This window comes from Anas acuta, chromosome 4 (genome assembly GCF_963932015.1).
Source record: "Anas acuta chromosome 4, bAnaAcu1.1, whole genome shotgun sequence".
Taxonomy (NCBI): Eukaryota; Metazoa; Chordata; class Aves; order Anseriformes; family Anatidae; genus Anas; species Anas acuta.
The window spans coordinates 64,810,567-65,086,403 of record NC_088982.1 but is presented as its reverse complement, the minus strand read 5'-3'; the positions used below and the strand labels follow the sequence as shown (position 1 = coordinate 65,086,403).

Below are 275,837 nucleotides of genomic sequence, written 5' to 3'. Positions count from 1 at the left end.
TAGGTCTGAAAAAGCAAATCTAGACAGAGTCCTCTTTGTCAGCTCTTGCGATCATACCTCTGGGTATGTCCATTGCAAGCTTAGCAAAGAAATTCAACCCTGTTTTTCAATGAGAATATTCAGCCTTTCAGTTAGTAATCTGGGTGTTTTCTCTCTGTTATATTTTTGGGGGTGTGAGGGAGGAGAGAGGATTGGTTTTGATTTGTTTTTGCTCTTTACGTGCAGGTGGTTCAGCATTGTTGATGTTGACAGTAAGTGCTATTTAATGCTTTTGTCTATGCACTCAGCATTGATCTTAACACTCTTTAGCTACACATAGTAGTACTAAATATTCAACTAGGAACAGTGGCAAATAAAAAAAAGTAAGAGAGCAAACAAAAGGTGGATCCACGGTCATGTATTTTAGACACAGTCTTCTCCAAAATAGTGTCTGTTTCTAAAAATTTTTGATCTTTCACTACTATTAGTACCTAAGCATTGTGATGATAATAATTACATGAACTATTTTGACTAATATTTGTAATGTTTCCTGGATACTGATATAACAAAATTCACCCATGTTTTATTTTTTCTCATGTACATTCTAAGAATTAATATCTGCTGTCTTACTCTTATACTGTGGGAAAAGAAACTGAAGTCATTTGGTCAGATTTAGTGCCTGAATTTATTTCACAGAGCCAACTGTGAAATGCACTTTTTGTTATCCCAAATATGTCTGAAATGCTCAACTGACTTTCAGTGAGAAAATTGTCTTACCTGTGCTATCTGAAAGAGAGACGTTATGATTCTTACAACAATTTTATCTGGTAATCCTCACTATCATGCGCATTTGCATTCATGGTCAGATGAGATTAACATCTGTTGAGAAAAGCTTCAAATAAAAAAAAAAAAAAAAGAGTTAAAACATCTTTCGTAGTAGAATATGTAAAATGCTCTACCCACTGTTGGAGGAAAAGACAGAGGAGGTGACTGGGCTCACACAGGCATATGACATGTTGAGACAGAATTGGAAGAGGAAAGGTTCATCATCATCATAAAATGGTTTGGGTTGAAAGGGATCTTTGAAAATCTGCTAGTTTCACCTGCCATGGTCAGGGACGCCTTCCACCAGACCAGGTTGCTCAAAGCCTCATCCAACCTGGCCTTGAACAATTCTGTTGTCTGTAGGTCACTTGGCCTTGTGAAACTTCGTAAGGCTTCCAGGGACCTACCTTTCAAATCTGTTCAGTTTCCTCTGGATGGCATCCCTTTCCTCCAGTATGTCAACAGCAACGTGCAGCTTAGTTACATAAGGTTACTTGAGCTTGCAAGAGTTTTGTAATTTATTCCTGATGTGGAATAAAGAGGAGATCCTACTGTGAGCACCTCATTTTGACTTGTCTTGAATGTCTTTACATGTCTTATATTTTGGAAATAAGTGGTTTTCCACCTTTTTGTTGATGTTGTTGTTGTTGTTCCAGTCTTCTCACAGTAGAACTTAAACCCAACCAGAAAAGCCTATCCTGATCTTTCATATAAAGGGAAAACTCCACAGCACAAAAGCAGTGAAATGTCATGGCATTGATCTTAATGCTCTTTAACTACACATAATTGATATGTATAGTTGTGCTACTTCATATAGTACGCAAGTAGTCTCAGGAGCCTCTGGATTGAAGTTTAGCTTTGCAAATTGAACAAAATTCACATTCATTCATTCTGAATATTTTTCAAATATTTCAAATATTCAAATATATTTTGTTACATATTTGTAACAAAAGTTACAAGTCCCAGAATGATTGAAATTTACACCAAGACTTCTACATAGTAATGTGAAATCTAGCGCGTGTGGCCATAGCTAAGGATGTGTGGTTGTGACTACTGATAATGTATACCTGTATTTTCTTAGCTCTGAATTCTGGAGGAATATACCAAAAAGAAGAAATAACCAATCTTAGTAATTTTGAATTTATCAGCTTTCTAGAGCTGAGATAAGATCACAGACCACCAACTTTTGAGTTCAGAATGGTGATAGTTAATCAAAGGTTCTGACACAAAGCAATGTGTCATTAAGCTCCCATTAGATGTGGATGGAAAAATGCCTTATTTTTTTTCTATGCTGAACACCACTCAAATATGTTATCAGCAGGCAAGATAATATAAAATAATTAGAATTATTTTTAGTTATTTCTCCCTGATTCTTTTCCCTGTTTTCTAGAATTCTGAAGATTTTTGAACTCAAAGACAAGCTCTTCTGAAATTATTTTAAGGGATGTTGGCTTCAAAAGGATAGTAACCATTTGTAAGCTCACTGGCTCATCTGCTGTCTGTGGCTTACTCCTTTATTTTTGCCTCATCCATTGAAATCAGTAAGAAACCACCTAGAAACTTCAGTGTTAGTCATATTGAACCCAAAGACCCATGCATTTCCTTAGAAACAGCTGGAAAATACCTTCTTGCTCTGCAACTGTGAGATGTATCTTGCAAGGCTGCCCATGACTCACAAAACCTTGACTAGCTCTTTTTGTGGAGAGACGTCCCAGATTCCAAAGGAAAAAAATATATATTTTAAGAATATGCAGGTAAAGCACCTTACAACCATATTGATATTCTTAATGCATTCACCCACAATCAAAATGGATATGTTTTTAGCTAGAATTTGCACAGGGAACAGTGATGATTATTACTGCAGAAAATCTATCTCAAAATGCTTTCCATAGGTTTGCAGGTCACAGAGGGCTGGAATCACATAGAATGGGTCCTGCATGTACCCCAGAGGAACTAGGACAGTCCTGGCTTGAACAGGCCATGTCTAACTCTTTGGTGTCAGTGACAAAGTTTGGATGCTGCCTGCAGCAAGAAAATACTTTAAGGGGGCAGCAACTAGGAAACAGTGGAAAAATCAGCCTTGCAGAAAGTTATAAGGCCAAACAGGGAAGGAGAAACTCCCAGGCAAACCTTGTCCATTCAAGTGAAACTAAACTGGTGTAAGCTCCATGGTGAGCACTGTTCTGGTGGAGTCCATTGGGAAGGTGCAGTGAGGTCATTTGGCCAGCCTGCTGCACATGAGAGTGTCCAGTGTGAATGGACTGAGCTGTTTACAGCATGCACGGATGCTTTAACATAAAATAATCCTGAAAAGCAGAAGAAAAGGTCTGACTTACTGCAAATTGAGGAAATGTAAAAGTAATTGGTTTGATTGAATGGAGATAATTACTTCTGTGTTAAGAGAGAGAAAAAATAAAAGCAAAGTCAACTTTTCGAAAAGAGCAACCTCAGCTTCTAGAAGGAGCTACACTGAGCTGTGTTTGAGCTACAACTGAGCTTTCTTAGCAAAAGATTTTGTCCCTATTTATTTAGATAAATAGAGGATCTAAATTTTATTAGACATGTGGCTGGGCAGGAGGTGCAATAGGGGCATGAAAAGGCAAAAAAAAAAAAAAAAAAGATGGAAACATTGGACTTCTATATTTTAGATAAAATAACATAATAGATAGATGATGATGATAGATACAACAACACAAAGAATGGCCAAGGGAAAGTAAATCAGATTTTTTTTTAATAATTCAAGAATAACGGGTGCACAGGCAAATTTAAAGATGACACAAGAATGTCACTTCACAATGCAGAAATACATCACAGTATCATTGTATACATTGATACCACATGTTGGTAGGATTCTGGTTAGAATTAGTGAATACATACTAGAAACAGGAACAACCACATTTTCATTTTATCAACTGTCTTGACTGAATGTAAAGCTTTCTGTTTCAGGGCAGTATTGATGTGTTCAGAGATCATATTGACAGGTGATTTAATTCCAGACTTTTTTTTTTTTATCTTTTCAGGGAGCTGGTTCTAGACTGAGATACATTGTACATAGTTGTTTGTTATATCATATTCTTTACATTTAAACAAGAAATTCCGTTCTTCCTTGGTTCTTTTCATCTGCACTCCGTACTGTTCTTGGTACTTATTCTCCATGCTTACACCTATCCATCTTTTATCTACTCACCTTGTCACTTCTATTATATCTGCATTTCATCTCCCCTATTGTATGAATCAGCTTAAAACTCCACGTTATAAGGAAAGCAACTGTGAGCCATAAACAGCCTTGGTGGTTGTCCTGGAGAGGATTCTTTTGGTAGCATGAGGAGAAGATCCTGTCTTGTGTGACAAAATGTGAAAACATAAAAATGGCTGCAGTAGCCCTGCCAAAGGATGTTTCCCTCTGGAATAACATCTTACACAGCCAGCCGATGATATCCAAGAACATCGACAGAACTAGACTTGCAATTAGAACAAATAGGTTCTTAAAATCTGTACAAATGTGCAAGCCATATAGCAGTCCAGCCTCACAGAACTGCATTGGGAAGAGTATTTAGGTTTGATTTACATTTACCTGCAACACTCACAACCAATCCTTAAAAGAAACTCAGACTTATTTTCTTATTTCCTGAACTTCTGAAGATACCAAAAACATTTGGTAGATACATACAGTCAACATAGCTTAACTGGAGACAGGGCGCTGAATCCAGAGCCCCCATGTGTCTGGTACCCCATTAGCTTAATTTATTGTTCACAGTAGGCAGTGGTTATCTGAGCAAATAGGTTTTCTGGTTGTGTTATTTGACATCATTACTCTTGAATATGCACCAGAATACCATGTGGTGAGTACGTAATAAATCAGCTCATTATGCCTATAATCATTATGATTATGTGTTGTTCCAGATCTCAGTTTTGTTGACATAAAAGGAGGTAAACAGCATAAATTACTGACTCATCAAATGGTTGTTTTAATTTGTTGAGAAGGCGGGGGGCGGATGGGGGAAGTTGTTTGTGTGTGTGTGTGGTTTTCTTCTGTTTGTTTGTTTGTTGTGCGTGGCTTGTTTCACATTTAGAATCACAGTAATGAATAAATAGGATATGTGTGAAATGGGAATAGGAGATGGTGAAATTAATCATACCCAAACGTACTATGGAGACACTAAGGGGGAAAATATAATTATTACAACGCATCAACCAAAAGTTTCCAATTTCAAATGCTGACTACTCCTGATGATTTTCTTGTCATTCATGTGCCTGGAAATGTTTTTCAGGACTAACTGCTGCACCCCCTTCCCAGGGATCAAGGTGAGGCTGACTGGCCTGTAGTTTTCCAGGTCCTCCTTCTTGCCCTTCTGAAGATAGGAGTGAAATTTGCTTTCCTCCAGTCTCCAGGCACTTCTCCCAGTTTCCACGATCAAGCAAAGATTATAAAGGGTTGCCTCACAGGTACATCTGCCAGCTCCCTCAGCACTCATGGGTCCTCATGGACGAGGAATCAGGACTCATGGACGTCCAATTTGCTTAAGTAATCCCTGACCTAATTCTCTTCCACAATGGGTACATCTTCTTTGCTCCAGATTTTCCTCTTGCTCTCTGGGGCCTGAGATTCCTGAAAGCTGGTCTTGTTACTTAAATAATGAGATGAAGGTATTGGGTTTATGTGGCAAGGGTTTGATAGTAGGAGGGTGGCAGGAGTGGCAGACCTCATCCCCATCTTATGGCTGATGAAATCTCTCATGTTTTCTTGCAACAGGCTTAAGAACAGTCAGGAAAATTGTGTAAACTGGTGTATTGGGTTTATATGGCAAGGTTTTGTTTCGGGGGGATGCGGCGTGGCCTCTGTGAGAAGAGTCCAGAAGCTGCCCCATGTTAGATGAGGGCCAGATTTGACCAGTTCTAAAAAGGACCCATCTCTGTCCAGAGCCAAGCCAATAAGTGATGTTGTATGTGCCTCTGTGATAACAGATTTAAGAAAGATGGGAAAAAAAGAAGAGAGAAGGGAAAAAAAAAATAATAATAAAGCACCTTCTGCACAACAGCAGCTCAGAGAGTGGTAAGTGATAAAGATCCCTGCAGACACCCAGGTCAATGCAGGAGTGTAGGAGGTGCTCCAGGCACACAGCAGCAGTTCCCCTGAGGCCTGTGAAGAGGCCCCTATGAGCTTACTTTATAACCTCCTCCTTTTCTTCAGGATCCCCATCTCCACTATCTCATAGCCACTGCAACTGAGGCTGCCTTTGGCCTTCACATACCCAATGAGCCCCTCATTAGTGATGAGTACGAGATCCAGTGGAACACCTCTCTTCATTGGCTCCTCTATCACTTGGGTGAGGAGGTTGTCATTGATGCACTTTAGGAACATCCTGGATTGCTTATGCCCTGCTGTGTTGTCCTTCTTGTAGGTATTTCTGTAGCTGAAGTTCCCCATGAGGGCTAGGATGTTCACGGCACACTCTGAAACAAAAACTGTCAAGCAAAAACTGTGCATGGTAAATGTCAAGGACATTTTCATAATGCTGTAGAAACTCGCATCTTTACATATTTGCAAGTGAAATTTGACACAGCTGTCTGAGGTATTGCAACTAGCATATGGATTTGTAGTGCCTTGGAACCACCATGAAATTGAAAAACATCCATTCACTCACAATGGTATATTATTCGCTCTTTATATTCCTTTCTTTTGTATATATCTATATTTATGTAGACCATAATGTTTAAAGAACACAGTCTTAGAGGAAATATGACCAAGAAATCCTTATCTCTCTAGTCATAGTGTCATCAGAGCCAATCTAATGATCCAGAAGTGTTATTGCTCTGGCTGAACAGGACATCCATTTATGAGATGCCCAGTACAGCCCATTAGGTATGTGAGAGGTAACGGGAGAAAGAGATGCTGTGTAACATGGAATTACTGTTTGCTCTGCTCTGTTGGTTGTACTGGAAGTGCGTGATCACAAAACACACACATCACGTCACCTTGTGTATGTTTCTTCACTGATATGTTTGTCTCTAGTTGTACAGCTACTTAATGCAGCTATCATATCAGAGGACTATATCTTTTGTGGCTTGGTTCCCAGTCCAAAACAAGCATGTTCATTCAGTCCTTCAGTATTTTTTAATGAGAAATGAAGGTGTAAATGCATTCACAAAAATACAAATGTTAAATGATTGTATTCGCAAGTTTGCTCTTCATTGCTCTTCTCAGTCCAGTCTTCAGTTGTTTTGCCTATAAAAGCTGTTTTATTTACTTTTTTGAAATATTTATAGCTCTTTTTCATGAAGAAGACATGAAACATGAAATATGCCATGTAAAAACTGCTTCTACAGAATTTATATTCAGTATCAATGTCATTAAAATTGAAAATATATTAAGGGATATGGTATAAGGAGTGCAAAAAGCAACAGGGCAAATCTATACCAATGTAAATCTGTATATTGCTATTGAAGTAAATGAAAATATGCTAGCTTAGGGCAACTGTAAATCTCCACATGTCATGGTGCTTCTCATTTTAAATTGTCATCAGCTCTATTTTTTCAGCTCCAGGAAAGAACTTTCTTTATCAAGATGGTGATATAGTTTTAAAATGATGTTCTTTCCAGCCTGTCAAAAAATATTAAAGCAATCTACAGGAGTCTTCAAAGGCACTGTAGAAGTGCAGTTGTCATTTCTGATGATTACTTGTATTTTGGCAGCTCCTTGAAAATCCATCCTCCCATTGCCCTGAGCTCTGGCCTAATACATATCAGAAAACAATTCCTCTACAGTTAAACATTAGCAAGTTAGAGAGGTTTAATTCTGTATTGGTCTTGATATTATAGAGACCTATGTACACATTTATTTTTAAGCATGTTCCATTGACTTCAGTAAGTGCTAAGCACAGTGCTTAAATCTATGCAAATGTCTGTGTGCTGCCCTCAGTATGAATGCTTCTCTGCATTAACACCTACAAGAAATTAACATAAAACAAATGTTTATAGCTGGAGATTGAAGCAGACAAAAGGATGGGGAAAAATTGTAGAATATTGGCCGTGACTCACAGGTGATTACGCAAATGAGGTAAAAATTCTGGTAGACCAGCATATTCATCTCAATATCTGGTTTGTACTGATACAGTGATGCATTGATATGTTGACATATGATGGCCTCTTTAGCATATCAGTACAGAAACTAGTGGAGTACAGGGCTCATAGAAGGTTTTAGAAGATGGTTTAAAGATATTTAATACTAATATCGCATGGGTTACCAAACAAAACCATTCTGTGATAGTCTGGGATTCAGTGAAGAGAGGTAGGAGACAAAACATGTACATTGGAAGACTATGTAAATAAAGCAGCCATGCCCTTTGTGCATGTGTGCACTTTATCACCTTAACCAATTCCTGCAACGATCCAAATCTCGTGATGCCTCTACTCAGCTTTCCAGGGGCATCAATGCATTCAGAAATGAAACACTTGTGCCCTACTGGGCATGGCAAAGAGATTACTAATTGAGCTGTATTTCAGTCATATTACTGCTTCATTCCTCTTTGATTTTCTTGCCATCAGACCCAGAGCTCAGCCATGATCACTAAGAGCAGCAAAGGAATTTTCAGTAATGCTGCACAGACATAAAGAGAGAAATGTTTATCTGAACTCAGCAGGAAAACATTTAGGCACTGGTTTTGAAGCGCATCAGCATGAAGAGGCTTAGAGCAAAGAAAGCTTCCTAGTCAACTATTTTTGTCCTCAGAATTACAGTTGCTCTTTTCTGGCAGGATTTCTCTACCTGCTCTGAAGGTGCTTGACAACCCTAAAACAGGAAGGGTGCCCATAGAAAGTCTTCCCAGCCTTTCCAGCTGAAGCTGTATGGCTCTTATTGCTGTGACTTTCAAGGCTTTCAGGTTGACCATCCAGTCAGCTGCATGTCTTGCATGCCTTTGCAAATCCTACTATGTTTCCATTCCAATTAATTCTGAAGTTGATTTCCAAAGAAGACAAATGTATTAGCTATAAATACTAAAACAACTGAAATTCCTTCCTTTGTAAATAGTGCCAGAGTCATGTAAGGACTGCCAGGTGACAAACCTGAATCTCACCTTTCCACAGTGTCTTATTTCTTCCGGGGCAGGCAAAGTTGCTGTAGAAGGGACTAGAGCTATTATTTTGGGGATTTGGAACCGGGGAGAAAGATGCAGATAGTAAAAGCTGGATCTGATGACACAAGTTTAGAGAATTATCTGAATTAATTGGTTAACTGAGTGCCAAGACTGTGATTTTAGTATCTTGGGCTAAGGAGTCTCAAGAATCTAGATAAGAAACCTGTCTAGCAAAGTTTAGGAAAACTATAATAACTGAGGTCCAGGGAAGTCCTCATAGCAGCAAGGTCTGTTAAGTGTCTATAGCTACCTCTTCATAAAAGCTCAATTGCTGACAAAGGAAATTGAATCATCCAGTCTTTCTTCTTTTTTAACACAAAAGTGGAAGCTGCACCGCAGTAATGTTAATGGTAGTGGGATTAATTCTAGGAAGTCTGGCAGTGCTTCTGTAAAAAATAGTTCCTTTTGGAGAATAATGAAGAGGAGTTGGCTAGCCTGACCTTGAATTCCTGACTCAGACATGACCAGGGTGAGGACTAGGCTCTATACAAGTCTTCCAAAGCACCAAAAAAAGAAGTGAGACTGTAAAGACAGCAAAGTAGATTTGAACTACCAGGAAACCCTGGTTATTAATGCTGTTCATCTTTGCCTTTCCTGATAAAGTCTGATGCTTTCCTCACTCTCTCCCTCCAGTAAGATTCCCCAGTGTTTGAATGTTTAAGTTCTTAAAAGTACTGTTACGATTTTGGCACATGTAAGGAAGCAGCTATTGTCGGTGATTATTGAAAATCTCTCTTTATTTAATCACAGAAAAAGTCAGCCACATTCAAGCATGGATACTACATATGTGCTGATCTCACTGGCTGGTGTTGGGGAAGAAATTGCATATACCATGGTAGGAGACCTGAAAAGCGTTTCATGATCCAGCAATGATCACTTAACCCATGGGTCAAAGAGATTTAGGATCAGTAACTGAGCCTGAAGGTGTTTTGCAGAAAAGTAAATAAAATACGGATCCACTAACATGTATCGCGAGGACATGATTTATTGATGTTTTTGATGATTAGAGATTAAAAAAATAAACAAACAAAAAAAAAAAATGATAATTTGTTAGGTCCTCTAGTCCACTGTTCTTTCTGTTTCCCAATCTTTTCCAGATTGCAAAGCCAGGGTGAGAACAGGAGTTCTCCTTGCAGCTTGTCCTATAGTTTTGGAAACCTTGTTCCTATATGCCTATTAAGAAAAGTAGAGGAGTTGGCATCTTCCTGGTTGGAAACCTGTACTTTACTTGAACCTCCTGGCACTGCAGAACCATTTCCTGTGATTGCAGCAGATAAAATTCCTCGCTGGTGGGAATGCACTGCAATTAGATCAAAGCTTTCCAGACAAATGTGAGTCCTAACGCAAAGCGCTTCTGTTGCTGTTATTTTTGCGGGGATCTATTTTTCTGATGGCTAGCCGCAGGCAGGCCGGCCAGCTTCATAGCGGAAGCCAGATTTCCGTCTCAAAAGCAGCAAGCAGCCCGAACTGAACGCGTGACAGGAGCCCATCACCATTTGCATCCGCTGCAATGCCCCACGCAAATTTGGATGATGGCTCGTCGGGTGCCTGGATAGCTAAGCTAAGCGACACACGGAGGAGGGCTGGATGGGACCGGCGGATTTCCTCCCGATGTGCTGCAGGTCTGGTGGCTCTTGTACCGCGGAGGAGCAGGCGCTTTCCCCCTCCCAGCACGTAGCTTTTGCTCCGGGAGCGGCTCCGAGGTGGGCTCGGCGCGGGGGATGCCTGCGCCGAAACCGGGGGCCCGGGGCGGGCTGGCGGGGGCTCGGGGCTGCCCCGCTCCGCCGGCGGCCGCCGGGGGGAGCGCTGCCCGGCTCCTCGGCTCCCCGGCTCCCCGCCTCCCACCGCCGCAGCTCCGAGCGGCCCGGAGCCTCCCGGTGCCTCTTGCGAGCCCGCCCGGGTTGCCTCTCCCTGCCGCCGCGGCGGGGAGGGCACCCCGGCACAGCCCTCCTCCCTCTCTCTCCATCCCTTCTTTCTTCCCTCCCTCCTTCCCTCCTTCCCTCCCTCCGCCGCACACCCCGAGGACGGGCTTGTTTTCCTGCCCGGATGATGAATTTCTCCGCAAGGTCATCCCTGCCCGCGGCGGCGGCGCGCCCGCAGCTTCCCGGGCGCCGCCGCGGAGGTAAGGGGCAGGGGGGGGAGCTGGGGGGCAGCGGGAGCACCTCCACCCCCCGGCAAGTTCTTACGGAGCCGGTGAGGAGCGGGCTCGGTGCGAGGGCAGGTGCCCGGGGGGCTACGGATTATTATTATTAATAATAAACCCCCGCCCGGCCGGCCCGGGGAGGGAGGGATGCGCGGCGCGGTCGCCACGGCAGCGGAGAGGTCGCCACGGCCACGTCCCGCGGTGGTGCAGAGCGGGGGACCCCCCCCGCGGGTAGGGACAGCCCTCGACCCCACCTTTGGTCCCCCCTGGGGGCTTCCATGCCCCCCCATGGCCCGTTCCTACAGGGTGGATGTCAGCGGAGCGCCCGCATTGATGTGCCCAGGTACTAGGGGCTGGCGGTCCTAACGCCAGGGCTCCCAAAATTTGCTCTCTGGGTGCAGGGCCAAGAGCAAGAGGCTCACCCGCTGGGTTTCCAAGCTGTTGACTTGCATCCAAATAACAGGACGCCTTTAAGACTTGCCTGATGCTGCTTACCCCTTCTAACCACCGTTAGCTGTGCAGCAAGTTTGCTGGAGACACTTGGAGCAACCTGGCTTGGGGTCATAAATCCCTAACAGGCCTTTTCTTTTTGCTGCTGAAATTATTGGCAAAACTCTGGATGATCTTACCCATTCCTAGTCTGTGAACATGTCTGCTGTCCACAGATTAACCTACTTTTTGTGCCCTGCGCAAGTCTTGGCTCCCTTAATGTATTTTTCCTTCATCCTTCTTTCTGTTTTTCCCAGGCAAAGATAACAGTGCTGCTAGTGGGTCTCACAGAGTCATAAGCAATTGTTATGGCCCTGTAGTCTAAGCTCTTGCATAACATAAAACACAGACTATTCCCCAAAAAGTCCAAAAGGTGGGCTCTGGCCCACCAGCCTCTTCACACCGTCTTGAACTAATGACCTCAAAAGATTGGGAATTTACTACTTTCACAGATAATTGGCTCCAATTGTTAATCTCATAGCTTAGCGTTTGCATCTCACTTCCCATTTGAACTTTTCTGACTTCATCTTCCAGCTACTGGATCTGGTAATGTCTTTTTCTGTCAGATTAAATAGCTATCTAGTTTCAGATAGTCTCTCTGTGCAAGTATTTAAGGACGGTAATTAAATAGCCACTTAACGTTGTCTCTGATGAGATAAATAGACCGAGCTCCTTCGGTTTCTCCCAAGAATGTAAATGCTCCAGAGGAAAAAAGGCCCATCTGCTCTTCTCTGGGCCCCCAAAGTGGCCGCTTGCAAAGCGTGGCCACCGGCACAGCACAGTGGATTCCAGGAAGGCTCCCATTAATGTCACGTGCAGAGATAATAACATCGTGCTCAGTATTCCCCTGTCTATTCCCCCAACGATACGAACTTTTCTTTCCCACGACTGCACGGTGGGAATTTGTATTCCGTTAGTCGCATGCAGTGATCCCTGCATTTCCCTACAATCTGCTCTTTTCTCAGAAGTTGGTTGCCAATCCTGTAAGGGGTGTTTAAATTAAGATTTCCTACATGCATAACTTTGGATCTGCCTCTATTCTCTTTTTTTTTTTTTCCCACTCCTATAACTTTACTTCCAGGGTGTTCGCAGCTTGGTAATGAGGGTCAAGCTCTGCTGTTTCTCCCTCTGCAAGTCAACTGAATTTTTCCTCAGACCTCCATGATAAAATGGTCTTTTTGGTAGCATTTGGTCCATGTGAGCTTTAAGTTATTTGAAGTTTAGTGGGCGAGAAGTTATACTGGGTGATACAAAAACTGAGAACTGAAAGCACACAGGAGAGTTTCGTAGCTGTTTTCATTCAGCTGTGCTTCTGAGTGTTGGTGGGAGAGAAATTTGCTTTCCTGCACTACAGAGCTGTAAATCCCTTGCTTGGTATGACAGCTTATACGTGCATAGTCACTGCGTTGCAAATCTTGAACTTGAATTTTCTGAATTTTGTTCACTTTGAAGTGTGCTCAAGCCTGGATTTATAGCTCTCTTCAGAAAGTACAGAGTCTGAGAGCAAGGGCCAGAGGCGGATGTTTCTTACAGGGTATTGTCAAGTGCTCTGATAACGTGTAGCAGCCCCAAAGGGGACTGAAATGCTGTGAATGGATATAACAGTCTGAAGATGCCTGGTGTGGGAGATGTTCTCTGAAGTGTTGTTTTGGTTTTGTTTTCTGTGTTTTGCTGGTTTTTTGAGGGTTGGGGGAGACTCCTTTGGAACATCACATCTGCTTAGTAAAGGCAACTGTAGCTTGCTTAAGAGCTCAGCGCACGCCAAGGGAGGGTAATGTAAGAAAGGGAGAGGTCACACGGTGTTGTACGGGTGTTTTTGTGTGTGCTTGCTGAGTGCAGCATGCAGAGCACTGAGTCAGGCACTTCCCAGCTAATAACACTTCAAGAATTGTTTCCGGTAGCCTCATGAAGAAATTCTGAGTCTGCAAACAAATGTAATGCCTGAAAAACTCCTGCTGGGTTCGATTGTGGTACTTTTGCAGCACAGAATAGCAGGATATTTGCCCTTTTACGGCAAAAGCATAAAAATGCTCCTTATAGTCTCCCAACATGTCCCACATGCATTGGTATGGAGCTTGGTGACAATACCATACTATACAAACCTGTACTTTCTGGATTGGAGATCAGCAAAAAACATTGTTTTAGGTTAGGGGCAACTATATTTTTGCAGACAATGAAGAACAGGCTGTATATAAATAGTAAGGTTAAAAAAAAAAAAAAAAAAAAAAAACAACTCCTGTCCCAGGGTTAAATACTGTTCCATTCTTTTCCTCCTTTGAGGTGTTTCAGTATGCAAAATTAATGACCTTATCTGAACACGTACACCATCCCGTGAAGTGAAGTGATATGACTAACATTTGTTTGTGTGAACAAATATAGCAGGGTTTAGCCCCTTGAAGTAATATATTCAGAGTGTTAGAATTTAGAAAATGTTCATTCTGATCAGGTGATGATTTAAGTATTAGTACAGGGGCTTTCTTGAAATTCCGCAAAGAAATTTTTTGTTTTGCTTTTCCAGACCCTGAAAATATGTCTATACAAAATACTGCAGTAGGTATCAGCTATGATGGATGAGTGAGGTGCCCATAAAAAATCTAAAAATAATTACTGAGCTAAGATATCAAAGCTGATTGAATACAGTAACCCAGTGAGCCTTAGAACTGCAGTGAATTCTGTTCGCATTAGTGCCAGCATCTTAGAATTTGTTTATTGGGCATTTAATTGTAAATTTCCCAAAAATTACCTAGCAGTTAACTTCACCCATCCATTCAAACTCTTTTTCTCTCCCAGACTTGGCTAACTTCTTTGATTTTTTTTTTTTTTTTGATATGTACTTTTCCTTCTCAAGGTTGCATCTGCTCTTCAACTTCTTTTGCAACTAGAAGAATATGCACCTCTCTCCATAGTGTGACTGGTCCCAAAAATCATCTCTTTTTGCATTACGATGATCACGCTGGGTCAGTACAGCACTAAGAACCATGGCTGTTAGTTAATCCTACAGGCCCAAGCTGGACAGAAGATAGTATTTGTATGAGTCTCAGAGTTACAGTGTCAGCTGCAGAGTGTTCAACAAGGAGTGACAAGCTCTAGGTTACAGATGGTTGGATTTCATTAGCAAATGTGGTGGCAGTAGTAAAATTTGTCAAATAGGCCCTACAACCATTAGTGTCACCTTTATTTTTGAACAACATAAACACCATCCATCAAATGCAGTTGAAACTAAGGAGAAGCTGATTATGCTAAGAACAATATCCTGCGTGTGATTTGCTTCTGAAATCTGATGCTGGAGTAAAAGCAAGCTGCTTGCAGTGCTACAGACAGAGGAAAATTTTGTAACCTGCATGACTCTTCTTCTAGATGTGCATCATTTCTTAATTTATAAAACCCATATTAAAGACGAAGGTGACATACAGGCTGAATCTGTTGCCATTTAAGAGCAATCCTGGATTTATAGCTGATGTTATTTAGTAAATAATGTTATTTAGTAAATAATGTTATTTAGTGACATGTAACAATTTCATATCTGATAAAACTTTGATACATCTTGCAGGGTTATAAGCAGGTTTCATTTGTGCAAAAAAAAATAACTATGCAACTATTTTTGAAGTAAGTGGAACAGCATCTTGACTAGGCTTCTGGAAAAATTTAGCTGAAGAACCAAGACAGAGGCATCAGCCTTTTCCTCACTCTAGACCTCTGCACATATGTGGATAGAATAACTGGCCAAAAATATGATCAATACGGGAAATTGTATTGGCAATACATCATTATGAAAGATTAGAAATCTAACAAAAGTCACCTAGTACTGTTTATGTATTAACCATGCGTCCAGCCGAACTGGATGCACTGACTGTAAGCTCCTATACTATGTGACAAGATGTCTAAACTGATCCTATTTGGGGGGATTCATCAGCTCATTTGGGTAAACATCAAGTTCTTAAGAGACAGAAAAAGTAAAGACTGATAATATTTATTGGGGAAAAAAAATATTGTGGGGGGAGGTCTGGATACGTTCTGAATCAATTAAAATTACCTTACAGTAGGAAAAGCTTTTGAGAGTGTATCTGACCACAGTTTGCTTTTGCAAACAGCAATACCAGAAAAGAGCTACATATATCTTTTATTATACATGTATACATGGACTTTGAACTCATTAACAGTTCTATAGAAACAAAGACTTGTACTGTTTAATTTTTTAATCATGGAACATCAGTCACTTATTAAGGTTGAGTGACTTGTTTCTCGGAGGCAGTGGTTAAGTATTCACATTTGTAAATCATGCACATATGAAAACGCAGAGGTGTCAGCATGCTGTTGAGTAAATATGAGAAAAGCACATCACTGACACTCGCAACTCCATGCAGTGTATGGGTGAAAGAGAAAGCAGTGAAGATGGAGACCAAAAAAGTAATGATTAGGAACCAGCATAATAGCATTTTGCCCCCTGCTTTGTCCTTTGCCAGCAGTGGACGCGTGTACGTGGGAAAAATAATTAAGCAGAGGGAAGAATGCCAACAATCACAAATATTGCAATGAATTACTCTAGCAGCCTCTGACAGGGTGCTACAGTCCAAGCAATGAGGCAAGTCCACAGAGGACAAACTCTAACTCCATGATCTTATGTTACAAAACTTATCAGCAGGTAAGGAAACTACTCCCATAGCCAATATCGAACAGACATACATAAAAGATTCATTTAAAAAAAAAAAAAAAAAAAAAAAAAGATCCAGGATCAAGAGTCCCCATCTGTTAATATCTATGTTTGTAATTGTCAGCAACATCCATTACTTTGAATGTTCATTTTATTATATCTATAATAAAATAGTGAAATGTGGCATTATTTGAGCTTGCCCACTTTCCTCCCTCAGTCCGCTTAGAAGGACAAGAATGGATTGATCAAGGGGGACACAAACAAACATGATGATTTCTATGCATACAGTGCCTAGCACAGTGGAGACTAGCTCTCAGATGAGACTCCAAGTTTGTGTCATTTGGCAGATGATGAAAATTCATTTTCCCAGCTGAGCTATATCACTGTTTAACTCTGGAGATGAAACTGTTTTCCTGAGGGAGTGGAAAAGAAATTTTTTTAGAAAAGGATCTTTAACAGTGTATTCTCATCACCCTCTTGGGCAGCCTTCACAGTCACTACGAGGGAGACAAACAAAATGGTTATAAAAAAGATATGAAGCCCATTGTTAGACAGGAATCTTAATCTTAACCGTGGTCTGATGAACTTCTGATCCAGGAAGTTGTAGCATTGTTCGATATAAAGTCATTCATATTGTCCATGGACTGATCATAGATCCTGTCCATTGGACACAGAATTTCCGAAGCCAGGCCAGAGGAGTCCATCAGCACATTGTACGAAAGGGTGAAGAGATGTAAGAGATGTAAGGAGGGAAGACAGGCTATAGTGTTAGCATTCTGCCAGGCTCTTCGCATACAGATGTCCCCAGTTAGCAGTCAGTTTAATGATAACAAGCACACCTTTAGAAATACCATGGGTTTTACCTGCTTCCCCTTCTCCTTTTCTTTCTGGATGATTTATTTCCTGCTAGCAGCAGCCTAGCTCAGGTGAACCTGCACTAATATATATGGTTTCTGTGTGTAAAGTGGCTGCCAAGACTGCTGTGTGGAACACATGCGTTGTGATTTGGCAGCCAGTATGTCTGAGCCAAGGAAACCCAGAGAGCAGTCAGTACTGCAGATTGTGCCATTACATGCCATATTGATCCTATTTATAGATTTAACATTTGTATGCCAGTGCTGCTTTATAGTTAAATACTATAAAACAAATACAAAAATATCAAACGTTGCATACTGAGTACATACACTCGTTTGTGTGCATATACATTAATGTATGCACACAAATGGGAGGAAGATTAGCGTGTTCCAAAGGGCTGGTAGTCTGGCAAGACTGGCAAGTAGATCAGTTAGCTACAGCTATGTATCTGTTCAATTGAAGCGTATTTGTTCAATTGAAGCCTAGATTAAGACTGAACTAAACCGTATGAAAGGCTGCTTGAAGAAAGCCTGAAGTTAGAAGTAACCTGGCCTTACTGTCTCAGAACAAAACACTAATATGCATATCACAGGCATAAAGTAGTGAAGAAACATCCAGCTTTGGAAAGGAAGATCTCATTATCTGCCCTTTTTTCTGACCTATTTTTTTCTGCTAAAAAGTTTTTTCTAGAATCTTGTACCAGGTGTTTCTAGACTCTTGAAAAAAAAATCAATGTTTACTTGGATTCTCTCTTTGACACCTGTACTTTTAGATCCTGCTGTAGATCATTGACAGTAATTGATATTGTCAGCTCTTCAAGATCATCATGCAATTGGTATTTTGTCATGAAGAAGAGGATGATTTTCCATACACGGTTTTCTTTTCTTTTGGAAAAATATTTGTTATCGTGATCAGGATCCCAGATTGCATTCTAGTGTTGAAAGCTTTTTTCTCCCCCAGTGATGCTAATACGCAAAGAGCTCAGCTTATGAAAGGGATCTCAAGACAAAAAGATGAAACAAGCGACTTGTGCAAGGTGCTATGCATTTTTTTTACTGTTCTTCATGCAAAAAGACAGCAGATTCAAACAGAGAACATGAATGAGTAGAGAACACAAATACAGTGCTACATTAAGACTAGTCTTAAAAAGTTACTATCAAAAGAAATGGCTTATCTCAGATGATGACAGTGAGCAGTTAGTCTTTTAACCTAAAGCCAGACTGACCGAAACTGATTTTCTACTCTTGGGTAGCCATTTTGCCTTCATAAAGAAACTGCAACATTTTGAAGTCAAAGGACTGGTACATTACCTCTAGTGTGTCCTTATTTTGCCAGTGTGATCTTAACCCAAAAAACAGCATGTCTGCTAATTGCTCCTGGAAAGGTACCTCCCCTTCAGTAGGGCCCCATGACTCCCATTGTGGAGTATTTCCAAAAGCAGGGTTGAACAGCAGAGTAAATCTGGGATGTCAGTGTAATGGACTAGACAGGAAATCTTCCACCATAGCAGTGTGCAGCAAAGATGAAGTGGACAAGGGTCCTGTTGCATTTTAGCACTCCTAATTTTCTCAGGCTACCAGAGCTACAAGCCAGCAGCTTTTAGGGTGGCCTTTGTGCACTGAGAATAAATGGGATATCACCAGGTCCCAAGCTCAGGGAATAAGGAGGTAGAAAAGTCCTGTAAATCTTCCCAGCTCAGCTCTCCCAGAAATAGTCTGGCTAGTGGGGATTGTCTAGCCCTTAACCTAGAAAGGGTTGAAGGATAATCAGTGTTTGCTGTTTAACTTCTTGATGGAACTAAAGAGCCCCTATTGTTAATGTCACTCTCCTTTCTCTGAAGCATCAGTTCCATGAAAGACTTCACAGTTGATAGGCTTAGCTTTAGAGATGAGTCATTAGGGAAATGATACACCATAAGAAGCATGCTGGGTGGCATTGGAAAGGGTAGAACTAATGTGATAAAACATTTTTCAGAAAGAAGAACTGTACGGAAACAAGCTGACAGAATTATTCCACCCTGAAAGTCTGGTATTTCAAAACAAGATCTGAAAGTTCTCTAACACTGCAGCACACCACAGCGTCTCCATACTTATTTAAAAGAAAATGTTAGTCTTCCCCTTGAGGTTAATAATTAGGTAGTATCTGTTAAAAGCCAGTGAGCAAGCTATAAATATCTGCATAAGTTTATGAGAACCCAGATTTCTACTCAAGCTGAGCAACAGCTTTACAAGATCCTCTGTTTCAATACTCTCTAAAATATCTTCTTATCTTCCACCCAATCCACAGGGACAGGTATTCCAATTACACACGTAACTGTGATAACACCAGACGATTCTTGGTTAGAGCACCAAAGACATTTTCACAGAAAGGGTAAGTGATATTTCTGAGGATCACCCCAGTCAGTGGTTGTGGCAGGAGGAAGTGACCAAGCCTTCAGGCCCCTGCTTGCCTTTCCTGTTCTTCATGTGGTCCTGCTTATGCGAGAAGCATTAGGGCTATGAATTGCAAATGCATAGAATCATAGAATCATAGAATATCCTGAGTTGGAAGGGACCCTTAAGGATCATCAAGTCCAACTCTTGACACCTCACAGGTCTACCCAAAAGTTCAGACCATGTGACTAAGTGCACAGTCCAATCTCTTCTTAAATTCAGACAGGCTTGGTGCAGTGACCACTTCCCTGGGGAGCCTGTTCCAGTGTGCAACCACCCTCTCTGTGAAGAACCCCCTCCTTATGTCAAGCCTAAATTTCCCCTGCCTCAGCTTAACTCCGTTCCCGCGGGTCCTGCCGCTGGTGTTAATGGAGAAAAGGTCTCCTGCCTCTTGACACCCCCTTACGAGGAAGTTGTAGACTGCGATGCATGTTCTCCTATGTTTCATACCTAAGAACATAAGATTCGTAAAACTGAATTCAGCTTATAGTTTTGGCTGATGGTGCTAGAAATGCATGAGGATGCGCAAAATATGACCGAGGAATAAAACCTATTTCTTCTTTTCCTGAGAAATAAGGTAACTCCAGCAGGAGAAGCAGAGGAAAGTTCAAACAAACAAGGATTAACTTCATTAATTTAGCTGCTTGTGCTCTTTGACACTCAGGAATGAATCCAGCCTTAATTTTTTAGGCTTGATGCCTAAGAAATGGAAAAGGACAATCAGCTTTCTCCTGCCTGTATCAGACATACAAACTAACGCAGAGGTGGTCCTCACTTTGGTGAGGAGGGTGGCCATTACCTCCTGACCAAGTTCAGTGTATATGCTAACTTCAGGGGAACAACTCAAACCTCAAGTCATTGGGCCACTTTTTACTATTGGTGGAGCAATAAAATCAGCCAGATATAATCCCATCATAAGGCCTAGAAGCCTTCCCTGGGAAATATTCCCGTATTAAGTGGTGTACTTTGAAAGTTGCTTCCAGCTAGACCATGCTGGGCCATTATCATAGAAATATGTGCAGTTGATACTGGGAAATAGCAGAACAATATTTATCCAATTCAAAAGATACTCTTATTATGAAGGGCCTCAGGGGAATGCTGCTTGGGAAATGTATTTTTATAATAAAATGACCTATTTTAGAATTACAGTTTTCCATGCTGGAGGAGGCAGGAAGGTGGCAGAAGGCTTGCCAAAGAGCTGGACAATAAGCACACTCACACTCGCTCCCTAACAAAAAGATAAGTGGACTGAATGTATTGATAATATAGCACACAGGATTTTTTTTAGGTAGGTTCCTACATACAATGTATTTGTAGGTGTCTGTCACATTCAAAGCAATGTGCCTTCATGTGAGCAGACATTCCTATCAGCAGCCAACCCAAACAGGCAGATGATAGGAGGAGAGCCCACACAATTATCTGTTTGAGGCACTCCTCAAAAAGTCTTAGAAGAAGAAAAAAGAAAAAAGACAAAAATTAAAAAAAAAAAAGAAAGAAAGAAAAAAATGAGGACAAAGCTAATAATAGTTTTGCTAAGTAGTTAACTAGAAAGAAAGCTTCTATTCCATTCAGTTTCTGATAGGATGATCCCTGATAGTGAGCTGTGTAATAAGCGTTATTTGCTGTTACTCACCACTTCCATCTGCACTAATGCTCCAAGACAACCCACATGTTGTTGCTTCCCCAGTAACACAGCCTGAATCCCACCTACTCACCTTCAGTTTGTCTCATGTTTTGTCTGTTTAAACCTTTCAACTTTTTCAATGTGTTATATAATCTAACTTCAGCAATCAAATTAGTCTTTAACCACTACATGAGTTAAACTAGTCAGCAAAGACATACCTGTTACTGTAAAAATCAGATTAGTCAGTAGCTAAAACACTGCTCAGAAAAGCAACAAACAAACAAACAATACCTGAATTAGATGGGTGAAATGTGACCCTAGTCAAAGTCTGTAATTTCATTGATGCAAACCCCATCAATGGAGCTGCTGAAGTTTATCTGAGGCATAAATATAGCCTTTAATAGCAGTATCCAACCAGAGAGATTAAATAGATGTGATTTTTTTTTTCCAAATGCCATAGTTGTCATTCTGACATGAAAGCAAACAACAACATCCTTTCAATCATCCAGTCTGTAGGCAGCTGATTCAGAATGAAATTAGGGCAGATGAGTTAAAGATGAATGAGCAGAATATTTAGTTGAGGTACTTCATTCTGCCAGAAGAATGTCCTTTTAAATTCTTGTCCTCTAAAGTCCTTAGGGATGGTCCTGAAGTGCTCCTGGCCTGTACAGAACAATGTTGCCATCCCAAAGAGCAGATAATGATGGTAATGAACTCCCAAAAGAATGCTAAAATGCACAGAAAGAAAACTTACAGAGAAAAAGACACTGAAGAGGTCTTGTGATGACCTTCTCAGTTCTGCGTCTGTTTGCAGAAAGGAGTTTTCCAATCACTTTTATGTAGTTTTCCTTGAACCTTTTGTGACATGGTTTATGATTCAACTTGTTCACGTATCTTGAACGAAAGCAAGAGTGCAAAGGTACCTGTTTTCTAGCAGATTGTATTGTGGCTCTTGCTACGATTTTTAACAACAGCAAAAAAAGAAAAAGGAATAAATACCCATCAGAGACAGAGGAATGTTTATGACGTTCCAGTTGAGTATGTAACGTGGGGTAGCAAGAAGTGTGACTACAGTCACCTTCACAACTACTTAAACACTATTGAAACTGTCTTTCAGAAGGATGATATATCATGGTGCAAAACATCATTTAAAAGCATACATTTTTTGTGAACAGTTTCCTGGCCTTGAGCTATATGAGGCTGAGAAATGGTCTGGCAAGGAGCACGCAGCAAGTGACAGATGGTCAGGCAGTGCTGGAAGACCATTCAAGCCTAGGTTGAGGACACAGAGGGACAACAAAATTCCCTATCACATGAATCAACCAACTTTCTCCTGCATATGTTCTTTTTGTAAGTGAGCAGATCTCACCTTTGCCTCTTATCATCTACTGCCTTCTTACCAAGCTGAAATTCACTTTGTTGTTCTAGTGATAAGCCTGTGTAATGAGTGGAATCAAGTCATTGAGTCCATGTGGGAGAAGGATAGGGTAACAAGAATCAGCATTTCTAAACTAGCTTCATTTTCCAGTTTTGTGTGAGAAACTTTAGGGTGAGGCACACTAACCTGGAAATAACTAACAGCTGAGCAGCTTAATCTAGTTGCTGCCCAGGGAAAAGATCAAGGGGCTAGCAAGTTTCCAGCCTTTCCCTGAAATCCAAGGGCAAAGTCCACACACATTAGGGGGGGAAAAAATAAATAAATAAAGATTTAAAAAAAAAAAAAAAGTTTTCTGTCCTCCTGGGAGAGGAAAAGGGTGAAAGGTTTGAAGTAGTGATGTGGGATTTTCCAGCCCATCTGCAGTGCTAGCTGAACATCTGTCTCTCTCTAACCACCTCCCACAGCAGTCTGCATTTGAAAAGACTTTTTTTTTTTTTTCCTGTTGACTTGTAATAGTATAAACCCAGCAGTTTTCCAGTGTGATTTGTGGCTGTTAATAAGTGAGTAGATTAGGTGCCAGAGTGAACAGCACTGAGCTAGTGAGGATCAAGCTGTAGTAATGATCTGGAATATCGCTGAGCAGGTCTGGAGGGGAAGTCATATGGCAGACTCCTCACCTTAGTGACAGCTGAGTTTCTTGGGCGAGGCCTAACTTTTAAATAATACAATTATACAAGGAAAACCTAATGAATCTCTTAGTTTCCTAGCTCTGCAGTCTGGACTTGCCTGATCTTATACCTCTGACACTATTTGACTCTCTGCTCACATACTTGCTCTGTTTCCTTTTTGTCTGTTTTGTGTCCCCCTGCTCTTGCACACAGACCAGGTTTATAGGAGAAGGTGTTCAGAACAAATTGCCCCCTTTGCTCTGGGGAAAAGAAGCAGCTTACCTTTAAGAAGAAAAAAGACAATCAAGTAGAGTCACTTGTTGCGTATCTCACCACCTGCTGCCCTGTTCACATTGGACAACATCCTCTCCATGATCAAACATCCATCCAATTTGATCCTACAGTCATCCTAAATTTTCTGAAGAGCAGGGACATTAACAGAGCCTTTTTCAGAAGTGCTTACCTCCTAGTATGAACACATACAGATCTGCAATTGTTTGCAAGTATTTTTCTTGAGTGGATAACCTTCCTAGGGCTTGTTCATCTTTAAGGTGACATTTGTTAGGCTTTGTTGTTGTTTTTTTTGTGTGTGTATGTGTGTTTGTTTTTGCAAATGCTGGCAATAGCAAATTCTGTACACTTTTTTTGTTTTTTATAGTTTGTTCTTGAGCAAAGGTATCAGACTGCTTCACCTCTGTATGGATTCAAGACTTGATGTATGGTGGTAATCCAGCAAGGGGATGCCCCTTTTCAAATTTTTGATAGTCTTTAAAAAGTGGATCTCTAAAGCCAGATTCCTAAGGTAATGATTGCAAAGAGTTTTTAGGAGTAGGTGAAGAGATGCAGAAAAAAGTTCTTCTGTTGTTAAATCACTGGCGTTAGACACTGATTATATATCATATTTTTCTCCATGATCTTTTTCTGCATTAGCATCTAAATATGAAATAGAAAATGTTTCAATTCCTCCTCTTTGCCTGTAGGTATCTCTATGCCCATATATAGCATCCAGTAAAATGGTAAAATATTTTCTGGGATTTCCTACGTAAGAGCAAAAACAAAAGGAACTAAAAGGAATTCAAAAATATTGAGCAGCTTTTGATTCCTGCTGGCTTTACTGGTATTTCTGGCTATTCAGCAGTTTTGAGAATCAGACTTATTTGATTTCAGAGGCTAGCTTCAATCATCCTGTTTATGCAGGACGCCTGTCATTACACTAGCATACATCAAATTTTATTTTTATATGTACATCTGCCTGCAATCATATATGTGTGCCTAGTTTGTGGTAATAAAGAAAATGTGTCCATAAATAGGATGTCAGAGAAAACAAATTGTGGTAGGAAGCCTACTGTGCATCCACAGCTGGTGAAGTATCCAGCACTTATCTTCAAGAAGATCCCATGTGGAAATAAATCATCTTGCCTGGATTTTCATACTGTCTGAAGGGTTGCTGTGTGTTTTCTCATTCCCTCAAGTAGTCATCTGTGCATCAGGCATCTACATTCAATGCAAGTCCGGTAATCACGCTCTAAGCTGTGAATGATTGGTTTTCACGCCCTCCAGCTGACTTGGAAACAAGGACAAAGCTGTCACAGAGCCCTGCTTGCTCACAGCTGCCCTGGCAAGGTGCAGCCTGACCTCCACTCACTTCTAAGATTTGCAGGTTAAACATGCTGGCAATCTGAGCAAGGGCAGCTGAAACTGTTCCAAAAGAGGAATTTGTTTCTCCAAAGAGGAATGCAGACCAACGTGAGGAGTAGGGTGCTAGCTAATAAATTCAATAATTGCGCTGTAACTTCTCAACTTTTTTTTTTTCTTTCTTTTCTCTATCAGTTCTTGAAGGTATGCTTTGCTCTTTTACTGTGAAGCAGCAGTGTGTAGGATGAGATGGTACATGCAGGGGTAGCTGCATGGTGAGTGCCAGTCACACTGCCCAGGACGTAGCCTTGGCTAGGTGGTTGAGGCAGCCAGTTGCAGTACACCTGAGACTTTGCTAAACCCAGACATCATATATCTTGTTTGAGCCACTGTTTCAATTAGTGCTAATTATAGTAATTAAGTAATTTTGCTACCACCCTGAGGGGCAGTAATTCAAATCAAAGCTGATGTCCTTCACCAGTCCTTCCCTCATGGAGTGTGTTGTTTCACTCACGTGATAAATGTAAAGCTAAATATCCCTGACTCAAGCCCAGTAGAAATGAGAAATCCAGAAGAAACCCTAGGTCTGGAAAATCCTAACCCATGACACGAGTGGGGATGTTGCAACAGCTGGTGTAAGTCAGCATGGCCCTGCAGAGGGCTAGGGCACTGTGCCATGTCGCAACAGGCAGAATTTTGGCTTGTGTATGGCTCCAGTAATTGACTCTTGATATTATTATTAGCTTTGAAGAGAACTATGAGGTAAGACATGCTGGGTCTCTGTTTCCAGTGCAGTTAAATTGTAAATACTGTAAAATAGCTGAGAAGAGAGTTTTATTGAACTAATTTCCAGATTTTGCATTGCTATCTCTTTAATATTTGCTGTCTTAAGGAAGTATGTCTGGTTTTAGTTTGGTTCTGACACAGATGAGGTTTCCTGAGTCTCAGACACTAAATAAGAATTTGTCAAATTTATCTTATAAGTCTTGTGATTTCTGAGAATTTGGAAGAAGAAAATGAAATTATTCTTAAGGCCATGAAAATCCACTTTTAAAGCAGTGTAAAAAACTGTAGGCAGGTGGGTTCCTTAGCTGCCCTTGGTGGGGCTGGAAGAATAGAAGTGCATCAAATTTAAGGATATAAATACATGTTTTGAATAATCCATTGTTAGGGGACAAATCTAATAGGAGAAAGGAGGATGGTTCCTGAAATTGTGAAGTATGAGAGATTTTTATGCACCTGTGTTGGCTGCGAGAGCAATTCTGAAAAGCTATTACCATCAGACACCTGTGGGATAGACTACATATAACAAGCTGTTCCCAAAATAAGCCATTGTACAGCACAGCTGTTGGTGCTTTGCTTTGCTGCAGAAAGGCTGTGGTGTTGACTTTGTGAATGAGTTGGCTTCTTTACCCACAGAAATCACTACGGTTTCTTTGTTCAAGCACATCCACATGATAGCTGAAGAAGACTTAAGAACTTCTTTGTCTTGAAGAGCTCTCAGGTCATACAGTGGATTTCAGGACTCAAAGTTAGTGAGGTTGGGGTCTATTTTTACCAATACAGAATTAGTATTGGTACCAAGCCACCTTTTTTTTCAAGGTAAGAGCCAGAACATTTTCCCCTCGATTTTACTTGATCAGATATGCCACGGTGGTAGTCACTGTAATCTGGGAGGTTTTCTTAGATGTGTTTTTGTAACACCGTCTGTCAGCTCTGGGTGGAGATGGAAGAAAATGTGGTGTGAGTTACAGGTGTAAGTTTTCCAACATGTTCTTATCTATTACTTGCCTTCATTTTGGTTAGGTGGTTGGAAGCCCAGACAGATGCTCTGTTATGTATGCTGTTAAGCTGTTCTGTCTTTTTTTTTTTTTTTTTATATAAAAAAACAATGACAAATGTTTTCCCAGGCATTGCAAGGTGCCATTTAACATGTGTCATCCCATCCTTGGTTGGTTGGCTTCCTACCCTTCCCATGTTCCACATGCAGTCAATTACGATAATAATAATGAATAATAAAAATAATGAATGAGGCTATCTCATGCTTGTCTATGGTTTGGTCCAATTCTACCACGGTCTAAGTTCAAAATAAAGTGTATAGCCTCAGGTAAAGAAAAAGAAAGGAGTTTGAGACTAAGACAACAGCTTTTCCTGTAACAGGAAGACAAGAGTTTTCCTGTAACAGCCTCACGTACAGTCATACTGTAAGCTCTTGTGACTGAGGTGAGCAGGTTGGAGTCCTTGACTGAATTTACAGGTTTGTGTCACTGCCCTCAAAGGAGCCTTTAGTAGCGTTACATACACACCAGTGGATTGCTCCGATTTTATCTCTGAACACTGATGGCTTCTGGCTTCCTGCAGAGCCTCAGCACATCAGACAAAAAGTAGCTGTAGCACACTCTGCTTCCTCTCATGTTTTTTGAGAAGGTGTTTAGCAGGAACCAGGGAGGTTGTTTTGTCCCTTTTACCATGCTTATTGTCAATGGTAGTCAGCAGCGTGGCAGAGAGAGAACTTGAAGAAACAGGAAGCAAGTGCTGAGGTGGAGGCAGGAAGGGGAGATATTTTTAACTTATTTTAAAAAAGCCACAGTGACAGTTGTTTCAGCTGCCAGCCTCTTTATTCACATTAGTTGTCTTTCTTATAGCCAGGAGGCAAGAGTAGACATGGTGAGATCATCATCGTGCCTTTCTTAGGTTAATCACATGCCACAGCAAATTTTTGTTACAGTAATGAATGGTTATACTCTGCATCCTTCTTCTCTAATTACACGCCGCTTGGAGTAGTTCTTTTCCATTAGGACAATACTTGTAAGCAACAATGGATATGCCCTTTGCTGGGTGCCTGTTATGTATGGATCTATTCTCTTCTCTAGTATTGAGCCTGGTGTCTTCATTAAAATAATATGATATATGAGGAGAGCATAATTTCTCAGGAGTTAAAAAGTTGTAGTTGGCTCTTACTTTACACAAAAAAAAAAAAAATTCCTCCTCTTGTAGGCTCAGAGGCAAAATTTCCTTCCCTGATAGGTTGGTGAAGTAACGATGCTGCCACAACATGCTTCTCTGAGCACCAATAATATGGTTCATCCGCATCAAGTCAGGCCTAATTAATGGGGGTGCTGCCACCACTGCTAGGGCTGCTTCTGCCACATGAATGGTGTTTGCATGCAGTGTGCTGGGGGAATGATCTTATGGGAAAGGTTGTGATGGAATTGAAATTTGCATTCAAGTAACTGAAAGCATGTCAGGTAACATCCTTTGTCCCATAGAGCCACCCTTTCCAGACAGGTGTACTTAGCAGCAGCTAGGTTTTCCTAGCTGCACAAAATGTGGGTTTCATGTTGGTCCAGCTCACAGTAGACGTATGTCTGTGTAAACTGCACCATCACAGCTGTCACTAGTTGACTGGGACTCTTAGCAGAGAAAGCAAGAATTGTATGGGCACTAAGCCAGCACTATGCTTTCATCTCTGAAGATGATTGTTCTGTTTTAAAATGAAGTCACATTGGCATTATTGTGTAGGAAAGGGGTATTTATCATTAGCTATTGTTAAACTGCTCTCTCAAAAAACAGTGCTTTTGTTTGTCAGTGGTCGATGTTCAAAGGCATTCAGTTGTATGAAATGCATTAATGAGGGGTTAGGTTTCACTGTAGTTGTACCAGGCAGAAAAAGACAGCAGAATATGTAAGGACTGAAATTCCCCCTTGTATGATGGGCAGTGTTCTTGCTTTCCACATCAAAGGTGGAAGTGGTGCTTGGAGGGTTCATACAACCCTCCTGGTAACCTTCAAACACCACTGTCTTGTTATTCAGCAATAAGCTAAAGGAACCTAACATGACACGAACTACATGAAATGGAGTCATCTACCTGATGTGGACAGCAGACTTCTGGTTTCCTTCCACATGTGTGTGTGACAGGAGCATGCATGCACATGTTCCTCTTGAAATAAGGCTTACCCTTGAAGTCAGGCAGCAACTTCCTCAAAAGTCACCTCCAGCATCAGGTACTGAAATTTTAAAAATGCTCTGATAAGTAATGAGGTTAAACATAACATGCCATTAAAAAATATATATATATAACAACAACAACAAAAGCATATAGCCCTGTGGCTTTTGTCAACATGTCGTGTCCCCTCTAGAGTGACCCACGTTATGAGCTGGGATCACAGCCATGCCTTATGTAACTGTTAGAGCTGGCTGCCAGCTAGGGTCGCTGCTGTTTGATTTGGCTGTTTTCACAGAGCCATTTCTCCTTCCTTTTCACCTTGGAGAAGAAAGACTGCCAGGCTCTTGGTGGAACTCTGCAGCAAGCCTGTTTTTCATCAGGGGAATTTTATATCAGGGTATATACAGGGGTATGAAGGCAGGACAGGCAGTGGGGCAGCGAGGGGACAGACAGTGTGGGGAGGAGGACATGGGGTGGTACTTGTGGAAGATGAGCTCAGGATGGGACAGAAGAGGGCTGCTTTCCTGGAAAGGCAGCTGGCACCCAGCCCTCCTGCTGGTCCATCCTGCTGGACTCACCCTTCATGGGGCTGTTTTGGGAGCTCCTGGAGGTCTGTGATAGTGTGAGTGGCTCAGGCTTCCCCGGAAAAGGCTTTTAACCTATGAGAAGGAGGTTGACTTTGAAGGACTCAAAACTTCAAGAGCCACAGAAGATGCCGAAATCCTTAATTTAAATCAGGACATTCAAAATCCTTTCCAAGTGCTGATTCCCAGTACACCACTCAAGGCTGTATTTTTTAACATTTATAAATATTGTTTTGAACTGGTTTGAAGTGTTTGAATGCAAAGCAACCCTTCTGAAAACTTGACAGAGTTCTGCAAAATTGTGGTGTCCCCATAAATCCGCAGCCACTTTGGCTTTATTCCCATGAAAACAAGCTGTTCTCTCGACACTACCACTGTACGTACCAGCCTTTGGCTGTGGCTGGGGAAAGTGCCCTCTTTGGAGCAGCCAGCCCAGCCTTGCAGTTCAGTGCTGTGGGGCCTTCGAAGGAAGGTCACTGTAGCTGTATCAGGGTAAAGAAACCAAAACTACATCTCTTCCAATACAATTTTTCACTGACAGAGATTACAAGCCAAGTGAAAACTGGAGTGAGACCTGAGCCAGTTTACAGTACTGTATTCTCTAGCAATCTGGAGGTCATGCTAAGGCTGCTGTGACTGATGCTTGTTTTTAAACTAGCATAAACACTGCAGAATTAAAATTATAGATGGGCAATCCTTTGTGCTCACTGCTAAGTACTAGAGAGTACTTAAGAGAGGTCCAGTCTCTGTTAGCCTCTTCTGCAGCCATCTGGGCACAGCACTTTCTGGACCACCAGGAGTACAGCAAGAGTTTAGAGAGTGCAGGGACCTTAGATTTATAGAGCGGAAAAAAAAAAAGCAATAGCTACCCGCAGAAGCAAAATCTGGCAATGGTATCTGCATTCTGCAGTGAAAAAAGCATTTTATTTTACTTGAAGGAAGATGCAAAGCAGTCTGCCTTGCTTTGGGTTAAGTCTAGAGACCACCAGCCCATCCGGTGGGATTGTGTAACCCATGTCCTTGTTTGTAGGTTGAGGGCAACAAGTTAAGCTGGCCTTTGCTCTTCCAAATGCAGAGCTCCCATGCTCTACACTATGCAAAGTTAAAGCCTACACCTGGCCTGGAGATGCAAGATGAGAAGAGTCAGCAACCAGAAACCTATGTTTCTTTAGTGTGTATAAAATCTCCCTCAGATAAACTTCTGGTGGCTGTTAGACTGATTGGCAGCCATCTCTTTCTGGGAAAAAAAAAAAAAAAATGGCAGTGGTATTTAACCACATCCTCACCTTAATTTTTCACCTAGTTTTCTTGTGTTTATTACCATCACAAAGCAAGCACAAGCACAGCCTGATGCTGTTCTTCAGCACTTTCTCTGTTTTTCCCTTTGGATTCATATCCCATTTTCCCTCTGTTCATTACATTTTTCATCACTGTGTCCTGGCACCTGTGCTGCCAGACCTGCTAGGTGCCGCAGGTGCTCATACCTTGTGCCCAGGAGGAATAGTGCTCGAGGCTTTGTCAAGAGGCCAGTCTGCTCTGGGAGAGCCCTGGCAGGAGCTGTTTTTTCTCTGGGGCTGTTCATGTGATTTTGTTGGTAGTTTTTTTGTAGGTAGTGTTGGGGATTAATAAACAGATGTGCATTAATTTCCAATAGTGATTAAAGCATGTCCTTTGGTTTAGAAAATCCTTACTCTCCTGATCGTCAGGAACTGGGTGAGCAGAAGGAGATCAGAGTGTGTTTCTGGGCCAGGACTTGAGGTTGGCCAGAGCTTTCAAGTGGTTGTGGAGTTTTTCTAAAGCAAACCTCCCTGCCCCCAACAAGAATGAGACTGAAAACCTTTCAGAATAAAACCCCAGACATTTAGAATTAGGAACTCAAGAATTAGAAATGTCACTTTTAATATAGAGAAAAATGAAAATAAATAAGCAAGATAAGAGTCTGTGCAGCCAGACCAAAGGCTTCTGAGTTGCAAGAGGCTCTGCCTTATCCCCTCTGGTCCCTGGGATATCCTTCCTGTTGCCCTTGGTGCCTGTCTGGATGCTCCCTGTGGGGCTTCTGCCACAGGGTTTTCCATGTCTGGCTTCTTCTCAGCTTTTTCCACCATTTGCTCTGTGGCCCACCAGGCTGAGCTGTCTTCCCTCCTTCTAGAGGTGTGCAACTTACCAGTCAGCCTTTTAAGGGAACAGAATAGCGAATGTGCAAATATGACACATGCCACTGTCACATCTTGCCCAGTTTCTGTCCTCAAGGCAGATGTAATAGAGCCAAACAAAGCTCTGAGCTGGCTTGGTGTGACCTTCGTACAACAGCAAGCACAGCAGAAAACAAATAGCCTTGTGCTGGGTGTGACACACTTGTGGCGGTGGTGGGAGTGCGATAATCTTTCCACAAATGAGATCACAGAAAGAGTGATGCTCTGACACCACCTGCAATAACAGGTGCTGTCCCCAGCTGCAGAAAGGGAAGTGGGACTTCAGTTCTTACTTTCTGACCATTTGCCTTTGTGTTTTGGACAAAAGACTGCAAAATGGGAGTTGTGCACCGTATTCTTGAAATCCCAACCCCACCTTTTTTGGGAACCACATGTACACAAGTTGTATCCCCTCTTGCATCCCCATGTGAAGTCCTATCTCCTTTCAGCATCCCAAAGCACGCTGAGAGACGGAAGCTGTATATATCTTGCATCTTCCCTCTTTGGGCCATCTCTTTTGTATTTTAATGAATATTAAAAGGCAATTTTATCTTTTACAGATAATTAGGAGGAAATAACCAATTAAGGAAATTTTTCATGAATGGAATAACTAAGACCCTTTGACACAAAGGAAAAAGCCACAACGTTTTACAGAGAAGAGAATAAAGAGCTAGAAAAAATGGGGGAAAAAAATGAAAGAAAGAAAAAAATGCAAAATTGGAAGGATGCATGTGCCTGTGTCTATATAAAATTAAAAGAAATGTGCTTCATGATCTGTCTACTCAGCGGTCTAATATGAGTTAGTGTTCCATAGTTTTTTCCTCAGATTACAAGACAAGAAGGGAGGCTGAATTCCCACTTTAGCAGGTGTTCATCTGCAGCATTAACCTGTGCCACTCGACAATGATTTTCATTATAATTTGACAAACCATAGGACAAGATTAGAAATCTTAAGAATAAATACTTAGTTCTTTTACTTATAAAGACAAAGCCAAAGGGCTCAAAGAATGTGGGTCTCAGTGACTGGAAAGCTGATAAGAATCTAGATGAGGGAGTGGGTACTTGATTTGTCTGGGAACTAGATTTTAATTGTTTTTCATTATTCACCTTTAAACTACTTCAAAATTGAGAGTAGTTGGAAATGCTGGTGGTCTTATGTGTGCTTTTGCAGATTTTCAGAATTTTTCAAAGGAAATGGTAGTCAGAATCTTACATTGAAATTTCCTGGATTTTTTTTTTTTTTATTATTATTTATTTATTTAGTAAATTGCAGATATTCTGGTTTTGTTGACATTCCAGTAAGCAATGAGAGGGAAATTTGCAATATTGTTTTACTGGGAAAGGGTGTTACCAAATAAATAGGAGTTTCTTTGCATTGTAGCTTGAGGTTAATAACATTAAGTCGCCTGGAAACTTCTTAGTGTTTTCTGTTTGCTTGCTTTTGTTTTTTTCTTTAAGCACATAAAGAAAACATGCTCAGTGACACAAGTGTGTGAAGGTCTGCTGGCCATGCAGGGACTCTGCCAGGCCATATAAGCTGAACATAGACTCTGCCAAATTAAAAACTTCTTGTTGTAAAGGTCCAGAAAAAAAAATATCTACATTGAGATAAGATTGACACAGTCAGGCAGACAAATGTGGTCTGAATGCATATGATGTAGGAGAGTTGTATTCATGTCAAAAATCTGTTCTTATTATTAAAAGAATGATTTTGACCTTTGGGGAGATATTAATTTCGCTGCCTTATGAAAGAAAATTTGGGATGATTGCTCCAGGTCAGGCATACAACACTTGCAACATTCACCAGCAATCTTAATTTGTTTTGACATGTTTTTTGGCTGTCCACTGAGTTTTGTTTTTCTTTTTTCTTGCAGTCAGTGTTGCTTGTTGGTTTGAATCCTTACTGCCTTGACAGTTGAGTAGTGTGTGTTCGCTGTGCCCACAGGTCTCAGCATTGTTCTTCACTCCTAGGAATAATAAAAATGCCTTTCCGATACTGTAATTAGCTGGTTTTGCTGCTTTTCTCTTGCATAAGACTTACATCCTGATTTTTTATTAATTTTTGAGAAAGCATTGTCAAAAGTTATCACATTTATTTAGACTATGACAGTGCCATTGGTTCCTGTCATTGGGCTATCTTAGTAAAGAGTCGAGCAATAAGATAGCTTCCATGACTGTGGCAACAAAGAAGTATTTAATATATATATCTCATATATTATTTTTTTTATTTTTTTTCTCATAATCTAATGAATTTTCAAGCTGGTCTCATGCAGGGGAACGACCTGGCCCCCCACTCTGTGTTTAGGGGTCGAGTGAAATGTCTAGGTTATACTCTGTTATCCCATGTCTCAGAATAGGGCTGCATGGGTTTATTGGGGCAGAATTTCCCCTCTTGGCATGACATGTCTAGGGCTAAGTAGCAGAATCACTTTTAATTAGCACTTGTGGCATCTAAATGTAGGCTTCAAAAATAAACTTTCTTAACCACACTTTCTAGTGATGCTGCTGAAGAGACACTAAGCAGGTGTGGGGTTCATGCGGGAGTTCAGGTCAGAACTAATTTATTGAATTGAAAAAGGGGGAATTGTTCCATCACTGAGCGGGTTTGAGTGAAGGACAGTGCTCCGTTGTTCAGAGTGCCTTTCACGGCTGCTTCTGACTGCCAGCATGTAGACCTGTGCTGGCATCAGTGCTGCTGTAGGATTTTCATGTGATGACACAAGCAATCTGTTTCCATTGAGAGCACTGGATTTTGGGTGCCGCTCTTTCGGAGGTTTTTATATAGTGAAGAGCCAAGCAGATTTGCTCTGCCTTCTTTTTTTTGTTCCAAAGATTTCACCATGTAGTATGGCACATATTAAGAATTCAGTTTGGTTTTGTTCCATTGTTTGTTTGTTTGTTTTAAAATAAACTCTTGACCTAAAAAAATGTGACCTGCCCAATTGTATATGCCAGTTTAGTTTGCACTGATACTTGGAAAAGCAAAGAAGAGAGTACCAGAGTTTAGAAACAGATGCCCAAAGCCATCTGCTCCTCTGCTCACGGTTATTAGACGTTCGGTCATGGTACAACAGCAGGAACTTGGAATGGCTCTCCTCTTCAGGACTCCACTAACTGGCATTAAAGTGAGCACAAAATGAAGCAAACATCTTGTAGGCGGTCACAAAGTTGTGCAGATTTGCAATCTGGTTTCCATAAACTCAGTGCGGCTTAAAAAGCTCAGTCGTCATTAGCCTTGGAGGAGACCCACTTTGGAGTGATACACGGCTGCGACCACAGATTGCAGCTCAGTGTCCTCCAGGGGCAGGATCACAGCTTATCAGGGCTGACTTAACCCAGCAGGCTCTGTGTATCTGTGGTTGGAGAGAGCCCAAAGATACTGTATAAAAAATAATGAATTATTAATATCCGGAAGACATAAAGTTTAATGAATAAGTAATAAGTTGCAGAGGTTTCCTTTTCTTAGAAAAAATAGGTTGTCTGTATTCTTTCAATTTTCCTCTCATTGAGCACTTTTCTTCTGTCATTCTTTCTATGTACCCTGAGATGCTGAAATATAGGGTGAATCTTACAGAAACTGAGAAAGTTATAGCACTGCCATTATGGTTGAAAGAGAGGAGAAGGGTAGGGATCTACCCTTTCGGGAGCAGGCTTGTACTGACACTGCCAGTGGGTAGGGAGGGTCTGGGACATCACAGCTCCTGCCAGCAGCATCTCCCAAGTCATTTTGCAAAGGAGACCCCGCTGTGTGCCTTTAGGGACATGGACACACAGAGGTAATTTTCCCAGCACCATCCCTCTGTTTAACATAGAGCTAAATGTTAGGAATGTCTCACAGGTCTCACTCAGGTGTTTTGCTGGCAGCATGAGCTGTGGAAAGCTTTTAAAAGAAGCTTTTCAGCTAGCATAGGCAACCTGCAATAAGGGTGGAGTGGGACTTAATCGCCGTCACCACTGCTCTTCTGGCACTGACAGACCAAGTTGTTGACCTTTAGCAGGACCTGAGCTGGGCCGTGCCGAGTCCTTTTGAAAGCTCCAGTCAAGAAGCAGGTTTTTGAGGTCGCCTCTTGCTTGAAGTCACGGTTTCTCTGCAGTTTTGGCCAGGTTTCAGCCTGGATAACTCTGCTCCACCTGCTTAAAATTCCTCCCTGCTGTTCCACTGGCTGTGGCATTCACTGCTGCTTTGAGCCCCTCCTGTTCAGTGGTGCAGGTGGTGCAGCTATGTTTTCCCCTCCAGTTTCATGTCACCTCTTCATAAACTGATTTTGAGATTGTCTGTGCCTGTGTTTATTGACCAGGCTATCCAGCAGGTTGCCTTTCCTCCATCTTCCTTTTACCAGTGAGGTAAACTCCGTGCACGTTAGGCTGAACTGACCCGTGTCAGCATTTCCTTGCTGGTGGTAGAGGGAAGGAAGGGCTCTCCGTGAGAGGAAGGGGACACCAGTGGGCAGCAAAGTGGGGAGATCACTCGTGTCACAGGGGAGTCCAGGGGGAATCATATCTTGTCTTCATGTATGCACAACAGGCAAGGCAGCAGCTGCTCAGTCACTTTCCACAGGTGGCTTGACACAGGGTTTTATCACTTTATTTTCTGACCTCTTGCTGCTAAGTATTTTCCCCCCAAACTTCCAGACACAGTCTGCTCCCCTTTCTGTGCTTCCCGTTTTCTCTTCGTATTTCTTGGTTTACAGTCCTTGTTATGTCATTACGTTTTCATTAATGTATCCACAGCAGGGCAGCTCTTACTGCTTTGTCCCTAGCATTGTCTTCTCCATCCAGACCTTGGAGTTGGGACATGCCTGAAATCTGTGTCTTTTATGTGATTTTTAAGCAGAACTGGGTGCTTCACTTTCCCCCTTACATGCAAGTATTTCTCTCCAAGCTGTAAAATAAATACATCTTGTACTTCTTATGCTTAAAACTGAATACAGCTTACACTGTGTTTCTTTTGTTGACAGATTAACTATACAGGAGAACGGTTGCTGGGAGCCTGCCCTGTCGGACCCGCCACCCCGCAAGAGCCCTCTGAGGAGGAGCTGACAGTGAGCTGCATCCCTGAGGCAGTCCATGGGGACTGTACCACATCCCCTGGGACCTGCCAAGCTCTCCCTAGCTTCCCCTCCCGAGGAGAAGGACTGCCCAGGAGACCTGCTGCCTGCTAAGCACCAGCCCAAGGTTGCTGCTGAAGAGAGAGCCAGCAATGGCTTCCCCTGCTCCGTGCCAGGCTCCGCAGCCACCCGCACCTGCAGCCTGAAGCGCACCGGCACCCAGGAGGCGTGCTGCAAGGAGGATGCTAACCAGCAAGCTGTGCTCCTTCCCAGCCTCTCCAGCCAGGCTGTGGAGGGGTGTCTGGCAGGCATAGGGCCAGCCCCGGCGGTGGAGGCGGCAGGGTGTGGGCCAGACATGATGCCAGCTCCCCAGAGCTCCCAGCAGTTCGTGCAGGGCAGCCAGGCGAAAGCAAGCCCCCTGGCGCAGGTGGAGGACTCTGCCTTGAAACCTCAGGGGACTGAGGAGCAGCCAGCTCTCCAGGTGTTGCAGTGCTCCTCTCCAGGCAGCCCAGCCAGGGGTAACGAGTCGTGTCTCCCCTCTCAGGCAAGCCTTCTGCAAAGAGAGGGGAAAGAGAGGGAAGCAGAAGCCGACGCAGCTGCCTGCCAGCCCACCTCTCCAGTGAGGGACAGGGATGCTGCCACTGATGCTGGGAGAGATCCACAGGCGGCTGTGGTGGCAAAAAGCGGGCCTGCAGGTCCTGAGCAGCTGTGTCCTGCTGACCAGACTGAGGCGGCGCAGAGCAGCACGGCAGCAGCCCAGCTCAGCTGTGAGGGCACACATCCCCTGTGTGATGCAGACACTGAGCCCGGGAGCTCAGGCCCGACCCAGCTCTCCAAATTCAAAGAAACTGGTACGATGACGGTCCAGTCGGAGAGCAGCTCTTTAACTCAGGAAGCAGCAAGCAGAACGTGGCGAGATGCCGAGGTTCAGGCTGTGGCCACTGTGGAGAATAAATCAGCTTCCACCAGCCCCAGCATCCTCGCTACCTTCTTAAAAGGGAACCCTCCTCCAGAGGAGAAGGAAGAACTGCACATCATTTACCAAGGCAGCGGGGGGCTGAGCCAGTCTGAACTTGTTAACAGCTTCTCCTCGCAGCAGAAGCCCCCATGTTCTCCTGGTGCAGTGTCAAAATTGACTGTTATGGCTGGGGCTGCTACAGCCCAAAGCCAGCCTGCCGGGCTGCCTGCTGCCCCACCTGACGCAGTGTCCCCAGGCTCAGCAGACAATGCAGAACCTACTGTCCCCTTCTCCCCTGCAGCCATCACCTCCCGAGATACAGCTGTGGATAATACTGAAGGGATGGGTCCAGCCAGCAGCGGTGAGGCTGCTTCTGCACTGCCTACAGATGCTGCGGCCCTGTCGAAGCCAGTGCCTGCCCAGCAGCTTGCCATCAGCCCCAGTGATCAAACCACAGCACCGTCTGCTGCTGGTGAAATAAACATCACTGCTGCTGCCAGAACCGAGAGCAAGGTGCAGTGTCTTGTGCATGACACGGGAAGCAGCCAGTTACCTTCACTCTGTAACCTGCAGAGTGAAACCAAGCAGAACGAGGCCCTGGGTGGCTCTGAGCAAAAGCCAGTGCCATGTAAGGGTGTGAACGAAGTGGAGGCGATTCCTCAATCTGTGGTAAAACCAAAGGGAGAAAACTTGATGGTGCTTGATGCCCAGGCAGGGGCAAATGCTGGCAGAGAGCCCGTCGGTGGAAAGGCTTGCTCGGAGGAGGTCGGTGAGAAGGAGCAGAGCGGCCGCCAGGGTGAGATGAGGCCGACTCCGATGGCCAGCAGGCAGGCTCTGCCGGTGGGACCAGTGGCTGCTCCAAGCTCTGGACATGTCACCCCTCTCCTGGAGGTTTCGGCAGCTCCCCAGCAAGCCAAGGAGTCCAAGCATGAGCTCCATGCTGCAGCTCTTCCTTCTTCGGTTCAGGCTTTGCCAAACCGCGGGGAAAACAAGAAGCAGACCGCCTCCGCCATGGAGGCGAAAGTACAGGTGAAGCAATCCAAGCACGTTAGGGATGTTGTCTGGGACGAGCAAGGCATGACGTGGGAGGTCTACGGTGCTTCCCTCGACCCTGAGTCCTTGGGAATCGCTATCCAGAACCACTTACAGAGACAAATCCGGGAACATGAGAAACTGATCCGGTCTCAGAACAGTCAGAACCGGAAATCCATTTCCTCAGACACGTCCTCAAATAAGAAACTGAAAGGGAGGCAGCATAACATATTCCAGTCCATGCTGCAGAATTTTAGGCGTCCCAATTGCTGTGTCCGACCTGCTCCGTCATCTGTGTTAGACTGAAGTGGTCCGCAGGGGTGGGTGGATATCTGCAGTGGTAGTGAGAATCCTTCCCCTCGAGTCTCAAGTCCTGCTGTTCAGTTGTGTTATTGGGGTTGCAGTGCAGCAACAGTGGAAATTATTGCCCTTTGTTTTCTGAGTAGCCACTCACCCCGTCATGCCTTCGTCATTGCCACAGCTGGTGTATTTCCACATGGTGCCCCCATCCCGTCCACCCTCAGATGAGAAGCTAGGCACTTAGCAAAAGCACAAATTTGCATTGCCACCTTGTGGCAGGGAGAACAGCATCTTCTGATAAAGCAAGAAGCAGAGGGATTATCAGGATCGTTGTCAGAAATTACTGGTATGCATCGCAAGGTCTTATGCAGAGGGATAGGCTGGGGGAAGCTGGATGAGGTGAAACTAAGGTTAAACAGCTGTTTAACCAAGCTGTGAAGCAAGACAACTTTCCTTATGTTTAAGTTACCCACACTGAGGCAAGTCTGTAAAAAGGCTGTGAACTGTTGATGCAGTGGCGCACAGTTTTTAGGTGAGCTGAAGTGAGACGGTTCTTCTTTTCCTCTTGAAATGGAGAATGAAGGAAAGAGTGAGGATCAGGGCTGAAGAACTCTCTTTGGGAGAAAAAGTTGAGTAAATGGGGTTTTGCTGGCTGGAAGGGGAGGTGAAAGAGGAGTGTGCAAGGTGTGTGCAAGCAGGCAATGCCTGCAGGTGAGGCCAGCCACGAGAGGACACGCAGCCAGGTCTCCTGGCACAGTGACACACCAGCCCAGGCTCTCAGTAGCCTCCAGAAGTGCTGAATGCTGCTCCTGTAAAAACACTTTTTAAAGTGGTGTGAGTCTTTTTTCTCTCTCTAGAGATGCACGGAGATGTTTTAAAGTAGGAGCAGGCTGTGCTGTGCACCTAGGTCCATGAGCCTACATGTCTACTGTGTTACACTGCTCTGACTTTTTAAGCCCTTACCTGAATCTGATCTTTTTTTTTTTTTTCTGCAGTATATTGGTGCTTTTCTCGCTGCCTTTCATAAACTTAATACCATTTATTTAGCCTGTGCATATCTTGTTTTACCAAATGTTCTCTATATTATAAATCGTTGTATTGTTAACTTGAAGCATTTACTTTACACAAGTATTGAAATCTTGAGACAATCTTTACTGTATTTCTAATGTTAGAGAAGTTGTAGCATCTGCCAATAAAAGGTAGCTTAGTGACTGTTTCTCCAGAAGTGTGATATACAATAATGTCTCAAATGTACATTTGTCACATTTCTCGGCTTAACAACATTTTTCAACCTAGGAAATGTTTCTCACTAGTTCTTCATTCCGTCCACCAGTGCTTATAGTAGGCTGGGGAACTCCTGCAGCTTATAGAAAGTTTATTTTTCAAGGGATTGGGATATTGTAATCCTGCCAAGTGCTAGAGTTAAATAGGAGTTACTTTTATTCCATTAAAGATTTTTTATAAATCATGATGATAATTTATTTCTGTCTGTAGTACCACACATCTGACTTACTCTGTAGATCTTACAACACAGTGTAAACAAACATGAATATCCTTTCTTTTTTCTTTTTCTGTGAAGCAGCCATGAGGTGGTCCACTTGTATTTAGGAGGCCAGGCTTTTTGAGTGTATTGACTGCCAAGCTTTCAAAGCAGCTGTTTCAGGGCTTTTTTTTTTTTTCCCCCAGTTAGGAGGTAAAACACTGTAAGGTTTCTGTAATGGACAATATTTAAATCTATTTCATTGAAAGTTGTTGCCCCTATGCTTGGTACTCCTAATTGACTCCTAATTTTCCTCCGGTATGTATTTGGAGTTTTATGGAACCTCCTCATTCCATGTCTGTACATTATTTCAAGTTGTCTGCCGCCTGATGCTGAACTGGTGAATCTGAAATACCGTATCAGAGAGTGTCTTCCCAGGTCCGCCTACTAGGAGGAAAGTCTCCTGTCTCTTTTTTGTTAGTACTGCTGTTTCCATTACCTTCCTAGCAGTGTCTGAGATGTGAGTTTCCTGTGAAATTTTGTGTGGGATTAATCTCGGCAGCATCATTAGGTTAGTTGACAAGTTCGGTGTCTCTTACCATGTTGTGTCTGTGTCAGCCATGAAGAGGTTCCCAGAGTTTTCTGTGGTGTTTGCTGTCTCCTGTCCAGGTACAAAGCTTTGCGCAGCTCCTTCCTACACCTTCACCTCCCTTCTGCCAGCTCCCTCTTTAGCTGCTGCCCAGCCTGTCCTCCTGTGAAACCGTGTCCCTTGACTGAGCTCGCGTCCCTCCCTCCACTGCCCTCCTCATTGCCAGCTTGCTCTGAATTGTCCCTTTACAAATGTGTCCGGTCTGAATATATAAATGGATTGTCATATTCTTCCCGAGGAGAATAAATGGATATCATGCACTCAGCAATTTCCATGAGCTTTATCCTTCAGCTCCAGCGCTCCTAAATGTTTCTACAGTATGGGTATGAATGGCTTTATGGAGGCCAAACTGGACTTAGCAATGAGTAAGCACTGCAATTAACACTTCTTCACAAGGAACCAGAGATTTCCAGGTACCCTGCAGCTGCTCCAAGCTGTGAGTCTGCACCAGCTGGTCCACTCCCACCTTCCCCCCACACCCACCACCCTTTCTTCCAGGGAAATTTCACCAATACAAAATGCTGGTGGGTAGATTACCAACTGGATGCATCTAAATAACTGCATGGACGTAGCTGGCTACACCACGGTGCTCAGCAGAGTGGTGTGGTTTTGTGTTCTGTGAGAATACTCATGCACAGACAACCTGCAACACGTCAGCAACACCGTCTTGTGGACACAGAGATCCTGCAGGTGTGCATTCACAGCCAAGCAATATCGTGCCAAAAACACACAAAAAATGAGTCAGTAATCACCAGCACATCTCATGTGAAATACTTTGTTTTCTCTTTGCCCTGTTAGTGCAGACTGTAGGCAACCTGCTAGCGTTCCACTGGCAATTTGTGCTTTCTCATGCATACAATGTTTAAATAACTTATGTGAATCCTTGGAGGGATGATGCATGTTTCACCAGAAGGAAAACATGTTTTGGGTAGCAATTAGCAAATATGCGTGTGAATAGTCCTTTAGCAGCCAAGAAAGACTGTTCTTGGTGTCACATCAGTGTCAAAAATAGAAGATACTGTATGGCAGAGGGTAGGGGGAGGTGATCCACATGCCTTCATCCTCTTCTTTTTCCCTGCCCTATGAGTCAGCACCACAGAGTGTAAGTTCAGTGGTTAACAACCCAGGAAATCAATTTGGTATAATGAAAAGAGGGTTCAAAACAGAAATTACTTTGTCATTCCCAAGAGAAATCTGTACAAGGAAAAATAAAAACAAAGGACCTGTGTTTCAGCCCAGACAGCTGAAGTAACTCGGTATGTTGGAAGCTTCAAAAAATCAAAATTCAGTTTGGTGGAAGATGAGAAATTCTGGAAACAAGCTTAGTGTCAAAGAACCTCTGTCAGTGCATCTTCTGGGGAGATTGGTGTGGCCAGAACCAAAGCCAGAACAGTTAATAGGAATGCAAATCTATATTTCAATGTTTCCAATATGTATTGAAGGAGAGCCTGGTTGCAGGCAGTTTGCAGCATGGCTCCAGATTTTGTGTTGGCTCGGGAAAAAAAAAAAAAAAAAGTGAGGAAAGATTTGGAGACAAGGAGGAAGATACCTGTCCTCCCTATTTCAGAGGTAGGAACCCTTCCTTTGAACATATAGGAAGGAATTGCTGAGAAAAATGAGGAAGAAAGGACCAAATGAAAACTAAAACGTAGGTGATACAGGTTCTTCATGAGGATATTTCTAATCCTATGTCCATAAAGCCACTGGTTTACTAAATTTTTGCAGTTGTCCCCACTTGTTCATTCTGACCTCACAGATTTTTCATGTTCTTGGTGACCGATGTTTTTTAGGAAGATGAACATTTCTGAAGGCTGTATATATTGCTGGTGTGTATAGATATGTCCAAATACAATTCAACAAAACTGATCTGAGAAACTAACTGGTGATCCCAGTAGGTGAACAGCCTCAGTTTATTACCACTACTGTCACATAAGAGCTTGTAAAATGCATTGTTTGGAGAAGCACCTTCAAGGAATTCAGAAAAAGTGAAGGAAATTTCTTTATGCTCTAAGGCAAATAAAGCAAAAAAGCATTTCTTTATGCTCTTAAAATCTTTATGCTCTAAAGATAATCCTTTTTTTCTTGAAAGTCATGACTGCTTTGAAATGTTAAAGTTGGAAGCGGAAATGCAAATGAAAATTAGAGTTGAAGTTGATGGGAGATTTCTTTGTGATGCTATTGGTTTTCAGTTTGGAAATTTGGTGGAATCTACCACATCAGCATTTTATTATTTAGTGCAGTTTGTATAAGCATAAAAGTAAAATTTGTATTAGCTTATCAGGCTGATTTTCCATTGCCTTTTTCCATGTCTATCTCTTTACACCTTTTAAAAATGAATGTAGAAGGCAGAGTAAACCTTTCACAGGCAGCTTATGGAGATGGTGGCTCCGAATAAGAGACCTGTTCATCAAGCTCCATGGCCTGGAGTAATACAAAGCCTCTTGTAACCTTTTTTTTTTTTTTTTTCCTGTTGTAGTAGCATCTCAGACTTTGCTTATTTATTTTTCTAGTCACTGTGTGATGCTCCTACAAGTGGTCAGTGTCTTCACAGTCATCCCAAAGGTATGCAGACAGATTCCTATCTAAATGCTGCACACTACCAAATACCTCTGGAATTGTGAGATGCTGCAGTGGCCCATGAGCCTGGAGGTCAGTTCCTGTACATTAAAATGGCTGAAATGTTCTCGTAGGGGCCTAAATTTCATTATTTCACCTGAGTTAGTACAGATATTTAAAGTTCTGATCAGCTGAACCGATCTGAATTGAAATGAACACCATTCATTTCTTTGAAGCTCTGGCATTTATTAATTTATCTGTTCTGTCCTTTTCTGACTAGCTCTTCCTTCCCAGTATTTATAATATGGATTTTGAATCAAATCCTGGCAAGGAATATTTTGTGATGTGAAACTTATCCTTCATCATTGAGGCTTTTCTGAACACAGAAACTAATAGAGTCCAAACACACAGAGAAGAAATATTTTTTCCTCTAGGAAAAAGTTTGCTGTAGGTCACCTTGTGTGTGCATACATGTACATGTACGTGTTTAAAAGGGCTGTACATGTGTGCAGGTCTCATGCATTACTCACACTCTAAGATTTTTTCCCTTTCCCCTTTCTGACTAAATGCTGGAGGGTCAGCATTTTCTACAACTTTGAGGCAAGTTTAGGTTATTCTTCAGTAGACACACAAGGATTTGGTCTCTAAAAAAATCCCATTGCTCTTGCTAAAATAAAAGAGTTGGCCAACCTCTGTGTCTAGACTGTCAACAGAAAGCACAGTGGCTGGGTGTACAGAGATACACACTGACTCCAGAACTTTGTGGGTATCCACACAGTATATACAAATGGGTTTCTGCACAAAGACAGATAGCAGATGGGTGATAGCAAGTATCTGAGCTCGTGAGGGGCAGAATCACATGAACCAAGTCCTTCCTGACGTACTAGACCTTGAGGTTTTGTTAGGTTTCTGCTGAGGCTGACAACCTCTGGGGTAGAAATAAATGACAGCAAAGTCTCCAGCAGCTGTGTGCTGCAGAATCCAAGACTCTTGAGATGCTTCTCAGCAGCTCATCTAGCTGATCCATCTGTTAGAGGGTTCTCCCCAAAACACATCCTCTAGCTCAGTTCACAGTAAGTATTTTCAAGTACATCAAACCCAAGTGTAGACACTGACCTGAGGAGTTTCAGTAGCAGGGAAGAGAAAAATCCAAGTGTTCGTGGTACATAAAATCAAGCCTCAAGCCTGAAGCTGAGGTCTCAGTAGCACACTGGAAAGTGATGGGAGTTTGTACCCAGGGCTAAAGGGAGAGAGGGTGGATGACCTCTGAATTCCTGGCTGTTGCAAACACCATAAAAATGATGGCCATAAATCAGTCAGCAGAAGAAGAAAACCAATTTTGGGGCTTCTAATGATGACTAATATTATTGTGGCTTTATTATTTTTATAGTTATACTGACTGAATGTGATGTACTGTACAAAGTAAAGCTAGTTTTAGGCTTCCAGATGTACTGTAGCATTTATTTGAGACATACCAAGAAAAGTTTGCATGTGAAGAAGTCTTACAATGATATAAAGCAATGTTACCCACCTGATTGACTTCCTTAGGAATTTAATGTTTTGCTGTTTTACATCTTCTGGTTTCCATGCTGAGTACAATAAAATTAACACTGTCTTAATTACTCTGGGTCTCTGTTTGTAGGGTGAAAAGGGCAGGATTTTAGGTTTGTAGTGACACTGTCTAGTAAATTGTCATCCCCCACATCTAAAACTCATGCACAACATGCACCAAGTGGTGGAGGTGAGGTGCTGGTAGTATCAGCATCAGAATAACTTTGAACCCTCTTCTGCCCCTAAAGGAAACAGAAGTTTTATCTCATGGTACAAATGAGCATAACAGAGAACGGCAGAGTAGTATTTTGGTCTGATGGTGTTAGAGGTGTAGTATTTCACCATGCCTACCTCCTGGAGGACACAGCAACCCTACCTAGACTTACTCTTTACTATGGCTATGGCTTGGGAAATAGGGAAAATCATTTCCTACCTTCCTACATTGCCATGCTCTGAGAGGTAAGAGGAGTGAAACAGGTCCTGGGAAAATGTGGTTATGCAGTGTCTCTGCTGCTGGGGAAACTCTGGCTTTCCACCCAGAGTTGGAGCTCTCTTTCCCAAAATAATAATTAGCTATTTCCTTAAGTGTGTTTCTGTACTCTTTGTACCTTGTGGTTGGCTATGAGAGTTCAGGCTACTTCAGCTAAGTGCTCAGTGTTTTGGGCAATCACACAGGGTAATTTATTAATGAGCTTTGCTGGATTCTTTGTCATACGATTCAGGTTTCTGCATGCCAGTAGCTGCCAAAGATCACTCTTGAATCCAAATTGCTAGGAGCATGGTGTTCCCCTGCATTTGGTGGGTCCGTTCAGCTGCATGCTGCAATTGACAGTCTTCCTTTCCAGGCAGGAAAACCTCTGAGAGCTCTTCCTACTTCATCCATGTAGCCTCACTGCAGCAAGGAAAAATCCTAGAGATCCCCTGCCCAGCAAAAAACTGACTAGTGCTCAATTCTGCAAAAGAAATAGAGTTAGCATCCTATCAAACCAGTCATCGCCGGTGCACCGTTTCTACCTGACACAGATTTAAAACCATATAACATAGCAGTGAGATAGTGCCTGCATGTATAAAGAATAAATATGGCTTCTTGTTCATGTATAAATTGATTTACTGAGTACGTGAGATTTCCTACCAGCAGCACTACAACCCAGGATATCTGCTTAGCTTCTTTAACCTGATAAGGAAACTGAAATGCCTTCAGAGATTCAAATGCTATCAAAACCACTCTGCAGTTAGTGGCAGAATCGTGAGTGGAGACCTTAAGACTCCCTCATCAAATTTCAGATTGCTCCTTTGAGAGCCATAAATTGCTATTTTCACAAACCAATGTTTTAAAACGTAGGCACTTACATCTGCAGCTGAGTATGTAGATAAATATGGCCTAATTTGTGAGAAGTATAGAGTGCTCTTTTCTCCTGCTGAGGCCAGGTCATGGAGACCTGTGGACTCCTAATGTCTCTGCGAAGAAAGCCACTGTTAATTAGACACCTATACCCAGTAATGTAGTAAGTAAGTATTAGTAGTATCCAACTACGAATAAAAATGTAAAAATGACAGTCTGCATGTTTGGACTGACAGAAAGTTGCCAGCACAAGTCAGGAAATGGTAATGCATGCACTATTGTTTGTATTCCAGCAGTGCTTATATGAGTGAGGGTCCAGCTGCTTGCATGGCAGAGCAGCCAATTCAATAAAGCATCGTCCTTGGCACTTGCAATAGTCAAACCAGTTGAGCCCAGCAACTTGGGAGTGTGGTTGCCAGCCTGCAAAGGAATTTGCCTTTGTTGTTCCATCTTAGTGCTGAATTAACTTTAAAAAGATAAAAATAAAAACTTTTCTAATAGCCTGCAGTGGAGTGCAGCACAAGGAAGGGATTTGGGTCACTCAAGCTGGGGTTCTGCCTTAATTCCATAATTCCATTTATTTATTTTCCTAATTAGAAACTTGCTCATGGCAGTGCTTTTCCTCTAAATCCACTTACATAACATCAGAAAGGTATAAGCTACTACTGAGCTATCAAATAATGAGACAAATTGCTGTTTCAGTAGGTCTAAAACGAAGGGAGAAGCCTCTGTACAGATACTGGATCCATGCACCGGGTTACTTGTCCTCCTGAAATGCCCCATTAAGTTATGAGTGCTTCGAGCAGAGCCTGGTGGACAGGCTTCTCTGATGTTCCCTGGCTCTGCACCTTCATCAGAGAACAAATAGGAAATAAATGGGGCTGGCATTTGCTCAGGTTGCATCTGAATGTCTCCCTTACCCTACCCAATGTGACCATCATATGTTTATTTATACCAGCTATCTAAAGAGAAATGCTGACTAAGAAAGCTGAGATCTATACCATAATTTTAAGCAAGACAGTGTAATCAGAGGAGTCCTACAAAGTGACAAAAGTGAGTGTAAATGCAGTACAGCTCCAGTTTTGGTTAATGTGAAGTATTCTTTTTTATGGGTTTATCTCATTGTCTTTATTGACATTGCTCCGCATGCTTGCATACTTCTCTACCGGGAAAGTTTTCCTGGTATTCTCCCTAGCTTCCCTGTCATACAGCTTATGATACAGCAGTGTACGCTGCCTTCATCCACCTTAAGCAGTGCTTTCTCTCTCGTCTCAACCTCACGGTCCACCTTGACTCAGACAATGCTGAAGGACAGTTTGGAGGGGTGAAGTAGCTCCCAGCTGCATGGCTCTCTCTCATGCTAGCTCTTTCTCATCTGTTATTCACTTCTTGGATGTTGCTGTGAGTGATACCAGCAACTGTGCTGGATTTTCTTAATGTGGTTTCCTGTGCTTTGGGTCGTGTCCTGAGGTCACCAAACTGAGTGCAAGCAATGCAGCCAGGATGTGGCTTCTGCTCCTCAGAAAGGCAGTGGGTGAGCAGCCTGTCCCCTGTCTGCCACTCACTTCTCGCATCTCACTCTTTCCTTGTAAAGCCAAAGCCAGCTTCTCTGGCCTGTTCCGCCATGGCAGCACAGGTGGAGCACAAAGCAGTCACATTTTCTCCACTGGATGTTTCCCTAAGAAGACTTCACACAGAGCTGCAGTAACTGTCTCATAGTGGCCACTGCTGAGCTTGCAGAGAGAAAATCTATCCAGTTTCTTCCATGCATTTTTTTCTCACCTGGTTGGAAGAGCTATTGCAAACTAATTGATGACAGTGTGAACAACGGCAATGGTCCTAATCCCTTTTGATAAAATAAGCTGGAGCTTCCATAAAACCTTAGAACCTACTCCCTGAAAAAAAGAAGAAAGAAAAAAAAAAAAAAAGAAAAAAAAGAAGAAAAAAGTCATGGCTTTTTTTAAACTAGCTACAGATGTGGAGGCCAAAGCCGATCCCTTCTGTCTCTAGTGCAGGTTAAAGAAGAATGTGCAACCTGATCTAGTGGAAGGTGTCCCTGCCCATGGAGGTTGGAACTAGAGGACCTTTAAGGTCACTTCCAGCCCAGGCTGTTCAATGATCCAATGACTTAAGCCTCTATGAACTGGGACCCATTTCTCTGTATTATTCACCCAAGCACATACAGAGGTACATTGCTATTACCTGCTGGTCTGCACTGACTGCACACTTCACTACTATTGCAAAACGTCCAATATCAGCTCCAGGAAAAAAAAACAAAAACAAAAAAAAAAACAAACAAAACAAACGAACAAACAAACAAACAAAAAAAAAAAAAACAAAAAAACTTCATACTTCTTTAGTTTGTTTTGCGAGCTTTGCTTGAATAAATTATTTGGGCCTTTCAATGTTGTGGCTTATTTCCTTAGAAGGGCCCATACTTAATAAACAAATAAAATCCAATCACTTTTCCAGATACTAGGAAGAAAAAGATGTTTGGTTCTAGTGTTCCTGTCCGAGAGTGTGTCATATTCAGCAGGAAATTGGGAGGAAAACACAGAGCAGAGATTTGTTTGGAGAGAAAGAATATCCTGTGTTGGAAGGGAGCTACAAGGATCATCAAGTCCAACTCCTGGCTCTACACAGGACCACCCAAAAATCGGACCATATGAGAGCATTGTCCCAAACACTCCTTGAACTCCAGCAGGCCTGATGCTGTGACCACTGTCCTGGGGAGCCTGTCTCAGTGCTCGACCACCTCTGGGTGCAGACCCTTTCCCTAACCCCCAGCCTGACCCTCCCCTGTCCCAGCTCCATGCCGTTCCCTCAGGTCCTGTCGCTGTCCCCAGAGAGCAGAGCTCAGCGCCTGCCCCTCCACTCCCCTCGTGAGGGAGCTGCAGGCCGCCATGAGGCCTCCCCTCAGCCTTCTCTGCTTGGGGCTGAGCAAACCAAGGGGCCTCAGGCACTCCTTGCCCTCTAGACCCTTCAGCATCTTTGCAGCCCTCCTTTGGATACTCTCTAACAGTTATGCATCCTTCTTACATGGGGATGTTCAAAATTGCACACAGTACTTGAGGTGAAGCCTCAAGTACTCACCAGTACAACAGCTCATTAACAGAAATGGGTGGGAGAAGGGACAACAGCTTACATCTTCACCTTGGCTAAAAGGGATTTTCTGCTATGTAATTGATGTTAACACAACAAATGTAGTGAGCTGATCCTCCAGCAAATGGACAAAGTTGCTGGTTGCTTGTGTTCCTGCAGTATCTAGCATGGTGAAGCCTTCCCGCAGCTGAATTTAAGAAGTTACTCTGATTTAGGATAGAAAACCATTGCCAGTTAGAGTCAGGGCAGACATTTATGTATTGTTATATGTAAATGGAAGCAGCTGTGAGTGTTTTGTTTGTTGTTTTTTTTCTTGCATCTGGGGAAAGGGAGGTGAAATCAAGCTAAAGGATAGGAAGGAGTTTACAGTGACAGCTGTGTAGTGATTGCATTGCCAAAAGGTATAAAGGTGGGCAAGTCTCCCTCTCAGAAGGGATGTCAGAGTATTCAGTGGTGGCTTGATAAGATTGCTCACCATGTAGGACAGTTCAGAGGATCGGGGAGCTGCAAGTAATGACAGATGTGGAATCCTTGCCTGTGTGGTGACTGTATTTAAGGTTAGTTTAAAGGGTTGTGAAAACTCAACCTGGTGGGTGGGGAACCTGTAGGGTCTGGGTTGAAAGGAAGGATCCAGAGGTAAGGCACCACACTTCCTGGAGTGCCTTGTGTATTTATTGCATAGCAAGGGAAAGGTGCAGCTTCTTTGGAAGACTCTGGTTCTTTAAGAAAGTGAAGAGATTTGGGATGCTGCACTGGATTTGCGGCTCTTGCTTTGCAAGAACAGGCAGGGTTAGAGCCATGTAAAAGAAGAACATAAAGGAGCTAAGCCTGTGGTGTGTTTCTGTCCTCCTGCCATTCAGGGAAGCCCAGGGAGTGCAAAATAGCACTGCTGTCTGGACTTAACAGAGGGGCACACAAAAACCTGTAAGGCTAGGATTTCCCCTAGAGGTTTTATTGCTTCCTTCTCTTTTCATGCCAAGAGACACATAGCTGCAGAAAGAAATATGAAGTTCCTGGTAGATACTTTATTGTAAGTCTTCATTGATTTTTGTGAGAAGAATTATGTCAGCTGGGTTTTGATAGATACAAGCAGCAGATATACATTGACTGGGTAACCTCCCAGAGCATTAGAGAAATGCCAATCAAAAATGTTTACTTATGTAAATGGAGATTGTCTCTTTTTATGCATTAGGATTCCAATAGAGGAATGAAAAATGTGCTCTGGCAATTTGGATGTTCTTGGCATGTTATGTGAGATTGCCACCTGTCTTAAATGAGATGCCTTTTAAATGAAGCTCTGCCTCAGCTCTCATCCTTGCTTTGCACGTGTTGTTTACTGGGAACAAAACATTGCCTGCTGGAATACTCAGCACACATCTATTTAAGTGTCTTGCTAACACACTGCACGTAAACAAAATAAAAGCTCTTGTAAGCAGCACCAGCCATGGTGTTGTAGGGATAGCTAACTCTTTCTCACTCACCCTGGGCCTTTGGCATACAGGGCCTGAAGTAGCGTGTCTGGCCTTGCAGAGCCTCTATTTCTGTTTGAGGAAAAGAGGGGGGAAAAAAAAAAGCTCTCTAAGCTGCATAGATTGCTTTGAAATTGTGCCTTCAGTGTAAACTGGTGCAGCTGTATGCTTTAAATCTGCAGGCAGCAGATTTTCACTTCTTGCAATGCAAATTAATATCTGATTGGAGAATCAATTTTAAGCCCCAAAAGATTATTGCCAATAACTGTGCACTGAATTTGGTCCTCCCCTGACATTAGCTGTGGCATAGCATAGAAAAACTGGTGGAATTGAGTCATTATTTTCTTCTTTACTTAAGCAAAAGGGAAAAAACTCTTTCTCTTGGAAGCAAAGCAAGTATTTTTTCCTTCCTAACTTCTAATGAGTTATCATAGAATCATTCAGGTTGGAAAACACCTCTAAAATCATCTAGTCCAACCTTTAATCCAGTACTAAAGTCCACCACTAAACCATGCTAGTAAGCTCCAAGTCTACATGTTTTTTGAAGACCTCCAGGGATAGTGATTCAAAATCTAATTCTTCTCATTTTTCTACGAAGTATTGATAGAATCACAGAATGGTTTAGGTTGGAAGAGATCTTAAAGGTCATTTAATTCCAACCCACACACACACACCATGGGCAGGGACACAACTAAGAGGGGAACAGCTGATCTTGGCAGGACTCTTGCACTGTAAAGCTATAGGTATCCTGCGAAGAGTGCCCCTCCTTATGTCTACACAGCTATGCAACACAATTACCAAGTTTACATCCTCCTTAATAAGTAATTTCAGCAAACTAATGATTAAACTGTACTTAGAGCCCAGGAGAATCAGAAGTGCCACACAACTGTACAACTTGCATGCTGCTAGTGTCAAAACATCACAGACTGGTAAATGTGTTTTCTTAGCAAAGGAAATGCCTTCATATTTGAGTGCCCACTGCCACAGCTCATGCCTGGCATACTTAATGGCTGAGCTCCCCCTTCTTCCAAGATGACTTTCCTGAAGAATTTTGCAAATGTATCGCTCTACCTTAAGAAAACCACTGAAACCCAAGGGAGCATCAGCCAAGCATGAATTCCTAGCTTGTGGTGAAATAGTGATTGTGTACAGCCTCTTGCTCACAAGATCAATAACTCTGCAGTAAATTGGACAAACATGTTGGTCCAGGGTTTGATTCTCAGATGTCTCTGGTGATGCTCGCCAGCCCCAGAAGAGCTCTCTTTGCCTAGTGAACTAGAAAGGGAGTAGTTAGTCACGGGACCATAGCTCTTCCTAAGGATACCGCTTTGTATAAATTGACAGCAAAATGGCTAACCTGGCAATTGTGAAGATAATCTTGATTCTTACATACTTAGGCACGCCTTTTATTACAGGCTATCCCAAAGCCATCAGGCAAAAGAGTTTTGGGCACTGCTGTGTGGGTAGATTTCAGCTGGTGATCTAGGCAAGTGGGGCTCTGTACCCTAGCACTAGACTTCTAATTTCTTGCCTTAGTGTCTGTGAAAGGCTCCTTGAGAGAAAACCTTCCATGTCACTTAGCAAATGCCTGGACCCTCTGTTACCTCAGGTCCAAGAGAATATTTTTCTCTATGCTGCTCTGGTACCAGATGACCCAGAATATGCTGAACTCACACAGTGGATGCATTGTACAATATTTTACCTCTCCTCTACTGAGCCCAAGCATTTTAACCTTGTTGCCTTCACCACGTGAAGTGCTCAAAGATGGTTCTGGTGGTTTTTAAAGCCACTCAGCTGTTCACCAGCTCATGGTCTGGCCAGGATATGATGAATGGAAGTCATAGTGAGGCAAAGCTGGCTGGCAAGAATCAAATAGCATCAGTGCGAGTGTTTAGGAGCATGGCCCAAGTGAATCACTTGGGAGTGTCTCAGACAAGACCAGCAATTTCCAGCCCTGTGAAGTGGATGCAGAAATTAGCTAACATGTTTCTCTGGCATATATTAGGCAGACAGTCTGGGTGGGTGACTGATAGGTTCCCTTCTGGTGATAAAACCTGCAGAAGAATGGCTCTTCACTGAGGTTTTCTATGTCTGAAAGATGTAGCTTTGCTACAGTTCCTTCCAGAGGCTGAGCTCGTTTGCTCACAGAGTTCAGCCGAAAGCAAAGCGCTCCAGTCTGGGTCTCCAGTAAGTGGAGGCAGAGAGTCCTCATATCCTTTTGCTAAGCAGCCAAAATGAGCAGGGAACCTCTATTAATTAAATGCATTAAATGATGCTGCTTTCTGGAAGGGTTCATAAATCAATGCTTGTCTGTGGATCTGCCTAAGCATCAGCATCTTCCAGACAAATCTGCAATAGCATCACTAAAAGACATATGACACAGCTCAGAGCTGCCTGTGGCACCTCTCAATCTTTGGTGGTGTTGTGTAGGGATACATTACAGTACAGCCTGTTCAGAAGGGCTGCCTTCATGTTGGGCTTTGGTTGAACTGTCCTTATACAGGATGGAAAAAGCCTGGCTGCTGGGCACCAGCCAGCTCTGCCTGGGACCACCACCTCGCCCAAGAAGCCCCAACTCCCTCCTGCCCAGGCCAGGTGGGATGTCCTATAAAGTCCGTCCTTCTCCTAGTAACACATGTAGGGATCATAGAGAATGGGATTTCCTTCAGCTTAATCCCACCCATACTTCATCTTCTCAGTAGGACTGCCCTCTGGAAGTCCTATCACTCCTGATCCTTGTCCATGACATGGTCAGATTAAAGAAATTCCCAAACTGTGGTTGCTCCTGGAGGATCTCTGGCACCAACACGCATCAACACTGCTCTGTGGGGAGACTCTTACCAGGAAATCAAATTAAGTGACTTAATTTCCTTCTGAATGCCAGAGGAATCTGCATTCTGCATTTACCTATTCCCCAGCATCGTATTTGGCTTTTAGTTCAGCCAGCCCCTGGTCCGCAGTGATGAACACTCTGAGCATTGCAATCGACTCAGACAGCTCCCTTGGAATGTAATGAGAGTGCAGCATATCAAGAATAATAATGGGCGTCGTACTCCTCAGCTGCACTGCATTGCTTCTGTGTACAAGGACAGGGACTCTGGTTTGTGTAGCTTGCTCTGAGGAGACATCCTGGGTTTAACTGCTGTTAGATTAGAAATTAAAAACAATGTAGCTGTTAAAATTACATGAGAAATTTCACCTCTTTCTTCCTGTTCTTATTGATGGGCTCTCCACAAATACATCTGCAGCTTCTTGTGTGGTTTTTAGTTGATTAAAGATTTGTGTCTGAATCAAGCCCCAAGGGCCAGATTATCAGCTGCTGTTAATGAACACAGCACTAGCGACTGCAGCAATACCATCACTCACATTATAGAGGCTGATGAACTGACTTTGATTCTGAATAACTCCGTACACTACTGCACCTACTACCTGAATCCAAATTGCAAAGCTGCTGTCCTGTGGATAGTGAACAATGAGCCACAGACTCCATGTGCTTTGGGGAAGGTACTACATACACTGTTACATTTTGAGGTTTATCTTAACGGATCTTTTACCATAAATTCAGTGTTCGGAGTCAGTGGAGCCCATCTTATTGACTATTTTTTTTCACTTTCTGGCTGTATTTTCATTCTTCTGTCTCATTCCAGTCCTAAACTGCAGGCACAGAAAGGTAGGGAAAACTGCCACAGAGACAGCACCTAGCACAAAGGGGCTCAGCCTCCTGAGTGAGCTTCTTCTGGAGACCCAAGCACAGAGAATGAGCATTTACAAGAGGCTGATAGGGCTATTAGTGCTACTCACAGGGGCAAAACAGGTACAGACTCTGCAAAGTCTCTGCCCCTTCCTTTAATTGGTTCCCAATGTAGCATACTGTTTCTACCCAGGTTTTGTTGGAGCTTGTTTGCTGTGTCTGTTTGAACACCTGGAATCTTCACACCACAGGAGGCAGACACGGAGCCCAGCCTCTGATCTCCCTCTGATCCCCAAAGCCTCCTGCCTCACCTCCCCAAGCTCCCCAACATGGAGGAGTAGCACAGTCTGTTCCCTGGTGGAAGTCCTAAGCCCTGAGGAGACGAGAAGCTCAAGGTTTCAGTGTTTAAGCAGCCAGAAGATTTGAGCATCTGGAAGCTAAGGTACTTCAAACATAGGCTAAATTATGTTTATTCCATTGGGCAAGTGGGTTTGGGATGATTCTTTCAATATCTCCTACTTCCTCCCCGTAGAACATCGATTTCTAAAGCTTTCTGTCTTCTACTGCAGATCTTCAGCTTGTTGCAGAAGTGTCTGTGGTCCATGATAGTGTGTGAAAGAGGGTGTTTCAAGGCTGAATTATATAGCCACTCTGCAGAAAACTTCACTGGATTATCAATTTATTTATTTATTTACTGTATTTGTCTCCGTGGGAAGGAAGGAGTGTACTACTGCATTAGCTCTTAGTTGCATCTTTGATACTCCTTAAATCTACTGGCTAATTGCTTCTCCAACTACTCAAGGAAGCACGTAGAAATAATTAGATGAGTGAACATAAGTTTGTTATAGGCATTAATAGCACATCTTTAACTCCTCTGATATGTCTATATTCAGGAAAAAATGATGTGAGAAGCGGGAAATTCAATGAGTCTTGACAGGTCATTTTGATTTCCTTGTTTTTTAATTGGACAAACTGATGATGTCTGTTTAGTGTTATTACTGTTGAGCATAAAGCAAAAGCTATGAGGGTCTCCTCTGCACCTTTCCCTGCAGTGGTTTAATGAAGTTATCCTGCTGATTTAACACCTAGTAAGATTTTCATTTAGTGTATCTTTATAAAGAGTTAAGTGTCTTGCAGTGAATCTATAGCCTTAAGGTAGCAGTTTCAGGGAGGGCTAAAGGAAGAGCAAGCCCATCATTTTCCTCAGGCAGAACTTTACTATGATGACAAAGTGAGGGTACAAATAGCTGCATTTGGATTAATTTATAATATCGTTGTTTCTGGTGTACGGGGTGTGAAAATATTAGAAATCGATTAAAAAAAAAAAAAAGAGGGATGGCCTGAAAGTTGTGTTAATACCCTGAGATCACTGAAAAAATCTTGGCCTTTTTGAAGTCATTGAAAAGATATCCAAACACAAACTTTTTTTTCCTTGTGTCTTTCCCTTAAAAAGACATGTTGTTTTTCCCTTAAATTTCCACCAGAATAAAAGTCAGGAACAAGTCTTTGTCAGCTTAAGGCTCGATTAAAAACCAGATAACTTGTAAGTGGCTTCCTATGGTGACAGTAGTCAGGTGTCTGACCTGTGGTGTGTGCAAGATGAACATGCAGGCAGCAACACATCTGAGTAGTGTGTTTCAAAAATATACAAGGACATTTATGGGTTAACATGTGGGTTAACAACATTCATGGGTTAGCCCTAACTTCAGCCTTGCCCACCCATGCCTTCCCAGGCAGAGATGCCTGTACCTGATATTTCTTTGGGGAGAGCATCCTTTAGGTTACAAAGGCCTCCTTCCTGCTCGGTTAAAGCTTCCATGGAGCACTGAAAGAAGCTGTGTCCAGGGGATATAAATAGACAACCTTTCTGAATGAAAACATGTTCTGTCATCTTTAAAACAACAGCAGTGAGAAACAGCCCCGGGATATTTGTGACAGATGCCCTGTTATAGATACCACAGCAGCCATCTATCAGCACATGTCAGTGGCTGTCCACTGTTGTATCTGGAGTGCTTTGGAAACTAGACAAAATATTTTATTTTGATAAAAGATCCCAGAGCAAAATTTATTTAAAATTTATTTAAAAACTCTCATGGTTTGAACCAGATACATATTCATTACAAACAGAGCTCCGACCTCATTTCATGATCACCAAATCTGACTCTTCTCTGCTTCCTGGAAGTGTCTCTTATACTTCAGGTTGTTTTTCCATCATTATGACTTCCCTAAATATTCCCATCAGTTTCCAGGTTTGGTTCCAAGAAGGATTTTAAGACAGTACCCAGCCTTAATGCCAAGGTACGCTCTGCAACGTGTTGATCCTAAGAGGTACACTGAAGTGTGCACAGAACAGTGAGTGCATGCTTGTGTGGTTTTCGCATTGAAATTCCTGTTTTCTTAATATCATGAAAACTGTTCCACCCCCCCAGAAACACTGTTCTTTAGAGATCATTTTCCAAAAAAGGATACAAAAGCTGTAGAAATCAAAGAAACCAATTTGGATAGAATATGTGCTGTTCTGCGTATTAATTAATACTTTCAAAACAGTGTTTGTTAGCTGCCTGCTTTTAAAAGACTATTAAAGTATCATCATCCTCATCTTATATTTTGAAGGCCACACTACATCATCATGGTCAGCAATGTTATTATAAATCTTATTATTTCAGTTTGAGCTAGGCCGTATATTTTTGCAATAGGATCTCTTGCATAAACCAAGAAGACAAGTTTCTTGGTCTCTCCCTGGAAGAAGGAAAAGGCATGATTCAGCTACTGAACACAAGTGCCACCAAATCAGTGAGTCCAGGAAAATAATAAACATTTAGTAATTGTTTAAAACTCTTATTTCTAGCCAGACAAGTGAGTTATGGAAAGAAGTTATAAACACTGCTAACGTTTTGTGTTTTTTTTTTTTGTTTTTTTAGAAGTGTACCCTTGCAGTGCTTCAGTTCTGTCTCCACCCCTGAAACCATGAGCTGTGCTATTTCAGCAGCTATCTGAGGCAACGTTTTCAGTTCATTAAATGCTGTCATTCTTTTTGTGCATATTCTAAATACTTTTATACTCAGCCTCTTCCTACTTACCCTGCTGCAGTGGGCTGCACAACCACAATCGTTTCTCATTTTCAAACATTTGGCAATTAAAATTTTGAAATGATTGATAGAAAAGCACTACAATGGTATCAAGGCTTTGCTCATGCCTCATGTGTTGCCTTTTTTTTTTTTTTTTGAAATTACAGTAATACCTGACAGCAGCTCTGGCAGGTCAGTGTCATCCAGACCCAGTACTTTGGACCTTGGCTTGGCTGTGGAAGAGACACAAACTACTGTGATTTATGGTTTGATGCGCAGGCACTTATAAGCAAAAAATTTAATAAATCAGCTATGATAGGAAGAGATACAGTACCTACACAGTGATCAACTTCATGGCTAAGCAGAACAAGTGTCCAGTGGGTATACAAAGCTAATCCTGTATAGTTTGCCATTTATTTTGTGTCAGTACTGCCCATCGCAAGCATTTAAAGCAATGTCAGAAAATCATTACGTCTCCATGATGGTGCATATAAACTACTTTTCACTATTTTCTAATTTTTGTGCCTCTATATTTTTTCCTACGTGATTCAGAAACCTGTAATCAGGAGGTAAAATATTGTGCATAACTGCAAAGCCACTTCAGACAGGTCAAATACAGTCAAGTAATTGCTCGTGTTAAGTGAAGAGGTAACATGTACACTCTGTGACACTTTCACTAAATCCTTCTTCATTCAGTGTAGCAAACTTTGTTCCTACTCTTCCCTCTGTAGAAACGAATAGCTGAAACTGAAATTAAAACTGATGAACAAGGAAAAGCAAGCACTGAACTCACTATTGTACTGAGCAGAAATTTAGCTGATTTCCTAACATCTGCTTCAGTGGAACTACATCCATTTAGTACCTGGAAGGCTATTCTCTCAGACTGCTTAGCCATGACATTTAGAGTTAGAAAACAGTTTTTGTCTTGCTGGACTGACTCTACAAAATGTCGACTGCACAAAGCCCAGCCTCTATGTAGTTCAGCTCAGCAATGGCTCTACTGATACTTAACGCTGGCAGAATTAGGCTACAATGCATGCTATTAATGTTTATTTGCAAGTGCTATGAATCAGCTGGGGCTCAGCCTAGCTTTTTCTTTGTTCTTGTTTGCTTATATCACTGGGAATTCGGAGGGGGGAAAAAAGAAATATTAGGTGGGAGTTCTCTCTAATATTGACTCCTCTTTTGAATTAAGGGGAGGGCAATATTCAGCATTGTTCATGAGTACAAGTATCTTTTAAATGAAGAGTAGCTTACAACTGCAACTCAAATTTTGGCTCCTAAACTCCAGGGCCTGAGAAAATCAAGTTTACTGACTCACTTCTCAACAATGTTTGAGGCTTCCAAAGACGAAAACAATGATACGGGCATTGGTGCCAGCAGAGGGAGCATTCATATTGATAGAACAAAATCTCCTAGTGCTTGTTTTTGTGTGGTCTTCTGCACAGAGAGAGCTGCTGTTGGCAGCATCCATTTTCCATGCTGGTAGTGTAACAAAATCACAAGCCACTCTGCCTTGAGTAGTGGTGGACCACCTCTGTGTTAGGCCATAAGGGAAAAACGAAGCCACTAACAGCCAACCTGAAGGCTGCTAATCTGGTCACTTCACAAAGGGCCTTTCTGTAGACCTGCTAGCAATGTTTCTTATTTTCAGTTTCCCTGCAAAAGATGCTGGTTTTGACTTACAGAAGTAAATGTTGATTCAAATATTTTGTTGCTAATGCAGGGCTTGCATGGGTACTAGTCTGATACTTCTGGTGTTGTGAAGGTTTAGGGCAAAATTCAGTATTCATGAAAATAACACACATATACACTTTGTATACAACAGATGTTAGAATTAGAGGCTGAACTGAATGGGTATGGCTGGAAAATGGCTGAGATGAGTTTGAGGGTATTCACTGAAACCTGTCAAAGACTAATACTATTACTATGGTTGCTTTGACATATAAACCTTCATTTCTTTTTCTTCTGAGATTCTGTGCAGCTTCATCAGTTTAAACCTTCCTCCAGATGGTAAGGGAGGCCTGCAGAAAGCTGGTGATTTGTCACATCTGGATAACTTGGCCTTTGATTCACCAATAGAGACAATATTTCGAAGACCACTTCAGGATTCCCAGCATCTTGGTGTTAATCTGATTCAACCTTTACTAGAGGGACCGAAAGTACTCTAGGAGTTTTACTGGCATTTCCTGCAAGTTTAAAAGGTATTTGCTGCCTTAGTGAAAGAAGAGGAAACTACAGAACCATCCTTAGTGTAGTTGTCAACAGAAAGGACTTTTTGCACAAAAGCAAGCATCTGAGAATGGCAGAATGAGCAGAATGTCTTCCTTGCTCTAGTTTCCTTCAGGTCTCAGGGACCTTATTGCTGAAGACTGGTCTCATTGGTAAAGAACAAGACAAAGAAGAGTTTAAATACCTCAGCCTTTTCTACGTCCTTTGTCACTAGGTCCCTTACCCCTTGAAAAAACATGTTTCCAACCTATTTACCTTCTGTAGTCTTATTTTGAAAAAAACATAGAACAACCTTATGAATATCACTCAAGCCATTTGTATTGTCTGCACAGCTGTTGGGCAGCAATACAGCAAAGCACATGAATTATCCCCTTGTTATCAATAGCATTACTCATGTGCCCAAAGTTAAACACATATTTAAAAGCTTCAGGAAATAGGCCTTTAATTTCCACCAATGTGAAATGCTTGAAACACAATCTGCTGCTATTTAAATCTTCTCTGAGACATCTACAGAGTACAAAATTGTACACATTCAAAGATCAATTTAAAGAATTGCTGCTAGCAAAGGAAAATGATAGAAAATAAGAGAACACCTAAGAGTGGTGACTTTAAGGAGAACTAGGAGCTGGACCAGACTGACCCTCCCATGCTTGGTATGCAGTTTACAAAGCTGGATGTGTCTGTTTGGATTCATTTGGAAAGCCTGAAGCACTGATTTTAGAACACAGAAGACTTAAGGTGGGCAGACAAGCTGAAACTCAACTCTGAGCATCTCTTCCTCTCAGATAAGTGTTGTCTTTCCTATAGGCTCTGACATGGGGCCTCCGATGTCTTTCTCTAAGCCTGATGATACAAAACACTTTGCAGAGTGTCTTGGTACTTTGTGTGCTGGTTCCATGTTACTCGGGGACAATTCTTTGTGTACCTTGGCCCATTCCTTCATTAGCCTCTCTGCTAGAATGTGCATTTCTTGATTGTAATGACAGCTTTGTACAGGGTAGAAAAGCTTATCTGGTTCCTGTAAACATGACCGATCTGGGAGTCAGAAATGAGTGGTTTCAACGTTTTGATACTGCTGATGTTGTTTCACTTCTGCGGGCTGGGGGTGGGGAGGAGGGTTGCCTTTGTAAATTGTTTCCGGCAAAAGCTGTCTTTGCACAGCATCTACCCCACTGGGATCCAGGGCTTTTCCCTAATCTGCTACTTTGTGAGTAATAATAGTCAATTACTGTAATGAGACCAAGACCACAAGTCCCTTTTCTGAAAAGCAGCAGAGCCAGCCCTCATGTACCAATGGGGTAATCAGTGCAGCCTTTTGAGAGCAGCACTTCCCAAGTGATTATGGAGATGACAGCCTGACCTCAAGTTGTTAAAGACTCTCTTGTAAAACTGGGAGATTAGTTTCACTTAGATTAGCCCTGCCAGATTCTGACCTGGCTGTTTGCACCTTGCTGAAATTATCCTTAAAGTCTCAGTGAGACTCGGCGTAACAAGGCTCTTTGCTACTTATCAGCAGTCTGTTATCTTTCCCTGTTTTCTCTCTGGAGCAGGTCTGTGGGGACACATAAAAGGGCGGCTTCACCAAGGTCAAGCATGGCCTGACACAAAAATGCTATTTTTGAACTTGTGCAAGTGCCCTGAGGTTCCCTGGGATGATGAATACGAGGAAAACATGAAGCATTTAATATTAGTCATCTGAGTATACGTTCATTGATAAACATGTGCATGAATAGTGCTATCAATAGCACCATCTACTGTCTTCAGGACAGCAGGACACGAGCTCTGCGTTGTAACAGTGGGCTTGATGAGTGAAATGAGAAGTGGGCAGTAAAAGAGGTTCACCCTGCTCCTCTCCTGCCAGCAGCAGCAGTGCAGCAGAGCTGCTGCATCTACCTGTGCTGGTGACACAGGCAACCTCCTGGGAGCCAGTATGGCAAATCTCTGACAGTGTTCTGGAGCCTTGTTTTCAGGCTGCTGTGACCCTCTATTTATGAGTGTTGCCAAAACATAGCATCCAAATTGTCAACAAACACCAGGAATATTATTTCCTCCAGTGCTTTGACTATTCTTCCCTGCTTGCCCTTGACAGTCTTGAAGTCCATTCTGGGGGAAGTTGCTATCCTTGACTCACTTTCCATGAGAGGCCATAGGCCAGAGAGCCACAGAAGGTTTCCGTCAAGACAAAATCGTATTTTGAGTAGCTTTTATTCACAGTATTTAAGCCATAACTGCGTTCTCAATCTGACCACATCAGAAACAGAGGTAAAAGCCCAAAGGCCCTATGAACTGAGACATAGTACTCGACGTGGGACCTCACAAGGACAGAGTAGAGGACAATCCCCTCCCTCCACCTGCTGGCCACCCTTCTGATGATCCAGCCCAGGATGCAGTTGGCCTTCTAGCTGCAAGCACACACTGCGGGCTCACATCAAGCCTTTCATCCACCAGAACCCCCAAGCTCTCTGCAGGGCTGCATCCAGGTGCAGCACCTCACACTTAGACTTGTTGAACTTCATTAGGTTCACATGGGCCCACTTTTCTAGCTTGTCTAGGTCCCTTTGGATGGGACATAGCACAAAGTGCTCTGGAAGTTCCTGCATGCTCCAGCCCCAGAGCCACCCATGGGATTTCATCGTGAGAAGTCATCTTACTATTCACTGCAGATTTGGCCTTCTGTCAGAAGGAATAAACTCCACACTGCTTTGCCCCAGGGAGATGAAAGAAAAAAAAATATTGACAAGGAAACCAAATAATCAGAAGTGGCCAGCTTTAACATGGCAATGAGGAATACCAAGATAAACCAGACATTTCCAGCACAGAACAGCAAAGGACACTTGTATGCAGTTTTGGAAACCAAAGTATAAGAAGGATATAAAATTATTAGAGACCATTGGAAGGAGGGCACCAAAATGGTGAAAGGTCTAGAGGGTAAGATGTGTGAGGAGCTGCTGAGGTTGTTTTGTTCAGCTTATAGAAGAGGGGACTAAGGAGAGGCCTCACGGCAGCCTGCAGCTCCCTCACGAGGGGAGCGGAGGGGCAGGCGCTGAGCTCTGCTCTCTGGGGACAGCGACAGGACCCGAGGGAATGGCATGGAGCTGGGACAGGGGAGGGTCAGGCTGGGGGTTAGGGAAAGGTTCTGCACCCAGAGGGTGGTCAGCCATTGGGACAGGCTCCTCAGAGTGGTGGTCATGGCACAGAGCCCGTGGGAGTTCAAGAAGTATTTGGATAACACTCTCAGACACATGGTCTGATTTTTGGGTGGTCCTGTGTAGAGCCAGGAGTTGGACTTGATGATCCTTCTGGTTTCCTTCCAACTCAATATATCCTGTGACAGTATTTACTTGGTTCTATGCATAAGGACATGGATTTCTGAAGGGAGTATCTGGTGTCTGTGAAGGGGCAAGTGTGTGTGACTGTCCTTGCAGGAGGGCATTAAAAACACTTCTTTCCCCCCCTTTTCAGCCAACTGTAGGAACCAAGTGTATCTGGGGCTTCTAACCATCTCCAGGCTTTGGTAAAAAAACAACTGGATATACTTGGGGTCAGTGGTAAGGGATGGGATGGGACAAACAGAGGTTGTCCTTCCACAGCCCTCCAACTGAGTCTTGTGCAGCAAATAAGTCAGTCTGATGGCCCCACACAAGGCTCAGACTCAGACGCTTAGCAACAGAAATGAAAGCACTCCTCAAGTGGTAAATTACTCAGGAGTTCTCTGGAGAAAAATAGTGTATGATCATGTCATTGTAAAATGATAGATCTGCCTTTGGGGTCAAGTTAAAGCTTTAGAGACAGCCCTCATTATAGGTCCTCCTTACTTGTGACTTTTTGGCTATGCAGATTAAATAGCATTCTTTTGCTGCAGGGTTTGGGGATGTTGTACAAATTTATGCCATGAGAAGGTCAATAAATGACAGCAGTTTGAAGATATGCTCAACAGAAAAATTAAAATGAAAAAAAAACAAAAAAACGACTGAAGCAAAAACAAACACAGTTGAAGAACACACAAGTTCTGTCTGTATTTGAAGATTAGATAGCTTCATAACTAACATCCAAGAGGAGAAAAAAAATCCAAGTGCTTACAAGACACTCAGGACCGTGTCTGAATATTAATTATGAGGCTGACTCAAAAACTGAGATGCTTCTGTGGGGATGTTTCTATTTGATTAATTGCAGTAACAGTTTTATGGGGCAGCAGAGAATCTGAAAATGAGCACCTTGGTCACTGGGAAGGTCAGGGATCCTACTTGTAAGGATTTTTCTGTCCATTGCTAACCTCTGTAAAAAGCAAATGATAGCAAAGATCAACATGGCTGCCCCAAGACAAACTCCAGTCCCCTTATTTTTACTCCTAGACAGGTAAAAATGTCTTCATCCCGTTGGCAGTGACCTGTAAGTTTTCTCTGAGACTGTGCTGACAGAGCGAGGAGGGATCATTTTTCCTTTCTACTCTGAATAGAGAAGAGTCCCTGTGGACTGCAAAACATAAACAGGATTATCTGTGCATGGAGACTTCCCTGTCTCTGCTGAGGACAGGCACAGCAAGTGGCAGCAATTCCCACTGCTTTATGTTCCCTTTTATAGGCAAGGGTGCTGCGACTCCAAATCATTAGGCACAGTGTGGGAGAGAGACAGTAAAAATGACCTTACAGTCTCTCTGAGTTAGCACAGACCACTAAATCAGTTGGCAGCTACAGCAGGAAAAGCAGAGTGTGGAGGGGGAAAAAAATAAAAAATAAAAAATAATAAAAAAACCAACAACGTCAAGGATAAATCAGAGCAATCAATCATGTCTGGGTCAGATCTGCACACATTCTTTTTGTTCAGCCAGGATCTGAGATGCAAGGATGCACTGAAAGAGAGCTGCTGCTTCCCACAGAAACTTCCAGGCATGGAGAATCCTGTTTCCTTCTGCAGCAGGAAGCATGTTGTACATCTGTGTATATGTACATGGGCTTGCTTTTTTGACTAGCTGACATCACCTAAAAGCTGCATTGCAACCCAGAATTATGGAACATTTTTGGAGCAACTCCTGGCCAGTGGGCAGTATGAGATCACAAACCGAATCTGATTTTTGTGGCTGAGATCCCTGTGTAAAAGGGAAACTTTTAAAAAGCTGTTTGAAATAAAGCACAGCTGAATTCTGTGCAAACTCAAGCTTGTTGAACTACATTTCCCAAGGCACTTGTAGGTGACAAAAATGTGGAAGATGTCAGAGGACGCAAAAAGAAGAAATTTTATTACAGGTGCATAAGATGTACAGAGCTTTCTGTGACTCAAGTCAAGGCAAGTAGGAGAGAAGGAATATGCTGCAGCGGATAAAACTCCATTTCTTCTTTTATATATATAGTGATCAAAATAATTGAAAAACAGTAAAAAATGACTCTCCAGACCCTTTTTCCTTCTCTTGAGTAGGGGCATGACATTTCCTTTTTTCCACTCACCAGGGACATCGCCCGAATGCCTGTTTAGATTCATCAGGTGGTGTTGAACCTGCTCTTCACTTACAGCGGGTGGGACTTTGATCCCACAGCTTCCATCTGCGGGTTCAGGGAAATTACTGACTTGGGAAGCCCGCCTACCAGTGCAGACAAAGGCAAAGAAGTTGTTGAGTACCTCAGCCTTCTCCATGTCTGTCATTATCAATTACTCAGCTATAAAAACTCACTTCTAATGTAAGAAATTAGCCACCTATAATCGCTTATGCACTACTATTTTCACCCCTCAGTCTATTTTCACAAGTGTTAAAGGTGCATGGTGGCCCTCAGGGACTCCTGTCACCCCAGCGCAGCAGCCCGAAGGGAGCTGGGTGCTCTTTCTCGAGGCTCTGTGCAGAAGGGATGCCACCTCTCGCACAAGGGCTGGAGGATGGGAAAGAAGCACTCCCACAAGCCCTGAGAATCAGCAACAGAGTTCTTTATTGCCAGGGTCCCGCACTGTGTTCTGGACAATGAGCATGCCTCTGCTCCACCTGGCTGTCTGCCTGATGCTCCTGCCTTCATCCCACATCACCGTTGCTCTTATGGCAAGGCCAGCCTGTTCCCCGCATCATTGTGGTGCCAGTGGTACCACCTGTATGTGTCTGTGGGCTGGGCACTAGAGGTCCCTCAGGCACTGGTGTCTCTTGTGCCACCAGTGATATCCCTCCACCCACGACATCTCTCCTTCTGGTCAGGTGCATTCCCTCCTGGTGCTTCACTGGACTGCATGGCTGTCCTCACACACCAAGAGTCCTGCTGCTCGCCTTGCTCTTCTGGTCTCCTTCCTGCCTCACAAGCTGGCAGTCAGAGGGCTGAGATGCTCAGTGAATGGTGGGCCAGTGGCAGGGGGCCTGTTTTATAGGACCCGGACCAAAGGTGGGGCTGTGGTGGCCGCTGTGACCTCAGCAAGCCTCTGCAATGGAGTGGCCCACATGTGGTCAAAGGCAGCTCTGTTGGGAGCAGCCTGGAAGATGCTCTCACATGGACAAGGAGGAGGGTTGGGGGGCTGAGGGCCCCTTTTCTGGGGCTGGCTCCCCCGGGCCATTTGGCTTGCCAGAGAGAAAGGCTGCCCCTCGGCCACAGGGACTGCCCTCTGCCTCCCATCCTGTACCCTGGGTTTATGTTTAACACTGTTTTTTCTAGTCCAAACACCTCATAACAGCACCCTTTCCTCTCCTGAGACTTTTATTCCTGGTGGGATGTGTAGGTCCCACAGCCCGAGGCCCAACCGCACCCTGACGTTTCCATTTCCTCTTGCTTTTACCCTCAGCAGACAGCTTCCACGAACATGCTCATTTAGTCAAGAAATGAACATGTCCATGGAACCTGCCTGCTTCCCATGGATAATTCCTCTTTTGTTGAAAAGGGGGAAGTCTCAGACTCAAAAATTCTCAATTTGTAAACTCATTCCCCATTACTCGCTGTGATCTGGGGTTGCTGTGTCATGTGTCTTTCATTGCTGCACCTGCCCTTGGACAGGGGACAGGAAGAAATCTGCTGGGTGCCCTGAGCTCCTTCCTGCTGCTACAGCAGACCTATCACATAATCCATTTTCAGACTTACTGGGTTTCTTGTCTTTATTGATCCATTCAAAAAACTGCTCCAGAACTCTGCTTTTTTCTGTTGTTTTTTAAATTGTCCTATTATTTCCACCCCAATATTAATCATGAGGCACTTAGACCAATTCAATGTTTTCTGCTAATATCATTCCATACGTTACAGATCTCTTCTTTCTCTTCTTCTTCCCTCTACTGTGCTGCAGCAGTAAGCAATTAAAATTTATTTTCAATCTTCATTTTGTAACATTAAACTGAGCTATCCTGTCCCTACTTCATCTTGCTAGTTCTTTTCTGCACTTGTCTTCATGTGAAATAATCTTTTATGAAGCAGAAATTTTGCACACTGTGTTGGAGATGAGCTTGTGTCAGTGCCTCGGACAAGAGAATAGATATTTCTTTGAACCTGCTGGGAAGACCTCACATCACACACCTCAGATTGTCAGCAGGGTTATAATGAAGTTAAGCAAATAGGAACAATAATCATCTGGCCAAAATGCCAGTGAGACATGGTGAGAGAATTTCAGAGTTGAAATAATTGTTTTTCAGTTGAAATGGTGTGTGTGTGTGTGTGTGCATTAAAATTTCACTAAAAAAAAAAAAAAATCTATACTTTTTTTTCTGAAGAAAACTCTTTCCCTGACCAGCTCTGCTGAGCTCCAGATCTCTGCTAGGCAATAGCCTTCATAGCAGTGAACAAGCCCAGTAAAGAAGTCTGTGAAAACTAGTCAAAACAAGATTTGCAAAACATGCCTCTGCTGTGACTCTTGAGTTTTTCTGGGCTCCAGAAAGCAGAATTTCCAAATAGAGCAGCTAATCAAGAGTTTTGTTGCAGCTATATTTTTTAAGGACATCTGAACAACTTTCAGCTGGGATGTTAATTTTTGTGATAAATCAATTTGTCAAATGCCATTCACTCTCAAAGTGCTTATTTAACACAGTTGGTAAATGCCTAAGAAATTAATAAATTTATAGGGCAGTAGGACCCAGTATGAGAAGATCTTCCTTCTTACTTTGGGAATAACTCTGCAGAGCAGCTAGACAACCACAAGACAGCCTTTACCATGAAGGCTAACTTTTGCTCTCTTTGTAGCTAGTGACAAACCTCTCATGGTAGAGTAAAGATTCCTACAGCAAGATTAATCTAAAAGTTATAGATTTTGTAACACAGAGCCTAGGTGCAAATTTCCCATTGTGTGGTTTTCATCTTTAGTGCTCATAACACACATTTTATAATGTTCAGAGCTGGTAAGAACAATCACGTGGATGATAAAAAACTGGAAGTTGCTGAATAGAGGAAATCTGGGCTGCTCTAAGTAGCCAACCTTGACTCCTTGCATTGCTTTCACTGCCAGCCATCTCCTGGACAGGCAGCAGTGCATACAGGGCTGCCAACTTTCTCTGAGAATGGGCTGTGAGATCATAACCACAGTCTGCTCTGGGTAAGATTTCACAGTATTTTGGATTGGGTTGGGAGCTGTGAGATTAAATTCACACACATAATGAATGAAATTTCCAGGCAAAAGAATTAACTTGGTTGTTTGCACGTAGTTGATCAATAAAAGTTGAACATTTTAAATATGAAATACTGGAGATATTTTCCTTGCCTTCTGTGCTTTGTGAAGAGTCTGTTTTAACAATAAACGATAACAAAAAATCATTTCCTACGCTGTTCTTGTCCCTACATGTCTTTAAACATGATGCAGTCCTGCCAGCTGCTGTTTGGATTCTGCCTGGTTTTAAAAGTGTATGAAAGTTTCACCAAGCAGCATTTTTAGGACCATATAGCTCGTTGTGGGATAGGGTGGCAATGCCATTCTCTCTCCTTTTACAGCTGTTGATCTTTAGCAGTTTAATTGCTAAGCCCACACCCTGATGTGGAGGCTGAGATACAGAGAAAAAGAAGGGCAAAGATTGCTTATTTGTTAGTAGAGCTCATCACTATTCTCAGGAGTCATTCTAGTGAGGTCTTGCTCTTTGGCACTTTGACCTTCCTATATCTTCCTAATTCAACTGCTTTCGTTGCTTCTGGGCATCCCAGAAGCTGATGTTGGGTTCAATACACAACCCTCTGTAATGCTTGGGACTCAACATGCTGCATTTCCCTGCTCTGCGCTAGTATGACCACATACATCACCCAGTGTAAGTAATAACCAGCCTGGTATAGCCATCTCCTGGAGGTGAAACAATGCATGCAGAGGGGGTGTTAAAAATTGTATATTCAAAATAATACACACAGAAACAGTGTGTGTATAGAGGCTGCTGTGACAGAGAGAGGCTGGCTTGGCTGGTAAATAATGTCATGTAATCTTCAGTGTCAATTCTCACCATAAACTCCAAATAGTGTGCATAAAAACTTCATAAAGACATTGTCTGTACAGCCTGAGCAATCAAGCCATGGTCAAGAAGACTTTGCTGTAGAAAAGAAAAAAGACTTTGCTATTTCTCAAGAAAATGAATTTGGCAAAAAAAATAGGCAGTTTCCCCTTTCTGATCTGCACAGCAGCCCACACCTCCTACCTCCTGTTTTCCTTATAGTCCTGATGCAAAATTTACCAGCAGGGTCTATGAAACTAACAGATTTATGTTCAGTTTCTCCTGCAGAGGCAAGATTGAAAAGCAGATGTTGTTCCTACAATAGGACAAGCAGATTTCCTAAACTGGCTGTGGAGTAGAGTGCTGGAGCAGAGGTTCTTTCTGTACTGTCCTAAATAAAGTCTTTGGAATGCTATTATGCTGAGGTGCTGGAAACAAGTACACTTTTTGATTATTTTGACAAGGACGGGATTTTCTTTGAGCCCTTTTTCTTTGTTATGGCAGGAGAACTGGAGGCAGGGAATCCGATGTGAGATTAGAAACTTCGTGACAAGGGTTACCAAGCCAAGAGGACATGCCTTACGCATCCCTGCTGGGTGGCTGTCTAACCATGCCTAGCCACAAGGCATTCCTTTTCTGCCTTGCAACCAGTATCTGTTGCCACTAGATGGGGACGTAAGTACGAGTTTAGTCTCAGGTGCTAAATCCCAGGTGGATTTGATGTTTCTCAAATTGGGGGAGGCTGCATGTTGCTTGTACATCACAGTAAGCTGTCACACTCCAAGTGTGCCCGGTATCACGTTCAGAGAGTGACCACACGTCAGTATAGTGGCCTCTGCACAATGGGATTCGGTGGTGGATCTCAAGATTAGTAGACCGCTTTGACAGATGAGAAAACTGGATTGGTGGCAATTGCTAGACTAACATTGTCACTGTGTTCCTGTTTCATTTCCTCATAGTGTCTGACAGACTGCTTGGAAGTGATAAATGTTATTGCCAGCTACCACCTTTGGTATTTTGAACAACTCACAAAATGGGAAGAAAAAAAAAAAAAAGAAAAAAAAAAGTCTTTTCCTTTCTTAAATATTTCTTAATTATACTCTCACAGAAGCATAAACAACATCACTTACTGGCTCAGCTCTGGCCAGCAGCAGGTCCCTTTGAAGCCAGCTAAAACTGGCCCTCATCTAACATGGAGCAGCTTCTGGACTCTTCTCAGAGGCCACCCCTGCAACCCCCAGCTACCAAAACCTTGCCACATTAAACCAATACAGCGATCAAAGGCTGCCCTCACAAGCTCAGGCAGGTTTTAGCTTGGGATCTTTCTTTGTTAATTTTGGTTTTCCCCTGTTTGGCTATTGCTTAAGAGTAAAATGCTCACGAGCAGTTAGGCTGCCACACAGCTTGCGCTGCATTTGGACAGAAATTGTGTAACGTGCTTCTTGCTCTTGATCTCCCACATATGTTTAGCAATCACCTTGATTTTAGTATGACTTCAAGCAGTGATTTGCCCGGGCAAAAGTTAATTGTTATGTTATAGTTTCAGTTTGGGGAGGGGCATGACTATCACATCACTAGTGTTTTATAAACCCAAAATGAGTGCAGTAGCAACAACACTATTGCTGCCATTTTACAACTCCAACTTTCCCTGGGTTTTAAGCTAAATTATGACACTGTTCTGCAGTGATGCTGTTTCTCCACACATCAAAACTTCTTAGATCATCAAGTCCTCACATGCCAAGAAGTTTTGCATGGCCATGTTTGACGTTGTAATTAGGTAAGCCTGGAGAAGCCTTGTGTTATTTTTAATAATTTTTTAATTAGTGTAACTGTCTCCATCTCATTGACTCAGTAGGCTGGTAAACCTGCTGCTTAAGTATATGTTAACTTTGTACTCAGCTATTTGTCTTCATTTACTTGCTTATCCTTATAGTTGGCATTTTATTGAGCCAAACCATTTCAGTAATGCTTCAGTAATTCAAGTAAGTAGGTGTCTTGACTGAAATGAATAACATGCCCCCCACCCCCCCTTTTTTTTTTTTTTAGAAAAGGTTTCTTTTTACTGCTTTTTGGATGAGAAGTTCTGGTTAGTTACCCTGTGGTAGAGAAACCTGGCTGCCAGATGTCTGGCAATTTCCATGTGCTCTCGCATGCATGATGCACGATTTGTCTCCTTTTCTCACCTGCAGCAGCCAGCTCTAACACCACATTCCTCACTTGAAAATACCCCACTACACCTCTATCTACAGCTTTGTCTAAAGAATCATGGGTTTACCTCTATCCTTTCTGGGTCTCTGAGAAGAAGGGGCTTTTCATGGACTGTAGTGGAAAGGGGAGGCCCTACACCAAGTGCTGACATTCAAAGCACATTTATTTGGACTGGCCTCGAGAGTGGGCTGGAAGGTCACATCAAGCATCCTGGAGCTGGCTACTTGGCCAGCCAGGAAAGAACGGAGTCATACTCTGATGTCACGGTAGAAATGATGAATAATGGTCAGGTTAAAGCAACATATTGCATACCAGGGATAATGGGATTATTCACAGATGTGGCGTGAAGAAATTCCTTTGGACTTCTAACAGCATCCTTGCTGTTTTTTCCCTCTGGGAATGTTGTTTCAACATCTGAGGTCAAATGTCTTGTTTGTAAACAAGTGTAAGGGGATTTTTTTTCTTTCTTTCTTGATTCATTGCGTGATTTTATTAGCCTGTCCTTTGCGGTGTTTTTATATTAGCTTTTAGCTAGTATGTGGAGTTAGAGGGTATCTGGTATAGGTGTGTATCTCAGCCAAAGAAAGTATTCTGCTAGCCCCCTTTAAAAGGTAGGTAATTTTGAAATTCATCAAACAATTCTTGCAGATGGATGGTAAGTGTATAGCTGAGAATTGTAGGAAACAACTGTGTGATCGTAAGCATGGCATGACATAAAAGCTAGTGATACTCAACTCTCATAGGCCTTCGTCGATCTTTCACGATGTATTTGCTCTGATTTGAGCACTCTAGGCAAATTTATAATAAGTTTCACAAATATTCACCCATGCAGTATAAAATTCTTCAGGGGTATAAAAGAGACAGCAAAGACAGCAAAAGGTAGTGTTGTCTCTGACAGCAAGATAGAAAAATACAAAATTAACCCTGTGGAATTTGCTGTTTCTACTTGTGTGTATAACTCTGATGTGCTGGTTTGGTACACCACCTTAGACAGAGAACATGAAGCAGCATAATGAGGGATTTTCTAGTCTTGGATTTTTGGATTTTGTTTGTTTGTTTCCCTGTCATAGACCTGACCAATTCTGATTTGTTTGTTTGTTTTGTTTTCTATGGTTTTGTTTTGGTTTTGGAATTGCTTACAGGAAAACAGTGGAGGTTTCCAAAGTAGGATGCAGCCTACAGTCAGACACCACAACATGTGTCTTGGATGATTTCTACAGTGCCAGAGGTACTGGCACTCCACATTTATAACACCTTTCTTTCCAATACAGTCATCCTGAAGGGCAGTGGTTTGGTGAAAGGAGAGTGGGGAGATGAGGATATAAAGAAGCATGTCTCTGTGGGAAGGGTAGAAGGTTCTGGAAGGAATCCACTCACTTCTAAGCTGGGGATAAGGAAAAGTTCAGCTAAATCTTAGTGTGCCCTTCACAGGGGAAGCTGGCTGTGTTTGGTGCTGATTAGGAAAAGTTAATTTGGGACAAAAGCATTGAGGATGTTTCACTCATTTCTATTCTGTCACATAGGAGCCTTCACCTCTCCTAAGACAAGGAGACTAAGCAAGTACAGAAGCTTCTTTATTAACTCAGAGAAAATATGACATATCCCCAGGTGCTCCAGTGACTTCATAGAAGAGTGAATTTCCTGACTTGAGCAAGTATCCCTCAGCTGTGGTTGGGAAAAAAAAATAAAATAGCCAGAGTACTGGCTTGGGTGCTGCTGGTGCTTGTATTCTGTTCCTGCATTATATAAAATAAGAATGTACATGCTACTTCTGAAATTTTGTTTATAAAAGCCTTAATGCTGTAGCTGCTATTCACTACAGGCTCATGTCTGAACTCTTCACCCCCAAAGTTCCCAGAGAGTGTCAGTGTGTCAGTTTCTCATCACTTTCTGTTCAGGTTACAGTTTGAAGCATGTCATTGTGTTTTGCTGTGGAGCTGTGATTCGGCCTAAGAACGTAGATTTGTGTGATTTATGTGAAAAGCATGTTAGTGGCTTATAGTAGAGAGGGTGATAGAGGAGGAGGAGGATGTTACATCAACTCTGAGTCTCACAGTATAGGAAGCAGGAAACTTAGAAAATGCTAAGAGACTTAGAAAATGCTAAAGCCAAAGTCTAACTTTCTGCTATTCAAAGTGGGAAAGTAATCATTTTGGGTCAGGTTGGTTTAACTGAGCTTAGACAGGAAACAGAAACCGAGTATGAAGGAAATTCTGATTAAAACACCTAATAAAAATACATTATGAATGAAAGTTGAAATCTGCAGGTAACATTTTCCATCTGACACATAGTTCAGTCCCTTCCCATCTGCCTCCAGGAAAATGTTCTTTTTCCTCATTTTTTCTCTAGCTGTACAGCCTGCCTTTTCTTCCCGTACCAGACGCAGGTACTTCTGAGAGGCAGACTTTCCAAAGACCTTGTCTTCTACTCACATGCTAAGGCACTGCCGAGTAACATTTGCACCTGAAAGGATACAGAAATAAGTATGTGTATGTGCTTTTCTTCCACAAAAAAAAAAAAAAAAAAAAAAAAAAAAAAAAAAAAAAGTGTCAAACATTGAAACCCTGCAACTCTACAGTGCAATTTTGAAACATGCTTTCATGCTTTTCTTTAAATTTCTAGTACCAGCCCTGCTTCCAGCCTGAGGTGAGACAGGGTGGGACGATGGGGAATTAATTCTTCTTCCTGCTGCTGGCACGTGGACTCTTTGTATGATGTGACTGCTGGCAGTCGCAAGCACTGTGGGTTTTTTCCACCCCTTTTTGCCTTATCCTTTCTCTCGTTTCACTGCTGTATCCCTAGATGGAAAACCAGGGGGTTGAGGGGCATAGGTGGGTGGGGTGGGGTGATGATTAAGTCCAGCATTCCACACTTTTTACGTTCAGGCCCAATATTGTACCACGTAGCACTGGCACTAACAAGCAGAGTGCTGGTTATAGCACTGGGTTCTCCCTTGGCAAAGGAGTGTATTTTGCAAGGCTGACTTCACATCGTGGCAAAGGAGTATGCGTCCTGCACAGCCTTCACGTCACGCTGCTCGGCTCTGTTAACCTGTAGGTGCGTGAGGACCACAAGCAGTCGTGACCTACACACCGCACACACTCCCTAACACCACAAAGGGCCCGGCTGCTTTTCCTTCCACTCCACAAAGAGGATTTTGGGGCACCAAAACGCGCTGAGCCTTGCCTCTCCCCACACTGCTCCCTGTTCAACCGGGGGCGACGGAGGGGTCCCCCTAAAGCCCAAGACCCCCTCGGCTGCTCTCTGGGGGGGGCATGCAGCAGCGTGAGGAGCAGGGGGCAGGCTCTGCTCCCCCCCGGGCTGCGGGGGCAGAGGCAGGGGCGGGCCGGCGGGGCGGGCCGGCGGCTCGGAGGGGGCTGCCGGGCCCAGCGGAGGCGGGCGGGCTGCGGGAGCCGGGCCCGGCCGGCGGGCAGGCAGCATGGGGGCCGGGGCGCTGGCCATCTGCGTGAGTGGGGAGGCTCGGGGATGGGGACGGGGAAGGGGACGGGGAGAGGCTGCGGATCGCGGCCGGGACGGGGAGAACGGGAGCAGTCGCGGGGGGGGGGGTGGCCGCCTGTAAAGCTGGGCTGGGTGAGCTGCAAACGCGCCGTCCCGGGCTGCTTTTGTGCTGTGAGGGCTGCTTTTGTAAGTTTCTGCGGTCAGTTATAGCCAGTTACGTGCTTTGACAACTTTTCCTCTTATAGCATCAAGTCTTCCTCGCCGAAAGTCGCCTAACAGTGAATGCTCAGAGCTGTTGCGAGGAGGCGCTTTGATTTTGATTCAGCATATATCTGAAATAACTACCCTTAATTTTTTCTCCTTGGTTAACATATCCCTTCCAGATCCCAAAAGGAGCCTTACAATTTACCCCTCTGTTCCTGCAGGCGCGGGAAACGTCTCTCGGTTGTCTTGCAGATGTAAATTATGAGTTTGAGCAAGGAATTTCAGCTCTGTGTTTTGAGCGCTAAAATGGCAACAGGCCGGAGCCCTTCGCTTGAGCAAGACTTTTTGTGGGGGTAACTGGAGGCCTGTTCTAAGCAAAAAGTTCCCTGAGCACCACGGCTGCCTGTAAACTGCTCAGGATTTTTGCTGTCTTGTGAACTGAACCCAAGCTACATAGCTTTTTCTTTGGCATGTATCCGCCTGAAGTGAAAATCGTATATTGCCCATTTAACCCTCAATAGAAACATCTCTTTTAAAAAGAGATCGTGATGAGGTACTTTAACAAGTCGGTCAAATTACAGTTCAGTACTTTACACATGTGGTGTTTGCTGTAAAGAATTAAAAAGGTGTTCACTGTAGTGCTGGTTTTATTTATATATTGTAATGATGTTTCACAAATAAAAAACATATTTATACAAGTAATGTGTTTCATAAAGATCAGATAAGTGTTGCGTAGTACCTGGAACTATAGAACCCACGTGTACTCCAGGAATATATTTTTAATGGGAAAGGTACAGCAGAGTAGAAGAAATGAGCTGCCAGATATATTATATCTGGATGGACACTCAGGCATAACAGAAACCCTGTTCAGATTTTTAGGTTCATTACAAACTGCAGTGATAATATCATGTCATCAATGAAGAAGTTTTAAGTATTTGTTTAAAAAAAGAAAAAAAAGAAAAAAACAAACAAACAAAAAAACTGTACACCTTGTCCTTATGCAGTGAAGCGCCAAGACCCAGGCAAGAGTCTGAGCAGTTTCTTGTGTTAAGTATAAAGAATATTGTAATTTTTTTGTAAGGTTTCTACTGCCTATTTTTTACTAAAACACTGTAGGAATATATTGATTTTTATGCATTGCACTAGTGGTGACTTCTTAACCTAATAGACTGAACTCTGTGGTATCAGTGGCCCACTGTTCCAGCAACATGGGGAACTGATGTCAGCAACATGGGTAAAACATCAGAAACATCAGTAGAAATACTTATTTCGTCTTGAGTGAGGTTAACTGAGTTCTATTCTGCTTGTCTGTGTTAGAAAAATGATGCTTAGGTATGTATGGTAGTTACAACTGTGGTGGGTTATGTTGTTCTGCCTTTGGCTGTCTTTCCAAACCGATAATACCCTATGATTATTTAGATTTCAGCATTCCAAAATTAATCCTAAATTATGTGATTCCCTCGGGTCTTATTGAATATTGTCTCATGTTCTTTCTGCCACTGCAGTTCAAAACTTGTGAGAATGTCTTCCAGATGTATATTGTGCCTCCAGAAGAAGCTATGGGATGTTTGCATTTGAAGCTGGTCTGGTCATTTCCCCACATATTAGATGTGATTCGATTACCTAGTCCCTGCTAACTTTGAAATCTCTGTTCTTAAATTGCAGACTTAGTAGATACTAAACATACCATAAAATCTTTTGTAAGGGTCCATCTCAGCTGGCAGTAGCCAAAATGAATCCTCAGGGAGTAGCATTTAGAAGAAAGATGCAGTGAACCTTCCCTAGAGAACCCTCAGAGACTGACAGGCATTCTGGATACACCCTGAACTGATTATGTTGTATTGGGATTTTTCATGTGTTTGTCTGGTTGATTTTTGTTGAAACTGAACTGCATGAGTTACAAAAGCACCCTCCTGAGAGTCAAAGTTACTTCTTACTCTAGTAACAAGCTTGCATACAAAAGTATCTTTCTTCTTTATCCTAATTATATGCTACTTACACTCTTTTCCAGATATACACTCTTCTTTTTCTTTTTTTTTTTTTTCTCTCAGTTACATTTTTCTACTTCACAGTGACTTTCCTATGAATTAAAAGGAAGTAGGACCAAAATCTTATTCTGGAACATAAAAGCCAATTTTGATGGATATGCTCATGTTGTAACCATGCAACCTTCTGCAACAAACAAGATTAATGCACGTTTTTCCTGTGTTTCTTTAAGCAAAGTAAATCGGCTGTGAGATTGAAGGAGGACATGAAGAAGATAGCCTCACTTCCACTGAACAAGCAGAAGGACACAACCCGTCCAAAGGTGTTTGGTGTGAGTCTTCTGGAGCTCCAGCAGCAGGGACTAAGCAAGAACGGCATCCCAATAGTTGTGCGGAATATAGTTGAGTACCTGACCCAGCATGGTAAGCTTAATGAAATTACTTTTACATCTATATGTAAGGTCCTTCAAAGGGAAAAGATTTTTTTTTTTTTTTTTTTTTTTTGTCCTGAATAGGACTGTGGTGCTAACCACATGCAGCGAATATTACTGTGTGATTTGTTTCTTTTTTTCCGTCTCTGGTATACTGAATTTACTATTTAATGGGATGTTTATAAACTACAGTGTTATGAAACACCACATGCTCATTAGTAAGCTGTTCGGTTTTATAAACAAAGCGTATTTCATTTTGAAGCTTTGTGTCATTTTCTAGTTGCAAAACATTCGACTATTTCACAGTTTCTGACAGTGAGAAGACATAAATATCTATACAGAGATATTCATGTGCACATACAAATCCCATGAGAATACGTTACTGGATGGGAATACATGTTCTTGCAGGTTTTCAGTTAGATTTCAGTTATTTTGAACCCCCTCGGGGAGGTAGGTGTCAAATTCTTAGCCTTTGTTTGCGTTCATTTCATGGGACTTCATTCCCTGTTGATGAAATACATCTAGAAATCTAGAGCACTGTTGGTGCACAGATGTATCCTGTAGCAGTTGTTCTGCCCTGGAAAAGATTTCATGGCGGCAATTTCATCTTGTAAGAAGCTGCATCTGTTTTTACCCTAAGGTCTTTCTTTTAGCTGCTCAGTAATGATAATCCCATTACAGAGTCTTAAGATTCTATGTCTGTCTTGATAGACCCTTAGAAGCTGGTAGATGCAAACACAGCGTGAAAGTTAGCTTAGATTAAGGTACAGTGGAAATTTAAAACATAATCCTACCTATATTCCACAGTAGTGTTTTGCTTGATCTACTTCACCTTGCTTTAAAATAGTCTGCTAGAACAGTAAAAAAGCAAGGATGGGAAGAGATCTTGCATCATTCAGGTTTAATCAAAACCAAAGTTGACAAACCCTCTTGATTGCAAGTTGTGGGCTATAGTCTGCCTTCCATAAAAAGGTCTGCATCCCACACAAGTGTTTCCCAAATATGAACTGAACAAGCCAAGTCCTCTACTCTGCAGCAAGATTAGTTGGTCTTCTAAATGCCAAGGTGATTATCCAGTCTTGATAAGCATATAATCCATTCTCTTTCTCAAGACTGCAAGGAAGATCTCAAATATGCCCTCTTACATGGGAAATTCTTGAAATGGTTGTTCTGTTCTCACCCACAGTTTGTTTTGTGAAATAATGGTGATGTTAACCATGAAAACATTTTAAACAGAGCCCCAGGTATGAACACAAACTCTTAGGAGGCATCGTGTTCTGCCAAGCATGTTTACTGTTTGTTCGGTATGTCTCCTATTTTGCAAAGATGCAGTAATAGGCACCGTAGGCCTTTTTAAGTCAAGCCTTTTCAAAGACTCTCTTCCAGTTCACAGGGAATTGACTACCCATTTGAAAAAGCTGAGCCAACTTTTGGGTAGCTACATTCTTGAACAAAGTTTGTATTAAACTGCTTATTTTCAAATTTATAGGTGAAACCAAGTTTTCCTGTACTGAATTTAGAAATATTTGATTACTGATCCAAGTGGGTTCTAGCCTGTATTTATTTCTATAAATGACTGTTTGGGAAAGAGCAAAGGACATTTTATCTGGGTGGGGGCTCTGTTCAATTTATGCTGCAGAATTACTGAGATGTGGTGTTTCCTGTTGTCCCCCAGATGGCAGTACAGCATGTCACATTGGAGTGTTTTGTTGCAAATACAGGAATACAAGATCTGTAAACCGTATCTTACATTAGTCAAGTAAAAAGCTTAAGTGTTTGAAAGTCTGTCCATATTTTTCTTACTAGATCAGTTTGTTTGCTGATCCAATAAAAGAGATTGCTTTTCCTTACAAGGTCTGCTGCATCAGGATTGATTGCTTGGACTGGCAGCGTTCTGTCAGGCTCCTGCTTAGGAATGACCACTCTGAACTAATGAAAACCATATATCTTATATTTCAATCATCTTAGTGTTATGCTTCTAAAGAAGAATAAGCCACAGTATCAGAAAAAGCGGAGTCCTTGTGAAAATGTTTTAGTGAAAAACTAATTTACCAAGTTGAGCTTTAGGCACATGTTTTCCTAAAGTTTTTGAATCTCAGCATATGCCTAAAAAGTGATGCGTGATACAATATGATTCATCTCACTTCCTCCATGGAAACCTTCACTGGGTGTAGGTTGTCTGGACTGAAATGGTTGATAATTTTTATTTTCATAGCGAAATACTTTGGGCCTCCTGCTGTCCAAAATATGCATTTGATCTCAGAGATTTTCTGCTATTGTGAAGCTGTGGTGCTTATTATAGAGTTACTGCTGCAGTGAAACAATTTTGAAAGGTTTGTAGAACCTGGATTCTTCTCAGCTGAAGTGTACTGATGCAAAATGCAGCCATCTCAATTGATTTCTGCATGGTGTGAGATATTTGCATGTTACAGCAATGCCAAAGGGTGTTGTGGGTTTTCATAGAGTATCCCAGGCCTCAAGATCTAGTCAGCAGTATTTATTAAGTTATCATAACCCAATACTTGACCATTGGAGTTTCCAGGGGAAAAATAAGATCTTTTTAAACTGCATAGCATTAATTGTCCTCCTTTGTATTGATGGTAGTGTATCATTCACAATGGAATATCTGTTTTATTATGTCAGTAGTGTCTTAGTTCAGACCATCCTCATGTGTAATACATAATTATAGGTATGGCCCAAGAAGGTCTCTTCAGGATAAACGGCAGCATGAAAATGGTGGAACAGTTGCGTCTGCAATACGAGCGTGGAGAAGAGGTGGAGCTAGTTAAAGATGGCGATGTGTACTCGGCAGCCAGTCTTCTGAAATTATTTTTGAGAGAGTTGCCAGATGGGATTATCAGCTCTGCCTTACAGTCCAAGTTCATTCAGCTTTACCAGGGTAAGTGAGAGGTAAAAATTTCCATCCTTCAGTGTGCTTTCTTTCGGGAGAATTTTATGCAGACATCATAAGCAATATTCTCTGTTTCTTAGCTTACATACTTTGTTCTGTATTTCCTTTGACTTTAGCTTTAATCATCTGCTCCCAGGCGTCTCCCAGATGTGCAATTCTGAGTCTTGGCAGAAATCACAATGGCGTTAGAAGAGAGAGAAAACTGTTTATTGCATATTTGGTAAAATCTGGACTATTTATGCTTTTCCAGTCCTGTTATATCTGCAAAATATAAAGTGAAATTATCAATTGGTTTGTTAGAGCAAGCTTGAAGATAATAACTGCAGTCTCTCTAGGACACAGGTTTGCTTCCATTTTGCTAGAGTGATTACTTGGAATTTCATTCTAATGGACTCTGAAATTTTATAACAACCTCATCTGCAATCACATTTATTATCCTCTAAGCCCCAAATCATATATTGTCTAAATTTCCACTTCTCACTAAGTGATGTGATTGACCATCAGAAACAAGCCAGTTACTTACTTACAAACAAGCAAGTAACAACAGGCTTTAACTTTACCAATCATAGCACAGAACCTGGAAGATTTTATTTTTTTTTAACCTTTAAGTAGTAGATAATCTGTAAGGAAGAACATCATTTCAGCTTTAGAAAGCTGAAACTTGCACGACTGTTTGCCTAAATGATTTGTTGATCTAATCCATCGGTATTAGTCCATATTGTTATGCAGACTAGACGGTGGTTGGCCCTGTTCCTGGACCATCTGGGTCAGTGGGAGTTCTTTTGCTGCAGGCAGTTGATGCCTCTTCTTGCCATCTTCCTAAGAAGCTGAGAAGTGAGTGGGTACATGTTACTCGAGATACACTCTTTCCAGTAAAGCAGGCAATTAGGAGAATTGTAGAGGAAGAATGATGTGGAGGAACATCCTCTGAACAGATCCCCAGTGGAAGGCAGTGCAAAGTTTTCATACTGTTGTCCTCAGGTTTCCCTCCCACTTTTTTTGGCCTGCAGTGGAGATGAAGTTTAGTTGTTGCCTGGAACAGGGAGAACACAACCATGTCTTCCTTTCCTGTCTGTGGCTCTATAAACTCTTATGGGTATGCTGGAGAAGAACTCTGCCTTTCCCTAAGTGCAGTCAATAAAGTAATAATCAGATTGCATGTGGGCTGTGTAAAATACCTTTCTCTGTAAAATATTATTTAGTAAAGTTGTCTGGGGCCCAAGGACAGGGTTCAGGAAGTGCTGGGTAGGAAGGTGTTGTTGTTTTAGAAAGTCCCTTTTTTATTTTTATTTTTTGGTCATAGCTGTGCTTCCTTTTGGATCTCTCAGATTTAACCATGTCTGACTCATGAGATGCATTTAATTATGTTCCTTTGCTTAAATCACTTTAAGTGGAAATTTTGTATAAGTTGCACGTTCCCTGTTCTGCATCCCTATCCCCACAAAGGTCATATCACTGTATTGCGCCAGAAACTATTGATGTACTTTGTGAACTGTGCTGTTTGTGGAAAGTCTCATTCATTCTTGCTTCCCACAGGAAATACAAAATTCCCCAGTGATTTCTATGGAAATGAGATACATATCCATACTTAGCAGACTTGCTGTTTCAAGTAAAAGTTACTGGTGTAAATCACAAACCCGGTTCTCCAGAAGTCTGTTTAGCTGTGATGTACCTTTACAGTTAAGTTTGCATGCATTGTACAATAACCTCTAGTTCTAGTTCCATTATATTTTTATTAGGGTTAGCTGTTATGGCAAGGGGAAGGTTTTGGTGAAGTTTGCAGAAAACTGAATTGCTGTTTTTTTTCATGCACTGGAAAATGTATCATAAATTGCTCTGAAGGGCACTGATTACTTTCATAGGGTTCAGATTAGTTGCAGTGGTCGATGGGCCTGTGTTTACAGTTAAATGATCAACCAACTGTGCAGGATTGGAGGAATTATCTATTCACTTATCAAAGTATGTGCAAGGGTATTTGTTGCAAAATGGTACCAACAGCAAGCATGCCTGGGTGTTCTTTTTGTAAACTATGAAGAAAGTAGGTCAAGGTGTTTCTGAGCCAACAGGTTATTAAAAAATACCTTTGAATCTGGAACCACTTCACTCTATATCTACAGTGAAGGCAGTTACAAGCTCTGTTACAACCTCTGTATTCCCCTCTGTTGAAGCTTTGCATGGGAAATATGTTTTGTGTTGTTGTTTTTTGTTCTGTTTTGTTTTCTGTTTTTGTTTTGTTTTGTTTTGTAATCAGTTTAGAATTCCTTTGGAATATTTTCAGCAATTGGTATCAGAATCTTTTAAATCAGCTAAAAGTGTGGCCTGAGAATAATACACAGTTACTTTCCGTCATATAAAAAATGTTAGGGAGTGATCCCCCCAGTTAAAAATAGCTGGACTGAAAATCCTACCTGAGATTGTAATCCTTTTTAAAGCAGGGTATAGTCCACATTACCAAACCAAAGAGTAAATGATCTGCCCTTTATTGGAAAAGAGAAATGTGATACGTTGGTAGTTCAGGAAGTCCACACAGCTGGTTTGGCATGCTATCAGAAGCCTGTGCAACAGCGGTGTGAAATGTGCATGCTGCCGCTAAATCCTGACGCAATGCTGATTATATAAATATTCAGAGTAATTCCAAGACTATGCAGTTCCAGAAAACATCAAGTAGTGTATCCTACGGGCAGTCTGCTGCATCCTGACCTTTCCTCTCTACCCTTGGAGAAGGGCAGTGGCAGTGGGAGTTGAGAAGGGCCTCCATCTGTAAATGGTGTTGTCAGAGACATGTAGCAAGTACAGGATAGAGACACACTGGTAGTGATCTTTGTGTTGACTGGTCTTCTCAGAGTGCCTGACAAATATGAACATTGCTTTTTGCAGGGGGTCCTGGGGTCAAAAATGTCCACTACAATCTGCTCTGTGCCTGCAGTTTTGCTGGAGAACAGGATGACTGAAAGATACTTCTTTCAGAAACCTCATTTGGAACTAATCAGTAGCTCCTGTACAGAGATCCGTTTGAGCTTGTTTATTCCTTCTGGCTTTTCATTTCTTAACTTTTTTAACCCAATCACTGGCTCTTAAGACATTTGTACATACTGAGAACAATCTCTGTATGCACAGCTCTTACCCCTTTCACAGGTCACTTGCTTTTAGCAAGGCAGATTGCTGTTATCCTTTTTAGCATGCAGAAAGTTTTTCCATTATGTGATTTTTTTTCTTTTTCTTCTTTGTTGCATTCCTTCTCCAGAAGGGGCACACTGAAATGTAGGCTCCTGTCTTCCTTTGGCACTGAGTCTAATTAAGTTGAATGCTATTTGATCACTGAAAAATTTGCATTTTTCAGTATGTAGCAGCTAGATGAGAGTTCTGTCTCTCACACCCCTCCCCTCACAAACTGTTACAGCTGACAAGGTTTTGTGCAGTGCTAGTGAACAGCTCTGAAAGCTCACGGAGAAGGATGGGAGGTGGTGGAAGGGAAGGATGAGCTCCCTCCTGGATCAACGAGTCATTTTAGGGAACACTTGGTAGCCATCAGCTGCTTGAGCTACATGAACAGGCAGGATCAAAAATACAGATTGCATTGGGGGATTTTAGAGGTCAAACTTCAACCTGAATAGTGGGTGTGAAAATGAACAAATGAGGGCTGACTCTTTAACCACTGTAACTGCAATAACTGGAATAAATCAGATTCACTAATTGTGGCTCTCTAGGCTATAGTGGCATGTCTTTAACCTTTCCCTGTTAGCTTTTATTGTCATTTTGATGCTATTCTGCTTTGGAACAACTCATGACACTTCTGTTTTCTACGTGCTGAAGAAGCTTGCTGTACACTGAAAACATTTGGAACCAGCTTTCTTGTGCAGATGGCAACACTCAGCAGAGCTGCAAAAGAAGTAACAGGACAACTGTTCCCAGTATAGTGACGGAGGGTAAATACAGCTCTGTGAAGTGCTTTAATGACAGAGAGCAAAGGGTCTCAAGTTGAATTGTGATGACAACCTTCTCATGGCAAGGACTTTCTGCATTTCTGCTTCTGATGGCAGCAAGGTGTGATTTTATTTTTTATTTTTTCGTCTGGGGCAGAGCCTTGTCTGAAGCAAATCACTTCCTGGCAGAGGCTGGAGTCCCACTTCCTGGTGATTGTGGAGGAAGCAAGAAACACTTTGATTCCTTCAGCAGCCGAGCCTAGCAAACACAGTGTAGTGGCGACTGCAGTGTACAGCCTGCTGCCTTTGTGCCAGAGATTGACTTCTAGAGGCACGTTGATAGCTACAGACAGATGCAAGCTCTTCTGTCTGCCCTCCAGGCTGGTAGTATGCAAGGCAGCTGAAAGCTATGCAGACGTGATAACATGACGCTGAGCCCTGGACTCTCTTCCTTGCCTCACAGCAGAGGTAATTAGCTAGGGCACGGCGCCATGCTGATAGTTTCTGTGCTTGTAGGCTGGAGTTGTTTGGGGTCAGACCATTTGGGCAATGAACAAGTTACACGCACCTGTCTGCTGGCATCTGTACCTTTGGTGATGTTCAGACAGCATGCTCTGTAAGGAGAAGGAGTAGCATGAAGAGGGACTGATTGGAGAGCTAGATCATGCCAGGAGTGTGTCAAAGAAATTCAATATGTACAGAAATATTTTCCAATGGTTCATCCTATGTCCCTCTTGTGATCTGTGGGTGTATACTGAAATTAAGCGAGACTGAAAACACGCTTGCAAACTTGTCTGTGCCTCCTACACTGTTGAGGCTCCTGTTTCTAGGTAATTAACATTTTTAGAGAGTGCCTGCTGTTTTCAGTTGCCTCCTTGACTTCTGCCCCTCAGCAGCGAGTCCCTAGCAAAAGCTCGATATGCCAGGGAAAGTACTGTGCTTGAAAATAACAAGTGTTTTGGTAGCTAGGGGTATTTCTATGTGATTTAAATGCATAGTTATAATATTGAATATGATTTAAATATAGGTTTCTGAATTGCCTTTGAAAGTCTGGCGCTCTGCTGTTTCTATTATTGACAAGCTCATTTGTCTCATCTCAAGGCACTGCAGCATATGCTTAGCTTCATGCTGCACTCTGTAATCTAATTTAATAAGTAAGACTGCTCTTGGTAGTCTTACTTCCACAGGACATCTTGTACCTTGCAAAATTAGGCAACTACATAAGCTTAGGGCTTTGATACACTTGATGCTTGTCTGTATGATAGTGTAAACAGCTCCAGTACCTTAATGTTTCTCTGATGGTCACTACCAGCTGAGTAAACTTTTATGATTGATTTTGAGACAAATTGGAATATTGTCTAGCAGGTGGAAAAAAGAAGAAAGAGCACTACAGGAAATCATCTGTCATGACTCACAAATATTTGGGCTCTCCAGTAAGTTGAAAAACTGTTTTATTTGAAATCTTGTGGTCATGGACAGCCAAGTTCCATTCGTCCTGCAAAATGTGCAAAGTGCATGTTACACTGTACGTGCACGTTACTCTCTGAATTCAGTATAAGGGTAATTAGTAGCTTTTAGAAATAAAGCTCGAGTCTCAGCAGCAGGATAATTAACAAATTTGTTGATTTTTGAATTGCATTGGGAGGAAGGTTCTATATCCTTCCCTTGCCTTTTCACTGGGAAAGGGGGAGATAGAGAGAGATTTTCTTGTTCCCCTTTCAGCAGGGCAAAGAATTTCATGGCTCAGTGAATGGGTTTTCTGTCTCCTGCTGTTCAGTGGTTCTGTGACATGCAATTAGTGTAGTTTCTGAAGGTCTTATGGTCTGATATCTGTCTGTGTTCCTAAAAGGACAGAAGTGAAAGCAGAACACACCTGATACTAAGATAGTACTGAGGAGGGAACAAAGGTTTTGTTGTGTCCAGAAATAAGCATCTCCGGTCCACACCACGTACTAAATCGTGTTTAATGACCAGGGACATCAGACCCACTAAATACAGTTGGTATCATGAGGCCACTAGCTTTCTGTGTAGTCAGGGCAAATCTGTCTTCAAAATATTTTGTGGAGGTTATTAGCATCTTTCTGGTTTTAAAAGGATGGAAAATCCTTCAGTAAATGGAAAAGCACCTGTCAATCAAATGCCCCAGTGGGAGGTTCAGAGAGGCAATTAGTTCTCAGGGGCATTCCCTAATTAGGTGATGGGGAGATGGTAGTAGGAGATGTTTTTTTTGTTGTTTTTTTTTTTTTCCTGAGTGGGGGCTTTGCCATTCCTTATCGTAACTGCAAACAATTTATAGTTAAAAAAACAAACAAACAAACAAACAAACAAAAAAAAAAACCACTGTGCAGTTGTTTTGTTATTCAAACAGAAGTATGTTACAAGGTGAAATTCAGTGTTCTCTCTATGGGGAAATTAGTTTTGTTTTGGTTTTCTTTGAGCTTCATGAAAAGATAATTAGTAATCAAGTCAGGGACTGTCCATTCCGGTTTATCAGTGAAAATACAAATCCATTAAATTCCTTATTGTTATTCAATTTAACATAGATTTCTAGAGGCATTGTGAAATTTTGCTGCAGAAATAAAAATAAGTCAGATTTCCTACTCTTACCAAGCTGATTCATTGTAATGAAGTCATGATATTTTTTTCTCTATATCTCAAAATATTTTTCAAAGAAACACTTGCCATAAGTAAGCAAGTGAGATTTTTGCATATTTCCTTCATGCATATTTGATACTTGCTTTCTTTGATGGAGATAATTTCTTAGCTGCAGCAGAAAAGAATATAGTTAATCACTTAGTTGAAATGTCTGGTCCTATAATTTAACTGGCATTTTAATCTTTGGCCTGCTCTCATGAAGTAATTCTTATTAAGTATGTGGTATCAAAATAGAGAGATAAAAATTAGCATTCAGTGAGTATAAAACTTCCAAAGGCTTTTCTCACCTTTTACTGCATGTCATGTAAGGCAGGAAACCGAAGCCTAGTAGCAGATGAAATCTCGGAAGTGCCTCTTTGAAGTGAGAAGTACATGCATATAGAAATTAATTTGCTTCCCAAATGATATGCACGATAAGTCCTGTTTATTAGCCACAAAAATATCTGGTTGTAAAAGAGAAATCATGAATTTTTGGGATCACTTTCAGATATTTTTATACAGATTGGTAATTTACACAGCTAACCTCTTTCTAAAGGATGCTATACCTAGAACACTGTGCAGTCCATCCCTGGAATATTTCTGGGAAATTAAAAGTAAAAATGAGGATAAAAATTGTGAAACATACTTATACATGCCTTGCACTATGTTCACAGCCTTTTCAAATCAAAAATGTTGGGGCAGTGTAAAATGCCCTTTTCTTAAAAGTCTTTGTTTTGGCAATGCAAGGCATGGGATATTTTCCTGCCAGTCTTCTCTGTGTGGTACCAGGAGGATGTACAACAGGCAGCAGCTAGTTGCTGAACAGTTTCAGACCCAGCCTTGTTTATTGCATATTATTGACTATAGACAAGTCTTGAAGATTTAGAATTTTTCACAGAATGGCTGAGATGGGAAGGGACCTCTGGAGGCCATCTTGTCCGACCCTCTGCTCAAGCAGGAACACCTGAATCAGGTTGCCCAGGACCATGTCCAGGTGGCTGTTGAAGATCTCCAAGGGTAGGGACTCAACAACCTCTCTGGGCAACCTGTTCCAGCGCACTGTCATTTGCACATCACAAGTGCTTCCTGATGTCCAGGCAGAACCTCTCGTGTTCCTATTTGTGTCAATTGCCTCTTGTCCCATCACCGGGAAGCACTGAAAATATGGCTCTGTCTTCATTGCATCTTCCCTTCAGGTATTTATACACATGAGGAGGCTCCTCCTTGAGCCTCCTTTTCTCCAGGCTGTACAGTCCTAATGCTCTCAGCCTTTTGTCACAGGAGAAGTGCTCTAGTCCCTTGATCATCCTGGTAGCCCTCCGTTGGACTTTTTCCAGTGTGTCCATATGTCTCTTGTACTGGGGGGCCCAGAACTGGGCACAGCTCTCCAGGTGTAGCCTCACCAGTGCTGCGTAAAGGGAAAGGATCACCTATCTTGACCGTCTGGTGATACTTTTGCATAATACAGCTAAGAATACTATTGGCCTTCTTAACAGTGAGGGCAAGCTGCCGACTCGTGTTCAACGTGGTGTATATATTTCTGCAGAGCTGCTTCATAGCTGGGTGGTCCCCAGCATATACTGGTGCCTAGAGTTGTTCCTTTCCAGGTTCAGGACTCTGCACTTCTCCTTGTTGAACTTCACAAGGTTTTTGTCTGCCTACCTGTCCAGCCCGTCAAGGTGCCCTCTCTTCTGGTGAGTCAGTCACTCCTCCCAGTTTCATGCGATCCTCAAATTTACTGAGGGTGCACTCTACCTCATCATCCAGATCGTTGATGAAGATGTTAAACAGGGCTGGACACAGTAGTGACCCCTGGGGCACTCTGCTCATTACTGGCTCCAAGTAGGCTTTGGGCCACTGACCACTACCTGTTGAGTCTAGCCTACCAGACAGTTTCATTTTTGTGGCCAGTTTGGTTTTGACTGAGTGCTGGGTAAAACTACTTGCTGAGGATCGTAATGTCCTCTGAAGGAAAAAATTCTTTGTTACCCTAAGAATGGACAGGATGTCTTTATTCCCATGATAAGCCAGCAGCTACTTTGGGACAAGGCAGTCTTTTGCAGAGAACACAGAGGGTAAGAACTTAATGTAAGGTCACTTTGGCTTTGTCAAGCAATAAACCTTCGTGTCCTTCTCTAAGAAAAAAACAATTACATGACAGCTTTACAACCCTGAAACCATCAACTCATAAGGCTGATCATAACAATAAAACTGTTAGAAATGCACTCCTGCTAATGGACTCTGCTTGTAATTAGATTGGTAAGGAAAACATTTAGTGCCTGAGTTCTGTCTAAAAATGTGGTTGTACAAAAACCCAATAACTGTATATGAGAGTTACAATAAAATTGTGTTTTGGAGGAGAGTAGAAATGAGTGCTTACAAGTGTTAAGGCATGTTTTGACATAAAGGAAGGGGAATTATGATTTTTTTTTCAAAATTTTACTTTAATAAAATGCAAAACTAACATTTTTGTTGGTACAAATCGCTTTTTGGAAAGTGGTGAAGGGGAGCAATCATGTGGAGAAAGGGAGCAAAAAATTTTGTGGTTTTTCAGTTCAATTCCAGAAGCAAAACAAAATGAAGTAGAAACTGTGTGTGAGGCCAAGCTTGTGTTCACTGCTTGAGTCTGTATAAGCACAGCATCTCTGAAGTTAATGCAATTTTTGCTTCTTTTTTTTTTTTTTTCTTAAAAAAAAAGAGTACAGCATGAAAGGAAGTTGGCTTTAGTCCTGCTTTCCCATACTGAACTGATTAATGTCAGGCTTTTATCCATACTTAAATTCTATAAGATTGTACAGTATTACAAGGCTATTCTCTAACATTAGGCCAAATCTGGGCTCCTTATGGAATGTAACAGTTCCCTAAACACCCTTTTTTCCTTAAGCAAGTCTCCTTATCAAAGACTTAGTATGGAGTTGTCATTGTGAGTTGTCATAGTATGTGTGTCATTGTGTCAAAACAGTACAAAATTGAGCTTTTCATAAAATGTACCTGCTGAAGGCACTGCACTATTGTTATTCTAACAACACTGCATTTCAGGAGCCCCCTTCTTTTACCATTCTTGCTTTATTCTTTTCGAAGTTTATAATGGGCAGGGAAACTGAAAAACAAAGTAAGAGATAGGGCTTGGGAAGCAGAGATAATAACATGCAGAAATGTAATTTTGTGAAGTTGGGAATAAACATGGTCTAATGCTGCTAGCTTTATCCACTGCTGCTTCTGCTGAGGAAAACAGTACATTGTAAAGGTAGGCATGAAACAGTGCCAGTGGTGGTTGTAATAAGCCTCAGGAGGAAGGTATAGGTGCACTGAGGAAATTTGAGGGGGTTGATCTCAGAACAGAAATGAGACTACGTTTTATATCCCATTGTTTGCTCACCCATTACGTAAATTGGCAGCAGTGTAGAAAACCACACACACACATATATACATGTGTATGTTTTTTCTCTTTTTGTTTTTCCTAGATGCTAGAAATGACATACAGAAGGAAAGTAACCTAAAAGAACTCCTTAAAGAACTGCCTGAAGCTCATTACTGCCTGCTGAAGTATCTGTGCCAGTTCCTGATAAAAGTTGCTGAACATCATGTAGAGAACAGGATGAACCTCTGCAATCTTGCCACTGTGTTTGGACCAAATTGCTTTCAGTAAGTTGGGGCTTTTACTTTTCCTCTTATCTTGATAAAAAGCGTTATAGAGCAAATGACTGAAAATATAGCTGAGAACCCTAACTGGTCAGAATGATCAAGTAGGGGCAATGACTGGGGCTTCTTATTAATTTTTAGTATTAAGGCATTGTTTGCTCTCATTGGGAGCATTGTGGTGTAGTCCTGGTAGGCAGCTAAGTGCTGCACAGCCACTCACTCCCTCTTCCCAGATGGGACGGGGTGAAAATTGGAAAGGTAAAAGCATGAGAATTCATAGGGTGAGATGAAGACAGGTTACTAAGTAAAGCAAAAGCTGTGTGCACGAACAAAGCAAAACAATTCATTCACTCCTTCCCATCAGCAGGCAGATACTCAACCACATCCAAGAAAGCAGGGCTCATCACACATAATGGTTTCTTGGGAAGACAAACACCACCACTCTGGACATCTCCCCCTTCTTCCTTCTTTACCCCAGCTTTTATTGCTGAGTATGGTATGTCGCATGGTATGGAATACCTCCTTGGTCAGCCTGGATCACCTGTCCTGGCTGTGTCCCCTCCCAGATTCCCACACACTGCTAACTTCCCCTCTGGCAGGGCAGCACAAGAAGCAAAAAAGTCTTTGGCTCTATGCAAATAATTCTCTGCAACAACCAGAAACATCAGTGTATTATCACCACTATTTTCAGAAAAAAATCCAAAACACAGCATTGTGTGAGCTTGTATGAAGAAGTCTCCCAGCCAAAATGATGACAGGGTGTTGAGTTGCTCTCCCGTCTTCTTTTGCAGTGTTGCTAAACAGTTGGTCAGTTTTCTATTGCTGTGTTGACAGCAGATTGTATAAGAGCAAGGAGACTTGTGCTCATGCAGCATTCTTCCTTTGCCATCAAATAATGTGGATGCTTCTCTGCAGAAAGATTTGAGAAAGGGCACCTGGGAGAAAAAAGGACTCATGCAGCAGTCAGCTGCTGTATGATTTCTAGATGGTACTACGTACTCTCTACAGATTTGCTCTTGTGATCTGATGTCTGATCTCAAGATGATGATGATTCTGGGTTCTTTATCATTCTGGTATATTGTGAAACTGGCCTGGAGTTTATGAGGTTCCATTGGCCTTTTGAGACTTCTCAACTATATTCACTAGTTTTACTAGTTTCTTTCATGGAGCTAAGTTCCTTACACCTTTGATAAAGATAACATGCCATACATGCTAGTGGATCTAGCAGCAGTATTGGGAAGAGTTACTTCCAAGTGTGAGAATGCCCTCGAACAAGATTGTTCCTGTTGAGTCACTGCAATGAGGTAGCGTGCCATTAGCAACTTTGTCCTGGCCTTGTCTGTAATACAACTGCTGGCTGGCATCCAAGACCTAAGACATGGGGGACACGTAAGGAGTTTAGTTTGGTCATCAGTCTTGAAAGATGCGTGATACCTGCAAAAAAGAGGAGTATGGTCCTTGTAGCAAATGTCTGATTTGTATTGACCCTTGCAAAAATTTGTTCTAGAATGATGCTGCATTGCCTAATGAGACTTAGATTAGATTAATTGCCTAACAAGACTATCTCCCTAAGCTTCCTCTGTAGCCTCCAGAAATAGGCTTCTTTAAAGAGGGAGAAAACAGAAGGTTCATTGTCATCCTGCACAATGTGCTCTATCCTGTGCAGTGTGCTCTAGGTGATCCTGCTTGGCAGGAGGGTTGGACTAGATGATCTTCAGAGGTCTCTTCCATCCCTGTCAATTCTGTAGTTGTAATATACTGAGCTAATTCCACGTACCTAAGCTAGATGCAGCTTGCTCTCTTTTTAAAGGAACACATCTTTTTCCATTGATAAGAGGGAGAACCTGCAGAGGTGAGACACTCATACCAAAGCTTGTCCTTTTGTCTACACCTCCACCTCTTCTTAAGGTAGTTGCTTATAGAGGATGAAGGTGATTGCATCAGGATACAAACATTAAAGCATTTACTATCTTAGTAGAAAACCATAAAGCATATTATGAAGCAAAAAAAATCTTCCTCTGCAAAAGAAAGAAAACTCAAAAGACCAAAGTATGTACAGGAATATACAAGTATGAGAGTTAGTAGAAACACAGTACTGCAGATTTCTGACAAGAAAAAGCAAACCAGTTTTTAAAGATCATATTTCTGTGGGCACTGTTATTTACATGGTGAGGTTTTAAAGTTTGGGAGTTTCTGTCTAAATGTATTAGTGGACTTAGTTTTTCTCATATAGTCTATTTGTTCTTAAATCTAATGCCTAAATCACTGATTTAAACTCCCAAGTGGCCATTTGAATAATTTTAGCTACCTCATCACTTGATTCAGGAAAGTTTTGAAAATCAGCTCTGCATACCTTTCGGTGTAGAATGCAGAGAGTTGCAGTTTGAAAATGCAATTGGCCTTCCAAGATTAAACCAAATCATACTTCCTAAGAGCACCATAATTGTTTCTTCAATTTATTTCTGCTCATAAGGTAGCATAGGAAAGATCTAACAGTTTCTGTAAGGTATAGGGTCTGTGTATAGGAGGAGAAGAATCATTCCATCACAGAGGATTGAGAAAGGCAGAGTTCACTGAAGATACAAGAGCTCTTGTGAATATGTGTGCAGCCAGCCCTGCAGCTGTGACACACATCAAAATGCTTGTGCAGCAAAAGAGGCAATGAAAACAAGACTCGACACTTAACAAATAGGTAATGCATTTCTAAAAGAAACGAATATTTCGGAGTGTGTGGATGTAGATTTTTGTTTAAACTAAGCTTCACTATCTGGTAATCCAGCTGTGGATTTCATCAGATCTTATCTTTTCAGAGTAATTCAGGATAATGGTCTAGACACCATTGTGAGCAACAGTTGAAATACTGTTTTTTTCCCTCTGTTAATGAATGCATTCTTAAGTTGATGAAACTGATCAACTCAACAAAGATTTGACAGGAGGAAGAAAGAACTCACAGCACCCAACTTTTGGCATTGGTCTTAGCCAGCTGGTTAATCAGTCAGCCAGAGAGAGATCTTCTGAATGCAGTTCAGAGCTCCAGAGCAAGGCTGTCTGAAGTCTGCCTTGGCAAGGGCTGTCTTACTGCTGACTACAGGCAGCTCCTAGAGAAACTAGCTGCAGAAATTAAATATCAGCTGGTGGTTGAAGCAAACATTCCTTTCACTTTGCATTCTTTGTACAGAGCAGTGTATGGGGTGTTTTGCTGGGACAAGGAAACAAGGCTTAGCAGCCAGCTTGTCAGCAATTCCTCTGTTAATGTAAGAAGACCTGATATTTTTCTGTCAGTAGTTCACATATCTAAAATCAATGTCTATGTAGCTAATGCCCAGGGTCAGAAAGAATAAAGCTTATCTGCTGATAGTGAAAGATTGCTTTCTACAAGGTATTTTTTAGTGTCATTTTAACTATTTGGACATACTATTTCCTACTTGGTAACTGAAGCTGTTTTACAAGTGAATAAATCTCCCTATTGAGCACCTCTGCAGACATTTAGACTTCATTTTAATTCCCTTCATCTCATTCCACTTCTCTATATCATGTCTCAGTGATTATTCTAATTTCCCAAACTTTCAACCCTTATTACTTTTTATCTTATCCATTACTTCTCCTGCGTCCTTGCTGTGTGATAAACCAAACTGTTTCTCTTCTAATTAAAGGTTAATGAAAGGTTATCTCATGTTTTCTGTATTTATAATGAATAGAAGAGGGGAAAAAATGACTATTTGCAGTCCTTGTAATGAAGTGCGGTGTAAGATATGTGGCAAAACATAAAGGGCAAGGTCAAACAGTTCAAAAAAGGAAAATATGATGATTTGAGATTCAGTGCATTGTTTTCTTCCAATTCAGATTTGTTCAGACCTACTGTGATGGAAGCCAAAGGTCAAGTATACAGAGAAATACAGCCCTTGGTAGACAACAAGCACGGAGAAACATAAATAGTTGGCTTTTCTGTTACCGGGCTAATCTGGGGAGGGTGATTTAAGCCCTCACTAATACAACTGTGTTTCATTCTAACAGAAATGAAGCGTGTTGTGAAGGTTTGCTCCATCACCCCAAAAGAGGCTGGCAGAAGCAAGTGTCTGGTTAAAATGATGCTGTTTGTTATCCAGCAGTTCTAGCTGGATAAGTACGTAAAGGCCTGAGAGGTTTGTTGATTTGGGATCCAAAGGGAGAAGAAGCTTTAGTGATGAGGGGCTTTCCCCTAAACACTTTCTTGCAGAGTTAGAGCATTTTTTTTCTGCTTGGTTATCCTCCCAGTCCCCTTGCCATGGTTAGCAAAGAAGAAGGGACACAAAGCACAGATTCTGGAACTGCAGCAGAGGGAAAATGCAGGGAACAGCTGTGCTTTGGGGGTGCTTCTTTCTCCAAGGTAGCTAACAGCAAAGTGAATGTTCCTTCCAAGTGATTCGACTAAAATGTGCTGCCTACAGTGCATCCATCAGCATTGCTTTTAGAGGCAGTGGGAATATAGGACAAGGTACTCTGCTTTGATGACAGAAAACTTACCTTCTTTTCTACCTTCTTTTGTGAGGAGAAAATCTGAGGGAAGAGCTTCCTACATCTACCTGGCTTTTTTGTGTACTTCTTGCAGGTGTTTTCCACAACAAACAGCTTTCCAGCCTGGCGCAGGTCTGATTGTTATTGGTCAGAGCCACCGATCTCCCATGTGCCACTAGGGGACAAACTGCAATGTAAACAGGTTCCTTAGTGTTTCTCAGCTGGGAGCTGGCTTGGAGAAGCAGGTGATGTAGCTGTGATGCCAAGGGCAAGCGTAAGAATAAATCAAGCTCTGCATCGTGCTGTTGATTAAGGCTTTATCCACTGATGAATAAGGCCAAATTTCCACTACCACAAACCACTGAATTCCTCCTTCTGTATTTAAAAGCACTGATGCAGCTGTGTCTGTGATTGAGTAACGGTGGATCAGGCATGAACCTTGCAGCAAGGTGGATTTTATTTGCTTGTCAGTAGAACCGAAAGGGAAGCCAGGCAGGTAAAGCCAAATAACTCATCAAAATTTTGTGTTGAGTGAGGCTAATGAGGGATTTATTTTAGCATCTCTGAATTGAGTGCTTAGTTAGTAGTGATATATCCTCACTCATCTTTACATTTTTATATATATTTTGTTTGCTTGTTTTTGAAAAATTGTACAATGAAACGATAGCTTGAACTCATTTGACTTTGGAACCTAAAACCCCACCCTCTTTTGAGTTTCATAAATAGAAATTCATGACTACAGAATGTACTCTGCCCTGTCCTCTTATGACTAAAACCGAAATTTTGTTCTGGTTTAGTGAGGGAAATCAGAACCAGCAAGAAATTCTTAGTATTCTGCAAAACTGCAACAAAATTCAAGCTCCTTAAAAAAGATAAGAATGTTATGATCATGCTGTTGTGAGACACTGAAGATGTAAGCTTATCACATCATTATTTTAAATAACGGGTAACAGTTTCCCCTTCCCATTTCATCATTATTGTTGCTACAGCTGAGACTTGCTGCCTGCCTTATTTCATGTCCCCTTCACTATCATACTTGTAATTTTCCACTCTTGGCTAAGAAGGAGGTCATTGATCCCTGAAGCTGTTTTTAACAGAATAAATTGTTTTGTCTGTTACACTGTGTTTGTGAGTTAATAACCTAAGAACTTGATTATTTTATGAGTTATTGGATAAAACCTGTTCCTTTTTTTTTTTTTTTTTTTGTTATGATTGCTTCATAACCCTAATTTAAGATCTTAGGGAGAATTTCTTCTTCCTTTTTAAACAAAGGTATGAAAGGATGATTCAGGCCTTTCACATTGACAGCATGTCTATTAGTTTCATTCCTAATGCTGACAAAATCATAAGTGTGACATCGTAACAGGGCACCTTTCTTCTCTTGCTGTGTACCGTTACAAAGTGTTGCACAGTTAGTGTACCTGTGGTGGTAGTACAAAATATAGCCTTCAGAAAGGTATATTTAATCAAAATAAAGGAGTAAACAACATATTTCTTTATAAATTGAGACAGTCAAAGGCAGCATCCTGTCTCGCCAGTAGATCAGTGGAAATTTCTAGTTATTGGTGGTGCATTCTCAAATTAGTATCAGTAGTTGCGTATAGTTAGATGAAACTTGTCATCCTGAAGGCTATCCAAAAATTTTCCAAGTTTTATATAGAAAACATTGCATGTTTTAGCTTTGTTTTTGCAGTGGAATGTGGCAGCTGTTAAGACTGGCACTTGTTACCCCACAGTAGATTAGGAAAGGAAGATCAGTATTTGAACTAGCTGAAAGTGCTGGAGGAATTTAGAGACACAACTAGGGTCTGATCCAAAATGTGTTAACTCTGACAACTATCTTTCAGGCAACAAACTTGATAAGAGGTCTGGGAAAGCATGTTCTATGAGGAAAGGCTTAGAACACTTCAGTTGTCTAGTCTGGAGAAAAGAAGGCCTACTTTTACTGCAGCTTCCAAGCTGCCTATTGTGACTGTAATTTCCTGATGAAAAATGAAGCTCTTCCTGGAGCAAAAGGCTTTAAACATGAATTAAGCCAATAATCAAGTCTGTGCAGCGGTATCACTCTTAACTGCTTCGCATTACCTGCTCTACCTGCATTTTGCCTTACACGTTTCCTGCAAGTATTGTAGACAGAGGTGGAATTACTGAGTTGATTTAGGCTCCTAAATCTGATGTTACAGACCGTAATCTGGAACAGATTGTAAAAGATAATTAGTTAGCTGCCTGGTGGGATTTTCCAGTGTCTCGGAAACGAGGACACTTCTGCAAATTCTCAGCAGTGACATATGACCTTGCATTTGCTTTGAACTGGTGAGATGTAAGTTTGTAAATGATGCAGAGCCTGTAAATGACTCATGCACACTGAAATGAACACCTCCCTCAACTCAGTGTTGCCGTGTCTTTAGCCACCTGTTAGCCTCTGATCTTGCAGAAGAGTCAGCAGATGCGAATAGCTGCCTGTTTTCAGCTGTACCAGTTTGTAGTCCAGTCTGTTAAGACAAATTGCTTTCATCAGCTGTTACCTTACCTGATTAAAGTACAGGGCTAAGCTGTGGACCTGAGCTCACATCTGTTACAGACACAGTAACATTTATCTGGAGGGACAGAGCAGACTGACAGACATTGTAATCTCTTAAAACTACTGCAACCCTACTCTCAGAATCTTCAGTTGTGCTGGTTGAGGGGCTTGTGGGCACCCGAGGTACTACGGAAAATGTTTTGCAAGGGCTGGAGAAACAACAACAACCAAAAAAAAACAAACAAACAAACTGTAATGTTCTCTGGCTTCTGAGACCCTTTATTTCTTCTAGGATCCCCTAGAAGATTGGTAAGTTTACTTTGTGGTGCTCTTTTATAAACAGTGCTGTACCAGCAGGAAAAGTAGCAGTCAGACAAGACAGCATACAGCCCTCACTGTGTTTTAAGTTAGGATTATGGTGCTGTCATTCCACCCAGGCTATGGCTGCAAAGACGCTTAAGGAAATGGCAGTGTGCATTCTTCGTCTTAGACAGGGTGGGGTTGAGCAGCACTGGGAATTCATAACGAGATGCACCACTTCACCTGGAGATCGCTGGTTCTCAGCTGTGACTTGGAGCTGTCAGCAGTTGCTGCCTGGGGAAATCAGTTCAGTGATCTTAATCCAACTCATTATAGGCAGGTGATTACATCAGATGTCCTCCCGGCTCTCGTTTCCGCTTGAAGCAAGGTTCTCAGGCATGGTGACTGGCGACGGAACCCTGTGGTGATGCCTGTCTCTTTCTGGATGGCAAATGGATTCTGGAGATTCAATCTCTCCTAAGTACGCTACACATTTAGCCTGTTACAGCTTGCTTACAGGGTCCCCGAGCTAAATTAATTTAACTAATGCAGGAAATGTAAGTAATTCTTTCACACTGAGCTAATTTGACTTCAGGTCAATTCAGTTCTGAATAAGAGTTGTGACATGGGTCTTTGAAGTGGTTTAACTAGTCTGAGACTAATTTTCTTGAGCATCCGCATGTAAGTAGACATACCATTGACTTTAAGTGGTCTGGAAGAACCCAGAGAACAAGTGAGCACTGGTCTGCAAAGACATGAGTGGTAGAAAGCTGTGGTGGATGGGTGAGCAGGCATAGGAGGGCACTGTGCAGAATGTGAAATCCAGGTTTATGTCTCCCTTCTGGAAAGTGTGTTTTTGGTGTAGAAGCTGTTGTTCTACTGCTGCTGTACTGTTTGTGATTCCTGTACTGAAGTAGTTTGTACATGGCTATAAGGTGATCACGTCCAACCTTTGAGCATTTTGTGACCAGAGTAAATTGTGCATTTAACTCAATAGGCAGCACAATTAATTAACGTGCAAATCAGACATGAAGGAGCCATTGCTATGAACACAGTTATGTTGAAATGCCTTAACAAGGTGTTTCCAAGAGAACGTGAGAAAGTGTCCAAGGACAAGGATGTGAATCGTGGAAGTGTTATATGAGATTTTCTCATAGAACTGTGTTTTTTTTTCCTATTGATCTGAAATGAAACTTGTACATTTCATAGCTTTTCAGACTAAGCAAAACTGAAGATTTTTTACATACAGTCTCAGAAAAGTCCAGTTGGACTTTTGCATACAGTGTGACAACAGATGGGTTTTAATTTCTATGAATATGCAAGTTGGGTGCGTGCTTATAATCTAAACTTCTTAACTATGCTGAGCTGCAGATTTATTGCAAAGAAAAGGTCAGCATGGATAGCTCAAAGAATATAATAATCCTTGCCACAGTGGAGGTCTAATAGCAGCAACTGAAGGAAAAAATAAACAAGAAATTTTATAAAATATGTGGACCAGTTTTAGTGACAGAATGGCAATAGATGTTTTACTTTATACTGCCGTTAAAGTAAAGCAAATCTTGCTGTCCTATTTGGTTATATTTAGAGTGGGAATGTAATGGTTTTTTGTTTGTTTGTTTGTTTTTGTTTGTTTTGTTTGTTTGTTTTTTGTTTTTTTTTTTTTTTTTTTTATATATAGGAGGCATTGGTTATAGCTCCTAGCAAATGTAGTTTAAGTCAAAATTCTGCCCTAAAATTCTCTGAAGCTATCTGGAGTCATTTTTTGACTTGAAATCATTGCATTATGTTTTCCAGCCATTTCCTAGAAAAGAGGTTCACAGGGTTGCCAGGCTTATGTTAGTGTTGTCCTGTTTTGGAGAAACACATCAGGAAGGTGAGAGTTGAGATTTTCCTGAATCAAGCAAACTGTGCTCAGCCAACTCCAGAGAACACACAGTCCTGTTACATACTTACCCACTTTCTTTTATTCAGGACCATTACTATTTTCTAGTGAATATATGGCATTCTTAAAAGTGAGTTCGATCCATGCTTATCCAGCCATAGAAATTTTCCCAATTTTTTATGTAATCTGAGGTCAGGTTCTACACTAATGGAGTCATCTGATTTAAGGCTCCTGAAACTGACCCATTTTACAGCTGGCAATGGTTCTGCCGCATAAAATAGTTCTGATCATTTAACCTTCAGGTCCTGCAACTCTGTTACGTATATTGGATGTTGAAAATGACATCAGTAAAGATCCTCCTCTAGAGTTTACACAGATACGCTCTGCTGCGGTAGGATCCTCTCCCTGTTGACAGGTAGATGCATTGTAGAGAGTAAAGTATTGAAAAGGATCAGTAACATGCAAACCCTACAAGAAGGCCTTTTTTTTGATGGAAGGTTTCTGGGAGTATCTGCTTTCAGAGACTTTTTACTAAATTAGCATTTGGCTCCAATAAGCAGCAAGTACAGTTTTACAGTAGCCAGTTATTTGTTAATTTGCTGAATATAGTAAATAATTATTTTCAAGTTATATCTCTATAAAATAGTTCAGATGGCATTTGTTTAATTTTGGGGGAGTTAGGTTGTTTTTCCTCTCATAAAATTGTGTAGACGTTCTCAGCCAAAAAATACTTGGAATGTTTTTCTGTTGTGTTTTTTTCTTTTTTTTTTTTTTTTTCTCACCTGCTTTTTCCCTTTAAATTATTTCTGGGTTTTCTCTACCTCCTGATTTTCAGTTTCTGCCATCTTATAATTCTTTATAGAATTCACATCATTGTGGCCATTTCATGGGTCACTGAGAGCAGAGTACATCTGCTGGGAATGCTGTACTACAGGAAATTCTATGTGATTGGAGAAATATTTTAAATGCTGAAGGAGATTCTTCAGAGAGCCTACTTTTACATTAAAACAGAATTTAAATGTGTTTTGGGCTCAATAAAACATGCAAAACTCCTACGTTCCAACAGATGATCATTAGATGCTTATTAATTGGGTGCTCAGTTGTGAGTTGTGTTTTTTTTAACCACATGACAGGGTTGCCATCTCCATGTTTTACAAATCTTTGTGAGTTATTAGTCTACAAAACAAATAGCAAGTCAAAATTAGATGAAGAAATGTGATATATGTCATGGGGTCACCTTAAGCTATAGAGATCTTGCTTAGCATTTCCATTTAGTGTGCTGCTCAGCATGTGGGTTTTCTTTTTTTTTTTTGACTCATCATATACCTTAGAGATCATCACTGATCACTTTTTCAAGGAATCTGACTCTTTGCAGTAACAGTTCAGAGAATTTAAATGCCTCATGCTGTCTGTGCCGCAGTCATCAACCCAACTTTCAGCAAGGTTAGTGGTATCTCATGTGGTGGTTTCCTCAATTAGATCTTTACCTAGACTTTGTGGAGAAGATAGTTTGACCAACAGATACAGTATTTAATATTACTAAGAAAAACTAATAGTTGTTACCACCATAGCTATGATCCTTCTTTCCCAGACAGTTTTTTGTGTCTGCTAGCTAGCCTGTGTCCACAATAAAAACATTACAGAGATGCTGTGTGAGAAAGGTTCACTCTTAATTATCTAATATTCTACTTCATGTTCTATCCAACTTTAGTGTGCCCTCTGGATTTGAAGGTATAAAAGAACAAGAGATCTGCAACAAGATAATGACTAAAATGCTGGAAAGTTACAACACCTTGTTTGAATCGGAAGGCTTGAAGAAGGAAGAAGAAAAGCCAGTATGTGAAGAGCTATCAAGAATTATTTTGGTAAAAGTGAGTATCTCTAATATTGCACTTTTGTATAGCAAATCAATAGTGCAGACTTATTACAGCTTCAATTCAGAAATCTTTTAGATAAGTGGGAAGCAGGCGCTGTAATAATGTTCTTTGTTATTGATCTACAGCTTTACAAATCGATCCTACTAATAGGCTAATTTTCATTACTAGTTGATTGAGGAAAACACTGTCTGTGTTCATGAGTCATTTAGTTGTCTCCCAAGGGCCCTGAAATCCTTTTTTTGATACACCTCAGGCTTCCTGTAGCTGCATCGTTGGTACCTACTTGAAAGATGAAGAGTGTTTAATAGTCCTAAGGCTGTATTATACTCAAAATCTTAGTGATAACATCCCTGGTTCAAGATCCAGGAATGCAGCAAACTTGTCTGTGAAGAAGGTTTGGTCTGCAGATGGGAGTCTCTGTTGCTTTGATAAAGGAACAGAGGCTCCTTTGTTTCTTCGTAGTGCTGGTTTTAATACTGTACTTGCTACAAGGCCTTGTTTGATCTGACCTTTGTTGATCTCACCTTGGAGGGAGAACTTGCCCAGATGCCTATTTTTCCATCTACACATCTCTGGTCTGGCATACCTAAAGCCTCGTATGTATTGAGTAGTGGAGGCTGAGCCTGCGGATGGGCTCCTCTTCTGGATCCATGCAGTAACTTGCTTCCACTCCTCTGTGTGGCTCAAGTTGCTGCCTTTATCCTGATGCAGGGTAGATACCAGGCCTACCTCAGAAGTGGCCATGCTAGGTAGGCATGTGTTGTGGTTTAACCCGGCAGGCAGCTAAGCAGCGCACACTCAGCGGGATGGGGGAGAGAGTCAAAGGAAGAAAAATAATGTAAAAGAGTAAAAGTTCAAGGTTTGAGGTAAAGGTAAATAAGACAGAAAAGGAAGGTGAAATAATAATAAAAGAATATACAATGCAGTTGCTCACCACCCAATGACTGATGCCCAGATCATTCTTTCTCCCTGAAGTCTCTGCTGCCTTCACGTCATCCACTTTCAACCATGGTTTTTAAAGCCAACTCAGTCATGATTTTGGAGCAAATACCCAGAAACATGCCATCCCTATATTGGAAAGTACTTCCTCTCATATGCCTGATGATGTTTACCAGCTTTATGAACTTATGCATCTCCTGACACCTCATGAGCTGGGTATCTTAAGATTTTCACTCGCTCTTGGAAAAATCCACTGACTTAAATGCCAGAAGTAATGCTCTTTTAAATTGGAAACAAAAATGTGGATCTTGCAGATAAAGTCATGAAAGCATGTACTTCTCTTTGAGCAGTGTATTAGAAAGGAAAAACAGAACTTAGGTGGAGCAAGTTGCATCTTGTTTACCATGTTGGTCATAGCTAGGGGAAATCCATAATGCTGCAGACTTCTAGAAGGAGTAAGAGTATTTCAGTCAGGTACAGATTGTGGCATCTTAGAGAAAATCTGTTTTAAAGGAACAAAAAGTTAATTTTAGAGATGGGGAAAAGAGATTCTGATTCTGTAGGTGTGTTAGCTGAATTATCTTTTTTGCTGTGTTTATGAACTTAGGAGGTGCAGGTTACATCACACCAGTTATATCTCCTCTTTCAAAGATTGCTCACTCATTGGGAAAGACAAGTTGTGCCAGGTAAAGTGATTTCTTAGCCTGTTTTCTCACTGGATCATAGTTCAGAAAGTAAGAGAGCAGAAATTTTCTGCAAGTTGCCTTCCAGTCCCTGCTTTGCTCCCAGGACTGTAAAACATCCTCTCATTCATTGCTCAGGCACACGTGTATGGTAAGATTATAGTTATGGTGGGGAATTTTTCTTTGGAAACCTCTATTTAGAAATAAAAAAGTGTAATTTTTACAAAACAACTTTTATCATGGAACAGATTTCATTTCCCTTGGAAATTGAACTGCTTCCTGATGCCTTGCCTAGAATGGCTTCATTAGATTCTCACTCCACTTAGTAGAGTGAGATCCACAAGATCTTCTAGGCAGGTGGCTAGCAGGTAGAAATAAAACATGTACTTCCTTCAGAAACACACATATTTATAGGAAATTCCTTCCCTAAAATAAACTTCATTTTTTTATTCCAAAACAGGATAAATATATTTAAGTATAGCAGGTCTCATTTGTAGCCAGCTATCATTACAATCTCTAAGACCTTTTTCCAAGCTTCAGTTTAATTTTCAGATCCATTGAAGGTCTGAAAGACTCTCAGGCTGTTGATTAATAGGATCTGCTAGTTAGAAATGGGTGGAGAAGTGGATTAAGTGTTCTGATTAGCTATCTGCTCAGTGTTGTCTTTCTCTGACTTGGAAGGACCATAAATATTTTTTTTTCGGGCAGAGTCAGGTGTGAACTGTTTATTCTTTAGGTATATCTGAACTGCTCTGTATTTATCACATTTTAAGTTTCAGTGGAGCATTATAAAATGTTTATGATTTGCTTTGGAGAAGAATTCCAAGAGCATTTAGTTATGGTCCTGATTGATTTTTGTGGCAGTGAACTCAGTGATAACTCAGGTAATTAAAGACAGTCAGTTTTGAGTTGCAGTACAGATTATTTTTTTTGTCTTGATTTAAGAAACCTACAGTAATAACAAAAATAATCATTCTGTACTGGGACTTTTATTTTTCAAAGAATTTAAAGTGTTACTCAAACTGCAATTACATGTAGTCCTATATTGTACATCTAGACAGTGTTGTACTGTTACAACTGCAATAAAACAGAACCTTTGAATAACATTGGTAATGTTATTCATTAATGATCAAAGATAAGCAGTGAAGAGGATTTGGTTTGAGTTCCAGAGGACAGGACAACCTGGACAGGCAAAGAATTATGAGACTCTTGAGAGATTTCTGGAATTACTGCCTTCACTGGTTCCAGGTAAAATGTGCCATCTTTAATAGTATAATGCTTTTTAGGTCAGTATTTTAGAGCCCTTACCATGCAGGGCTACAGGGTTGTGCTTCTTTTGGCTTTTTCTTTCCCTGCTTTTTCCCTCCAATGCCTTCTTGACAGAGCTTTGTTAGTTTTAAGAACCAGTCAGCTGAGAGCACATAAATGTTTGCACTGAGAAACAAGTACCAATATACTGAGGACTTAATGCTGCTCCTGCCTCGATTACATATTTGGGAAAGGAATGCAAAGGGCTTTCCTCTTCTTTCCCTATTGGATAGTAGAACATGTAGCCCTGTTCAACTGATGCAGGAGAGAAAGTCCGTTTATAATATTGAATTTATAACATTAAAATTAAAGTTAAAAATTCAAGTAAAATTATAAAGGTACAATTTTAACATTCTGAATGTAATCAAAGTATACTTTTGCTGGCCTCTGAACAGGGGGATTTCACTCCCTGAAGAGCTACAGAAATTAGTCTCTTTGGCTTTTGCAAAAATTAATAGTTTCAAAACAACACAAGTAACCTATTGCATTTTTATCCAGTTTGTTCCCAGCCTTCTAAAAGAAGTAGCCACTTAAGTTGAGAGGTTTAGTTGTCAAAACAGATCTTTCTTACTTGAAATGACAGCAAAAATGCATGCACTGTGTTCTGCAAGCCTGCTGTTAGATTTTTAAGGAGGCAGGCAAGCCACCACCACATGTAGATACATCTGATGGTGCTTGGTGGGTGCAAAACATGTGGTGCCCAACCCAGCCAGACAAGCCCTTAAGTGTGGATTTTATGGCAAGGAGAATGGTCCAGCTGCCTTCAGGCGCTGTTTTGAAATGGAGTGCTTGCTTGCATGTTCAGTTGAACACTCAGATTGGATCGTTCAGGTCTTGGTAGGATTTGAGCCCTTCATCCCTGGGAAGAGATAAAAAAGGTAGAACAGTCAAAAAGTTCTCCATCATGGCTTGACTTTGCTCCCTTTACAAGCAGTGGTAAAACTCCATTTCCACTAGGCACTTCTGAAAGTCATGGTGTTTCTGATTATTTCCTCAGATATGTAAAGAACTTTACTAATAAATGTTTCCTTCCCCTTTCCTCAGTTGTTTTCACTTAAATACCATAGCATGAGGATCTAATCCCTTGATAAGATTTAGGAGAAAATGCTGAAAACACGTTGTGGTGGGTGTGCTCCCCCACCCTTCCCTGTGACCTCAGTGCTCTGGCCCTGTGGTTATGCATGCAGCAGACATGAGAGTGATCCCTTGTTTATATCAGGAAAATGGCATCTGCTTCTAATCCATGTTATACTGCCCTGGCTAAGCCTGCAGGGTCTAGATAGTTTCCTTTATGCTTCTTTCATGCGTGGGACCATTTTAGCATCGTATTAATGGCTGGTTTTCAGTACGACATTAGCTCCTCCTCTTCAGAAGGCACAGGGAACTGATCTCCTTTGAAAATCCTTCCTGAAGGTCTCAACAAATGCTACGATTTCATTCAGTATTCCCCTTTTTTGAGCGAGCCACACCAGTTCTCTCCTGCCTGGGCCAGAGTGCACCCAAGTGTCCGAGTGGGTTCAAGCGAGAGAAAGATGAGTGGAAAGCAAGTGAGGATAAAGGGCACCTGTGGAAATCTGTCTCTACTTTGTTGTTTAGTATTCCTTCAGATAGTATTCACTTCACAGTTGTCCACCCGTGAGCAGATGGGCATGTTTATAGGAAGGGTATATAGTGATTCAGTCTAAATGACATTTTAAGAAGTGAGCTGACAGGAAATGAGCAATATGAGACTTGCAGGGGAAAGTTTATAAGCCTCCAAACCTTTCACCTATAGGAGATTGTTGAATCTCAAGTGAGATGGACTGCTCTGTTTAGGCTGTAAACAGAAAGCAAGTGAAAAATCAGATCACCCTCAAACAATGCCTTGTGTAACTTTGGAATAATCTTCCACTGCTTCTAACTCCGCTGTTTTTGACAACTCTGGATGTGTAATATTAAAATAGAATACTTCTGCTCTTGAAGGTCATTAAAGCATTCACTAGATTATAAATCTGTCACTTGTGGTGGTTACTAAATACAGTATTGAATATTTACACAAATGATGTTAATGTTGAACCCTATAAAGTAAATAATAATAATAATAATGCTGGTATCTCTTTAGCTGGAACTTCACCGACAATATTTTCAGTTTAGTACTTTGTGAGAATAAAATTGCTAAACTTTTGTACATTTAAAGGGAATAGGGGCATATAACAAATGTCTCTTTCTGTCCTGTTGTCTATATTTCTAGTATACTAGAATTCCTTCAAACCCAGCTGGCAGTGGTGATGTTTAGGAACTTTGCTTTTGCTCTCTGACAATGTTTTGCTTAAACAAATACTCAGTGATAATAACATTGCCCCTTGATAATACCACATAATCAAAATGTAGAGCAAATAGGATCCATATGTGTATGTGTGTTCACATCTGTATTTGCACGTTTTATTTGAAATGTTTTTCATTCATTGTCTGTTTATTTTGGGGGGAAGCAGCGGATGGCATTGCAGTTTAGCATTTGAGAGCAGTCCCTCTCAGTCAGTACAATATCCTTAGAAAGGGAAGCATCAAAGACGTACCAGGAAACAAGATACAGTAAAAATAAGCATGGGAGCCTCTCCTCTAGCCAAATATTTCTGAGCAACCTTAACGTACCGGGGGAAAAATGGTTTGGTAGAAGGATGAGAATTTTCTTTCTAAGACACATCTCTCAATTCCTTCTGTTCATGTTCCCCAGTGTTTATTTGATTGCTCGTGAATTAGTTGTTCAATTAATCAGGTTGCATGAAATAATAAGCATTGTGCCCGCTCTGTATAAATCAGCAGTGTTAATGCTGTCTTTGTAACAACAGCACATTGTAGGCACTCAAAATTATTCCAAATAATTCAAGACACTCTGCAGCCTGTGTTTTAATTCATACTGGTGTCTGCCGTTAGCTTCATCTGTGATGCTTTCAGGGTGGGAACTTCTGAAGGGCTCAGCACAGAATTAATTCTTTTTCCCATTATAACCGATTAATGAAATGCTCATTGACTTTGATGTAAATCCTTCACATTCTTTATAAGTCCTCCTTTGAATACTATGAAGATCTCAGTTTGTCCATGAGAAACTGCTTGGCATACGTTGGTGCAGCTGTAAGTCTACTGCTTTGCAGGATTTCTGATGCCCTAAAACTTATGTGTAATAAGCAGGACTCAAGGCAGTCTGAGAGCAACAGGAGGCTGTGGTGCAAGGGACACAAGGAGACAGATGCTCTATATGTGTCTGAATATGTACGCTCTTGAAAATCTGATCTGTCCATCAGATCCCAGCAACATTTGGCTGTAGTTACCAATGATGAACATCTCAGTTTCAGTAATAACAAAGGGCTCTGTCCTCTGCATGTTGGAAATCTTACAGTGGCAAGCAGAATAATATGGAGACACTTAGGACTCTCTAGTTTACTGCCACTTCAGATTCCTTTCAATAGTAACATTACTGAATTCTATATGTGAAAAAAAGATTTTCTTTCTTTGTGATTTTTAGATCAGAAATGTAGCTTAGCTTGTCCTGAGTTAAAACTCAGTTAAGACTGAATTAAAGGAACTGTAATATGAGATGGAGATCTGGTGAGCCTGGGTTTCTGCCATAGCTAGGTCATGTTTTTCTTTTAGATCACAGTTTTTTCTATTTATGAATAACATTACAGTAAATAGATAAATCAGACTCTAGTTTTCAAAATTGCCAGGGAGAATAGAATGTTCTTCTGGAACTGCTCTCAGCTCTGTTGTTCCTGAGCGCACACATTGGGTACACCCAGCAAGAGAGCAGCGTTGCTGTGTCACTTTGTAAATGTTTATTTTATTTTTTTATCTTAAATTCTTCTGCACATTCCTTATGGGTATCTCAGCCATGACGAGCTGTGGACATTAACCTGTTACACGGCACCTTAACTTGGCCAGCTAACACATGACAGGGACTTACAAATTGTGGGGTTGGGCATGAAAGATTAATGTTTTCACACAGTGAAGTCTGTAACCTTTTCACACATTCTGGGATTATACTTGATCCCACCATTACCAGTGTAACTTTTTGCAGCATTCACTAACCAGTCTTCCTGGACTGCCAGAGACATGTTTTTCTTTTCTTGTTTGAAAATACCATGATATTCCACAGATGTAGTTGCCAATATTGAGGTATATCACAGGGTTATTGCTATGTTTGTCATTTCCTTTTTTATATTGTGGTCCTCTCTAAAAATAATGGATTTATGTGTCTCTCTGTTGCTCTCATACCAAGACCTTTGTACGTGTTTCATGGCAATAATTGCAATAAGTTAAGGCTGTACTGAAGCACAACAGAGTAACCTTTAGCAGTTTATTAAGAGATTTGGTCTCAGGTAAAAGTTCATATATATAAATAGTCTTGGGAGAACAAAAGGAAATGAAAGGGGAACTGAATAGGGTATTAGTTTCATATCGAAAAGCAATGATGTGTTTTTTGCAAAGTGTGAGATTTGGCTTTTTATTATTTCTGTCTCAAACAGCTCTGCTGAATTGTGGTTATTAAAGTATAGTGTAAAAGATATTGAGGTAGAACAGCAGATAAATACTGAGTTAGTTGTACTTTTCTTCCTATATGTCAGTAGCAACCAAGGTAAAAATCCAATATGTGATATTAGATGTTTCATCCTTTGTTATGTTCATCTTTTATCCTTAGACAAAAACATGTTTTACAGCTTTGCTAACATTGTTTCTCCTTCTAACAAGGGTGTTTTCATCACTTTCTGGATACAAAATGGAAAGAGTATTTAAAGCATAGTAAAAATAATTTTATTTTTTTTTAAGTCATTGCTCACGTTATATCATTGTATGCATTTTTCCTGGAGGTATGTGTGCCACTGAACGATGAGTCTGAGTTAATGCCTGAATTAAAATTAGTCATTCTGTCCAGTTAGCATTCATGAAATTATCTATGACCACAAGAATTAGAAAATGCCTTTGAAAATCCTCATGGCATGGGCACCACAACTTTAGTCTTAAAAGTATAAATTATTTGGCGCTTCATGTGGTTTATGGAGCCTTAACTAACCGTGAGCTCTTTTTGCATCGTTGGGAAGAGATTTCATATTTTCTTGCTTTGTGAGTAGGAGGAAGAGCAGCTCTGTAATTGCTATGGCTCTCTTGCATGTGTTGGCACCCTTGACAGCACTGCTGCTTGTAACATCTGAGCTGCCATGCTCCAGAAGAATTTTGTGCAAGGAACAGCAGTGGTTTGGGTAATATTCCCTACTCCAATGTCAAATGAAGGGAGAGACAGGGACTCTGAAATTCATTCTTTCCTCTGGATTGCCCAATGAACAACACTGGTACATGCTTTTTTTCATACATGTAGCTTAGGGAGGAATTGCAGGTATGACCCTACTGGCACCTACCTAAAGCAAAAGCTGCATAGCATTGTTTTGTGGGATGCTGCTAAGAGAAACAGAATATTCACTCTTCAGTGGTGTACAGCTGCTGACCCAGTCAAGAATCATCTGCTGCAGTCTGTCCCAGCGCAATCAGCTAATGCATCACTTCTGCAATCATTCGCAGCATTGAATTCACTGGGTAATCCTCTTAATGGTTGCTCATCCTGTATAAGAATGGCCACACTGGCATGGACGTGGGGTCCATCTAGCTTCATTTCCTGCCTCCCACTGTGGCCATAAGTGGATATCCAGAGAAGTCAGAACAGGGGGCGGCGTATATGGTGTTTCCCTCAGTTACTCTACTAGCTCCTTACTATTCTGAGGGGCTTTCTTGGTTTTGATGTTCTTTGTGTATTTAATGATGTCAAAAGTAGTTGTCCTGTCACCCCCTAGCATACATGTAAATATTTTTCTTCCACACTGTCACCTAGCAAGGAGTTCTGTAAATTGTTCCCTGTCAGGTGAAGGACTGACTCCTTCTGTTTGCTGTAAACATGGCTTTTGAAAGTGTTATTTGAAGGCCACCTTTTTTGGTGGGTTTGTTTCTTTGAAAGAGGCAGTGAACAGTTCCATCTACTCTCTACTCCCCATTATTTTGTAAAACTCTGTCAGATCCTCCCTACAAGCTTACCATGACCCTTTATTTTTTTAATGAAAAATTAGTACTGACATTTGCAGCCTTAATCACTGTAATGTCAATGACTGTTTTTTTTTCTCTCAAAGCCCCTGCATAGAGTCAGTCAGCAAACAATCCTGTGTAATAACTCTTCTATTTTGGGGCACAAGGCCAAACACTCTGATGTAGTAAATTGAATGACATTTTAGCAAATCTCAGGAAGCTGCACATTCTTAATATCAGAAAATAATCTGTCCAATTGTTTTTGTGGAGAAAAAAAAAAAAAGGCTGTGCCCTAGTTAACAAAAAGCTTTGTGTTAATGAAGTCTGAGTTTGTTTTGAGGTCTTCTCTTAGGTTTTAACGTCTAACAAAATAGACACGATGCTTCCTAGCAGACTTTGAACTGAACTGAAAATCTAACAGCCCTGTCCTCTCCAATGATGCAGTTTGTGAGGCCAAAAAAAGAACCAGGTAGGAAGGAGAAAGTGAACACAGCAGTAATGCTGCTAATATGACAAAGGTATCTTGGAATGCCTGTTGATCAATAAAATAATTTTATCTGCATCATTGAAATAGAGCACACTGTATAATCATTACAATCACAGAATCATAGAACCATTAGGTTGGAAAAGACCTCTAAGACCATCAGTTCCAACCATTACCCTAGCACTTCCAAGTCTACCACTAAACCATGTCCCTAAGCACCAGACCTACACGTCTCTTAAATACCTCCAGGGATGGTGTTGCAACCACTTCCCTTGTCAGCCTGTTCAAATGCTTCACAACCCTTTCAGTGAAGAAATGTTTCCTAATATCCCACCTAAATCTTCCCTGGTGCCTCTTGAGGCCATTTCCTCTTGTCCTATCACTAGGTGCTTGGGAGAAGAGACTGATCCCCCACCTCACAGTAACCTCCTTTGAGGTAGTTGTAGAGAGCCATAAGGTCTCCCCTTTTCTCCAAGCCTCCTTTTCCCCGAGCTTCCTTTTCTCTAGGTTAAATAAGCCCAACGATTTCTCATAAGACTTGTTTTCTGGACTCTTTACCAACTTTGTTGCCCTTCTTTGGACACGATCCAGCTCATCAATGTCTTTCTTGTAGTGAGGAGCCCAAAGCTGAACACAGTACTTGAGGTGCAGCCTCACTAGAGACGAGTACAGGGGAATGATCACCTCCCTGCTCCTGCTGGCTGCACCATTCCTGACACAAGCCAGGATGCCGCTGGCCTTCTTGGCCACCTGGGCACACTGCTGGCTCATGTTCAGGTGGGCATCTACCAGTACCCTTGGGTATTTCTCTGCCAGGCAGCTTCCCAGCCACTCTTCTCCAAGCCTGTAGCATTGCACGGGGTTGTTGTCCTCCAAGCGTGGGACTCATCACTTCACCTTTATGAACTCCATACAGTTGGCCATGGCTCATCTATCCAGATCCCTCTGTAGAGCCTTCCTACACTCAAGCAGATCAGCACTCATGCATAACTTGATGTAGTTTGCGAACTTACTGAGAGTGCACTCAATCCCCTCATCCAGATAATTGATACGGATATTGAAGAGAAGTGGCCCCAGTACTGAACCTGGGGGACACCACTTGTGATTGGCCTCCAACTGGATTTAATTCTATTCACCACAACTCTTTGAGCCCAGCCACCCAGACAACTTTTTACCGAACAAAGTGTGCACCCATCCAAGCCATGAGCAATCAGTTTCTCCAGAGGAATGCTGTGGGAAATGATGTCAAAAGCTTTATTAAAGTCTAGGTAGACGTCATCCACAGCCTTTCCCTCATCCATTAAGTGGGTCACCTAGTCATAGAAGGAGATGAGATTAGTCAAGCAGGACCCACGTTTCATAAACCCATGTTGACTGGGCCTGGTCATCTGACTGTTCTATGTCTGTCCTGTGACGGCATTCAAGATGATCTGCTCCGTAACCTTCCCTGGCACTGAGGTCAGACTGACAGGTCTGTAGTTTCCCAGATCCTCTTTCTGGCTCTTCTTGTAGATGGGCGTTGTGGGAGATTAATTTTATTTTTTTTTTGCCAGAGTCTTTCTCAGTCTTTTCTGCTGATGTTAGTCTCCTCCCTAAAATGAACTTAAGTATGCAATTGAAAATAAATATGTAATTTAATACTTTCACCATTCCATCAATAATCCTGGGCTGTCTGTCTGTCTGAAGAAACAAACATGATGAGGAGTAAGTGCAGCAAGAGTTGTTGAGTAAAACATTGTCAAGTGACTTATCCCCTGCCCATGATTCAGTCTCTCCTTTAAGGATACCCTTGACCTGTTGTGCTTCTTTGTTCATGTGGGAGGAAGATAGGAGCTGGAGTACTTAACCACCTGTCTTTATTAGTGTCAGTGCTTCTTGACGTTACAGGATTATTCTCTTCAAGAATAAATAGGTCAAAGAGCATTCTAGGGATGTTCTAATCTTTTCTAATCATTGAGGTCTCGACAGTTAATTGGTTTAAAGCTTTTATTGATGTGGAATCTCATGCATTCTGAAACCTATATTTTGTATGACTTGCAAAGAATGAGGCAAAGGGAGAAAAAAAATCTTTATAAGCAAGATAGGTTTACTGAGTAAGAGGATGTGTTCCTTGGGCCACTATAATTAACGCGATCTAGATGTAAGACCACTGGACCAGGATTTGAACAAAGAGAATTCTTTTTCTGTTTTTGAGGGGCATGGACAAGCCAGCTGTACTCTAGTGTTTTGTTTTGTTTTGTTTTTAACAATTATTAGCATTTGTAGCAGTATTACCTAAGAATCTGATTTGTGAGTCAGGATCCACTGCTGTGTTAACCCAAAGCTAAAAGATGGTCTTGGGTATGCCTGAGAGAGTTTGCAGAGAATATTGACAATCAAAATTAGGAAGTTAAGTGAATAGTCTCTAGCTTTCTACATGTTCTTCTCTGTTCTTGCACAGAAGTCACCAAGAGAAGTTTAGTCCAAAACCTGGATTTTGACAGTGTCATGAATGGGTGTTGACAATTTCTTTTCTACTCTTAATAGTAGAAATTTTTCCTTAGTAATAATGCTGGTGCTTGATGGTGTTGTCTTGATGCCATGATGAGCAGGTACTCCAGTTTTAATGCATTTTGGAGACTCCTGCTTCATTTAAAGTTGATACGTGGGAGGTGATGATTTTCATGGGTGGGATTTTTTTTTAGGCTAAAGTGGGATGGAGAAGTGGTTGCTGGTAGCTTTTGACAGTGAGTTGGTCTCGGGTAATTTTTCAGATGTAAACATTTAGGTTACACCAACTGATGAGCACACTCAGTTGAGCAAAACAAAGCTCCTACGTTTCAGACAGAGGCTTGAACTTTTGTATCCAGTATGCTGTAGCAGAGGTTTTTTCATATAAGAATGAAATGGATGCATTTGCAAGTAATCTGTACTCCTCACGGCATTCTGTGGAGGTCTGTAATGGTTCAGCAGAGTGATCCTCAGGTAGTGCCTGTGTTTGGGATGCATGTTACTCATTTTATGGTTCCACGTTGATTTCTCCCAACAGGATAGTCACTGTATTGTGGGCTTTAAAGCACAACAGATTTCATCCCATAGTTTCACAAATCTCACAAGCAACACTTAAGCTGAATGAATAGAAATCTCGCAGAATTCTCAAGCTTCACTAATTCAGAGATAAGCAGAAATTCATATATATATATATAATAAAAGTAATTTCCCATGCAAGTACAAAAGTGGTGTAATTGCATAATCTGTTTCATCAATAACACAGGTTTCTGCTGTTAAGTTTTGGAAATGTGACTAAAACTTTATGTTTTTATTACTCCACATGGAATGCAGGTGCTTGTCTATACGCTCGCATTTGAAAATCATGGGTTATATTTATTATTTGAATTCCAGTACCAGAGAGTGTTCTGAGATGATGAGAGTCAGATTTCTGAAGATATGCAATTATTTAATGTCTTCTAGTAGAGTTGGGAGTCAGTATAACTACACTCAAAACTATCTTAAATATTTTTAAATGATTTAATATTTTTGATCTGAATGTTTGCAGGATATTTAAAAAGCATAATATATTCCAAAATATACTTAGTTACCAAAGTGTGACATGATATTAGAAATGAGTACCTGTTCTTTCTACTTTCTGTATTTTGAAGGATAGCATCAAACAGACTGCCAGTATTGACAACAGCAGATTTTCAGCTCAAATCATATTTGAGGCTCTGATTTTGCTTTGTTTAAGTTTTCAAAGCAGCCTAAGAACTTAAGCAGCTTGAGAATGTGACTGTTAGGTATGCTGCCTTCTGGTAGCTTTTGCCTTTCAACCTGCATCTTTCGTTTTTATGATGGAAAGGTCTTCTCCTTGCCTTGTTTAATGTAAAGTTATGCTGCAAAATTAAAATAAGAGGAAGTAGCCAGTTTGTAGGAGCCATTGTATAATCCTGTGCTAATGAACGCCATGTAAAAAGAAACAACATGGATTGGAGGAAAATAGGGAGAGGACAGTGGGGTTGCAAGTATTTGAATAAATCATACATACTATCTTTTTTGGAGGTCTTCTAAATTATACTGGTGTGTACTCTGCCCAGTAAAACTATGATCTCTTGCCAATAGTGAGCAGACTCGTAGAAGTTAATGTTTAATGGGTCCCTAGCTAGAGCTGCTTGCTGTGTTTTCAGCATACATATCTCTTGTTCCCTTGGAAGCATTATTTTGTGTAAACAAAGTGCATTTTAATACTGAAATGCATCTGTCTACATGTGCTGTTCCATGACGAATCAGTTAATAGTATGCTATCAAAGGATTTTCTGCTTTTAGCTCACACATGCTTGTTATCGTTTTTCATCTCCAGTCAACACAATGAAAGCAATTATTGTACTGCCTGATTCCTGCAATCACTGACTATTGCATGCTCATCTTAATAGCATTCAGTCAGTGGCAAGCTAGATCCTAACTGACTGCAGGAATGTTAATTCCTAACTTTTACTAGCAACGGTGACAGAAGAATCTGATCTAACACACCTTTATGACTCACTTCTTTGAGTCAGTTGTCTGCAATGACTCATACTTAAAATTAAACGTGTGCTTATAATGAAGATGTAATACCATGAAAATGGGAGCTGGAAAAGACCTATGAGATCACCTTGAAGATCCTATTACAGTACGGAATGTATTTTCTTTTTCTAGTTTAGAGGTGAATGCTCCAAGACCAGGAAGTTCTGTAACCCTTCTTGGGTGGATTGTTATGTGCTCTAGTGGAATTTCTAGTGGAGCCTCAGCTTATCTGTATTACCCGGTGTTGATTCAGAGGGACATAAAAAATGTGCTAGCTGAGCTCGGGCACCAGTAGTACCAGTTTATGGAGTGCTTGAACGTGCTGCTCCCCCGCTCTTCAAAATCCCTAAGGCCTGAACCTGCTCTCTTTGCAGAATTTGTAAACATCATACTTCATCGCTGAGAAGCAGAAGTGCTTCAATGGTGGGTAGCTGGCACGCACCTCTGTGGTTGTTATTCCACTTCTTTTAAGTTCTTTTGTTAATGAGCTGGCCATATGGTATTGTGGGCTAAGAGAAATACAGAGGTAAAACTAATTTGTTTTCCTTGAAGGATCTGTCTGCACTTTACGGGATAAAGTACAGTCCAAGCCAGTGCCAATGCAGTCTTTTAGGCAGCAAATTCTTTCATTACTGTGTAATTCATTGTCAAGCTGTGAACGGGAGGAGTACCATACATGGAGAAAGACAGGTTTCTCAACTGTTTGTTTGAGTCTTTCCAACCTACTTACATGGACTTCAATGGAGGAGCTCTGAATTTTGGCACAGCTTCACACTTTTCTAATGCAGAAATCCTTTGGCAAACAGATGTGTTTACATCTCAAACAGTTAGGAAGGATAGAGGAATGTGATGGTAGTTGTGCTGACTTACCTCTGTTCCCTGGCTTTTGATGATCTCATTATCATTTGCTCTTTAACACCACAGCTGGTATTTGCAGAAGATTTTTTTTTAAGATTCCTTCACTGGAGGTAGCGTAATTATTTTAAGCATATATTGAAATATCAAGCGATGCCCCCTGTAACTGCAGTAACTTATCATTATTTTTATTGTTATTGTTCTGAATGGGCAGCTGGATACTGCCATGAGCAGAAAGTCTGTTCTGTGGGAAACTGAAAACAGAAATCATTAATCATAGCCTTCCAAGTTCATTCCTACATCTTTCCTCTGATTGCGATCACCTGACCATGTTTGTGCTTATTATTCTTGGTATGTTCTCTGCTCAAGTGAGGGCAGTCCAAAGAAACCAAGCGAATGAAAGGTAGAAGTTAAATCCAGAGGAATAACTTTTCTCTGTACTCTGAGACTTGGTGATAAATTCTTATAGCATCCTTGCTGTCTTTGGAGATACTCTGATTCCACATCAGGGTAGCAACTGAGGCTTCATTTATGTTTCTCAAGAGGCTCTAAGCTGCACTGCTGTACAGAGGTACTCTGACTAAGGGCAAGATATGTTTTACCTATAAGTCTGATTTGTACTTTAATTTACTTTCACTGAGCAATGGCGTGAGTTACTTTTGATAATGCTTTCATATTTGGAATTGTCAAGCTTTTGATCAAGAGCTTTGATATTTGTAATTGTCAGCTGCGCAGACAAAAATATCAATATTGTGGGCATTGTCCCAACTCATAGTAAGTGCCCACTTTGCTTTCAAAGTATTCTGTGTAGCACTTATTTTTCCTGCATATCATACAGCACTGTATTTACAGTAAAAGGCCTATTTCACTGGTGGTGAAATGATTTGATAAGTTACATGATATGGCTTAGAGAATACAGGTAACAAGAAAAAAAATAGACTCAGTATTGAATTCTTATAGAGCGCTTACACTTGTCATTAAGTATGGTCTTCTTAGTCATGTGCACTTCAAACTAGCATAGTAACTGCCTAACTAAGCAAGTATGGAAACACAGGTAACCAGAAGAAATCCTGGGAAATTACGACGTAGTGAACATATGGGTAGGAGTCCTTCTTTCCTATGCCTTACTATATTAGGGGATTCACTGAGTAGGCTGGTTTGACTCAGCATTTGAGAAACAAATCTGCGAGGAAGATAAATTTGATCAAAGATTTTCCAGTGAATGCAGATGGAGGCCTGGATAATGGTATGTGAACAACAGCACAGGCACCGCAGCAGTCTTGTTTGTTGATGCCTTAAATTTAGTGCAGGGATTTGAATTACATAGCCAAAGTATGCAGATTCTGGGATGTCCCATTTTCACAGACAAGTTTAAAGATGAAGATAGCTGTAACTGATTCCTTTACGCAGCTCTTTTCTATCCTGCTGTTACAGAGAACAGCAAGAAGCAAGCACAAGAATGTTCAATGAGATGTCATCATTTAAATAGCTTTGATAAACCACAGGTGCAATCTCTTAAAGTGCTTTCATGCCACTTTGGACCAGAATCAGCCATGTTGCACAGATTCCTTTTTTTTTTACAGACTTTTATATCAGCAGCATTTCTAAAGCTTTAAGGAGTTTGTTTTGGTAAAGATGTAACAGAGGAAGACTGTTACAATCTCTATGAATAATCTCCTCAGAATCCCATCTATTATGTAAAGTGTCTACTGCTCTTCACTTGGATTAGTTCTGTGTATCTGGTTCAGTTAGAGACAGGGAGTTTGTTGTGATTTGTATATCTGCAACACTTTTAGGAATGAGCTTGCCGTTACAACATTAATGTAATACCCCACTGAAGACAGACAAAATTCAGTAAAGCAGTTACAAACAAGAAAATTGTTCTGACAGATGGAATTCCTGTACAATCTGAAGTCCCTGGGCTTGGACAGGTCTGTAACACAGACAAGACTTTAACTTTGAGAAAGCTTACTGAAACAAAATTTCAGGGATTCGCAGCCAGTGACAAGTGAACTAACTCTGGAGCTAGAAATACGATATCAGCATAGCAGAGCCTGAATTTCATGGGCTTTCTGAGAGTGTTTTCTAGCTCTCTACTCCTATAATAATGTAAAGTTAACAAATTTTTTTACTTTGAAACATTTAAGAAGTTCTGTTTACAGTGGCTTCTTTCAGATAGGAAGGTTGTGGCGATGTGGTTTAAAGGAAATAACACTCAGCCCTTCGAATCCAAAATGTCTTGTCATCATTAATAGAAAGACACGGGAATTTGAATCAAGCATCAAAACTTGATTGAACATTAAACTTCACACACTTTAGGGTAGCATCAAATTTTATACTTTGATATCAAAGTGGGGCAGAGTACAGAGGAGGTGTTTTAGTGATTTCATGCCTAAAAATACAAGTGGAGTAAGAGAAATCCAAATTTGGCAGTGGCAGCTGCACAGATTGTAAGGATGACTGCATTGATCGTGACTTTCTGATTTCAGTGTGGCAGTTAATCAAGGATTTGGGGCTTGGTTGTGGGTATGGAAAAGAACTGGTGACTAGATTTTGCAAGTATGTGTTACTGCTTAAGTTATCTGTGCTGACTTGGTGCGAAACCTGGTAAGAATTATAAAGCTATTGATCTTTGTGTCCCAGAGTCAGTAATTTAGGATGATGAGGCATGTTTTCTTTGAGAAGAACTCATCTTGTCAACAGTATTTTCCATTCATACTTTTAAAATCAATATCATAGATGTTAGGTGAAGTGACTTATCAACAGTTTCTTATTACTTTTTTATTACTTTCTGAACTTAATCCATGCTTCAGCAAGTATTTGAGCACAGGCCAACTTTTAGCACATACAGCAGTCTTACTAAAGATGACAGTGTGCTTGCTTTAAGTTACATCCAGGCTTAAGAACTTCTCTTAAGTTCTAGTAGTACAGAAAAGAATGCCACTGTAGTTCGGGTATGTTTAGATGATGTTTCACAGGCGCTCTGACATCTTTGTTCCCAGCTAGTGTAGTACGCACAGCATTCAGACAGCAACCTTGGCACTTGCATCGTCAGAACATCGTCAGAAATGCTGTGCCCTGGTCAGTGGCGTGATGAATCAGGCCCTCATTTTGTGCAGAAGTGAGGGAATATTATAAGACATGTGAAGGGAACGTAACAGAAAAAATGTCACTGCAGAATTATCCCTGCCTCTGAAAGCCCTGTGGGTCTGGCAGTTATATGGTCTTCAAAGCTGCAAGAGTTTCATCCCATCCAGATTCACCTCAGTTGTCTCTTACTACAACAAAGTGGGTGATGAAGCTGGCGTGTGAGAGCTTGCTGAGCTGTGAAGCTTTGGAGAACCATGACAGTACAGCATAAATACTTGGCTGTTTGCTGAATGACTTTGCTGTTTCAGAAGGAATTTCCACCTGAATCTCTGAGACAAGTTAGGGTGACAAAACCCTCCAGCAAAATTCTGCATCTCCAGGCATATCCTGAAATAACTCATCATCGCTGTAGTTACTGTTAGGTAACCCTGGTAGGGAGCCTACAGCTCTGTGTATGTGTTGAAAAATCCCCTTGAAGCAGTTGATGTTTTAATTGGAGTGAAAGTATTACGTTTGTTTCAAGAGCCATCAAGTGGCCTGGGTGACTTTGGCAAGCGTCTCATTCCCGGGTGTTTGACTTCACTGTACTGGCTACAGCAGGTTCTGTAGGAGTAGCTGCCAGACAAGAGGTACATCTGGTCAATGGTCTCCCTTTCTCTTTTGTTCCTGAGGCAAAGGTAATGACAGTTGATTAGAATGTAAGGTTTATGAGGACAGCTAGTTATGATGTAACCAAATTTAGACTAGGGTGGAAAAGAAAACAACATCCTTAGAGCACAAGGACTCTCCATCCCTCTGCGTAAAAACATGGGCAGGGAGGATAGGCAGCCAGGCTGGCTGAGCAAGGCCCTTCTGCTCAGACCGAGGTGCAAGAAGGAAATGCACAGGCAGTGGAAACAGGGATGTGTGGCCTGGGAAGAGCACAGGGATGAGGTCCAGATGTGCAGGGATGGGATCAGGAAAGCCAAGGCAGGGATGGAACTGAGCTTGGCAAGGAATACTAAGGGTAGCAGTAAGGGATTCCAGAGGTACGTGGCTCAGAAAAGAAAGGCCAAGGAGAGTGTGCCCCCTCTGTTGGATGAGAAGGGTGAACTGGTAATGAGAGACATGGAGAAGGCTGAGGTACTCCACAACTTCTTTGCCTCAATCTTCACTGCCAGTTAGGCTTCCTAAGTCTTTTGTTTCCCTGAACCCACAGATGGAGGCTGGGAAAGCCTTCGAGGCCACCTGATGAAACTGAACAAGTACCTGATGATAACCTTATGGAAATATATTTATCACACTTAGAATTTTGAATTTTAAATATAAACTCACAGATAGCTTCTTCCAAAGGTTCCGCATGTAGATGTCATAATTATTTACTCAAATGGGTATAAATTGCCCTAATTATTTATGAGTTCATGCATAGCTTAGGATAGCTGAAGTTTCTTCCTCATTGAGAATATGAATGAGGTACTCGGAAAAGCAGGATGTTCTGCGCTAAGAATCTGTATCTTCACTCCTTGTCAAGGCATGTGCATGGAACTCTCCAGACTCGTCTTGGTGTGGAGCACTCCCTGTTCTTCAGGAGCAGACAAAGATTAGAGTCATCATACCGAATCAGAGCTTTAGAATATGTGGCATATGTATCTTTGATCTTTGAACCCAGTAATTTCTGACATCTCACAGGGAGATGAAACAGCTCGATGATGCATCCATACGTTAAGAAACATCTTAGCAGTGGTATGTGTGGGGTGATGCCACCTTGTCTGGTCAGTTTAAGCCTCTAGGGGAGATATTTCATTGCACTTTCTTTAACACCCCTAATGACAAATGTTTATACTGGTCATAGATCTGACAAGTCACCATTAGAACTGCAAACGCAGTTTCTTGAACCTAAACTCTGAGACAGCAAATGTTGAAAGCCAAATGCAGGATGTGTGGTGTAATGCAATTCCTTTGAGTTATCTGTTCTTTGGTGTTCTGATTGCCCTTTATTTGGGAGATCCCTTTGATCCTGAGTAGCATCTGATATTATTTCAGTTTGTTTAGCTGAGAATGAAGATGTATTTCAAGTGACAGAGTAGCAGACTTCAGCGTATGCCAACTTGGTAGCCTCAACTTGTCTTCTCTGCTCCGTACAGACACTGTCTCCCTCTGCTACTACAGCATCCCTTTTGTTTGCAGCTGAGTGCCACGGCCTGGTGTCTGCAGGCTGCATGCCCAGTTCCTGTGGTGTCAAAAGCTAGCATCCACTTCAGGCAGCATGGCAGCAGAGTATTGCTGGAAAAGAGGGATAGTCCAAAGGTGAGGTATTGACACCTGGCAAAAGGCCCATTGATGTCAGTTAAGGCAGGATCTTGCCATGAGCAGCTCTCTACATATCTGTCTGGTTCCCATTACCTTTGATATACATAATGTTTTTCAGTCAGTCTTTTCAGAGCTAAAGAACAAACAGCTTTCTGTCCCATGAAACTTTTCAACACACACAAAGTATTTGGAAGTAACTGTGAGCAAAACGGAGCATTCCAAAACAGAAGGTGAAAACGAGAATAATTTTAAAAATAGGAAGTAACAGTAAAAATAGTTTTAAAAAGGTAAGGGTTCAGGAGAGATCCAGAAAGCCTGATGTACAGTCCAGGAGACTTGTAGAAACTGTAGCAGGCAGCATAATTAATAAACAAATGGATAATTAGAGTCACTGGGAGACACAAGCACGACTCATTTCGAGAAAAATATTGTGTGACAAAGGAGCCAGTAAGTGTGTTTGTAAATAAAGCCAATTCAGTTCACTTGAGTTTCCAAAGGTTTTGATAAGATTATCAAAGGCATTGAAAGAAGCAAAGCTCACGTGTGATTAGAAGAAAAGTATGGATTAATAATTAGAAAGCAATAAAAATAAATGGTCTCCTTATCAGTGCAGAGAGGTTGGCTGTGAAGTCTGTCAAGGATCTTTGCTGGAATTTATACTATTCAACGTTTTTAATAGTGACGCATGAAGAGGCTGAATGTGCTGATAAAGGAAAATTATTCAAAGCAGGAAAAACTGGTTACAGGGGCTTACAGAAGGCTTTTAAGATACTCCATATTGGCTGAAAAAATACTAAGTGAATTTCCATCACTAGACATTAACTGTTGTCCAAAAAAAAAAACCCACAAAAATTGTGTAAATGTATGTACCAATGAGCTCTGAATTAGTTATTATTTTTATAAAAGAGATCTTGGTGCTATAGAAACTTCACAATGTTTTCAGCTCAATTAGCAATCATGAAAGCAAACAAAAAGCTGCATTTTAATAAGAAGCCATCACTAAATCTGAGATTTACTTATATAAATGTAATTCTGCATGCAGTTCTGGCTACCTCTTCAAAAAGGATTTAGCAGAAGGTAAAAAGGTGTAGAGGAAGACAGCAAAAAGGATCAAAGGCAGCAGAATGACTTCTTTAAAATGAAAGACTATATGAACTGGGATTTTTCAGTCTGATTAGACTACTAATGGAGTTAATGGAGTAGCGTGGGGGGGGGTTAAGTCAAAAATGGAATGGGGAAGGTGGGTAAGGAACAGTATTTGCCAATTCTCACAGTTCAAAAACTAAGGAAAGATTATATGTCACCTTATCTGACATGGAAGTACTCTTTTTTAAAAAGTTAATCAATATGTAAAGGTGTTTTGAAACTCCCAGCCATAGAATCCTTCAAAAGCTAAAGACAGAAGTGGACATTAAGGAATTTAATGTGATCACAAAGGATAGGTCCAATGTTCACTGTTAAACACAGGGATCAAGGTTCAACTTCTAAGTCAAAGAAATCCCCAAACCACAAAGTGCCAAAAGCTGGGACAATGCATTAGGGGCAAACCTTTGAATTTGCTCTTATTCCCCTAAGCACTCATTATCTGCTGCTGATACCAGAAAATGGTCTGACACAGCACTATTTGTTCTTTGGTTTTGCACACTTCTGCTGAGGAGCCAAAGCAAGAACTTTGGCCACCCTGTATATGGGCTCAGTGATGCTTGGAAACTTCATCTTGTATGTAGCAAGCCCAGCTTCCAACTCCATGTTCTGGTTGCCTCATTAGAGAACACCAACACGGAAAGTCCATGTCCCGAGAAATTTTCCTCCAGAGCGTGTATTGACATAAACTTCCTTTTCAAAATGAAAGGGTTGTTGGAAAGAGGTCTTCAATTTCTTTTACTATCTGTTACTTTAGTTCACATCAAGAGATAAAGATTCAAGGAGTTTTGGTTTTTTTTTTTTTTAGTTTGCCTTCTGTGATACAGGAAATAATTCTCCATTTATTTTCCTTATCTTCCTTTTGTTAATTTCACTGCCACCCTTCTTCTTTCAATAGGCATATGTTTATTCTTCTTTAAATAGCCTTTAAACAAGCAAGTTGTTTGATTTATATGCATTTTGTATCATTAGTTTGTACTTTATCATATTGTTTGCTGTTTGCACGCTGGTTGGGAATGTCTTTCTGTTAGAGATTATTTGAAGAGGCTGCTCTGCTTTTCCTTCCTTTCATGTTTCAATTTTCTCTTTCTTTACTTTTGTAGGTGACAAAGTCCACAAGGGAAGGATCCAGCCGAACATGCCTAGTGCCACAACCAGACCTGTCAGATGGAACACCTCAGGTCAGCCTCCGATTAGCAGACAGTAGTTCATGTTTGAAGGAGATGGATTTAACAGATGAAATCTCCTTCGTTAACAGTGGTGCATTTTTCTTCAGGTTAGTGCTCCTTTTTTGTCTTCGTATTTATTTCCTTATTTGTTCTGTACCTGCACCTCCAGCTCTGAGCATTTTGAACATGTTTTTTTTTTTTTTTCCATTGAAGCTCACAATGTCAGCATGCTGTGGTGCAAGGCAAAATAACATGCTTATCCCCGTTGAAACCACACATTCCAACAGGTGCCTTACAAGACCTGATACATGCTTTAGTTTGTCATTCAAATGTAACTTTGCGTACATATGAAGATGGCTTGCTTGGTAGAGGAGTGCAGATGGACAGGACCGATCTGAAGTCAGGCACTAGAAATGACACTGAGCACAAGATGCAACCAAAATGTAGGTGTCTCCTGTCAGTTTTTAAGTGTGTTTGATCTGCCTAGTTTAAGTTGTAACAGGTAGCTGAGTTTATTCCCACTCTCAGCCCAAAAAGGGAAGTGATTTATCTTTCTGACAAGAATGGTGATAGTACTAGGATTGTTCAGACAAGAAAGAAAAGAATATCTATAGAGTATCTTTAAGATTATCTGTCTAAAAGTATCTTTCAGCATCTGTCTATTTTTCTTTCTATTTTTCATGAGTATACCTGTAGTTTTGATTGATGGCACTTTGCCAGTGAGGTGAGCAGGTAATGGGCAATTTAGCTGCTTGTAAAACTCTTCACTGACCGTCAGACTGAACCAGTATCTTTTCCATGTTCTCAGGTTATTGAATTGTATCTCATTCCCTTTTCTCTTGTGTCTAGTGCAGAACATGAAGGATTCAAGTTACTGTGGGAAATTCCTTTATGCTACTGAAATATGAGGTTGGCCTAATGTGGGAAGTGGTGCTATTTACATGTCATGAAAGATGACACCACAGTGTCTCTGCATACCGATGCAGAACACAAAGCAGGGGCAATGCTGCCAGACACGTAACTGAGTGACTTCACTGAGTAAGCAGGAGACGGGGTGCTATTCTCAGCACTCGCACAGACAGACGGCAGTCAGCTCATGAACCGAGTTAGCAAATTATGCACCAACACCAGATTTTGATTCATAATAATGGTAGCGAAGCACAGATGTTAAATCTGGTTTCCAACCCTTGCAGATGCACAACCTTTTTAGTTTTTAGCTCTGTCAGCTTTGTGCTTTACTGTCTCTAATCCCACCCTCAAAAATCCTACATTCAGAAGACATCAGGTTAGTTTACATTTCCAACTAACCTGTCCTATGAATCTGTGATTCTATGAATCTATATCTTTATCAATCCATCTCCTGACTGAGTTAGGAAGCAGTTACTAAAGCAGGTCAGCTGGCAAAACTGAGAAAGCAATACCATTCTACCAGCTAGACAGGGCCGTGCAAGTAGGGATGGGTTAGAAGTTATGGGCTCATGCATGGGTATGCTGGAGTTTGGCAGAGAACATGCCCCTGCTGGTCAGTACTCCTCTACTTGTTAGGTGTGAAGGGAAATGAAATAGTGGAGAGTTGAAACAAAAGACTGCTAAGTTGCATGTCAAGGAAGGTGTATGACTGATGTATTTCATGAAGTATCCCCCAGAATTCTGATTCTTATAGTTGGATGTTCCCCAGAGGAGGTAATCGTTTGCTGTAGGAATTGGTACTTTCCAGTCGAGGTCTTATTCCTTAGATAGAATAGTACCACTGAAATATGGGACGTTTGGACTGATACTGGTACAGGACACTAAGCACCAAATCAGATGTCTTTGTAATTAGGCAGAAGCGGTCAGTCTCCGTGCTCAGTCCTCAGGATGAAAGAAGTCTGCATCTCTAATTTTATCTGGGAAATGAATAAGCTGTAGAAATGAATTCTTTTGCAATCCCGCTTTGTTGAGGAACGCCCTAGTTTTCTGTCTCGTATCACGCTTGTGTGCCTATTTACCTAATTGGGCTGAGTTTGTCTGCTCTGCTGTTAGCTTCCAGTACTTTTCTGTCAGAGTGCTGCTGCTGCTGAAGAATGAGGTAGTGCTTGCTGTTTTCTGTCCAGCTCCAGGACACCAGATTGTAGAGCAGCACAGGGTGCAGAGGAGGAGGCTCATGACCACCCCTAAAAAGAAGAAGGGGGAGAGGTCCCTAGCAGACCTGGGGCACAGCTTTCTGTGCAACAATCAGAAACCCTGATTCTCTGGCATTAATGTAGTGCTGTAATATATCAGGAGTGGTTTTAAACATGCTTTTGGCAGCCTTGTGCCATTCCTGTGGGATCCAAGCTCACAGCAAGGTATTATCTGGTATTATTTCGGTGCAGGGCTACATTAGGAGTTTTTGCCTTTTTCAGCAGAAGGACTCTGGCATCTGATCTGGGCTATAAAGTGCTTTGTAAACACGCTGCTGTTCTTGTTGGGGGGATTTCTGTCACGAGGTACTAGCAGTTCTTAAATAAACGTTATCATTGTGTAATTACATGCAATTATCAGATATGTTTTAGTGAAACGACTGTATCTGCTCGGCTATCGTATGATCTTTGTTAGAAAAGAATAAAGGTTGTTCTTGGCAATGATAATCTTTTGCTGTTTCATGAAAACGCTTGTGGCTTGTTCCCTCTCCGTGCCCAGATACCATGATAGGGGCGGATTAGAAGAAGATGAAGGGCTACAGCAGAACAGTAGATGCAGGACTCCACCTTGAGCAGACTTACAAGCGTGACAGTGAAGAAATAATCACACACACTACGCCTGTAAGGCCCAACAGTAGTAGCTGTAAAGTAAAGTTTACAATACGGGCCTGTCATTTAAAGTCACTTTCATTTGACATTAGAGAATAGGTCACCAGGGAGAAAACAAGAGACTTCTGATTGTTAAGTATTGTTTGTTACTATTTAAAATACCTCTCAGGATGTGTCTTTATAAAGCTGACCTTAAAACGAAGATATGCTTACTAAGTAGCAGCTACAATCGTGACTAATAAAATGGCTTACTGCTTTTTTAGTGTTGAAAGACATGTTATGCCTTTTTACAGGTATGACCTTCCTCATTGCAGGAATTTTTTGAAGGTGTGAAATATCAGCTGTAGTCAAGACATATTGCAGAGCATAAAATCTGTCTCTTTCTGGTGATCTTAAGAAAATGGTATTTTGAAGTTGATATGTTATTCTTCTGACCAAAATAGGTGGAGTAACTATACGTACCCGTAATCCCCACGAGTACACAATGTATGTGTTCTCTTGAGAATTACCTCATTGTTATACCAGTGTGCCAAGGGCAAACTGCTAATTATGTAGTAGCAGAAAAACATACCTGTAGCACAGACTTCGAGCAAACCCCAAAACGCTGAAGAAAGAAAGAAAAGAAGGCCGAGGAGGGATGAGTTCGGTCCTCTGAAAGAGGGATGAGAGTCTGTATGCAGTGTGCAGACTGTTGTATCAAACTTCCGGACCCTGGGAACCAAAAACCTTATCTTTAATCAATTTGAAAGCCACAAGCCATACCCCAAACCTCAGAAGTTAGGGGAGATAGCAGCTTTGGGACGAGCATGTAGGCAGGTAAAGCTTCCTGGAGCTTTACCAGGCCCTCAATGAGATGAGGCTAGGGTGGGCTTTCAGATGGGGGAAGCTCAGTTTGGAGCTCTTTTTTTTCCTTTTTTTTTTTTTTTTTCACCCCTGTTATCAAGAAGAAACATAATCTTCTCAGAGCTGTGGTTCAGAAGGGGCATGCATAACAGCAGTTGTAATTGAAATTATTTTGGATGTGCCTAGAGGTGTTTAAACTTACATTTGAACTTCTTATTCAAGGCATGTGTTTTACTTCAGGGACAGGATCCATTAAGATTTAAGTGGATACAAAGGTAGGAAGGCCTCTTACAGGCAGTGTTCGTAGCCTTTCATGCCAAACTTCCTATAACAGCAGAGAAATGGGAAAGCCTTCAGGCGGGGGGAAAAAGCTTCTTGCAACCGAAATGTAAGGCAGGAGATGTTGATGTTAAGTTGAAGTTTCTTTCCTAATGCTGGCTCAAAGGTGCCGGATGCTTGCTGTCTACAGACTTTTGCTTTCACCATCCAAAATCTTTAGCCCCAGAAAGGGCACTGAAATAGGCTTTGCTGTATGCCACTGCTCTATCACTTGCTGGAGCTGTGTTATTTTGCAGTCCTGGTGCTGTTTCCAAGGAGGATCCTTCTGTAGGAGGGCACCCTGCTGTTTGCCCTGTCGTTAGGCTCTATGCACGTTCCCTAGGTGGAACTATTGATCGAAGGAGTGCTGCCAGGTACCTTTCCCTGTTGGCAGCAATAGGCGTGTGGATGGCAGACAAACTTTGTGAAAAACTTTGTGCAGATTTTGAGAGCTGAAGCGCTGGAGCAAAACTTACCATCATTCAGTAAGCAATCCGACTTGTCCAGTACCTGCTAGCCATCTCTTTGTGTGCCAAAGATCATAAATTCCTGTTTATGGCTGCATTCACAGCTGCACTGAGCTTTGTCGGCACAGATACACCGTGTTGGCTTTCTAACATGTGCACGTTCTCAAAGGGATTTGTTTACATCAACCTTTTGTTCACAAAGATCCTTATATTTGGGCTGTAGCGATCACATGCTGTAATGGTCTCCTTGAAATAAAGGGTGGGTTTATGTACCCTTGCTGCACCCTCCTCTCAACAACTGCATGTTCTAGCCCTTAATTGCTGAGGTATGAAAACACATGTAGTTGTACACCGAGAAGGTTGTGCTTACTATAAACACTTTCCCTGTTTGTTGGCTTTCCTTTTAGCAGCTGCGGTTTAAAACCAAGGCAAGCCAAAACTTACCATTATTCTCTGGCATGTGATAAGAACTTGGGTTCCTGTTGCCAGAACAAATCAAGCAGGGGGGCTGGTGCTGTAAGCTTAGCTGACTATTTTTGTTTTGGCTTGTTGTGTTGTGTGTTTTTTCGGTTTGTTTTGTTTTGTTTTTGAAGCCTGTCATGGCAGTACATTCAGTCCCTATCCAAAGCAATAATTTGCCTTATCACTCAGGAGTCTTGCTGCCAGGTTTACATAAGGGATTGCAGCCAAACAGCAGACGGGGCTGCCTCATGAAAGCCCTGGATTCTTCGAGAAAACTGCTGAGGAAAGGAACAAAGGTCTAGAGAGAATTTGATGAGGCAGTGCTGATGGTGGTTACCTTCTGCATTGCTCAGCAGCAGCCTCTGGTGGGCCCTACTCTGAGCCCTTGGAGGGGATTTCTTTATCTCTGGTATTTTTGCTGTTTGTCCCTTTCTCTCTTTAGGTTGTGTTGAGTTAGTTTTTCCAAGCTGACTCATTTCACTTTAAAAGCACATTTGTCTCCACCCTCCCATGCGATCAATTCCCTTCTTTCTTGCATCATGAGATGTTGGCACTATGAACTGCATTACAGAATGAGTTGTTAACAAAAGCTTTCTTTTTTTAAAGACAGCCACAAAGATGTGATTTATATTTCTCTCCAAGCTAGGTGACTCTGAATGTTGAGTCAGGGTGTGGTCTCAGCTCTTCCTTAGTTCCCTATCCGTAACAAAGATGTAATGACAGTCACAGTAGCATGTAATTATGTAGATTTTTCCCATGCAAGTCACCTGGGTGGATTTCATTTATTTTTTCAAACATTTGCCCTTTCTCATCCACCCTGCACTGGTTACCGCTTAGATTAGGTTTTATCCATGAGGCTATCCTAACCTTCCTATTTACTCTGTTTTCTTATTTCTGCCTCTCTATACAAGATTTACCTGGTGACAAATTATGGCTTGTGGGATGGAGAGCATTTTGCATCTGATCCCCTGGCCTGTGCCACAGAAGTGGAGGTTCATCTTAGAAACAGCAAGAATCATAAGCCAAATAAAGGTCTGATCGTCGTTACCTGTGAAAAGCAGCTCGTTAATGCCATTAGATGTATAGGGAAACAGAAATTCTTTCAATCCAGAAGGCAAGTGTATTAGCTTTTCCTGTTTCCTGGAACCGCATCCAGTAGCCTTACAAAACTGTAGGGGACTACAGAAAGTTCATGGTAATTGAGTAATAACCTGAATCATATCCGAGCAAAAAAAAAAAAAAAAAAAAGGCTCCCTTCACGTATCTCAGGCATTGCCCTCTCACCTAGAAGTGTTATTTATTTTGTCTTGTTCGTTTCTTGCTTATCTGCTTTAGCTGCGAGGAGAAAGTCTCATGAAGCAGGTGGCACCCTGGTACCTGGTAAAAGTTTTTGCTGTGGGATGTAAGGTACAAATATTTGTGGCAATTTTGAAGTTCTTTTCAAACAAAAAGCTTGGTGGTCTCTTATGGGAGAACAAGTCATAGATCATAAGGAATTTAAGCCAGCTTTGAAATTGTTTTGTTTTTAATGTTTGTGATTTTAAAAACCAAAACACCCATCACTACTTCTCTTCCTGGCATCTAGGGAAGATGTCAAATCTCTGCACTGTGGCTTTACCTATTTGTACTCCAGTGAGTGAGTAGTTCCCTTTCCTATAGCTTCTTTAGCCTGTCTCCTGATGCATGTAGCGCGTTGTTTAGCTAAGGAGGATCATCACAGTGTGCCTTGTTTCCAGTAGCTTTGCAGGGCAAGCAGTTTTCAGTCACCTGAAGCCGTGAGGTGCTCCTTCCTGTGCTGCTTCCCAGAGGGGACCTCAGCCTGCTTCCTGCAGGCGGTCTGCAGGAAGATCAGCGTACAGAGGTCAGCGAGTTCTCAACCAGGCTTGTTTGGTGTTGCAACTTCCTGGTTCAGCTGAAAGAACTGTGTATTTGGACGTTGCATTCAGCACGTTGGCAGTACTGACTGATGGACTTTAGCTGTGATTTCCGATGACACCCGTGTATATTTTTAAACAAAGTATTAAACCAAGTGGTCAGCTGTCTGTCTTTTAAGAAAAGGCTGTTGGTGGCAGGGCAGGGTTGTCACTCAGTGTTCTTGTCGCTTTGCCTGTGTCTGTCTGTCTCTGAGCAGTTTCAGCGTTGTAAAACCTCCCTCTCACAGTCAGTCACCATGAAAGATTTCCTCTCATATATCTTTTTTTGAGGAATGGGATTCCTGACTGACTGCTTATCTACAAATTTCACTTTCTCGTATTGACTCAGTGCCTTCCTCCTGTCCTGAAAACGTTGCCTTTAGGAGACGCGAAGATAGTTCTGTTTCTGCACCAAAGCTTTCCTCATCATTCTGCATGTTCTGGAAGCAGTGTGTTTGCACTAGGGATGACTACAAAGAGAGGTCACTGGGTAATTGTGAAGAAATTACTAAAGGCTGCTTGGATGTTGATGACTTCCACTCATCAAGGCTTTGACAGAACTGACCTAACCACAGTGAAACAATTACTCTGTTGATAGTAAAGCTAACAGTGCACCATATTTTATAAAATTTATATATGCTTCCTTAAAAACAAAACAGAAAACCCTCCAGGAAGCGTTAAATTGGAATAAATAAATACAGTGCCCACCATTCTGTAAAGGCCTCTGAGCATCACAGAGATTAAAGAAAGTTTCCTCTAAACCTTTGTTAGCTTTCACTTGATTAATTCATTTGGGTAGGAAAAAGTAGATTTTTTTTTTTTTTCCCTGGCCTCTGAATTTGGGTTGGGCAATTGCAAGCTTTTAGCCTTTCTTTTGTCATTCTGGATGTTCCTGATAACTAAGCATAGGCTTACAGTGGCTGTTATTTTTCCTTTGTCATTCACTTGTGTCACTTTTAACACCATTCAGACTGGACTGCTGCAGAATAGGAGCAAGTTTGCACAGCTTGGACATGTATGGAGTGGTTAGACTCAAAGCTGATGATGCACATGAGGGGTACAACACTGAGCTGCACTTGTGGTAACACTGCTTGAGCCCAGCATCCTTGTATTTGGCTGCACATAAACAATAATTCATGTTTCTTGATATACGCATATCTGAGTTTGGAAAAATCCCCAGGACTGGCCTGAGAGGGCTGTTCTCCAGGCAAATGCAGTCAGGTTGTTATAGATCTATTCAAATTTGTCCTTTTGCCAGGATCTCCTATGCTTCCATGGTAGATGCATCTTCCAGCCCTAGGCAGAGAGATCAAGTTATTCTCACCCAGCTCACTCTTCTCTTAGAGCCTTCTGCCAAAGTCAGTTTGTCCCGCCAAGCCTGAGCGCAGTCATCTTTTCCCATCATCTGTTGTCAGAGCCAGAAGGGCTCATGGGGCACTCTTGCAAAATGATGATTCCTTTCTCTTATGTCATTAGCTGAAGAAGAGGAGCTATTTCTAGAGGGTTGTCCTAGAGGGTAACTCTGCCAGACTGCCTTCCTTGCCAGCGAGGAAGGCAGCTTACCTTTAAGTGAAGTAAAAAGGCACATCTACCAAATACAAATCGTGAGGCCTGCTCCTCTATTTGTTCAGACTCAGCAGTTTGAAGTGCCTGCAAACCAGTCAGCCTTTCTCCTTCTCTCCAGCATCATCCCAGCTGTTTCTTTGTCCCTAAACCTATGTTAAGCATCTGACAAGAAAGCAGCAACCCTTTTGAGAAATGAAAGGGACTCGTTCCCCAACAACCATGTGATCGCAGGATAACTGAACCCCAATAAGAAGACACAATTCATTAAATTATCAGCTTTGGAAGAAGCCCGCTTTGAAAATAACATGATACAAGAAAAACAACATAGTTTTCTTGCTGTGCCATGCTCTGGCACTTGAACTAACAGGTGCAAGCAAAGAACCTAGTGACCTGCTGCACAGCACACAGGGTGAGCCCTGTTCCCACAGCAGATATCCGGCACAGACGTTCATTACTTGATGTGTTCACTGAAAACATTTTAAGAACCTACTCCTAATCCTCCCGCTACTCCAGGAGGGAAGCCAAGAAGTAATTTCTGGGCTATCCCATGGGGTGAGAGTCTTTGGAACAAGTAAAAGCGGCTGACGTAGGGTGTGGCGAAGCTTGCAAAGGAAACCACTGCTTATGGAGAGATGCCACAGCAGCTTGGAGTGTCCCGCTCTATGCAAAATGTACTTGCCATGCTTATCTGTTGGCTGAGATGAGGAACTCTGAGAACCTGAAGCTCTGAAAAACTTTTAACTTCATGTTTACTTGCGTCTTGTCCCAGCAGGTTTAAGGAACAATTCTGGAATATGCTTCCTCCATAATAGATTTTAACTAGCTTTATTTAAAAGGCAATTTGGCCTCCAAGTTGCAGTGAGGAAGAACACAAGTGTTGGTTGATGAGAAGCTCATCATGAGCCAGTAATGTGTGCTTGCAGCCTGGAAAGCCAACTGTACCCTGGGCTGCATCAAAAGAATCATGTCCATGAGGGGGAAGGAGGTGATTCTCCCCCTCTGCTCTGCTCTCATGAGAGCCCACCTGAAGTACGGTGTTCAGCTCTGGGGCCCCCAGCACAAGAAGGACATGGACCTAGTAGAACGAGTCCAGAGGAGAGCCACAAGGGTGAACACCTCTTCTATGAAGAAAGGCTGAGAGAGATGGGGACGTTCAGCCTGGAGAAGAGAAGGCTCCTGGGAGACCTTATAGAGGCCATGCAGTACCTAAAGGGGGCCTACAGGAAAGCTGGGGAGGGACTCTTTGTCAGGGGGTGGAGTGATAGGACAAGGGGTAATGGCTTTAAACTAAAAAAGTGTGGACTTAGATTAGATATAAGGAAGAAATCCTTTACTCTGAGGGTGGTGAGGCATTGGAACAGGTTTTCTAGAGAGGTTGTGGATGCCCCATTCCTGGAAGAGTTTAAGGCCAGGATAGATGATCTTTAAGGTGTCTTCCAAACCAAACTATTCCATGATTCTGTGGTTCTATAAAAAAGCAGTATATTCTCCATGGGTATGCCAACAAAACTTGGTATTTCGGTGCAGAAAATAAAAAGGGTGAAATTAATTCAACTGAGAGCAATGTGTTTCTCTTTTGGACAAGAGGAAAATGAGGAAAGCACTTAGGAAAATGTGTAAGATAATTTTGCTAATTATAGCTGAGCAATTTGTCTAAGGTTTAGCATTCTTCAACAGAAGCAAGTGTAAAAAAAAAAAAAAGTAAGCAGGTTAAAAATTCACCGTTGTCTCTGATGAATTGTGTCAGTAGTTAGTTATCTTTGCCATTTTAAAATATCTCATTTCTAGTTTCAGTTTGTCTATCTTCAGCTTCTATTGGTTCTTGTTCACCTTTTGAGTGCTAGTTCAAGTATTAATGTTTCACACATAAATAGCTTGTTTCCTCTGAAAAACACTACATTTGTTTGGCTTTAATTCTTGCATTCTCTTCGTGGTTTTCCTCAGTGCACTCTGAGTGATAGAGATGAATTATACCAATTAGAATACCAAAATTGCTAAAAACACAGTAGTCAAAGTATGGGTATGGAGGTGCCATGTCTGAATCCTTTCCTCCTGTTCTTTCCCTCCTCAGAATTAAAAGCAGCTTTTCGTTACAGCTTTCCCAATGAGACAATTTTATGGTAGCAGGCATTTGAGCTTGTGAAAACTTTGTACTTTATTGACTCTGCTTTTTTGTTGTTCATTTCCTTACTACAAGTTCAGCACATGACTTACTAAGGTACATGCTCTGTACTTACTATTTAATATCTTTGATAGAAATTGCGGAATTTTTTGAAGTTTTCTTTTCATAAGAAATTTGTGAAATGGGTAATTTGGACTCTTTAAGAGAGTAGCTCTGTAACAAAGGATTGAACTATCACACTTCATTATTAATTGTACATATAGAGTCCTATGTTGTATGGAAAAATTTAGCCAGAGTGATGAGAACTAAGGCAATTTGCTTTAACTTTGACAACAGACAAAAATATCTGCTATATTCCCATTATTTTCTCATCCCTTATAAATTGTGCCTGAGTAACTGCCTGCAATCTGTTGCTGATGTTGAGCTCCCTTAAGGGACTAAAGAGCCCAAAGGAGGATCCAGAGAAACCACAATATCAATTGTTTATGTATTAAAGCATGCCAGAATGATCTCATAATTGGTAGTACATGTCCCATTTGAAAAGAATTAATGGTAGCAGAATCTGCTCATTGATACAGTTTTACAGTCAAAAGATATCATAATAAGGATCAAAAGATACCATAATAAAAATCGAGCATAATTTCTTGCAGGTGATAGAACCACAGTTCATTCTGAATTAATTGCTACCCCAATTCAATTTCTGTGGTTGCAATACAGCATTTCTTTTAGCCTGTCTTTGTCCATTCTTGATTCTAAAATTTCTGTTGGTAAAGAATTCACCATTGTCTTTGATAAATTGTGTCAGTAGTTAGTTATCCTCACTGTTTAAAAATGTCTCATTTCTAGTCATAATTTGTCTATCCTTGACTTCCAGCCATTGGATCTCATTCAACTTCTGAGTGCTGGTTCAAATATTAACATTTCCTGCCTGCATGCATAGACTGACTAACTTGAAAAATACTAAATGTGTGGTCTTTAGTTTTTGCATTCCCTTCCTGGGTTGTCTCTGAGCACTCTTCAATTTTTCACAACTTGCTTGAGAATGGGAATTCCTGAACTGACCAGTCTTCTGTAGCAGCCACACCCGTAGCAAATACAGGAATAATTCACCATTTCCACACACCACCAGTGTTGATACATCTGTGGATGATGATAATTTCTTTAGCCTCCCATTCACTCAGAGCTTGTATGGAGGTGCTGCTCTAGCGTGACATTGCATCCCCCAGTAGAACCTGCAGATAATGTTGGGTGTTCCTAATCCCAGATTTGACTCATATACTGAAGCTTGTAGTGCTTGCATGCAAACAGAACCACCAGTACTATTTTATGTTTCCATTCAGATCACTGATAAAATCATTAAGCAACATAGTGCTGAGTACCAGCCTTGGAAATCCAGTTAGTACTCACGCACTTTCTGAGGATTCCCTGTTTGCTAAATAACATTTTTGACATATTAGATACTCTTTATTCCCATTTCTCTTCTTTTTTTTTTCCAGTATATGCTCTTTTGAACAGAGTCTATTTAATGATCTGTCTGCTTTGTTTGGACATGAAGAGCTACAGTTCCCAAATATGGTTTCTATTTACTTGTGTCCTGCTTATTCCATGTGTGCACACAAATCTTCTAGCCTGCAGGAAGTTTTCCAGGGTATTTTTCATTTGCAATTGCTGTTGTTTATATGCACAGATAGTCTTAAGAGAAAAATGTGTATAAATACAAGCATGTGTACATAAATAATGGCATTTTAAAATTTGTATTGGTGGTGTTTTGAAAAGTACATTCTTTAATTTTCAGCCAGATTAAGATGTGCTTATATCTTTGCTTTGCATTTCATGTTTCTGCCAGGGTGAAATTATTACATAACTTAGTAAATACTGTGGTAATACATTGATGGCATTGAGCAGAACTCCATCATCTTAAATATCTTAAGATTTTATCAGATCAGACAAATCTTTTTTTCTTTAAATAGTATCTAATTTGTGTATGACAGCGCAGTGAGGCAAAGGATAACTGCTTCTCAGGAGGCAGACACAGCAACATCCTCATAAAATCTATTAATTAGATCAGTTGCTGCATTAGATCTTATGCTGCTGCGCTGGCCACAGGTCATCTTGTTGCCTTATGCGCTGAGAAAATTCCTTGTTGTGCAGCTAAGTATGGAAAGGAAAGAAAGAGGAGAAAGCATGTCTATAAAGATGATTGACAGGACACTTCCCTTCCAAATGTAGATTCATTCATTGATGGCAGAGGAGAAAAGTGATTATTCATATTTAGTTCCAGACAGTGTCTTTTTTTTCTTTCTTTCTTGAATCTCAGCAATATATTTGCAAATCAAATAGTGTGAACCCAGGTGGTGCCTTGCCCAGGTGCTGAAGTGTAGTGGCATGTCCTGGTATTTTAAGGGGTTTCATCACTTTTTTTGTTATGTTTTCCTGAAATATTCACAACATACTAGAGAGCACAGAGCTAGTGGAGAGGATGCTGTGCTTATGCTGAGAGGTTTTTTGGTTTTTTCCCCATGATTACCATATTTTATGGAGCATGCACTTCTTTAGTAGGGTGAGGACTGGATAGGTGGGAATGGTTGCTTCTTTTCATTTTAAGCATTTAGTGATACATGGTTGCGATGAGCCTGGGCTTAAAAGTCTCCAGTGAGGATGGAGGGAGAAAGGTATGTGGGTGTATTCTCTCCACGTTTGTTTTGTGGTTCCATAAATAGCCACTGCAGTGCATTGTTGCTGCCAACAAATGAGTCTGGCCTTTCTGAGCAAGCAATAGGGATGTAAGAATAGTATGCAACATGCAGAAGAGGTTTTATTTCCCATGTTTAACATGGGAGAACAGATTCAATAGGTACAAACAAATCCAAAACAAAATGTTGCATAATCTCGGGTTTTACGATAATCCAGTTTGAATTCAGTTAGGAAGGGTGTAAGAGGGCAGGTGTAAGATTAGAAATCTTTACCTCTGCCAAATAGCAAGTTGGCTTTAACATAAAAACATCCGTGAGAAGGAAGTGGAATTGTTTGGAGATAAGGCTTCAGTATTCTGGCAGCTTTGGTCTGCCTAATGTGTACCGCAAATACATTGCTCCGGGTACACGTGGGCAGGGCAGACGAAGAATTAAGGAGTTCTGTGCTGTTTTAGCAAAGTGACAGATTCAAAGCAATAATATACACCAAAGCAAGGTGATGTGCATCTGCAGGCCATCTCCTGCTGTGTGAGTAGCAGGTAGCACTGCTCTCATAGGTGATAGGCCTCTGTGCCACAAAGTACTTTTCAAATTTTCACTCCCTTTGATGCTTCTCTATGTCAACACCTTTCATTGCAATATCTGCAGCTATTCTGGAAATAATTTAAACATTGGGAAACCAGCAGTGCTAGCAAAAGTCCGTCGTTGGTCTCCTTGTTCTTAGTGGGCATTGAAGTTGCATGCCAGGGGGTGTGCAGGGAAAGGTGAGCTAGGATACCTCTTCTTTGTCGTGATGTTTTTGGCAATATTAAAGATGCAGCTGAGCAAGGAGAGGAAGAAACTGATAGCACATCCAGGGGATTCCAAAAGCAGAGAACAGAAACAGGAGATGAGTTTGATGGCACAGGATGCACTGGTCGGCTTCAGTGTTCTCCCAAGGCATCTGGTTGATTTTAGCAAAGTGCCAGCAGTTGACCTTCTTACTGATGCTAATTCATGAATTAATCTTTCTGGTTATGCCAGTGTCTCTTTTTGTTAGTGAATTCTTTGTTGTGGATGTTAGTACGCTCCAGCTCATTTATACAGACAAGTCACATGAAAGTTGCAACAAAATAGCTAGGATATAAGCTTCAAGCACAACAGCTATTAAGAGTTATTCCACTTTGTTCATTCAGCAAGTTGCTCTGGAGAACCAGGACTCCCCATGCAGATAGGCCCTTCATTAAATGGGGAAAAAATTATTTATTGGCAACCTGATGACAACATTCAGCTTATAGAAATGTAATAAGCTATGAATAACTGTGCCTGTGTTTAAAAAAAAAAAAAAAAAAAAAAAGACTGACCAGGAAGGGACAAATTCACTTACAGTCAAATTGTGAAACAATACAAGGTGCTTTTGTTTCACGCTGCAGCAGTTTGTGTACCAGAGTAAAATCTTTCTTGCACGATTTTTGTTGCTTAAGAGCACATATAGCACATTTAACAGGAAGTCATCAAGATACTCATTTAATTGACACAGATAAGAGCAGGCCAGATCCGTGATGGCAGAGTGCTTTATCAGCACTGCTGACTTTCCTAAAAAGGGGCCCTGTGCTGTGCCTGGCGTGACTGCAGCACAGCCAAACAGGCTTGTGCTGAGGCAATGGGCAGAAGCATTACTAATGCACTTCTTCCAGCGAGCCTGCTGACAGGAGCAAATATTAAACAGTTCAGCATACTGAAGCAGAGCCACTTCTCAGTTGACCTCTCTGTTTCTGCTCCATGCCACTGCTTTCTGAGGCTGCAGCTGCCCACTGCTTTTGTGTTTAAGACACAGAATGCTCCTGCCTCCTGCTGAGAAAGGTCAAGATCTTTTAGGCATCCCTGCAAAAAGTCTGATATCCTCCTTCTGACCCTGGAGTGTCTGCTGCTTCTCCAGAAAGCTGACATGGCTCACACATAGTTCGTATTACTTACATCTGTATGGAAGTCATAAGTATACAGATACTTAGCTCTTGCCGCAGGTTTCACCAGTGCTAGTCTTCCCTGGCCTAAGGTTGAAGGTGCGTGTGCTTTTAATATTGGCTTGAATTTTAGAAGATTGGCATGTGTGGTTCTGTGGGAATTAGCCATTAGGCAGTAAAAACCTAAAATGTTGAAAGGCTCCATTCTCTTCTGCCCCTTCATCAGTTTGAGATTCTTCCTTTTTCCATCTCACAATGGTAATGTTGTTCACAGCTAGGGCAGCAGCAGCAGTGTGTGCCTGATGCTGGAGGAAGCTGATGACGATTCCTTAGATGTTCTGGGCAGCTGAAGTGTGGAGGTTAAAGATAAAACTTTGTTTATGAGCCCTCAGTATCCATAAAAAGTTTCAGTGCAAGACCTTCTTACAGATTTCGTACTGTGTGTTTTCCAAGACTGCTGTGGTATGAAAAAAAAAAAACAAAAAAAAAACCTGTAAAGTGGCACACCAGTGTGTAGTGTTCCTTTGTTATCATAGTTCCCAACCCCAAATCTCTACTAAAGAAAATGTTGAGGGTGGGCCACCCTCAGGGAACATCAACAATTAAAAAAGTAAAGAAAAGAATGGTAAAAAGGAATTCTCATATATTCCTCCTCCCGGAGCATCTGGATTGATCAGCTTACTACTGCGTAAACCACTTGAACCCCAGTAGTAGTGCCTACTGCAAGGCAAAGGGGTGGTGAATTCGCAGCCCCTGTAGACATACAAGGTGGCAAAGGTGGCTCGGTGTGTGCTGAGTGCTGGCCCCACGGGCATCCTGCCCTCCCTGGGGACAGCGGTGCAGCTGCAGGCAGGTTGTGGGCTCTTGGTTGTCCCCCCCGGGGTGCATGCACGAGACCCCGTGCGGTGTTTTTGCGCAAAGGTCTCCTGTGGGCATGAGGCTGCGGCTCGTGGCGTTTCCTGCACCTTGAAAACAGCTCCGCACCATCTCCGCTCCGCCTCGTCTTCCCCTCCCGGAGCCCTACCTGCCCCCGGGGCAGAGCTGGAGCCATCCTCCCCCTGCCCCTCGGCATTGGGGCGGATCGCCCTGAGCTCCCACCCGCGGCCCCTCGCTCCTCCCCGGGGCCGGGCAGCGCCGCCGGCTCCCCGAGGCGAGGCGAGGCGCTGCGGGCGAGCAGAGCACAGCACAGCACAGCAGAGCACAGCACAGCAGCGCAGAGCACAGCAGCAGCGGCCCCATGGCCAGCATGGCCTGCGAAGTCATGCCCCTGCAGAGGTACGTGGCTCCCATCCCCGCAGCGGGGGAGCCGGGCTGCGCGCCCAGGGCGCACGGTGCTTTATTGGGGAGCCAGGCGGGGGGCGGCCGTGCGGAGACGGGGGTCGGGGCCGGGTGTCCGCCGGCTGCCCGCGGGGTCTGCCCTTGCATGGGAAGCGCGGCGGCGAGGGTTAGTTTGCAGCAGCAGCAGCAGGGGCTGTTTTGTTTCCGCGGTGCCGAGACACGCCTCTCCCCAGCACCAGCTGCCAGCGCCTACCTGTGCTGGCATGTGCCCCTGCCACAGCATCGCGGGGGGGGCTGCAGCGAGCCTGGAAATGGCACGGCACAAACCCAGGGGTACGCCTACACGGCCCTCGTACCGAGTCGTTATTATTTATTTATTCTTTATTGCTCCTTCAGTTCTCAAAATTACGCATGCCTCCTTATCCGTACTGCGTTGGAGCCAATACCGATCTTTATGTAATCCGCGAAACAATAAACAACTCGGTGTGCCTTTTCAGCACCACGGCGGTGCTGCTTCAGCAGAAGCTGGGAAGTTGCTGTTTACTCGGACACAGCAAAATCAGAACTGAAATTGCTGTCCAAACTGTTACCGTCGTGATGTAGCAGGGTGTCTTCCGCAGGGGGATGCAGGGGAGGTCTGTTTTGCAGGAATGCAGTTGCAAGGTTCCATGTTGATGACTGCAGAGAAGCAGAAATATGGTTTGAATGTCTTAAAGAAGTAGTCATAGCACATCGTTTCTATTTGAAGGAACAGCCTCACATAGTATTTTTAACCTTTTTGTGTTCCGGAGGATCTGCCTATCATGGCCAAAGTCAGAACAAGTGGTTCTTACTGCACTCCTGCCTGCACGTATTCACCCTAGGGGAAGATAGCTTTCATGGGGTAGCCTTAACTAGACCCCCTGTTGTTGTTTTTTTTTTTTTGTTTGTTTTTGTTAAAAGGACTAACTCTCAATCAGTTAGAAATGCACTCTGTACCTTGAAGATTTTTCTTAAAACTCCCATTAAACCTAGAGCACGGTACAGTATTATATGAATTCTGCAGTTAAAAATATTTACAATTTTCTGTATTCTTTGCTCTTTGATTTATTTTTAGTATATATACACCGTACTTTTAGCAACTTGTTTCCTATGGAGGTAGGGGCAGGTAAAGACAGACTCCCAAATCCCTTTACAGTGTTCTCCAGGTTGCACCTATTTTCCCTGTTCTTTTCCTTTGAACATTGTCTCCTCCCTTCGTAGTGCATATTTCTTGCTGTTGAGGAAGGTCTTGCTGGCTTTATGGATTTCCTTCTGCTAAAGGAAAGGTGATCTCTGCCAGGGGTTGTGGTTCCCTTGAGGCACACAGGATACTCCAGCTGAGGGTATTGGCAACTGGCAGTGCTGCCTGGGTCTAAAGCAGACTAGTGACAGCCTCCAGGTGCCGCTGCTTAGGACATGTGCCCAAGCTGTAAGCATCCATCCAGCCCTTTCAAGAAAGTGAATGTGCTGTCAGCAGTAATCGTGCTTGGTGCCCTTCCTGTGCGGGTCAGCTCCCTGGTGCCAGTGCCCTCTGGGCACCGTGCTCTCAGCCACAAGCTGGCCGTGCTGTGCCTGCCACAGGAACCCTTGTGCCGAAGTGCTGCGACTGCATCTCTGCGTGGTTGGTGTGTGGAGGTTGGGGAAGGTGGGAATGCTGCTGTTTAAGGAGATGCGGTGATAAAATGTTACTTGTCATGAGAATGGCCAAGTATTATATCTGCCCTGGATCTAGAAGACGTAAGCCTGTCTTCAAAAAAAATCATATAATGGGCTTGCATAGAGCCGTATGTACTATACTGTGTCATTTTATTCTATATATAGATGTCTGTGGAATGGTACATGAAGGGATATGGTGGCCTGCTGCAAGGGAGTGACAATAGGGACTTCAGGGTTATGTTTCATTGCATGGGAAGAGACAGAAGGCCAAATGTGTTGATCCCTGTGCCGCACTATGTGCTGCCTTGCCCAAAGGGCACTTGTAAATGGCACGCTGGTTGCAGTCGTCATTTTCCAACAACCTGTCCACCAGCGATTGTCTCTTTTATTACTGTTAATCTGTTTTCTGAATGGCATGAGCTTAGTTTAATAACGTAGGCTCCTAGTTAGAGCATTACTAATACTACTCAAGTATGTTTGAATTCATTTCCTCTAGCTCCGTGTGCTGCACGTTTAATAAAAGTCGTGTGAACCTGAAACCTGTGCCCGCCTTCGCCAATTGCAGCTGTCAGTTTCCATAGGAGATAAGAAATCAAAGTACACACTTAGGCCTTGTTTGTGATCAGTGGCCTCCTTTGCTTTGCACTTTGCTGCAACAAATCAAGGATGAACAAAAAAGAAGCCATCACAAATATTTTTAGATGCATATCTGATGGAGCAGTCACGCTCCCTTCTATTTCTAATCTGTACAGCAGCAGTTCTCTGCATGGACTGTCTCGCTTGCAGCCACATTGGGTTTGTTTAATTTACATTACTAGCTTGTTTCCTTGGAGTCTTTCACAAATACCGAATATTTTAGCCACATTTCTGTTCCACTGCATTTTCTTCCTTTTTTTTTTTTTTTTTTTTTTTTTTTTTTTTTTTTTTACTGGCGGCCTTGTTCTCTTTAACAGATTAGTGAGTGCTTCTGTGTGTAAAGTTGTATTGTAAATAAGTCTGATCCTTTGGACTTTGTTATCACTTTCCATCCAAGGTAGCTGGAGTGTTTCACAAACACTGTTGAAGTATGTTCTGGAACATCTCCCTCTGGGGGTAGGGAGGATTTATCAGGTGTGTTTGGTTTTGTTTTTTCACTAGTCAGGAATTAAGAGAAATTCAAACCTGTAGTCCTTGTCTTCCTGAATTCGTAGTCATAGCCTATCACAAAATGTTATATAACTTTTTGGCCTTCCAGGCTCGTGTTTGATCCATTGAGTGGTCTGTCTTCTCACAGCTTTGACTTTGATGCATGTAGAAGCATGTGGAAGTTTTCCTGGGTACCACAAAGCGGGCAGCAGAGGGGCCTCTGACTGAAAAAGGAAACTGATGTGGATGTTTTCTTTGGTGTCTCATGGTGCCTACCTGATTAAGCAAGAAAATGTGAATATTTATTGAAAAGCTGGGCTCCTAGATAACTTTATTTGAAGCCTGCAAGCTCTTACCAAACAATCCTGAAACAGACATTGCTGGTTACCTGGTAACAGTCCTTCATGATTATAATGCAACAGGTATGCGTGCATTATGCAACTTCACCCTGTTACATTCTGTGAAAAGGTGAGACTTGGGCTGGTACATGTCTTCTGCCTCTTTCTGACCCATTTTCTAGTTTTATCCTAGTAAGGACTGTTGCCAAGCCACAACTAGAAGAAAAGACGCTGCCCTGGCTTTCATAATAAGCCCCAACTAGTTTTAGAAGTAAAACAACAAAAGCAGGCTGTTTAACATTGACGTCATTTTATAAAAAGATAAACATATTTGCAATCCAGGAGGATAGCAAGTCGAAAATAATTATACAAAATTAAACTGTCGAGGGTTCTCTTGGATTCAGATATGTGAATATAAAAGTAAAGTCAGCCTCTTGCTTGCAGTGGCATTTATCAGCTGGAAGTTTCGCCCATTAAATTTTACTGTGGGGTAACCTGTACTTCCCTGATGTTTCTTCAAAGTGGGAGGACATTTGTAAAATGTTTTTAGTGTATCTTTTTTTTTTTTTTCTTTCAGTTCAGGCTTTTTGCCCTAATCTTGCTGCCCTCTCACATACAGACTGCACAGAGTTATGCCTGTGTATAATGCAGTATATTCCCAGTATGGCTGTACTGAATGTCAGCTTTTCTGAGAATTAAAAGGCTTGGGTACTCATGCTTTAACCTTTGCTGTGGCAAACAGAATAATAAGTAGTACATGCTCCTCAGACGTGTGACGGAGTGCTCCTTCATATTCACCTCCGTTTATCCGTATAAAATAGTAATATTGACATGGTGAATGCCAGTTAGAATAGGCCACAGAAGCCCATGCTTTTTGGAAGATTAGTGGGCAACTCTCTCTCAGAGAGGTCACTTCCTACTGCCCTGAAGTCACGTTGCTCCACGCTATGATCTCTCTGGCTTAAGACATAACTCAGTTGAGACCTCTAGGAAAAACATTGATTAAAGAAGTTTGGGGAAAATGGAAGGATCCTTTGGAGATTAGTATTAAAATCAGTACCAATCCACCCCCATGTGAGTTATTCAAGACGTTTTGCAATGTATGCAAGTTCAGAATTAAATATACTGGTTTATAAGTCTAATATTTGACATTTGACTAATTTAATGAGTAGCTTAAGTAGGTACTTAAGCACAAGTGTAACTTTATTCTATGTTTTAAAACACGGTTGGGCATAAATGTAATTATTGGAAGACTGGAGATAAATATCAGAGAAGATGCTTTTTTTTTGAGCATGAAAGTTACTCTTTAGGTCAAATGAAAATGTTTTCATGGAAATAACTCTCACAGAGAAATGGGTATTAAACATATGCCATATGTTTAACAATGGCTATAAACAACAGTTCCTATATAGGGCATTCCTCTTTCTCTGATTAAGGGTATAGAGCAAGGGGGGCATTGCTCAACAATTGATGATAAATGCTGCTTTTAATGATGACCAATGTATCACCACAGTGTTAATGTGTTAGATTAGATTTATGATTATTCTTTCATTAAGGGCAATATTATTTCTTCTTTTGCCTGACATACTTTAACACTTGCTTTATTTGAAGGAAGGAACTTATATTGCCTGCTATTTCTCACATGCACAAACATTACCTTTTACCCACTGCTGTTAAGGACAAACTATGAGTAAATCACTCTGCTGAGAAATTAAGTATGCAATACATTTTCATGACAGTTTCAGTCTTGCATTTGTCACAAGCTTGAAATAACTTTTTTGGGGAAGTAACTCAGGGAAGAAAAAGAAATGCTGAAAAATGCTTGAATAAGTCAGGAAATTCAGCAAAAAGCACTACTTTGGCCTCTGAATTGTGTATTCCTTGAAGCTGTTTTTAGTGCCATTAATGTTGATATTAGTAAATCAATAATATTATTAAAATCCTTTTCAGTTGCAATAATGGCATGTCTTTTAATGCAAGATGGCATTATGGTTCTGAATGGTAAGAAGAAAAGAGGGCAAAAAGTCTTAACAAGTCACCCAAGCTTAGCCTTTCTTTCTCTCCACCCAGAAGCTGCATCAACTTTTTATACTCTCAGTAATTTGACGCTACTGAATTTTCAGTGGCTTTTTGTTTGACTGTGTTAAAATTAGAAGCAGAAATCTCATTGCCTGAAAAAAAAAAAAGTATTCTCACTAAAAAATAATTAATTTCTTTTGAAGTCCAGAATAGATGGTGGTGCAATAGAAAGAGCCATTCCTTTATCTAAGTTTTGAGGGCAGAACAAATAGAGGCTATGGCAAGGCTACGCGAAAACATGACCTTGGCTGAGCAGCATGATCCCGCCAGTGTGGCGACCCTTCATCTCTGGTGCAAAATGTTGACACTTGAGTCAAAGTACATTTTCGTGACTGTACAAAATAACACATTATTTTAAGCAACGAAATGTCCCATTTAACTTTCGGAAAGAGATGCGCAGTAGGAAAGCAGTGTTTGCTTTACAATGAAGTAATGCAGTGCCAGGAAACCAGGACAGAAGCACTCCTGATAATTAAGAACAAATAAAACAGGACTATTAAAACCTTTTTTTTTTTTAAAAAAAAAAAAAAAAAAAAAAAAAGTAGTTTATAAAAAGTCAATAAGGCCCTCTCCAAACACTGTACTTGTAAAGCTGTATGAGTGACATGGGAAGGGAAGTCCACTGATGTCTGTTTCAGAGACAGGTTTGGTGGCCCTAAATCTTTAAGACTTGGCTCTCAGCAGGTCAAATAGCCTTGTTTGGGACTGAGCTCTTTGGGAAGGGCCCGGAGCCATTCTCTGACCTGTGGTGAGAGTTCAAGCCAGCAAGGGGGCTGGAGCAGAGTAGTGCTGGGGTATCCCATATGCATGGAAATAAATCAGGAACTATCAGTCTAAATGGGTGTTTTACAGCTTCAGCTCTGGAGTGAGCTGAACTCCCTTACTCTTTGGGAAGGTCATTATGAGACACACATGCACAAAAAAAGGAAAACAATCATTTCATGTTTGAGAATGTGATGGTGTGGTGGATGGTTGCCTGCAACACTCCTGTTACAAAAGGGAGGGGGGAAGAAAAAGGTAGCGGTGGTTCCGTGTTGAAAATTTGTTGTTTAACCATTAGACTTCACTGAAGCTTTCATGTTTCCATCTTTAGAGACACAAAGGCTGCCTTGCATGAGTGATGTAAAATACATGTGCATTAAAATACTAAGTCATGCCAAACTAACTAGGGGTGAGAGTGGCATTCTTTCCAGTCTGACAAACTTTTCTGTTAGCTCTCTGGGGATCACAGATACAATGAACACCAGTACTAAAATAAACTTACAAAGCAAAAAGGTTTGTTTGTTTGTTTTTTCCACTTTAGCAAGTTGTTTTTTTGTTTTGTTTTGTTTGGTTGGTTGTTTTTTTTTGTTTGTTTGTTTGTTTTCAAGAAATCTGTTTTAAAAGAGCACCAGATTTTTAGGTATCCACAGGAGTATGAGAAATTGCTCTCCCAGGCATTACATGAAGAGCAATTTCTGTTTAATCCCTTCATTTAGCAGAGCTAAATATATGTGTCTGAGAAGAAAGAGATGGGTATATTTGGTCCTCACCTGCTTGGCCAGGTTATCAGTGGCATTTGATTAAATATCTGTTTTCTTAATTATTGTATCCTTTCTCAAGTATATTCAGTGACTTCTGGCCATGAAACAGTATGTAAAACATAGACAAAACTTTGAGGGTATAAAAATATATAATTTGTTATTAAACCTGCTTGCCAAATGGGTAACTTCTTTCCTGGGTAGAAATCTAGACTGTATAGGAGATGCACTTTGGAATGACTTGTCTCTTCCTTATTGTGGCCAACTGACTTGTTTTGCCAGGTTGCTATGCCAGGTATGAAATTCTTTCTGCAAAGGTCCCTTTAACCAAAGAGGAAATATGGAGCATAAGTACAGTGCAGGTGAACGTATAGCGTATCTTAATGACAGCATTTCCTTTAGAAAGGATGTAATATGTGGTGGAAAGGGCTTCCTAGCAGTACTAATAAACCCCCTTCAGTGCAAGGTGTTTTAAAAATGAGCAAGCAGTTGTTTTTTTAATAAGCACAGTGTGAGTGATAGTGAGTAAGAGTCCTGCGTGGAAGGTTTTAAACCAACTTCTACCCTGTTTATTGTGTAATATCTACTGATGATCACTTATGATTCATATCTTGTACATTCTTGCTTGCTTGCCTGTCTCTTCTATGTCACAGGTCATGTGATGAGGTGTATAAAGGTTTAAAACCTTTCACACAATTTCTATTTCTTTCATTAAACTGTGCTTTTGTGCATAACATAAGCACAGCAGTATATTATCTTACCAATACTTAAGACTTTCATAAAGTATTTTAATCAAAATAGAATCCTTGTGTGCTCTGTGAGTGCAGTAGGGCCATCTAACATCTCACTTGAGGGATTCAAAACTATTTGAAATAGCTGGTTCAAATCTGTTCATAATTTACACAGCTCTCATCTTCCGTCTTGCATAGGTGAGTTGATGAAGGTGCATGAAGTTAGGGAAAGATGCTTCGAGTATGTTGTTGCTAATGATTGGGAAGGGGGAAATGGATAACCTGCTTTGCTCAGATGCAGATCTTTTAAAGTTAAAAGATTTTATGTTTTTTCAAAAGTCTCTGCTCCACAGTGGTTAGCTTGGATCTCTTCATCCCAGACGCAGTTACATATCCATGCTACATATGTAAAAACATAAAGCACTACAGGATAAAAGAGATTATACACAGCTGTAATCATTGTTAACTGTGTGAAATTTTGAAATGTGGTAATCTAAATGAAATTGGTATTTGGTTTCTGTCTTCTATAGCGTTTCTTTCTTCCTCATTCCCAACCCCCAGCTAATATTCTTAAAAGCTTTTTTTTCATTTCTCACTTGGTTTGTGTGAGTGGATAATGATCTTTTGCACAGATGTATAACACCTAAACTTGTGGAACAGTGATCATATCATAGCTGCTGTGGAAAAAAAGGAAGTGCATGAGATTTCGGAGTCTGGTGAATACTACTACTGCATATGGTCCGTTAAGGCTACTAGTGGGGAGTATGGATATAAGAAAGTTATTTGGGCTTTTTCAGTATCACAGTGCTTCTGTGACCTCAAAGTTACTTGCAAATCATGAGATAAGGAAAAGAGAGGATGTTTGCTGTGGATTTGCCAACTGCCACTTGTACCTGAAACAGCATTTTGTGTTGTCATTTGCAGTTGTGCTGCTGCACAGAGATCCTGATGGCACTGCGGACTCTTCTCCACACACGGTTTATTTTTCATGTTTTGTGTGTGCCATTGGGACTTGCCCGTGTTCAGTTTATAAGGACAGCTGTTATGTCATAAACTTTCTTAATAAGTGCTGTATTAAAAAGAGTATTCTGCAAATTCTAAATAAGGAAATCAGCTGAAGCCTATGAACTGCGAGGTAGTGGGTGCTGTCGGAGGGGAGTCCGTCCCTGGAAGAGATTCTTACCCAAGCGCTCACTGCAGGTCGCCTTCTGGAAAGCAGCCCTGAGGGACCTTTCTTTGCTTTTCCTAGGCTGTCTGAAATCTGTAACCATTCCTCACAAAGACCCTCTGGGCATACCTCAGTCCTCAGGCAGCCTCTGCACTGCCTCGCTGGCTGCAGGAGCCTTCGGCCTGCTTCGCGCACCTCCACAGGCCCGCTGGGTTTGACAGCACAGGAGGGCTCCCACAGCAGCAGCTGCCTGCAGCTCGAGCAGCCAAAGGGACACTTGTGCAAGTGGCACCAGTTTCCAGCAGCAGCCACGCTCTCGGTCTCCTCAGGGAGCTGCAGGAAACTGCCCAGTCACTGTTGTGTTACAGAGGCGCTGTCAGCCTTGGCAGACCGCACCGAGTTGAGAAGCCGCTTCTCTTCCTTCCGCTCTGTGGTGTTTTGTGTTCCCCTTCAATCTGTGTTTCAGGCTCCCTACGGGCTGCCAGGGTGACGTGTGCTGTCACAGTGAGTGGGGCAGTCTTTTCTGTAGGGGATTCCAGCTGTCTCTGTACGACTTTCTGTATGCTGCAGCTGGGAGTCGGAGCGATGCAGAGGTAACCCCTGTGAGGTTTCTGCTTCGCTCGCTTGCTTGTGCTCCATCTGTCCCGGTCTTCCCGATTCCTTGCCTCCTCCCTTCCCCCTGGATAAATTTGGTGTTCGTATTTGTGGAGCTGTTATAACATTGTCAGAGTTCAAAACAAGCCACAGTGAAGCCTGCCTCTGGCTATGCTCGCTGTAAGAGCGCAGCGCTCACCTGGCTCCGGGCCAGCTGCAGCTCCTCTTGCTTCGCCAGCTTCCTTCTGACTCCAGCGCAAGCTGCAGAACGGGGGTGTGATTATTTGACCTCCTCGCTACGAAACCCACGGTGGTGGCCCTTTGGCTTTTATTCTGTGCTTAGAGAAGCTTTTTCTAAACTGATAAATAAAATTCTGAAGCTGAGTTCATCTTACCCAGAGCATTTATGACTATTCTCTCATCCTCTGAATACGCTTCAAAATGATGAGCACCTTCAAAGCATGCCAGTGCCCTGGACCTCCCAGTTGATGTCAGTTACTGGCTGCTCATGCTAAATTGCAGGGCGCTGGTGGAGTCCCAGACTTCTAAAGCAGCAGCAAAACAGTAGGGAAATGGGTGGTTTCCAGTGCCTGTGAAATGTTATTCTTTCTGTTTTTGTATGAAGTAATTTATGCAGCTTCCCGTCTTTTTTCTTCCTTTCTCCCAAACTTACTGTGCTCTTCAGACCCAATTAAAAGTCCTCTGGGGACAGATCGACCTCAGTGGCATTTCCTGTGTGCTTAGAGGAAGGCAAGTTTCCTGCTCTGAAGAGCTACAAGGGCTAAATGCCCTGTAAGTCCAGCCGTTTGTTTGGTTGGAACGACTAGGTGAAATTTGTTTGGACCCCTTTTTATAACAGAATGGTCTAAAATTGACTTAATCCCCTACACCTTAAGCTTTAGCACCTCAGCAACTCATCCTCACCCTTGTGCCAGCACAGGCATGTGTGGCTGCAGGATGAGCCGGATCAGGGAGTTGATCTGTCTGCAGACTGACCTGGCCACACAAGAAGTGGTTGCTTCAGACAGAGCAGTTGACCACTGAAATACTTTTTTGGCAGCAGAGCTCCGTGCCAGCCGATTGCAACCCTTGATCTCATGCCTAAGATATGCATTCTCAAGTCTGCAAGTAACATGCTTTTCTCTTCAGATCCATTCAGTGTTATACAGATGTGACTTGCCACAGTCAGACCTGTGTCTTGGTCATTTCACACCTCTACATTTCAGCCAGATTGCAGCGGCATCAAATCAGCTTTCAACAGCAACAGCGATACCAGGGAATTCTTAGCTGTATACGTACAGCCATCGCTGCTTCTTTGGTCTCTCAATATGTCTTTTTTTTTTTTTATTCTTAACCTTTACTAGGTAGGCAGGTTGTCTAATTCTTGAGCAGCAGACAGCGAAAGGCTCGGGTGGTTTCTCCTGGCAGAAATGCTTTATTGTTGCTATGGGAATAGGCTGTGCACAGCCGCTGAGCTGGAGCGACTTCTGACCGTGTAGCAGTGGAACTGTTACACATCTGTGAACACTGAGAAGTGAATCTGTTTCACTTTTATTATCTCTTTTATTTACTTCACTTTTATAATCACTTCTTTTTTTTTTTTCAGACTGAATGTCTTGCTGTAAATGAACTGCAGATACAAGACAGAGCTGCATACTAAATTTAATTTTTTTTGTTTGTTTTTAGCTCCCAAGAAGATGAGCGGCCTATGTCACCCTTCTATGTGAGGTATTTACTCATTTATTTTAACGTATTTCTCTGAGCAGGATTGACTTGTTATTAGAATTAAATATGCAGAGCGATTCCAGAAAGTCTGCACAGACTAATCAAACTGAAGGTTAATGTTAAGTTGATAACTATTGCTCAGCTAGTGGGATGACTGAGACTTCAGAGAGACAAAAATAATGTCAGCAGACTTTGTTTTTAAAGGCAAGGTTAAAGTTTTTGTGCCAGTCTTGTCAATTCTTAATTAGAAGATGGGCTTTTGTTTCCTGTTCTCTTCATTTCATTAAGCAGTTTAGATGCCTGTTTTAAGTAGCTTATAATCTGTGGGCGCAGGAGAGATTTTTGCCACGAGCTTTGAGGAACTGGCATCATGTGCTGGTCAGAAAGAAACCAGGAACCAGATGGTGAGTCAGCAGCCCATCCAGCAACCGCTCCTCTGATGCAGCCCAGCCAGCCCAGAAAAGCAGGAGAGGGCCTGGGTCCAGAGTGTGCCTGCCCGGAGGGAATGGCAGCCTGACTGCATTTGAACAAATCATGTTTCTTGTTTTGCCAGCTGGAGGGCAAAGTCACTGCTTATAAAAGTGGCCTAATTCTGTTGACATCAGTGAAAGTTTGCTCTGCTTACTTCAGTAGCCAACTCAGTCCCAGTGCTTTCATTTCTGCTTAGTGAAAGTCCAAGAGCCAGGGCAATTAACAGTGAAGGGATGTAGAGGAAGAACAGCCAGATATTATAATTGGGTTCTTCTAACTGGAGTTTAAACAAATAGAAAGTCCCTGTGGTGCTTTTTATGAGAGCAGTGAGATTGGTAATTCGTACAGTGACCTCTTATTTGTTAATTCTCTTGCATGTATTCCTTTTTATCTATGTAGCTTGGGCTCATTCTTGGAGATTTTTTGTGACAGAAACTACAGAAATTACAGAAAATGTGCATTTTATGAGTACTCTTAATGTGGAGACTTGCATTAAAACTGCAGAAATGTGCGTCAGTGAACTGTTTATGGACTAGCCTGGTAGCATAGTATTGTCTGCCCTCCTGATAAAGCATCGTCATTCCCTGCAGCGTATTTGTGCAGAGGTTAATTAATCTGTGCTTCAGAAACTCCAAACCATCCAAGCAGGCTCTGCTTTTGCCTTTTGGAGATAATTTCCTAGCTGCACAGATCCCTCTGTCACGTTTTACCCAATTTAGATTCTCATCCTGACTTTCAACTGAGAATAGTCCCCATATTTTTTTTCCTTTCTTGCAGTATATGTCCTTCAGATATTCGTAGGCTTTCATTACATGTCCATCTGCCTTACTGCATAAAATTGTCCTCCTAAGTTTTTTCCTGGATCATGGAAAAATGATCCAGGAAGGGATCTCTTCAACAGTCAAGAGTAATCAGAGTTGGATAGTGAAGTGGCTAGTAAGAGCAGAGAGGGAGCAGCACACCTCTCAAGTGAGGCTTCAGGCCAAGCTCGCATCTTTTCTAACACTGCTGAGATGCAATTCCTTGTAAATAAAGCTAGCAGCTTGCAAATTTTGCTTCTATCTACCACAAGTGAGAAATGTATGCTCCTGAGGTGAGTTGCCAGGTGCAGTTAATTTGGCAGGGTTGCCAGTTCTGTTTGGGCAATTCATGCTGTAGAGTAACTATAGAATGACTTGAGAACTTGTGTGTATGGCATGGATGTTCTGTGCCACTTTGAATGATGGTCACATCTATTTGTGATGCTACCAGCCACACTTACGTAGTCTGAAATATTGTTCAAGTATCATGAACAGGTGAATCAATTTCAAGTGAATCAGGAGGGTGTGTATAGAGCCAGAGTTAGGCCACTGCCCTGTTTATACAGTAATTTCATATAGATAATTATGCAATAATTTAATTAAGTGGAAACGAGCACAAATGCTCTTGTTCAAATGGTAACAATAACACAAATGCTTGAAGTCTTCAAGTCAGAACTGTTGGGATGCCACCAATACACTATTTTTTAAAATTGCACTTTTTTAGGGTTCTGGATTGGTCTTTTGGTGTTCTGGTAGGTTTGATTTGGGGGGAGGGGAAGGTTGGCTGTTTTGGGGGGGGCAGGAACAGGTAATTAACAAGTATAGAACTGATCATCACTCTTGCTCTGTAAGGATACAAAGAATCATTAAAGGCGCAAAAGTGGTAAATGAGGCAAAATGTGATCTAAGTTTATCAAGAGAGGTGATACAAGCACAATCAAGTTATTTTTGAAAAGTCTTTCCATAGAGAGGAAGAAAAAACCTATATATCATCCAATTTGATCAAAATGCTTTATATCATGCCATCTGTATAGAGAAAAAGACCTTAATCTAAGAACATGAAGATGGGCAGGGAAGGGTTCAGATCTATAGGTCTTTTTCCTACAAGAGGAAAGAGATTGCTTGTGGAATTCCTTAAGTGTGCTGGAATATTTTTTTTTTCTTCAACAGTTACTGGTGTAAAACAAACAAACAAACATGGTCATGAATTTCACTTAAAGCAGAAATTTGTGGATGTATAAAGTACATTTTTACAGTAGACTTGGGGAGGTAGGAATACCCTTTTACAAGACTCAGATGAGGCCCCATAAGATTTCAGTAACTTGTGATCAAATGGTGTTAGGTTTGTAAAGACGGTTAAAAAGCAAGCAAAAACTGTTACAAAATGGAGAAAAGAGCAGGGAGGGCCTATTTACCATATGAAATGAACTAGAGTGCATGTATTTCACCTGTATTTTAGACAAAGAGAAGGATTGTTTTCTGAAGTATGTGAGGAAAAAAAATTGATACAATCAGGCAATTAATAAATTTAGGCAAGTAATGAGAAATTTTGTAGCTGAATCCTTCTCCTGTTAGGCATTTGGACGATGAGGTGGGTTTGATCAGTGTGCAAGGTGGTTTTCTCTGAGTTCTGTGGTTTTATTCATTCCCTGACTGTTGAGCAGGTTTGTCCTTTCCTTTTCTGTATTCCCTGGTAAGACAATTTGTTTACTCAGCTATACTTAGTACCAGGCAAGGAGATTTCTGCAGTGTTGAAAGAAGAGGAAAACCTTGCTGGATGATTGATTGTTCTAGGGAGTCGTGCCTGAAGGGCATCTATGTTCCAAAAGTTTTGTAATGAAGCCTTGTGGGAAAGGGAGTTGAGAGAGTTATATAAGGAGCCGTGTTACAGATTTTTTAATTCTGTTAGAAAAATCTGAATGCCAGCTATACTGAGTAATCTGTACTGAGAAGCAGTGTGCAGTTTCAGGTAATTAAACAGCATCTGGCAAAGGCGATTAATTCCCTGTGAGCACACTTTTGCTCAACATGTGCAATGAGTTTTTAAAAGACAGAGAATCTACAGGCATGCTTTGTGCTCGAGGATCTGCTTTAGATTTGATATGAGTCACGTAGATGGTTCCAGAGCAGTTTCCTAATAAGTATAACCTGAAATAAGCCAGAGTGATATTAAAGGGGAAAAGGACAGAAGCTTTGATGTATTATGGAGCTTTCTTGTTGATTTGTAAAGCATTGAACTGGAATTGGGATGAGAGCTGATGTCACAAGCAGTGTCAAAATTGCATTTGACAACCTCAAGTTCAGGGCAAGGCATTGACTTAAAACAGTTTCACCTGTTTTAGTACTTCTTTTCTCTGGCAGTACTAATATCCCATTAGAAGCATTTAATGCAGCTGCCTGTTTACCCTTTTAACAGTTGTTATATGAGACAACTCCTTTTACATAATACAAGTCAAGCACTGGTGGTATATTGGGTGAGATGTTTTACTGTATTTGCTCTCAGGTCCATTTTCTGAAGAAACAGAAACAACTAGTCATAGGTATAGTGTCTGCTCAGAAAGGTGCTTGATTTCCTTTTGAGTGCTTCCTTGTTGGCTGAACATGCAGTAAGAGGTCCTAAAGCCCACAGGAGTGCAGGGCCCTTTTACAAATTGTTATGTTATGGGATGTATGTTACTGTCCATAAAATAAGCCTTGGCTGAAAATAGTTACAAGGCTGCTAGGTCCCCTTGTTCTTATTGCCCAGCTACCTTGATTTCAGGCTAAGGGATCTCTGTCATTAGCTGGAGCTCTGGGAAACAGAGAGTCCTGATTCCATGCTGTTAATTAGGACTGTCTCACTAAGTACCCTTTATATTCAGTGGGAGAAGGTGATCTGTTGCATTTCAAATCAGGAGCATAATTTGGAGGCAGTGAATGGCCCCCAGAGGAATGTTTTCATTGTCTGGAGAGGATCCTGCACAGGCACAGTGGTCTAAATTTGCAGAATAGAATTGGGCGGTGTGCATGCAAACCCTTCAGGGTTGTCTCTGCTTCAGGCAGTAGGTGTCAGTGTGCACCCATCATAAAGGGCAATTCCAGTGTGCATGAAAACAGCAGGAATACTGAAGAAAACAAGGCAGTTGCTTTTAGTGGGATTAATCTTCTGCATAGTAAGCAAGTAGCATCAAATATACCGTATTTAAAGGAAGGATGATTGGATCCAAGCTTGAAAAAGTGTGAAGATGCTGAAAAAATCTTCAAAAGCATTGTCTTCTGTGTGATGGAATATCCCAAGAAATAAGAGCACATCTCTATTTTTGAACTCATTATTTTCACACTTTACACAATCCTTCTCTTTGGGGAATGTGTGTCAGATTAAGTGGTTGTCTTAAGACAGATCCCACGTGAATCAGGAACATTGCATGTCACTGTATGCAACAGTTGTGGAGAGCAAACAGTTCTTACACAGTATTGGTATCTGTTGGGAAAAAGAAAAAATCCTGGGTCATGTTGGAATTCTGTATTAGGGAGGGTTCAGAAATTTCTCACCTGAAATGTCAAAGTAATTTAAAAATCATTGTCTGCTTTGCTGGAATGGCAAAATGTTAAAAGTCTGTATCTACTGAGGCTCTCTTCTCATTGTGCTTGACTTTATTTAAAAAGCAAAAACAAAATATTTTTGCTTCCTCAATATGGCAAATGGATTTTAAGTAAATCTCAGCAACGAGTCGCCTTAGTTCCAGATTGCAAACACAGCTTATGATTTAGGCAGTTAAGTATGTCCAGCAATTAATTCATTGACTTCATAAATGAAAACCCAATCTGGGAAAATACTATGCCAGTAAGCCAGTTTGTTCTGGTTGATTTATACTGTGTTCTTTTAATACTTGAATGCTGATAGATTTTGCTCAACAGGGCCTTGAATGGGAAAAAAACAGAAGAGAGGTTTTGATGCCCAACTCAATTATTTGCTGTTGCCCAGTACAGACTAAGCAGGGTGTGAGTATTGCATGAGGTAATTCTACAGTGCATATCTTCAAGCTTACAGGTTACTAGCTGGGGTAGCAGGGGAAATGTAATGTGCTTAAAGCTGGCAGAAAATACAACCTTTCCATACGTGAGATTGAAACAACATGGAAGAAGAGGTAATAGAAGAGAGAATTATGTGTGAAACGAGACATTGTTCAGAGGGGGCACGTATGAAAGAGTGTGAGAGTAGCAAAATGCTTTAGTAAACAGGTCAGAAATCTTTGAGGAGTGCCAGAGATCAGACTTCCCAAAAGGAAAAGCATGGGGGTCAAAAAAAGTTTATAGCACTTAGAACATCTCTGTGCAATGATGCAGGTTTTGTGGCTGGCTCTCTGAAAGTAAAAGTCTCCAGCACTGGAAAACTCTCCTGCTGCTTTCTGTTGCAGGCAGAAGGAGAACCTTTAATTTATATCAAAAGTTGACATTTCTCAGTGTGTTCACAAGCAGCTGCATAACTTAATAATCTAGCTGTGGAGATAATTGACTGTACGTATCAGTGAAATCAAGCAGACGTGAGGAGAAAGTAATTAACCGAAGTAGAACATGATTTCACATTGTCCAGATGATTTAATGAACAAAGCAGCCATTCTGAGGCAGCTTGCTCCACAGTAGGGTATGTATGCCAAGAGGGCTCTTTTGGGCATGGCTTGCTTTGCCTGCTCTGGGAAGCATAAATTCAATGATGGAGTGACTGTTGCCACCCAAGAAGTTCGGAAAACCCCTCAGGATGCATCCCACATGCCTGATTGCCCTTCTGAAAGTCTTACAGAGCCATGCCTTTTCCTGAGCTTGCCAACACACTCAAGCACATCCACCTCCATCTCTGGGCATGCTAGAATCCAAAATCCTCAGTGTAACTCTCTTCTCCCCACCATTTTTTAAAGTGAACTTTGTCAATGCAGAAGAAAAAAAAATGGTGCAGAGTAAAAAAACTGATTTAGCAATGCATTTTAATTAAGCTTCGGAATGAAATGACAAGAAAAGCTAATGATTGTGCAATCAATAGAAACTTAGTGTATCTGGAAAAACTTATATAAAAGATCCCCATATTACTGAGAGAGAGAGAATAAAAGAGAGTTGAAATATCACAGGGCTAAGAATAAAGTCATATTGAATTTATAAGGAAGCAGCATCTAGAACAGAAGTATAATAAAAAGAGAATGACAGCTTCATTTGTTGTTATGTTGGCATATAGCTATGTACATCATTCCTTCCTATTTATTGATACTTTGAAAATCACCGTATCATGGGCTCTCTGACACGATATAGTTTGAGTAGTGTTCTTCTACATACCACAAAGTAATTGTTGTGCAGCTATGTGCTATTGTAAATTAATGATGTTAATAGACTTAAAACTAAGTTGATGGTAGCAAAGCACACAGTTAACTGAGAATTAGGCAGCTACAGAATGTACTTGGGAATTACAAACATTTTCGACATCTTATTTAGGTATTTTTGCAGCTTTGTCTTTAGTTTCTTCTTCTAACTACTTTTTGTATTAAGAAGCTACTGTGTGTTTTCAATAATGATATGTGTGGTTTGCAGATAGAGACTGTTGGCCCTGAATACCACGCATGGGGATAACAGCATGAGCTCTCTCACATACAGTATCTGGCCTTTCATTAGGTTTGTGTGAAATGTGAGCTTGCATTTTCACATAATTATTAATTCTGCTGGAAATAGAAGGAAGAGCTATTTCCTGAGATTTTTTTGTCCTGTATGATGGATAGATATACCTTCATTTTAGGATTGTTTGGATTCTAGTCTTTTGAAAACGTTCCCATCTCCTCCTCCCTTACCACTTTCCTGACTTGAAAATAGAGAAAAATGATGTGATATGAAAGACATCCACACTCAATATGGAATGCGTGTAAAAACTGGAAAGTTGATACAGGATTAACTTACTCCCACAAGGCAGTTTAGAATCACAGAATATCCCGAGCTGGAAGGCACCCACAAGGATCATCGAGTCCAACCCCTTGCTCCACACAGGTCTACCCAAAATTCAGACCTATGACTAAGAGCACAGTCCCAACGCTCCTTAAACTCCCACAGGCTCGGTGCCGTGACTGCGTCCCTGGGGAGCCTGTTGCAGTGCGCGACAGCCCTCTCAGTGAAGAACCTCTTCCTGCTGTCCAGCCTGACCCTCCCCTGTCACAGCCTGACCCCATGCCCTCGGGTCAGAGTAGCCGTAGGATGAATTGTATCTGATAATGTGGATTAGCCTGCTGCTTGCTTGCTAATCCATCTCCCATGAGAGACCATGTCATTTAAAAAACAAAAATAAAAAAAGTTTCAGGCTTGGAAGAGGCCAAAGTTTATGTAGGTAAGCAGGAAAGCAACTAGGATGCTTGAAATGTGCACTTCAGATTGTAAATCCATGCAATAGTTAATAGTCAGGAGAGTGAATATGGGAAGAAAGAGATCTTGCAATTCTTTTCTCTGCGAGTAAGTTGCATGTCCATAATAATAAGCGTTCATAATAATGAGTACAGCAATTTGATCCTTGTTTGTGTGTCTTCCATTCATGAACTCATCTGAATGACACAGCCACTTGGGTGTTGTGTAGGTAATGTGGAATAGGCTGGCAAATACGTGACTGCTTTCATGCTGTGCCACAGCTCCAGGGGACTGTGTCTGGCCTAGAGATCGGCACATAGCGAAGGAAGGCCTGGAAGGGATGAGTGTGGTAGGGTGCATGGGTTTATCCAAACCACGGTGAACGTACTGGCTCAGCCAAAGAAAGCAGAAGTGTATGTGAGTGATTTGCAGCTGGGTATTTGTGAGGAGTATTTGTCACTGAACAGAACTGAACAGAGAGTAAGGTTGTTTTTAAACAGACCCATCGTGATCCTTAATTTACCCTTCCCGTTCTCTATTGTCTGCCTTCCACCAAAAGTGACCCTGAAAAGCAGTGGAGCCACAGAGTAGTCATCATCTGGGTGTCGCAGCTTCTTAGCTGGCATCAGATCTGTATGGTCAAGTATTAAACATTCAAGGGAAGCGAGAGAGGAAGCAGGGGATTTAAGGGAAGCTGGCTGTAACTGGTTCTTCCGCATTGAACCAGTTTGTGAGAAACTCACGAGGATTGAAAGCAGTGAGTGACTGTTTTGGCAGAAAGCACGTTTGCATTCGGCGTGTCTCATAACCTATCCACGCGGTTCACTTTTCTGGAATTTATCAGCCAGTCACACTACTGATTCTTCTGCTGATACAGGGAGAAAGCCAAAGGAATCTTCTAGGCCTGTAATGTGTTTGCCTTAACTAATGAAGATCACAGGGGTGATGGTCATGAAGTGTCACCTTATCTGCAAAGCCGAGTCGGCAGTGGAGAAGAGGGGCAGGACGGGACTTGGCTCGGCCAGGCTGACTCTGGCCCTGTGCAGAGGGAGGAGAGCTGTGACAGCTGTGCAAGGCGGCACGTCAGCTTGTTCAGAAGGGTTTTAAGCAGCAAGCGGTGACACTTAGAGTCATGCGAGCTCTTCAGAGTCCGAAAACAGACTGAGAGTGAAAAGGAAAAGAAGAGGTCACGCATTTTATTTTAAAAAATGTAAAGCATGAACGTGAATGTCAGAGAGCTGCAGGAGGAGAACTGTGAATAGCCCATTTTTCCTTTCCTTTCCTGTCACTTTAATATTTACAGATTCTTAAATATTAAGTCCCCTTTCATATGTTTTCAAGTCAGCCTCAACAGTCAATTTTTTTTTTTTGTGATGAGGCTAAAACAACCTACGTAGAGCTGCAGAAAGCTCTTAAGAAAGCAAAAACTCTGCTATATGCTGAAGTTGAAATACTTTCCATTTAGTTCTTGGCCTACTGCTAGGAAATGACAGGCAAAGTAATTGTTGAGGATATTGGCATTGCCAGTATGTGCCACGTCACTGTGGGAATAAAAATTCCTTAAGGGGAAAACTTGTGGCATGTGCATGCAATTGTTGTTGAGACAGCCTCACACCTTTAAATTGTTTCTTAGTGCTGCAAAGAACAAGTGTTTTGAGACATTATTGCAATATGTAGGCCTAACTTTCTCTTCTTTTTCTTTTACACAGCTCCCATGTATCACAAGTCAGTAGTAACATGCCTGCTACAGGAGAGTAAGTGTCTCTTTTACTATTTTGTATGTACAATGTTGGTATCTTGAAGTTTTTAAAGTATTGCTGGTCTCTGATTTCTCCTTAAGGGTCGTTATTACACAAGCAAAAAGGACATTGTTTCCCAAACCAAAGCATCTGCAACGATTATAAATTACTTCCTCCTGAAAAATTTGCAGGTCCTTGGTTCTTTCCATGCATGTGATGTTTTGGTTAGGCTGATCCTGCATATTTAGAGAAACTGTTCATGTTGTGCTCTTGCTCTTGTTTGCACCCTGTCCTGTCCCAGTGGAGAACAGGGCTTGATCCCATCACAGTAAGTGTTGTGCCAGCGATAGCAGCAGAGCTGGCTCCCCTACAGAGCTGAAAGTTTCCATAGGCTGGTGAGTTTGCAGAGCTGATTCTTGTCAATACATGAAGCACAGAGATGCTCGCCAAGTTAAACCATACGTTTTTTTGCAGTTGCTAAGACCTTCTGACATTTTGGTAACTGCAGTATCAGCAGAACTATAGCAACTTAGCAACAACTTTCATAAATTCTCTGGAGAAGTCAGGCAAGGTAAAGGTATACGTACTTACTGCTACTCAGTTAAAAATTAAGCAGCAAATCTTGCAAATAACATTTTTAAGTATGGAAAAAGCACTACAAGTTATACTGGGGCCTTGATCAGCTATGTTTAGAAAAACTCATTCTTCGTTGCAAGAAACATGGATGGGGCAGGGAAATGTGTTTCCAAAAGATCTTTTAGGAGAAAAAAAAAAGAAAAAAGTATTTAGATTTTGTCTACAAAAAGTTCCTCTGGTTAAGGAAGAAAGGAAATATTACAAGAAAACATGAGTACCGTAATGAAGCAGATCTGATTGTGTTGAAAGTTCAGGTAGCCTCGCAGCTTTAACTGATGGAACTGCAGAGGCTCCTATGCTGTCCCTTGTGTGGAAGATCTCTTAGTGCCAGTGGGCATGAGCTCTATCGAGAGAGAACATCAAGAAGTGACTGCAGGTGGTGGCACAATAACAGTGCAAAACCAGCATGAGCTCAGAACCAGATCCGTGTTTGGTCACTGGGTTAAACGTGTGGTTTTGCAGTATGAGTTTACAGTGAGGTACTGTTTACGTGCTCTCATCCCCCTGTGAGACAGCAGTGAATCACCTTCTTGCAGATGATCCATTGCCTTACTGAACGTGGATTGCACCATAGACTTGACCAGCATCAGCATGGTTGGGTCGCAAAAAAGGATTTTGTCAGGGCAAGGGATGTTGAAGCGGAGGGTGAAAGTTAGACACCAAAGTTGCAGTAAATAAAAGCAGTTGTTTTACAACGGAAGGTTCAGGCAGCCCTAAAAATAAACAAAGGCAACATGAACTGGGAAAGCTCAGCTCTTCTGAGGAACCTGAACATCAAGTTAACTGAAGATTTTGGCTTAGCTCTTTGCAAATGTCTTGGACCCTAGTACATTTTATACTGTCTTGCCATTCATAAAAAAACATAACCCCCCAATATGCAGCCTTTATTGTTGCAGAGAGGGAGCTCCAGAAAATCTTTGAGCTCAATTGACCTTATTTTTCGGCTTGACAGGTATTTAGAGAAGACAATCCGCTCAGCCGTGGAGCAGCATCTCTTTGATGTTCATTGCTCAGGCGGCCAGAGTTCAGAGGACTCTGAATCGGGAACATCATCAGCCTCTTCTAATGTGTCTGCCAGGCAGAGGAGGCGACATCACAAAGAGCAGGAGGAAGCCCGGAGAAACAGAGACATGTACGATCCTGATTTCTTTGTTTTGGAAAGTATATTTGATTAAGTGTACCCTAGTTATGTCTTCTATCTAGGCACTGCTTGGTAGTTCTGATATGAACAGAAGCTTTGTTGCATCAGCTAGAGCTGTGAAATGTGGAGTTTTGTAGAGCAAACTGAGGAGGCCAGAGTATGATAAGAAGTAAGCTAAAGCAGTATAGTAGAGTTCCTAATGAATTTGGGATTGTTTCATTACAGTATTTGTTGTATTAGTGGAAATCCCCAAGCAATTGGCCCTAGAGTCAGTAACTTCCTGCAAGATAAAAACATTTTTTTTAGATGCTTTTCTGAATTCAAAATGAGACCAAGTTCTCCTTCCATATGTGTAGGTATAGCTTATAATCAGGTTTATTGAGGAGCCCTGGGAGTTCATCTGAAACTAGAAATCATTCTTTTGATTAATCAGATCCTAAGATTTTTTTATCCACCATTACACAAACAGTAAACATGGCTTAATGGTGAGTTTCATTAAATCAAAGAGTAAAAATAATACCTATTTTTCCTTTCATACTGCTATACCTGTGGCATATATTGTGTGGCACAGATGTGGTACAAACCACTGCAGCTTTAAAAAACACATGTCCAAGACATAGCTATCTTTAGGAATTGTAACTAAAGATTTTGCAAGCCCATCATCTAATTAGTGCTTAGACATACATCTAGCTTTAAACATTGTGATAATTCTTGTAAAGAATGTCTGTACTGTAGTATTGGATTGGTAGGACTTCAGGGTAGTTTCGGAAATACAGACCTAGGCTCTTATTCTTTCCTGGATGCTGAATTCCACAAATCCTATTGGATCTGCACTTTCCTATACCAAGCCACTTTTGCATAGATGCATGACCTTCAGTACCTCACCTGAATATTGTAGCTGTTCTATTTTCCAAAATGTGTCAGTTTAAAAAAAAGTGATAATAATCCATAGCTACAAAATAAATTAAAAAAAAAGCATTTCCATAGCGAATGAAAATATCCTGTGATTATGGACTGGGAAATTAGCAGTTGCAAGTCACTCGAGTACCTGGCAGTAGCTCTGAAGTAGTTTTTCTTGTTTAGTAGCCCTGCTGACAGGCTTTGCAGGTAAGTAGGTCAGAGACTGGCTAGTGTACGTGTTTGGAAGCATATAGTACTGCAGGGGTTTTTTTTCAACATTGCGTTACAGAGCTGCCTTTAGTGCACTCTAGCCTATCTTGACGCAGTTGTTCACGTTCAGTCCCTAAAGTGTGAGCCAAGGATTTATAACATACTGGAAGTTTTGAATGCTGGCTGGGGTTCAGATTGTTTTCACTGGTTCCCTTAGGTCAGATTGCTGAAACTCCTGTGGGTGAATTGTCAAAATTCAGAATTCCTTTCAGAACTAGTAGTTTTTTGTTTTGTTTTGTTTGTTTTTTTTCCCCTCTTTGGTTGTCAGTGACTTCATCTCCTTGCCTTGTGATGGATCACAAGAGGATTTGTAATGTCACAAGATGGGGCTGTATCATTAATACAGCCAGTGTTAATACAAGAGTGTTCATCACAAAAATACATACATGAACTCCTAGGCTTCGCAGACTACATGATCTACAGACTATATGGAAGTAACTGGTCTGCTCAGGGGATTATAAAAACTTACAGAAAGGCAAGTGGATTATTTTAGAAGTTTGATCATAGATGTATAATACAATGTACAGTAGATACATCTATTGTATCTCTCTTCCAGTGACCAACCCTAGAGATTTGAGATCTAGAAAATCACTGGAACTTCCTGATTTTGTTTTTGATCTGAACATTTTGTCATGCTGGCCCTGTCCAGATACTGCAGAGTAACTGTTTTATTATCACACTACTGCAAGTTCAGAGAAATTGTGCTGCTGCCTGTGAAAGCAGGCTTTAGAGTCGCACAGCACTGCATAAGGTGGCTGTGCATACAGTAGTAAATGTTCCAGTTTTGATGTCAGGTGTGAGCAGTCTTTAGCCCCTGGAAGGACACGGTTGGTAAAGAATGAGATGCATTGTGTTTCTTCTATTTCCTTAACGTAGTGGTGTGTTTTGTATGTGTCTGTTCATTATTGCATGAAGTAGAGGGAAGACTACTGAAAAGGTTGTGACGACAAAACTGCATGCTGGTAGATCCAGCAGGGTAATTGTGCAGGGAAAGATAAACCGTGTGCCAAGCTTCTGGAAAACACACAAACCCAGCTAGCTCAGGGAGACCCAGATAGCGTATCACACGATGACTTCAAGGTAGCTGTCCCATCCGCTTCCTGACGCAGCAGAATAGTCTTCTGTCCTAGCAGTTGTGTTGCAGTTGCAGGGATGCCTTCCCTTTTCTTGTTTGGCAATTAGGCAAGATAGAATCAAGCATTTGGCTGAAGCTCTTGTGTTTGAGAATGAGTAAAGAGGGCTGATTATATGGTGTCATGGACCAAAGGAGATCCTTGGACCACAGCTGTGAATCAGTTTCCTAAATCAAAAGCACATGTCTCAAAGGAAAATATGTAGCATATTCTTTATAAAAATACTACAGACAACCAGCAGCTAGTCCAGTTTCCATTTGAAGTCAATGTGATTCTCCATGAATCGAGTCCCAAATGTTGACCCTGACAGCTTTCTCACTGGAGGTGTACACACCTGGCTTTCACTCCTCGATGGGATTTAGTGTTTCACAGAGTACGTTGTTTGCTGTACTAGGAAGAACCAGAGATACCTGTTTCATAGGGCGTAGAAAATGTTGCCGGAACTGCGCCAGTCAGCATAATACATTTCTCTATTGCTACCCTAAATGTAGCGGGAGAGTGTGTTAAACGCTGTCGCTTTTTGTTTTAGGGAAGTCATCGACAAGGAGAACATTCCCTCTGGCTTCAGCAATCTCGAAGACTGTATTCTAACTGCTCAAGAAGTAGAAAAACTACAAGACAACTCTGGATATCTTAGTGAAAGGAATAAACCCAAACGGCAGAAATCCAGCACCAAACTTTCCGAGCTTAATGACAACCAAGACAGTCCTGTGGTAAGCTGCCGTGCTGTACTATTTGACACCTAGTATTAGGATGGGAAAAAATCTTTTTTATTTTGGTGCACGTCTGGTTCCCTCCGGTAGCCACTTACAGTAAAGGCATACACGACTCTTCTGGATTGTGGGTAACACTGGATTCTGCACTTGTAACCTTTGTGAAAGGGCATCTGAGAAGCTATTTTTCCATTATTATCCTCTTACTCCACCACAGTCATTTTTCTCTTTCCACAACCTTTTGCTTATGTCTTCTGAACTTAGAAAAATATTTTGGAAAGAGAAAAAGGATGGAATTCTTTTTCGCAGTCTTTCAAAACTCTTGTGAGGAGATTGGAACCTCAGATGTAGGATCACATGCTTATGTTGAGTTTATTTTGATTATTTGTGCTAAGTTTTGAAACCATAGGTCACAAATAACTGCTTGATAATAAGATGATAAAGGTTTTTTTATGCCTTTTTCCTACAGTCTGTGTGTTACTGTCATGTTTGCAGTTTGCAAAACAATTTGGACTGCATTGGTCTAAAAGATGATCCCTCCAGCTATCTTTTACTGGGAAGGTACCATGTATGTATTGCACAGCTACTAGTAACAGTGAAAGCTGTGTGAAAAGCCTAGCCTTCTGAGCTATAGAGCATCTCCTTCAGTAAACTCTACTAGGCTTGAGTCTGCTCTGGGTTCCTTCTTAATGTGACATTGTGTTGTGACTAATTTTATTTAGGTTACAAAATTGCAATGATCTTATGCTTTACCCTGTGCAGAGATCCTAGAGAGAGACAGATTTAGCTTCTCTTTGTGATAAAGAGATGGCAAGATGCCAAGAATTGTAGACTGTGCTTAGATTTAGCATTCAGTAGCCTACTGATATGTGATACTTCACGAAAGAGCACAGTCTGATAGCCACACTCTCACTTTGTGCCTTTGCTTGTAGCAATGGACTTTAAGACAAATGTCAGGTGCTTATTCTCTTTCTTGTGCCTCTTCTCTGTACCTGTTTAGTGGTAAAGCAGCCTAAATGGAAATTTGGCTCAGGATTTGGGCAAGGAAAGACAGTCAAAAGCTTCCGTTTAAGAGTGTATGTTAGGGACCTGCAAAACTTTCATACTGTCTTAAAATGGTTTTGGAGGCAATGTCCTCAGACTTACCTGTCTCCACTGGACTTCGCTCTGTCCCTCATTTTTGGATCATTTTTGAATTTTGGAGGGACAAAGGCTGAAAGGAACATAAAAGGATCAAACTCCACGTACAGATCACTTTGAACAAGATGATCATCCTGTGAGTGTGGTCCTTGCCGGCTTTGCTGGAAGTGTTACAGTGGGATTGTCAAATGGGAACATTGTTACGAAACAGCTTGAGAAGAACACAGTGTTACTCTATGAAGAGCAGAGACTGCTCTTTAAGCTTTCATGAATGCATTTATTTAATATTTACATTTCAGAGGCTGCCAGGAGCATGCAGTGTGTGTGTGGTGGCTTAGCTTTCTTTTGGCTACGTCTTTACGCTTCAAATAATAACCCAAGCTGGACTACTGACTTGGGTATAAAAGGACGTAACCTGCATTTACAAACAGTGCTTGTTGCAGCTTTTTCCTCACCTTTTTTTGAATTTCAGTCTTCCTGCTCAAAGCCTGAAAGAGTACGTAGGACAGTGTGTGGAACCTCTCCTCTTAGCTGTCTAAATGCATCTGACTCAAAAGCGTTAAGTCAGTTGTAGAGAAACTGTCAGTTCTGTTGGTTCCGAGCAAACCGAGCAGGAAGCATTTAAAGCTCGTAACTGCCCTTCAGAGACACAAGTAGCCAGGTATCACTAGGACTTGAAGCATCGCATCAAGCAAGGCTGGAATAGGCTGAGCTGGCTGGAGGTGTAGCAGGTGAGAGAGGGCTGTGACCAACCCAAGAAGTCTGTGGCGTGAGGTTTCCTGGGCCAAGCCACGAACCACGCTGTGCTCTGCTCACTTCCTTCCTCCTGGTTAAGGGGGACTTGCCCAAATGCCAGGGTAGAAAAGCTCCTGGTCTTGTGCCCAAAGTGGCAACTTTCATTTTCCTAATCTCGACCTCTGGTGTCATGTGTACTTTGCTTTATTTCTTTAAGAATTGTTGCAACAGTGCACCTAAAAATGACATCGAGGCAATTTTGAAGCTTATTTCCAATATGAAAAAACTCAGTACCAACCCAAACAGATGATGGCATCCTTTACTTCTGCTTGCCTTTTTTTTTTTTTTTCGTAGATGCTGTATGATTGAGTCATAGTCAGCAGAAAGACAGAGAAACAGAAGTATTACATACAAATATAGAGTGTGTCACAGGGTTTTGTTAAAAGAAAAAAGAAGTGTTCTGACTAATTCAAATTAAGGATTTGATTTTCCTGTGTATTTCACCTGCACTAAGCTACAACGAGTGCTACTCCCCATATGTGCAGCAAGCACATCATACAGTTTGAGTGCCCTATGTCCTCTTTCTTCAGCACCTTAAAAATACCAGAATAGATCAGAAAAACACCTCTTAGCTTGCAGACCAAGTCCAAGCAGGCAGAAGGCTTCATTGTTGACTTTGAAAACTGTTCCTGTAAGTGTGCAACCAGGGGTATAAGACCCCTGTATCCATCAAAGATACATCAGAGTTTGGCTTGTCTTCACAATTCTTTCTCAGGCTCTCACCAGACAACAGCATTAATGTTGCTGTTGATAGCCAAGTCAAATTTCAGAGCAGGTGGTCATCATCAGCTGAATTTCTTGCCCTCCATTCATAGTAGCAGAGCTTAACATTACCTCTGTGCATACAGCAGTCTCTTTATACTCCTAACATCTTCTGTCTGCCTGAGAAGAGACTATGAAAGGTTTTGGCGAAGAAGGGGGTGTATTATTGAAGATGAGCATAAGGAGTGCTGCCAGGGGGATGCTGTGAATTTTGGTACCTGCTCTTACAGGACTTTTACACATGACAGAATTGTTCTCTTGCTTAGTGTATCAGTCTGTAAAATGGGAACTGTAGGAGTACTCTGCAGCATTATTCTGCCAGGCATTTTGAAGTCATATGATGAAAGAGACAAAGGAAGCAGCGAGCAGTTATTTTTGTTGCAGGCTTTTTGGTTATATGTATGCAACAGGCAGTAGTCTGATTGTTGGCTTGTTTCTCAAAGTCCTGTTGGATATTTCTATGTGTGATTTGTTTAATGCCCTGCAGCTTGAATCTATTTCTCTCATGTATCTTACTGCTTTAATGTTTACTATATTACAGAGTATGGAAAGCTTTAGCTCATCCAGACCTATAGACAGAACAGGACCTGATGACATGGAAGTTTTGTCTGAAGAAAGGTGATTTTTATTATTATTATTATTATATGTACATTTTATTTTCCCTGTGGTTGTAGCACAGCGTAAGAGATCTTCCACCACAGAGTGTGAGAGTATGTTTAATTATGCTGCAGACCTGCATTACCTGCCATGTTACCTTCAAGGTAGAACTGTATGGAGGTCCTGCTTACGTCATGTGGGCTCTGCCCAGCACTGTGTGCCACCAAGTCTCTTCTCCCAACTTATGAGGAATGGTACTGAAAGCACTGGTGGTTCAGACTTGAAAAGAAGTCAGATCTAGATGCCTGAAACTGCACACTCCACTCAGGGACTGCAGAGCAACAGATGCCTGTCACACCTGGTCTTTGGGCTGGGAGTCCAGCCTTTTGGACTTCACTATCCTGTATAGATCCACTCTGCTCCCCTGATACAACACTTTCTCTCCACAACTATGTTGCTTGTTGGGAGAGGGGTATTTCTTTGGATTAAAGGCACGAAATTAAATGTCACTGTGTTTCTCACAAATGACTCTCGAGAAGAAGCAAAATAGGTACCTTAGCAGCTCAAAGTGCTGCTACCCAGTGTTTCTTTATTTACTGGAATGCATCAAGTGTACAGCATCTAAAAACCTGTGTGTGGGGGAGACTGTTTTGTTTTTGTTACAAGACAAGTCTGTTTTTAATATTTTTAATATGTTGGTTTGTGTTTTTTTTTTTCTGTTTTGTAGCAAAGAAAGTGAAAGCGGTGACGTTATTTTCAGGCACTCTCAGGTTGGTATTTTTTTTTTCACATTTCAGTTTTGTGGGCTCTGAATTGTCTTGTTACTGAGCAGAAACAAGTAGCTAGGCATGTCATTTTGTACTCCCAATGAAACGTTATTGCTTCCAGAGAAATAGCATTTGCTTTTTCTTTCCTTCTCCTCTCCTCTCTGTTTACATAATTTAGGGAGCCTCTTAACCATTGATGAGTCTGAAAGCATCTGCCTCAGTGCCTTCAATTCCCCCTTGCCAAAAAGAGGAGCATCACTGAAGTCAAGCGCTTTGGTTTGAATGCTACTGAGTTACAACCATTGTGAGCAGGGTGTGTAACTGGTTATCTCCCAGGGTAGTAAGATAATCCTGTCTCTTTCGATAAATAATTTTTGTCTCTAAAATAATTTCAGTCTTTCGTTTATGATTTCCCAGTGTCAGCTGTTACCTTAGAACACAGGTGTCATCACAGGATCACTTGTCTTACAAAACTGAATTTGTCCAGGTCATTTGTCTTTGCCTAATACACCAGCATTTAAAACAGTGGGGAGAGTTATCTGAGGTACCTCTCCCCCAGCTGTGCACCCATTTTAGAGGAGGACTGTGAAACAGATGTGGACAATGTCTGGAGCCTCTGACCATCTGGAGTTAACAGGAGGACTGACAATATCTTTTAACTACTCACATTTTCTTGTGTGTGTGATTGTTTTTCGGAGGGGGGATTGGCTTTTTGGTCATTGCTGGGGAGGGTTTTTTGGTTGGTTATCTTTTTTAAAGCCACTGTGCATTTATTGCCTTTGGAAGACTTTGTTTCTCGCAGGTATTATTTCAGTCTAGCAGGAAAAGTAGAAGAGATCATTTGATAATTGTTGGGCTCTGAGCAGCCATGGAGTAGCTGGAGTTCATGGTACACTGAAATGTAATTTCTGCAAGGGGTGCTCAGTGCTGGCTTTGATCACTGCTCTGACTGGGCTTAGCCAGATCTCCTACTTTGTTCCCAGAGGGTCATAATCCCCGTTTTTCCTGCACTTGGAATCAGTAATTCCTGGAAGCCTGGCTCACAAGCTATTGCGTTTTCCAGAGCACAGGTTCTGCAACACCTTGTTCCTCACGTGCCTTATTGCATGTGCCGTGACCCAGAGTACTCCCATTCAACTTTTAAATTAGTTTGGGGAGGTCTGTATGAATGTGGAAATCATGGTCTTAAAATAAACTCCTTAGGAAAAGTTTTAAAACTCAGTATGAGTTTTAACTGTGGGAGGAGACATAGTCTTAGCCCAGAGATTGTATTATATAGGAATTACAGGGTCAAGAAAATGTTACATTCCTGCAGAGTAGTTTCACATTCCTTGTCCCTTATAAGCCTTTTGCTTAGGGCAGCTTAAAAACATACCTTCTGTAACAAACAAATCATTCGGAATGAGGAAGGGACTCCTTACTCCTTTCTCACCCTGTCTTCAGTCTGAAGATCAGTCTGAAGATATTAGGAAAGGTATTTGGAATTTGCTGCAGATATTGCTTATGCAGACCTCAGGTCTCCATGTGGCAGTAAAAATACCTTGAAACACATGTCCTGAATGAATTTTCTTTGGTTTTGTAGCATTCATAATCTACCCTTGGAAGTAGCTAGGCTCCAGTGTGTAGACTGTGATTTGAAAAAGAGAGGTTTCTAGTACCCAGGGTTTGTTAAGGGAAGCCATCGTAACCAGGAACTGAGTGTGACTCCTGCAGCCTGAGACCATCAAGAGTTTACCACAGTGCTGCTTTTACTTTGAACATAATAACACAAAAATGTTGGTCAACTTATTAATTGTTGATTACATTCAGGTAGTGAGTACTCTGTCTGGAAACCAGAAAAACTTCCTGTACCTCCTTGTCTGGCAGCAAAGCAGAAAGAGAACTACAGAAATTTTCCATCTGAGAAGTTTTTAATCCACTTTCATTACTAAGCTTTTCTGCAGACAAGTGTATAAATTTTTGAGATCTAAATTAAATTACATTTTCAGAAAGTTGCTTGAAGGTAGATTATTCTTTTCTTCGTTAACGCAGTAGAGTACTTGATTTTTAAGATTCACTAGCATTTCAACAAGTGTAGAGAAAAATGACGTGATTTAGGATTAAGGCAGCAGAGTGATTCCATTCTTGCATCTGATTATATTATCAAGAGATGCTTAATGGTGCTTCCTGCTTGTGGTTGTAATGGATGATCAGATGGAGGGGAAGTTTTTGGTTAAAATTGATTCAAAATTTGATTAAAAAAATACAATTCCATGTGTAATTTCTTGATCAGAATTCAAAGATCTGTTTCCATTTATTTCTATGTGTTTGAGCTACTCTTTATGCTGAATCTTCTTTGGAGAAGAGGTAGTGAAAGCATCTGACCTATCCCCAGGTTATTTAAGTCTGTAGTTAGTAGTAACTGCAAAGCATGGCTGCAGAAGTAGTTTCTAAAAAGCATAGTTGAGTGCCCAGTTTTAAGATTTTTGTGGTCATTCATGTAAGACCTGCAATGCACCGTGACTGCCAGCTGCTACTGAGATAAAGTCGCTGCCCCTTTGGTTTATAAGAAATGATGGTACATCTTTACCTAAAGCACAGTAATTCTTCCTTGATTTTTGTCCTGGAGGTTGAGAACTGGTAGCATCAGTAAATCATTTAGAAAATAAGCGATATACAGAACCCTGAATTCTCTACCAATCCATGGATTTTGAGTGTTAATGCAAAGAAGATTAAATATTTGCCTTCTTGTGTCTCCCTGGGTTTACACCACCATTGTTCTTCAGAACACTTATGATTTATTCATTATATTAGAGACTGCATCAGTGAGCAAGTGAGCAAAGAAGGGACAGTAAGTGCTGCAGGCACAGCACAGGCCTCTTCTTAAACAGTCTTTAAATATGTCCAACAACTGAAGTGCCTTTAGAAGGAAGAAGATGTGGATATAATCTTCCTAGCGTACCTGTAATGGAAATGTGTACACATCTGGAAAAACATTCTTATATCTGCTGAAAATATTTTTTAAGAGTCTTGATAAGTTAGCAGATTATACACTCATTTTAGGAAGACATTTAATTAGTATCAGTGATGGTGACAAGGTAGTATTTTGAGGTTGGTCCTTTTGAAACTGTTAAATCGTTAACATTTAGGTAAGCTCTTCACACTTCTTAGGTACTATTCTTAATAACATCACTTTGAAATTTATTACTTGATTTCTTTCATGTTTAAAATACTGTGCTGGTAACTTAAGTGCTGTTTATAAACTGGTACAGTTTGTTCTTTAGCAAGTGCAAAAGACTGCCTGTTTCTGGCCACTGGCCACTCTTTCTGTTTATAATGTACACTGACTATTTAGATCCTGGCAGGAAGAGGGGGAAAAAAAAAGACTTTAAAGAAATATTTAAGTCCTTCCAGCCTGGAAGCAGCTTAAAAGATGTTGAATGGTGAATTAGCATTTTTCCATGTACAGCTCAAACAATAAACACGTTTGTAATCAGATTTATCGTCAAGCCCTACAGGTTATTAGTGCTTGGCAAACTGTCATTTAGGGTTTCCTTTTGTTATAGTGTTTTTAAAAGGTGATTTATTGAAAAAAAAAGAGGAAAGAAACTTTATACAAATACAACGCAAAACACTATTTACTAATACGAGGGTGTTCATCATCAGGCTTTTGATGGGATTGCATCCAAATAAACACATTCCTTCATATGATGTGTGAATTGAGCAGTTTTTTCCCCTCTCTGCATGGAGCTTACTTGTTTGTCTCAGCTCAGAGAAAAAAAAAAAAAAAAGAAACAACACACTGGTTTTATGGAAATTAAAAAAAATTAAGCACGCCTTACTGACATGTATTAAGGATATTGATTTGGTAGAGTTTGGCCATGGGTTTACAAGAAAAATATGTCCAAATCTAGTTATTTTCTTTAGATGCATTTTCTTCACACATAAGCAGTTTGTAACTAGATTATCAACATACCTATGGGGAAAAAATCTGCATGTTGCTTACCTGCTAGACTATATTTCAGAGAGTTATTCCTAAACCATCCTTACCAAGATCAAATACTTTACGTAAAAACGTAATGCCATCCATTTGGCTGGCTGTGTGTCTGTTGGGTGTATGCATGTCACACTATGTGTTTGTGCATGTGCTTTATGCTTCCTGTTCCCCGCAGCCCTCCGCAAGCCTTTAGACCTCGTTTGCTGGGCTGTGACAAAGCTGCTTGTGTCCCACAGCGCTGTTCTAGGCGCTGCGGACCTGGGGTGTGCGATCGGCCACGATCTCTGCATAAAAGCACAGCACGCGTGGTATGTGCGGGCTGAATAGTGGAGGGACAAACAGCAGTTGCTTCTAGGTAGCGCTAAAGCATGAATCATTGACTTGACAGCAATTCTGCCTGTTTTTTTCTGAAGTCATTGGATGCTTGTGTGAATTTTTTGGCAGTTTCCCAGAGTCCACACTGCTTCCAGCTGAGATGCCAAACCCTACTGCCGTTTGGATTTGCGCAACACTGCTTTAATACCCAGAGCTCCTCCATAAATAGTTCTGCTCTCCCCACGCCCAGCTAGAAAACAACCACAGGAAATCAGGGAATGTGCAGCCAGCACAGCTTAGCTGGCACTAATTGATCTGAGCCAGCACAGCCTGCATGAGAGCGGTCATGTACGTAGCCTGCACGTCTTGCTGTCTGGGGCTGCTGCCTCGGGAGCTCCGGTGCTTGCTTTTTAGAAGACACCATATTGCCACAGCCTTGCAGCAGCATTTTTGTTGTTGTTCCAAGGAGTTGCACTGCTGTAGGAGCTCTGCGCAGCCTTCCCCTCCCTCTCCCTGCCTTCCTCCCTCCCTTTTCATCCCAATCGATTAGCGGAGGCTTTTTCAGCTGTATGCCATTGTCAGGGCAGACAGTCTTGGGAACTTGCTGTGGCTTTCTAAAGAATTTAACATTCAAGGAAAACGGATGGACAAATGTTTTTACTGGTGTGAATCAGCAATTAATGCGTAGAGTTCACCGAACAGGGGATTTAGATTTAGAGCTGAAAACATCGGGGTCTTTTTATTTGGATCTGTTATGTTAAAGGCATGAACTCGCTGCCTCTGTGACAGCAGGTGTTTGGTTTTTTCCCCTCTTCTTTGCCCTGAAACATTTTTTTTTTCTCTTGTGGGTGTTTGGGGAATATAGCAGACTTCAAATATGAAGATTCAAGAGCATCCAAGCATTCCTGAAAACAAATTGCAAAGAAATCAAGATGCTGATGAGCAGGAAAACAGCTTTGGGTCAGAAGTGCCTCGGCTGGATTTGACAGCACTGTGCGATGACAACAACTGGGAAGGTAGGATTTGTGTGATGTGATGGCTGTTCGTGTGAGTAAAAAGAGAGAGGGAAACCTGAGTGGGCTGGATATATCTTTATGTGCTCATGTTCCCTTGCCAAAAACAACAGGAAAATAGTTTTGTCCTGAATATGGAACTGAAAGTTTGGAGAAACTAGCAGTGAAATTCTGGATGGGTAGCAATTCTAGTTGTTACTTAGAGAAAGAAAATAAATTGTTTCATGATTGAAGTTGCTTTAATGTGTGCTTTAATGGTGCTGTATGTCCCTGTGTGCTTCAAGATGACATTTATTGGTGGCTGGTTACTTGACTGCTAAGCTAGAGTACTTCAAAGAAACCGGGTATTTCACAGTCTGAAAGGAAGTTCCTTCTTTCTCCATTTTCTTCCACTTCATTTTAATCTTGATTTCCAAATAATGAATGTGATCTGAAAACTACAGCTGGAAAAAAGGCTACCTAGTGCTCTGTATCTTGATGACTCTTATGAACGACTTTGTTTTGATGTATGCTGTGAAAAAATTCTGATCACGAGCTCGAAGGGCAATGCTTAATTGCTTGTGGTTAAAGTTATTTTAATATTGTTTCTTGGCACCCATCTCCAGAGTGTATGCTTGCTTGGCTGTTTGCACTGACTTAGTTAAGAGTGTGAAATATGGGTTCAACTGCATGGGTATCATGAACATTCATTTCATTTGAAATAAAGAGGAAGTAAAGGTGTCCACCTCTGGGATCAACACCTTTTGCAGTTACTGGGTATGGCTCTCTCCTGCGTACAAGCAAGAATTGTTGTGCTAGTTTGTGCTTTAGGGGTAAAAGAGAGGCTTTGATGGGGAAGAAATAGGAAGATGCAAGCATTGCATTTTAATAATCAAAGCAAGAGAGGGAAAAATTGTATCTGTCATTTACTAATTTAAAAAAAAAATCCCTGAGGAACACTGAGAAGTTAAGTTCTCTGTTCCTGTCTCCACAGTGTACGTGACCTGGTGTGTTTTGCCTTTCTGTCTAGTTATGACACCTTGGGCATGAGTAAAGAAAACTTGCAGCCGTGGCCACTTTTGATTCAGCAAAGCAACTAGTCACCAGGGACGGAAGAGAATTTCTCCACTTGCTTATTAGGAGGGGGATCCCCGGGATGATATCACCAGGGCTGTGGCACGGCTGATCAAAGCCCTGTGCTGGCTGCCTTGTGTGTTTGCTGAGACACTAAACAGCACTGCCCCTTGGGGTCTCAAGCCAGGGTGAGCACAATTGTGTTCCCAGAGGTGATGTGTGGCTTCAGCTGTCACATGAACCTTTGGAAATACTCTTTTTTTTTTCTTTTTTTTTTTTTCCTTTTTTTCTTCCTGGTGCATGCCTGTAACTACCAGTGTTATTAATGGGAGTCTTAATGGATGTATGAAGGAGAGAATACAGCTCCCTTCTGTTTGCCAGAGGCTTTCCCATTGTATGAACTACATTGTACCCTGGTACAAACCCCTCTTCATAGGCATGTTCTTATATTTGGCTTCCAGCTTTCTTGCAGTGCAAATATGAAACGGGAATATGAACACCTTTGATTGTGTTTGAAGCGTGCTTCTTTCAGATTCTTCCTTTCTCCGTTCTGCTCAAATGTATTTCACAAGAGGAAGAGGTGGGCAGTTGCAAAAGAACCAGCTGTCTAGGGTGAGAGAGATGTCATCTTGTAAAACCCTTGCCTACCAAATCACCGTTTTGTTGGTGCAGGTTAAGGTGCAGCAGAACAGTGACTGCTGCATCTGAGCAAGGGAAGACAGAATCTTTCCTAGCTGTGGATCTGAAATGAAGCTTGCAGAAGCCAGATCAGGTTAGGTGTTAGCCTCAATTTCGAGATTACTCCTACAGCTAATGGCAGAGACTGTTAGTGAGACTGGCTTTGCAGTGCAGGGTTGTACCACTCATCCACAGCTCCAGGAGTCGGGGTATCTTCCCTTCCCCTGCCAACCTGTGTCACTCAAACCTTTACACGTGGTGTCATCAGGGTCCATGCTGCATCTCTGGTGCTATCCCCAGTGAAAATAGTGAAGATTGTGCCTTCAAATGCAGTACTGATAAGTTATTTATTGCTTTTCTCTAGTGAATTCAATTGATCCATCTATCAGGAAATACCCGTTCCCCCAGGACATCACTGAGCTGACTTCTGGGGGCAGGGTCCTCTGTATAATTACTGCAGGAGATGTAGACCATGTAGTGACCAGTGCAGCTGCTGGGCCCTTCACAAGTGGCTGTTGATAACAGCTGCCAGTTGAGCTTGCGGAGCCACCTGCCTTTTATGTTATTCTAGAAATAATTATTACCTTTTTTTTTTTTTTAAGGCTCACTGCATAGTCAGATCTGTTCACAAGAGAAGAGATTTGCTATGCTTCTACAGGACATGTTCCCCCTTGCATAAAGCTGAGGACAGAAAAAATTGCTTCCTGCTTCCTCAAATGCACGGGCTCACGTTGCCACATGCAGAGTGCAGCAGCAGCAACCTGACCCACCTCTTGCACTGACCTTCTGCGTCAGCCTTGCCTGCTGCTATGTATAGGGGTTTATGTCCTGTAATCCGAAGGTACGATGCAGCTCACAAGGTATAAAGAGCATCCCAGGCACATTCAAGTGCTACGCACTTAGCCTAGGTGTATTTCCGATGATCTGAGAGAAGGATTTTACTGGTGTGCGTTCAGCAGCTGCAAATCAAATCGTTTTTATTCTCAGGGTGGATGTGAACTGGGCTGTCTCCATAATAGGTGCAAAAGGGAAGCGCGTGCCAGAGGCATTTCGTGAGCAGTCACCTTGACCTAGCAGCTCACCTCTCCCGCTGCCAAATGGAGGCTGAACCGGGTCGTCTGACTGCTGGGCCTGCAGACTGAGCCTGTCTGACAGCTTGCAAGTGTTTCCAGAGCTACTTCCGTAGCAAAGGTTTTAATTGTCGTAGGTTGTGATTGAATCAAATACAGTGAGTGGGAAGGACACAGTGTTCTCTTAGAGTCCAATGCTATTGTGTAGAGTTCTTACCAAATGTTACTAATTCAAGCAGAGATTTTGTTATCCTATCCCCAAGGAAAATCTGGAAGTATGTTGCTCTCCAGAAAGGCGACAGGCCCTGTTGGGAGCTTGCAGCTGAACAGACAGTTCAGTAAATTGATACGCTGTGTGTGATTGCTGCCTTCACCACCTAATGACTGACATTTAAAAAACAAAACAAAACAGTTCTATAGATGAAATTTCAATCAGTTTGCAGAGTCAAGAATTTATGAAAAAATAAGCAGATGTTTTTCTTCTATTTTTTTTTTTTAAATAAGAATAGAAGCTGGAGTTTTAGATGAATAAGTATTCTCTTCAGTGTTGAGAACCCAAGTGTTGCGGCACTGAGACCCTGAGGGTGAAGCTGATCTACAGATAGTTTTGGGACTGACTTAACTGATGCTTTCCCATGAAAATAAAAACAGAATAACAAGAAGGAAAAGAGTATAGCAACAGCTAAGGACATTTGGAATTGATTTTGACATTAGGCTTAGATACATCAGTGTATCTATGTGTAACAGACTAGCATAAGAAATCAAAAGGTGATAAAACATTGCATTTTTATCACCATGTCTAAAAATTAATAATTGCATTGATTGCAGACACTATTTTATAGCATCAGTATTTTTTAAAATATTTTTCATCGTTTAGTGTGGTTTACATTATTATCAAAATGCAGAATTGGCTTATTAGCTGAGAAATGTTTCATCTCACAGAAAAGTCATGGTAGCACTGTATTTGGGCTACTCTTGATATACTTAGGAAGAATACTGACAGAACTGTCTGAGGATGTTTTCAAGCAATTAGTTGTGAGATATAAAATGGGTTGTTATTGAGCAAGTGAATGTTTTGAAGTTTTGAATTGCTTTGATTTATTATGAGAGGTCTCTGGGGTCTTTCAAGTGGCTTTTAATACTAGGATCTCAGGTATTGTAATTAGTTTAGGCTTTTTAATCCCTCCAGACCTACTTCAGCTTACAGCGTCTCTGACCTTAGCCCTTTGGCAGACAGGTGTGTGTAAAAGCAGCGTATCAGCTCTGTGGCTGCAGAGAGGAGCACACAAGACCCCAGTGGTATTTTGCTGCTGCACCATGAGCAGATGTGTGTTGGCATGCCCCTCTGTTCATCATGCAGCCCCTGGTAACCCTGTCACAAATAAATAGGATAATGAATTAAAAAAAAATAAAAAGTTTTGGACAGCAAGACAGAGCTGACCAATATTAACCTCTGTTAAATTTGATCAAATTCATCTATATTCCTTCATGCATGATATAGGTTTATTAATAACTCCAGTCCTTTATGCGGCAGGTTGGTAGAGAGATGGTGTTGCAACAGATGTATGTATGCCTCCGGAGCTGTGCAGAGCAACACCTGGCAGATGGCTGACAGCTTTGTTGAAAGATGAGCTGGTTGTGGGATTTTGAGAGGCCCTGCTGAAGGTCTGCAAGCTCAATGGCAGTATATTTCACTTCTGTGACAACTTAGGAAAGGCATACCTAAAAGAAATGCAGTAAGAGTCTACACAAGAAAGGGAATTTTCTCTGTGCTGGCACAGCCATGATGATTAAATATTCCCCAAATTATTTAAGTTTTTCATTAAATGCTTTTGTTATGGAAAAATCAAGAAAATAAAGTACATCGAATATAGAGATATTGGACCAACAAAGGACATCTTGTAGGTGGGGTCTATGAGACCTTCTTGCTCCAGCTACAGGAAGCATCTCGCTCACAGGCTCTCATCCTCCTGGGGGATTTCAACCACCTGGATGTTTGCTGGGAAAGCCACATGGCAGGCAGTAAGCAGTCCAGGAGACTACTGGAGTCCACTGAGGACAAATTCCTCATCCAGGAGTTAGACAGAGCAAGCAGAGGAGAAGCATTACTGTACCAGGTACTCACCCATGCAGAAGAGCTCGCTAAAGAGGTTAAGACTGGAGGAAGCCCAGGTGGCAGTGAGCACGCCCTGGTTCAGCTTGTGGTCTGAAGGGATACGGGCCTGGCTAAGAGCAAAGTCAGGATCCTGAACTTCAGAAGAGCCAACTTCCAGCTGTTCAAACAATTAGTGGATGAGATCCCATGGGACACGGTCCGTAGGGACCTGATCTAGTGGGTGGCATCCCTGTCTGTGGCAGGAGGGTTGAAGTTAAATGAGCTTTAAGGTCCCTTTCAACCCGAGCCATTCTACAATTCTATGGCTAGAAAACTGAAAGTTTCTTCTCAGCAAGAGAGATCCATTCAAGACAGAAGACAGGCAAGGGTAACTGCTCTGTCAAGTCAGTGGCAGAAAAAGGGAAAGCGTTTACATCCTGTACTGAGGTTTTTATTCTTCAATTAGCAGAAAGGGTCACAACATTAGCATTTATAACAGATACCTTCACACCTGAACCATTAAGTCCAAGAATTTAACAGCCTTCAGAAAGGGTTTTAAAACTTTGATACATATCTCATGGATAAATAAATAACGGAAGATATAGTATCTTGTGTTAGATGAGATTTGGTTGATTATGCAGTGTCTGAAGCTGCTTACCCTTAGTGGGTCACTATTTATTTGTACAATCCAGCAATTCTGGTGCTTCCAGCTGAAGCATCTGGCACCTCACCAGTATGAGGAACAAGACAGTTGGACTGTAACTCTGATCCAGTTCAAAGTCTGATGCAGATCAGATCCATAATTCTGAATACCTAGATATGTTCCTTTATCGTTTATTTTGTTCCTTTTGTTCATATGATGCTTTATTATATGTTGGGGGGGAGGTAGTGGGAAGGGGTGTTACTCATTTTGCATCCAGATAAGATTTGTCTTCTAAATGCTTTTCATCAGCAAGGGAAACAATTTACCCCTAGATTCTTGCTTTCTAGGAGTGAGGCTTAAAAACAGCTGATTTTATATAGTAGTCATTTCTTCTGCCTAGTCTCAAATTTATTATTTCCTTTTCAGATTTTTCTTCCTCTCCTTTGAAACACTTTCTTTGGGTTGTGAATTACTACTTTGGGGCAGGACACACAGACACACACAGACACACAAGTCAAATTTATCAAATTTCTTCCTTTCACGTTATCAGCCATTATTTTCCTGCAAGAGATCTTGTGAGAACCTGAAATTATAAGATTCGGGGAAGGGTCTGACACCAAGGTATCACAGTTTGGATGAATGATTTGCCCTTCATTTTCCGTTTGCTCCTGCTAGGTACCTCGAGGAAAAGAAAGACATTAGGAACTGTCAAGGTGAATGCAGCTTAGAAAAAACTTGCCTTACATCTAAGAGAAGTGTAGGCTACATGATGTTTCTAGTCCGTGGCAAAGCAATCTCCATGCATTTGGGTTTTGCACACCTCATTGAGATAGCCTCTGCAAGCCACACTTGTATGTGCCAGGTGTGTGCTTTGCTTATCACAACACCTGAGGAGAGGCTATTTTGCAAGAACATTGAGCCGTCCATTTTCCAGTAACTTGTCAGCTTGCATTCAGCACCAGTCTCTAAGCAGAGGCATGTGGTTTATATACTTGTGCTGAGGAAGAAGAGAAGGAAAGTAACACTCGATGCAGCAAAATACCACCGAGCTTGTCATTACCGAATTTTGGTTGATCCAGATCTTGCTGTGCGAGTTGTACCTGGAGGAGAGCAGCACAAAGATTCTTTAAGGAAATCCTTATACAGTCCACTGTGACAATCTTAACCTTGTTCAGCAAAAGGAAATACTGTTTTTTTTCTTTTTCTTTTTTTTTTTCAAAAATTGTTAACTTCAAAAGCCCCCTTCTCTTCATGGAACGAGAATAAGACACGCTAGGCGCAGGAAATAATGAGTCCATAGCTGTGTGACTGGTCTGTGAGTTTTCTATAACTTTTTTGTTTGGTTTTGTTATTTGACTCTGGAACTATTTGTTAGGTTTATAAGTTCAAGGCCTGCCTCTTAAACTGTTTAATCCTGTGGCGCTAAGTAGGAGCATGCAAATCAGCTTAGTAAACTATCCGAACACAAAATGTTACACTCCTTATGGCATCTGGAGGGAGCGATCACAAGATTGAAGTGAATGCTTGCTGTGGACTCAGCTATGCTAATCAACAATGCTAAATTGGTTTTCCATTTCGCTCCCACCCCACCATCTCCCTGTACAGCATTGTTTCCACTTTCAGCTTGCTAAATCATCCAGAGGATTGAAAATTTCCTCGCTTTTCGACCATGCCACGGGTTTAAGCAGCAGGTTTGCATATGAAATTTTGTATGTCCTGAAACTGAAAAAGTTCCTCCTGTAGCCAGCTTTATCCTGCCATGTGCCCCTAATTCTGTTTGGAGTAATTGTTTCCTGAAAGGTGCTGGCTGGTGACAGCCTCTCTTGGTATCAGCCCGTGGTAATTACTGTCCAGATTATTGGTAGAGTTTTATGCTGTGCCTAGAAGATTATTTATGCTTCTGTAGAGTATCCACTGTGACCAGGCAGTGTTGTTTTGCATTTCTTTGCACACGGGGAGATGTGAATAATGACCCAGAGAATGCCTGGCGACAAGGAATCATGATCTAGTCCGAACGGGTTGGGGTACGGTGTTAGAAAAGTTGCCTGGAGTCTGTGGTACCTGTAAAACAAAAATGATAAAACCAGTCTTTGTCTTACTGTTCCTAGAGCCCATCCCTGCTCTTTCCTCATGGCAGCGAGACAGCTTAGACTCAGATGAGGCTCGCCTTTCCCCGCAGGCTGGTCGCTTAATTCGCCAGCTTCTGGATGAGGACAGTGATCCTATGCTGTCCCCTCGCTTCTATGCCTACGGACAGAGCCAGCAGTACCTGGATGATACAGAAGTGCCTCCTTCCCCCCCCAACTCTCATTCGTTTATGAGGTGAGTTGTGTTTTCCCTGTGCTGACTTTCATCTGGCTGTAAAGGGTTTGTGCAGTTGCAGCAAGCAACAGCTCTTTGGATCACATAAGCCATACAGCTGTATCGTGTTGGGCTTCTGTTTATACCAAGAAGATACTAGTATTTTAAGAAAAGATCTTGGTAACTGATCATTTCTGTGTTTTTGAATTAATATCTAGGCAGTTGCTGTTGCTGAAAGAGGCTGTTACAGCATCCTCTTGTGTTATCTGTCATTACAGAGTAGCCAACATAGCTTTCTCACTTCCGTGGGATTTGCCTTTATTTACACAAAGTTTAAGTGGCCTTCTGAGCATGAAGATGTACTGTGACTGTTTGGATAAACTCTTCCTGCAATCTTTGCTCTTGGCAGGAGGCGGAGTTCTTCTTTGGGATCTTATGAAGATGACAGAGAGGACCTTACCCCTGCACAACTCACCCGGAGGATTCATGGACTGAAGAAAAAGATCAGGAAGTTTGAGGAAAAATTTGAAGAGGAAAGGAAATACCGAGTGAGTCTCCAGAAGCATTTGTAAGGAAAGGCAGGAGGTAGCTGGAAAGGGAAAGGGCGTCAGGGAAGTTGGTCAAACTTACACAGAGAGCTTGAAAGTGTTTAAAAAAAATAAATAAATAAATAAAAGAAGAAAAAAATGCTGCTTCCCCAAAATAGAAATGTGCATCCATACCACGCAGATTAACTTTCCAAGCATTTTTTGTACTACCAGTGCAGCACAAGAGGTAGTCTAACAAACTCATAGGATTTTGGTCACTGATTTAGGCAGTATGCAAAAAGCACGCATTGGGTGTGTAGGAATAGCTATGTTAAACTTTTTGTTTGTTTGTGTATTCAAGTTCAGCTTATGGTAAGAACACTTGTGAATCCCACTTGCGTGATGGTAACCCAAGGGCACCAGCACATTGCAGAGGAGAGGAGAGCAGCCTTCTTTGCTCCTGAGCAAGGAACCATAGCCAAGTGCTGCTAAGCAGTAGCAGTGTGCTGTACTCTAATTAGTCCTGACATGCCCTTCTGATGAACAGAAAGGTTTTTTAAGGAACTGAAGTTTCATATGTGTGCATCCTCATTGGTGATCTAAACCGCAGAGGGCAGTACTGAAAGGATCTTGCCCACGGTGGAAAAGTCTGAATGAAATGTCCAGAGGTTGCTGCAGCCTAGCATTTGGGTTATTTCAGTGTTTTTGGATGGTAGGTAGCTTTCAGTGTTGATACGTACATCCTAATTTTTCTCAAACTGTTTGTGGTAGGTTTCCCCTATTTTGGAGTTGCCATCTTGTTAGGAAACAATAGGCAGAAGAACTTCAATGTGCATCTGGCCCTCCAAGGCACTCCTACAACATAATGTTTGGATTTTGTTTTCTTAAAATAAATACATCTCATGATTCCCTAAGAGCCAATGTTTTGACAGGCAGGGCAGTCAAAGCAAGATCAGAACTGAATTGATCAGAGGCATGCAGGAACCAGTCAGAAGCCTGTGCCCATGCTCTGTGCTGCTGTGACATACACTTGTTTCAGTGGGTCTCTCCTGTTGGTTTAACACAGATTCAACATGACTGTTTTTTCCTCCCAGCCTTCCCACAGTGACAAAGCAGCCAACCCTGAAGTGCTCAAATGGACAAATGATTTGGCTAAATTCCGAAAACAACTTAAAGGTGAGCAGCCACCATTGGTGTACCTTCTGGGGGCAGGTGGACTTTGCCTTGTTTAAATTTGATGTTGGGCAGTGTTCCTGTCACTGTCACATTTTAAAAAAGAAAAAATACTCCTCTTATGACCCATATGTCCCTGTTTAGAATCAAAACTGAAGATATCAGAGGAAGACCTTGGCCCTGTGGTGCGTCAACGGAGCAACACTCTCCCCAAGAGCTTCGGTTCTCAGCTCGAAAAGGAAGATGACAAGAAGCAAGACCTGTCAGATAAATCTGCCAAGCCTGCCGTGGAAGTGACCCTTGATTCTATCCAGAAGAAGCTTCAGGAAAAACGAGCAGAGACAAACCGACCTGAGGATATAAAGGTAAAATATATTCAATTCAAATTTAGGCCTTTAAGTACAAGTGTGCAGCTCATGGTTGCATGGACCCTTGTGAAAACCTTGTGTTCTTTCACATTTTGTCACAAAGTCTACAGGCTTTCCTCCTGGCTCAACTCACTTGATTTAGTTTATTTCCCTCTATGTTTGGTGTCTGTGATTTTTTATTTTATTTTATTTTATTTTATTTTATTTTATTTTATTTTATTTTATTTTATTTTATTTTATTTTATTTTATTTTATTTTATTTTATTTTATTTTATTTTATTTTATTTTATTTTATTTTTTAAACAGAGCTCTGTTTCTACTGAATGGTATTGTTTGTTCTTTTCTGATTCTCACAGATTCCAAGTAACAGTTCTGAATTCCTGCAGTATTTCCTGCTTTGCATTTCACTGTTTCTGTCTTTATTTGCTTTTGGAAAATTCTGAGTCTTCCAGTGATTCTGGAGATTAATTCATCTATTTTCTTCTCGCCAAAGATGAATGCTCTTGTCTTGGGGCATTTTATCAGAGCATTTCTGAGTGTCATGTAAAGCTCAGTTAGTTTCTGTATCAGCAGAGAGGTCTTTTTGTCTGATGTTGCTAGTTCCTGAGTTTTGGGTAGCCTTGTAAATGAAGCCCTTGAGTCCTCTGGTGTGTGAATTGTGCAGTACTCTGTAAGAGAGGGGCAGACAGTATTATCTTTGTTTACTAGATTTGCAGAAGTGTTTGGCTGTTTTCTGAAGGCAGCAAGAATACAGTCTTGACCTTTTAAAGAAGGCATATGATAGTATTTGGTGCAGTGGTAGAGAAGGCAAGTTCAGTGGGGAAGCTCTGGCAAACTTAGGAAAGTCTCTTCCAACTGTCTGCCCTTTTTTTTGGCTTGGTCCCTTCAGCCTGTCTGCTGGAGCTTTTCACTTCATAGCAGAATTGGCAGAAGGAGATGGTCTGACTGCACTTTAGTTCTCAGCTAAGTGTGTTTGTGGCAGTCAAAGCAATGATGGCAAGCTTTGCAAGAGGTTTTCTGGAGCTTGTCTCGGATTTGGAAGACAAGAAGGAACATGCATTTTGTGGCTGGACTTACAACTCGGATCATTGTAAGTGAAAAACAGCCACCGTCATTAAAAGTTGCTTAGCATTGGTTGTTCGAAGCATGCTGAGAATCAATAAATCCCCATTATGTACATACAATGCTTTCGTATACAAAGGTTATTTGGGTTTTACTTGCTTGTGTTGTGTATATGGCTCTGTGCATGGTAAGTTGTTTCAGTAATATAGTTGGAAAAGGGTGTGGGGGGGGACTAGAAAGCAAAGATGAGTCTTCAAAACATTAATGAAAAAATGCCAGGACATTTATTAGGCCACAAATTAGTATGGTTGGAGTTTAGGCATTTAATTTTTTTTCTTCCTCTTCTCTCTCTGACACTTTTCATAGGACATGACAAGAGATCAGATAGCAGCTGAGAAAGTGGCTCTTCAAAAAGCTTTGCTGTATTACGAAAGCATTCATGGCAGACCGGTACGTACAGCAGCATTTTTTCAAAGTATGTCTTTATATGTCTTTGTCGTAAGTGATCCCTCAGTGCTCCTTTGATGTCACAGTCACTAGGACTTCTTGCTGTTCTAACCACACGTGCATACTCCAGTCACCTCCTTGCTTCCTCACTACTGTTGCTGCTGAGGAGTCTGTTCTCAGCAGGATGGTGTCTGCACACAGTGCTGGACGTGACATGTACCTGTAGGACTGAGCCTACAGGCTGAACCAAGTTGACTGTGCTTTATTTTGGCATCACACTCATTAGGATCCACAGACATTCAGTTTGCAGCCCTGCTGATTCACCAGCTTAGCTGGGGATACAGTAGGCACAGGAATAGTTAATTGTGCATGGTTCCCCATCCAGCCAAGAATTTGCAATTTGCTAGTATTAATGGCTCACTGGAATACAGGTGTGCAAACAATGCACAATCTTAGGGGAGCTACATCTTTTCTCCCAGCACCTTGCTATTTGCAAGGAGGCACTTGCATCTTGCAATTTGATAATCCTTTTGTGCTGGATTCATGAAATAGTTTGTCTCCTGAGCATCATGACATAAGTTGAGATGAGGCTTTTTTCTTCCCCTGAGAAACTGTTTGTTTCCATGTGGAAGGGAAGGGTACGAGGTTTCTCGTACGTTTGATCTTAACAAAGCAAAAGTATTTGTGAAGACAGAGAGTTAAATATTGTGACCTGTTGATTCCTTCCGTGACAAAAACACAGGTTCCAAGCCACCACGTACTCTGGTTGGCTTTGTATGGATCCCTCCTCCTCTTTCACTTCATTATAATCTTCGTTACCATCCATAGAGGTAAAGTAACTTAATTTCAGGGTGGTGCTAATTTCTTGACCAGTGGCTTGGGAGCAGCAAATTACTGCTTATAAAGAATATTGGATTAGTACAGCTCACAAATCTGTCATTCTCCTACTGCATGGCAGTCCTGATTTCTTCCTTCCTTTTGCTTCTCAATTATTTCCTCCTTTGTCCATTGTTTTAAAAAGTGTTGCTAATTTAAATAAATGCCTTCATGAAGAACTAATACCATACAGTCACGTATACCAGAAAGAGAAAACTGTGGTTGTTATGAAAGGACGTGCAATTTTATTATTGTATAAAATAGCAAAAGGCCAGCACAAGAGAATTCACTTAAATCTGCCTGGTCTTTTCAGGCAGAATCTGAATCTGCTTTTGCTATTACAATGACATAAATCAGCAGGTGACACCTTGTTGAAGTAAACTCTCTTAAATCTGTTTAAAAAGAGAGCAAGCCCAGAGCCTATCTTGTCAGCATACCTTTCCCCCCACACACACCTTCTGATGCTTTATTTATACAACCACTTTTCAATGTATTTGTTTTTAAGTAAGCAGTCTATACCTAGCAACATGGAACTGCATAGCAAGGGAGGCTGCAGCTGATCAGCTTTTGCTGTACCCAGCTCCTGGCACTGCAACAGTGGAAAAATACTGGGAGCTTGAGGAGAATGGGGATAGTTCAGCCAAGATTTTTTTTTTTTTTTTTTTAAGATATTTAACTAAACAATAAAAACAATGGAGCTCAGATTTATTGTGCAGCTAGGTCTTTCTGTACCAGTGACAGACGAACCTGCAGAGGTAGAACTGAACTGTTTTAGTTAAGCAAAAACGTCCATCTCTAGAAATTCTCAAGCTGCTCCAACAATGTAAGCAATGGTCTCTTCCTTGGCTGCTGCTATTTGCCATATGGAGTGTGCTCCAGGGTTGTGTCAAAGGCTCTGTTATTCTGACAGCTTTTTTGCATTTTGATGTTCTCCCAAAATATATTCAGGTTTCACTGGTATTACTAATGTTTACCTAGTGAGACAGTTTGCCCATGCGCAAAACCTTTTCTTTCAGAGCCTGCTTTCTGTTTAAATGTTCTGGTGCACGTCTGCAGGGCTGACTCAAGCCTCGTACACTTAACTGCCTTGCCTAAATTAATTCTTTGTGTTCTTCCTCTGTGGTGATATTCAGACTCTGGAGCATGTAATTTATTTTTTCTATTCCTAAGCATACCTAAGGATTTTCTGCCCATTCTGAGGCTTATGTTTATCTTCCTGTACAGAACAGGGGCATTGATCTACTTTGAAATGCCAAGAACTGGAGGTTTGGTTCTCAGTCTCAGCATAGTCTTTTTTTTTTTTTTAATAGCAGAGGTTGCCTGAGCCAACAGTAGTGCTGTGCCTCGTGTTCTATTAACTGCTAATGTGGTAAAGCTAGGAGTAATATAAGTCCTGTAAGCTTTCTTCAGTTTCTCCAGTTTTATGCTTGATTTGATGCAGAGAGACATCCAAAGTTGCAGTGGCTAGCAAATTGCCTCCAATTGAATGCAGACATACAAACGCAAAATTTGATACAGAGAGTGTTCAGTGAGTTGTGTGATGCTGCTCACATCCCCCTCATCCACACAAGCTGTTTGCTCACTCGATGAACAGCCAGTTTGAGGTTGTCAGGTATGGGAGCCAGACTGTTCTTCAGAGGTGTGAAGCAGACGTGCAGTCCATAGAGCAAAAACTGCTCATTTATATGCACTATATCAGGCTTGGAGATGCTTACATTGAGCCCAAAAAGCAGTAAAAAACTCTTCCTTCTTCTTTCTCCCTATTCATCTGCCCCCCAACAAAGGAAATAAGCTTAATTTATTAGAAGGAAGATGCTACCTCTGAATTCTTAGTCTGTTCCTGCCAGTCTCACTCCTGGCAATATTTGCAGTACCTCATCTGCCCCTTGCAAACCAATGCCCTCTTCTGCTCTGGCAGGATGATGTAAAAGCTTTAAAAAGCTTACTCCAATGAAAGTCAGATGCAGACAAAACAAACCACAGTTCATGTTAAAATCTCCTCCCTATCTCAAGCTGTATTCTCTTTCCTCCTGTTTCTACTGTGGAAGGGGAGGCTGTGCAAAGTTCATTGGGTTAATGCTGTTGATTTAGATTTTTTCATCAACTGGTTATTGACAGCAGTAAAAAGTCTTGGAATCTACAAATGATACCGGAGTCAGTTAAGGCTTCCTCTCAGAAGAGTTTTATAATCTAAAGTTAAAGAAAAGATCTAATGGAAGGACAGTCATAGGATGTGGGTTAGACAATGCTGCATGCAAAGAAAGATGATGATCAGGTTGGTTGGCTAATTGTTTTGTTTTCTAACCCTGCTGTAACAAACCATTGAAGAAATAGAAACCAACTTCCTTGCAACTAGTACTTAGCTGGACAGGCCTTTGCTTTCCCACACTAGCTATTGTCTGTTAGGTCTTCCCTTCTGCACTGTCAGTACCACTGAGGTTTTCTGCTTAGCATGGATCTGAAGGAACAACAGGAATGAAATCTAGCAGTCTGCAATACTCAAACTAAGAGTAGTATAAGTAGGGCTCAGGGTGGGTGTTACAGCACTATTTTGCCTGCTCTGTGCCACAACAGCTGTGATAGATTCATCCTGTCTCAGGTGTGTGGTAACTCTTGTCCCCAGCAAAGTTGCTGGGAGGAAGGGTGGAGGGGAAAGGCAGGGTATTAAAAGACAAGGAAGGGCTATCTTGAAAGGGAAGTAAAGAGGAAGAGCAAAACAGGAAAGTCAGCTTTTGTGAAATCTATAGTTTAACTTCCCTGGGAAAGCATCCTTGGGGAGGCAGTCATTGCAGCTCTTTTCTCTTTTCCTGGATCATAAACTGCCTCTGGGGTCCCAGCCACAAGAATAAGGGTGGGAAATCCCATGTTGTGTCTCTTAATGGTAGATGTGATTACAAGCACAGACTGCTGTCTCCGTGGGTCATATTGTTCTGTGAAAGCTGGTTGTTTAAATCTGTCTTACACAGCCACATTACAAAACATCCCACAGCCTGGGTGGGATGGATGGGATCAGGCACCTAGGACAGGAGATGCAATGACATACCCAAGTACTTTAGCATTTCTAACCCATGCTAGTGCTGTTATCATCCTTATGAAATTCCCTTCAAGCCCCTCTGGATAATGGTGATAACAGGCACATACATTGTAGAACGGAGTATCTGCTGCTGCAGAATTCATGTTTCTCGTTTCTTTTTCCTTTACAGGTTACCAAAAATGAACGACAGGTGATGAAGCCCTTATATGACAGATATCGCTTGGTCAAGCAGATCCTCTCCAGAGCCAACACCATCCCTATCATTGTAAGTGAAACTTTCTTTCAGGGGCTCTTACTTCAGTTTAGAGCTGAGTAAACAGGATTCACTACACCTTGGCATACAGCACGATCAGTATGGCCAACTCCCTTATAACCTAAAGGCAGGTAAACGAGTGAATCAGTGGCGTGCCATACGCTGAAGTCGGGCAAAGCTGGTCAGGGGATTCAAGTGCCTGCTCATTAGCCGTGGGACACATCTCACTTTTTGATTGTTCTCATCTTTCCATTGGGCTGCTCCTGTTATTTCATCATCTTACGTTTGGCTACAGCCTGACTTCCCTTGCCTTACCAATCCACTCAGAACTGTAGGTCTTCCATGTTGCTTGGTTATACAGGAATGTAGGCTTCCATGGGTCTCAAGGCAGAGATACCAGGCTCCTTGGCTGAGAGAAAGGGGAACAGTCTCCTGACTTCTATTAAAGAGATCCTGTAAGTGGTAGACGCCTCCTCACTCAAGGTGGTAGCAAGGAAATGTTGCTACCAGCTTGGAATCCAGCACACCCCTCTAGAGAGCAAATGTAGCATCTCAAATTCTAGACAGCTTGTGTGGGCCACTTTTTAAAAATTATTTGACCTAAATATACACCCAGATTTTTTTTAGCCTGTCTAAAGAAAGAGAATTGTTTTATCTTGGTTCCTATTTTCCCTGTCATGTAAGATCCCTTACCATTTCCACTGTTCCCAGGCAGCACTGCTGTGATGGCTTTTTTTTTTTGTAGGCTGTTTGCTGAATTGGATGGACTGGCACATCATTACTTGAGTGCAGTCAATCACACCAACAAGTAGTTTTCTTCTGCAAACAGTGGGAGGTTGTCTTGCATTTAAAACAAAAGCTGTCCCTCTTTGAATATGCAAAGTTCTCCCTAAAATTTGAGCTGTGAAGATGCTGCTGCGCATCAGAAGGAAGAAACCCTGTAGTTGTGCATGGACAGCTTAAGGCAAAGCTCTCAAAAGAGAGCTTAGGTGCTATTTAGACAGGAAACTGAAACTGCACACTGGCTAGCACAGGAGAGAGGAGACTGGCTTTCCCCAGACCCTCTAATAAGAGCAGTGAGAGTTTCATGTAGGGGAAGGATGCATTTGAAAATCCATCTCTACATCATCAGGCACTTCAGTGGGAAATCTGGCTCCTGGAAAGCAGGGCTGGAGAGTCCAGCAGGCCTTACACCATAGCTCTGAAGAGTCAACCAAGTGCGTGTGTGTGTGTGTGTGTGTGTTTGTGTATAGGCCTCAGGCTGGGGGGTTATTTTCTTGCAGCCTTTACTTCGTAGTTCCTGCCCAGCCAGTGTTCCAGCATCCAAGACTTTTTCTGAAGTGTTTGGCAATGGTGTTCCTTGCTAAGCAAGATCTTGAGAGAGAGTGGTCCAAGGTTCAGAGGGTTTGCCAGGCACATTTTTGTTCTTTAAGAAATGGATTGTTCCTGATGGTCTGGCCATGAACTGAGAGAGAGCGAATGAGTGAGTGAGAATGATCTGAGAGCAGGTGGTGGAGGAGAAGGGGGTTCCTAATGTAACGTACTTGTTAACACCTGTCACAGGGTTCCCCCTCCAGCAAGCGGAGAAGCCCTTTGCTGCAGCCAATTATCGAGGGCGAAACAGCTTCCTTCTTCAAGGAGATAAAGGTGAAGACCTCCAGCTGCTAACTAATTGCTCAGTTTGCATCAATTTTTCCCCTTACACCAATGAAAGAGAATGATTGATTGATTTTTCTTTTCCATCAGTGTTGATTTTTTTGCAGTGTCTTCCTGAAAAATCAGTAGCTGCTTTAAGCCTGTCCAGTTCTGATCAAACTCTTCCCTTGTTGTAGATAAGACTAAACATTTTCCTTGGCTTTGCGTTCTTTCCCTTCTCCTTCCCCCTCCCTTGCCACCTGCATATAATGTATGTTACTTTGCTGAAAAACTCACAGTTATCCTTTGCACCTTGGGTTGTAATTGTCGTCTTGCTTTCCTCCTTTTTTTAATAACACTAACTTGTTTTGCAATAGTGTCTCTCACTCCAAAGCTCTGTGACTTGCACACAGCACCGTGGCTGGAATGAGATCTCACAAAACTAACACTCACACATGGAGTGAACCAGGCACTTAAAGGATTCGTACCTTCTCCCATTCACGTGCTTGTTTTATCCGGGGCTCTTTTTCACTATTTTGCAAATGGTATTTCTCAGCAAGTAATAAGAGAATGGAATGAAGAACAATTCAGTTCAATTTGCTAACACTCGGTCAGATTGGGATGGTAGGATGGTTGTGTTTCTTTCTCATGCTGCTGTGGGGTGGTAGCTCTTGGTGGTGAAGACTTAAAATATTGGTCCTTCTTCCCCTGAGAAGGGAAGTCCAGCTGTCAGCTAGGACGAGCAGTGTGGAGCTGGGCCCTGGTCTGTTTTTCTCATTGCAGTGTAACAGGAAAAAGCATTTCAACACACTCATGTCATTTGTGTGTTATCCAACCAGAGTTTGGTTAATGGTGTAGGTACTGCAAACCTACACATCCAGGGTGGTTCTGTGATAAGGCAATTCTGGTAGTTTGTGTACTAGTGAGCTGTTCAAGGCACATATTCATTAAAACCAGATTATAGACCGAAGCACGTTCAACTGGAGCATGAGCACAGAGTTCTCAGCATTTTCTAGATAACTGCTGGATCAGGTCTGTGATAGTGGCCTGGGCCAGGTTATTGGGTTGTTTCGGGTATTTTTGTGTCCTCTATTTTTCAACTGTGCTTGCACCCAATGTCAAAAGTTACAGCTATGAAGCGTGGTGACCTTTGGTGACTAGTGTGGCTAGTGCTGCACTGGGCAGTACCTCACCAGCTCACCAGTGTCCTGCAGGGAGCAATGGAGAGCTGTGGTGTCACTGACAAAGATCAGAGTGACATTAAGCCCATTAACACATGGCAATTAACATTTAACTGGGGCCCAGCAAAGCTGCGCACAGCAGATTTTCAGTGTACTACACTCAGAGAAAATTGCTAACAAGCCCAAGAGTTTTCCCCCATATGGGTACATTGTGAACAGAGCACTACCTGTGTTGATGAGCCCCACTGTCACTTTCCTGTTGTTTTTTCCAAGTATATGTGAGAGCTGGATAAAAGCTTGAAGGGTGGTTTGAGTGATGCTTTGCAGAACGTTTGGGTAGAATATCTTGAATATTGACTGTGTTTAGAATATCACTGGAATCCTTGCTGGCTGGGAGTACTGGTGTTGGGTTACTCTGGAGATTTTATATTTGTAGCTCTTTAAACTTTAAATGCCTCACAATTGTCTAAAGATCCAAGCAGGTGCAAGCCAAATGGATGTAGTCAATGAAGATAATTTTGGTTAGAGATGTAAATGGCAGAGCAGGTTTAAAATAAGACTCCCATATAAGAATTCTTCAGAGCAATGGCCTTGTCCATTAGAGTTCTTGCTCAGATTTTTTTTTTAATTTGCTCCTTCACTTTAAACAGCAAAATGCTTTAAGAGGTCTTGTGACAGGCAGATGTAGTGTTTTGGCACTGAGGTCTAAACAAGTGAAATTTCTACACTGTCCTTTCCTCCCATGTGCTTTCTTTGGCAGGAGGCTTGCTCCTCAGCTCTGGGCCAGAATAATTCTTGCTGGCTTGGGGTGCGTGCTCGTGCCCTGGAGTGAGGCAGGCAGGCCAGCCTGCTGTGCCAGCCCCCATTAGCTGACACAGGCTCACCCGTGTCCGTGGGGAAGAGGCTGCTGCCAGATGTGCAGATTCAAGTTACATGGAGACTTTGCTCCTCTCTTTGGGAACAGTTTCCTACATTGCTTATGAAAACGGTCCTTTCCTTTTCTCTCCAGAACTGGAAGCCAGAAGCAACTTGCTCTCACAGGAAAGGGCAAGGGGGCTCCTCCTTTGGTGCTGAAGGGATTCCCCTAAAATAAGAGTATCATTTTTACTGGTTAGACTGACTTAGCAAATCCTTCGCTGCACCCCAGCAGTGATGGCATTATCCTGTTTCAGTCCTAGCTGCCATTACCCAGCCGGGCAGGACAGCACGCCTGGGGTCCTGTGAATGGCAGGGAGGGATGCTCTCCCTTCCCTCCTTCCAGCCCGAAGTTATCTGCAGGGTTTATCAACAGTACGTGACTGCTGTTACAGCTGCAGTTCTTCTCGTGAAGGCGCATTTTGTACCTTCTGTTTAAGCTCTACAATTTGTCTGGAGAAAGGATCTTATCTAGTCATGTGCTAAAAACTGCTTTCATTTTCAGTAGTTCCCTACAGATTCTTCTGAGATGTTTTCAATCTTCTCAGTATCTTTTATTATCATTATTATTATTATTATTATCCTTATTGCTCAAAGCTTCTCTGCAGCTAATCTTCTTTCCATCCTCAATCCTCCATCATGGTTGTAATTCTTGGCCTCTGGCTTTGGTTTGCATCTTCATCACCTAGAGCTTTAAAATGAAAAGAAAACTCTGGGCAAATTCCAATTTCATGTAAATGTATGCACTTATAAATCATTGACTTTGGGGATTTAATGGGACTCTGCCAGGTCCCAGTGTTATTTTCTCCCTTTTTGCTTGAAATATGGGAGCAATCTCTTAGGAATAATTTAACTATTAGCAAGGAATCACACAAAGAAAATAGCTAGTTTTGATCCCGCTGCAACAATATATTTTTGGATACAGTTGAAGTCTTCAATAACATTAGTCCTCAAAGGCTTTTATATATGTATATAAATATGTGTGTATATATATATGCTTAGATTCTTCCTGGTTAGTTAAATGGCTGTAAAATAAAGCTGATGTCAGGATCACGTTAGCAATTGCAAGCTTTTACAGTCAATCATATCCAATATTTGGCCATAGAAAGACTGATCTGAGCTCATTATCACTCCAAGAGCATTTGAGGTCTTGGATTCTCAGCCATTAGAGAGAGCTGTTGAGCTGTGTCAGTTGAGAGAACACTTCACATGTTAACCTGGCAATCCATGTGCTGTCTTGTGTGTTGGTAGGGGCACGTAGAGGACCACGGGTAAGCTTTAGACATGGCTGTAAATGGTTTTATTTGTATCAGAATATATAAATTAAATAAAGCAACAGCTTACTAAGAAACTTAGATAGTTTTTCACTGTTTTGTTGTCTTGGGTTTCCTTAAGCAATCTGAGCTGGTAATCACAGTTTCTCTGACATGCTCTGGGTGTAGGGACTCTTCCTGGTGATATTCTGGTGTATTGTCTTGCTTAGCAGTTGAAGTGCTTGCTCTTATCAGCTTCTTTCCATATCTGTTCCCAGTGCATGTCGTGAAAGGAGATACTTGTTTCTGAGAAGGGAAGCAGTAACTTACTCTGTTTTGGGGGTGTTCTGTCCTTGTGTGTAGGAGGAAGAGGAGGGCTCCGAGGAGGACAGCAATGTAAAGCCAGATTTCACAATTACTATGAAAACAGACTTCAACGTGCGTAGCTTCTTGGATCAACTAGAAGATGATGCTGATGGCTTTGTTTCCCCGGTGGATGATAAGATGCCATCAAGGAGCAACCAGGATATGGGGCTTTCAAATCTCCATGAAGCATCCATGTACGTTGAATTTGCAGACAACTTAAAAATGTTACTTCTTGATAAGATGGCATTTTATTTGTAAGAAAAGTGTATAGATTTTGTTTTGTTTTGTTTTGCTTTTCATTTATGTTCTGATTCAGAATCTTTTGCAGTTCAGCTCTAAATGCAATAGACCCTTTTTTGAGGGTCTGTTTTTTCTCCAAAACTCCCAAGAGTTTGGAAGAAAACTACCCTGTCCTGATACTGATATTTGACTTATGTATCTTTGGATTCTTGGACTAAATGGTAGCTTCACTTCACCTATGGCAAGCCTTTATTGTGAAAACAATCCTGCACTCTACAAGATTTTTCAGTTTTTGGAGACATCAAGTTGAGCTAGTCCCATTAGTGCTAAGCACCGAGGTCTACTGTGCCCACACATATGTGGTAGTTTTAATTCATGTCCATTGAATCATGATCCTATAAAACTCACCAAAACCATATCCATCTTCAGCAAGTAAGTTTCATAGAAATTAGTGATGAATTGTGTGATGCACACTTGACCTCCTTTGAGGTTTCAGCCTAATTAAATAATCATTTTGCTGAAATAAATTCAGAGAGCTTTGTGTTGCAATTAACATCAGGTTGCCAGGGCTGCTTTCAGGAGCAGCTCTCTCGCTTGGCATCTATACAACCATGCATTTGTATATTTACTCTATGTTTTCAGTTATAGTTGTGTACATAAGTATAATCATGTTTATGTTTAAACCCAACAGCCCTGAACTATTAGAGCAGCTGCAAGAAGTCAGAGAGGAGAAAAAGCGAATCAGAAAAAAATTAAGAGACTTTGAAGATAATTTTTTCCGACAAAATGGAAGGTAATTTCTCAGCTATCCCTCTGTCCTTCAGTTATTCTTAAGTTCAGTTTGGTGTTTACAAAGGCCTCCAACTGTGGAAACTTATGTGAATTCACTATTACATACTGCATTGTCATTATTGCTTTACCCACATTCATTTCTGTTGCCCATTAAAATTAATGACTTTTTTCCAAAGAACTTTAAGGACCACAGCCTCTTAGACAACGTTTTCTTAGGAAAAGCAGTGGGAAGTGCAAGTATAAATACTGAAAATCCAACTGCCTCTAGCACAATTAATAAGAATAATGAAACGGTTCCTCAGTGATAAAATAATTTGCTTTTTTATTAATTATATAGAATGTTTAGATCTCTGTCCTATTCTTGCTTGTCTATGAGGTATTCATACACTAGTTTAACAAGTATTTCTGCCTCAATATAGCTAAATGTGTTCCTCAGAAAAAGCTCCTCATAAATGAGCTGGTAAAATGCTTTAATATATTTATACTCCTGAAATTATTATGCTGGAGGGAAGGGATGTCATCCAGAGGGACCTGAACAGGCTTGAGAGGTGGGCCTGGGCAAACCTCATGAAGTTCAGCAAGGCCAAGTGCAAGGGCCTGCACCTGGGCCAGGGAAATCCCAAGTACGAATACAGGCTGAGCAGTGAGCGGATTGAGAGCAGCCCTGAGGAGAAGGACTTGGGGGTGTTGGTTGATGAGCAGCTCAGCATGATCTGGCAGTGAATACTTGCAGCCCAGAAAGCCAACCATTTTCTGGGCTGCACTAAAAGCAGCAAGGCCAGCAGGGCAAGGAGGGGATTCTGCCCTCATGAGACCTCATCTGGAGTATTGCGTTCAGCCCTTTGGCCCCCAGCACAAGAAGGGCATGGACCAATTAGAATGAGTCCACAGGATAAGGGCTGTGAGGATGAACAGAGGGCTGGAGCACCTCTACTATGAAGAAAGGCTGAGGGAGTTGGATTTTTTCAGCCTGGAGAAGAGAAGGCCCCTGGGTGACCATATAGCGGCCTGCCAGTACCTACAGGGGTCCTACAGGAAAGCTGGGGAGGGACTCTTTGTCAGGGAGTGCAGTGATAGGACAAGGAGTAATGGTTTTAAATGAAAAAGGGTAGATTTAGATTAGTTGTAAGGAATAAATTCTTTACTCAGAGGGTGGTGAGGCACTGGAACAAGTTGCCCAAAGGAGTTGTGGATGACCCATCCCTGGACGTGTTAAAGGCCAGGCTGGATGAGGCTTTGAGAAACCTGGTTTAGCAGAAGGTGTCTCTGCCCGTGTCAGGGGGGTTGGAACTAGGTGATCTTTGAGGTCCTATCCAACCCAAAACATTCTGTGATTCTTGCCACTACCCACCATCCTGAGAGATTCTTGTATAATCATTGAATCTTGAGTTTCACTTAAGCTTAGAGAAATCTGAATAAATATTTTCTTCCTGTGGTTCCAAGCCAAGAAAAGCTGTATTTTATTTTGGCATCTAGCAGGCTGACATTCAGATGGCTCCTGAAAAGGAAAGGGTTCATCTATTTGTATTGTTTTGTTTTGTTTTGACCAACTGTTGTGTAGAGGCTGACAATTCCAGTGAAGTAGGACATGCTTCAAATAAGATTTTGCATTTAGAACCATGGGATTCTGTTCAGCCTTGACATGCAAGCTTCCCCCACTTTGCTGGGACATTTGCCTTGCCCCTGCCGTCTTCTCTCAAAGAATAAAAATTACTTTGTTTTTATTCCCTGATGGGTAGTGGAGGAGGTGAGCTGTCTTGTAGGTCTTACTCCTGATATTGTCGGGGGGTGGAGGGAGGCTGCTGAGGGAAGATGTCCTGGCACAGAAATCCTCATGACCTCTTTTTACTCCCCCTAGGAACGTGCAGAAAGAAGACCGCACTCCTATGTCTGAAGAATACAATGAATACAAGCAGATTAAGGCCAAGCTGAGGCTGCTGGAGGTCCTCATCAGTAAAAGAGATATTAGCTCAAAGATAATGTAAAGGAGGAGATTGGTTTCGCCAGTAAACGTAGAAGAGAGAGCACCAAGTGGACAACTGCATGAAGTGGATGCACCAGAAGCCTGGCTGGGGAGGGCTGAGGAGCCCCCTGGGAACTGAAGGGCCAATCCCAGAGGCAGGAGGGGGAGGAAGGGTGGCTTGCCATCACTCTCTACATTTGCTGTTGTCCACTCTTTCTCCAGGCCTGATGCCCAAATGGAGTTTGCCAGCGTAGGAGACATGATGCTGTCCTCAGTGACTGCACAGAAGGGATTCTTGTGTTTTGATTTGCTTACAGATCCTGTAATATTTAGAATATCAAAGCCAACCATGCTCTTATTTTTTTTCTCCTTTCCGGGATATCATAGCAAGAGACAAAGTAGCATGAATAGTGATTAAATCATCAACTAGCTTTCACTTCAGTTTACCAGACGTGTGCCCTAACTTGATCTCACGTAAAGGCACAGGTCAGATTAGCACCAAGATTGTTCTCTTGTAGCTACAGTAAAGATTTGCTCAGACTTTTGACCAGACTGTTTGGAATCCAGCATCTTCTGTTGCTCTTTCTGAATGCTGGAAGGTTATCCTGGTTATAGCCCCAGACTAGTTTGAGTTACATGGGTGACCAGGGCCCAGGGTTGAGTTGTTTTTTTTTTCCCTGCCTTTTTTTTTGTTGTTGTTTTTTGCCTGCCAATTCAATTAACTAGGAGGAAGTATCTACAGCTGTTTGGGATGGCAAAGAAAACGCAGCAGAGTTCTTGCCTGCTTGTTCCACTTGGCAGGAGGTACTGTAAGGGTATGACCATGTGTGGGCAACTGGGAAGAAAAGAGGTTTTTATCAACTACAGGTCAGAACCTCTTGGGATTTTGGTAGCTGCTGTTAAATACCTGGTGTCAGGTATCGGGAAGACCCGCCTCGTGTGCTTCATTATCTGTTAATGAATACAAGAGCCTAAGGTGAATGGTCAGCGTCGATGTCATATGGACTGGCTAGCCTACATTTTGTTCTTTGTTGTAGACCATCAGGCAGTGTGGGCTGGAGCAAGGACGCTGTGATTGTGGCAACAGCAGACTGTGTTTTCTTCCCAGTGGCTTTGTTGTGCACAGGTAGTGCTGCGGCACAGGATCCTGCAGGGAACTGAAAGCCCCAAGCCACACGTTGCCCATGGAGAGGGCGTGTGTCTCAGGGGCAGGACTGGACAACTCGACATTTCCACCTGTATGACGTGCAGAAAAGGAGGCCCTGGGACAGCAGATTCCACTTCTCTTGTCAGACAATCGCTGCCTGAAGGAGCGAAAGGCCGTGAGTCCGGGAACAAAGCCAGTAGCTGAGGGCCGATAACTCTGCAGTGTAACATCAGCCACCTGGGCTTGCTCTGGCGCTCCAGGAGTTTGTGTGCACGGGCCGATACTGCCCAGCAACGCTTCCTGCTGGAACCGGGACGCAGCTCTTGGGACTAGGTCTCAACCCCAAAGCCACGGAGTAATGCTGCCCTGTTGTACGTCTGGGCCCTGGAAACTGGAGCAGGAGCCAAGCAGCCGAGGCCAAGCGCAGCGCCAGGCCTCACGCAAGTCGCAGGGGAGCAGGCAAGCAGTGGACTCCCAGAACCATTTCTCCCTTTCTTTTTCTGTGGGTTTTTGGGTTGTGCTACTCAGACTAACCCCTCCTCAACTTGCTGTGTGTGCTGTGTTAGTTCTTGCCAAAACCGGTGTTGAGGTGGGTCGCTTCGGGATCCCACAAACGCTTCAGAAGGCAGCCTTCCTCCCCTGGGTCTGCCCGTGCCCATCAGTACTCCGCCTGGGTAAGACAGTGATGAAGTTAATTATTAATGAAAGCACTTAGGAGGGGGGCTGATTTTACTGATTGATTGCAGAATTGCACCCTCCTAATTAAATCGGTGGAGACTGAATTTCTTATTTCCAAAGAGTCTGGAGGACTTGGGTGCTGTTCTGGGGCTTGGCTTTTCAGAGATGTTGGGTTTCCATAGGTGGGAGAGGTGGGGCTGTGCCTCCCCTGAGTGTGTCAAACAGGCTCAGAAACTGCTTTTGAAGATGTTGGAGTGCGAGGGAAGCAAATGCCTGTCTGGAGCCAGGGCAGCCCAAGGAATCAGAGCTGTGCCTTTGGCCTTCTGCCGGGGCTTAGGGACGTGTCAGCCTGCGGTCAGCTCTTGTGGTTGCTTTAGGTACAGCTGCTGAGCCACCATCATGCAGCACTACTCCGCTAGTAAAAGCGTGCGATGAGCAGTGGGGCTCCAAAAAGTTGGTGGTGCAGACTGTTGGTGGTGTTCAGGCCCGGTTCCTCAAGGTGCTTCAAAGCATATATGGTGACGGTGTGCAGCAAGCTGATCTGCATTTGGGATTCTGCTAAATTACAGCGGGCTAAAGCTGGAGGACGTTGGTGAATCTGGCCTAGACACCTTCATAGGGTCACGAGCAACAGTTTCTGCCCCTTTCTTCCTAGTCATACATTTTTCACTGGGCCAAGGCTTTCCCGGAGTATGTTTTCTCTGCTTGTTTTTAAAAGCCTGTTTGCACTGTGTACTGATAAATTATCTGTTTTGCTGGGTTTTGCCCCTGACAAATCTTGATAAATGATATGTAGGGAACAGTCCATTTTATTTTTAAACTGAGGAGATTGTAGCATTTTCTGATGCTTAGTTATCGCTGTTTACATGGCATATTGCTAGAATTTCAGATAGTTTGTATGAAATGTAAGTACAATTATGCACTTTAGAGAGTTTCTATTTTTGAACTTTGAAAGCTAAAGGTAACACAACCTGTTAACTGAAATTGTACATTAAAAGAGAAGAATATATATGCGTAGCCATCTCTCTTTTTAAACTGTTCTTTTCCCACTGGCAAAAATAAAATCAAATCTAATCATAATCTGCCTGATTGTGAAGGAAACTGCTCAGAAAGACCCCTCCAAGTGGATTTTAAAATTCCAATCTTGCAAAGACTCACACAAATGGTCAGCTTTCTGTCCTGCGTTTCCAGATGCTGTTGCTCCCATCTTCCAGGCCTGCAGAGGATGAGGGCTCCAAGACCTGAGCACTAAGATCTCTTTGTATCTTCCACAGCTGATTTGACTTCCCCCTAACCACAACAGCCACCCAGGCTCTTTGCCTCACTGCACTCCTCTAAACCCATCTAAGCAGCAACTGTGTGCTCTGTTTTACGGTTTGTACATGCCAACATCACTGTCTATTGCCTGAAGAATATTAACTACAAGACTGTTTTTAAAAGATGTGGAGTACTGTGCACAGATCTACTTTATGGGATACGAGTGAGCTGTTAGTGTAAGACAGCCCTTTCCCTGTCACTACAGCTGCTGTAGGAGGGCAGTATGGGCCCATGAACCAGGGCCATTTCAGACACACATCTGTGAATTATTTAAATGACAATTATCTGGTTGTGGGCAAAATAAGAGTGCAAGAGTTAAAGATGGATGAGAAACTTGTCATTCTTACAGGTTTCATTTGCTTTCAGTCTGTTTACTCCAGAGTAAACAGTCAAATAATTGATGTTTAGTAAAGGCAGTAAAGCTAAGGATATTATCTTCTAATCATGCTGCTAAGACATCACTTATTCTTACTGGTATGTGCAAATTTTAGACAGTAAGCGCCAGACCAACCTGAGGTGTTTCCCTGTTCCTCTGTGGAATAGATGTTTGCAAAGCAGTCACTCACTGGCACTTGAACAGCCGAGGGAAGAGCCAATTTGTGTCCTGTGCCACAATGGTGCCTGCAAGGTGCATGGGAAGGAGGAGAAAAACAGAATGAAGGCATGGAGACAGATGGATTTCAGGTGAGCCAGGAGGGGCAGGTGAAAAAAACTCCCTGATTTGTAATTGGAGATGGCAGGGCAGCATTTGATGGGGATGGAATGCTTACCAGCAGCAGGGTTAATGAAGAGCTAGGCAGAGTCCTTCTTCCAGGTGCTCAGAGATGAAGCTGTGAGACAGTGGAGATCCCAGGGAGAGGCAGAGTCTGTGCCTTGAGCTGCTCAGAGCAGCTCCTCCTTCGCTTCCCAACATAAAGGCAGCCAGTGAGTCAGAATTAAACATCAAATTTATTGCATAATACTGACCTATGTACACACACATCGAAAATAAACATTTGATATAATTGTATATGTCTTCTATTTGTTGCATTAGAAAGAGGCTGAAGGGCTCTCAGTGTAGCCAACAGCTTGTCTTAAAAAAAAAAAAGCCTAAAATCCTTTGTTACGAGGTGCAAAGTTCAATACTATATATTGAACGTGGTGCATAAATACTATGTCCTAATAACAAGTCAATTTGAAAACCACCCTAGGCTTAAAATGAGATTTACACCAAGACCTGAAGAAATGAGGAAATCAGTTGCATGTCATTTAATGGGTGGTGGGACTGGGAGAAGGAGAATAATAAAGGCTCTCCAATCGTACAGGACAAATTCAGTTAATGCTTTTGCCTACTCAACTCCTAACGTACCTGTCCAACCTAATTCATGAAGGTTGTCCTCTAGGGGTCCCAGCACTTACTGGGCAAACCAGATGACAAGGGCTCCTCCCACACCACGCAGTAAAATAATCCTACCAGCAGAAATAAAACCAGCCTCCAAGGAGAGGGTTACCACACAAACGTGGATTTCATGCTTCTTTCTTTTCCTCTGACCTAATGAGGCTGGAGAGCGTGTAAACACCGCTTACACTCACACACTCCCTCACTCTCCGGCATGACTCCTCTGAGAAAGGCAGGAATGGTAAAAGCAGCCACCTCACCTTGCGTTGGAACAACATTTCTGGTTTGAATAAAAACGAGGCCTCAGCTAAGCCTACCTGCCTAACCTGTAGACTTACTTACCAGCAGAAAACCAACACAAGAGAGAAGCAATTTGAGAAACCCATTATTACAGGTATGGTTTGACCTTCCCCAAGCCTTTACTCAGAGGAGTCTGAAGCTTCTTTAAAAAGACGCTGCTTAGAAACAAAATTTAAGACAAAATAAAGACATGCCAAACCCCAAACCACCATATTCTCCGTGAGATAGACTGGTGCAAAGAGACAGAGCACGTACCGCAACTAATACACTGTCCTCGGGGTCACAGCTGGCGCCCCAGCCCAGTACCGTCTGCCAAGGAGCGGAGGGCAGGGGGGATATGTCCATTCAAAGCAAGCAAGAACCAGCTTGCATTTAAAAAGGGAAGAAAAAAAAAAAAGGATGGGGGAAATCACAGCTTTTCAAAAAGATCACTATTTCATCCTGAATTTCCACCGTAGCCTAAATGCAAGGAACACCAAAGGTTTAAACTGAATGAAAAGGAAAGGTGGGGGGCAGGAAAGGGAGGGGGGACAATAAAAGCAAACTACAAAGTAGTGCTGTGAAGTTGGAGGGGAAACAACAAAAAAGCCCACCAAACTCATTTTGTTCAGTAGATCAGAAAACTCAAAGCTAAAGTCTCTCCCTGCTAAGCCCCACAAAATACTGGCAGCATCAGGCTGAGACTGCATCAGCTGCATCTATGATTATTACTATTATTTTTCCCCCAAAATGTCCTGATCCCTTCCTTTATAAAAATAAAGCCAAGCCCGTCGCTTTCTTCCTCTGTACCCAAGTGCCTGTGCCTCTCCCACACACGTCAAGCCAAGCTGAAGCCCTCATAGTGATCGATGGCTTGCACCAGCCGGGCGCTGAGGATCTCCTTGCTGCTGTACTTGGGCAAGTCCAGGAGATTGTAGCAGGTGTGCGCCACGGGCAGGTACTGCTCCCCGCTGGCTGTGGACTGGATGACGATGCGAAGGCTTGACATGCCGTAGATGGGAATGCGGTCGCTGCCCGTCAGGAACACTAGGAGAAGCAGAGAGAAGGCAGGCCGGTTAGGACAGGCACCCTCACACTTGTACGGCTCTGAGAAGATGCCCCTTGAGCTGTCTCATCTCCGTGCTGAACACTTGTAGCTCTCTCAGCCTTTTTTTTTTTTTTTTCCAAAGCTTTTTCCTGGAAGCATGTGCCAATACATAAGAAAGCTGCGGTCAGTGGAGCTGCAGCAGCAGAGAATTGGGCCGCATGTTGCTGAGTTTGCTGGGAGCAATGCTCTAGAGAAAGACAGCAACTGCTTCAGGTCTGGCCAAGTAAGGGGACGGTGACTGCCCGCTCAGCAAAACTGCCACACGACACTCAACACTTCTTGGAGCTAGATTCTTTCAGGACATGTAAATCTGAATAATCCTTCAATAAAACAGTGCTTTCCTCAGCATGCCTCCATCTCTGTGCTTGACACCAAGTGTTTCCAAACAGATTCACATTAGTGGGCACAAAATCAGGAAACAAAACCAGTCCGAAAATAAAAAGTGGCTCCTTTCAGTGCTTTCCCAGGTTGCCCTTGGGACACAATATTCCCTCAACATGATGCCCCAAGGGAGCAACAGTTGCCAGCTGTAGCAACAAACTCAGAGCCACCTGCCCTTAAAACCATGTATTTCTCCTCCTCTCCCCTTTTATTGCCAAATAAAGTGACATCTCCCCCCCAGTGACATTGATTTGTCAATTTCAGATAACAGCCTGTACCACTGCAGAATACTTACAGAGAAATTTCTTCTTCTTTTCCAAGGGAAATGCATGAAACGTTTCCCAGAACATCCTCACGGTTGGGTGTGTCGCAGTGTAGTCTCCCTTGTAGACAGCACTCTATCAGAAAAACAAAAAGTCACAATTTCATCTAGCACTAAAAGCAAGGACTAAGTAGAAACACGACCTGATCTCTGCTAGTGTCTCAGACTGATGTCTGACAGCTAAGAAATGGAGTGTGGGATGTGCCATAGGCAACAGCATGGCTCAAAGACACGGGAAAGTGTTCATGCTGCAGGTGCAAGGCCAGTATTTAGGCCTCCAGGTATTCAGCTAATTAGGGGTGTAATGAGGAACCCTGCTGTACCTGCTCACGGGCTGGACTCAGGGACAGGATCACGTGTTGTGCGCTGTGAGGCCCTTTCTACTGCTAAGGCTGAGACAATCAGCAGCAGTGAATGATTGCAAGATGCACAAGAAACATATAAAAACATCCGTAGCTTACTACACCTCTTGACCCAAGCTAGTGCCCACCTCATGCAGCTGCCCAATCCCAGTACTTGTAAAACAGAAGAAAAACATGACAAGAGGGAAGCTTTACCTCCTCCAGTTCCTCCCAGTTGTAGTTACTGTTCCCGACTATCATGGCCCTGAGCTCTGTGGGCTGGAAGAGTTCCAGGACCTTCCCACCACATACTTTCAGGAAGCCAGTGGAAAAAGCTGTGTACCACTCATGGATGGAGAGGTTGAAGATGTAATTTACATAGGCTTCAACAAATTCTTCCCTAGGGCATTGAGAGAGAACAGGTAAAGAAAAGCACTATTATTCATACGCCCGAGCGGCAGCACTGCCAGTTTTGCTGTTTCTGCCTGCAATATTTCTTGTAAATATGAGTCTTCCACGGGTTCACCCCACTGCCCACCTCCCACCGAGATGACTCACTGCAACAGAGACAAAGTCACCAGGGGACACGAACCACTAAGTGTGCGTTCAACCAGTGCAGCAGCGGCAGTGCTGGAGGTCCCCAGCAGCCCAGGCTCTTCTGCACTACAGTAAAGCCACCCAGAAGCCCTGCATCCAGTTGGCCGTACAGCCAGGAGGGAGCCAGGGTGACAGGATTCACCAGGAAGGTGTAAGGAAGAGTCCTCTTCCCCAGGGAACCTGCTGCTCTGCTGAGGTTGAGTTACACGAGTAGCAGGAGTGGGAACCAAACCACACAGCAAGCAATCAGAAAGCCATCACTTCCAAAACAGACAGCCTCCCAGAGCCCTAGCTAGGCACACTGTGTTGTGTTTTTTTTTGAACGCCTGACCATAACGCACCAAACAATGTGGCAAACTGGGACATGAAACCAGTCTCTGGGTGGAGCAGTTTTTTTTGCCTGACCTTTAAGAGGTGCTCACACCTGAACTCAGAAGCTAGGCAGACCAGGGAAGCAACAGAATCCAATACCTCAATCACTAGCAGAGGGCACCAAAATTGAAAAAAGCATTATGACCTTTTGGCGGAGAAATTCTCAGTGCATATGCTATGAAAAACAGTGAAGGCTAGGTGAGAAATTTAAAAACAAAAATAAGGCAGCAGACTGACAAATATGAAAACCTGGAATAAGAAGTCATACAGCACAGGGGCCTTTTCCAGTGCGTTTGTTTTATGGTCATTTTGCTGATAATCACGTGAGCATTACAGAAATCCAAGCTGATTAAGCACTTAACTGTTGCTTAATACCTCCTTGGCTGTTACGGTCACGAACTCTTTACCAAAACTCCAAAGGAGAAAGGGAAAACGCAAGCATTTCCTACTTGGTAGTTTTCAGTCAAAGCAATTCTGTGAATTTCTTCAGTTAACAGTGAACCTTCCCTCCAGTAGGAAGGGCAATGCCCAAAGACATGCACACAGCACACTCCTGAGGCCAGCAGGGCAGCAATTTGGTCCCTGACCTCTAAACACAGCAGCGGAGGAAGTCATTAAGCACTGTAAGGTGGATGAATTGACAGCCACGTCTAGACTTGGATTTAGAGGTTAGCTTGAGTTCAAAACTCTGGTCAAGACAAAGCCATTGCATTCTGGAATGTGTTAAGCTGGCGCAGCCGGATTTGCTTCTCTTGCCTTTCCTGACTTAGTATTGAAGGAGCTAACCAGGATGCTCTTCCCAAACTTTTGCTCTAGCCAAAACCTTTGATCCTCCCACTAGGCCAATACGGCACACCGTGTAAGAAGAGACCTTTTTCTCATGAATGTGCATGCCAAGCCAAAAATAAAAAAAAGACTATCACTGGCATTTACATCTTTACTTCACTCTCTCAAAGTCTCCTGTATTGCCCATCTCCTCTTGGGTTTGCACGGAGGTAGCTATCTAGCTGTAAAGCTGCACCTTTTGCAGCAGCAGTGAAGGAACTGAGAGGGTAATACAGACAAAGCTTTTGTTACGGCAATGGCTGTAGACACAATCAGAACCATTTTAAATAATCTGATTAATGGGAAATTACTTCTTCTCCAGACTTGCCAGCAAGGTCTTCAAACAATCTTAGCACAAGCCCCTAACCAAGCTGCTGACTAATCACTGGATCACACTGTTTTGCCAGCAGAGAAAGAATTTGAATGCTGTTTCAAGTAATAAAGGCATCTGAAGAAATCCAATTATAGGATTATAAGAAGAAAACAGTTCAGCAGATGGAAGAAAAAAAAAGGAAGGAAAATGGTAACCGTACTACCTGCAGCTAGCTAAGCAGAAGCAGTTTACATACACTTGTGCCTTGCAGCTCCACTAAGGGATGAGGGCCCTCTATCAGACATATATGAGGGAATGATTTCCTGCTCTAGAATTAAAGAGAGAGCATGAACAAGTCTGCCAGTCTCGGTTTTGCCTTTTGGTCACAGGACAGGAATTGTAATTCCTATTCACACCATCAGGGGGACTAACCTCCAAGGGCCAAAATCACATTGCAATCTCTTTACCACAAGAAAGCTGTGCTGGGGGTCTCTATGAAGATCTTTTTATAGGGAAGATGTCCATCCAAAAGGTCATGGGACATTTTTCAAGTACTGGTGAAAAGATAATGAAAACCTGATTTCTTAAGTGCGACTAGCATCCAGGAACTTTTGAACAACCGGTCCAAGAATTTGTTCAGTGATTTCTAATCCTCTCCCACATTTCACCTCAGATAAAGTTTCTGTAGCAATGCATTTGACTTCATCACAAGTGAGTCCATCCCCCCATATTACCCCTCTCACCTATTGTCCTTCTGCACCAGAATATTGTCTCCATCTTCGATCAGGTTCTTCTGCTCTGTCACACCATAGCTCTCCCTGCAGATCTACACAAAACGAGAAAATTTTACCAGAAGTACTTCTCAGGTCATACGCCTGCAGAAAGATAAAGGGTAAATGCAGAACACTTTTTGCCTGCTGTAAATGTTCTTCCTGTTTCACTACTTCACAACATTTACATTTGCTGTAGGACTGCTATCAAGCCTAAAAGCAAAGTCAGAAGAGAAAAAACTATCCTTTTAGGTCAACTTCCTGTAAAAAAAAAAAAGTTATAACTAATAAAACCTATATTATCTAAGCCCATATGCTCTATTAATAAGAAGTATTCCTTTTTGGTTTTTTGTTTTTTTAATTTAATGGAAGGTCAGTAGGTTACTTCATCTGCTCTCACTGTAAGACAGCATGACCAAAAATTCTTGCTTTTGCCAGGCCTACAATGGTACCAATACAAACATACTCAGCACATACAGAATTGGTCATGCAAACAAAATGCAGGAGGGTCAATTGCCAAGTTGCCATACGTGAAAGGGCCTCATATTTTCACAGAAGCACAGAACAGCCGATGTTGGAAGGGACCTTTGAAGATCATCTACTCCTACCCCCTCACCAAGCAGGATCACCTAGAGCACATTGCGCAGGATGGCTTCCAGGTGGGTTTTGGACTTCTACAGCGAAGGAGAATCCACAACCTCTCTGGGCAACCTGTCTCAGTGCCCTCTCATATTCAAACAGACCTTGATTTTGACAGCCAAGATCAGTTATTTATTCTTTTCAATATATATTTTATATAATATAATATATGCATATATATATATATATATATATATATATATAAGCAGAGGAAAACTAACTGCATTAGTACATCTCCTAGAAGAATGTGGTTTCTGAGAAGTCTGACCATATACACTCACTATGAATTTAGAAGTTTAAAACTATTAGTATTATGACAGCAAGGAAAATTCTAAATTGCGTTAGCATTTCAAGAATTGACTGCTGATGTTAAAGCCTAACTTACAGTTTCAAGAAGGATTCAGGAATCTAGTTCTCATTGTCTCGTGTGAGATCTTGGACACTGTCATTTAAGTCACATGCCGCACTGACAATAAAGATATTCTGAAAATCACTCTACTTAATCTACTTACTAGCTTACTTTTCATCATCATATATAAAAGAACAAGTGAGTTTTAATATTTTAACATTAAATATGTGGGTATATGCTACAGGCATATTTTTGAATAAACTATGATAGACATGAATGGGCTTTAACTGTACTATGACTATCACAAAACTTATATGTTAAATGTATCTTACTGTAAAATTCAAGCAGAATGTCTCTTCTATATCTTCCCCGGGGTAATCTAAAAGTTGCTGAAGACTCCTACATGAGAGTCATGGAAAGAAATGAGAAAAAAAAAAAAAAGATTCAAAAAGTTAAACATTTAAAAGAGAAAATAAAATTAGCATAAGTAAACAGCATCACACATCTGGTTAATAGGACTGCAAGAGAGAGCACCTCTGATTCACTTGAAGAAGTAAAAAAGAAATATGCCTCAAATGAGGAGATGCTTTGTTAGAAGCGGGTTACATGCCAGTCCACACAAATTATCAGTGTAGTCCATGCCTACATGTATCCCCTTTAATGATCCCAGCCTCAGAACAGTCACATTTCTAGTTCTAAAGGACTGCTAGATATTTATGCTATCTACACACAAAGGCCTGAAGAAACAAAGAGGGTGGTGAGAAGCTATAACTTTATCCCCATTATGTAGAAGATATCCTTCTACTATCCCTCAAAATCCTGCTGCTGTCTTCCTAGCACTTTACTTCGTTACTATTAGACCTGCAGCTTTTTGCTGGTAAATCGGACAGCAGCTCAAAAGAAACATGAAGACAGCAGTCATACAGTGGGATTTTAACCTCTCAGTATCAAAGTAAACCAATATGCCCATGCAATTACGTAGAAGAGATTCAATATGTCTTTTTAAAAAGTCATTCCTTCACCCCATTCAACTCCCTATCTTCTGGCACAAGAACAGGTCAGAGTTGCACTGATTCACGGATGCAGTAAGTTCACATCCAATATACACATCCCACCCTGGTTTCCCATCCCAGACAGGATGCAAATCTTGTTTTTCATACCTTCCTTCCGTAGGGGACAGCTCCTTCAAATCCTCTAGGCAGGGCTTCACGTTCAAGAGTTTTTTGTACAGAGCCAAAGGGAAGTGAAGGTCTACCACTGTGAAGTTGTAGATCGCAAGACCGCAGATGATGCCGATCAAGTGAAACCAGTTGTGTTCTACAAAACACTTCAAAACCACAGAGAGAAACCCTGATGAGATGCACTATTTCTGGTGCAATGCACAGCACTCTTACCCCATGCACGAAGAAGCCAGCCCTCTCTTTCCCAACTGGGACAGTATCAGAGTGCATCAGGTCCCAGTCTTGTTGTAAACTCCTTGTCCCTAGCCCTGCTGGAGTGTGGCACAGAAATGAAGCTTCAGAACCAAGTCCTGTTACTTCTGCAAGCTGTGATTAGCTGTGGAAACAGCAACACTTAGTTTCCACCTTATCTGCCTTTTATTTCCTTTTTAAATACTTCTGCATTTATACATTAACAAAGCTTCAACGTTTGCCAGCTATGAACTGCAAGAAACTGGTCTAACACTTCTCTCCCTACCACCCATCTTATCCTCTATTAAAAGTTTATGCATAACCACAGTGCCACCCAGGCAAACAGGGGGAGGTGTTGGTATAAAGACCTTCACTCCTTCTCAAATTTACTGCCATGTTGGTATGTCAGTCACAGTCTCATTGCCTATATTTGCTAAATGTTGTAAATATACGACTTAGATATTTTCAGTGATTGTCGTTACTTCAGTGTCAAAAGATTTGTTATTTTACATGCATTAACATGAAGAATAATTGCTCTGCAATACTGTTTACAAGTTGCAGAAGATGCCGTGTCATTTCCTTCCTTATAGAATAATTAATAAATTAAAATAACCCCCACCAGAACAGATGCACCCAAAGGTAACAATGACATTGTCATTTTCCTCCTCACTAACTAGGAAGGTGAGGAAAGAAGGAGATGAACCATCACCTCCAGCTATCTGACTTGTAGAGGGAACTTCCACTCCCCACCTTTCCAAAACCACCCAATATTCACTACAATGTTCTTGCCATTCAGGAGCTTCCTCACATAAAGCATTAACGAGTTGAGGCCCTGAAGGTGACTGTGTTGCATGAACAAGTGGATTGATTGCAAATAAGCGAATGGCAAGGCAAGCACTAAATTTTAATGCCAGTATAACCTGAACCTGGGGTTCTGTAGAATAGCACAATTATTCATATAAATAGCATGAAAAGCAGTTCATGCTATCTGAGAGTTCTAAGAACTGTCATCTGATACTTGATATATTAAGTCCTGTTATGGGATAAGAATAAAGAGAAAGAGCCAATTCCTTAACAGGCATCAGTATCACGGTTCTGATAAAGTTAATGAACCTATACTAATTTGCACTGACCATAAATAAAGCTCACGTTGCATTGTGGGAGGAAACCTGGAGGAAGATCATTTCTTTTCCACAGTTTGCTACTAATTAATTACATCTGAAGCAGCGTATCATTTCAGCCTGTGTGTAGAGGGCAATGGCTCACCGTGTCTGAAAACCACAGCAGGTTTGACTCTGGGTAGTAAGTGAACATGCCATAGATGGGGTTGAGGAGTTCTTTTAGCAAGAGGAGGAAGAATTCCTTTGTCACTCCTCCAGCATCAACAGCTTCCTCACCATCAAAGATGACCTGCAGAAAAAGCAGGTCAGTAACAATTATGCAGAGCCGAGGCAGAGTGAATCAGACAAGTTTCCATCTGGAAGCCACACAAAGCAATTTGTCCGACACGTCCAAATCCACCAAAATCTTCAGCCAGTTCAAGTGCTCTGCTTGCAGGTAAGGACAGGGAACACGGAGCGGCAAATCTGATACTCTGAAAATTTAACTCCTCATGTTGTTCCTGTTAGATAGCAGCCAAGACATAAATAACCACCTGTCTTCCCAGCAACAGGCAGCAGCTGCTGAACTTCGTAGCAACCTCTCAGATATTAAAAACACATCCTACTGTAAGTGGCCCATTCCAGCAGCATGGTGAAACAGACACTGTGCAATATCATAGACATTACTTCTCCTCCATCCCTTATATAGGAGAGACACCAGAAAAAGAGTAAGCCTTCTAATTGGCTTCATGTAAACTGACTACTGCCAAAAGAGTCCAGGAGTCAGACAGGAGAAAGATTCAGCTCCCCCACTGATTAGATGTGCCCTTGTCTGCTACACCTATGGCAGTACACTGGCAAAGTGGTAATGTGAAGGGAGGAAAGGCTTCAGAAGTGTCAGCTGCATGAGAGGGTTTGAGGAAAACTTACCTTAAGAGGCTTTTTCAAATCAATATCTGAATGGATGCTCAGCTCCCTTAAAGCATCACCAACTAAATTACTCCTGCGGACATGAAGTACCAGGAAAGGGCTTCTGGCCAGCAGAGGCTCCAGGGTGAGAAGCATGAAAACATTCTGCAAATTTGCACCGTTTATTGCCACCTGTAGATAACAGAGGCATGAAAATCAGCTGCTGTTCAGCTCCTTTCTTCTTCTAGAGGGAAAGCAGTTATGTGCCTGATGTTCCTTTCTTCCTTACTCTTTCAGTTTGGCTTCCTCAGGGTATGAGGACTGCGTGCCCACTCTGTACAAGTGTGTGTGTGTGTTCCCATTTGCCCCCCTATTTCCCACATCCATACGTTTGAGTCCACTGAGCAATTCAAAAATTTGAGCAACAGAGATATTAAACTCCTGAACACTTTTTGACATTAGGTGGCTGGAAGAAAAAGGCTTTATTTATACTTCTATTGAGTCAAAAGACTCAGTGTGAGCACAACCCTGATAAAATCAGAGTCTACAAGGGAGAATGGTGTTACTAAAACACCATGTGAGAAGATGTGTGCCTTGTGCCCAGTTCTGTGTGCAACCAGTGCCCAGTTCTTTGTCCCTTTCAGGAGCCACCTGCATAAGCAGTGCCCAGCACCGAGCAGTTCACATTGGCACAGAGGCCAGATGCCCTTGCCAGAGTCTGGCTTGGCTGCCACCTTCAGGGTAAGGGGTACAGAAGCTTAACACCTGCTGTAACACACTCCTGGAGGGCCCCAGGTCTGCACCTCTCACTGCAAATGGGTGGCTTAGCTGCTGACAACAGCCACTGCTTAGAGCCACAAACAGTCTCAGATTTGAACCCTTAGTTCTGACAACCACTCCTGTGCTGCACACAAACTTAAAAAAGTGCTCACTCACCCAAAAACCTTCCAGCTCCTCTAATAGAGACCTCACCTTACTCCTTCTCATCCTTCTCATAAATACACAAGTGCTCCTTCCATAGGTACAGTTTACATTTCCCTGACATGCACATCTGGCAATTCTGATGTTACCAAACTTCTTGAAGTAAAAGAAACTAAGAACTGTGTGTGCTAAGGACTAAGAGCTTTTCCAGCTATTCTGCTCTCTCATTTCATAAAAACAATAAAATGAGGCACAAAGTAACCCCCAGTGAACTCCCTTCCATTCAGGCACCAATGTAAAAGGCAGGACAAAAAGAAATGAGGCAGGAAAACTGGAAGAGAGAATGATTACCTGCATCTGTAGTTCTGCATCTGTCTGTAACATCTTGGTCTTAGCCTGAGCGTCAAAGATGAAGGGATAAGAACAGAGCGTCACGGCATCCTGCAAGACACACAGACAGACTGGTGCCCACGTACAGCTTCTAGAAGCACTGCTTCAAAAAAGAGTCACAAAACACAATTTCCTTACCTGCATGATGGATGGTCTAACTTTCTGCAAAGGCAAAAAAAAAAAAAAAAAGAAAACTTTTACTCTCTTGATTGTGTCAGATATTTTTTAGGACAGACTAGTTCAAAGGTGACCCACAAAATTTTTCTCCTCTGGGACCAACAAGCCACTTTTTTCTTCTTAAAAAAAAAAGCATGGGAACTTCCTTCTCAAGACAATGCACAAGCCTAATCCAAAACTTGCACATCAAACATTACTAAGAGGACTAACTGGCACAGAAGCCTGTTAGCTTGCCAGAGGTGAAACTTATTTTTATGAAAAACAACCAGAAAACTATCCCCAAGGCAGAGACCACATGAAACAACAGGAAAGAACATAAGGCCACAACACAACAATACAAGGCCACTCCTGCAACACAAATTACTCTTCTCGTTAGCTCTACCAATACAATTTTAGATATTGTATCCAACTGAGTCATTATTTTATTGCTCTGCTCACTAAAAGCAAGCACAGAGCAGCACTATTTGTATGACGGAAGATGGGAGAGGGAACACAGCACACACAACATTTAGAAAGTGCATACAAACACATACAGAAATTCTTGCTACAGTCTGATTTTACTCTTGCAGCATCCCTTGATGGATGTCTTTTTGTTTTCTCATGTCTGGGATTTCTTTCCTTGCATTATTTAAATAATCTCACTGGGTTCCCATACAGCATTTTCCAGCCCTCAGTTCAGTTATCTCTTTTCTTAAAGATGGGAAAGTGAGGCATAAAAGAGGTGAAGGGTCTTACCCAAGATCACCCAGCAGGTTACTGGAAGAGCCAGGAATAGAACCCACATCTCTTGAGTCTTGGTTCAGTCCCCTAGCCAGAACGTCACACTGCCTCCTCTTACAGAGCAACATTTTAAGACCACTGGCTATATTATTCACAATACCTGCCTAAACAGCAGAAGTAAAGGGTAAAAATTATAATTTTAGAATACAGGACTTGGCTCCTGAGGTCTTGATTACATTAAAAGGATCCAGTGACTGAATTAATCCCTTTGTGCAGGGACTGAATGGGATTCACATGAATAATTACAGAGGTTGTTGCAAACATTAGTTAAATATCGTTAACTCTAGCTCTTCTGGTTTTATTTTAAGTCAACTTCAAGCCACCAAGTATCCAAATCTGAGAGATTTAACATATAGATGCTCCTATACTGATTACATTACACTCTCAAAAAGGATATTAAAAATGCAGATCTCTAATGACTGGAGAGACAAAAGTGGCTCTTACCATTCCAGCCTGATGTAGGAACCACATGAGATAATCCTCCTGAATGTCCACCAAGCTGGAAATCTCAGGGATATAAAACTTATCATATTCTACATGTTTAACCTTCTGATTTACCTAGGGAAGAAAACAGATGGTTTTTAAAATACGGATGTATCCAGCATTTTCTTAGAACAGGCCTTCATAAAATCAAACATAGCAGCTTGCAACAATAGGCCCCAGAAAGTCCTGCAAGAAGTCATCATCCCATTTATTTTAGTATGAACCAAGAACTGAGAAACTTCTGACATTTTAATTCTCCCTCCTCCTCATCCAAGACTAGACAGCACCAACATACCAGGAGCAGAAAGTGTAATAATACAGGCATTTGTGTCACAACAGCGCACGCTGCCTGCTGGCTCAACAACAGCAGTCTTCACAGTGAATTGTTCCTAGTATTTGAGACAGGACTAAGCAACCTTCAAGTACACCGAATTCAGGAAAACCACTAACATCTTGTGGTGTCTCAGTGACACAAGACAGCTCACAAGCCAGGGTTGTCACCAATTCGCCCCGTCAATTGCCAAAGGGCAGACAAGACCAAGTGAGTATCTGCATGTTGGCATCTTGAGCCAATGTACACCCAAGGCTTACTTACCTTGTGGAGTTTCTCCAGAAGTCTGAGAGCAGCTGTAATGTAGCTACTGAACAAGACCGGGATCAACAATGTCTTTCTTCCACTGAGGAGGTAAACTACTGCACCTTTATAGAGATCCACCAGCCTAAGGAAATATCGTGGGCACACTTGAGACCACCAGTTATCTGGAAAGAAAAGGAACATAAAAATACATCCTGAATTGAACACCACAGAATACTCCCCTACATAAAGATGAAAGTAGGGGAACACCCCTAAAAACAGTTTGAAAAACTTCCCTACATCTCTCCTAATTGTTGCAATAGGAAAGCAAGCAAAGTAAGCTGCAGATTCCAGAACTTGAGAAACTTTCCACTCACAACCAACCATGTCACTCACCACCCAGTCCCAACCCCTGATCAATGCAAGAGCCTGAAATCAAGGTTTTTCAACCGTCTCAAGAAGCTCATATTCAGGATACTGTGACCTTGCAGACAAAACATTGTCCCTCTGTAGTGATAAAAAAGTAGTTCTCTGGTCAGTTCTCCATCTGTACCACATCCTTCTCTAGCAGATGTCAGAAGGTGTCTCCTAACACATGTGCACTAAAGCTCCCTCTTTTTTAAAAAGCTGATTTCCTTCTTGCCACGGGCAGTAACCCTTACCTCTCCTCTGAAGGGACCCTGCCTATGAGCGTCTTTGCTAGAACCAATCCACCTGCAAAGTAGAAGATGCAGCTTGGGAAAATATCACATCAACTGCTAGAAACAAACACCAACTTAGCCTCCCAAGTGTCAGCAAAACAACATATTCTTGCAGAGAGAAGTACAAAAATCCTTTATATTTCTTTATTCTAACGGTCACAATGGACTAGGAACTCTGAGCATAGGAGAAAATCTAGTTACAAAACCTCCTTGAATAAAATAATAAATAAATCACTAAAGTTCAAAACAGATTTCACTGGAGCAATGCTTCTGGAGGTCTGAATCTGTTATATAGCATTTTACACAATACTGTGCGAATTAGTATAAGATCACATTAAGAAATGGAAGAAAATAACAAAAAAGTAACATCCTAGCAAACACAAGTAACACTTTTGAGTAGCTTATCTCCTACTTAGCTTATATTGATCTAATAGGAAATAAAGCTAGTAGAAATAAGATTCTGAACCAGGAGATGAACTGTTTATACATATAGCTTAGACATGACCAACCAATAGGTTTTTCTGCCCTTTATACTGATCAGGTTAACTTTATATTAGCAGTATATTCATTTATTTATCTTACACAGAAAAGAAATTTCAATGTGGACAATGTCTGATTAAATTAACAGAGTAAGATCACTTAATCTTCATGATACACAAAATCTATGTTCACATAGAGGCATTAAAATTTTCTGGAATTGAGTCTCTGAACGTAGGTAAATTAGACAAGGTAAATTAGTTTAACTTCCCCAGTACATGTTCTTAGAAAGTTCAGGTTGAGTTGTTTTAAATTTAGAAGCAGAATATTTCATTCTCATTTATTATCCACACCACCATAAATTTTATAGGTTTTATATTACAATAACTCACTAACTCCCTCTATCTTACCTATATGGCACAGTCTTCATTCCCACATATTTCATATTTAAAATTCAAATTTTGTGTTTAAAATTCTTTTACATAGGAATACAGGTTTTGGGGGAGGATTCCTTGAATGCTTTTGGTCCGCAGGTGCTTTTTAGAGGCAGCTGCTTCATAGCAACACCGTATCACAAAGGATATTCAATTATCATAGAAGTCAGAGTTAACACAACACCAAAATTAAACCAAAACTTTGTGTTCTCCCTGGATCATGAGAGCAATATGCATCTTAAATGACAGCCTCTTACCAAGAACTTTGCTGGGGTTGGTGTCTAAGCGCAGAATAGCCATTGCCAGAGGAAGTGTTAACGTGATATAATACTTTGAATCTTGGAAGGGGGGGAATTCAGGGAGAATCAGATAGATCCTCATTGCCTCAACGTCTGGTGGTGAGCTGGACAACTGAGGAATCAAGAAACTTTCAAAGCTCTTCAGTATCTACAGGGGAAAAAAGACAAAAGGAGGCAACTTATCCCGGATGATAGAGCACCTACAAAATAGAAGATGAGTAAATACTAATGAAACAGAGCACACGCAGCACAGGTGGACTTAACAGTTTTTGTTACTGATCCCTTAAAGCATTCCACAGGACAGGACTAAATTCATGTTTTCCCAAAAAGACATAAATGTTTGGGCAGTTTTTTCCAGGGATATCTATGTTAGTAAACCCTTCCTGTTGAAGGCCACATCCCTGCTTTAGAAGTACAGTGAATTGAATTTCTCAAACTAGAAACATTGCTGAACTAGTTTTTTGTGTGCATTCAAGCATGGCAAAAAAAAAAAGGCATAGAACTGTATAGCTAAAATTCTCCAGAAGTAACTGTGTCTGAAGCAGGCAGATAACACGAAAAATTTCACCTGCTACAATTCCAATTTGGCAAAACATCTCACAACACCTTTCTACTCACTTCTCTCGCTGACACCTACAATAAACAGCTGCACTGTGCCATAGCTCGGTGTACTCAGGTCCCACTGTACATAAAACAAGGACTGCCTCATCCACAGGACTACTCAACACACCAAGTCTTCTCTGCTTTAGGGGAGTTAGAATAAATTAAACAACCAGAAAGTACTCAACTGCTGACCCATAAGAAATAAGAACACAGTCATTATTTTCAAGCATAACATTCAAGAATTAATTTCAGCAGTTAGTTCAAGTATTAAATGCCATGAAAAAAAACTGTTTTATAAACAAATCTTTGAGACATTTTCTGAGGTCAAAATCCATCCAGGTCAATGGAGATGTATCCATAGATACCAAGACGGATCTGGCCTGCAGATTTGAAATACAAACTTCCCCTAAAAAATGTGCTTCTTCTTTCATGTTTCAGAGGACAAAGCCTTTATACCCCCTCTGAATACCCAAAAATTTGTAAGTGCAATACCTGGTCTAGGAGAATGGAGTGTTGAGAGTTCATCAGCTTCTCAAACAGCACTCTGGTGGAGTTCAAATCAATCCCTGGGGTCTTTGGACTGGTTTTAAAATGTTCATCAATTCTTTAAAAAAAAAAAATCAGAGACAAACAGACGTAAGTTGAAGGAAGTGAAAACACTACCTCTGTATTGGCACTGCCTGAGAGCAAGCAGTGGAGGACTGACCTCCAGGAAATGAATCAGACTAGAAACAACACAACTTGGAATCTTCTTGCTAAGGACAAGATGCACAGTGCCCCTTTCTGAACTCTTCTGGGCCTTGCTTAGATTTCGGATTCTTGCAGATAAACACTTCATGAAACTCTTTGGTTTCCCCAGGACTCCTCGCTTTGCTAATAGCCTGCCTGAACAGGACTGACTGCTTAAAAACCTATATAATACCTATCTATCATTTCAGGATCCTCTGCATTTTCTTCACATAAACTTTATTTATTTTTATAGAAAATCACACCCAGTAAGAAAGGGAAGGGTGATAAAATGACATTATTCAAGGGAACATCAGATGAAGGCTTTCAAAACATAACAAACAAGATCTCAGAGAATTTGGTAATTCCACTCTCAAATTTTCTAAAACTAAATGATCGCAATCAAACCCCAGAGCAGTTGTAAACAGTCTTCAGACGTCAGAAATGTTCTCTCCTGTCTGCTATGTGTGAAAGGCTGTAATTTACGCAGGCTACCTGTATAAAAGGGGTAATGAAGGCAAGCCTGAGAGGATGACACAGTCCAACAGCCAGATCTGGGGACACCAAAATGTCCTGCAGTCCAGCAGGTAAGCTACCTAGCTCAGCACCTGGAGCATGTGCAGCATCTGGAGCAGAGACTCTCAGCAGCACAGTCTGTAGTAAAAATGCACATAAATCTTTGCAGATGCTAGTAAAAAAACAGTAATTGCTACAAATCCATTGACCTCAAGATTTCCCAGGTACATCACTCCTCATCCCTGAGACACTGTCATACCAGACACACTGTGAAGGAAACGGTACCAGTTAAACATGGGATGCCTTTGTCAATTTTCTGATGTGGCTGTAATTACATGAGAAGGTAAACATTGTCTGCTGGAGTAGAACAGTTATTTCCATAGTAGTATCTAGTTAAATACAGCCTCACCTCAGCGTACATTGGCTTCAAATGTTATGATTTATTTAGTCACAGATCTTCTGTGAAAGTTAAGTCCCGCACTGGCCAGGACATCCTTAGGGTGGGAAGAGAACTGCCCAGAGGTGATCAAGTCATACACTCCATTCATCTCCACATTCAAAGGAGGCATGGGACTATTTGCAGTGACTCAACAACTTAGAAAACTCACTGAGTGTTTTAAACCAACATGACACAACTCTCCACATGCAGTAACAATGCTGCCTTTCCCCAAGGCTAGAGAAGAAACAACCATTGTACCAGCTGAAAAATGCAAGTATAATGAGTAACTTGTTTTCTTTTTCGAGCTGCTCTTGGAGAAGATTACTCAAAGATTATTCAGAGTAACTAGGCTCCTCTTCACCTACTTACAGGTCATTTATTCATTACGTCACCATAAAAAATTCCTCCCCCACCTCAACTTATGCTGTTACCTCCCCAACCTTCACAAACGCAGGCAACATAATCCTTCCCAGCCCACAGCTTTTGACTCAGCTGTGCCTATTACATCCTTGTCACCACCTATTGTTAGTTACATCCACTTGAAACTGCTGCTTTCATACGCAAAAGCACAAAACTTTTTCACAACTGATGTCACCTAAAAGAAAAGCGCTTCCATGCTGGCCTGGATCTATTTTTCATGAGCAGCCTGTGCTGAGGTATGCCTCCCTCCCTTCACAAGCACTAGCCCTCATCAGCTAGCTCAGCTGGGTGAGAGACTATTCAGGTACGTGGCATCAATCACTTATTTCCCTTCTTGTCAAATCCCCAACCCTCTCTTTCAAAGATTTTTATATTCATTTCATACAGAAAAATTATAAGCATGACAACTCCAGGAATGTGTATAGTACACTTGCCTCCCTTACCCTGCTCTGACTGCCCACCTCTTCAGTAAACACTCTCTGCCCCAGCCTCCTGACCAAAAAATCAAAGCCCAGCGCAAAAGCAAGTGGAGAAGAGATTCCAGTCTGCCTCAAGGGAAAGCTATGCTACTTGACTCTCTTTGATACTTACTTCTTCTCCAAGAAGCTTCCATTCCAGCAGGCAGCTGAGGACAGTATCTGAACAACATTACTGTTTGCAGCAGGAAGACAAAAGAAAACAGAGAGAGAGGGTATAAACAGATGTTCAGTAAATCTCTTCAGCTATCTTCCCTTCCTTCTATGGGAAACAACGTCAAGATCATCCCATCATTCAAAGGCTAAGTGGCTTACTCAGGATCATATATCACTCCTCTTTCAAAGGAGGGAGGTTAGCAGTGCTGCCTTTCCACCTATTCTGCTCTTCTCGTAGCAGGCAAACAAGAAAGAATTTAACCAGTGTGTTCACAGCTTCTCGCTGCTTTACATGAACTCTAAGCACATAATAAAGACCAACTTTTAAATCCATTTCCCACCCACTATTTGCAATATCCTGAAGCAGCCTTAAATTCCTCTGGTTTTGCTAGGAAGCTCTAACCTAGCATCCTTGTGACTGGCACCTGTACTCCCCTTGGATATAACCAAGAACCACGCCTGAAAAGGCTGCTGAATTTCAAGTGAAAACAGGGCATGGAAGCCAACAAAATTATTTAAATACATCTTCCAATAATAGGCTTGTCCAGTGCCACAATACTTACTTGACAGAATTAGAACTGTTCTTTTCTAAAAGCTTTTGCCTCCAGACATCTATAGTTTCATCATTTATTAAACAGGTATAACGCGTTTCATTTATGGTCCGGAAATCATCAGCAGGCAAGGAATTCTGTGAGAAGATACAGATTTCAGCAAACACAAGGCTTGTAAAAACAATTCCTTCTTATTAAAAATCTCAGTTTTCTATATATCATTAATAGGTCTCTGGGTGTGATCTCTGAACAGGCTTGATTAGGAAGCTGCAACATTACTAATGGGCCGAAAGGAAAGGCATGGATAAAAAAAAAAAAAAAAAGACAATCAGCAAAACCATTATTACAAAGAGAAAAAGAAAAAAGAAAAACAAAATACATTTCTTTAAATGTACCAAAAGCCTTTTAAATAATGCTGTGTATAGCTACAGGCTCAGTACATTTTGTCTAGATTTATTTCCGTGCCTCAAAAGTGTATGTTAAACACTTACTGGAATAAATAAGACAGAAGGAGAAAAACCATCATTCAGCCCACAATCCAGCTGATCTGTCAGAACCCCACTGTGTGTTCCGCTGCCTTACACTGATCACCTGGACCCCACTGTCTCAGGAGGAAGGCAGTCCCTTTCTTCCCATCTGCCAAGGAAATAACTCCCTTCCCTGATGATCAAAGTGGTTTACCACCAAAAAAGTGTGCATAGTGAGGGCTGGGACAGGTGAACAGGCTTGAGAAAGTACTTCATTTGTTTTACCTCATATTTGGAGCAAAGCACAAATGTTTGGTCTCCTCCAGAAAAGATATGTTTAACAATGTGATATTTACAGGCATCTGTTGAGGAAAGCAACACAGTCGTGTTAGAGGCTGATGAACGCAAGTTTCTGCTTTGCCTTTCCTCCACATTTGCACTGCCAGTGTCTAATGCTTTACACTTGAAGGCAAGGCTGAAATCAAGTAGGAACTCAAGCACTTCAGCACTTTACTTTTTTCTTTTTTTTTTTTTTTTTTGATACTGCCTGACAGGAGGGGAAACCTGTAATTTTTAAACTACAATGGGTTTTTTAATGAGAAACCAGAGCCATCACAAATCAGCATTAGGACAATTTCATGAAGGCTCAAGATTGTGAAATGTTGAGCTCTGCCGTGATAAGAGAAAGGGAGAGGGCACACAGAGTAACAGAGAGCAAGAGGTCACACAGTAATTCCCCAGTGCACTCAGGCCAGGGGAATGGGTTTCTTTTGCTGTTTCAAGCACTTTCACAGAACAATGTCAAGGTGTCTTTTGACTGCAGTGGATGAAAGGAAGTGATTCATGCCCATTTGCCGCTCTAAATCCCGCACAGTACGTACCAGGCTTCCCTGAGAGTTGCCCATTGTGAGCTGCCCAGTGACCCTTCACAGGAGAGGGACACTTAACATTGCAAGTGTGCCCAGTTCCCAGCTGGCCTCTTGTTCCACAGCCAAATGCATAGATCATTCCTGAAGAAGGCACAAAGGCTAAAGTGTGGTGTCTGTAACAGAGACGGGTACAAATTAATTTAATTTTGACACGTACAATGCAGAAGTAAGACTATTTATACATTTACAAGAGCCAGTGTCAGCATTAACTTCCACTGAAGGACAGGACTCACCTGCCACAGGCAATCTGGGATACTTCACTGCCCATTAGCTCAAGAACTCTTCGGGGGTTCACTTCGTCATTCATGGAGTCATGTCCCAGTTGCCCACAGGAACCTGCACCGAACGTGAACACCCCTCCACTCTGTTAGCAAATCAAACAGCATATTCTCCATTTAGGACCCATATCCCAGCAGCATCTCTCTGACTCCAGTTTCGCTACGAGCCCAAGCTTAAGCAGAGATTGCTGGGGATTTCCAAAGGATTCAGAAAATAAGCTTGGGTTCCACTAATGAAGCTTCCAAATTGCTTCCTTGCCACCCATCAGAGAGTGTCAGACTTATCTCTTAGTATGCCTGCAGCAGACAAGCTTCCCCCCACCATTACCTAATGGGCCTGAAATCTCAGCAGGTTTAAATATGGTTCAATAGCACCCTTTTCCACAGTACTTTACACTGATCTCTGGTGGCTGCTGATCAAAAGGATGATGAGCTTTTTCCTGGAAAAAGACTCACACTCTCTGGTCTTCACAGTGGTTCTCCCACTGGAATCCCACAGCTAGCTGTTTCAATTCATTTTTCAGTGGAGAATATGTTGGCACCAACCAAGGAAGCAATACCTAGGAAGTGGCAGGGGCAAGGCAAGAACTGAACAGTGATCTTCCAAATGCCATCCTTAACCTCTATTAAACTACACACTACTTGGAAACCGCAGTAGCTTTGGAACTGCAAACCTCTTGTAAATGCTGTGACTGACCGATAACTTTTCATTTAACAGCCCATTATTTCTGGCTTGCCTTTTACTCTGAGGCACAATAACTCTCCATCTTCCAAGACAACGTTATTTTTAACCTCCTAAGATATATGTTCGTTCTCTTCTGCTCCTCAAAGCTCATTTCTTTGAGTGATTCATCTGAGTTTTACTATTTATTGTCATGGATTACTAACATCTTCATCTTAAAAATGGCAATGGATCATGTGGGCAAAGAATCTCAGAATAAATTATCACAAGACTTTACTTTTGGTTTAGTTTCTCTTCCTGGTGTTAGATGAAATAAGGTAGGTCAGTCTGCTCTTTTCTATCATTTCCTAGGAAACTAAAGTGAAACCATCAGGCAGGCAAGACAGCAGCCGGGGCTTCCAGGTTAGCTCCTCTACCTTTGTTAGAACCGCCGTGTGTTCCTCTCCACAGCTGATGTAAACAACCTTCTGAGACCGCAACAGCTTCACATGGCAAGGCGATTCTCGGTCTGGGTAAGACAAATGAAATAAAGGAATTGTTTCATAAACACAACCCGAAATGCCTGAGAAAACCACTGGCAGCAGGTGCATTTAAATACCTAGTCTTCCTTCTGTTGTCCAGCTTTAAGATACTCCTACTTGCAAAGGCTAATCTCTGCCAACAGTTAAATGGTGTTTTTCTCCTTCACTATGACATCCTAATCATTAAAAGTACGCATCTTGAGGATAAATACACTATGCAAGGCTATATGTTTCACTGATTTAAAAGAATATATATACTTTTATTATTAAAAAAGCACTTAAAGAAGCAGTAGGTACCCCAAACTAACTTCAGACAGCAAGGGGAACAGCTGCTTACTTTGTACCAACAAAAAACCCAGTTCCTACCTACAGAAGTTGTTCATTTAAGACTCTCACCCAAGGATTTGACAGGTGCTTTTTTTTTTCTGTATAGCAAAACGAAAATGGTCGCATTTTCATGCATTTAAAAATGAGGGCAGGCTTTTTTCATTTACTTTGTTCTGCAGTTTAGCACAAAGTAAACTTCTAATACACAAGCTGCAGCATTTCTAATAGTGCTGTGTTGAAATCAGAAGCATTTATCTGTCAAACTCCATGCAAAGATCATAGATGCTCTTATACAAGACCAGTGCTCTATCTTACAAATCATAAAGATAATAAACCTGGAGCATTTTTGAGAAAGCACAAAATGTGTTACAAGTCTTACAACTGCGTTTCATATTCCTAAAAGTGCAAAGCAAAATGAAATTAAGCACACAGGCTGGTTTTGAGTAATTGCTTTAAATACATGTTTCAGTTGGTAGGGAGGGTTGTCGAGTTGCATCGTTCCCTTATAGGTAGACAAAATGTGAGGCAATGCTTTTCTCTTGCAACATACGGTGTTTATAAGCTACTATATACACAACCTAACAGTTTTAAATATATACACACCTCGTGTATTCACCCATGCAAAGCAAATTATCCATGCGTGTGGTGTTTCACATCCACGCTCAGTAACTTGCCTAGATACTTAAAGCTACTCAGGAACTATGCAGATAAAGATGACGAGGTTCATCTGAAACTCCAAAGAAAATCTCTTTTGCCTTTGCGAATAGTTAAAGAGCACATTAACAAGCTGAGGGAATCCAGACTTTTCAGATTAGTGGTAATGTCATATCCACTCTTGAAGCCTAATTTATAAATCAGTCTTCAGGTCTGTTGATGGCTAGGCTTCACTGATCATGATCACGTGAAATAAAACATACCACTGGCCCGGCATGTCTGAAAAACTGTGCAAGTTCAGTTCGTTGTTCCACATGGAGAGCCTTTGCTCTACATCAACTTCGAATAACATATAAACAGAGTGTTTCTGAGGGGAAGAATAACATAAGCACTTCCTTGGGTCCCTGCATTTTGACACTTTTTTTTTTTTGACCTTCACTCCCATTAACATCTAGAAGGGAAAAAGAAGTGTTTCTATTACGACTAATCATGAAAAGCCTGTAGAGCCCAAGACTGTTTTTCTGTCCTCAGAAAAGGTAGAAAACCTAAGGAGATGCTGAGGTGTATACATCTGCTCAGTAAAAACAGACTGTCAAAAGAAAAAAGAGTGTCACTCAGCCAAAAAAATGTCCATCCTTCTTTCACCAAAGAGCATAATTTCAATACCTCGTTCATCACTTAGTCCCAGTTGACCTGAGCTGTTCTTCCCCCAGCCGAACACAGCTCCTGAGAGAGAGAGGGCAAAACTGTGTGCTCCACCTGCAGCAACCTGAGCCAAAGGGATGCCATCAAGAGATTTGACACGTTGTGGACTGGCTTGGGAGGGACATTCTTTACCCAAGCCCAGCTGACCATAGCTGTTCTGTCCCCATGTGAAGAACTGACCATCTGAAACAAAAAAAAAAAAAAAAAAAAAAGAGTAGAGAGTGAATAAGAGCTGGTCAACAGAAGAACAAGTTTGTCAAAATGAACACCAGTGCTGGGGGCTTCTCTCCCACCCAAACCTCATAATGGAAAAATCAAGCAAGATGATCTTTCCTAAAATAAAAGCCCTGTCCAAAGACACTGAGTAAAGAAAGATGTGTAACTAAGTGCAAAATACAACATAGACTGCTGTAACTTAAACAACACAACAAAGAATGGTCCACAGGTTGCATACAGAAGAGCCAAGGATAATTTTGACACAACGGAATTAACTCTACACATTTTTCTACATCAAGATGGAAAGCTTTTAAGCGTTCCTGCCATTATTCAGTAGTGAGGCAGTGCGTAATGAGTGATGCTTCCTTTCTTGGCAGTATTGGCAAAGCTCTTCAATATTCATGGTATCTGATCCACTTTATTGTCTCCCATTTGTCCCAAAAACAGTTGAGACGGGGATGTCCTTGGCTTATTGTGCAGAAATAAGCAATCTTGGACACTGTGCAAAACAACAGCAGAAATCTTGGTAGTAAATAATGAATGTTACAGCACCTGCTGCCAAAGCCAGGCAATGCCAGTTTCCACAGGAAACCTGCAGTATCGTCTGTTGGTTCAGTTTCTTTATCAACCTAAAGAAGACGACATTATTTTAGAATAATCATCCACAAATATAGTATGACCATAGATGAATTTACCATTTCCATTCAGGTATTCTAGACACACATATAACCTGTGATTTTGAGATGAGGAATTGAATCTTGGAGGTGATACAGATCTATGCATAATAAATACAAATCTGTGAGGAGATTTAGATACTTGACTACCAACTCCAACTATCTTTTACTGCTACATTTCCAGACATCTGAAAATGGTGGGGAAAGAAACATTTTTTGGTGTCTTTACTATTGTTTTACAGGCATTGACATTCTTCAACCCATCAGGGCATAGTAGTTCCTATGAGTTATAGAACCAAAACCTCTTCAAGTGTTTTGCACAAAGAACAGCACGTCAAAGGTTCAAGCTGCTTCAAAAAAATGTTATTTTTAAAATGGCACAATTACATTGGCATGTGAGCATGTCTCTCTTTGTTGTATCAGATCCGCCTGCAAGTTAAGAGCTTTCTTCCCACAGAGCCCTTCATCTGAAATATGTGCTTTTGCAACTAGAACTCATTTTCTTTAAATACTGTTCCAATAATAACAGCCACCCTACTAGATAGGTGCCCCAAACCTCCTCTTCCTGCTCTGCGCTGGATATGCAGTGGTAACCAGAATAACAGACAGAACAGATCTGTTATTAATGTAGCCTGATACAACACCACTGGGTACAAAGAGATCAGCTGTCTTCATTGTGGTGCTAAGCTGTGACATGTCATCTGCGAACTGCTTTGGATGTCAGCCACTGGCCCCTGCTCCATCCACATGTCCTTGTGCTTAATACTCTTAGTACACTGAGACAGGTAATAGACATTAAGCAAGTGAATAAAAAAATAAAAGAGCAATTCCCTGAAGTTTCTGAGCAACACTGACTATTCAGAATTGCAATGGGCTGGGTAAGTAGCTTTGCTGACAAGCAGAAGGTGCTAATGGGCAACACTGCAAGAGTTTCAAAACTGAGGTGCCAGTTCACAAGGCCATATTTTCACCCCGTTCTTGAAATATGGCCTTGTGAACTCAAAGGATTTCTAGGGAGTGGAATAAACAGACACCACACAACATTTCTGTTTTGGAGTCCTCCCTCATGTATCTCCTTGCTCTGTAGAAAACACCGACAGATTTTTCTTTGAAGAAGCTGAGCATGCTCTTTCTTCTTGTGTCCCCAGCACCAAAGTCCAGAAACAGAAGTCCTGGCCTGCCCAAACTTCCTGAATGCCAATAGAACTTAAAAAATGCTGAGAGGGGAAAGGAGGAGGCATCATGCTCCTATTGGTACATGAGAAGCACCCAATTACCAGCCCTTGGAGTGAGAGCAATGCTCCAGGCTGGAAGGTGAAAAATCCCTGATACAACACCTCCAAGTAGGTGCCTTAAGGAAACTTGAACCTCTTCAAAAATTTACCTTGGCACTGTCACTGCTTCTTCTATTGTGGTGAGGCCCAACTGCCCATCACTGCCGGCACCCCAGGAGAAGAGCTGCCCCTGGTCGCTGAGTGCCACGCTGTGAGACTCTCCGCAGGCCACGTGGATGATGTGCTGCCCTGCCAGGGCTCCAATTTGTTCTGAGAAAAAAGAAAATAAAGAAAAAACTGGTCACAGGACTGGTCTCATAGCTACATGCAGATATCAGGTCTGGATAAACCTGTAGGCAAAGCCATTCTGAAGGTGTGTTGATGCTCAATTTATTTTTAAAACATTTGCTACAAGAGGAAAGCACCAACCTTTACTGAAACTGCTGAGCTCTTCTGAAAGTCTGGCTTGTGAATCATAGGGTAAGGGCAGGTACACGCCCCAAAGCACAATGATAGCCTACACACAGACAGCCTCTCAGATACAGGCAATCAGGTTATTTAGGAACAACCAGACTTCTCAGATTTGATGTTTCCTAACTCAGCCTGGATGTGAGGATCAGCAAGGACTCAGAAGCCAACAAACCCTGTAAAATACATTTGACCTTCCACACCTCTCATGTCCAACAAGAGGTCGTCCAAAAAGCTCATCAATTCAGTTGTCTCTTGCTTTACTACCCAATGCACAAAGCACACGTGTCACAACACTCCCAGTGCTAAGCCTGGAACAGGTTTGAACCTACCAACCTGTTGCTAGCAGTGCTTCTATTGCTGTCAGATGCTCATTAAAAAATCGTATAAAGAACAAGAGGGCCTTACAGAGGAATAAAAGAGAAAAAAAAAAAACAACACTCATTCCTTTGGAAGATTACCCACAATTTACTTTTCATTGTCATGTCATGTTATGCAACTGGAATAGGTTTGACAACTATTTTTAGAACATCAGCAACCAAGTCTTACTCATTACGCAGAGCTTTTACAAACTGACATGAAAAGGCCTTGTCTTGCAACAAAGCGCTGGAACTGACAGACAGCTGAATGGAAAAACTCCCCACAAGCCAGACAGAAGCAAAGCTGATTTTCTTCCTTCTTCCCTGAAGAAATGTTTCGGAGTGGATGAAGAAAGATGCGCTCCATAAGCTGCAAGGTGGTGATTAGTTTAAGTCCCCCTCTCACGTCCCGCTTGTCATTCTGTAAAATCGATATCCCACATTTTAGCTGTTGGTATAAATTGTTGTTAATTTCCAGAGCATCACAGCACCGTTGCTGGTTCCTCAGAAAAGATGCATCACTGCACGCGGATGAGCAATGCAACGGGTGAGGTTTGTTCTTTCAGCCCTAAGTGTCCTGTGATATACGTGGACAGCACCAGATGGCTTCTTCTGTCTGAAATCAGCCCTAATGCTATACCTTCAGGGGCAAAATCTGGTTTTCTCCCCTAGGGAGAAGCAGCTGTTGCTTGGAAGAGTTTCAAGCAGTATCGGTCTTCTTGGACACCTAAGTGGAGCTCCTTGCGTCCTCCCCAGCTTGAGAACAAGCAACTCAGCACATTTGTCCCTCTTGGTTGTATCTTTCTGCTCAGAAAGGGCTGAGTCTCTACAATAGGTATCTTGCCCAGATAATAGATGGCAGGAGAAACACAGGGAAAACAACTGTTGAAATTCCTCTGAGCTACATCACGGCAGCTGTCAACAGCCAGAAACTCGGTAAAGACACAGTACAAAAAGCTCATAAACAACAGCGGATCCCCAAGCTCTCTGACAAGATTTTCATACATTTAGTAGGATCCTTCAGCTCACTGCTGATTCCTCTCCACTAGTCATCCCAGAGGTGACTCTGCACATGGACACCCCAGCTGTATTTCAAGGCTGTGGTGAGCTTTGTGATTTCGGTCCTAATAAAGGCAGCTGAGCATTAAAACATGTCTGAGTGTTTTAATGGAAAAAGGAGAAAGGAAAAAACAAGCTGCAGCACCTGAAATGCTTGTAAGCCAAGGGTTACTCCTTGTTTTGTCAGCACTCCTTCAGCACTGCCTTAGCTATTCGCTGCTTTTACCAGCATCAGGAGCACCCATCCACTCAGCACCTTTTCCAGGAAACACCACTCCCTGTGAAGCCTGGTGCTGACACCTGGAAACTGGTAACTACAGAGGGGAAAAAAAACACGTGCTGTTTGTCAGGGCCTTTTCATCCCTTCCTCTCTGCTTTAAAGCCCCCGTGCATCACCCCGTGATTGCCTTCTGCACGCTTTCAGCTCCCCTCACGCAGTTCTCTCGTGGTCACAGCTGCCATGAAGAACATCTAGAGCCTGGGATTGAAGAGGAGGCAATCAGACTGTATTGACTACCTAAGCAAATATACGGAATTTGTGATGCTGTCAGGTGCTTCTGAAAGTATAACCTGCCCCAGCCAGCATGCAAGGAAGCACGGGAACCAAGGCAGCTCCTCTGGCTTCATTCGCACCACCTCTGGAGCTGTGGGCTGTCAGCAGCAACACCCGAGGACAGTTTTGGGAACACGCCTCTGTGTCTGCAGACAGTCTCTGCCCCGATGAGGTGCACAGCACGTAGGCAGCTGGCACCGCCCTGCCGACGCCAGCCCTGCCGCTTTGCTGCCACCGCCTCCCTCCTCCTTGCCGAGCCTTTCTCTGAGATGGTGTTTGCTGGGTGTCCCAGTCTGTTTAGCACGGAGAAAAGAGGACTGAGAGGGGAACTGATCGACGTACACAAATATCTGAAGGGAGGGAGTTAAGAGGACAGGGCCGGACTCTTCAGTGGTGCCCAGCCACAGGCACAAACTGAAGCCCAGGAGGTTCTGGCTGAATATGAGGGGCACTTCTTAACTGTGAGGTGACAGAGCTCTGGGACAGGCCTCCCAGAGAGATCGTGGAGTCTCCTTTTCTCTGGAGATATTCAAACCCTGCCTGGATGCCATCCTGTGCGATGTGCTCTAGGTGACCCTGCTCGGCAGGGGGTTGGACCAGATGATCTCCAGAGGTCCCTTCCCACCTTGGCCATCCTGTGGTCAGCGCTGCAGACAGGTGACTGCTGTAGCCATGTCCTTCCACCCTGTGACTGTGTCTGAGCCGAGGGATCTACCTGAAGCACCTCCAAATCCCTCCAGCACAGAGAGCATTGCAACATATACCACACGCTGCGAGCAAGACCTAAGGGGTTTGCTCCACTTTTTGTAACTGGCCAGGTGCTATTTAGCCATCGTTTCATGTTATCAGAGCAGTTCTGCACAGAAACAGGAAACGTTTAGCCTTCACAGAGGCATTTCATATTCTCTTCTAGAAGGAAGGCTTTGATTAAGAAGCCCAGAATTTCCAGAAGCACTTGGCCTGCTGACTTGGTTCCTCTTCAGATCAATCCTGCAGCACTTTGCACAGGAGCAGAACAAAGCCCCATGTTCCTGAGAAGCCACATCTGTACAGTGCGGGCACTGCAACACATTTGTCCTTGCTTTCAATGACATCCCAGTCGGTTTCACAAGTCCTGTTTGAAAATATTATTGCACAGAAGGCAGGTGACAGGAAAAGGGGGGGGATCAACACGCTTCTATTGATCATTTACCAAAGAGATTTTATTTATTCTCAGATTCAGCAGCTTTCAGTAGGGCAGAGGTTTGATATAACTTGAACACCCCATCTTTTGGGTTCATAAAAAGAAAGTTTATGCACTCAAGCCCAACCCCAACTCATAAAACAGCTTTTGGAGAAAGCTCTTCCTGAAAACATTTGCCCTAGCAACAGTACTTCAGAAGCAAAATGGAAGGTGTTGGCTGAGAAACTGGTCTCACAGCTTGCTACTGGATGTAGAGCAAAAGCAGACTGTCATCCCTGGATGCACTTCACTTTTTTTTTTCCTCTTCAGAACACAAACTGGTCTTTTGGATATAAATGTGTCTAAGGAAAAAAGTGTCAAGTCCATACTACCATCACAGGGCTAAAGTACAAGCGATTCATGTGTACACTCAAGTAGGACACAGATTAACACAAACCTCAGGAACGTGAAAGATTTTATTGTGCTTCTGCAGTAAAGGTGTTCAAGGACATGAAATTCAGTCGTTTAACGGAGGTTATTCTGTGTAACAGGCCAGACAAACCACCAAGAATGAGTTAGTTCATAGGGCAGAAGCAAGATCAGAAGTGTATACATGCACAGAACAATTCCACTTTCTCTGCTGCGAGATTTGAAGAGCATTCTGATGGAAGTACAGATGCTCATATCTCTGTTTCTTTATCAGGAATTTACACGGGCAACCCACTGTTTAAAAGGCAGGTCAGGTGTTGAGAGAGTGAGCATTTCTCCACACAAGTGCTGCAGGAGCAGCTGTTTCCAGCTGGAAAGCAACTTTGCAGAAGAGGAGCTGGGGGGACCTTGTGAACAAGGGTCTTCAAAAGCTGCCTGGACGTGGCCCTGGGCTACCTACCCTCGGTGGTCCTGCTCGAGCATGGGGGTTGCACCTCTTCCCACCAAGATTGCCTCCAGAGGTCCCTTCCAACCTCAACCCTTCTGGTTAGTTTCCCCCTTCCCCAAAGTCACATTCTCCTACCGCTGTACGTGGTTCTAGACCTTACCTATTCCAGGCAGCAGCCACTCCTCCTCATCTGAGACTTGCTCACCTCCCATGGCTGCCTCCAACAAACACCAGCCCTGCCACCTCTCCTCCTGCTCCCCAGCAAGCAGGGCCTCCCAGCTGGCTTCTCCCCAACAGGGAAGAGGCTACAAGAGAACGATCCAGCCAGGCTGTCCTTACAAACGGGTCACACAGCTGAATTCTCAGCTGTTACACAGTTTATGATTTACAGGCACACCGCTGTGGGCATCGGTGTTTCTGGCCACTTTAGCTCCACGCCAGAGTTCAGAGGAAGTAAATTTGCGTTAGAAAAGCAAGGCCACTGTGTTCAGAGAAATTCAAGTGACAGGGGCTATACGTAGTGAGACTCTGTGTAATGATATTTGAGATTGGACATGATATTTGCAGCCCCTGCAGCAAATTTCCCTGCCATCCAGGCAGGAAATCTGTAACGCCATGGTCTTGCCTGCTGTTTGCTACCAGAGGGAAGGTTCAAGGCAATGTTGGTGCCAGACACTTTTCTGTAGCTCCATTGGGACGTTAATTACCAAAGCTCCCTCCCCCTCCCAACATTTATTTTTTTTATTCCCCACTAGCAGTAATCTGAATGAGCTGCAGAGAAGAAATCCCTGTAATAAAACACGTTCAACATCTCAAACACGTGTCTAAGACTTTACAAACATCTAAAAACCATCTGGCTATCTCACATACCTCCATAATTTAGCCCAAATTCCACAACAGCCTTTACCTCGGGTATCTAGGCCTAGCATACACATGCACACTCAGATAAAACATGCTTCCCATCACAGGGAGTCAAGACACCAGAACAGACCTGGAGAGAACCAAATCTAAGCAAGATTACAGGGCTACAGAGGAAGTTTAGAGGTACAGTTAGAAATAAGCTCCTTGTTTCCTTAAACTACTGTAATTCAAAATTATCACGACACACTGGAGACTTAATGCATGGTAACAGCTGATGATGCTCAGGAAATTGAGCAAACTCAGACTGATTTTGCAGGACAATGGACTTCTTTACCATGAAGATCTCTGAATTAATTCTCCTAAGTAGTAACATCAGGAAAGGACACTTCCAGTAAAAAAATCTCCATCAACTCATCCTCGTTCAGCATAAAATATTCCCTCAGTAATCCCTGCTCCCTGCGGTGGAGAGGCACAAAAATCAGCTCAGTGGTTGCCATCCTATCTCTGCATTACATCCACAAGCTCAGCCTGTGTGATAATAAACGCAATATAAAACAAATTCAAAAGCATCTTTCATTTCAAAAGGTGCTCCCTAAAGGACTCCTCCAAGAGGAGTTACTGAAACAACTGTTCCTGTTTGATGTTTTTGTAAGCAGCAAGAATTAGAAGCAAAATTGAAATAGTATCATCTGTGTCAATGGAAGGCAGAAGAAAAACAAATTAATTATTTGGAATACATAGTTAAGAGGACCAGAGTCATCAAAAAAAAAAAAAAAAACTTACTGCATACATAAAAACTCTTTTCCCCCTTAGTCATTAGTAAAACCTGCAAGCTTTTCAAGGGGGGAAAAAAAAAGTTAGCTCAACACTGAGTGTGTTGTATTGCAGATTCCTGGAATTTTATTCATAAGCAGACATCATCTTGGGCAGTATCTGTCTCTGACTGAACAGCATGATCACATATTCTTAAAAACAGTAACTGAAGCTTTTAACATAATGGCAGCATATGTCTCCATATCCCTTCCTCCAGCTCCCCCCCCTCCACCCCAAAGCATGAGAGATAAAAGGGAGCGGCTTCCTCTCTGAGCACAGACATAGGTAACAGGACCAAGATCACTGACCCTTCTGAACTCCTCAAGCATTTTTTATTTTTTTACAGCCTTCAAAAGGTGCTGGTCCCCTGCATGTCTTGATATTATTTGAGTTTGGGGAAAACAAAGCTACAACGACCTTCTTCTAGCTTAAGAAACCACGAAGGGGACAAGGCCTAAGTTGACAAGAGATTTGCAAGAGCAGAAAACAAAATTCATAAATTCCCTCGGCCAAAAGCAAGAAGGCCCTCCCTTCTCTTTTATCACAAGGCACCATAAAGCCAAATAAAAACACCTGTCCTGAGACCACCTTCACTCACCTCTGCTTCTTGATGCACTTCCCACACAAAGCAGGCAGAAACGCCTCCCCACCCATACTGCCCAGCTGTAGCTTTGCAGAGCCAGCAAATACTAGTCAGCATCGCCCTGTTAAGACGTGATCTTCAGCTCTGCTGGCTGTTCCAGCTCCACAGCAACCAGCACAGAGCACCTTCCCTGGTCCTCTCAGCCCCCCAGCCTCGGCCAGTTCGAAGCTGTGTAAGAGGCAGACTCACCTGGCTTGCTTCCTTCGCTCTCATGCCCCAGCTGGCCTTTGGTGTTCAAGCCACAGGTGTACACCTCCCCATCTTCCAGCAGGAACACAGAATGGTTTCCTCCGCACGCCACCTCCTTGACGTTTCTGTCATGGATGAACCCGTACACCTGCGGTTCAGGAATGATGACCTGGAGGTTGCTACCTATCCCAGGCTGTCCAAAAGACGAGTAACCCCAGCATAGCATTTTCTCTCTTTTCAGCAAGTCATGTATTCTTCCTGGGAAGAGAAAATGAGGGGAGAAGTGTGGATGAAGCAAGAATTTTCCAAGAAAAAGCGGTTCAAGTGGAACAGCACGCTGACAGCTCAGCCCCTGACGGCAACAGATACGTAAAACTCCACCGTCGCTGCAACCTGCCAGAGCTCAGGGCTTATCTCTCACTGCGTTCAGCACCAAAGTCAGGGATTTCAGATAATGCAGTACAACGGGAAGGAAAAAAATAAAGCAATGTAAAGGGACTGAGTTATTGCGCAGTCTGAACTTGGTATGGCAACAGTTTTCTATTGCATAAGAGCTGGGGAAATCAGCCCTTGTTCCAGAACAAGCACCTCAAAGATTGTAGTAGCGCTTCCTTGTCCCTCCTAATCTCAGTGTTTTGGGGCTGTTTGTTAAACATGCCATGCCAGCACGACACTGAGAACTCCCCTGCTTGAACTAGAAACTGATTAAAGCCCTATTTTTCTGTAAAGAGAAAAAAAAGAAAGAGCAGAACAGAAAATGAAAGATCCTCAACATCAAGCCTTACGATTTACCATGCCAAGTTTTAAACTAAGGCAACTTACAGCGGCAGCAACACTTACAATGTCAGGACAGGATCTAAAAGCCAGAGACTACCCTCAAAGCATCAGAGAATTCCTCAAAAAAAAAAAAAATCAGATTCATAGACAGGAAACACGTGCAACTCAGTAGGTTTCCAAAGCTCGGTGCTAATTGAAGCCCTAGGTATTAGCAGTAAAGCCCTTCATAATCCAAGTCCTGAGCAGCGTGTGTTCATCTCCTGCCGGGCTCCCCTGCTGCGGTCACCTCCACCTCAGAGAGGAGAGGATTTTCCAGCTGTAGCCCATCAGCGATGCAGTTTCCTGCCACAAAGTGTTCACTAGGATCTCTTAACAGGTGCCCTAAAGCACGCGCTGAATCCCATTTATTTCTAAGAGCCCCTGCTCCTTTTTAGCACAACCCATTTCACTCACACCCCACGTACAATTGCCACCGGCCAGCTGCAAGGCACCCCCAGTTTAAAAAGCAGGAGGTGACAAGGCTCTGTCCAGCTGGCAGAGCCCCTGCTGCACACTCGGTGCTTGGTTGCCCTCAGATGGCCCACAGAAGACACCCTCTGTGCCAGTTATACCATTTCCTACACCAGGAACAGGAGTGCCGTGGGACGCAGTGACACTGAAGTCATGCACGTGCTTATGCTTCCAGTGACACAACTGCTATATTTACAGGGAACTTCATGTTCTGCCTAAAAAATAAAAAAAGAAAAATAAACACCGCACGCAACTTCCTGCAGGTGACAACGCAAAGGCACAGAATCATTTCAAGCCTGACAGCTGAAAGAGCAAAAAAAAATCTGAGGCTACCATTTGTCTCATCCTGGGGAATCCCCTGATTACAGAGGTGTAAGCAGCTTCACAAGGAGAGCAGCCCTGAAGATCCCCAGATCGCTTTCCTTGCTGCTCTCAGCCGACGTTGCCTCTGGGCTGAAAAGACTTCAGCGCTCTACAACCTGAACTGCAGGGACATCGGACAACGTGAGCTAAATATTAATTTAGGATACCTTTCTAAAAGGGTTTCTGGGCAGTCTGCTCCCCATGGGTCACGGTCTTCTTTCCAGATGCTAATTTCATTTAAAATGCTAAAAATACTTCAAATTAATTGCCTTGTGTTAATATTCTACACAAGCAGTTTCAGAACTGGGCGGGGGGTGTGTGTGCAATTAGCAAACGATGTTTTTTCCCCACTGTTAAGACATAGCTTGAAGTAGGAAGAGGTCAGACTCCCAGTGATTCATAGGAGTTACTCGGGTGACACCTCAAAGAAGCTCAGAGCCCATTCATGCTGGCTGTCAGATTTTCTGAAGCAACCCCTAGAGCAGACAACAAGGCATGCCACGAACTCTAAAAAATCTGTCCTTAAATGGATTTTTGATTAGTTCTAAAAATATGTCCTCTGGAGTCCCACCCTCCGAACGTTTTGCTGATAAATCCGTGTGCAGCCCTATTATTCCGGGCAGCACTTTCCACTCAAAGAGTGCAAACCAACAGAGCCCCTTTCCATGAGAGCACACAGACGCAGCCGGCTATTTCCCAATGGCCTGGCACGCTGTGTTTTCACCTGATTTATTCGGAAAGTGTGACCCATCTCTAAAACCAGCATTGTTTTAGTGTGCTGCTACCCTACCACCACCACCACAGCTTGCAATGGGGCTTCCAGCCTTAATGCGTGGGGTGTTCGAGCAGGAGCTGTGTCCCGACACACGGAGCTCTGAACAAAGATTCACGCTTCGTTTCCCATCCTGGTCAAGGCGTTTATTCCTCTGGCATCGGCGGAAGAACAAAATAGCCATCCTACACTGCAAACTCCTTCCGTGCATCCTCCTGATACTAAAAGGAGGATATAAAAAGCTTTGATGGCGAGGAGGCTATAAGGTAGAGGTGCACGTATACACGCAAAAATAGATAAAATTCATATTCACTTACCTGAGTTTTCAACGTTATTCCTAGCGCTCAGCTAGATACATGCTACGGATAAAAATCCGGCTTTTTTTATAGGGCAAGCCCTTAGGGAAAGGTCTTTAAAATGCATCAGTTAGGGCATTTTAAAACCGGATGAAGAGCCAACCCCTGCACCTCTCCTGCCCTTCACTGCTCTGTATTCATTTTTGGAGACCCGAAGGGATGCAATGCAGCAGAGCCGCTCGCTTGCAGCCTCCCCCCCCAAAAAAAAAGCAGGGCGGAGGGCAGGCTCCCGGCATCCCCGCTCCCGGAACAGCCCAGCCCGGCTCGATGAAGGATGTGCACGGCACTGCAAGAGCCGAGGGGACGCGGCACGGGTGTATTTCGAGGAGAAGCGCTGCCATGGGGAGACCTCGGCTATAATAAGCCCGGCTATAATAAGCCCCAGCTGGCACGGATGGCGGCTCCCTCCCCCAGCAGCCCCGCAGCGCTGCTCCCCCCGCTGCTCACCGACCCCGAGCTGCGACCCCCGACGAGCTAAACCGGGGGTCCCCAGCCCTGCCCGGCCGCCCTCCCCTCCGCTGGGGCCGGGCCCCGAGGGTCCCCCCCCCCGGCCGCTCACCTGCCCCAGCCCCAGCCCCGCCGCTGCCGCCGCGGCCCCGCGGAAGTCCGGCCCCTTGCAGGGGCGGTGCGGGGCCGCCTATGGCGGGCGGGGCGGCAGGGCCCCGGCCTGGGGGTGGGGTTGGCACGGCCTCTCCGGGCTCTCTTCGAGCCTTGGTGAAGCCTGAGGGGTTTGCCCAGGCCCTCCTCTGAAGGATGTCCTGGTCTCATCCTTTCCCTGCAGTGTGTCGGCTGCACCACGCAGCGTGGTGTCAGCAGTAAATGTGCTGAGGGTGCGCTTGAGCCCGCTGTCCCTGTCACCAACTGAGGTGCTAAACAGCGCGGGTCCCAAAAATGATCCCCTGAGGAGCACCACTGATCTCCACCTGGACACTGAGCCATTGAACCGCAGCTCTTTGAGTGCAGGCACCCAGCCAAATCCTCACCCACCAAGTGGTCCATCCATCAAATCCATCTCTCTCCAACTTGGAGACAAGGATATCACATTGGGCAGTGTCAGAGGCTTTGTGCAAATCCCGGCAGATGGTGCCAGTTGCTCTTCCCCTACCCACCAGTGCTGTGACCCCATTGTAGAAAGCCACAGGTTTGTCAGGAATGATTCACTCTCAGTGAAGCCATGTTGGCTGTCACCACTCACCTCCTTATTTTCCGTGTGCCTTAGCCTGGTTTCCAGGAGGATCTGCTCCATGATCTTGCCAGGCACAGAGGTGAGACTGACTGGCCTGTAGTTCCCCAGGTCTTGCTTTTTTCCCTTTTTAAAAAGGGGGGTATGTTTCCCCTTTTCCAGCCACTGCAAATTTCACTGGATGGCCACCGCTTCTCACATACGATGGACAGTGGCTTCGCAACCACATCTGCCAGTTCCCTCAGGACCTGCAGATGCACCTCATCAGATCCCATGGACCTGTGCAACTTCAGGTTCTTTGGCTGGTCTTGAACCTGATATTCTCCCACAGAGGCAGTTTTTCATTCTTCCAGTCCTGGCCTTTGCCTCCTGGGGCCTGGGCCACGTGGCTCAAACTCTTGTCCATGATGACTGAGGCAAAACAGTCATTAAGTACCTCAGCCTTCTTCATATCCCCAGTGACTAGGTCTCCCGCTTTCTTCCGAAGAGGGCCCACAATTTCTCTAGTCTTCCTTTTATCACCAATATACCTATAGAAACCTTTTGTGTTGCCCTTGATGTGCCTGGCCAAATTTAATTCTCAAAGGGCCTTGGCTTTCCTAACCTGAGCCCTGGCTGCTCAGACAGTGTCTCTGCGTCCCTCCCAGGCTATCTGTCCTTGCTTCCACTCTCTGTAGGTCTTCTTTCTCATTTTTCAAAATGACAGTCCGTATTTGAGCAAACCATGTAAAGATCTTTGCGAGGATGCATGAGACACAAAATGCCAGTGTTTATATACTTAGCATGCACTCTGTCACTTATCAGATACAAATACGCCTTCTGTATTTGCATGGGTCATGCCTGTTGAGCATGAAAAAAGTTACTTGCTATTGTACAATTGTACCTATGACATAATGGCTTCTATTTACTGTGTTACAAGTAGCTTCTAGAATAAGTAAGCGTAGAGGAAACAAGTGTTTGTTTCATTTGTTTTTATTTCTTTTGTCATTTGGAGATATCTGTAAAAAGTCCCTTTACACTCATTTTCCTCTGTTTGTCTCTGAGCAATCAAGGAGGGGAAGACATCAAATAAATTATTATTATTATATAATAATAATATAATATTATATTAAATATAATATTATATTATAATAATAATAATAATAATAATAATAATAATAATAATAATAATAATAATATAAAAGAGGAAATTAAGCCCGTAATTTGTCCAAGGGGGGCAGGAATCTGTTGCTCAAGCCTGTTGCTAATTGTCTACATTTAGAGTTCACAGAGAACTTTCAAGGCTTTCATAAACGTGTAAAATAGTAAAAACACCAAAGTAAATTGGTTTCACCCACTTTACTGAGCACAGCTCCCTCTGGAGGCTACTCCCAAGGTTCATTTCTTCATGCTGGCTCAGGTTTGATTGCACCATGAACTTACCTCACCTGTTGTTTTTCAGGTGGAATCAGAGAGGCAAGGGGGGGGGGGGATCTACATCTCTCTACGGGCTGGCGAGGGGAAAAATCCCTCTGTGTGGCCATTAGTCTCTGTGTTGCTCCGGAAGCAATGAACCCTTCTGTATTTTTTCTCTTCAGCCCTTTCTGTGTCAGGAACAGACTTTTTTCAGAGGAGCTCAGAGGATTAGCCAGGGATGGCTGCCTATGCTGGCTGCCACGAGCCAAGGTGAGGTATTGCTAGCCCCTGTGGAAGTGGCATTTCTGCATGGTGTCTGCTCTGCAGCAAATCCAGCACGAAGGCATCTTTAACACTCTTCACCAAGGCTACCCACTTTGCTTCTCATGGCTTACAAGCTGCCCAGGTGTCCAAGTCATCCCAGATCCACGTTGACTGCATCAGCTGCTCTACAGAGCTCTGGCACATCTCTACAGGTGACGTTCAGGATCAGAACAGTCTAAAAAAATCCTGCTGCAGGTTCAATATACGTTTGATACCTGTGTAAAGCCTCCTAAACTCATAGCTGGGTATCAGGCTCACTCACATCGTATTTCTTTGCATATTTTATAATAAGCACTGTTCGAAAAAATGTAGACACAGCTTGGAGCTCGAAGTCATTTCAGAATATGACAGTGCTCTACTCGGCTTCTTTGAAAGGTCTTTCTAAATTTATTTATTTACTTATTTATTTATTTTTTATAAAAGCAGGGCTTATTTAAAGATAAATCAAAATAGCCTTGGAAGTTATTCTGGGATTTCATCTCCCATGTGTTGTTGCATCATACAGAATCACAGAATCACAGAATTTCTAGGTTGGAAGAGAGCTCAAGATCATCGAGTCCAACCTCTAACCTAACACTAACAGTCCCCACTAAACCATATCCCTAAGCTCTACACCTAAACGTCTTTTGAAGACTTCCAGGGATGGTGACTATACATGATAAGGAAATTCCTTCGGGCTCTAAATAAGCCTATTATTGTTTAATCTCTGATGGGTTATTTGGAAATCCAAACAATACATCTTTTGTGCACTTGCAGAGTACAAAAGATCACTCCAGATTTCCAAGATGTAACAGAGGCTTAGGAAAGCATAAAGGAAAGCAAAGGAAAGCGAGGGGAAGGGGAAGGGGCAATGTCATTTGAACTGTCTGCTAAGAAGTAGTATTAAAAAAAAAAAAAAAAGAGTTTCTCTGTGGTCCCTGTACACTTTCCATGTGTCTTCAAATGACACATTTCCAGGGGTGACCTGTCCTTGCACTGTGAGTTGTATCAAATGCTTCAAACTAGCAGAGCTACCATGGTACCCATCGCCACCAAACACATCATCAGTGAGTCAGGCAGCCTGCAACAGGATAGTTCCCCAAGTCTTAACGGACAACCTTCCAGCGACAGAGGTTGTAACATTCATTTCTGCACCTCGGGAGTAGTTTATTCATCATTAAAATTCATCCAGCTCTGGAGAGGGGCACTGTGTGTAATGCACAACACGAAATCAAGGCAGAGGAGGCGGTAACAATTTGTCATCTTCTCGCTCTAGATTTTTACATTCATATTAAGCATATTCTGCACCAAATGTACAAGACTTCGGCTTGTTCAGTGTATGCAATGCATGTTTGAAACACACCTATATAGCCTTTGACTCCTCTGGTGCAGGCCTTGTGTATATGAATGAGGACAGAAAACAGATATACATTGTCATGCATAGGCAGCCACATAACAGAGGAAAAACAGAACCACAGGTATGAAAATTTAACCAATCATTGTTTAATTTAGCACAGTAAAAACTTCTTTACATATGTACATCTACTGACACACTTACACCAAAGGAAAAAGGACGGCAGAAAAATCATGACTGCTATCCCTCAATTATTATTTTTTTTACATAAAACAAAATATATAGAGAAAATACACATTCTGCCTTTACTTCCCGCCTGACATTGCCAATATCCTGCCAGTGTTAAACAGTTTTGGCAATGAGCTTCCAACAGTCCTACAAGCCTCATATTCACAACGCTCTGCAGGCCTAAAATTCTGTTTTAGTTGCCAGCCATCTCCTTAGAAGATGTAAAGCAACACAACAAACTAATTAATGCTTTACAAATTAATTACATTAATTACAAACAACAATTAATTTACAAATTAATGCTTTACAATGCTGACCAAGTCTAGGAATGATCAAATCCTCCTCCTAAGAACTTCTCTCAGATAAGTAAAAGGCCATATTCAGCTACGTACAGATTGCTCCTTCAATTCACAACTTAATGGATCAGGTCTCCTTAGGGCTGGTTGCTCTCCAAGGGCATCCTTGACTAACACAAATTAAGATGTTACCCTGTCCTCCTCTTGTGACAATGACTTTAGCATACGCTGTGTGTTTGGTAATGTACAAATCACAGAAACCCTGCTGTTGAAAGCTCAACCAACTAAAGAAGACCACTACAGCGCAATTAGGATGAACATACATGTAAATATACTCATTTACCAACTTGCTTCTTGCAAGCATGTTAAACAGTGTTCTTTTCTTTACTAACTTTATAATCTAACCATCAAGTATATAATCAATATACAACCTTAGTCAAAACAAACAGTCAAGTGTTTATGAAGTACAGTAAAAAAAAAAAAGTCAGGCTAGAAAGCAGTAAATCAGTTACCAAGAGGAAAAATATTAGACGTGAAACAAAGACTTGCTTTCCTGTTTGTGCTTTAACATGCTCCTGACCAAAAGTCACTGCAAGGCAAAACCTTCATTATACTCTATGGCACAGAGGAACTGTTTCTTTAGTATTTCTTTACTGCTGTACCTGGGGAGGTAGAGAATGTAGCCGCAGGTACTAACGTGAGGAAGAAAATTATCTGGATTTTCCCATCTAGGATCTTCAATAGTAAATCGTAAATATTCCAGTCCATAGGCAGGGATTCGATCAGATCCTGACAAAAAAGCTAAACAAAGGGGGATGGAACAAAGGCAAGTTAGCAAATTAAAAACAAACAAACAAGAAAACGTCATCTGTAGATGAAAAACATATGAAGGAAAATCAGTGTAAACATATAACTATTTCCATAAGCTAATTGTTTTGTGTTGCTCAATTTGTACCCAATTATAATAAATTCTCTTGCTGATTTGTAATAATTATAAACCATCTTCTACTTTAACTTATATAGACTTTGTGGACGAGAAAACCCAGGCTAGGTTTGATCTTCTACCTCTTAAAAGGATGAGGTAGCTTCCTTTGAGAAAGCTAAACTGCTTGTGTCAGCATGCAAGTTGGGGCCTCTGACCAACAACTGATATCCACAAAAGTAAGGGGTAAGGTAATTGCAAGATTCAAGGGTGTCAGATGCCTTTAAGCAAGCTTCAAGGGAGGTGAGAAGGGTCAGACCTGTGTCTGTATTATTCTTAGCATTAATCCTTTGTGGCATTCACTAGAAAATGGGGGGAAAAGCATGCTGAAAAGCAGTTTGGATCTACAGTATTTTTCACACACAAACGTCTAGATGTGTCTTGTGAGAGAGAGAGAGAAAAGGGCTATAGGAAAGTTTAGAATGTCTGAATATTACCAAGAAACTTTTTCTTTTTTTCTTCTGGGAGCCTGAAAAACACAGTCCAAAAATTCTTGATGGTTTGATGTGACTCTTGATAGTTTCTGTATATCACATTCTGTTAAAGAGATAAAAATAAAACTGGCTTTGCAATTTCCATTTTTATTTAAAGCAACAACAGTTTATCTGATAAATTTTATAATCCTGTTCATAGATGTTCAAATCCTCTTGACTGGAATCTGCTTGTTCATTTGTCTTTTGAAGATCCATATGACAATCCTTGAGCTACAATTTAATTTTTATCCCCCTATTTTCTTGTACCTAGCACGGATTAGAAACAGACTCAAACCAATGTTACAAATGATTAAAAGAGTCCCTTGAGCTACTATGTTTGTGTTCCTGACCTACACATTCAATAAGAGAACAGGACTGAAGGAGGTTTTGCTCAGCAAACACCTTGTGCAAACCAGCAGAAAGCCCCTCTTCTTGTATCCAATACCTTTTGCAGCAGACGCCAGTCACATGTTGTGTGTCCCAGGAGAAGAACTTGGAGCTCAACAGGGAGAAACATCTTCCAGCTTCTAGCTGGACAGCCTTTTAAAAAACCTTGCATAAAGTCCTTAAATGGCTTCTGCACTGATTCATTGAATACGTAATTCACGTATAAGTCAACAAATTCCTTCCTGCAAAAATATTTTGATTCAAACAAGTAACACAAGATGTGACTTTTGAAAAAGAGAAATACATAGAACTTTTTGTTTCCTTTTTCTTTACTCTGTTTGACCTGCTTTATTTTCAAAACTCTTTACTGAAAGCAGTCACCTGCATAACTCAGGCCATAGACTTGCTCTGTGTCCTCTGTGCTGAGGTTAATATTAACACAAATCCTCATTGACAGATTGCTCCTCTTCCATCACGTACAAGATACGTTTCGTACAAATAACTAAGCAGGGAATATTTTGCTCATTAAGAAAATCTTACAGAGGTGTACCTGTACCTGATCTCCCAAAGAAGTTGCCTGTATTTCCCTGAAAATGTTGTTCAGTGACATTTTACATATTTGTTAGGAACTTCCCTGAAAAGACCAGGTATCCCTGCATATGCCAACATCAGGATGACCAGGGATCCCTAAACTGCTGATGTCTGGCACACATACAGCATAAAGAGCAAGAACTGAAAGCAAACAAGTTATTGGACTGAGATGAACAGCACAATGTTGATGCTCAGTATTTTCAAGGAATATGTGGGGATGAGTATAGATACGACATTTTGTATACTCGTAAGAGATAACAGGATAAGAAAAATAAAACTGACCTGTTTTGCTTAGTGACAGGGATGTTGGTACCATTTTCTTTAAGCCTAACCACGGAACCTCCTTCTCCCAGTATCTGCACAGAAAAGGAAAATATTGGATGCCTTATTTCTGATATATGTAATAGGTGTATGTGAGCTATATCTGTTACTCTTTCTTTCTGCAGGGCTTGACCCAGCAGTCTCAATACTTTGTGTTTACAGACAAGTTTTTGTATCATTTGCAGTGGGATACTGTCTTGCCTCAGTTGCATGCTGGGCACATCTAAATGACACAGTGGCATCTTACCACGAAGGTCATGTCCTGGCTCTCAAGCTTATCCTCAGATTCTTCATTCAAAATACTCTGAAGATTCCTTTCAAGAAAAAAAAAAAAAAAAAAAAAGGAAAAATAGAGAAGAGACATTAAGATGATTTGTCACACGCTCAGATTCTGCTGAAAAGCATCCTTTGACAAGCAGTATTTAAATGCACATGCATACAGAGTCCTTGTACTCACACAGAACCTTCATAATGTGGCCCTAAACTGATTTATACACTTGGGTTCTACAATTGCCATGACTTAAGGGCAAATGCCTTGATTGCAAAGGATTCCAAGCAAGACCATCTCCATGCTCTGCGGGGATTTTACAGAGAACAATTCCAGTGGCAAGTGGGCTCAGACCACAGCTTTATCCTTCCAAAGACCATCTAGTAAGGAATTACGTGTGCATCGGTGGGACGATCTGGGAGAACTGCTTTATAGAACAGCGTCTCTCCAAGCATTGCTGGCAACCCGCAGTACACTGAGGGCTTTTCTGCACATTGACACAGTCACTGGCACTAGGGAAATGGTTCCTATCAACTGTTGATAGCACTTGTGTGTAAGCCAGGCTTCAGGTACCTAGGAGCTTTATGCTGGTGGCAGCAGCACCTCTTCCTGCAGTATCAGCCTGTTATCTCCTTTCTCAGTATGTGGGAACCCTGTACCTTGGTTCTCAGATTTGACGTGACTGCAGCATAGGTTAATGCTGCGCTCATCACTGCTTACTTTAAAATCATCGTAGAAATTAGTAATAAATAATTAAATAAATAAGGTTGTTATTTCAAGTCTGAAGTACAGCTTGAAGTATTTATGAACCATGTATTGCTAACGTGGACTTAAGCTCACGTGGAGTGGCATCCCTACTCCTTCCAACTTCCAGGACTTGACTTTTTTTGGTTTGTTGATGCCAGCAGCTGGTTGAGAGCTGTACTCCTGGCCAAGGAGCCTCCTTGGAAACACTGCGTTTTGTAGCAGCCCAAAAAAGGCAAATATCATTGCTGCAGGTGTACCTAACACTGCTTTCATGATTTCTGTGCACATCACCAAACCAGGAGAGCTGCCTGAACTGTAGTTTCACCACAAATTAGGAAATCCCTTAGGCATCTCCCAGCTTAGGACACTCTTAGCTTGTACCTGCCGACTGCTGGCATCAGCTCCTTCAGATCCTCCAGGGTGGGCGCGATGTTCAACATCTTCTTGAAGAGCGCGGTGGGGAAGGGGAAGGGCACATGACACTTGTTATACAAAGCCATCCCACACAGGATCCCGATCAGGACAAAAGTGTCATCGTCGCTTGGCACCTAGTTAAAAACAAAAGCAGAAGAAATCCTAACTTTGTCTTTCCTGAAGCCCATTTCCCTCGCAGCAGGGCCGCTGCGCCGCCTTACCTGAGCGGGGAACCAGAGCAGCCGGGAGCGGTAGTGGCGGAAGGCACCGCTCTGGGGGTCGCTGAAAGCCCTGGCGGCGACGGTGAAGAGCTCCCGGGACAGCCCGCCGTCATCCTGCCCCTCCTCGCCCACGAACACCACCTGCGGGCCGCGGGGAGAGCCCTGTGAGGAGAGGAGCCGAGCGCCGCCCGGAACCCATCGCGCCCTGCCCGCCGCGCAGCCCGGCGCCTCCCGCCTCAGCACCGCGGCGCGGCCGCCATGTTGCGGGCTGGGCGCGGGGCCGTGGCGGCGCTGAGGCGGGCGGCGGGGAGCCGCGGGGCGGGCGGGCAGGGCGGAGGGCAGGGGCCGGGGCTGGAGCCCTCCCTGCTGCGCTTCTTGGTGTGCCCGCTCTCCAAGCGGCCGCTGAGGTGAGCGGGGGGGCCGAGCGGGTGCTGAAGGGCAAAGCTAAGCTGTTCACCTCTCCCTTCGAATTATTGTTATTGTTGTTTTTCTCGTTCTTGGCCGCCCAGGTACGACGAGTCGGCTAACGAGCTCGTCAACGAGGAGCTGGGCATCGCCTACCCCGTCATCGATGGCATCCCCAACATGATCCCGGAGGCGGCCAGGAGAACGCAGAAGCAGGCTGAGGCCGTGAAGGAGACCTCAGGGCCCGCCGGGCCCCAGCAGTGAAGCGATGGCAGGAGGCGGCGTGCTGCCCTCCCTGCCCACGCTGACCGTCCTCGTCCCGCTCCTGTCCCTAGCAGGCCTGTTCTACGCCGCCACGGTGGACGAGACCTTCCCGCAGGGCTGCACCAGCACCAACAGCTTGTGTTTCTACAGCCTCCTCCTTCCCATTACAATACCAGTTTATGTGTTCTTCCACCTGTGGACCTGGATGGGGATTAAGCTTTTCAGGCATAACTAGTGCAGTGCGTTTGCTAACCCCCCCCCCCGTGCTTCTCTAGAGCAACACAGTTTAATTTCACAGGGCACTATGGTTGATTTGAGAGAGTTCCCAGCTGGCACTAGTGACTGTCACTTTTCCTAGTGGTATCTGGAACTGTATAAAGTCTGCTGCAGCAAGCCCATTACTTAATTACTGCTAAGATAGAGAGGAAGACTAACAAGAAGCATTAACTCTTTCTAGCATATCTCTTCAAGAACGTTCTCTGTTTCTAATGGTACTACTGAAAATCTTATAGGTGGCAGTTATCTTTGTTAGAAAAGACTGCATGCGGATTGAAATAACATAATAAGCAATGACAACGTGGCGGTATGAGTCTCTCTTTGAGTCATGAAGCTGTAATTTTGTTCATATGTCTTGAAGTGATGTGTGTATTGAAATGTATTTGTCCCACTGTCAGAAGAACATAAAATAAACTAGGCTGATGTTTAATAACAAGCTCTGAGTTAAATGAAAAAATTTACTTGGGATGACAGCCATGACTGTACATCCAGCAATTGCTTGCTTTTGTTTATGTATTTTTATTTTGTAAGAAAAAAATGGGCAAACAAAAGCATTGCTTGCTGCCCAAAAAAGGTATATTTGTGCATCTAGGGGTTTTGTTATGCAGAATCACCTACAACATATTTCAGTGTCTGTGTCAGAGATGTATGTCCTTATTGCATTTGTTAAGTGTGTCTGAGTGCACACGTTTGATAGCCATGCTGGGTCAGCTTAATTAAAGCAATGTCTCCTGCCAGGCTGGAGGAAAAACAGCTTACTGAGCCCAGGATTTGGTAGCCAAGTCAGCAGCTACAAATATTACATACGTATGTAGGGTATCTTTCTCCTTAACATGATCTCTTCCTCAGCATCTTCAGTAGAGAGCAAACAGAAGATACTTCTGCTAAATACTTCAACCTTCCCTGTTCCTGTTTACAGTAAGACTAGAGAGTGGAGTGACAGAATGTCCTTTACCTGCTGAACATTTCAGAAATGCAGCACAAAGTTGTAAGTGTTGCAGATCTTAGTAGTAGTGTCTATAGACAGTAATGTCTGCTGGTGAGACACTGATCAATCAAATTGACCAAGTAGCTGCTGCGTAAATAATGGTGTGATCTATAGTATGAAAGGCAGCGTGCAGAAGAGGTGTATTTGAAGGCTGACTAGCAAACATCTGGGAACTTGCTGGGGCTCCTTCTATGATCAGTGGAGAGAGGCTCATCTAGAGGATAGTACAGAGCACAAGCCTTATTTTCAGTGTAAGAAGTTCCTATTTTAGCTGTTGTACTAAGGAGGGGGAAGGAAGAGGAGCTCTAGAAGCTATTTGTGAATCTTTTCCTAAATGTATAGGAAGGAAAAGCTTTGACAGCTCTGGCCAGCAAGAAGTCTCACCTGGGAAGAAACAGAATCAGATAACGCCTAGGTGCAGTACCAGACTGACAGCCCTTGTGTTGGTGACAGAACACAGGCACATGGTCCTCAGCTCGGGGCAGGTGCTTGGATCCCACGTCAGCCAGCTAACTGCTTTTGCAGGGCAGGGCTAGTATTGAAGAAAACTAGCCTAGAGTCTTCAAAATCATTGTAGCAGTAATAGTGATGGACTTTGCCAATTACCGGTTTCCTGAGCAATCCTATTATATTATCCCAAAGCAGCTTCACAGGAAATAGCACTGCCACTTGGATTTGAATTATGCCCAGAAAGCCTAATGGCTATCTGGAACAGGAATGTAAAATACCACCTTCCTGATTTACTTTACATCCCCAGTGGAACTTCCTTATAATACTTCAGAACAGTGCAGTAATACATTTAGAGCTAACAAAACAACATATTTTGATATCTTACTTGTAACTTCATCTTGAATTCATCCTCTCGTGCTGTAATTAAACGAGACCGTATGTCATGCAGAAGGTGTTCTCGTCTGACACATAAAAGAAAGGATATCTTGCAAATAAAGCCTGGCTGTTGAAGAATTACATAACCATTCATTAGAAGTGTGTTTCTCTCTTCAAAATTGTAAAAAATAAATACATAAATTGGTCACACTTACAAGCTCGTAACATGTGTACAGACTGTCACAATCTAAATAATGAACCCGGATCTTGTCGTCCATGTCAAAGATGCATGGATATTTGGTCAGCATCCCTAGAGTACTCTGAAATATGTCCCTACGAAACATCACCTGAAATCACAAAGAAGAGAAGACATGATGATTTTTTTTACTCGCAAGATCAGAGTTCGGGGGTACGTGTAGAGATTGAACTGCCATCATCTATTTCTGAAAAAGGCCTTTGGTGTGTACATGACCGCTATACCAACAGAATATGAACACTATACCAACATACCTGTACATGTACCAACACGTACGTACTTTGTACAGGAACACTATACCAACAGAGAGGCACGCTTCATAAAAGTGGCTTCTAACCACTTGCACGAATGGGAAACTGATAAGGAGGCATCTGAATTTTTGCAGAACTGTCTGTGTAGGCAGACATGCATTACAGTATCCCAGGAATAAAACAGTAAGTTTATTCCTTGGGCTTCCTTTCTGGGCTGCAAGCTCACATTGCCAGCTCGCATCAAGCTTCTCATCAACCAGCATCCCCAGGCCCTTCTCCTCAGGGCTGCTCTCAGTCCATTCTCCCAGCCTGTATTTGTGCTTGGGGTTACCCTGGCCCAGATACAGGACCTTGCACTTGGCCTTGTTGAACCTCATGAAGTTCACACACACCCACCTCTCAAGCCTATCAAGGTCCCCCTGGACCTTGTAAAAATAGTAAAAATGTCCTGGACACCCAAGTTAGACATATTGTTATTAAAAGTGAAGAAGTGAACCGTTTCACAGATTTTAATATTATTAACACTGCTTTTAGATGTAAGTAAATGGAAGTGCTCAATAGGGTTTCTCCATAAAAGTTTAAAGAGATCTCACAATAATTCTTTTAATTAAATATCATAAAATCTAGAAGTATACAAGCAGCATAGCAACCATCCTTCACACTCCTATTTCATACTCACCGCCAGTTTGAAGCAAACAGATCTAAGCTGTTGGGAACAGCCCTGACTCTCTGAACCCTCTGAACCAGGGAGTCATCAAAGGAAAGGTACTATTGTAGCTGCTGAAATATTGAGACTGTAAATGGCTTGCATGATTTAGGACAGCCAGAGGAGTGGGAAAGTGCACTGTCACTTGGGTAGAGTTTAGAGTTGACTTCCATATATATTGATTTACAAAACAGCAGAATAAGTGTTTTGTGCTGCTCTAAGATTTTATACTTACTTCATGTCTCCTGTTGAATAAATTTGTGACAATCCTTTTCGCTTCGGGCACGTAGAAGTTGTCTTTTTCTAGTCTGAAGCCAGTCCTGGTGTTCACCTGCATTGATAGACACAATATGAAAGGCAGAACTGCTGAGCTATGCATCTGTAAGCAGGACAGGACTAAGAAGAAACAGGACTCTCAGCAGAAATAGCTCTGAGACCCGGCACAGAAATGGAAGTATAGAAACACTACAACACTATAGAAGCACTCAACAGCGGCAAGTCACAGAAAACCATGTAAAAACTTGCAGGAACATGATTTTCATTTACAACAAAGACTCGTTACCAAGATTGCAACATGAAAGGTATTTTTGTCACTTTGTCTGTCATGTTGCAAGAGAATCTGAAGTTGCTCACTCACTTGCATATTTGTTGCCTGACAAAGATGTGATTTTGGGAGGGAAAGTGACCATGTAAAGCTGCAAATGATGTCACTGCTTACTGAGGAGTACCCTCCTGCACTTCTGAGTTTTATCCGGTGAATAGATTTAAGAGGATAATCTTAGAGGTCCAAGCCTGCATTCTCAGCCAAAAGGATACTGAATTCTGAACCAAGTTTATCAGTTCTCTGATTCACACTGAGTGCATGCTTGAACTTTCCCCTCTCCTAAACTTTGAAAATCTCAGCAAGAGAAAGGATGTTTTTTTGAGAAGAATACAGCTATTGTCCCCTCTCTTCCCCTTATTCACATGCAGCTAAACACGTTATAATTATTCTGTTTCAGAAAACTTCTAAAGTAACAGGCTCTTAAAGCATCCTACAGTATTGCTGTGACAGCCATGCTGTGCCAAATAGGTGGGCCATCATTTAAATACTGTGAGCAGTTACTGGGGTGAGGGATCTCACTACCAGGCACCGCTGTGCTGCTTTTACATGGCAAGGGCTTGGTAGCAGGGGGATGCAGGGGTGGCCTCTGTGAGGAGCCCAGAAGCTGCCCTATGTCAGATAAGAGCCAGTTTCAGCTGCCTCCAAAAGGGCCCCTCCGCTTTGCCCATGATGATAATTGGTGGGTGATCTGCCCATCCTTATCTCAACCCTAGAGCCCTTTCCATCGTATTTCTCCCCTTTTTTCTTTCAGGAGGGGAAGTCAGAGAGCCGTTGTGGTGTGCAACTGCATAGCATGGTAAAACCACCACAGCTACACCCATAGCTCAACATGCATCAAGGCATGCAGCCCTCACTGAAAGCATTCCCTCCCACCTTGAGGCTATAACATGCTTCAGTTCTTCATTTGTGCTCTAGGTGGTCATGTTTGGCAAGGGCTTTGGACTAGACAATCTTCAGAGGTCCCTTCCAACTTCAACCATGATTCATTTCTACAGTCAGCCAGGCACTGCTCAAGAGCATGATTTGGGGTAGGTAGCGTGACAGTAATAGGTAGGTAGTGGGACAACTCAACTCCTTCAAAGACATGCTAAAAAGATTCCTAAAGGAATGTCAAAGCACCATGTTTCCTCATAAGAAGGAAACACAGAAAATTCAACAAAGAAAAATGATTGAAATATTCTAAATCATACTGATGCAGCCTGTCTAATCTGGTTCCAAACACTTTCTCACCTGGTAAAGAATATGCAGTATTTGCAAAGCCTGCAGTTCAATGGGAGTCTGGTGTCCAAAGAGATATAATGGACTGTTGAAAATATATCTGAAAAATCGAGACATTGTGTTCTGCGAAAGCTTCTGATATATACGGACCAGATTCTTGAAAGATAATGTGTCTAGATTTGACCACAGGCATTCTGTAAATAAAACAACAGCTAGTAAGATACCCACCACAGGTAACATGCCAATAACTACCTTTTTTTTTTTTTTTTTGGATTAAGTTGCATTTTCCCTTCTTATCAACTGAACAAAACAAAATGCTTAATTTCATAGTACAAAATTAGTAAACCTCAGATTGAAAAACACTGTTTTTCTTGTGCCTGCTTTTTCTGTAGTAGTCCCCATATTTGTGTTTCTACCAAAAGCATTTTTTCCAGTCTGAACTCTGGAACAAATTACATCAACAATATTATCTCTTGTTCCATAGCCCAAAATGACCAAACATTTAATCATTCAATTCCATCAACTTCAAACCCTACCAAGAGCTTTCCGGTCCTTCTTCTGGAGCCTCAGAATGGCTTTTGCTAACAGCTGGAGAGAACGGTAAGAGCTGTCATCATCTCCCTGAAGAAGAAAAGGCAAAATCAAGTAGACTCTGAAATTTTCTGGTGAGATGGGAGATGAAGACAATGATGACAGCAAATTCGCAATTCCATTTTGCACCTTCAGAATAATAAAAAAAAAGAAAAAGAAAAAAAAGGGATTAAAAATGCAATTGTGTTATGCCAAAGTAATCTATGATTTAGGTTAGCACAGAATTCGTTTCATTCACAAATCTTCCTTCACACACTAGGTCTAGGATACTACCTTTAAATTCAATTCCTGAATTAGTCAGTTTTCTGATTGATTTTGGGTAACTCATTCATCCACTTATTCCCCCCAATAGAAGACAGACAACTTCTTTCTGAGGTAATTCTGCCATCATTTCTCTTCATTGGGAAGCCCGGCAGCTTTTTGTAAAAGGGCTTATTCCCTGCATGAAGACTTTCATAAAACTTCACCTCTCCATGATTCAGCTTCAGCAGGGACAACAAACAAACTCTTCAAGAAGCTTCCTGAAAGGTTGGATTTTTTTTTTTCCATAGAATCATTCAGGTTGGAAAAGACCCCTAAGATCATCTAGTCCAACCTTTAACCTAATCCTAAAGTCCACCACTAAACTATGCTACTAAGGTCTAAATCTAAGGCTTCCTGAAGACCTCCAGGGATGGTGACTCAACCACTTCCCTGGACAGCCCATTCCAATGCCACACAACCCTTCTGGTAAAGAAATTTCTCCTAATATCCAACCTAAACCTCCACTGGCACAATTGAGGCTATTTCCCCTCATTGTATCACTTGGTGCTTGGGAGAAGAGACTGATCCTCACCTTGCTACAACCTCATTTGAGGTAATTGTAAAGTACAATAAGGTCTCCCCTGAGCCTTCTCTTCTCCAAGCTGAACAACCCTCAGCCACTCAGAACAAGTCATAAGACTTCTTCTCTAGACCCTTCACCTGCTTTGTTGCCCTTGTTTGGGCACACTACAGCACTACGATGTCTTTCTTGTAGCAAGAGGCCCAAAACTGAACACAGTTTTCAAGGTGCAGCCCAGAACCAAGTACAGGGAGGGGAGGGGAGGCAATATCTTCCCTGGTCTTGCAGGCCACACTATTTCTGATACAAGCCAGGATGCTGTTGGCCTTGTTGAACCTCATACAGCTGGCCTGATCCCATCAACCCAGCCTATCCAGAGTTCTCTGCAGAGTTTTCCTACCCTCGAGCAGATCAACACTCATGCCTAACTTGGTGTCATCAACAAACTTACTGAGGGTGTACTCAATCCCCTCATCCAGATCATTGATAAAGATACTGAAGAAAAGTGGCCCCAATACCGAGGCCTGGGGGACTCCACTAGTGACCTGCCTCCAACTGGATTTAACTCCATTCACCATGACTCTTGGGCCCAGACATACAGTCAGTTTTTAACCCAACAAAGCGTACACCAGTCCAGGCCTTGAGCTGCCAGCTTCTTCAGGAGAATGCTGCATGAAACAGTATCATAAGCCTTACCAAAGTCTAGCTAGACCACATCCACAGCCTTTCCCTCATCCACTGAGCACATCATCTTGTCATAGAAGGAAATCAGGTTCCTCAGCCTTTGATAAACCCATGCCAGTCAGCATGATCACCTGGCTGTCCTCTAAGTGCTGTGAGATAACACTCAAGATAACCTGCTCAGTGAGCTCCCTTAGCACTGAACTCAGACTGACAGGCCTGTAGTTTCCCAGATCTTCCTTCCAGCCCTTCTTGTAAATGGGCACCCTATTTGCTGGCCTCCAGTCAGCTAGGACCTCCCCTGATAGCCACGACCACTAATAAATGATGGAAAGCAGCTTGGTGAACACTCCCACCCGTTCCTTCAGTACCTTCAGGTGGATCCCATCTGGCCTCATATGCTTGCATACATCTAAGTGGAGTAGCAGGTTGCTAACCACTTCCTCATGGATTATGAGGGCTTCATTCTGCTCCACATCCCTATCTACCAGCTCAGGGGGCTGAATACCTGAAGAACAACTGATCTTGCTGCTAAAGACTTAGGCAAAGAAGGCATTAAGTACCTCAGCCTTTCCTCATCTCTTATCAGTAGCAAAAGGTCCAGCGGGCACTGTCCCTAGCTGGCTCACTCAATAGCTCCGTCAGGAAGTTATCTTCCACGCACTCTAGAAACCTCCTAAACTGTTTCCTCTGTGCTGGGTTGTATTTCCAGCAGACATCTGATAAGTTGAAGTCCCCCATGAGAACAAAGGCTAGCAATTATGAAACTTCTCCCAGCTGTTTGTAGATAATTCGTCTGCTTCTTCGGCCTAGTTAGGCACTCTATAATAGACGCCCACCAGGACATCTGCCTCATTGGCCTTCCCTCTCTCTGATTCTCAGTCATAAACGTTCAACCCTGTCATCGCCGTTATTAATCTCAAGACAACCCAAATGCTTCCTAACATATGGGGCTACCCCACCACTTCTCCTTCCTTTTGTGATTTCTAACCTGCCAATATCCCTCGTGCCTTTGGTACCACATGGTTCTCCATCCCCTACCTCAACAGGGGTGGTAGACCAATGGACCTTGCTAGCACACTGTTCTTTAACCATTGTCATATCACCCCTAGGCTTGTCTCTGTCAAGCCTGGTTTTATCCCCTTCCCCTTTCAAATCTAATTTAAAGCCTTATCAGCGAGCCCTGCTAACTCCTGAGCAAAGATCCTTTTTTCCCCTTAGAGACAGGTGAACGCCATCCAGTGCCAGCAGGCCTGCTGTCTTGTGAAATGACTGATGGTCAAAAATTCCAAAGTTCTGCTGGTGACACCAGGCTTGGAGCCAGATACTGATTCGCTGACTTTTCCTATTCCTCAACTCATCAATTCCTGCAACTGGAGAGAGGGGAAAACACCACCTGTACTCCTGACCTCTCAACAACTATGTCACAAGGCCCTGAAATCTCTTTTGATTGTCCTCGGACTTGGTCTTGAAGCTTCATCTCTGTGCACTTGAAAAATAACTGACAGGTAATAGTATGAGGGCCAAACCAGGGCAAGAAGCTTTCTCTTTACATCCCTAATCCCGGCCCTGAGGAGGCAGCAGACCTCCCTATGAAGCAGGTCTTGTCTGCACATTGGGCCTTCTGTTCTCTTCAGAAGGGAGTCTCCCACAACAATGACCTGTCTTTTTGTCTTGGTGGGAGCTATTTTAATGCAGGTGATGTTTGTGTCACATCCAAGCCAGATGTACCGCATTCCCCAGTGTTGCTCAGATCGACCTGCAAAGCTTCACACCTATTGTGCAGGGGCACCTGAGAAGGTGGGAAGTTCCTAAGGGGATGAGCCTGCTGCGCCAGACCAGGACTTGTTGCCATTGCCCCTTATTCTCTAATCGGTGCATGTGAGAAATGCCTTGCATGCCCTGATTCCCCACTCTGCTGCAGAACACCTCTGTCCTGCATTTGCTTTGTTTGTGAAAGACTGGGAAAACCTAAACCTCTGGGGAAAATAGTAGTCAGACCTAGAGCTCCTTGGTGTCCGTGTAGTGAGAATTCTTACATCAAATTCTTACCTCCTGGTAGAGTAATGTCTTGTTGCTGATCTTCTTATAAAAGCATTGCACTGCTCTCATGTCTACACCTGAAATTTCTTTGGAAGTTTTGAAATGTGTGTCTCTGTCACAAAGGAAAAAAAAAATCAAATGAGCTGTTTTTTATTACTGACTGAACAGTGAAGCACCCTAACATCAGAAAATACTTAGAATTAAGCCCCAACTCCAGCGAGTACAGCTTCACCTGTTTTATAAAGATATTCTCACTGTGGTGTGTCCTCATTGATATTCTGTCATTCCCATCTTGTGTAGTGATGCACTGTTAATAACTGTTAATAACAGGCTTGCTTGTATTTCACCCAAAAATGAATTGCACTTCAGTGCTGGGAGGAGCTATTATGGACTGTAATAAAGTGGGAGCCGTAATATTGCCTCACAAGATTAAAATCATCCATCAATTGTCACTATGGGATGGTCTGCTAGAATATCAGCTTCTACAGCAAATTTTGGTAGGAACTACAGGATAAAAAATAATTTTAGTTCAGGCTTTTCCTTGAAAATGCAGACTTGCTTCTTGCAAATTCAGATGCAACTATTCTTCTCTACATACATAGCTTAAAATAACACTTTGTGATCAGTTTATGTTAAGCAAATATTTTTTATGTCTATGTCAGCACACATTACCCCTTCTCCAGGAAGCTTCCATTGATGCAAGCCTCAGATGAAAAGATCAGTCTGATATTCCTGAGTAAGGAAAAAAAAAAAAAAAAAGCAAAGAAAAAAAACAATCCTTTGAACAAAAGTAGCAACTTCATTATTTAATTCTGAAAGAACAAAAGCCATGTGTACAAGTGTATCTCCACATAACCACATAAAAAATCTTAACAACACTATATTGAGAGCTTTTACTCAGTCTCTAGACTGGTTTAACTTTGTCAGCTCTTCACCAATTTAACAACCAATTATTGCAATGAGAAGGACTGGCTTCCAAAACCAGGCAGTACATCTGTTCTGTTCTTTCAAAAGGGTTATCAAGGGGCTGTTGCTTATGAACACATGTTTTTCCTATGAAAAAATGAAGTAAGAATTTCTGGTACAAGATATGGCCCTCAGCTAAATTCTCCAACATCAGTTCCTATAACAGTCTTCAAAGAATAGTAATTTTTAGGGAAAATTATATGTAGGGAAAAAAAAAATCAACACCAGCATTCTGACTTACTTTTTTATAGATTCCCAGCGTTTTGGACGGGAATTAGAAATCCATGCATCCACTTCATTCTCCTTCAGAGTTGCAATTCCATTCAAAGGATAGGAATTCTGTATGGAATGCATGAATATGTGATGAAATTTAAGGTATAGCAGATGTGATTCTTTTTTTCAAGTCAATCACTACAAGAACATCTCAGCCTAAATATAAATAAATTAATGGTCATCCACCGTGACCCAGATGCAGAAAACATAGAACAGAAATATAATTGCAATACAAGTCTGTTTCTGATGTAGGCATGAAAAGAACTGCAAAGAGACTTATCTTTAGTTGGAACATTAAAAGCAGAATAGAAAAATCAAAAGCTTCCAACAGTATTGTGAACAATGGTAAAACTACAAGCTGTAAACAAATATGTACATACCCTTTCCTTCAAACAAAGCACAATACTCTCATTTTCCTCTGATGTAGTTTTAATCACCATTTGTGAGGTATTGTTTTCTGTGAAAGAATAAAAAGGTTTTCAAACAGTTGAAAACAGTCATTGTTACATAGAGTTCAGTGCACAGAGGTGGCATATTAAAAAAAAAGAGAGCAGCTGTCTATCTAAAAGTTGATTCCTTGAGGCCATTACTCATGGTGATAAATCAAATAGCAAATAGATTTACACATTGCTAGACTGTGTTTGGGACTATCGAGCAAGCATGAGATAACAGTCTAAGCAACTAGAAGCCATTAGCTTTCTAGTGTAAACTGGAAATCAAGAAATCAAACTGAACTGAACAAATTAATACAGTTTGTACACATTTGCAGTGTTCATTACCCTGACAGGATTTTCCATTATCCACTGGTGAATTGATGGGAAGTGGTATCAATTGATTAGCTGTTCTCTCATTTCCCGGCTGTCCTTCATCAGAACCAAATAAATAGACTTTGTCCAAGGAGGGGACATAGACCAGGGTGTGCTGTCTGTTCAGGAAAAGAAAAATGGTCAGAATAAGTTAATACCTCTGAAATAGTTAGAGTACAATTTACAAAAATGTTTTCAGAGGGGATAGCTGAGGCTTGTCTTTAGAAGTCATGACAGTCCAGCCATAGAGTCCCTTTAACTGAAGCCATAGGACCCTTTCCTTCTATAAACATAGTAAAAAAGTAAAAAAATACAGACTCAAATTTCCTATACTATCCCTGAATGTTTATGGTTTACCCTGCATTAAAATAAATAAATAAATAAGTGTTATGCCTTGCTAAATTCCTTCCATTTTTTCCAAGTGCAATTTCCACACTGCTGAGTCTGATTCAAAACCCAGGAAATTCAACAGGAGACTTTTTCTGTCCCAGTTCCAGAAAGGCAGAATGAAACCGGGTCATTTTCACCATTTCTTGGTTCTTTCTAAGGTTCCACCCAGTCTTTTGAATTAGATTGGAACTCGATGACTTTTCTGACTTAGCCTTTTGACAGTCTTCTGTCCTTTGGAACCCAGCACATCCTTCATTTCTTGGAAGAGCAAGAGCCAAGGACTCCTGCTGGGTTTTGCAGCCCTCTCCCCCTGCTTGACACTTGCTGAGGGTTCTGATTTCACAGGGTTTTTGGCAAAAGGGTGGCCTGATCAGGAAGATCCCTGAGAGAGCTGAACATACAGGGATTTGAACATATTGGTGACTTTCATCCCTGCTGTTGTTCAGTGATTTCCCTAAAACTCAGACCTCAAAAGACATTTTATTAAGGTACTTTCCTACCTTCCACAGGCAACCTGCGAAACTCTTGCTCCCCACAGCTCAGCCACTACACGAGGTGTTAGTTCATTCCGGGTGGAGTTGTGGCCAAGCTGGCCAGCCCCTCCTGCTCCAAACGTGCACACCAAGCCATCCTTGAAGACGAAGAAACAAACAACAGGATCTCTGCATTATTAACAGCATTCAGATGGTCACCATCAAGAGAGAGACCCAGCAAGACACAATATGCATTATGGGCCTTTTCTCAAAACATCCCTCATTCAAACACAGTTCACTTCTCATCAAGCCTAATCTGATGTTGTTGTTATGCACAAATCCTTTAACTCCTGAAAAGAAAAAAAGAAAAAAAAAAGAAAAAAAAAAAAATCCTGAGAATAACTCCCTCTTGTTTAAGAATTTTATTGTATGAGTTAAACCTAGTGAATGACCTATTGCTCTCATTTACTCACAGTATGCTATATAAATATGAAAAAAAAGAAAGTATGTTTAAAAAGTATGAAGTGTTGAACTGCTTCTCTTTGCCCCAGGATTCTCATTCACCATCTCTCTCCCTGTTTATGCAGATGATATGAATCTGAGCAAAGGCCAATTTTCCCATTACCACAGTTAGTCTGCCTTCGGGATCATATCCAGAGTCTGATGGAAGCAAGCATTGCCATTCCAATTTCTCTGTGTTGAGTTTTAACAGTGCATCTTTTCTCCCGGCATTTCTCAGGTGCTGAGTTTCAATTTCAGACTTACCTTGGAGAGAACTGCAGTATGATCTGCCCCACATGAGATAAATACACTCTTCCAGTGCTCTAATGCTTCAATGTATGATGGGTAGTCCTTGTCTGGAAAGAAAATAGAGCATAGATAAAGTGAAAGCATACTGGAGTGTAGAAATATTTAGAAAATACTTTTTTTTTTTTTTTCATTTTACAGTCCTATCTTACAACAATTCATATATTTGTGACTTGGTTTCAAGGTTTTTTTTCTACCCTCCACTATAACGTTCTCTTTCTCATAATGTTCTGTCTGGTTCATAGTTTTTTCTCTGTTCAGTTACACTAGGTCTGAAACAAAATGCAACGCTTTCAGGTTTGTTGGACAAAAGGTACTTGGCCTCAAAACATCTGATTTTCAAGGAGTTGAACATATTCAACAACTTCAGGTTCTTTCTGGCTAAGGCAACTCTGCTCTTGCCTTCCAAGTTAGAAGACAGTGGGTGACTTCGATTATTTTCTCACCTTATTTTCACAGAAAATTAAAGAAGGCAAAGAGGTATAAAATGAATCTCTTTCATGAAAGATTGCCTGGAAAGAGACATATGGTTTTAGGAGCCCAGGCTACCCACTTGGCCACATAAAATGATGACAAAATGATCTGTAGATATATAACACCTAAATCCCTTGACCCTTCATGCATTTTCTGGTCAGGATGCAATAGCTTCAAAACAAAAAACTTATCTAGATATACTCACTTCCAAAGTCCCTACCACCCACTGCTGTTCCAAAGAGATTTGGCACTCTAGAACAATTCCTGTGTGTGCAGAAAGTTCACTGAGCAGGAAAATACCTTTCTATTGCTTTGCTCTCAAACTGCTTTATTTTCTTACCTTCCGTGTGTCCGAGTCCCAGCTGTCCAAAGTCGTTCTTTCCCCAGGAGTACACGGCTCCAGAGAGTGACACAGCAACGCTGTGAGCTCCTCCAGCAGCAATTTGAGCAAGTGGGATGCCCTTTAGTCCTTTCACCAGCTGCGGTGTGGAGGTGAGTGTCACTTGTCTCCCCACTCCAAGCTGTCCACGGGTGTTCTGGCCCCAGGTAAAGAGCTCACCTCCTTCACACGTGCAACAAAAGAAAACAGCTCTGTGTCATGCTTCCCTTGAGTCTTTGTACTTTGGGAGTGGGAGTGAGAATCAGTGCTGGTTTCAGAGATCTGGCTCCTAAGTGCTAGTACAGCAGCAGCAGCAGCCAAATCTCCCTGTCTGCTTCTGCCCCCTTCAGGGCAGTGCCTGTGTGACTCACTGCAGCAAGAGCAAAAGCAGGGTGTTGCCTCTATTGCCATACTTTTATGAACCAAAGAGCTCAAACGTAAAAATGTGCAGGTCTGGTGAGCATAGGGCGGGGCAGCCACGTCTGCTCTCCACAACGCACCTTTGAGGAGGGGCAGTGCTGAGGAATTGGGGAAGGACAGATCTGCAGGTCCCCGAGAGCTGGGGAGGAAGGGCAGTGCTGACAGAGAGCAGTTTGTGTCCCCTACCCACTGCTCATTACTCACTGGTGGTGTCACTAACTACTGGACACGGTTCAAGGTCTCCCTTCTGAGCAAGCCTGTCAAATGGGACTCCCATTTGGAGAAGAGGTGTGCATAAAAGGGACTACCTCTGCACAGTGCCATGGCGTGATGGTCCCCGCAGGTTATTTGAACAACTTCTTGGTTTCCCAGTTCTTTCACCAGCCTACGAAGATAAGGAAAAAATACCAAATCAGAACAGATGCTGTGCCATGAGACTAAATAAAAGGAGGAGGATCCTCTGCTCACCACGACCTAGGATGTTTAGCAGTACTTATATAGAAAAATATCGGTTGTCTCTCAGTTGATTCACCCTGCTCTTATACAAGCCTCCTTCAGCTGCACTAACTGATTTGATTGTGGTTCGTGACAGAGGAAGCTGAAAGAGAATCAGTCTCATCCCTGGGCAAGTTAAGAGCAAATTTCATAAATGATATCCTGCTATATCATTTGTAAATGCTGGTCACCCTCACAGATTAACCAGAAGGTGGTGAGGTTTAGGTGGGCCTGGGTCTTTCACACACAGCTTTCCTAAACCACGTGTAGTTCGCCTGTCATTTGCAAACTGGTGTATCTATTTATCCTTACTGAGTTCTGAGAGGAACCTGTGCTGTCAGTATCTCAAACAGCTCAGATCTTAGTGTTACCCTCGAGATCAGAGCATTTCTTGCTGGTTAAAAAAAAAAAAAAAAAAAAAAAAAAAAAAAAGAGAGAGAAAGTTCTGAGTTTTAGAAATGCAAGTATTCTTGTTTCCTTTTTGCAGTAAGAGCATGCCTAAGTTTCTTGACTGTTACCTTTAGGAAAAGGAGGCCATGTTCTATAACCATTGCAATGCATACTTTCACCCTGAGGAAGCTTCTTACCTTGGCTTAAAGCAGTCATCCGAAGATGCAGCCCAGTTTTTGGAAAGCTTCCCATCACAGGAGAAAAGGGGTGTGTGTTTTTCATTACAGTTTGGACATTTCGCCTTCTCCTCTCTCTGCAGCTGCACTTGTTCTACAGCACAGATAAAGACAGGCACGGCAGTCACACTAAGGAAGCAGGCACCTCAACCATCTCTGCTCCTCCCCCAGTATCTCCGTGTGCTACTGCTTTCACTGAGAGTTTCTGCTCCTTGGGAAGAAGAGCAACAAGCATAGGCAATAATTTCTCATGTCACTTGGGGCTTCAGTGTCCTATGCACTGCTTTGTTGTCCATCAGCCACTCGCCTGGCTGTCACTAGAAGACATCTCTCCATCTCTCAGATACAGGCTCTGAATACAATCCCTGACACGCCAGCAGAAGCACACGGATACTTTTGCACAGCCGTGGAGAGTATCCAAGGGAAAAAAAAAAAAGGCACTTGCTGAGTTATCTGACTGCCCTAGATCCATCACACGCTTGGGCACAGGTTGCCTCGAAGCCAGATGTTTTGCAAGCAGCAAAATTCACACCTCGGCCGTCCCACCACCCACCCTTCTCACCTCCCCAGCTCAACCAACAGCATGCAGCCAGGCAGGGGCATCTCTCCCCATCACCCCCGTCTCCGCCCTGTCCCCTGGCTCCTGGCAGAGTCCCAGACCCCCCACCCCCGGTACGCCGCCGGGTCCCCCCCCAGCACCTCCCGCTGCCGCCGGCTTCTGCTTTGCGCTGCGCTTCTGCTTCCCGGCCAGCTGCCGCCGCCGCTGCCGCTGCTTTGTCCTTCTCCCGGCCATACCGTGCCAGCAAGCAGCCCGATACCGCTAGGCTGAGCCCGAGGCAGCTCCTTTATCCCTGCTCCCCGCCCCAGCCAGCCTCAGCTTTCGGGAAACGAAAGCGAAAGCGAAAACGAAAGCCGGGAGCCCCAGCAGCCAGGATGCTGCCGCCTGGAGGTGCTGAGCTGGGAAACGGGGATCTGCGCTCGAAAGGCTTTCCATTCTCACATGTCCTCTGCTGATGTCTGCTAAATCTCCCCCCTGCCTCTAAAGGAGAGCACACGCAGGGCTACGTGACCACCTTGTAGGATAAATGACGCCCGTGTTAGGGATCAGATGCATGGAAAGACATAAGAGCATATTCATTGCATTCCCGATACCTTTAACCGATGAACTAAATGCTTAAAAAAAATCATACCGCTGAATGCTGAGCACAGCTGGGAGGATAGCAGGGTAAGGCGTGCTGTGAAAGTAGCACTAGGGTTGTGATTTTACAGATTCTCACTGGCGTTGAGTGAAATGCTGCAGAAAAGAAAAATTACTGAGACAACAGAAGTGTTTAATGTGATACATTTAAATGAAGCAGAATGGAGTGAACAAAAGGGCACAGAAAGTCAATGTGGTGAAAAATAACAACAGGGTGGAGACAGGGAACACAGCCCTTTGACAGGGCTGGGGCAATGCTGTCCAGGGCAGGGCCCAGCCCAGGTCCTGCAGCACTCAGCATTAACCAGGGCAGTACTGTGAGGCTTGGGACACCAAAGCACGAGCCGCAAAAGCACAGTCAAGTCCCTCTGCACCAACAGATGAGCTCATCTGTCCTCCAAAGAGAGCAAAGGAGCTCCAGACAGAGGCACAGGAATGTAGAGACTTGAGGGGAGGATATGAACAGGACAGTCACTAAAGCTCTTTCTTTCCTTTTGGAGCTACATCCATGAAGGTGAAAGTCACTCAGGGTACACACCGCAGTTCCCCATTGTCCAAGTACCCCTGGGTCCTTGAGCAGAAGCAGTCCCACAGTTGGGTTTGCCTTTTGCCCACAGGGGAGCAAACAGCACTTGTCTTTCATAGCCTGTTGCCTGCAACACTACAGGGACCTCATCTCTTTCTGTGATACACAGGAAGGTCTTTTGACAAAGAAATAGCAAGCTATGGACTGTGAGGCTAAAGTATGGGCTGCAAATGGACACTAGAGGTCCCTCTGCACCAAAGCATGAGCTAACGAGTCCTCCCACGGGAAGAAAGGTGCTCCAAGCAGAGGCACAGGAATTGCAGAATCATAAGGTTGGAAAAGATCTCTAAGACCGTCAGTTCCAGCCATTAACCTCATACTGCCACGTCTACCACTAAACCATGCTTCTCAGTCCCTCTTCGGACATGCTCCAGCACCTCAGTGTCTTTCTTGCAGTGAGGGGCCCAAAGCTGAACACAGGGTGAGGTGCAACCAAGAGCCAGAGACAAGTACAGGGGGACAATCACTTCCCTGGGCCTGCTGGCCACGCTGCTTCTGATACAAGCCAACAAGCTGTTGGTCTTCTTGGCCACCCGCCCATAGTAGCCAGCACACTGCTGTCTGATATTCAGCTGGCTATCGTCCAACATCCCCAGGTCCTTTTCCAACAGGCAGTTTTCCAGCACTCTTCCCACAGCGTTACCTGGGGGTGCTGTGCTCCCAGTGCAGGACCCTGCACGTGGCCTTGTTGAACCTCATGCACTTGGCCTTGGCCCATCCAGCCAGCCTATCCAGATCCCTTTGCAGAGCCTTCCTACATAGCCTCAAGCAGATCGACACTCCCACAAAATAAAAGTCCTCTCATCAAGCATGTATAGTTTTCCAGGGAAAGAAAGATTCACCAGTGCTTTCGAATGGTATGACCTTATCTGACATCACCACAACAAAAGCTACATAATGAACAGTGAAAAAGGTGTGAAGAAGAAAGCAGTCACCAGTCTACCACCAAATTTAACCATTGTGCAACACATTAAAGTCACAAGACTTATATCAGGAAGCAATGTGCCCCAGCAAGTTACATATTTTGAGTTTATGTCAATAAATGGAGAAAGATAAGGAATGAAAACTTCTTCTATTTAATGAAGAATGATATTTGTGTCATCTCTATGCAATATTGACAAGTATGGGAGTCACCGGCTGGGCCTGCCTGTGCCACCACAGCCCCTGAGCATCCCACTGGTGCTGCGGGCAATGCCACGGCTGCCCCATGGCCCCTGGGAACAGCACAGAAGGACGAGCATGGGTCTGGGGGGGCTGGCAATGCCCCTGCACTGGCACAGCTCCTCACTGAGCATTTTGGAGCACAGACCCTGCCCACAGGGCTCCAGCCCAGGCCCCAGAGGCGAGGCAGACCCAGACCCACAGCAGGGTGGCGACCATAGGAGCAGCTGGCTGAGAAATTTGGCTCCCCAGGGTCTGCCTCCCTGCCAAGACTTTCCCCTCTTGCTGGGTGCCCCATGACAGCCTTGTGACATCGCAGGGCCATCGGTGACAGCACTGTGGGGCTGCTGGCACCATCACCCGCTCAGCGTGCAGACAGCGGTGCTGCTGGTGACGGCCAGAGATCACGCCCAGAGCAGGAGCAGCAAAATGCTCAGCCTGGGGCTCTCCTTGCTCTTCCTGCTCTGCATGGCCTCTCAGCTCCCCAGCAGCCCTGGCTGTTCCAGCCGGCCCTCCTGGGCCACGGTTATGTGGGACGTGGCTCCCGAGGACCTGGAGCACCAGGGCATTGGCACGGGCAGCCAGTGCTCCTACCTGCCCTACCTTCTGGACCAGCTGTGGTCCTCCCTGGACATGCTGGATGGAGCTTTTTTGTCCATGGAGGTGCTCTATAGAAGTATCCCAGCCCTGTGCCTGCTTGGTGGGGTTTTCCTTGTAGGGATTTGCTTATGGAGGAAAGCCAGGAGATGCCAGAGAGAGGTGAGTATGGGGGTCAGGCAGGTCAGACAGTGCCAGGTTGCTGGGACTGCCAGGCCTTGGACTTTGGGTCAGTAATGGGTAGGACAAGGAGTAACAGCCTATGTGGTCATGAAGGACTCAGTAGGACCCGAAGGTGCCCTGGGTCTTCCCTGGACCTCCTCCCACCCCCGGGAGGCAGAGATGGGTCTCATCCTCAGAAGAGCAAACAGGGACAGGCTCACGCCTGAGGGAGAAAAATACGGGGCCTGCCTGAGGCTTTCTTTGTACATCATGTTGCCTGGAGCAGCCCAGCAGGACCCAAAGTTCTCAAGAAGAGGCCAAGCCCAGCTGTAGATGTCTCTAGCCCCCCAAGGCCCATGTCCCTTTCATCATGCCCCCTTTGGCCTCTTGTTTCCAGGAGGTGAGCCAGACACCCTCAACATCCTCAGGGATGTGCTGCCACTGTGGGTACTCATACAACAGCTATGAGGTATTACACCAGATGGAAGGAAACATCGTCCTGATGCAGAAGCACCTAAGAGAGCTGCAAATCTACCACCCAAAAGCTGGTAGGACTCAGAGAGCCAAAAGGAAGAGGAAGGTGGAAGACATGGAAGAGGAGGAGAGCATTTTCTCCACCTGCCTGGAGAGCCACGGCTCCCAAAAAGACTCTGGGAGGGAATCGGAGGGATTTCTCCCCAGTGAATAATGTGTGTGAAACAAAACAATGGGGGTTGCGTGTATTGTCTACACCCACCCCTGGCACACGTGTCCCCTGGGAAAGTGGGAGAGGAGAAGGAAAGAGAAAAAGAACACGAGAGGTAATCTGAAGGGGGGAGCCACCACGCACCGCCTCCCAGAAGCACACCAATGGCCAGCCAGTGTCTGAGCAATGGCTACTCTGGTTTTCAACAGCTACAGGTTTTATTTCTTAGCATTATTTTGTGCTGTGATTCTAGCACCACTCCATGTGTGGGAGAGGCCACCGAAGCTGCAGCATCACTCAGGGCCTGCCCGGCTGGTTAAGCATGGGGCAGCATTGCCACAGCTGGGGCAGGGTTTTCCCGTGCTGCACCTTAGCCCAGTGGCAGTATGCTGCAGTGCTCTCCTGGTGGCATTGGCAGAGCCCACCCTGGCTGTAGCAGTGGCACCGGCAGTGGTTTGGGGAGCTGCAGGCCCTGCTGCTGTCAGGCTGCCTGCTGGGCTGGGTGCAGGATGCCCGAGGGTGCTGCTGGCTTCTGTTTGCTTTACCTGATGCATTTACCTGATGCACAGGAGCCTTAGAATAGGCTTGTTTATACCCCACAGGGTAACAGATTCCTTTCTGTCATCCTACAAGTGTCTTTCTGTGAGCCCCAGGGGCCTCTGAGTGCCCTTCAGCTTGACCCAGGGCCATCTGATTGCCCTTTGGCTCGGCTGAGATGCCTCTGAACTCCCCTCTGTTCCACAAAGAATCTGCAAGTCTCTTTTCATGTTCAGCAATGGTATCCAAGTGCCTTTCAGTTCAAAGCAGGTGAATCTAATTGCTTTCCTGTGTGCCCAGGTACCTCTGATTTCCTACCAGGTCAACCCAGGGATCTTCCCATGTGTATATGTGGCAAGGTTTTGGCCAGTGACGGGTCCCTTTTCAAGCTGGCTCTTATCTAACATGTGGCAGCTTCTAGTCTCCTCCCACAGAGGCCAGCCATGCAGCCCCAATTGCTACCAAAATTTTGCCTCTTAAACCCAGTGTCTTGCCATGGTTCCCCACAGGAACCACGTCTTCCTGTTCAATCCAGCTCTTCATAGTACCTTTCCACGTGCATCTTGCCCCCTCCACCAAGAGGACCTGCCCCTTCTGGTACCTGTGGCCCCAGGTGAAAATATGTTGCCTATGGTGAAGTGGGCAGGAGGAAGCTGAGGGGATGTATGCAGACAGTCATGTGGTCCTTTAATGATTACCTAATGACCTTGAGGGGTGGAGGGATGTGAGGGGAGTGGGGCCTCCTGGGTGCCAGGCTCCCCCCCGCACATTGGACCTTGCTCTTTGCCCTGTCCCTCCTCCTGGCCCCTTGCCTTTTGGGCCCAGCTTGGGTGAGTATAAAAGAGGCACAGGGGGGTGGGAGGGACCAGGAGACCCTGACGCCTGAAGGGGAACTGAGGCGCTCACACAGGTGAGGGTGTGGGATACATATGGGACCAAAGTTTCTGCGGGAGGGAACCACAAGGAACCCAAGCATCCAGTGGGAGAGCAGGAGTATGGCAGGGATCCAGGTGTCTGAGCACGGGGGCAATTGATAGGGGATCCATATGTCTAGGGGGGTGTTCCATAGGAGACCCAGACACTTGTGGGGTGCAGGACTGTAGGGGACCTAGTGCTGGTGGGGTGTTCTGTAAGGGACCCAGGGGTCTGGATGGGATCTACAGATGACCCAGGCATCCAGGGGACTTCTGTGGTGGACCCAGGAGTCTGAGGGGGGCTTCCTCATGCATTTGGAGGGGATCCATAAGGGACCGGCTGTCTGAGAGTGGAATCCACATGGGACTCAGGTGCCCAGGGTGGGTTTTTCATTCAGGGCTCCTGCAGTCCCCATGGCCCTGACCCTACTTACCACAGGTACTGATGGCGAGCTGGACGCTATGCGTGGTGCTGCTGCTGGCATCAGTGGCAGGGTCGGTGGGTGAGACCCGCTATGAGAAGTTCCTGCGGCAGCACGTGGACCATCCCCGGACACTCGGGCTCACGGGGCACCGCTACTGCCAGGTCATGCTGGCACGACGGCAAGTGACGGCCTCAGGGCGGCCTTGCAAGCCCTCCAACACCTTCGTGCATGCCCCGGCTGAGGACCTGGTAGCCACCTGCAAGAACCCTGCTGATGCTATGGGGATCCACAGCACCTCAATGCCCATGGGCATCACAGCCTGCCGCCTGCGGGGTGGGGACACCCGGCCCCCTTGCAACTACCGGGCCCGGCAGCTCCAGCACCACGTGCGTGTTGCCTGCCTGGATGGGTTGCCCGTGCACCTTGCTGGCACCCATGAGGCCTGATGTGTGGGGAGGTGGATTCCCCCTTGCTTCTGGCAGGGGCAGTTTTAAGGGCTGTTTTTACAATAAAGGTGGTGTCACAGGCCTGGGCTCCAGCATCAGCTTGTGGGGGGACCCTGGGACCCTACTCCCCTCTGGGTACCCTTTGGGTACCTCTAACCCCATCCAGGGTGGTTATGGCCACCCTAGGTGCCCCCATAAACCCTTGTATTCTCCCAACCTCCTTGATGCACCCTCTAGGTGTCTCTCACCCCTACGGTACCCTATAGACTGCCCACCATGTTCTCTGCCCCCTACCAGGTGCTTCACAACTTCCCATGAAAGGGGCTGGAAAGCAGCCCTAGACCTTTATTCCCCACCACTCATTGCTGTGCATGGCCCCCGGAGCTGCATACCTTTTGTCTCGAGATCTCTGTGGTCAGTTTGAGGGGAACCGGATCAGAGTTTAGTCTCCAATGGGATCAGTCTCTTCATACAGGTGACGTGGCTGAGCTCAAGAGCTGCAAGACTCGGTCTGTGGAAATTTCACTTAATTTAATAATTTATTTCCATAAGCTTTTCATTTCTGGTTTGGGTATTGAGAAACAAAGAAGATATAAAACAATTACACTAGCACTTATGGTAATGTCTTCCCAATGCTCAACTTCAGGCCAACACCTCTCCTCCCTCTTTGCTACTCTCTACTTCTTTGGTTTTTGCTATATATTACCCTCTCTCCCTTCTTTCTGAGGGATGGCGGGCAATTCAGAAGGCTGGAATTAGGGCATACGGGTTTATTTTCTGATTCTCTTTGCTTCTTCTTGCTTCTTTGCTCTAACACAGCTTTCTCAGTGTCCTGCAGTCTCTTTGGGGCAATTCCTGTTCTGGTGTAGGTTGCACCTGGCCTGTAATCCCTTTGTGTTCATACCTGTTCTGACATTGTTTACTCCAAGGGCAGCAGAGCCTTTGAGTAAATATGTGCTCAGACATGGGTCACCCATGGGCTGCAGTTCCCTTGGAGCTGTATCTCCTTTGGTAGAGCTTCCTCCATTGGCCAAGTCCTGGTTTCAAGCCCTAGTTTCAGCTGGAGCCTGTGCCATGAATATCAGAAGAGGACTTGGTGAGTTGGGCACCTAGACCTGGGGGCAGACAGGCCTCCTGCTGCCCATGGCCACCTTGGTTCCTTTTTCCCTGGTTTGGTGGAGAAGTTGGATGAAGTTGGCCTGGAAAACAGGCACCTCCAGCATCTCTTCTGTCCACGGGCTTGGTTGGTTAGGGTGGAGCTGGCTATCCTTCCCTCCTCATCCCTCTTGTCCCAGTGCCATCTCCATGGGCTTCAGGGCAGGCGGCAGCAGTTTGTCTCCATAGCTGGAGCAGAGAAGGGAGAGTGACAGGGGGTCTCTCTACCTCTACAAGCTCCGACTTAAAGTAAAACTGCTGGTGCCTGGCCTCTGGAGCACAGGGTGAGTCCACCATCACGGCAAGCCCCTGCTTCATGGGGTTAGCAACTATCACTGATTAATGGGGCTGATAACAAGATAGCTGCAACCACCCATCCAAAGACATCAGCATTGGGAAGGGCAGCACGAAAGGGGGACACAAGTACCAGAGCCACCCAGGACCCTCCCTGCAAGGAGTCTCCAAATAAATCCACTGGCTCTAACTGTTTTACTCAAGAGAGTGTGGTGGCAGACAACCAATGCTGCTCTGGGACTGGGAGTAGGGAACCTGAGTAGCTAAAACACCAGGTGGTAGAGTCTTAAGTGAGCTTTGAGAGACCTCAACACTTGAACCTCAAAAGAGAAGAGAGAAGAGGCTGGGACATATGTTGTGTCCCTTACAGGTCTCACTGGGTTTGCTGGGAGAGGCACTGGAGGTGGGTTGCCTGTGTGGCCAGTACCCTTACTTAGTGGGGCACTTCTCTGTGGTCCTGAGACCTTGGGCTTTTCTTCTTTTTTTTTTTCCTTCTTTTTTTCTTTTCTTTTTTTTTTTTTTTTTATAAACCCAATTCCTCTTTGGAAGAATGCAAATATGTTGTTCAGAGTATGACTTACTTTTCCCAGTGTTTACTGCCAGCATGCCTTTTTGTATCTCTTCACTGGTCAGCAACAGCTTCCCTTGAATTTCCATTAGTAAAGTGCTTAAACTGGTGCAACAGACAACTTGTAGTGGCAGCTTGGAGCTACAAACTTTCCTCTCTGAGGAATACCAGCTCCCCTGACTGGAAAAATAACTGCAGAGATCACATCAACCCTCCTGTTGGGAGCAGTCCATTAGCAGGCTGGATGGTGGAACATGGTGATAAAAGAAAAATTTATTGTTCAGGTCAAAGTGATCCAATACTTAGCATATGAAAAATTATGTGGCTAATGACCACAGCCAGAGACCTGCTTGTCTTGCAACTACAGAGAAGCCACAGTCACTGTTACGAACCTGAAACAGAGAAGCACTTGTCTGTCTGGAAGAGCTATTTCTAAAGATCAAGAAGAGTCAGTGAATTCTGGAATATGGAAGACAGAAAGAAGAAAAATTGGGGGTGGATTAGGAAATGTTTAATAAGGCCTGGGTTTTCTCCTGTTTGTCTCCCACAGTACAGGACTGTACAGGTTTATCCATTAGTTATTGCTTCAAGGGGAAAGATATCATGAGCTCCGTTGATGTCTCACTGAGAAAAAAAAAGTCAAAAACTTACCTCAAGGAAATTCACAATTACCTTTCCTTACTGATATTCTAGGAGAGCTGATGCTACAGATCTTTGGAAACTTTAAAGGCAGGGTTGGTTGTTTTCCCTTTGCCAATAAGAGGCCTGACTTAGTAAAAAGGAACTGAGAAGGAGAGACTTTGTGTGGGCCCTATGAAGCACCAGAGGCTCTGTAACCCCAGATTTGCAGCTATAAATAGCCCAGTCTCATGTAATTTCAGTTCAGTCTTCTCTGTGTACTGTGATGGATTTATGTATTGATTTTGCTTTCATGGCCAGAATGGGCCTCCAGGCCACCTCTACTGATGCTATTTTACATGTCAAAAGTGTATTGAGGAGCACGTTCAGCCTAACACATCCACTGAATATCCTACCAAAGCACAGAGACACTGTACTAGCACTCTGGGAAGTACAGAACTGCAAAATATTTGCAAAAGTGAAAGTAAGCAGACTGTAGATGCTGAGCCAACAGGCTTTATAAAGGTACAGGGCTTTCTGTGCTTCAGAAGTTACTCAGGGACTCAAAGCTGCTGAGATGTTTGCAGTCACAGCTGTACATTAAAAGAGTGTATAAGAGCACTAAGGCAGCCTTTTAAATGCTTCCCGCTGGCTACTCTCAAATTCAATTTGCACACAAACACATTTTTGCTATTGCCACCGGGAGGAAGAAATGGCAAGCCTTGCAAAGCCAGTATTAGCAGCACCACTATGCATAGACTTTGGCCTAGCACCTGGTCGAGGTCCAAAAGTCGAGACAACGTGAACGTGACCGACAGTTTGCTTTGCACTGGAGGACACCAAACTTCAGCCACAGGCCAGGAAGAGCATTTACTCAGGGTTCATCAGGCAGGTCTTTCTCAATCATTTCAGATAAATCCACCTGTTCCAACAGGACTTTCACTTCATGAAAGGTAGAAAAATTACTGTGACTGCACGAGCCTTTTTCAGAGCATATGCACAGCAGTTTAAAAGTGCCGACACCAAAAATGGGCCAAAAAAATGCCACTTGAGGGCAGCACTGCTCCATCAAATGGTACTGCTCAGAACTCGAACTGCTTCTTTAGGAAATGACCCCTTTGGCGTCCCCTTTGGCAATTTTATACTCAAAATATATCCATCCAGTTTTAAGCAAAGCTTGCAAGGATCCATTTTCCTTGAAGCTGAAGAAACTGTGCGAGGGTTTAAATCTTGACTGAAAAGGGGTTCCACATGGGTAGGGAGTGCCAGTGTACCCCTCAGGCACTCCAAGCACTTGGTACCTCAGAATAAATGCCTGCACATCTTCAAGAGGAGTTACAGAAGTACTGCTGAACAGAGCACACAGCAAGGTGAGAGGAGCCTCAGAGAGGTTCCTACTACAAGACGTGTGTTGCAGAATTAAAGTGCATGATGATGTTGCAGGACTTACCATCGAACACAGAAGACCTGAACTCTGGGAGAAAACAGATTTGAGGCAACATCTTGCCTAATGCATAACAGATGAGCCTGCAGATTCTTCCAGTTTACTGGCAAGGACTAAATGACTGCAAAATTAGCTGATGACTTTCTTTCTTCCCTCTCTCTCACAAAACCTTGTTGATCTAAAAGTAGTATGAAAGATACTTTAGCAGCTTACTGATTAAAAGATACTGCATATTTTCAGTATTATTTTTCACTGGTTTCTTTTAAATACCTTGCAGCCATCTGGAACCACAGCACAGTTAGTTACACGCTACCCTGCTCAACATCAGCAGCAAGACTGACTTATTTATAGAAGGCACCACTGTGCTTATCACATTCCCAGAAAACAAAAGCAGTGGAGCCATCCCTATACTGAACAGGAGCAGAGAGAACGATCTTACACGAGCTGTCCAACTTATTTAGAGCCTGATGCAATGACTGACACTGTGGGTTGTGGTTAGTTTGCAAGTAAACTGAATATACTTACAGTCTTGCTAAAGTTTCTGTGTGCATGTAGCAAGCAGATCGCATGCCTGTGCTGTTCCATGAGCTATTCTGACTGAAAAAAAAGAGGTATCAAGGGTGTTTGGTTCAGTTTGGTTGTTGTTGTAGTTCTGTTTTGGTAACGCCTCCTGCAGATGTCAATGAAAATGAGTACAGAGCATCCGTTAGTATATATTGATGTGTGCACAAGCAAAAGTTTTCTTGGAACCACTCGTTCTAACACACAAAAGAGAAAGAGAAAAAAAAAAAAAAAAAAAAAAAAAAAAAAAAAAAAAAAAAAAAGATAGGCCTCTCTAGCAG

The 275,837-nt window shown here is 42.5% G+C and overlaps 7 protein-coding genes and 2 long non-coding RNA genes across 30 annotated transcripts; 7 read left to right on the top strand and 2 right to left on the bottom strand.

Moving 5' to 3' along the window:
- Nucleotides 1-10,069: 10,069 nt before the first annotated feature.
- Nucleotides 10,070-42,260, top strand: GPRIN3 (GPRIN family member 3). 5 transcript variants are annotated; one of them, XM_068681702.1, is made up of 3 exons: nt 24,793-25,576; nt 26,234-26,416; nt 36,496-42,260. In XM_068681702.1, exon 3 carries the CDS (start codon nt 36,605-36,607, stop codon nt 38,879-38,881), a length of 2,277 nt encoding a protein of 758 aa, XP_068537803.1. In that variant the 5' UTR covers nt 24,793-25,576; nt 26,234-26,416; nt 36,496-36,604; the 3' UTR covers nt 38,882-42,260. The 5 variants fall into 5 exon arrangements, with proteins under 5 accessions (XP_068537800.1, XP_068537804.1, XP_068537801.1 ...); XM_068681699.1 differs by lacking the exons at nt 24,793-25,576; nt 26,234-26,416 and adding an exon at nt 10,070-10,561; XM_068681703.1 differs by lacking the exons at nt 24,793-25,576; nt 26,234-26,416 and adding an exon at nt 10,621-10,642.
- A 6,226-nt stretch (nt 42,261-48,486) lies between these two features.
- On the top strand, nt 48,487-66,368 carry LOC137856383 (uncharacterized). 4 transcript variants are annotated; one of them, XR_011096409.1, is made up of 3 exons: nt 48,487-50,112; nt 54,909-55,157; nt 64,840-66,368. It is a non-coding gene; the product is annotated as an uncharacterized lncRNA (long non-coding RNA). The 4 variants fall into 4 exon arrangements; XR_011096410.1 differs by lacking the exon at nt 64,840-66,368 and adding an exon at nt 61,566-62,575; XR_011096411.1 differs by lacking the exon at nt 64,840-66,368 and adding an exon at nt 59,757-61,559.
- Nucleotides 66,369-70,450: 4,082 nt separating this feature from the next.
- Nucleotides 70,451-73,262, top strand: LOC137855280 (uncharacterized). The gene is made up of 3 exons (XR_011095667.1): nt 70,451-71,141; nt 72,715-72,800; nt 73,096-73,262. It is a non-coding gene; the product is annotated as an uncharacterized lncRNA (long non-coding RNA).
- Nucleotides 73,263-74,908: 1,646 nt separating this feature from the next.
- Nucleotides 74,909-202,058, top strand: FAM13A (family with sequence similarity 13 member A). Of its 11 annotated transcripts, none has more exons than XM_068681687.1 (23): nt 74,910-75,038; nt 77,454-77,643; nt 80,341-80,550; nt 90,584-90,764; nt 101,670-101,829; nt 124,311-124,483; nt 151,671-151,712; nt 161,041-161,085; nt 162,659-162,838; nt 165,680-165,863; nt 169,102-169,178; nt 169,885-169,927; nt 175,084-175,231; nt 182,876-183,089; nt 183,478-183,616; nt 184,690-184,771; nt 184,913-185,133; nt 186,565-186,648; nt 190,725-190,820; nt 192,372-192,455; nt 196,156-196,352; nt 197,090-197,191; nt 199,049-202,058. In XM_068681687.1, exons 1-23 carry the CDS (start codon nt 75,012-75,014, stop codon nt 199,173-199,175), a joined length of 3,006 nt encoding a protein of 1,001 aa, XP_068537788.1. In that variant the 5' UTR covers nt 74,910-75,011; the 3' UTR covers nt 199,176-202,058. The 11 variants fall into 11 exon arrangements, with proteins under 11 accessions (XP_068537789.1, XP_068537788.1, XP_068537787.1 ...); XM_068681686.1 differs by having other exon boundaries at nt 175,081-175,231; XM_068681688.1 differs by lacking the exon at nt 192,372-192,455 and having other exon boundaries at nt 74,909-75,038; nt 175,081-175,231.
- A 1,166-nt stretch (nt 202,059-203,224) lies between these two features.
- Nucleotides 203,225-239,712, bottom strand: HERC3 (HECT and RLD domain containing E3 ubiquitin protein ligase 3). 4 transcript variants are annotated; one of them, XM_068681684.1, is made up of 26 exons: nt 239,562-239,605; nt 238,964-239,005; nt 236,225-236,482; nt 229,351-229,510; nt 227,845-227,921; nt 227,038-227,259; nt 225,286-225,377; nt 224,143-224,273; nt 223,862-224,022; nt 223,266-223,342; nt 222,526-222,650; nt 221,922-221,981; nt 219,722-219,833; nt 218,585-218,774; nt 216,737-216,900; nt 216,103-216,216; nt 214,840-214,863; nt 214,663-214,752; nt 213,412-213,582; nt 212,648-212,791; nt 211,130-211,296; nt 210,302-210,368; nt 208,955-209,037; nt 206,321-206,504; nt 205,737-205,839; nt 203,225-204,999 (listed from the first exon to the last, which is right to left on the bottom strand). In XM_068681684.1, the coding sequence occupies exons 3-26, from the start codon at nt 236,448-236,450 to the stop codon at nt 204,791-204,793; spliced, it is 3,153 nt and encodes a 1,050-aa protein (XP_068537785.1). In that variant the 5' UTR covers nt 236,451-236,482; nt 238,964-239,005; nt 239,562-239,605; the 3' UTR covers nt 203,225-204,790. The 4 variants fall into 4 exon arrangements, 3 of the variants coding, with proteins under 3 accessions (XP_068537785.1, XP_068537784.1, XP_068537786.1); XM_068681683.1 differs by lacking the exon at nt 238,964-239,005 and having other exon boundaries at nt 239,562-239,712; XR_011096407.1 differs by lacking the exons at nt 203,225-204,999; nt 205,737-205,839; nt 206,321-206,504; ... (3 more) ...; nt 212,648-212,791; nt 238,964-239,005 and adding an exon at nt 215,614-215,762 and having other exon boundaries at nt 213,523-213,582; nt 239,562-239,712.
- A 3,652-nt stretch (nt 239,713-243,364) lies between these two features.
- LOC137856378 (probable E3 ubiquitin-protein ligase HERC3) lies at nt 243,365-265,088 on the bottom strand. The gene is made up of 23 exons (XM_068681679.1): nt 264,905-265,088; nt 264,167-264,299; nt 263,393-263,469; nt 262,626-262,847; nt 261,770-261,861; nt 261,032-261,162; nt 260,115-260,260; nt 259,716-259,792; nt 259,304-259,401; nt 258,769-258,828; nt 258,106-258,208; nt 254,495-254,678; nt 253,971-254,152; nt 252,372-252,467; nt 251,139-251,270; nt 250,934-251,050; nt 248,166-248,306; nt 247,912-248,078; nt 246,763-246,829; nt 246,477-246,550; nt 245,662-245,845; nt 245,181-245,280; nt 243,365-244,562 (listed from the first exon to the last, which is right to left on the bottom strand). Exons 1-23 carry the CDS (start codon nt 264,996-264,998, stop codon nt 244,348-244,350), a joined length of 2,892 nt encoding a protein of 963 aa, XP_068537780.1. The 5' UTR covers nt 264,999-265,088; the 3' UTR covers nt 243,365-244,347.
- PYURF (PIGY upstream open reading frame) lies at nt 248,401-248,834 on the top strand. Its single transcript, XM_068681680.1, has 2 exons — nt 248,401-248,572; nt 248,675-248,834. The coding sequence occupies exons 1-2, from the start codon at nt 248,424-248,426 to the stop codon at nt 248,832-248,834; spliced, it is 309 nt and encodes a 102-aa protein (XP_068537781.1). The 5' UTR covers nt 248,401-248,423.
- Nucleotides 248,839-249,546, top strand: PIGY (phosphatidylinositol glycan anchor biosynthesis class Y). Its single transcript, XM_068681682.1, has one exon. It carries the CDS (start codon nt 248,839-248,841, stop codon nt 249,067-249,069), a length of 231 nt encoding a protein of 76 aa, XP_068537783.1. The 3' UTR covers nt 249,070-249,546.
- A 4,848-nt stretch (nt 265,089-269,936) lies between the features above and the next one.
- Nucleotides 269,937-270,997, top strand: LOC137856377 (ribonuclease CL2). Of its 2 annotated transcripts, none has more exons than XM_068681678.1 (2): nt 269,937-269,961; nt 270,485-270,997. In XM_068681678.1, the coding sequence occupies exon 2, from the start codon at nt 270,491-270,493 to the stop codon at nt 270,914-270,916; it is 426 nt and encodes a 141-aa protein (XP_068537779.1). In that variant the 5' UTR covers nt 269,937-269,961; nt 270,485-270,490; the 3' UTR covers nt 270,917-270,997. The 2 variants fall into 2 exon arrangements, with proteins under 2 accessions (XP_068537779.1, XP_068537778.1); XM_068681677.1 differs by lacking the exon at nt 269,937-269,961 and adding an exon at nt 269,974-270,041.
- Nucleotides 270,998-275,837: the final 4,840 nt, after the last annotated feature.

What these genes read in the sequence shown, in the direction of transcription:
- FAM13A (XM_068681686.1), top strand. Translation starts at nt 75,012, where the DNA reads ATGGGGGCCGGGGCGCTGGCCATCTGC. An exon ending in TGAGTACCTGACCCAGCATG is followed by an intron (nt 77,644 to 80,340) that starts GTAAGCTTAATG and finishes ACATAATTATAG; the next exon opens with GTATGGCCCAAGAAGGTCTC. An exon ending in AATCTCCATGAAGCATCCAT is followed by an intron (nt 196,353 to 197,089) that starts GTACGTTGAATT and finishes TAAACCCAACAG; the next exon opens with CCCTGAACTATTAGAGCAGC.
- PYURF (XM_068681680.1), top strand. Translation starts at nt 248,424, where the DNA reads ATGTTGCGGGCTGGGCGCGGGGCCGTGGCGGCGCTGAGGCGGGCGGCG. An exon ending in CTCTCCAAGCGGCCGCTGAG is followed by an intron (nt 248,573 to 248,674) that starts GTGAGCGGGGGG and finishes TTGGCCGCCCAG; the next exon opens with GTACGACGAGTCGGCTAACG.
- PIGY (XM_068681682.1), top strand. Translation starts at nt 248,839, where the DNA reads ATGGCAGGAGGCGGCGTGCTGCCCTCCCTGCCCACGCTGACCGTCCTC.
- GPRIN3 (XM_068681699.1), top strand. Translation starts at nt 36,605, where the DNA reads ATGGGGACTGTACCACATCCCCTGGGACCTGCCAAGCTCTCCCTAGCT.
- LOC137856378 (XM_068681679.1), bottom strand. Translation starts at nt 264,998, where the DNA reads ATGGCCGGGAGAAGGACAAAGCAGCGGCAGCGGCGGCGGCAGCTGGCC. An exon ending in CGCCATGGCACTGTGCAGAG is followed by an intron (nt 262,848 to 263,392) that starts GTAGTCCCTTTT and finishes GCACGTGTGAAG; the next exon opens with GAGGTGAGCTCTTTACCTGG. An exon ending in CGCTGGGAATCTATAAAAAA is followed by an intron (nt 258,829 to 259,303) that starts GTAAGTCAGAAT and finishes TTCCTTACTCAG; the next exon opens with GAATATCAGACTGATCTTTT.
- HERC3 (XM_068681683.1), bottom strand. Translation starts at nt 236,450, where the DNA reads ATGCTATGCTGGGGTTACTCGTCTTTTGGACAGCCTGGGATAGGTAGC. An exon ending in TCCTACATCAGGCTGGAATG is followed by an intron (nt 214,864 to 216,102) that starts GTAAGAGCCACT and finishes TTGCCTTTGCAG; the next exon opens with AAAGTTAGACCATCCATCAT. An exon ending in CTGGTGCAGAAGGACAATAG is followed by an intron (nt 206,505 to 208,954) that starts GTGAGAGGGGTA and finishes TCAATGCCCTAG; the next exon opens with GGAAGAATTTGTTGAAGCCT.
- LOC137856377 (XM_068681678.1), top strand. Translation starts at nt 270,491, where the DNA reads ATGGCGAGCTGGACGCTATGCGTGGTGCTGCTGCTGGCATCAGTGGCA.